The sequence below is a fragment of the Amblyomma mixtum genome, chromosome 4 (assembly GCF_055824585.1).
Source record: "Amblyomma mixtum isolate Tamu chromosome 4, ASM5582458v1, whole genome shotgun sequence".
NCBI classification, from domain to species: Eukaryota; Metazoa; Arthropoda; class Arachnida; order Ixodida; family Ixodidae; genus Amblyomma; species Amblyomma mixtum.
Window position 1 is genome coordinate 161,632,762 of NC_143015.1, and position 288,358 is coordinate 161,921,119.

General features: G+C 46.7%; 6 protein-coding genes, 2 non-coding genes and 1 pseudogene across 9 annotated transcripts; 7 read left to right on the forward strand and 2 right to left on the reverse strand.

Annotated features, from left to right (window-relative positions):
• Nucleotides 1–7,896: 7,896 nt before the first annotated feature.
• On the reverse strand, nt 7,897–28,339 carry LOC149349050 (uncharacterized). The gene is made up of 6 exons (XM_089585978.1): nt 28,228–28,339; nt 15,714–15,957; nt 11,666–11,864; nt 10,702–10,824; nt 9,706–9,843; nt 7,897–8,371 (listed from the first exon to the last, which is right to left on the reverse strand). The coding sequence occupies exons 2-6, from the start codon at nt 15,915–15,917 to the stop codon at nt 8,151–8,153; spliced, it is 885 nt and encodes a 294-aa protein (XP_089442104.1). The 5' UTR covers nt 15,918–15,957; nt 28,228–28,339; the 3' UTR covers nt 7,897–8,150.
• Nucleotides 28,340–32,226: 3,887 nt separating this feature from the next.
• Nucleotides 32,227–32,298, forward strand: TRNAE-UUC (transfer RNA glutamic acid (anticodon UUC)). Its single transcript has one exon. It is a non-coding gene; the product is annotated as a tRNA-Glu (tRNA).
• Nucleotides 32,299–32,304: 6 nt separating this feature from the next.
• Nucleotides 32,305–32,376, forward strand: TRNAQ-UUG (transfer RNA glutamine (anticodon UUG)). The gene has a single exon. It is a non-coding gene; the product is annotated as a tRNA-Gln (tRNA).
• A 4,197-nt stretch (nt 32,377–36,573) lies between these two features.
• Nucleotides 36,574–39,982, reverse strand: RpL38 (ribosomal protein L38). The gene is made up of 5 exons (XM_089541138.1): nt 39,926–39,982; nt 39,772–39,796; nt 39,415–39,475; nt 39,207–39,332; nt 36,574–36,624 (listed from the first exon to the last, which is right to left on the reverse strand). Exons 2-5 carry the CDS (start codon nt 39,772–39,774, stop codon nt 36,599–36,601), a joined length of 216 nt encoding a protein of 71 aa, XP_089397264.1. The 5' UTR covers nt 39,775–39,796; nt 39,926–39,982; the 3' UTR covers nt 36,574–36,598.
• Nucleotides 39,983–40,147: 165 nt separating this feature from the next.
• ClC-b (chloride channel protein 7) lies at nt 40,148–95,608 on the forward strand. 2 transcript variants are annotated; one of them, XM_089541136.1, is made up of 23 exons: nt 40,148–40,325; nt 40,974–41,063; nt 42,042–42,107; nt 42,689–42,821; nt 44,661–44,770; nt 46,262–46,405; nt 47,711–47,794; nt 49,322–49,415; nt 50,528–50,592; nt 53,172–53,282; nt 60,046–60,100; nt 61,341–61,401; nt 62,547–62,685; nt 63,413–63,506; nt 71,358–71,527; nt 72,717–72,896; nt 75,434–75,519; nt 79,238–79,352; nt 82,269–82,352; nt 83,263–83,352; nt 84,576–84,659; nt 91,456–91,536; nt 93,954–95,608. In XM_089541136.1, the coding sequence occupies exons 1-23, from the start codon at nt 40,227–40,229 to the stop codon at nt 94,050–94,052; spliced, it is 2,334 nt and encodes a 777-aa protein (XP_089397262.1). In that variant the 5' UTR covers nt 40,148–40,226; the 3' UTR covers nt 94,053–95,608. The 2 variants fall into 2 exon arrangements, with proteins under 2 accessions (XP_089397262.1, XP_089397263.1); XM_089541137.1 differs by having other exon boundaries at nt 84,579–84,659.
• On the forward strand, nt 87,248–90,201 carry LOC149349055 (uncharacterized; annotated as a pseudogene).
• Nucleotides 95,609–100,984: 5,376 nt separating the features above from the next.
• Nucleotides 100,985–103,003, forward strand: LOC149349056 (sodium-dependent acetylcholine transporter-like). The gene is made up of 4 exons (XM_089541891.1): nt 100,985–100,995; nt 101,049–101,269; nt 101,988–102,166; nt 102,992–103,003. Exons 1-4 carry the CDS (start codon nt 100,985–100,987, stop codon nt 103,001–103,003), a joined length of 423 nt encoding a protein of 140 aa, XP_089398017.1.
• Nucleotides 103,004–103,879: 876 nt separating this feature from the next.
• Nucleotides 103,880–132,631, forward strand: LOC149349057 (uncharacterized). The gene is made up of 14 exons (XM_089585979.1): nt 103,880–104,055; nt 104,984–105,110; nt 105,997–106,131; nt 107,124–107,227; nt 108,209–108,333; nt 110,631–110,743; nt 112,531–112,659; nt 115,708–115,804; nt 117,992–118,092; nt 119,607–119,756; nt 120,690–120,851; nt 126,161–126,316; nt 127,952–129,484; nt 131,249–132,631. Exons 1-14 carry the CDS (start codon nt 103,991–103,993, stop codon nt 131,675–131,677), a joined length of 3,426 nt encoding a protein of 1,141 aa, XP_089442105.1. The 5' UTR covers nt 103,880–103,990; the 3' UTR covers nt 131,678–132,631.
• Nucleotides 132,632–201,222: 68,591 nt separating this feature from the next.
• Nucleotides 201,223–207,276, forward strand: LOC149349058 (uncharacterized). The gene is made up of 2 exons (XM_089541892.1): nt 201,223–203,044; nt 207,231–207,276. The coding sequence occupies exons 1-2, from the start codon at nt 201,225–201,227 to the stop codon at nt 207,274–207,276; spliced, it is 1,866 nt and encodes a 621-aa protein (XP_089398018.1). The 5' UTR covers nt 201,223–201,224.
• The last annotated feature ends 81,082 nt before the right edge of the window (nt 207,277–288,358 follow it).

A 288,358-nucleotide genomic window follows, 5' to 3' on the forward strand; every position in this document is an offset into this window, starting at 1 on the left:
TAAGAGCTGCGCTCTAAAAAGAGGCATTGCTTTCGGAATGACCCTTATATACCTCCGTCTTAAGCATATTTAAGCAATTAGTCTAAACGCCGCAGTAGACGTGAATCTGGTGGCCGCGTTTCAGTCCAATCAGAGCGCCAGATTTTGTCACATTGTTTTAACCTCCGGGACACAGGTCCAAGACTACCGGGGACTGCACGCAAAATACCGCGTAGCTCGTGAGAGCTTGAGTGCGTCGATTATACTTCGAAAGCAATCCCTAGTGGGCACCTCGGCTCTCTCCCGTATCTTCGACTGCCGTGACTTGCCTTCGCATGTATGGCGGCTAGTGATGAGCCACTAGCACGAACGGTCTCTTCGTAGGCTCAACTCTGAATTAACTAATACACGGATGTTTAATTTTAGTCAGAAAAGAACGCCAGCCAAAAAATGAAAGAGCATGGCGTCTCAGAACCTACTCGGTTCCTTCATCAGGTGTGACTGCGGACGAGTTGCAGCATGCATTTTTAAGCCCTCGTTTACTCAGCCGTCGGGTCAGTGGCCGTAGACCGTGGACGCAAGACGTGAGAGGAATTTTTAGGCAGCGGTGGCAATGTTAACCACTCCCTAAGAATCCTTCCCCCTCTTGCATCCGTGGTCTACGTACAGTGGACCAACGGCTGTCTAAACGAGGGCTTAAAAATGCAAGCTGCACCTCGCCCGCAGTCACACCTGATGAAGCAACCGAGTAGGTTCTGAAACGTCGCGTTTTTTTGCAGTTTGTGTTTGACGTTATTTTCTGACTTAAATTTCTTTCCCCAGCCAGATAGACCTCTATCTAATGTTTTCTTTAGAATGCATGAAAGCGATGGTCTCATGCGCCGTCCCGATAGATGACTCCTTTTTGTTCAGCTTTGGAGACTTTTCCTGGAATGAAGTCACGTGGTTTTCATCTCGAGTGACTACGCTGAGGAGGGCGTTAGTAGTAACTATTTCCTCTTTTAAGTAAATGTTTGTCTTCTACGAGTGTCTCAACCTTTAATACCTGACGTGACGATAACGAAAACAGTGTTGCGTTCTGATCCTTTTTTATCGTATATTTACTTAATAAACCACAATTCAAGATTGGCCGCCGCGGTGGCTCAGTGGTTATGGTGCTCGGCTGCTGACCCGAAAGATGCGGGTGCGATCCCTGCCGCGGCGGTTGAATTTCTTTGGAGGAGAAATTCTAGAGACCCGTGTACTGTGCGATGTCAGTGCACGTTAAAGAACCCCAGGTGGTCGAAATTTCCGGAGCCCTTCACTACGGCGTCCCTCATAGCCTGAGTCGATTTGGGACGTTAAACCACATAAACTAAACCAAACCACAATTCAAGAAAACAGCTGCCAGATTTTTATTCCTTCAAATGCACAACAAGTAGATAAAGCGTCGCACTGTGCGTTGTATTTATTTTATTATTACATGCGGCAAAGCGGGCAGGCACTATTGCATGATGAGCAGGCGGGCGTGTATCACAAGAAAGTGCGAAGGAGAAGTTGCGCCTACACTGCACCAGTCATGTGATCGTTGTGTGCATGGGCTTCGAGTCACGTGTTGAGCACTGCAGCGCACACGTAAGTACGCGTCTCCGCTGCTGTCTGAGCTTTCGTACACATTTCTTCCAGTGTTCTCTACAAATGCTTTCAAGCGCTGACTCCTCGGTCGAGGCGGTACTGGAAGAGGGCTTGCACAGGAGCGCGTCAGTAAAAACATTTTCCGACACTCCAAACAGGACGGAGTAAAAAAGGAATAAGCTCTCTTTTAGCGCACTTCCTTTTGTTGAAGGGAGTGCGCTAGATGACAGCTACTCTCTTTTTATTCCCATAAAGGTGTAATTGTGTTTAAAGTGCACAATCTAAATAGAAAAAAGAAACAAGGGAGTAAGCTGTCCTCTAAAGCACTTCCTTTCCCATACGAGGGGGTACCCAAAAGAAACCGGACTTATTTTTGTTTGAACTTATTTGTTCACATTTTAAGCACAGACCTTCAATCTCCTTCAAAGTATTCCCCACTTGCAAAGATACGCTTGTCGAATCTTTCATTCTATTTTTCAAAACATTGTTTAAATTCGTCTTTTGTGATGCTTGACAGTGCCTCCGTCGTTTTTTTCTTCACCTCAGTAACATCAGCGAAACGCTTTCCATTCACCTATTTTTTCATTCTAGGAAACAAAGAAAGTAGCACGGGGCAAGGTCGGGAGAGTATGAGGGTTGAGGAATAGGGGTCATGCCATTTTTGGCCCAAAATTGTCGTAGAGACAGGGCTGTGTGAGCAGGGGCATTGCCATGATGGAAAACCCAGTCACCCGACCGCCACAAATCTGGCCGCTTCCACCGCACACTGTTGCCCAATCTTTTCAAAACATCCAAGTAGAATGCCTGGCTAACTAACTGACCCTGCGGAACAAATTCTCAATGGACGACTCCTCTCACGTCGAAAAAACAAATCAGAATTGTTTTGAGGTTTGGTTTCACCTGACGAGCTTTCTTGAGGCGAGGTGAATTTGAAGTTTTCCATTGGCATGATTGTTGCTTTGATTCAGGATTCGGTTCAGGAACACTTGAGTTGTTCCCATAGCATCGTCCTTGTACGTCTTTCTTAATATTTCAAGAGTTTCCATTCAACTTTTTCCGAGGAAAAATCAGAATTTCACCGGCGCACGCTGTTCACGAAAATCAGCCATTGCAAAAACGACATTCACATAAAACAGTCGTCACTCTAAAACTCTGCCTAAACTAGTCTGACCTCCTACAACGACGGCACTCGGCTTACTGACTCTGGAATATTCGTTCTATGCGCTCCTAGTGGCAAAACGCGGTACCACAGAAGCTTTGCCGACCAAAAAATTTAGTCCGGTTTCTTTTGGGTACCCCCTCGTATAGGTGTAATCATGTTTAAAGTGCACACTATAAACAGAAAGGAGCAAAAGAGAGTAAAAAAGGGAGTGCGCTAGCGAATAGATTTTACTCACTGATTTTCCCATATGTAATCGTGTTTAAAGTGCACTCTAAGCGATGCACTCTAAGTGCTTCTCGCTTACTTCAAGACGACCTTAAACGTGTTGAAGCCTGGTGCAACACTTGGTCAATGTCCTTAAACACTAATAAAACGTCATTGCTTTCTTTCCATCGGCGCCAAAACTATCAACCCTTCAAGTATGAAATAAGTGCATCTGAAATAGCATCTGTTCAATCGTATAAATATCTCGGCATCACATTTTCTAACACGCTTAATTGGTCAGCGCACATAACAAACGTAACAAACGAAGCCAATCGCACTCTTGGCTTCCTCCGTAGGAACTTGCGACTCGCTTCTGCTTCAATTAAAACATTAACATTCCTCACATTTGTCCGGCCGATGTTGGAGTACGCATACTCATTCTGGGACCCTCATCAATCGAACCTTTCGAACACCCTCGAATCAGTTCAGAATCGCGCAGCTAGATTTATTTTTTCGGACTACTCGTATCACACCAGCGTCACTGCACTTAAATCTGAGGCTAATCTTACTAATCTCGAGTCCAGGCGTTGCATCTTTAGGCTCTGCCTCTTTCATAAATTTTATCACAGCCAACTTGATGTTTCAGCTATCTTGCCAGCTCATCGCTTATCAAGCCGTACCAACCATCCCAAAGCAGTCTATCCTCCCCCCGCACAGACTACAGCTCATCTTCGCTCATTCTTCGTGCAAACTGCTCGAGACTGGAACGGCCTGCCAATCGACTCCGTGCACCACTCCGATCCACTGTACTTCAAGGCTGTCATCCAATCTCTCATTAGTGACACATTCAGCCCATCCCTCATGTGATACCCCATTCCTGGGGCATTTGAGGTATTGACAATAAAAAATAAAAACACAAAAGGAGTAAAAAGAGAATAGATTTTACTCCCAGATTTTACACCCTTTTTTACTCCAATATAGGCGGCGTATTCCTACTGAGAGTGTACCGCGTGGCGGAAGATGATGTTACTGTCGTGAGGGCGTGAAATAACAGCAGAAGCGCGAAACGTCAGCAAAAGCATCCGACAGGCATTCGCTGTCGAGGCCCACTGCGTGAATGAGCCATCATTGACGTTTTAGTATGCTGCGAAGCGTAATTTTAATGAAAAAAAATAAGAAAATTGCAGAGCTTGCACATCACCCACTTATACGTCCGGACTTGGCCGCAACTCCTTTTCGCCCGCACTGTAGCGCTTATTTTGGACGACGACAAGCCAGGTTTAAGCTCAAGGTGGAATACTGTTAAATACCGGGCCCCACTCTAAACATGAAAACGCATATAGGGGAGTAAAAAGAGAATAAACTTTTGTCAAGCACGCTTTCTATTATAAAAGGGAGTCCGATAGAGGCTATCTTACGCCCTTTTTACTATTTTCTGTTTAGAGTGCACATCTTTGTAAGCGTACACTCCAAGCATGGTAGCGTAGACAGGAGGACAGGCTATCCATCGCTATCCGGATGGGCTTGGAAGAAGTAGCAGACAAGGAAGAGAGGAAAAAAATAGCCCGAATAGAACACACGAGGGGCTTCGGTGGGAACGCATTTCTGCAGCAGTTGAGCCCAGCGTGCCTCGCGTGTGTGCCTGCAATTTGTTTGTTTGTATCATCGACACACACATGACGCTTTCCGCCAAGTGCATCGTGTCTTCTCAGAGAGCATGCGGGCGTTGATGGCCTCGAGGTCCTCCCCTTACAGCCCGCATATTCCAAGAAAAAAAAAGAATCGGGGACATTATATATATATATATATATATCCCCGCCGCCGCGGTGGCTCAGTGGCTATGGTGCTCGGCTGCTGGCCCGAAAGACGTGGGTTCGATCCCGGCCGCGGCGGCTGAATTTCTTTGGAGGAGAAATTCGAGGCCCGTGTACTGCGCGATGTCAGTGCACGTTAAAGAACCCCAGGTGGTCGAAATTTCCGGAGCCCTCCACTACGGCGTCCCTCATAGCCTTTGTCGCTTTGGGACGTTAAACCCCATAAACCAAACCATATATATATATATATATCCCCAAGAAACAGAACAGTTGGCCATCACTCCGCACGGTATTCTTCACGCGTCGTTTAAAGACAAGTGTTTCACTTACGGATGTTATGTTCATGCTCTCTCTCCATGTAACCTGTCACAATGTGTTCGTACACGGGCTATGGGATGTAACTTGTCTGTGGAAGCCGTTGTTTACGTGCGTGATGTAACTTCCGGAGCCCTCCACTACGGCGTTCCTCATAGCCGGAGTCGCTGAGTGATTCATTGCGAGGAGTTTCTCGTATCATTATTTGGTGCGCTAGTACAAAGTTAAAACAGTGTACAGCTCGTTGTAGCCTTTCCCATTGACAGTGAATTACACTTGGTACTAATGCACATGTCGTCTTAACGCCAAGGGAACAAAATATAAACAAAATGATGGGCTCATGGCTAATTTGACAGCAGGGCGTGATTATGGATTCAACGATTCATCTTTGTGCTCGAAAGCAGTGCTCTGAATTTTTTAGAGCACAGGCTCTATTTCACGAACAAAGTTGTAAAAGCCGGACCATCGCTGAAGCCTTAACCTTGAAAATATAAACAAAACTTCAGCGACTGGGATTCGAACCCGCGCAACGGCGCGAACAGATCAAATTCGCTGGCCGCCGCACGACAGTATGCTATTCCCGCCGCCAATCACACCTCGAGTCGCCGCGGTGGCTCAGTGGTTATGGTGCTCGGATGCTGACCCAAAAGACGCGGGTTCGATCCCGACCGCGGCTGCCGAATCTCAATGAAGGTGAAATCCTGGAGGCCCGTGTACTGTGCGATGTCAGTGCATGTCAAAGAACCCCGGATACTCGAAATATCCGGAGCCCTTCACTACAACGTCCCTCGTAGCCTGAGTTGCTTTGGGACGTTAAACCCCATAAATCCAAAGCAAAATGTTTGTTATATTATGCTTCCCAATAAGCACGAGTCTCAGAGTGTTGCGAAAGTGCTTAAAAGAAGACGTCTGCCTCTCCTGAACGACACCAATGCAGCCCATTTCTGTCTCCACATTGCTAGCGTTCATACAGCTGGAAAGGTGTTCCGGAACTTGTCACCTTCATTAGTGCCCAAGGAATGCGCTTTCTTGCGATGCCAACCTCGTTAAGTGCCGAATTCATTTCCATACTTTTATCGACAGAGGGCCAATGAGCTAGCAGCATTCATATCAATCCACTGCCTGTTATTCACCCGCCAAAATTTTTTGTGTTTCAAGTCTGCGTTATTGGAGGCGAGTATAAAAACACTGCCGTGTGTTACGCAGTTAGTAGAGCCACTGCTGGTCCTGCTTCATTCGCGCAGAGCCCAGATTCAGAGGTGCGACTTGTGTTCCACGTGTTAGAGGCGCAAATCTTCATCTAAAGTTGGAACTGCCTATCCCGTTGGAATCAGCTTGACAACAACAATAGGATCACCCGTGATTCAAAACTTGTTTTTCAGAATATCACTGGCGTCACGGCTACCGCGATCAGGAAGTATATTTTAGAGCTTCGAAAACTCCCCCCAAGCGGATAGAAAATGGCGCGGCTCAGTGATCCGCTAGCGAAGATAATAGGGAATAAATTGATGAGCACTCTCAGCGTTCACGTCCCCGTAGTAGCAGCGCCAAAGTTTTCTGCCTGTTCTAGCGTGAAATTCTTTCCTGCTTTTTTTTTTCTTTTTCAAACAACAGAAGAGTTTCTTGCGATGTCCCGCCGCAGACACCGGCGCTGAGTTTGAAGCTCAAAGCGCGGCAAAAAAGAACGGTGAAGTGGAAAACACAACCATAAGCTTCACAACCACTCTGTTCTTTTAGTACCAAGTTTTCCACTCATCCACGACTATAGCGGGATTGTCGTCGCCTGTTGCAGGGCAGCAACATCGACGTGTACAGCATGTTAAAGGAACGTGATATCATCTTGTATTCACTAGCCATATTTAAAAGAATATAAACAAATTCTCGTCGACTGCTGCCGACGCTTTCGAGCGCGACCTCATCACGTCGGTTCAAGCATTGACCGAATATGCCTTGCGACTACAATAATGCACGCTGAGAGCAGCAGTGTTTCAAAGTTGGCCCCTGCATTAAAACCAGAAACACGTCAATGAAGCGACAGGATAGATCGAGCTTTCCATAACTATTCATGCATCACTAGTGTTTTAACAGAGCGCTGCTGTATACCGCAACTGCCAGCCATCATTGCGCATGCGCCGGTGGCCTTGAGAGGTCACGTGCCTGTCCACCTAGCCCTCACCAGGCACTTCGGGCCCGTCTGCTCATGTGCTGTTGTAGGCTGGTGATAGCGGTGTAGGCTAGAACCAGCAGTATTCACTATGCTACAACATTTTGGGCGAGTTGGTTACCTACATTCATTATTACAGCGCAAAGACGGCACAGAAAAAGAAGGGGACACAACAGCGCTGTTGTGTCCCCTTCTTGTTCTGTGCCGTCTTTGCGCTGTAATAATGAATTCACTATGCTAATACGGCGACGTCTCTGTTGCCGTGAATGAAGAAACCCGAAACGACGGCATCACTCGACGACTAGTTAGGAAGTCAATAAGGAAGCTGTCGTGGTGTCTGTAGGGACCTGGAATCTGAACACCATCAGTCGAGCCCCGACGCGAACAGATAGCAGAGATTCTACCGGAGGACGGAAATTGAGTCTCCATCGTTAGCTACGCCGGTGCGGTTCGTTTTGCCTCGCAGGCATTCCAAATCTCTCGCACATGAGAGGGACTCAGAACTTCACCCCTCCGAGGCTCAGGGTTTCAGGGGTGCTACGAGAACCCCCCCCCCCCCCCCCTAACCTTCCCCGCCCTCATTGGCTTAGTAGCGAAGTTGGTGAGCTGTATATGTTCCCCAAAGGCTGTATGTAACCAACGCTTTTATCGCGTTCGCTATTCCTGGTATCTGCACTGCACCCGTTTCACTAATCCCGCCATTGCAGAGGCATGCCTCCTTGAGCTTTCTTCAGAGTGAAGCAGAAGATGCTGTGTCATACGACGTCCTGAGCGAGCGTGTACCCAGCCGAACAATCCCATGGGTGGACTTCAGCAGTCTCCTTTCTTCTTGCGGGCACAGACATCACCGTCTCTGCTGCGGCGCCACATAGGGGCGTCTCGGGAGAAGAGGAGGCCCTCAGAAGCGCATGATGCGGGCCAGGATGAGCCAGAAGACGCTGGTGAAGAGGCAGAGAGCGATGCCGAGCCAGGAGAGCGAGGCGGCCCAGTCGCGGGCGAAGCGTCGGCAGCGCAGGAACTCGGAGGGCAGGGACCGGTCGAAGTCGGTGCCCGTGAGCACGCCCTGGGGCACGGTCCGCTTGAAGTGCATGAAGCAGCTGGTGAACACGGCGAACACGGCTGCGCCAAGGAAAAGCATGCGCGGAACAGACTGTGAGTGACTTTTCCTCCGGCCTCCGCTTGGTGTCCTGTACGAAAAATCTTGCGTGAAAGACTAACTGCATCTCAAATTAGCAGCGTTTCCTTGCCATCCGTGTTAACTTTCAACGTAAGACAGGAAAAAGCGTAATGAAAAGTCTGCAAAAGCAACATGAAGAACCCAAACGTGTGCCTATTTCTGCGCAACTTTTTGTATATTCATTTAGATCTTCGTAGAGCGACAGGTGAAGCTGACAACTTTCTCCGTTTCAACTTCGGCTGGCTAAGATAATCAAACGCAACCGCTACCTCGCAGAGAAGTTTCACGCTGCGTGTCACCGTCTTGCGTCATAATTACACTCACTGAAGTGAAATTTTGGAGCTCTCGGAATACGGGCGTATTGCGAGAATTGCACCAAATGGAGTAGCCTACGAACACAAGCGTCTCAGAGTGTCCAATTAAAGTACGCGCGCTAGCTGCAGTGGCTCGAAAGTTTATCAATTGATTTTGCTTCATTAGGAGATTCAGGATGGCAATTATCCTCTTATTTTGGTTAGTCCTGGTCACCTAATCTACGCGTGAAAGTGGCATTTATGCACAGACAAGCGCAAAACTGGAATGGCCACGTCAATGAAGGCAGAACGTTGCATCAAGGCACCAAAGGAAGAACTGCATGCAAGACTGTCTGGCGAAGCGCGCCTGTCGTCGAGATAAGCACAGGGCACCCTTCATAATATACTGGCCTGCTCAAAATTTGCGTCAGAAACGGATTTTCCCCTTCACACACACACACACACACACACACACACACACACACACACACACACACACACACACACACACACACACACACACACACACACACACACACACACACACGCACGCACGCACGCACGCACGCACGCACGCACACACACACACACACACACACACACACACACGAGCGCGCGCGCGCGCGCACGCACGCACGCACGCACGCATGCACACAAAAAATGCACCACCACCGCTCGCGTGCACTCTCCACTTTTACGCACGCCTGTACTTCTCATCGTCTGCTTTGAAATAAACCATGAAATGACCATCATCATCATCAGCCTGACAACGCCCACTGCAGGGCAAAGGCCTCTCCCATGTCTCTCCAATTAACCCTGCCCTATGCCAACTGCGGTCATCTTAACCCCGCACACTTCATAATCTCATCCGCCTGCCTAAATTTCTGCCGACTGAACTGTTGCGCAAGGCATACGCGCAGTCTTGCCACTCGCACCTCACGAACGTGTAAAGCTGTGCGAGGCTTCGCGCAATGTGTGCTCACCGGCGAGTATGAACATGACCCCCGTGACCATGACAGCGGAGAGTTGGCGCTTGCAGATGCCGAAGCCCCCGACCAGGGCGCTGGCCCCGACCAGGATCAGGCTGACCAGGGAGCACGACATGGCCAGGTTCTTCATTTCTGCGCGCCGAGACGTTACTCACCACGTGACCATAGTCACATGCTGAATAACGAATGACGAAGCTTGTCTACCATGCCCTGTTCTGGAGCTCCTTCTATCCTACAATGACTACTTTCGATCTGAAGAGCACGAATGCTGGCAATTATTAAAGGCTGTTGACTATCGCTGCTTGTCATCTTTAATTATTAAAAAAAATGAGAACAGCACTTCTATATATGTATGCGTCTAAGCTGCTTCATGTACAGTGTTGGTCGAAAGTTCCCAGGCCACAGGGTCTGGTTTTCAGCGGCATATGCTGCCACTTTATGATAACAACAAAGGTATGAAGTTTCTCAGAGATGAGAATCATGCTTCTCCCATCCTCTATAGAGGTTTTGGGTTTCGGGGGTGTCGTAGCTACCGTACTATAGCGCTCACAAGCAGACCCTGTGGCCTTGGGAACTTTTGACCGATCGTCACCTTTCCCTCGCGGAATACAGATGTGCACAGTGCGAGACAAATTCCACCAATAATTCTTGAGATCCAGCAAGTCCGGGCTTCCTGGTTGTTTGGTTTTTGCCTTTTCTTCCTCTGAAGGAATGGCACATGTCCACAACGGGAAACCTTTTTTTTTTTCACTCGAGATGTTTGCCATTAGGCATTATTAGAAAGGGAGAGAAAGTTAGAAGAAGGATTGCAAGCTTAAAAAGTGGCAAAAGTACTCGATACTCTGGTTCCGCAACTCTTTCTAGCTACTCTTCCTCGTCTTCGGTTTATGCCGGGGTTGCATTTCTGCGACACCAGCACAATTAAGCTGCAGCACTGTCATCTGCGGTTAGCGGGGGCGCATGCGTGGATGAATAGCGAGACGCAATCACTGTCAAGCCAGGGCGATCGGACGACGAGGGAGGAGACGCGCTCCTCGTCCGAGCTCGAGTAGTACGAGATGCACCCGGTCAGCGCATCCTTGGCCTCGCTGCCCAGGAAAGCAATGTCGTCCCCTGCGCCAGCGGAGGAGGAAAAACACGTTTGTCTCTGCTTGTAAAAGGAATTGTAAATTACATGCGCTGTTGCCGCAGCGCGGTTTCTCTGAAGCAGTGACTTATTTGTCTCAGAAAAATGAAAACGCGAGCAAGTAGCGCTGATGCTTCCGCATTCGGCCCCTTCGCAAGAGCACGACACAAGAGACACTTTTAGCAATAGACATTCTAAGCATACCGTGTACCGTGCTGCTGTTACCGTTACTGGAGTGCGCCGTCAGTGCGCATGCGTAGATCGCCTTAATGGCGCCAGAGGGCGCCAGATACACGGCAGCTGCGCACGCTCCTGCCGCATCTGGACCAATCAGCTCGTGCGCACTGGCGGTGGGCTGGCTCCCGGTATTCTGGTAACGGTAACACGGTATACGGTATTCTAAAGGCGTTCAATACCGTGTACCGCGTTACCGTTGCCGAAGTACCGGGAGCTCGCCCACCGCCACTGCGCACGAGCTGGTTGGTCCAGATGCGGCAGGCGCACGCGCAGCCTCTGGCACCCTCTGGCGCCCTCAAGGCTATTTGCGCATGCGCATTGACGGCACGCGGGCTCCCGGTACACCGGTACCGGCAACTCTAACACGGTATGCTAATGGTGTCCAATAATGTCGCCGTTTGTCGCATCAGGACGAGTCAACACGATCATAACAGTGCTATCGTGTCGTGCTGAGTCGACACGGTACGGACCGAGGGCTCTCGAGTCAACCTCTGCCATGCATTAGCTTCTGCGTTAGTCCCATTAGCGCCAGTTGGTGCTTGAGGAAATTGTGGCGCATTTCCCCGCGTCTTTGTTCTCGGGGTACCGTACCATCCAGCGTGGAGCATATGCGGTGCACCCCTCCGTTCAGGTTGACCAGGAAGAGCGCAGGGGAGGAAGAGCCCTTCTCCTGCTGCCCACTGCTGCTACTGCCGCCGCCGTCCGCCAGGCGGAGCACGTTGCGCGACCTCGTCATCGCCAGGCCGCGCTGCTGGGCGAGAGAGGCCACGTGGTCGGCGTCGTACAGCACCTGTAGAGTCACGAAGAAGAACGCGGATTGGTCGTCCGAGGATCGGCGCCACCATGGTGCGGAGATGGTGACAGGAGCCTGTCATTTTAAGGCGAAAGCCTTTTAATGCCTCATCATCGTCGACAGAAGGTTGTCAGCAGAAGTGTCACGCTTTTCGATTGGTTGAAATGGCTATGAAGTCAGAGTGCACGGATTCGGAGTAATGAGGTCACCCACGGATGCCTAACGCCTCCTTTAGGAGCAGACGACAACTAATAAAATAGTTGTCGTCCGCTCCGACAGGGGGCGCAAGGCGTCCGTGGGTGACCACATTACATGCCTCATTACTGCGAACAGAACCATGGATACAATCGAACTCATCGAAGCAGAGTGAGAGTCGTGCTAAAGAAGCAGTCAAAGTCGGCAGTCAAAGTGTGTAGTTGTAATGTGTAGTCAAATAAAGCACTAGTACAGCACAAACAGTCTCGCAGTCAGTGCCAAACACTGCGCCAGGAAAGGCTTTCGCCTTGCACCTTAGAGAGCCAAAGTGCCCCCTGAATTTTTCGTGGCTGCTGTTACGACCCAACATACCACGCAGATCCGCCCGGGATGGACAGGCGTAGAGAAACTGCTAGACTCAGTTGGAACAAAACAGATATAAGTCCCACAATCAGCCCAGTGATTTTCCTTGCATTAAAAATTTGAAGTCATGAATGTCGCAGCATTCAGAGGACATTTGTTTTTGAGACCCCACTTCTAACACTACGTGTGAGGACCCCACATACTGCGTGGGTCCACACGGGACAGAGAGGCATAAAGATACCGCTAGACTCAGTTTGAACAGAACAGATGTATTCAATAATTACATATTATCGTCTACATGATGAGGAGGCTGGGATGCCCGAGCTTACTTGCAGCTGCATTGGAGCCGGTATCTTCGTCAGGAGGGACGTAAGGGTTGATGAGTTGACCTTGTTCATTCGCTGAGGCTCAGCTTCTCTCCAACAGCTTGGGCGTCGGAGGACCGACTGCTCAGCAGTGTCGTCTCGGGCCGTGCTCATCTCTCTATACTGCCCCGCTTTTACTGATTCCCCGTCCATTCGGGTGGTCCTTCTTTTTTCTAAGCAGAGATACAACCCTAGCTCTAGCGTCCTATGCACATGTGAGCTCCGCCGTGCGTCCGAACTAACCGAAGCGCGGGCAATGTCTTCCGAAGTGACGACAGTTTCACGGCGTAGAACAGTATGCCCCTTTGAAAGGACCGGACGGGCTATCCGAATTATGCGGTTTTCCGAATTAACGAAGCTCTAATTGATGAGAGTTTACCGCATTGCTGCCACCGGTCATTTCAGCTCTCGAAATGCACTGGCGCCAAGACAGTTCTCACGCGGATCCCTGAAGCTAGGCGGCGCTGCCATTTATTTCTGAGCGGGGACCACGGAGCCCTTCTCCATCGGCCTTCACGTTACGAGTTTGAATCGAGTTGGGGGAGGGTAGCAACAATGATAAATTTTTAAATCCAATTTTGTGGGTAATAACTGCGTCTCCTGCTGCCGAACAAACACCAACACGGCCGGAAAGAACCACAGAATCAATTTTTACCGGGAACGAAAATTGGATGGACTGGTTGTCAGGGTCCCTTTCACAGCTGTTACAGGGGCAGTTCTGAATTTAGTTTGTGAAAAGAGAGAGGAGGAAAGCACTGAGAGAAATAACATTTCAAGAACAGCTAGAGCGCCACTTCACCGCTGATGAGAGTGTGTCCGTAAAAGCGACTACAACGTAAGATATTTATTATAAAAAATTAAGGAGCCAACATCTCCTCTAATCTTGTCAGGGTAGTTAGCGGTAATGGATAAACTATAAAGCACATTTATTTTAGGTTGTTCGTCGCCATGGATAATTAAAATCACGGTTTCAAAACAAACGCTAATACGACAGCAAACCCACAATTGTTTAGACGGGTACGTGGTGTTCCGCACTGAGGTTTAAAACAAGTTCTGATGCCGTGCGTAATTTCGCATCGTTTAATTCGATGTAAATATATGCGTCTTCGGTTTGTAGATATTTTTGTCGTGATAGGCGGCTATTGTTTGTTACTCACGTAGTCATTTTTCTCCAGTCTAAGGTTTAAAAGTACAAAAGGTGGTTTCTATTTTGCCGAATTACAATGTTCGGAGAATTATCGGCTCCGCTCGTGTCGTAACTATTATGCTATGCACAAAATTCTCCCCATGTTGTCAGGATCACATGGCCGCCTCGTCAGACCCTCTCTCGGCCTTTCGCTGTGAACCTGTGCCAATTTTGCACAAACCTGATAAAATAAATAGCGAAAAGAAGTAACTGCACAAAATATATAATTCAGTGTTTGTCCACTGGGACGAAGCTTTCCTCGTTGCCTAACACCAAGGCACTAGTAACTTTGTGGTGCGCACTCGTTTCTAATGCAAATTCACCGGTGCTTCCAGCCACGCGTATTGATGAGATGGTCTACTCACTGCTTGCGTAATTCCCAGAGAGAGATCGTAGCAGCATATTTTTATCCTAGAGCCCCCCCCCCCCCCCCTCTTCCTTTCTACTCCCTAGATCGCAACATCCGCTGTTGGCCATTTATGGGCTCCGATTTCCATAGCAGCAGTACGCTGCGCGATGTATACCTTGGCAGCCGGGATTTTAGTGCGTATAGTGCCGCTCTCGAGCCAAAAGCAAGTGCGGATCACTTCTCGACCCCTACACGACGCTCAAAGCCTTTAGTGTCGCTCAGGGTCGTTCCACTGCCTAGACAACGGGATGACTCAAGGTATTTCTACAGCGCAAAATACACAACACGAAAAACTAAGACAAGCGCTTGTACTGCTTTATGCTGTTCGCGCAGTCCTATTCCAGCGTTGCAGTGCACGAGCATCACCATGCAGCAATGCAGTATAACCCCTTCGGGCGCCTCTCTTTATTTCGATTCAAAACGAACCCCCCCCCCCTCCCCCCCACCACCCCTTCCTAATGATAAGTTGAGTATCTATAGGTCTCTGAAAAGCCATTTCATTATTTTTCCTAAGCAAAACGCCAACGGATAATTCTTTTACAGGCATGTACAAAATTTCATACGAAGCACTACAATGATGTTATCTGTTCGGCTGTTCTTACTGTCGCCAGCGGGGAGTTTTCACCCACGAATTTTCTGTACGCGACGGAAAGTGAAGTGATGAACAGAAAAAATTTGAGGACACTTTGGCAACTAAAGTGTTGAGAGGCGAAAACCTTTTTGGCATGATGCTTTTGCGAATGATTGCGATTAATTACATTTAATTCACAATTACTCCACACGAACCACATAACTCCATCTACACACTCTTCTAAACATTCGAATTTTGCGCCACACGTTGACTGCGCCACACTTCCGGTCACATGGCACTGCACTTCCTGTGATTCAAATTTCGCGCCACTACCGCCCCGATTACGGAAACTTTTGGTCGGTGTTTTTACTATAATTAATTAACTAATTATTCTACAGTCATAAAACTTGGCTTCTAGGTTCATTTTTTTCCCTCCTCTATCTGAAGCAACCATTGGTTTTCCTCTATCTTGTTTAGTTCCCGAGTCAAACGCGTGTGACCCGCTTTGTTAACAGACGGACGACATGATGTAAAAATAACGCACAAAGAACACAAGGGACGGAAAGCAAACGACGCAGACAAGCGCTAACTCGCAACTGAGGTTTATTGCTGACACGCGCAATATAAGGTAGTCACTTTAAAAACATAAAAACAAAAACAACCTGAGGACAGACGACAGTATGAGCCATTAAAGGCTTTCGCCTTAAAAGGGAAGAAAGCGAGCAGAGAGGGGGATAGGAGAAGGTTTCCTCCTCACCAATTCCCAGTGGTCACTGAGGAAGGCGAGCAGCAGGCACAGTGCCGATCCCAGGCTAAGCAGCAGGGTGGCACCCAGGTAGAAAGAAGTGGCGTCGCAGCCACCGCCATGCTGCTGCTGGTGGTGATGCGTGGTGGTGGTGGTCCCGGACGGCACGTGATGGTTGCCGGGACCCCCCGCCGAGATGCTGCCACGAGGCTCCATGGTTGCTGCCCCGATGGCGCCCACCCGCTGACGTCACCTCCTGGAAACAACAGCGTGCCACTACTGCTTACAAACAATTTTTTAGACCATCTATAGACTGTCCATAGACTTCTGTCTATAAATTCTATAGACTCTCAATAGACAAATGTTATAGGCAGTCTATGGACAATCTATAGATTTATGGCCATATACTTTCAATAGAACGCCGCCGCGGTGGCTCAGTGTTTGTGGCGCTCAGCTGCTGGCCCGTAAGACGCGGGTTCGATAATGGTCGCGGCGGTCGAATTTCGATGGAGGCTGAATTATAGAGGCCCGTGTACAGTGCGATGTCAGTGGAAGGTAAAGAACCCCAGGCAGTCGAAATTTCCGGAGCCCTTCACTACGGCGCCCCTCACAGCCTGAGTCGCTTTGGTACGTTAAACCCTAATAGACTCTCTATAGACAAATTCTAGAGAGCAGTCTATAGGCAATACAAATGCTACGGACAGTCTATAGACAGTCCATAGATTTATGGCCATACACTTTCAATAGAACGCCGCCGCGGTGGCTCAGTGGTTGTGGTGCTCGGCTGCTGGCCCGAAAGACGCGGGCTCGATCTCTGCCGCGGCGGTCGAGTTTCGATGGAGACTGAAATTGTAAAGGCCCGTGTACTGTGCGATGTCAGTGCACATTAAAGAACCCCAGGTGGTCGAAATTTCCGGAGCCCTTCACTACGGCGTCCCTCATAGTCTGAGTCCCTTTGGGACGTTAAACCCCCATAAAGCGTAAACCATTAAACTTTCAATAGACAGTCTACATACTATGAATAGACAAAAAGAAATATCTATAGGAAGGCAATAGAGTCTATAAGAAGTCTACAGAATGTCTATAGACCATTTTTATAAGAAATTTTGCATGGATCCCCGTGTGTACACCACCGATTGAATAACTTACGGGGCCCATCTTCCGAAAATAAATGCACGTTCTTCGAAGCCTAAGGGCTCACCTCGAAACTGGAAGGCGCAGTTTACGCCTGCACTACGCCTCTGAACTTCGAGGTGCACGCATACACTTCGAAGAAACTGTATTTATTTGGGAGACATGGGCTCGGTAAGTTATTCCATTGTTAATCGCGAGTTAATCGCCAAATTGCCTTGACAATGGAAAAAAGTCCCGATTCCTTGCTGCATCTTGCACAGAAACAAATGCAGCAGGCGAGGCGTTACACGTTCAGCTGTGCGCTCTGCTGTCACATTGTTGTCACACTGATGTCACACGTACGATAACCGAAGCATATCGCTAAATTTAGACAGTCGACACTACGAACGTCCTTTCCAAACGTCACGTCCGACATGGTGTTCGGGGTCTGTTTGTGCAGTCTAAGAACACTCTGAGGTAAACTTCCATGCTTGCTATCGCATTCAGCTAAAAAAAAAACGTGCAGTCTGTCTCGTCATCGCGAGTAGGTGTATGCATGAGATGCATTGCACGAAAGGGCGTAGCACCGCTCCTAGCGTCAATTGGCTGGGCTGGCCTGCACACGTCTTCAAACAAGGGCCGCTGAAAGCCACTGTCTCTTTGGAAACTTGCCAGCGCATATAACAAAGTAGAGGTCAAGCAGTGCGCACTCATTGCATAATATGGGAGAGGTGTCACGTGTGATGACAGTGCAACACTGCGATCGATTCACCCGCGTCAGCCCAGCTACTCGAAACGCGAGAGACGGGAATGAGGAAAAAAATTGCGTGGACACTTTGGCAACTAAAGTGTTGAGAGGCGAAAGCTGAGAACACTATGCCATGACGACTTCCGGTGGATGTGACGTCACACCGTTCCCGTGGATATATCGACGTCCGTGCTATTTCGACATTTTGCCTGTAATTAATTAACTAATCAACCTACAGTCATCAAACTTGGTTTCTAGGTTCACTTTTTCCTCTTCTATCTGGATCAACCATTGTTTTTCTTCTATCTTTTTTAGTTTCTGAGTTAAACGTGTGTGACAAGCTTTGTTAACGGACGACAGTATGAGCCATTAAAGGCTTTCGCATTGATAACATTTGGCAAAAACAACGTCGGGGCAGAGGGGGCGGCGGTAAAAATGTTGTTCCACCCACTGACCTCCAGGTTAAAGTTGGAAGTCATCGGCATGTATCCTGTGCCGTGTCTTTCCCTGTCTCTGTTGCGCTGCTCACTATGCAGTCACGTCGAACCAACTGGCTGCAAGCCTATACCATAGTGAGTCTTTCCAACTGAGAACTAAAATGGCCTCAGCCTGAGCCGTGTCTCCGTCGAAGCGAAGTGGCAGTCGGAGGTCGGTCACACTGATTACAGGAATAGCAGGGGTCAGCTGCGCACAGAGAAGACAAAAAAGAAAGGAGTGTCTTCGGGGGAAGGGGGGAAGAACGGCCGCGTTTGTGCAATCACGCCCGTCCACGCCGCCGCCGTCACCACAAAACCCTGCGCACGGGCGCACGCGTGTCTTATCGATTGGCCGACGGTGCCACGCTCGCTAGTGCTCCCCCTCTCTCCCCCAACGAACTGGCCACGACCTTCGCGGTGCAGTGGGCCGGCCGTCACCCAGGGAGGATGTCCTATTTTACTGCCAGTGTTGCAGCAGCCAGCTCGCGATCTAGTTTACAAGCTATAGGGACAGATGCATCTCGCTCAACTTTTAACCACAAAAAAACTGCCGCTCTCTTTCGCGTTCCCTGAAAGCGTTCTAAATGCTTCCTGTAGAAGAGGCGTGCTTTGTAATGTACAGTCTTTGTCAAAAGTATACAGCCCAAGGGGTCTGCATCTGAGCGCTGCAGAGTGGCTCCTTTTGCATATTCAACGAACCTAATCTCCCGAAGGCAGGAGGAACTTAAAACCTCAACCCTACGAACCTCAGGATTGTCAGATATACTTAAGAGCACCACTACACGGCTTGGAAGCAAACCCCTTGGACTGTATATTTTTGACAAAGACTGAACATATAAAACACTGACCAGACGACAACTCGTCACGTGTAGACAACTACAGACAGGGATCCTCCCCAACCCAAACTGCAAACTTAAATTACTAAATAAGGATATCAATCCCTCCTGACGCTTTTGTGATGAGGAAGATAACTTCGACCATATGATCTGGGCGCGCAGAGTCCGTAAGCCTCCCTCTGAACTGTTGCCTGATCCCTCTAAAGAAGTTTGGAATAAGCTAAGGTCCAGCGATGACCCCGACGTTCAGTCAAAGGCCGTTGAATGGGCCGGCGTCGCCAAAGGTCTCCACGGCCTGCGGCACGCTAGCTAACTTTCCTCAGTCCCTACGGTTATGCTCAATAATGCAATAATGTTTTGTCAGCCTCAAGGGAGGCGTACCTTTGAAGGAGACTTTAAGGGTGGGAATTAGGGTAGAATATAGAACCGCCCTGAAGAAACACGAGAATGTACAGTCTTTGTCAAAAATATAAGGCCCAAAGGCTTTGCTTCCAAACCGTGTAACGGGGCTCTTAAGCACATTTGACAGTCCTAAGCATTTCAGGTTTGAGGACTGAAATCCCTCCCGCCTTCGCGACATTAGAGTCCCTGAGTGTACGCAAGAGGAGCCGCGCTGCAGGGCCCAGAAGCAGGGCCGTACACTTTTGACAAAGACTGTACATGTGTACGAAAACGGAGGCGTTCGCAAAGAAATACAGCTATTCTACAGAGGCTGCCATCCCATTCTCCGTCTTCCAGTCCTACCTACACTCTAAACACGAATACATCACCTGTATGGGAGTAAAAAGGGAATGAGCTGTCTTCTAGAACACTCCTCTATTTAAAAGGAATTGTGCTAGGGGATACCTTGCTTCCTTTTAACTCTTTTCTGCTTAGAGTGTATAGAGAACACCATTCCATCGTGGCTGCACTGGACACAAGAAAAGTGCCGAGTTTGGTCCCTACAGGTGATTCGTATATCAAATTTGACAACGTGGACGGATTGGCGCTGCTGCATGCGAGACCTTTTAATCATGGAGCATATCCCTCAGCCCCGTTAGAACTGAACAAGACAAGGGTCTTGGGGTTTAGGAACAACAGAGATATTTTGCAGAGAATATAGAGAAGGGTAGAAATTACGAGGACAGCCTTGTTGGCTCCTTCACCGGTTTCTCTTCACACGAAGTCGCAGTTCTTTGTTCATTATCACACACATGTCAATTATAACAGCACAGTTTCCACATTCTTGTCTTTGAACTCTTCCACACTGCAGCTTACGCTCACTAATTAACATGTCTCTAGTTTACTCCACTAATTACCACATTACTAAAATTCGAATTGAGCCAGCACCACGCACACACATCCCATCACCCCCCCCCCCCCTCCCCGCCTTGTACTTCAGTGAAGTCCGCGCCCCTTCGTGGCCTACAATTCTATACGCACCTGAGTCGATAAGGTGTACTGGAGGAAGTGACACATTTGAATAATTTATAGTGGGACCCAGGTGTGTAACGAAAGGGGGGACCGAGGAGGCCCACGCCCCCCCTCCCCAAACTCGAGCTTAACCCCTCCTTCCACCAGTCCTCAAGAATTTTCTCGTCAAGCACGCGCCCCCTTCCCCCCCCCCCTTCCCCCCCCCTTCCCCCCTCCCCCCCCCCCCTCTTCTGGAGTACAATAAATTGCCTTGAGCCCCTCCAAAAAAAATTATTGGCCTGATTCGCACAACAACGCAGAGACAGGCAAGTAGCGCGCTTTTCTTGTACGGAGCGGGGAAATGACATCCTGAAACGAGTAGGGATCACACCCTATCCAGCTGACACCTGTTAGTCAAGGCCCTGTGATACGTCACAACATCGCGTTTCAAAACATATGGAAAAACATGACGCCGCACCTATATGACGGTTGACATCGAGCACTAGGAAAGCATCAGTGGAGAGACAGGGGATGTCTAACTATATACACGGACACCACATGCTCCACATGGGGTCATACGCGTACGCAATATATGCACTCGTACACTACACCGATCACCCACACAGCTGGGCCATTATCCAACCCTCCTCTACAAACTAACGCGATAATATATGCCATACAGGAAGCGTCTCTACTCACTAAATGCCAGACAACGAACATCAAAGTCCATATCGACTCCAGCAAATTAATTTGAAATATACAACGCCGACTGGTGAACATTCACCGATCGGATTTTCAAATAGAATCCTGTAACCGCAATCCGAACATTACAATCACCATGCGATGGATACCGGGTCGTGCTGGGATCGAGGAAAATGAGTTGCCTCATCAACGTGCCCGCGAAATCAACAACCGGGAGCCCTCAATCCCCTGGACAAAACCAACGACAGCGGAAGGCGCCGCAACAGACAAAGAGAACATAGCTGAACACTACGTCTTGTGGAAACATTGGCAAGATCCCTGAATCTTCCCCATTCCTTGTTCACTTTGTGTTCCCAACACCATTCGTCTCTCAACCCTGAAAAAGCACACATCCTTCACAAAGTTCCAATTTACATCTTCACCACACTAATGCTCTGTAATTTCAGATGGCGTGATACCGCTCACTGTTCCAACTGTCCAGAGATCAGGGCAGACACATAACATAACACATTCTCTACTCATTTAACGTTGCAATTACCTCTCCTTATTTTCATTACCCTCCCGCTCCTTTCCGGAGTGCTTGGCTTCACTCGGGTGAAGCCAAGCTTCACTGGACCTTAGAGCCGGCCTGAAATTTTTGTCTTCCTTCTCCGCTGAAAGCTTCTATAACTTGAAATTAAATAGAATGAGTATGTATATACGCGTATGCAATTAAAAACCATTGGGGTTTCCTCCTATAGTCGGATATAACTAAGAACGAAGCGGCAGCTGACTTTCAAAGAAAGTCCGAGAGCCAATAGCGTCTGGCGATTGTCATGACCCCACGGTTAATCCGATTGAAACTTGTAAACCCGCTTTCATGTGCCACTCCCTGGGATCTCTCTCTATCAAGTCGAAAGGGGTTACTCATGGCGTCAAGAGAATTGGTCGGCACCTTTGGCTGGAGCTGGCTTTTTTGAATGAACATCTACGGCATCGTTCTTCAGTTGTATTCGACCTACAGGGTTAGAAGCGGCGATTGTGCGCTGAGGGCTAGAGTGAGACTGGAGACGAAAACAAGAGTCTATAGAATTTTGCCATTTCCTGACAAGTTTTTAGTACCCCATGACGGGGGTTCTAACCCAGCAAGGCCCCCACGGCCACGATTTAGCACCATGGCCGTGTGTGGATAGTCACCCATTCAAGACCTGTGCCTGCGGCAGTCGCATTTCGTTGCTGGTTGTGCTCGTTACAGAGTCATATCTGATTGAAATTGATCAGGAGCTCCACGCACTCGTATATCAGATTGTTCACTCGGTATCAAGAGGCAAAAGGGCAACACGCATGCCGCTGCTGGCGGCAGGTGTTCCCCCCTTATTGAATTACCGTCAGGCTGGAATGAAAGGCGAACGCTGCCTACACGAACAGAATGCAATGTTTCCGCTTCTGATGTTACGCTGCCGTGAAAAGCTATAGCAGCATTCTGCTTCCTGCGTTCACGGTCCCGCGAAATGTGTAGTCTTGGTTACAGCTATCGACAACAGCAAAGAAAGCATGGTCCATAAACTTCTGTAGACTTTCTCTTTAAAGACCAAAAGCCCTTGAAAGTATGGAAAAAATGGTTCTTTTCGTCTCTCAGAAGTTCTTAGCTTGACGGGTGCCTTGAGTGCTCCACTACACGGCTGAAAAGCAAAGTCTGTGGCGTTAATAGTCTTGAAGCGTGTGTGTGTGTGAGTGTGTGTGTGGGGGGGGGGGGGGTGAGGTTACAGTAATCAACTAATAAAATTCGACCTCACGCATGATGCGCCTCTTTCTTTTTTAACTGTGGCCAAGATGGTGACCTCCGTACCTACGAAGGCACCGCGGGTGAAAGAGGGCAGAAAAAATGAGAATGAGAGTAGTGTCGACCCATTAATGTGAGCGTTGGTGCAGTCGGCCACGACGAGGGGAGACAGAGTGAGTAGAAGCGAGGAATCAAACGCGAAGGTAAGAGATGGAAGGACAGTATAAAGGAGATTAGGAGTCAGGGAGTTTCGTGGATGTTTATAGCGAATGCGGTAAGAACCACAATATTTTTTTTATGAAATTTGAAAAAAAAAATTACCAGACGTTTACACTTGCGATGATCGAATTTGAATGACAGGTGCGGTGGTGCGCAATACCCATGTCAGTCACACCATTTAGTAATTCCGGGTAGGCGTGCCTTTTGCTGCTCCTGCGTCTACGGATCAACCAGTTATTCGGATTCTGGCCAACCTGCACGGCGCGTTGTCATTGCACCATGTGTGACGTCACTCCATTCTGACCAGTCAGCGCGATGCGTTCGGCTTACGCGTTACGCCGACACCGACACCGCTGAAACGGGAAACATGATCTTAACAGTTCTCGCTGTAAAATGAAGAAAAAGGAGAGGAAGGACGCTTGGTCAACAGATCAGAGCCGTGCGAATAACACGCCAATGCGCTGCCTTTGAATCGGAACCGCCAGTAAATGTGGGGCGCGGTAATGGCATTAGCCCAGACAGTCGCGCTCCACACGAGACCACTCCCCAGTTTCTTTTGGCGACAACAGGCGGCATATCTATGCCGTATCTCCACTGAATACTGTAAACTGCGCAGAACAACGGCGCCTGATAAGTAGTGTCGCCTGTCGTACAATCTCTTTGTTTTGTGCCATTGCTGTTTTCGTGCTCTCTCCTGGACAGGACAACATTATTTAATGTGAGATCACACAGAAAGCAGGTGACTTAGACCCTGCCAGCACAACCGATGTCGGGCTCCACTAATATCATTCCACGCCTACAACGTTCTATAGCTTGGGACCGTCGACCCTTTTACCTTCGAATTATAGTTCTTGCGGTCGTCGGTGTCGGTATGTCGTCTGTGAACCGCAGTCGCCAAGCTATCGGCAGGTTTACAGTAACCGTGAGTATTGAGTAAAACTGTCTAGCTTCAGCACTGGCGGACAGCCAAACGGCAAATACGGTATAACGCGTTGCCGTCTTTACCGTTTCCAGCTTTGCCCAGGCCAGATTTGCAGTACAGACGCACATGCCGTATAGTAACCGTGCGTACCGTACAGCAGAGCTAGAACTCTCTAATGTGAATAAAGAACTAATACGGTCCCCTAAACGTCAATTCTTTTTCGTTTTTCTTAATCTGGCAAGCGTTTGTTTACTAGCTGTTATGTACCTCCCTCGCCAGACGTGACTCCTTCAAATGCTCAGCTATCTAGCGCACGCTCACCCAACTGCATACCCTCCAGAAGAGCTACCCATCCCCAACACGCCTACCAATCATCAATAAAACTACCCACCACCCTCCACAAGGTCCAACCCAATAGAAGCCCATGCGGAACTACCGCGAGAAAGCTACGGCGGAGTCCAATTGACAATCGCAGAGGGAAAGCCACTGCCCTTGAAAGGTACCACTCATCATGCAGCCACTTCCCCACACCACTCTTCTAGCTAGGGGGCTGTCCACCTTCACCCTCCAGGCAAATTCTGTCGCGTGTGCGAAGCCTCGGCTTTGAGTGGAAGCATTCATTACAGCAAAAGGATCAAACCAATCATTGTGGATAAATCCAACTGTTTTCTTTTTTTTTTCCGAATTGTCGCTTATGATGTCTGGTCGTCCTGTAATTTTTTTTTATTGTTTCTCGTTTGTGACCCAAATCCTCTCTTACAGGGCCACAGTCCGTGAACTGCTGTTCTGAAGAATATCGCACGTAGTTGTTAAAGTTGGCTGGATAATGGAAAAACATCTTCTTTCCTGCTATCTTTTCGAAACCTTTGCTTCCTTAGGCTGCCCCTGATAGGGCAAAGCCTGCACATCTATAATCAGACCTAAACTCGAATACGCATGCACCGTCTCGGACCCTTGCAGGAAACATAACATCTAGCCGTTGGAAATGATCCAGAGAAAACCTGTTCGATTGGTCTTTAACAAAGTATAGTCTATAGACACCGCAAGCACGAAGAAAATTTCAAGATTAAGGTACCTCTACTTCCTAAAAAATAGCAATCTCTTCATGAGCCCTAATCCGTTTATCAAACCCATCACAATGCGACTAACTAGACATCGTCACGCGAAATCACTGATATCATACAGAGCTAGAAACATTTGTTCTTTTATACTCATTTTTTCCACGCACAGACAGAAAGAAGAGGCGAAGAACAAACACATTCTTCCGCACGTCTACTCGGTTTAACTACGTTAAAATCCCTACCCCTTTTTTCCTTATTTTATCAACTTTTATGAAAATGAAAGCAGCATGTCCTGCTGCAACATTCAACTGGTATAGTCACTACTGAGCCAAAGCTACAGTGGAAAGTGGCGAATCAAACAGTGACACGAGAGTTTTCCTTAGTCTCGCTTTCTACAATAAACGGATTTGTCGCTTTGACTGAAGCCGTGCGTATAATAGTCGAACTGAAGAAGCTGTGAACACGTGGGCAAAAACTGTAGCATTTGCAGCGACAGAGTTTAGGGCTTGTCGGTCTCGCTAAGGATTGCAAATGCGCTCAGAAGACAACGACGCAGAAAGACGGACACGCAGTGCAAGCTTGTGCGTTCGTCTTTCTGCGTAGTTGCCATTTGAGCACTTTTGCAATCCTCTGATCGTTAGCACCATGTTCCCGAGAGTATGACCTTTCGGTGAGGTGGTCAGAGCTAACCGCGACTGCGACCACGCGCCTGTATGCGTAGCCACCGCTACTACTACACTGCAGCTACAACCGCTAATCAATTTGGTGTTATTTTCTGCACCAAATAAAAATGTGCCGGGGAGTGAGGCTTGCAGCAGAGGCCCTTGGAGTAATTTCTGTAGGAATTAGTGAAGGTGTTAAATACGACAAGGTATAAATACGACCCTTAGTTTTCGGGTCTTATTTTTTCGGGAATCCGGGGAGTGAAAGTCGGGCGTTATTTCTGGGCTCGAAATTGGGAGCAAATACAGTTATTAAGCAATTAGTTCAATAAGTCGGGGGTTTTTTCGGATGTATTCTGCAGCAAGACATTATACAATAAGCGCTTGTTCCTTTTTTTCCTTACTGCAAAACATAGTCTATATTTGCTCATTATGTATATGAAAATTGTAAGTACTAGAAAAATTTTACTGAACCAGATATATTTCCTCTTTTTTCGCACCTATTGCAATAACTTGGCCGGGTGTTTGAGTACCTTGAGTGCAGCACTTCGAAGTCCATGCAAGATCATCACGGCGAAAGCATATCTGCATCAGAGGGACACTTTATATACGCATCACAGCCTTCGAAGAAGATATCGTAAGTGTATATGCAGCGCTTGATACATTGATGCCAATGAGACGTCTGCTCGGCATCCGTGTTTTTGCCTCTCGCTTCTAAAACACACTTTGCTAGCTCGTCGTCAAAAGAAGATCAGTTTTAAATATAAAGAGTTCGAAGAGGTTTAGTGATAATCAGTTATGACTGTAAGTATCCCTCTGGAATAAGCGTAAAATATCCGCTGATTATCTTGAGCTGTCTGCAGCTTTGTGCGCTGCAGAACTACTTTCTCTAGAAGGCGCATTTTTGCGGGTGAAGATCACGGTTTGAACCGAATTTTAAAAGTCTGTTCGCGGTTCAAGGGTCTGGCAAAATCGAGAGTTACTCGATAACGAAGCGCCTATAGGTATACACAGGTCGAGTGCTGACATAGAGTGTGGGCTAGAGAGTGGACTGAGTGCGACAACAGCAAAAGGGTAACCCCAAAGCTAATCCGTTTCTCGCCAGTCATATTAGATGGTAAGCGGTGCAGGTGTGCCCCTGACACCGCATCTAGTTAATATAGTCAAATATCAGCAGCATAAGGATACTAAACTTACGGCTTATAAGATGCTCGTACGCCCGATAATGGAATATGCGTGTGAGGTGTGGGATCCCTACACTCAAACACTTGCAGCTGAACTGGAGCGAGTGCAGCGACGTGCACTTCGCTTTATCTATTCTCGCTTCCGAAGACAAGATCAGGTAACCCCACTTTACACTTTAGCGAACTTGCGCCCTCTTCAATGTCGCCGGAAACAAAAGAGACTCATTCTTTTCTATAAGATTATGAACAACATGGTACATATCGATAAGCAGCAATACATAAGCGAAACTACTTCACGTATCACTCGGGGTAAACATTGCAGACACGTAAAAGAACAAAAGTTTTCTAAGCACTGCTACAAGCATTCCTTCTTCCTGTCCACAGCGAGAGAATGGAACAGACTGCCTGAGAATGTGGTGCTCGCATCGGGTGTGGATGTGTTCTCTGCTGGAGTCCGTGATTGGTTGGTATAGTGCCTGATATAAAGCGCCTTGCATTTGTGTTGGGCATGGTGTTTTCACATTGTTTACTGTTTCGTTGCAGCGATATTTTTGCGCATTTTTATTTGTTGCTTAGAGGTCAGTTCCATTTTTTATATGTTAAAACTTGGCACCGACTGGATGGTGCTGGTGTTTTGTTTGTCGTGTTCCGCCTTTGTAATCTGTACCTTGTATCACTCCTATCTTGGTCCTGACCGGACTGATAGTATCTCTAATAAATAAATAAATAAATAAATAAATAAATAAATAAATAAATAAATAAATAAATAAATAAATAAATAAATAAATAAATAACGTATTGCGTGCCTAAGGTAGTAGGAACGAATACCGGAGCCGGCAGCCACATTTCGATGTCGGCGAAGTACAGAAACGACCATCTGCTGTACGATGACACTGAACTTTAAAGAACCCCAGGCGGTTAAAATCAATCCAGGGCCCTCCACTACGGCGTCTCCCGAAGCATATGTGCAGGTTTGGGACCTTAACCCCACCACGACTGGCTCCACACACCACGAAGTCTTGAGTAGTGGCGAGTCATATTAGAAGAAGACATGTTACGTTTTGAAAACTTAAGTTGCGTACTATGAGCCGCGTACAAGACTACCTACACCAAGAGACATGACACAAGAAAAAAGAAAGGAAATTTAAAAGCAGACAGAAAACACCTCTCCTGCTATACAGATCAACAATGCGGATCATAAATCCCCATCGAGGACAAGACAAGGAGCGATTCATGTCAGCATATCTTAGGGCTACACACGACGCACAAACAGCCGGCGAACATGTCTGTCCCAGTGACGTCGAGGGAGAGGCTGCTACAGAACGTCCCGTATCGGGAAAAACGGGACGCGTGTCAAGACAGCGGTGAGCAGTCTCACGTACAGAGCACTGCGGCTGCGGAGATTTGCGAGCGATCAAACGGGAAGAATAGCGAGCAGAGACTTCTCACCTCATGGCGCACATCAGGACCGTCTTGTGCAAGGAAATGATCTTTCCAAGCCGCATTTGCCGCAGAGACGCGGGCGCGAGCAACTTCTCGTCCCAAGCAAACAAGAAGCGAAAGCTGCGTCGGACGAGACACGCAGCGTCTCTTGTGCCCCTAGCGACGAGCGCGTTAAACAAAACCGCGCCGCTGTCGCACCACTCCTACAGTTAATCAATAACAGAGCAGCAAAACTGCGGTTCAAAAACTAACACATTTTACAGCCAATTTTTAGCTTTAAGCGTTAACAGCGCCACTTTTTAACAATATTACTACTTATTTTACCATATTGCAACATGCAAATAAGTTGAAAATGTATTACACAAGTACCTGCAGATGGCGCTACAATCTGTAAATAAATAATCAATTTGCTGCATGTTGATGTTTGAGTATTATGGGGAGTTTTGTACCTAGTGCGTGTGAGAAGCTTTCTCTTGCTGACCCGAATGCACCAAGTCCAAGGACATGCTTTGAATCGTTCTCCGGGGCCCTTTCGCGTATTTCCTCCGGAATCATTAGTTTCCTGTCCGCCGCTTCCCTTTCTTAATATGCTTCCGTGGAATAAGCGCTCCGCACGCGAGAAAAGCGGTCATATCGCGCTTACAGCGGCCGATATTCGATGTTTCGAGCTGGTACGTGTACACCTTCGATCGAGAGCGATCGCTGCGTTAAAGCGGCTGTTGTTTTGGAGTGTGCTAAAATATGCATGGGCTGCAAAGAGTGTGAAACAAGACGAGAGGTAAAGCGGCTCGATAGTACAGTCGATAACAAGTTGGCCAATGACAGAACAAAAGATGAAATAATGACTTTTCATGCACAATAGAATGGGGGGGGGGGGGGGGGGGGGCGTGTTGCTTTCTGAATTTTTTAAAGCGGACGCGCGCGTTCTGTTTTTCGCAGTGTACTCTTCTCAGGATCATAACCTCTGTTGTAGTCAATAGTTTTACGGCACCTAGGCAAAAACAAAAAAAGAAACACTGGGTCCTATTGGCTTTGATTTGAAACGGGATAATTCTGAATGCAATCGATACCCAATCAAAAAAAAAAAAAAACCATTGGCCTCCAATTGCACTTTCCAACTGGAAAAAGTACACTTGTGCATTTGAAACAGATTGAAAGCTGCAATTGGAATGCATAGGGTATTCCATTTGGACGCTCCGGATGGGGTTTTCAGTTTAAACACTTATTATACTGTTGGCTCACAGCACCAGTGGCAGAGTTGATGGAAATGGTGAAAACAATTCAGCAGATTAAGCTGCTATATATGTCTCTTTGCCAAGAAACTCATTATTTCGCTGTTCTGTGCTTGTGCTCAGCAATTGGCTTCAAATCATTGGCTTCAAATTGGAAGCTCCAATTAGAATGTCCAATGGTGCGCTGCAATCGCCCCTCCCAATTGAATAACCCAATTGAAACCAATTGAGGAACTCAACTGGATTCTTGAGTACAACTGCAGCTGACCTTTTGAGTCCATTTTATTCCAACTGGATCCAATTAGTATGTATGCCCAATTGGTCCCAATGGTTTGTTGCCTCGGTTGACGCGTTTTTAACACAAACGGAACAGACTAATCGGCTTAAACCAACAAAGAAACAGTTATACGATCCAACTGGGGTTCCAGTTGGAAATTCAGGAAGCAGTTGGTTGACCAGATTGGACTGTCCAACAGGAAGTAGGGAAACTAATTAGGCTGCCCAGTCGGAAGGGAAACCAACTGGATCATCCAATTAGAAGTATAAAAACCAATTGGACTCTCCAGCTGGAGTCAAGGCGACTCAACTGGACTGCCCAAAATTCAATTGGCTGTCCTATTGAGTCCAGTTGGTTCTATTTGGAAAGCCCAACGCAATGGTTATTTTTAGGCTGGCCATCGAATGAATGGCCAGCCTAAAAAGCCAGTGACGCTTATCGATCGGTGAAGATGGGAATGTTGAAAAAAATCCAGATTAAGCTGCTGGTATGTTTTTTTTATGATAACCCAATTAGTTTCCTGTTTCATGTTTGCGGAGATCCCACTCAAGGAAATCACTGTTTCCAATTTGCTTTTTCAGTTCGAAAATTTACCACTGTGCTTCTGGAACCAAGTTGGAAGCTCCAACTGAAATGTGACCTCCCTATTGAATGATCCACTTAATGGCGGAATCAACTGAACTGCCCGACTAGAATTAGGGAAATCAATTGAGCTACTCAGATTCATGAGTTTAATTCGCTGTCCTAGCTATTGAGCCCACTTAATTGCTTCCAATTGGACACAATTGAAATGCCTATTTAGACCGAATTTTTTTTGTCTAAGCATACAGAAGACAGGCACAGTAGATGAAGTTGGCCAGTTACTGATCATGCAATTTCACATCTGACGTTTCAAGAGCGCTACGGCTTTTTTGTTCACAATGAGCGACCGACGTCTGGATGGACACATCCGGATTTTGCAACACTTATTAACGTTTTTAGTGAAAGGTGTCATCGATCCTAAGGTGTAAGGCACTGCCTGAATCAATAACTGAGACCAGGGATTAATTTTAGACTGGAGTTATCACCTTCAAATCGTCATACTGTATAACTGGCGCGAGCAATTATACGACGGCATATGCAAAACTTGACACAAGAGAGCCTGTCCATCACATTTACAAGGACGGTGTTTGTTCGTTGGGATATGCTTACGTAAAACACGCGTAAGCGCCTCGCTTATCTGTTTATAAGAAGCCTATCAACCCTGGGAGGTGTCCAGATTTCAGTCACATACACTAGGTCCATCACGAACAACCTGCGGTTGCATCTAAACGACGAGCTGAGAAGGCTAGAGAAAGACACGCAAATAAACTGCTATAGACATTGTCTAAGAACAGCACCACTAAAACAGCATCCATCCGAGAAAACAAAGTTTCGTCACAACGAAAGCGAAGCGGCCCTCTGTCCAGTATGAAACAGGAATCGGCGTCACGATTATACAGGAATCAACATGTACGCTGATGTAAAAATTCAATCAAAAGCTGAAGTGGACATGCGAGGGATTTATCTTCAACTCAAGGAGTTATGTGCCGCCGCGGTGGCTCAGCGGTTATGGTGCTCGGCTGCTGACCCGCAAGACGCGGGTTCGATACCGGCCGCGGCGGCTAGAATTTCTTTGGAGGAGAAATTCTAGAGGCCCGTGTACTGTGCGATGTCAGTGCACGTTAAAGATCCCCAGGTGGTCGACATTTCCGGAGCCCTCCACTACGGCGTCTCTCATAGCCTTAGTCGCTTTGGGACGTTAAACCTCATAAACCAAACCAATCAAGGAGTTATGTGTATTACAACTTTCACGTTAGCCGTTCTATGCTGCGCAAACACGATGACATACTCCGTCAAAAGCTGGGTCAACCGAAAGTCGTCTGCTCGTAAACTACTGCAGTGCTCCCGGCGGTGAATTCAGTGACGAGAATATGAAAAAAAAAAATGTTGCACTTAATGTTACTTTTTATTGCCATGCTTCGCTATTAAAACGTTAATGGTGCACATGAGTAAATATTGTTCGTACTGAAATATTTTGATAACAACATGGGCGCGTTGACTGAATGAGCAGAAAATTCGTGTTTACGCGTTCTCGCCGAAGAGGCGACGACGAAGAAATAAAGCGCACGCGTGACTTTGTTCGAGTTTCGAACAGCAGCAGCAACTGCTGACAATACATGGTACTGCTGCTGTGAAAATTCTCTCCACGCAACTCAACCAGATGCAACAAACGACCATGATCGCGACCGACTTTCGAAGGAAGGGACGAAGGCAGCGCAATGCGCAGCGGTATGTGTTTCCGGTGGCAGCGAAGCCTACAGGTTCCCATCGCTTCAATCCGTAAGTTTTAGTACACTGGGAAAACGAATACTCTTCACTTCGAGCGGTAGCTGATATAAAAAAGTAAACGAATTACAAAAGCCAATTTACAACAGTCACCATTCATATAACGACAGTAAGTCTACCGTGAGCATCTCCGGCGTGGTCTAGTGGCTAGGATATCTGGCTTTCACCCAGAAGGCCCGGGTTCGATTCCCGGCGTCGGAATTGTGTGGTCTCATGGTGTAATGGTTAGCACTCTGGACTTTGAATCCAGCGATCCGAGTTCAAATCTCGGTGAGACCTCTTTTTGCTTCTGAATTTTGTTTGCATCTATTTCAACGGAGTCGATAATGGGAAACCACTGGCGCGAGTAATCGAGACCACTGCCTCTCTACGTTCTGTTCGGCTTAGTGCGACGTTCTTTTTATGTACATCTTTTTTTTTTTTTAACATAGAGCATAACTTGTAGCCTGGCTTAGAGAATTCGCTTCTTGTAGCGTATTAGCACATAAAAGGCATGCACAGCTACCCACAGTGCCTCACATCCAGTATCACATTGCTTGTTTGGCTGTTTCAATTAAATAACCAGCTCAACTACATTGTTTTTTTTTTTTTAAGAAAAAGTCCGGAAATTGTGGGGGTAACATATACTGCCACTGAGCGAGAGTTAATCCGCTACCAGTAAGATCAGATGTCTCTCAAGGTTCTGCACTCGGCCCGCTTCTATTCCCAATTCATATTCATGACTTAGTGACCAATGTGTGTTCTAATATTTGCATGTTCACTGATGACTGCATTGTTTATCGCACAGTTACTAACGCCTCCGCCCAAACATACCTTATGACCTAAATCACATACAGGAATGGTGTGACCGCTGGCTTATGGAACTTAACCCTCATAAATGTAAACGTTTGTCCTTCCACCACCACCGTACCTTTGCAGTCTGTTTCGTGAAATGCAGTATGGTGATCATCATACTGCATTTCACAAAAATTTTATATTTTAGATTTCACACAAGCTTTTGATATGATTAATCGCTCCATATTGCTTAAAAAACTCGAATTTCATGGAATTACAAGTCCCGTGTCACGACTGCTGAAAAGCTATTTGCAGGATTGTCAACAAATAATCAATATTGGTGGAAGATTCTTCCAAGCTAAAACTATTATCCAAGGTGTTCCTCAGGGCTCTAATTTAGGACCCTTACTATTCATACTATATATTAATGACCTTCCTAATTCTATGAGTCCAACTCACTGTGTCTTATATGCTGATGACACTACCGTGTCGTTATCTAGTACGTCCATAGATGATCTGACTCTTGAACTGAATGATGTTCCAAGTAATGTAGCCAAATGGTGTACTGATAATCAATTAGTGACTAATCCCGCTAAAATGAAATTCAAAAGTACCTAGAAAATTCTTTCGTGTCCTCCTCCAACATTAACCCTTTGTTTTGTAATTTTCCTGCTTCTGATAACACCAACTTTCTCGGCATTATTCTTGATTCAGCTCTTAAATTTTCTTTCCATATCGCTCATCAAAAAAAAAAAAGATCTATGTTTGGCATCAGAGCGTTAAGGCGCGTTCATATTTTCCATGCAACCTACTCCTATCTTTGTATTATGCCTTCATACATAGTCACATCACTTATGGGATTATTGCATGGGGAAGTACTTATCATTGCCATTTATTGTCTCTGCAACACTTACAAAACCAGGCCATCCGCATCTTATTACCCGTAGCCCTCTCTCTACTAATGCTCGTTCCTTATTGCATGAGCGCAATATTTTACCAGTCCACCAGCTTTTCCAGTATCACCTGGGAATCATGTTCAAGTTACTACATGGCACCCTACATTTTCAGCTCATAGACCACATCCTGCTGATCACTCATAAACCTACCAGATTTGCAGCTAGAAACAATTTTCTGCTTCCCAAAGTCCATAGCAGTTATGGTAAAATGACGTCTTTTCAAGCAATTTCATTTTGGAATGCATTGCCACCAACTCTAAAAGCATCAGTTTTCTTGCCTGCATTCAAGAATAAGCTCAAGGTATTTTTGTTAGAATGCTGACATTTTATCCTCTTTTTATGTATATTACCTGCGTTATAGTGGTTTCTGCCCGTTTTTGTGGTGAAGTATTGATTTGCTATTTTCTATATTTTATAACTATCCGCCAACTATGCTGTAATCATTTCTTGTATTATTGATTTATCGAGAGTCCCGATACAGTCTTTGACTTTGGGACCCTCGTCTGTACACTTATGATCTTTCGTATATTTTTTGGGACCAATAAACAGTTATTTCACCAGGGGAAAAAAAAATACTAAGGCGTCACATTGTGTAACAACTTATCAAGGGCCACACACGTTACTAACATCATTTCCTCTGCTAACAAGGCGCTCATGCCATCTTTGTCACACACCACAAAAGGTAAAATTGCTAGCATATAAATCTCTTGTCAGATCAAAGTTAGAATATGCAACACCCATTTGGAACCCTCATCAACTTTACCTTATAAATGCGCTCGAGTCACTTCAAAACAGGGCAGCCAGATTCATTCATTCCTCCTATTCATACAACATCTTTAAAAGTAGAATCCAGTTTAGCGCCCCTGTCACCTTGTCGTTCTGTTTCTAGCCTCTGCTTATTCTATTCATTTTTCCATAGTTCACAGTGCTGTGCACCCTACATTCCCTGCCAGCCAACATATCTCACCACATTCATCATCCTTTCCAAATGTTCCACCCATGTTCCTGTACTGTTACCTGTACCACTTCTTTTTTCACCGTGACCTCTCCAACGACATCACTACCATCATGTGCACATCCACACTCGCCGAACCTGTTACTGACCACTTCTTAACACTTGTTCAACTTGATGTTTTTACCCATCCCTTATGTAACACCGTCAGTGGGTCTTTAAGGTATCAAAATGAAATTAAATCACATAAAGCAGGCAAGACCTCGGTGAGATTTGATGTTCCTTGCTTTGGTGTTGCGTGTGCTTTGGGGCATGCATAAACCCACAAGCATAAATAAAATGGGCAAATCCAAGAGCTTTTCTTGCTTGCTTTACACTCAGTGCCGTGTTGAGTTTGCAACAATGTGGCAAGCAAAAATGGGCGCAAATTCACCTAACCCATACTTTTCAGTTACAATATAATTTGATATGGTCGTGCTTTCTGTGGCGATCCATGTGCTTTGGGGCATGCGTACATCAACACGTAAAGAAGCAAGTGTGCCATTCAGAATAAGGCATGAAGTTACTTTTATTACAGCTACTGGTAACAGAATGCTTGATGCTCGAGTAGCAGGCCAGGGCCATGTTGCCACCGGCCGACCTCTCCACCTTTTTCTCATAAAAATTTCCTTTCCCTCTCACACCTCCATTATCAACGCACGCACACACCTCAGGCACAGGATGCAGCCCATCTCATTATCACAGCAAAACAGCTTCAAAACCTTTCTTTGCTGCAAGAGTAGTGCAGAAAGCAAACCCAGTTCTAATAGTTTAGTTTGGTTTATGGGGTTTAATGTCCCAAAGCGACTCAGGCTATTAGAGACACCGTAGTGGAGGGCTCCGGAAATTTCGACCACCTGGGGTTCCTTAACGTGCACTGACATCGCACAGTACACGGGCCTCTAGAATTTCTCCTCCAAAAGAAATTCCAGCCGCCGCGGCCGGGATCGAACCCGCATCACATCACACATATTAACACCATTAATTGCAACTGGCCCAAGGCAACGAGCAGGGGAAACAATTACAACATAACCGGAGAACAGTGTGTGAAACAAGGCGAAAGAGACTACAAGAAAAGTGCTCTGAACAGATTTTATGACTGGCTTCTTCCACAGTTGGCTCAAGGCGTACTGCACGCAAGACGCAGGAATGACCAAGTAAGGGTTAAGTAGTGTCTGAAACATACTTAAAGCAAGACTGTTTTCTTACCGTGCAGGGTCCAACTGGTGGCTATACACCAGAGCTTTCATAGCATAGCAGAAGACTGCAGAATCAACTGAATACCTAGCTTTGCGCTGGCAGGCATAAGTTCAGCTTCCATTATATTGCTGTAACAAGAAATGGCTTTTCTGCACCACCGATATCAATGCATCAGACCACCCACGGATGTGAACGACTTCATTAATGCTCACCTCTCCACTTCTGTTTCTTTTTCAAGGCTTTCTGAAGCTGCGAGTCATCTCAGCTGAACCACAATAGCAAAGTAAAATTGACGAGACAGCGCCCGTCACGAGATGTTCTGCACCATGCAATGCTTTCGCATCTTAACGCCGCATTAGAATATGTCGAACTAATTAATGGGAGGCTTCCAAAGGTTTGGTTTTAAAACGACCGGTGATACATGCTTTATCTGAGCAGGTGTGGATCAAGCCAGACATATGCTTAGAAGCACAAGGCAGCTGTATGCTGTTCTAGAAGTACAATATCACTACGTGCTTGCACTATATTGCGAGAAATATGACACAAAAACAGAACCACAGTTTTTTAGCAACCCATTTATTCACTTGAGTTCTTTCACCTGGAGACCTGGAAGAACAGTGAATAACACAAATTAGACACAGCAGTACCACATGCACAATAAAAAAAGAAAATTTGTCGATATTGGTTCCCCCCACTCCTTGCCTAAAACATCACGGCCACGCTAACACTTCAGATTATGTTGCACAAACTACGAACACAGTGTGCAATGCAATGGGTGGACAAATGAAGAGAACACGTGAACACATTTGTCCTGCTTCCAGCGCATTACCAATGCTGAAGCTAGGCACTGCTCGATCTGCCACCGAGTGAAGTTCACTTCCAGCAAGGTAAGGCGCCACTGATGAGTGCCAAAGCTGCACGTGGGTCTTGAGACATCAGTGCATCCCTCTTTTCACGTTCTGTTTGTGTGTGTATGTGCGTGCGTGTGTGTCAGTCTTGAAAAAGGACAGGCTCTGCCCGAAACGTCGACTCGCTGAACGTTGTTCACCTAAATAAAGCGCTTCTCAATTTCGCACACGCACGCACGCGCAGAGACACAGCTGTTGCTGTAGAAAGCATCTGTGCCTCACGCTCACTAGGCAGCAGAAAAGAAAGAAGCAGCACAACCTCCAAGCCACAGTGACAGGTGAGCAAGTAAATCTCATTTTAATGTGAGCTGAACATGCACTCTCTTCACAGCTGTGGAGTACACTGAAAGTGCTTCCACAAGGCCAAAAAGCTGGCGATGTGCGAAGTATGTGCTCTACGTTATCTTCAGAAATAGACCACACTGTACACTCAGGTCCAATATGATAAGGAATGCCCAGTTAGCGTTTCAACGAATGGTTTCCGCCAAAGTTTGTGTTAAATGCACTGTTCACTTGTTAATATGCACTAATGCTCGGCATGTCTCACAGCTGCTATTCACATACAGCTATTAAAAAGCAACCACCGCAAGTACACAGTGGAAAGTTGCCAACCTATGGTATTTGGCACGACCGTAATAGCAATAGTGCAACATGGACAAAAGCATACACAAGGGCAGCAAAAGTCCACTACTATTATGTCATGCCAGCATGCTCAAACTACCACTCTCCTGGTGTTTGACATTCTTTACATTAGCAGCAAATCCATAAAAGGAAGTTCACCACGAAACTAGGGCCTATGCTCCAGTCTATAATTATAAGAATGAGCTCTTGAAATTAAGAAACTCATTGCTCCTGAAGTTACGCTACCGACTTTAGCCATCCAGTGAATCCTTGTACACTAGGAATGTGGCAGAGCTCCTAAACATTCCCAGTCAATTAAAAAAGCTAATAGGTCCAATACACTGTAGCGCTACGCTCGTGGTGTTCGTCTCTCGTCTCTTGTGTCCTTGTCTTTTGCTGTGCTACAGTGTATTGGAACTATGTACCAACAAGCCCAAAAAGCCACGCTAGCAAAAAAGCTAGGCTGCTGAAAACTTTTTTTCTCCAATGTTAACACTAAAACAGAATTTAGAAACTTTCTTCAGAGCACAGATGTGTGAACACAAGGATGCCGTCTTCAGCAGATTCAGGAAGGCTGAGTTTTTACTTCACTACACCACGACAGGATTGATATCTCTGTGATACTATCTATAACCAAAGAAACTAACTTTCAACAAAAGTTTGCTGTTCATAAGCTCATTGCACTATCTCCCGACACCTGTCATCCAAATGTGACAAGCTGTCGCTTACTACCCGCATGACAGATCCCACACAGCTGCACATGGACATGCACACGTGCGCGCACACACACATACACAACAAATAAGGCACTTGAGAAAGATTCTAGGCTGGCCAATACTGAGCTGCTGCACCAGCCATGACAGTTTTTATGCAGCATTTGTCTATCTTTTGCAAGCCATATCTCTCTAGCTTGAACAAACATGTGAATAGACATATGTATTTATTTGAATTTCTTGGAAGTTCTAGCTGAAGCAGATAGTGGATTGCTTTCCATTGATATAGCACCCTGCCTGGAGATGCCGAGATGAATAAATTGATACATTAAGGCTGAAGCATCACAAAAATGGCTGTCAAAAGCAAGACCACCAATTCAAAACTGCAATGATATCCAGCCGTACGTAATACTATAGTGAGAGGATGCCTTCACTCATCTACAGAACATATAATGCACCGACACAGTCGTATCGGGCAAGTGCGAGCAACAAGGCCTCATGCTATGCCATCTACAATATGCACCCTGGAGAATATCGGCATGCAATAATGCGTCCACTGTGTTCGCGTTTTCCTGACTTACTAGTTTAAACAACTAGCCATGTGCGGTCCAACAAGGCAATCTACTTCACAAATAGTTCTGTGCTAGCACGAATTTGCTGTAGGAAAGCATGGCACACAGATCATACGTAGGCCCTGAACTTTTTACTTAGTCTTTCTATGCATAGGCAAAGCACTCTATAGACGTTACTCAAATCCACAATCAGATATACTTTTCCCACACTACGTCGGTCATCTCAGATCACTTGCACACATATATCCGATTAAAATCGCCGGCAGGCGAAGCGTCAGGACGACAATCAGGAAGTAAACAAAGCATTACAGGACAATCAAGTTATCGCCGGCAATCTTTCTAATGCGACGACAGTCACACAACTCTGCACACACCTGGGGGCAGGGACTGCTTGAGCTTCTCAGCCTTCTCCTTCTCGGTGACGACAATCGTGTACAGGTACTTGCTGCATCGAACCTTGAACTTGGTCACGTTGTCAGGGTTCTTCTTGATCTTGACCGCTGCACAGCGCACGCATACAAGCCGGCATCAGTACGCACGCTTCGAGACGATCATGACCGAGTGTGCACAAAGAGAACTCACACTTGGCGTCTTTCCGCCTCGCTGTCAGGAGGAATTCCTTGATCTCCTTCAGCTGCTTCGGCTACGGGGTCAGGAAAACAAAGAAAACAAATGAGGTGTTTAAACGCTTACAAGAATGAACGGCCTGAACGATGCCAACAGCATTTCGCACACTACCCGCCGCTTTCAACGTCTCGGCAGCCGTAAGGTGCCCGAAGCAAGAGTGAAAGCTATGACGAACGCTAAACACACAAAAAGTACGGCGCTATCAATTCTATAAAAACGTTAGCACACAAATATGTTGCAGTAACATCGAACACAGACAATACGCTTCTTATGAGAAACCACGGCGAAGCTATGTTGAGAACCAGTACTTACCATCGTGAATTACTCAACGAGCAGCCTGAAAAGAAAAGAAAAATTGCGTTTAGTAGCGGCTCTGAAAAATATGACTCATTATTTCGCAGCGTATACACCAGTAAGCGTACCAAATCCAACCGATCAAACACGATTTTTATGAAAGGTCCATTACCTGTCCGAGCAATGGCAGCTCCGTACGAAAAAGAGGCTGAAGTCGGCAGCACACACGATGACCGAAGCATCGTAGCTAAATAAATCGCGCATTTAAAAGTAGTTACTTCAGTATTAATTAGTGAATTTAATGTTGTAAATAATATTAATATATAATAGTTTTTTGTCATTTATATTATCGGTCTTTAAAATACGGCACTACGTAGCGTAGCAGTTTCGAGCCTTGACAAGTCACGTGCTTCGCTCGCTTCGCCTTCACTTCTGTTTTTATTAGTTGATTGATTGTAACGTGATGCAGTGAGATGCCACGGTCTCGGCGAAAGGTTGAGTCGTCAGCGCGAAGCAGTGATGACGAGCGAACGCCCCTTTTCGAGTCTGACCACGGACCATCAACGTCTGGCGTAAGTTCATTTCTTGTTCGCCGCCAAGGCTCATATTCCAATCTTTCTAGCGGCTGTATTTCTGGGTCTGAATCACCCCAGTGTTGTGCTTCCGTCATCGCACCTGTCATTCAAAGTTTAGGATGGATCATCTCAGCGTTCTCTGATTCTTAACATGAATTTGCTAAGCGTGGAAAATCCACTGTGTGAGCGCAGCTCAAAGGTGGAGTGATAGTGCCACAGATCCCGTTGTTTATTGGTTTAGTGGTCTAGGCTCTTCGGAGGCCCCTTCTAAAGCTTGTGGTATCAGGCAACTGAATAAAGATTTATCGAGATCAGTGATAGCATCCAAATGCGTCATTTCACGAGGCTTGGCAGGCCGTACGACCGGCATGAGCTGTCATAATCTTGCGTTGCGAAGAAAGGAAACAAAAATAATGGAGATGCACGCTTGCTGATGACTAAGCGCCGCTGAACGACGTTTTTTCTCGTTTGCAATGCATTATTTTTGTATTTTGATGTCTTCGTTTCCGTCGAGCGGTTTACAGGCAGTCCGCGGTGTTTCGAACTACGTTTTCTTTTTTCTTATACTTGCGCGCACGTGTTCAGTGTACTGTTTGTTTTGGCGTGACGAAGAAGGAAAAACAATTGTTTCTCTCGTGTTTACAGTCGATCAACAGCGTCGCAAGCGGTCGGACGACGGACAGCAAGCACCTTCATGAACTTGGTTCCCTTAATCTCCTTTCACAAAAGTATGAGGTACGTCGGATGAGTGAGTTGGAGAAAGCTAGACCATTGTATCGAACGTCTACCTTATTGCCACTTGCAGTTTGGACCTCGTCTTTTACCTGAACAACTTGCTGAATCCTATACAATACTTATAAAATGACCGAATTAAAAACAAAGAAATGTTGTCCCTCAGGAGCCGGCATCTCAACAATAGCCGTACAGAATCATACTCTTGCATGAACACGTAAAAATGAATTGTCTGTAATATTAAACATGCTGGGAAACAGCGTGTAGAAACAGAACAAGAAAGGGAGGACATACATGTACGTCATCTTTCGTGCGCTGTTTCTACGTGTTGTTTCCAGTCATGTTTACGGTTAACCAACTAGCTCTAATATTGTTCGTGGTATTGCAACATTCAAACTTCCTCTTAACAAATATTTCATAAAGCTTGAGCTAGTCACTAACCCTCAGCATATTGAATGTTTTGTCACATCTTTTTCAAATATCTATTTTTTTAATATATTTTGTCCATACGGTTACATTGTAAACAGTATTCTGAAATGCTATCAGTTCAAGAAAAAAGCCTCTGTGTGATATTGCCATTGTGACCCCATCTGAGAGTGCTCCATCTCCTGGTATACGTGCATCTGTCTGAATTTGTCTTGTGTTTCTCCTGCCTAGGGTAGCTGCAGTCTAAGGACAAAGCCCGTCAGTTACGTGTAGTAACAACATTGGTGCAAAGAAAGATGATTATGATTATTATTTATTTCATACGGACATTATTCGTTTCCTGGGTAGATATGCATACGTTCTTTTGTGCTTAAAGAACATGATCTGACAGAGCAGTTTTGAAATCACCTGATGCTTGGCTAAAAATGGCGGCTCTCATGTTTTGTTGCCTGTCTTCGCTTATTGATGTTTTGTGCAGTTCGGTGCTAAAGGCATTTGCACTCGGAAAATCATGTACCAATGTCATTTTAATCTGCGTATTATTCCTTCACTCAGAGCCTTGACTATGACACGTGCGAAAACAGCCTTTATGTTGAGGAGCAACTGACAACTACTTTCACGGTGAGTACTGCCAACTTCAATGCTTTTGCTGAAAATTTCGTGGCTGTCCTTTGGACTGGGGCCCTATTTCACATTTGCTAAACATAGAAGCACATATGCTTGCATACAGGGAAAACCAGTAGATCAAAGGGAGTCATTTAATCGCATTTTGATGAGTCACAATCTTTCTGTCATTGTCCTAACAAAGGCAAAGCCACACATGTAAGTTTACGTTAAACTGATACCCTTGTCATTTTAGGCACGGCAATGTTGGTTTCAGAGATTGTGGTATTCCAGTCTGGTCGCAGGCCTTGTCGTGAGATGTACTGAGTGAATATTCAGGTTGAAAGCATTTGAACACTACTTCATTTTTTCTTCATCTGATGGACTTTTGTGTGAATTGCCTGCATAATGAACGTCGGTGGTGTTTTTTTACTGAACTAGAAATTCTAATGAAGCTGGGCATTGCAGCTAATCAATTAATATGTGTGCAATGCGTGTTGTGTTAACTTCGTAGCTGGAGCAAATGTAGTTGTGCATATTCCATGGTCTTTTATTTGCATGCAAGAGCCCACATGTTCAGTACTCTTGTCCTTGTGCAGGCAATACGGAACACGAATTGGAAGCGATGGCTTGTCATCCTGATCATAGGCATCCTGACAGCGCTGACTGCCTGCACCATTGACATTTGCATCGAAGTCATATCAGAGCTCAAGTTCCAGCTGCTGAAGAAATGTATCCTTCTTTAGCAGAATGCTAGCCTGCGTCTTTTTTTTAATTTACTTCGGGCATCTAACATTTGTTCTTTTAGAGCGCTAGATCTTTAGGCGAAGGTTCCTGGGAAAGTCGAAGTAGTTTTTACTGTCGGGAAGTTAGATTTTCCACTTTCTTCGCTACCACACCTGTGCTGTAAAGAAACAGACCTAAAGAAATAGCGCAGAAATGTCGTAATAAGGGAGTAATTACTCATTGGCATCCACCCAAGCGCAGCCATACGGCTACAAAGGAAAGCTAAACAGCTTTCTCAGAAACTTCATAGTTAAAGAAAAATTCGTCCTGGTCCGGGGTTCGAACCCGGGACCACGGCTTCACCGGAGCAGTCGTTCTACCAACTGAGCTAACCGGGACGGCAAGCTTATGGTAGGGCGAGAGCGAATTGATCAATAACTCGAAGTGGGAACAGTGTTGGTCAAATGCTTAGGGGAATCCCCCAAGGTGGAGTAAATTTGTAATAAGGGAGTAATTACTCATTGGCATCCACCCAAGCGCAGCCATACGGCTACAAAGGAAAGCTAAACAGCTTTCTCAGAAACTTTGTACTTATAGAAAAATTCGTCCTGGTCCGGGGTTCGAACCCGGGGCCACCGCTTCACCGGAGCAGTTCTACCAACTGAGCTAACCGGGACGGCAACCTTATGGTAGGGCGAGAGCGAATTGATCAATAACTCGAAGTGGGAATTGTGTTGGTCAAATGTTTAGGGGAATCCCCCAAGGTGGAGTAAATTTGTAATAAGGGAGTAATTACTCATTGGCATCCACCCAAGCGCAGCCATACGGCTACAAAGGAAAGCTAAACAGCTTTCTCAGGGTTCGAACCCCGGACCAGGACGAATTTTTCTTTAACTACGAAGTTTCTGAGAAAGCTGTATAGCTTTCCTTTGTAGCCGTATGGCTGCGCTCGGGTGGATGCGAATGAGTAATTACTCCCTTATTACAAATTTACTCCACCTTGGGGGATTCCCCTAAACGTTTGACCAGAGATGTCGTAGTTAGGCCTTGAAGGGAAGGGGAAAAATGCAAGAAGCAGTGAGGAAGCTGGAACAGAAACCATCAAACAGTCCCAGTACTCTTGGTGACGGTTCACCCCCGAAAACCATGGCCAGTGACTCAGCAGGGAGCTGCGGGGTTCGACACTAATGTCCTGTAACAGTACATGGGCCAGGCATCTGTACAGAGGTAAAGGGGGTCGAAAGAATGGGTTTGAAATTTTCCAGAACAAAGCTCTCCCCGTGTAATCTTCAGTCCGTGCGTTCTGGCTTTCGCAGAATTGGGGGGTTTGGTATGGGTGTCCAACTATTAGATGACTGAAAATATGTGTCTATATTGCAAGCATTCTGGTTGTGAAATATCTACTTTATTGCGTAACTGCTCTTTTAGCAGTAATTTTTAACATATTCTTTGGATTAATATAGTATTATTTTAGATGTCCAGAATTTTTATTTGCTTCTTACTTGCATCGGCTATGATTTTCTAAAGGCTATGCAAAAATCTCTTGAAATTAAAAAAAAAATTCAGAACGTTCACGGAATACAGCAAAAACTTTTGTATTTTATCGTTCAGCACATTCGTCCCTTTGTCATTGCTATCATCTAGGAATTGCACATTAGTTTGGGATGTGTGCCTTTTTGATAAAAGTATTGCTCAATGAGGCACAACTCACGTGAGAATGACAGCAATTAAATTGCTTGCATGCCAACAGTTTGGCAAGTCTGGCTTTTGTGTAGCAGAAGTTTCTTGATCCAGATGCTTTGCAGAGTGATCAGTGCTCTTCCTTAGCTTGGGTTCACCATCAAGGGATCAACAAGTGCATCCACGAGGACTGCATCATCCTGCCTTACCTGAGCTGGGTCGGCATGAATGCGGCAGCCGTACTAGTTGGTGCAATCTTGGTGGCCTACATCGCTGTGAGTGAGGCTTTGCTAGCCAAGCGTATTGTCATTGCCATATGGTCTGCAATGGTGGTTAACATCTTCTCAGAAGAACCTGTGAATCAATGTGTTTCTAACTTTTGTGCCAAGGCTGAAGAAAATGGCAGAGGCGTAATTTCCTGGAGGAAAACTATTTCACGAACACTTGAATGTTACAGTTTGATACGAACTTCGGATGCATGCAGCAGTTTCGAATGGCAGGATGTGTAACTGTGAACAAGCATATATGTCTGTATTTTTTTTTTCTGCATGGATACTAAATGAGCAACAGCTTGGTGACAGATTGTTGTTGAGGGCCAGTGAGGTGTTCCAGGTAACGCTGAGCTGCACTGCATGGACGATGCTGGGGTTTTGTCCGAAGCACGCGAACAGTGCTTTACAGAGAAGTGGAAGCCACATTTGGCAATGGCTACTTTGAGGCGTGGCGTTTGGGCTAGTGTGATATCGTTGTGCGCTATTGGCTGCACCTAATGCTGAGGCTGTAGGAGTGTGTATTTTCAGCCAGGAGTGTACAGTAGACTGTATACTGCTGCCCCCTTCCCATTTTCAGTTGTGTCCATAGTGCTCTGCTTTTGGCTATGGATGCAGCTGGAAGCATCTTAGGTTAAGGTTTAGGTTAGGTTAGGTTAGGTTAAAGGGACTGCGAAACACTGCTTGGGGGGATACCGGCTATACTTCAGGTGGGTTCTTTATGTCACACAGATGATGACTTAAAAAGAATTACAGTAATCGATGCATAGGAACGGGAGTTATTCAGTGGAGAAATTTCAAAATACAAGCAAACAAAACGCTGCCCTCAACTCGATTTTGGCGGGGCTTCCCACTCCTATTTCGCTCTCCCAATGACGGCACTTGGCGCAACCAATCAAAACAGCCAGCCAGAGCACGTCGCGGAAGTTTGTACTCCATGGTTGCCTGCTCTCTGCAACTCGTTCTTGCTGAGACTGGCAGCGTCGTTTCCATGCCAGAGCGCCCCTGGTGGTGTATTTTTATTTTACTGGCTTTGCATGGCTTTTATCTTAGACGAGCAAGTTGTTTTTGTTGGTTTAATATAAAACGCAGGCAGGTGCAAAATGTGTCTATTTATTCACACAATTTGCAGTATATTTACTGTTTGTCCGATCATCAAGCTCGCGCCAGGTGATGTCACATCCGCTGCTAAAAACCCGCCACTGTGTGGCGACACCATCAGAGCCATGAAGTTGCTTTTGGGAGGACATTAAAATATTAAAAAACGGAATATACGCGGTATTACCGACGCTAATAGCACCATTATAACTCACTGTATGCAATTAACAGGCAAAACAGTTAACTAAGATTGTGTTTCTGGGCCCCTTTAAGGTTCAGTGTCAGTTAGCTGGCATCGCTGTCCCAACAGTTTGTGAATGGAGCTTTGTACACTTCATGGAAGCTTTTCTCACTGCCTTCTCCTTATGTTGACCCATGTTTGCCTTGGCGTCTTTTCAGCCGGTGGCAGCGGCGAGTGGCATCCCAGTCATCAAGTGCTACCTGAACGGTGTCAAGGTGCCCCAGGTGGTTCGGTTCAAGACGCTAGTCATCAAGGCGGCCGGCGTGATCCTTTCCGTGGTTGGTGGCCTGGCTGTAGGCAAGGTGAGTGAGATGCAGTGTTGGCGTCCCTCTGTTGCCTAGGCTCTTTGTCGAGTGTTTACCTAACTTGCAGCCCCTCGTGTAGAATGTCTTTGTGAATTTCTACTTTTAGAGTGCAGCTTTTAGGTGCCCGTTCCTGCGTTGAGCGGTGTGCCTCGGCGTAACCGAGCGAACAAGCGCATCGGAAGATGAGACCGAACGCAGAGTGCAGCAGAGGATTAAAGGCAGCGGTAGTAAACAGAGCATGAGCAGGAAAGTGGTAGCATGAAGGCAGGTTGCGCGGCAGGGACCCATGGCAAAAAGAAGGGAAAAGATTGTTCTGGAGCATGCTCATGGCCCTGGTCCTTCTCTCCTTGCGGCCTTGGGAAAAAGATATGCATGGATTTATGATTTGAGATGGTTTGAGCCTTTTCAAGAAGTTGGGGGCAGAGAAACTCAGCTTGATGCAAGCTGTGGTGCCTACTGTCTTTCTCGGCGCTGCCACTCGCTTCCAGAAATTTCGTGCTTGTTTTTGCACTTGCTGTTTTTTGCTGTTTTGCCCAAACCCAGAGCTGCCTCCGTTTGGACCTGCATTTTTTACATGCGGTCGCGTACAATTTAAATACCACCGCAGCTGCACTAAAAAATCACACTACAGAGAAGCGTAATCATTGACCAATTTTTGTGTGCTGCGTTGTTTGGAAAAGATGTGATGGGAATATGTTGCCTGGCTGGGGTGACAGCATGGCCGCATACTTTAGTGGTAGCGACATTGCCGGGAACCTCGGAGAGTTCATTGAGCTAACTTGTGCCTGCAAGCAGAAACAACTCAACAACTCAGGGGCAGGGATAGCAGTAAGCATGCTCAGTGGTCGTTAAAGATCGGTAGGCTGCTCGTTCTTGGCCATGTTTGATTAAAAAACAGCATCAAATTTTAGAGATAAAACGCACATTAAGCATTTAGAACACCACGGAAACAGCTATGCATGATCATTGCTTTTCCAGAGCTCTCTGGTTGTTTTTTGCCTAGTGAACCAAGTGATTAAGCTGTATGTCGACGGGGCTAAACAACATGGATATATAAGCAAGAAACAGATAAGAAAACCCTGGGCACTTTGCGGCAATATGATGGTGATGATGACTGCAGAGTATTCAGAAGAGTGAGCGTAATTTCGTAATGAAATTGCCAGCCCGCACATTAATGCCCTGGCAGTGTAGGTCACTACAGGCTTGGGCATTTCACACGTGATCCCACTGTTGGCATGGAGGTGGATTTTTCGTTTTTTTTTTTCGCGGGTTTTGTGCATTCTTGTGCATTAATTCTTACAGGAGGGTCCAATGATCCACTGTGGGTCGGTGATAGCGGCTGGCGTCTCGCAAGGCAAGAGCACCACTTTCCGGAGAGATCTTAAGGTGAGTATCCAACAAGCAGTGGTTAGCACAGTGTTGAGAAGGTGCAGGGAAAAGGAAGCATTTTACGTTGAACAGGAAGGAGATAGTATGAGGAAGCTGCAGAGATAGAGAATGAACGTGACGCGGTCATCAAATGCCAGAAAGATTGGAAGAGAAAGTAAAGAATGGGCTTTTGCATGTACAGCTTCCGTGGCAGATAAGATTCTGGGAAAGATAAGGTGACCGCATTGTGTTGGAGCTGGCACCTACCTTCCATTGTTTGTGGAAAGAATGAAATGAAAAATGATCTGTGCGAGTTTCACCTGGGGCATCGTTCTGTACTTTTTATGCTTAGCTACATATTTTACTGTGAATGATGACCAGCTGATGAGGAAACTTGCGGCGCTTTTTCTGTTCCGTTGATGTAGATCTGTGTGTTAGGGAACTGTAACTGTGTCGGGAAATGGTGTCGTTCGATTGGGGACTTGCATCTAGCTATTTACAGCTGCAGTCACGCTTGGCTGATTTTACCCTGCTGTCCACTGGCGATGAGTGCGTGTACTTAATGCTCATATAGGAGCTTAGAAATAGTTGGGCTGACAGTTTCACAGGCTGTTATTAATAATTTTTTGCTGTCCGTTTTCGTGTATCTGAAGAGTAAGTATGAATCAGGGCAATATTTAAACTAACACAACACTATGATGTGTAATGTGACAAAAGTGATTGCTTCGGGAACTTTTCCACAAGCTTCACAAAATTATCTTGTATATTTCAAGTGTGCGTGGAAAGGTTGCACTAAGTTTAGCCTAAGCGAGCAACATTAGAGTATAAGAGCGTGTTGAACTGGTGGAGCCGGAATTTTTTCTTTATTAGCCTGAATTGTGAACAGGGGAGGATGAAAGATGGTGAAAACAAGAGAGTGGTTTTTACTTTTTTATTATAAAAAAAACTAGGTATGTAGCTTCAGAAGACGTGATAACCGGGGTAAAGAACACATGCGTGACATCAAGATAGTGTTGAGCCTTTGACTAAAAAAAAGGAGCTTGCTTTGCTTGCGATTGTAGTCAGATAGTCTACTTTCCCTGAATGCTTTTATCATTTAGCTTTTATTAATTTTAATTGTTCTAACTCTGAATGTTTTTCATGCTGTTCTATGTCCAGGTTTGTCATGTCTTCTGGAGCTATATATGCAGTTTTTGTTTTCTTTGTAGCATAGTAGCAGTTGTGAGAGAATGCTCATGTGCCTTCGCTTTTCTTTTGTTCTCATTTGTTGGACCTTCAGGCTATTAAGTGGGAAGGTTACGTTCATTCAAACTTTATTTCAAGGAGGCTCTGCTTATACAGCTGGCTCGAGGGTGTGCACGTCGATCGTCAAAAGCTGTGTTGCTGACTGTGTCGGAAGGGCTGCACAGTCGATTTTGTTCTTGAATTTTGTTTCCTCTGTCCTTGTGCTATGAGATGTAGTACGTGAGGAAGGAAGGTTTTTTTTTGCTTTTGTATGGTGTCTAAGTGCTTGACTGGAACCTGGCCCTCTGTTCCTTTGCACAGGTTTTCCAGGAGTTTCGCGAGGACCACGAAAAGCGGGATTTCGTCTCTGCCGGTGCAGCTGCGGGTGTTGCGGCTGCCTTTGGGGCTCCCGTGGGTGAGTGGCTCCTCTTGTGTGAACGATTCACTGCACGTTCGCTGGCGATTTTGCATCATGAAGCATGAAGTCTATGCTCGTTTGTAGCCGGGGTCATTTTCCCCCTCAAAGAGTCACTGAGAGGGCACATTGAAGTTGGTCTGCACCGATCGATCGCCACACTCCCGACGACGAATAGGTTGTTTTAGCTGAAAACGAAGTTCTTATTAGCCAGAAACGTTAAAAGAACTGAAATACAGGAGTCGGGCCCCTGGCTTTTTTATGAGCAATCTACTATCTCTCTCTGTCGCACACGCACGTCTCTGAGGCCAGGCTGCATCGCCATTCACTTCGAACTGGTGATCACAGGGTTCTTTTCTGCATTGAAATGAAGTAAGGAGTCTGATTTTAGTGGTAGGGAACAAAAAATTAATTTTTAAGTCAATTTTTTTGGCAGCAAATGCGTCTTTTGCTGCCAGACAAATGTCAGTGTAGCCAAAAAGAGTGAGAAGATCTGTTCTCACTAATAACAGAAATAGGATGGAACTTGAACTCCTATCTTGGGTGAGAAGAGCTGGGTGGGAAGGGCAGTAAAGGGAAAAGAAAACAAGGGCAAGGCAGCAAGTGTTGTGTGAAAATCTACTCAGCTGTTTCTTTTGGAAGTCACGAGGGGCCGTTGGATGCTAAAGATAAGTGTAATGCTATCCTAAAGGGTTGAAAAGCAACAGCCGCAAGGATGCCTGACTAAGTAAGGTGTAGAGGGCGATTGGTTTTTGGCAGTTTTGTGGGGGGGGGGGGGGGGGGGCATTCATTAATTCGGACATCTTTTCCGATCCATTGAAGTCTAAATTAGTGAGATTTTATGTACTACCTTGCTTTGTTCAATCCCATCGGGGTGCTTCTTAGTTATCAGGGCTGCATTTGCATATTCGAAGTGTGCAAAGCACTTGCTTGTGTTTTGATTCACTGTATTGAACTGTATGAAAGTTATGTTTTCTTAGTGTTTTAAAGCTCGGTAGTTATGCAGTGCGTATGTGGCTATGTTCAGCGTAGTGCAAAAGTTGGCTAAGGGTTCGCTGCACATTGGAGTGTGGCACCGTGCCTCTGTTTCTCACGCTTGTTGCACTTCCCAGGTGGTGTGCTGTTCAGCTTGGAAGAAGGGGCCAGCTTCTGGAACCAGTCTCTGACTTGGAGGATTGTATGTGTTGGCTTCTTTCTTCCTTTTTTTTTTTGTTTTTTCTGCTGAAGCAAAACCATTATTCATGCTGAAGGCTGTGCAAAAGTAAATAGATACCTTTGAGCAGGTGGGGTTTGCAGTAAAAGGACTTAGTAGCATTCCTTTTCTGTATATTTTTTTAACTGAACCATTGCAGGCCCCAATTGGAACAGCATGTACAGTCGGGGACAAAAGTCTCCGGACCACGTGTTCCTCAGACGAAGCTTATAACTCTACTATCAGACAGCGGCTGGAGACCACACTTATGGAGGTGAAAGAACAAAAATTTAACTTTTACCTCCACCAGTGTGGTCTCCAGCCGCCGACTAATAGCAGAGCTATCGGCTTCGTTAGAGGAACACGTGGTCCGGAGACTTTTGTCCCCGACTGTACCAGTATGCCCTGTTGAAATTTGGGGCCTGGTGTGATGAAGTTGTAACGAAGAGATGGCAGTGCCCCTTTCAAGTTGCTTCTAAGATGGCTGTTACTAGGCACCTTGATATTGCTGCTCTTCGTAAATGTTAGTCAGATACAGCTTACCGTATTTACTCGCGTAATAGGCGCACTCGCATAATAGGCGCACCCCTAGTTAGGGTGCGAAAAATCAGATTTTTTTATTTCTGCGCATAATAGGCGCACCCCAAACTTGGCACTGTGATCAGTACTGTATTTACACGATTGCAAGACGACGCCTCGCCACCCCCCCGCTTCCCAATCTTTATTTTAACAAAGTTTTTGCTGAACTGACTACTAGTCCCTACTAGTGCTGCTGCCGTCGCAGCTGCTGCGGACCCACAGCACGTACAACGACATCGCGTAGAACAGCCGCACACAGTTTTCAGGGATGCTCACTTTAAACGTCTGTTTGGAAAGCTTCATCTCCAGCCGGAAGCGTTCCCGACTTAGGCCCACAAAAACTTCGGCGCTTGGAGTCGCGTACGAAAATTTAGGGATGCCACAGTCGCACCTGCCGCACTTCTCGGCCACGTCGTATTTTCCGACCTGCCGCACGCTTGCCGTGTTCGAGAGCAAACTCCCAGCCGTGTAGCTGTTAAGGTGCTTGCCCGTGGAGCTAAAACAGCAACGCTCCGCGGCAAAGCCATAAACCACGATGAACTATCGCGCTATCGCTAATCCCGGCACTTGACAGCAACAACAACCAAAAAGAACGAGCTGGAGATGCTGATGGCGATATAGATAGCGAAAGCTCGCGGCGGAGGAAAACGATGATGATGATGATGAGCATGGCCTTGGGCGCCCTCCGTGGGCGGCGTCTGGAAGCTCCTGTGCACGTGCGTGGCCACCGCGATCAAGTGCCCGTTGCGCGCAGCCGGAGCCGATCGCGGAGGCCTCGGCGCGTGCATTCCGAAGGCTATTCCCGCGTGTGTGGTGGAAAGTTTCGGTGCGGCCCTTACACGGATCTTTTTTTCTAAATTTTCTTCGCGAGAACGGGGTGCGGTCCGTACACGAGTGGGTTTATGCGGTGTGTTCAATTTTGCGAGTCGAAAAATTTCCGGAAATTTTACCCCGCGTAATAGGCGCACCCCGAACTTTGAGCCGGATTTTCTGGAAAAAAAGTGCGCCTATTATGCGAGTAAATACGGTAATACAGTAGTAGAGTCTTGATGATACGAATCTCAAGGGGTTGCAAAAAATGTTAGGGTCACCCGAAATTCGTATCATCCAAAATGAACAAAATCCATGTGCAAAAAGCACGGGAAATACATTCACGGAGCTCTGTTTGTGGGTGATCGAATTTATTGACGGCTGCACTCTATTGTTTGCTACTCTTGGTGTTAACCATTGCAACTGACGATCGTGACTTCAGCGATGTGCAGGCAGGGCTCGAGGGTGCGGCCATGGCCTGCATGTTTGTGTTATCCATAGCGGCGTGGGAGTGTGTTCGGGACACACAAATTCCTGCACATTGTACTCAGTGCAGCCTTGCCGGGAAATTTTTCAGATTCGTGTCAAACGTGAGATTCTGCTGCAGCAACTTTAAAAGCTGCACCCATGCTCATGCTGCGGCCTGCCAGTGTTTGCTTTTCAAGAGCAAACAGTGTTGATAAAAGCGTGAACTGGACAATATATCAGTGGGTTTGTCCCTTATCTAGTCTGCTTGGAAGTTAGACCCGCAAAAAGTTCACAGATAGCACTTGGTGCCAGCAGCCACAGATGTGGCTGAATGTGAAATGGAATTGTTAAGTGTTGACCACTTCTTGTTTGTACATAACAGTAGTACATGTCCTTGTGTTTCCGTGTATGTCAGTCACACTCGGTAGGCAGAACAGACTGGAAGCAGTTCAAAGTTAAAAGCTGCAACGAAAGAGCAGTTGCATTGTTTCCTAAAAGCAGTAGTGGTCGTAATTGTGACTGGTTGGTAGAGGGATTCACTTATGTTTGCTGTCAGGTGTGCGCTTTGCTAGTGCTGCTACCTTTGGGGCATATCTTGCAATGCAAGGGGCTTGATAAATAATGGGGGGGGGGGGGTATTAAAGACGGGGTGTTGTCTGAGAGCAAGGTGTGAAGTCTCAGGAGGACGCTCTTCCTTTCCCCTACAGTTCTTCTGCTCCACCATCTCTGCCTTCTCGCTGAGCATAATCCTCAGTGCATATCATGGTCACGCTGGGGAGCTCTCGTTCTCGGGCCTGGTCAACTTTGGAGAGTTCGATGTGAGTGCTGTCTACCGTATTTACTCGCGTAATGAACCCACTCGCGTAATGAACCCACCCCCCACTTTCTTAGACGAGAAATGAATTTTTTTTTTTCCGTCGCCGAAATAACGCGCACCTGCCCTGGGGGTCCATGCGTCGTGTGTGTGCATCTTCGAGTTATCTTGGCGGAAATGACCGGCGCTGTCGACGACCATAAAATTGTCAGATCGCACCGTGATAAGCATCTTTTGAAGCGAATGATGCTGAGCACCGGCGACACGAACAACGCGGGCATCGACTGCGTGCTTTGTTGGCGGATGCGCAAAAGGGATTTACTGGAGCATCGTCATTGAAATGGGGTGACGCAGCTTCCATTACGCTATTCTATTTACGCTATTATTTTTTCTTTGTATTTCAAGACCCAGTTTGTCAAACTTTTCTAATTCATCGTTTTCTTATAGCGATGATGATGATCGTGCACGTTGCCGAGTGGCTTCCATGAAATCGAAAACGAAACCTCTGCTTATAGCGCCATGCCAGCGCGGCGGCGGCAGTGCGAAGTAAAGACAAACGCACTTCAACGGCGCTGGTCGCCATTTCGCTAGCACTTCGCTTTGTTGCTGTTGGAGTTGAGTGCGCGCTACGGCCTTGGCGTTATTTCGTGCGTGCTGTGCGTTGTGTGATGGGGCGTTACGCTAGTTACACGGCAGCTTTCAAACTCAAGGTTGTGGAGCATGCCTTAGAGCATGGAAACCGTGCGGCTGGACGGCATTTCAGTGTGGACCCCGTGCGTGTGCGCTACTGGAGGAACCAGCAGGACGAACTGAGAGCGACGAAGAAAGATCGCCGCGCCTTTCGAGGGCCGAAGCAGGGCAAGTTTCCTCGCGTGGAAGAAGAAGTCTTGAATTATGTCAAGAGGCTCCGCAATGAAGGATGTGCCGTGTCCCATGAGCTCATACAGAATCACGCGCGGGCCACTGCAAGAGGCCATGGCATTCCCGCAAATGAATTTAAGGCCAGTTTTGGCTGGACGACGCGTTTCATGCGACGGAACGGGCTGTGCCTCAGAAGGCGCAGAACGTTATGCCAACGGCTGCCGGCGGATTGCGACGACAAAGTGCGTGATTTCCACCGCTTTGTTATTCGTGTCCGTGAGGAGAAAAAGTTTCTGCTCTCGCAGATCGGGAACGCGGACCAGACGCCTATATGCTTCGACATGCCGAGAAACAGCACGGTCGATACCAAAGGTTCTAAAAGTGTGCTGGTGAAGACGACGGGCGCTGAGAAGCAGCGGTGTACAGTGATGTTGGCGATAACAGCGGACGGCAGGAAGCTGCCTCCGTTCGTTATCTTCAAGAGAAAAACTCTGCCAAAGGGAGCTCTTCCGGCTGGTATCCACGTTCGCGCACATGAGAAGGGGTGGATGTCGGCTGATCTTATGTCCGACTGGCTGAAAACAGTCTGGGGACGGCGGCCCGGAGCACTTCTTCTGCCATCGCTGCTCGTTCTCGACAGCTTCCGCGGTCATCTCGAAAAAAATGTCCGCCGCCGAATGACCGAGTTGCGCACGGACCTCGCTGTCATCCCAGGTGGCCTTACATCACTGCTGCAGCCCCTTGATGTGTCAGTGAATAAGCCCTTCAAGGACAACGTGCGGCGGCTCTATGCTGAGTGGATGGCCGCGGGGAACCACGACCTGACTCCCGCAGGCAAGATCAGGAGGCCCACCATCGACATGCTGTGCCGATGGGTCCTAGAAGCGTGGAGCATGATATCCACTGAGGTCATCATCCACAGCTTCAAAAAGACCGGCATCTCCAACAGCCTTGACGGCACTGAAGACGACGCACTGTGGGCCGACGCCGATGCTGACGATGTGGCAAGCGACATTAGTCGAAGTGACTCAGATAGCGAGACCGAGTGAGGTCTTAAGTAGCCGGAGGCTTGTGAATAAAAATGTATTTTTATTCACATTCATCGCGTACGTGTTTGTACTATAAAGGTAAGGTTGTGACCGCGATTTTCCTCAATGTGACATGAAATTTCGACCTTCTCAAAAATTTCGAAAAATTTTTTCCCGCGTAATGAACCCACCCCCTAAATTTATGTCAATCTATGTGGAAAAAAGGTGGGTTCATTACGCGAGTAAATACGGTAGTATTTCGCCCTTTTTCTGTGGTTTATGTCTGTCTTGGAGCCTGAGGCTCACATTGGCAGCCACTGTTGTGTTGCTGAAGAAGAATACTTAAGTCGAGCCTCGATAGTTTGAAGTTGAAAGGGACAGAAAATTTTCTTGAGATATGGGGAGTTTGAATTAAGGGGGGACACTGGTCTTGAAAAGAAAATTTTATTAATTTAGCCATAGTTATGAAATTTTCAGGGCACATGTATTTTTGTGCGCTGATTCTAGATATGTCATTTAATTTCATGTAAAACAATTCCTTGAGCACTTATGCACTTTTTATGCAAGTATTTTGCGGAGAGTTTTGAAGAAAATTTGCTGCAGGAAACTCACTGAAATGTATGCCATTGGGTTCTCTTGACACCAAGGAATACAATAAGGGTAAATTTGTCTTCCTGCCTATCATAGAACCTAAGTTATAGGGTACTGAAGCTGCCACTTCAGAAGCAGGAACACACACTTTTCTTCTCATTTCTGAAGCGGCAACTTCAAAACTCTAAAACTTAAGTTCTATGATAGGCAGGAAGACAATTTCACCCTTATTGTATTCCTTGGTGTCAAGAGAACCCAATGGCATACATTTCAGCGAGTTTCCCGCAGCAAATTTTCTTCAAAACTCTCCGCAAAATACTAGCATGAAAAGGGCATAAGTGCTCAAGGAATTGTTTTACATGAAATTAAATGACATATTTAGAATCAGCACACAAAAATACATATTCTCTGAAGATTTCGTAACTGTGACTTCATGAATAAAAATTTTTTTTTCAGGACCAGTGTCCCCCCTTAAGGGAAACTTTTTAACGCACTTGGTGTTGCATACACTGAAGAGTTAGTTCCAATGAACCAGCTGAGCAAATTTGAAATAATGATAGTCAGCTGTAATAGCATAACAGCAGCATCATGCTGTCAGGAAGATATGACAGACTATGTAGTTTCCTACCGCATTGTGTACATACATTTGACACTTATTGATTTGTAGTCAGCCCCTGCCTTACTGATTCGTTCCTTTGATGAAACTGTCACAGCTTCTAATTGAAATTCTTTGAGAAAAATTCTGAATATTTTACGTCAGCAGAGATGAAGCAGTGAGTACCTCAGCTAAAATGGCAGTATGAATTACTGCCACATCCTACATGCTGGTCTACCATACTTTCCAGTGTATAAATCATTTTTTTTTTCTTAATTTTTCATCAGCGCAGCTTATAAAACGCTGCAACTTATATGCGGCAAAAAATTATGTGCCACCACTATCACAAAACTCAGCGCAGGCCGGTGCAGCGTGAATGAAACTCACCTGTGCATACCTTAGAAAGTATGAGAAGGTGGAGAAAACTCCACTCATGGCCAACGGAGAACAGGTCACCTTGTGTGTGTTGTCCAATGCCCTGTCCACTTTGCTTGGAAGCGGTGGTGCCCAGTTGGAGAGAAATGACTTGTATTTTTTGGAACCTGTCTCCTTGCCTGACTTATGGTGACGTGTTCCCCGTCAGGAGGGTGAGAGAGCGGCGTATGGTTGATGGCGGTGTGTGTGTGTGTGCCTGCCTTGGCACAAAGTGGCTAAAAGACATGGCACGCCCTGTAAATAACGCCCGTTTAGCACCGATGGCCAGTCTGTGTGGTAGGTAATTTCAGATAAGTTCTCCTCCACGGGCTGCCAGGGAAACACCGCTGATCAGCTAGCCATGGACCTTCGAAGATGCGCAAGCCAGTCTTCTGCACAATGTCATCATGACTGTCCAGTTGTTGGACTGTCACAGCACCTAGTGAACATTTTGTTTTCCTATTTCTGCCTCTCCCATGCATTGGTGTACTGTTTGCAGAATCTTTTATTACAGCCTCTGTGAAGTAGTACTCTGCTTGTGTTGCGTTGTTTGGAGAACACTGTGCCCGTGTTCATGTGAGTAATATGTCATTCATCTGTATCGTCACTTGCTCTATATAGAGCTTGTTTTTGTTTGTGGACCTTTGACTCCGACTCATTCTCTGGCTTGCAACTGTTGACAGCTGGGCACCAAACGACTACCCCACTTGTTTTTGTGGGCCTCATTGTGTTGATGTGTATTGACATTCATCAGCTGACAGTTTTGTGAGCGCATGCATGTGCATGCAATTTTCGTGTTGGAAATGTTGCACAGTACACTAAAAGGGGGGGGGGGGGGGAGGTGCCAGAAAATGCCCTTGGTTTAGCATGACAAGCTTGCCTGGAAATTGAACCACCAGGGAACAAAGGGAGATGGTGGTTTGGTGCTCAGTTTTTGCTGTTCATAAGCCGGAGAGTGGGTAGGAGTGAAAGGTGCACAAACAACAAGCTGTACAGAGTAAAGAATTGATACAAAGGAATTACATATTACTCATGAGAACCTATGCAGTTATAGTTCTCCAAGACAGTGCAATGCATGTGAAGTGCTGCTTAACAAGCGTTGTAATACAAAAAGAGATCTTGCAACGATAGTGCACTAATGCACGAGAGGGGCAAAAATAAGAGCGCGAATGGTTCACCGGGCACTGCAACAGTCTGATGACCAGAGAGGCAAGATGAGGCCGTCCCGAAGACTGATGCGCAGTTTCTTGAATGTCTGTGGCTAACTGATCAGTGGTGTTTAACCGGGAGTTGTGTGGGAGCGCTTCTTTGAAGTCTAACTGTGGCATAGGCTGGCCATCGGCACTAAATGTCCTTCATGTACAAGGCGCTTGACGTCTTCGTCACTTCGCAGCAAGGCAGGCGTGCAGAAATACCGTATTTACTCGCATAATAGGCGCACTCGCATAATAGGCGCACCCCGAACTTGCCACTGTGATCAATACTGTATTTACACGATTGCAAGCCGACGCCTCGCCACCCCCCGCTTCCCAATCTTTATTTTAACAAAGTTTTTGCTGAACTGACTACTAGTCCCTACTAGTGCTGCTGCCGTCGCAGCTGCTGCGGACCCACAGCACGTACAACGACATCGCGTAGAACAGCCGCACACAGTTTTCAGGGATGCTCACTTCAAACGTTTGTTTGGAAAGCTTCATCTCCAGCCGGAAACGTTCCCGACTTAGGCCCACGAAAACCTCGGCGCTTGGAGTCGCGTACGAAAATTTAGGGACGCCGCAGTCGCAACTGCCGCACTTCTCGGCCACGTCGTATTTTCCGACCTGCCGCATGCTTGCTGCGTTCGAGAGCAAACTCCCAGCCGTGTAGCTGTTAAGGTGCTTGCCCGTCGAGCTAAAACATCAACGCTCCGCGGCAAAGCCATAAACCACGATAACTATCTCGCTACCGCAAATCCCGGCACTTGACAGCAACAACAACAACAAAAAAAAAAGAGCTGGAGATGCTGATGGTGATATAGATAGCGAAAGCTCGCGGTGGAGGAAAACGATGATGATGATGATGAGCTTGGCCTTGGGCGGCGTCTGGAAGCTCCTGTGCGCGTGTGTGGCCTCCGCGATCAAGCGCCCGTTGCGCGCAGCCGGAGCCGATCGCGGAGGCCTCGGCGCGTGCATTCCGAAAGTTTCGGTGCGGCCCTTACACGGACCTTTTTTTTTAACATTTTATTCGCGAAAACGGGGTGCGGCCCATACACGAGTGCGTTTACGCGGTGTGTTCAATTTTGCGAGTCGAAAAATTTCCGGAAATTTTACCCCGCGTAATAGGCGCACCCCGAACTTTGAGCCGGATTTTCTGGAAAAAAAGTGCGCCTATTATGCGAGTAAATACGGTATATATCATCTGCGGTGCATCTGTGCTCTCAGCCTCCTCCCTGGGCAGAACATCTTTGGTCAAGCATGGAAGATTCTTCTGGAAGGCTCGAGTAGTTTCTTCTCCAGCCAAACGGCGCTGCTTCTGAACGAACTGGAGAGGATGTAATCCGGTGTGCTCGTTACACGCTGTCTGTTGGTCACGAGTGGATTTTTCTCTATCGTTCTCGTACTTCCTACAGTGCACCACGCTGGCCTCTTAAACATGCACCGAATTTTGGGAAAACCACATTTTCTTTTGGTAGGCCCTGTTACTGTGCTTTAAAAGAAAATTGGTGCCTAAAAGAGGAAAACATCATTATCATTGAAATGTTACCTTATTGTACAGCCACGTAATCTTGCCATAGCCAAACTAAATGTGGTGGCACAGAGCCCAGTCTAGCCGTGTTCTTGCAAAGTTTTGATTTCGATGCCAGTTTTGTCGGCATCACTTCCATTATGCATATTGTTCTTGTCACACTCTTTGCAATTGCTTTGCATGCGACATGTGACACCTGCGAATATGTGACCTGCGTACGCTTATTGCTTGGTCAGCTTGTGTCTGAAACCAGTGAACCTGTTTCTTGAAAGTTGTACACACTGTTCAAGATTACATGCTGGTATTGGCAGTGTCTGCAGTCGAGCGTTTCTGATGCCATTACTATTTGCCAGCCTGCGAAGAACATTCGACTCCTATTAGATATGTCTCAGTGTTGTTTGAACTGTCTTCACTAAAACAATTTGGTTTTTAGTTTCTTGGTTTTGGTTTGGATATTGTGTGGTAGATGCTCTGCTTGCATGCAAGCCTTGCTTGTGGAAGGAAACACAGTTCTTCTTCTTCATCTTGTTGTCTTTTTTTTCTTCCCCTCTTAGGATGTTGAATGGAGCATTATCGAACTGCCCATCTACATTGTCATGGGGGCATGCGGTGAGCTTTTGGGCCTTTCCATCTTTGGGGTAAAGCTTGTGAAACGATGTCTTGCATAGGGCAGGCTGGGCAGGAATTAGGATTATTAACTCTTTCCTTACCACGGGGAAATTGGCTGTTTTTTGTATGGTTTAGTTACGAATTCTTTGTGCAACAGCTACTAAATGTACAGTGGCATGCGGTACATAAAACTGAAGGTAAATGAACGTGCTTTCAAGCAGTATTTATTTTTAAGAAATACAAAAAAATTGATTTACATAAAAAAATATTCATGAACAAAAAAACAAAAAAATGCAAAAAGTTTCTGAGTAAGGAGTAATATCTCTGGCAAAAAATTTTTTACCGAAATTCCAAAATATACAAATTGTGGGTATATCAATAGGCAACATTTCTTTATAAAATGATGCCCATACACTCAGTACTCTTTGAGTTAGGAAAAATTACAAGACGCATAGTGAAATATTCAAGTTTTTGATTGGTCCTACTTAAATTTAAAAACGCGCGTGTTAAATGCACAGTACAAATGCACATTACGAAAGAAATACAGTAATAACAAAATGGGTTATAGAAATTAGCAATCACAAATAATTAATGAAAGCTGATGTTCCCGGCTGATCGGCTGCGTCTTCCTCATCTGAGCTGAACTCCGACGACGCGACATCGATGTCCGAGTCATCTGTGCTCGATGGGTCTAAAAGATCACTTGCCGGGTCGTTGGGATCGAGCAAAACTGCGATCTTTCGAGCGCGCGCGGTTTTGGATGTCGACGCCATCACTCTGCTCAAGTGCGCGTCAACCTTCACACCTGCGCGCCCTTTAAAAATCGCCGCCACGCGGTAAAAATGTGAACCGTGCAGAAACGGAAACTCTACTTTGTATACAATCACCTAGATGGCGCCACAAGTCCAGGGCGCAGTGGCATTTTTAAAATTCGCGCTCAAAAACTTCGCTCGCCGGCGATCTACGCCTAGTGCCGTGGTAAGGAAAGAGTTAAAATTAACTCTCAGGACATCACATTGCATGCTTTAGTTTGTGTGTGCTCCAGTAATATGGGTGCATTCATTATGTGCATTCATTGCATGCTATGAGCTGAAACTACAACTGGGCTTCCCTCTCTGTTTTCCCAGTCAGTCACTTTCCGTAGCTAGTAAGTAGATACGGCGTGGCGCATTTCCCGTTTCGCCGTTTCAGTTTTGTTTTCAGTGGTGGTGAATTGGGCTACACCTATTTTTTCACCCAGGTGGTCTCTTGGGAGCAATTTTCAATCTGGTGAACTTCAAGCTGACTGTTTTCAGGATAAGGTACGTATGTGCTTGTGTCTGGTGTGATCGTTTTTTTCTTTCCTTGTGTCATATATATGGCTTGAAAAGAGAGAAAGTTTTATCTGACGAAGTGTTGAAATGCAGATTTAGTGCAACACTGATTGCACGTTACAGATATAACATGGTACACATAAACTGCGCTTTGTTAGTTTACTATTCTAGATACTTTAACATCATCATGACCAATGAGCAAGCCATTGGAGGTAATTTAGGAACGAAATTGTCTCTGTTATGCAAGGTAAGGTACTCAAACCGTAAGCATCTGCCATATCCTCCCGAGACTGCAATGGAAAATTTTTCTAATGCATTAGACTGCGGAATTGCAAGCATGGCATCTATGAAAGGAGTTGCTGGTTCTGTAAAACACTCTTTCTCAGCTATGTTTAGGGCCTTGCTCCTATCCTATCATTTTCTTCCTCTTCAGGAGATCTTAGGTGGGAGTCAGTGCGAGTGCTTTTCATGGCTGGGGTCCAAAAAAAAAATCTGATTCACTTAGATTCCAACTGGAATTAAAGCACTTTTAAACACTTTATAGAACACACACAGGCATGCATTGGAGTGTACTTTTTTTCTATGCATCAGAAATTTTAGGCTTTCTTCGTATTGGACATTTCTCTGCCACAATGAAAGATTCGAAATGCAGCAAAAGATACTTCAACCGTGTTCTGAAATGTAAATTACTGTATCCTGAACGTTTGAAAGAAATCAGTGGCACAATTTGCACTGTAAGTCCTGAGAGGATATTATGATTATCAATAACTTGCTGACCATGGGTTATTTCAAAATTTTGCCTTAAAGTTGTTCACTAAGTTGTTCATGAGACAGGGTTTTTTTTTTCGTTTGCACCTGCTACAGAAGCTGAAATTGAATTAATTACTTGTAGGAAACATGCAGTACTGTTGCTTGGGCTGCTCCTGTTGTTGCTGTCAATCTCGAGAGAGTTAGGATGTCTTCTACTCTTCGAGTTGGGATCCTTTCCTGGTGTGAACAGAGTCCACTTGTTATGCTGTGATCGTTCTGTGGAAGCATTCACTCTTCTTCAAGTTTCCCTTTCGAGATGACCATAGCCAACGCTGAGTAACAACTAAAAGCGACAGACATGAAGCGAATGCGGTGCTCTGCAGGTACCTTTACCGGCGTTGGACCAGGGTCATGGAAGCTGTTGCAGTGGCTGCTGTCACTGCCTCCGTTGGCTTCCTCATGATCGACATCTCGACCGATTGTCGGCCTCACATGGATGACTTGTACGATAGCACTTTGCAGGTGAGCTGTTCCTGCGATTGTTTGCTGATGGAGGGGAACTATTTTGACGATTGTGTGCTAAGCGAAGCTTCAACCTGGAGTGTCATTTTTAAGGCCTCTTGTTTCCCAAGCTTCCGCACTTCCGTGAAAAATGGAAGATTTGAACATTTTTCGTGGAATTGTATGTTAGCAGCCATATTGAAACCTTTTTGCTATACTGCTGCTGTTACGAACATCAGCAGGAATAGGAACTTGGCAGATAGAGCGCCAAGACATTGTGTGACCAGCTGGGCTCTGTTTTGACTGCCTGATTCACAGCTGAGAGCCGCCATCGTCACGGGCTGATGCCAAGTTCAGGAAACCGAAACTGAGCTCTCGGCCTTTCTGTGAACTTAACCTGTCTGAGAACTTCATTGATCACTGTTCATTATCACGATCAAAATTTTACGGGAAGCATGTGTGCGGAGAAAAATTTAATTTGGTGCAGTCGTGTACTTCAGTCGCCTGAAATGTGTCTAGATGTTAGGGGATGCGCATGCTTTGTCTGATGGTAAGGATACCGCTCGACTAGGCCATGGCACAGAGCTACAATAAACATTTTTTCGAGAATACACCTCTCATAAAATTTTGATTGTGATAGTACCTGCTTGTAAAACAAATCTTTCACGGGCTGGGCTAGTTAGTGATGTTTTTAAACTTATGTGCATCCCGACATCTATTAATGATTTATTATTTCTTTTTCCTGCAGTTTAATTGTTCGGATGGCCGGTACAGTGCACTGGGTGAGATTTGGTTCCAAACGCCCGAGGCCAGTGTCCGAAGCCTTTTCCATCGTCCTGAAGGTGAGGGCTACTTTCCAGCTGAGGTTGCGGTGTGCTGTAAAGTGCCCACATAGTGTATTTGCATACCAGTTTGTCAAGTTTGCGTGCTCTGTGATAGCTGATGAAAGTAGTGGATGGGAATGATGTGACTGTTTGGTGCTGTCTAAACTGTCTGTATTAGTACAATACAAAAGCTTGTTGAGCTGGGGGAATCAAAAAGCTGCTATTTCTGAATAACAATGACAACGTGAGTGATTGAATGGATGAGGGAGAAGGCTGAGATAATCTTGTCACAGATGTGCGAGTTGTTTTTTTTTCCTTATGTCGTCATGAAACTGGCGCCTGTATAAGCCAGGTCAAGGCAGTTAACATACTGTATTTATTGGTGTATAAGACTGCTTTTTTACAAAAATCTTGCTGGTGCGTCCTATACAAGGGTGCGTCTTATGTGCAATTTTTTTTTTTTTTTTGCGTGTTCAGAGGTTACTTAGGTTCATGTTCAAGCTTTTTTCATCAAAAAAATACTGCCAATAACATGGTCAATACTTCAATACGGGGGACCACAGTGCGCAACTTTTTTTAGATAAACTTTATCATGAAACGGCAGGGATGACGACTTCCGGGATCACAAATGGCTATGGCGGCTATGGCGTGAGTGTTGCTTTTTTCGATTATTTAGCGTTGCTTAAGAACTTATCACAGGTACGGTGCATTTCGCGATGGCCGCGTGTGTTTAATTAAGCCTCACTAGCCTAACCGGGTAAATTGGGGTGCATCTTATACAAGGGTGCGTCTTATACACCAGAAAATACGGTAGTTTTTAGTCAGCGCCTGTGTTTGCTTGTCTCGTTCATGTTGCTACTGTGCTGTAGTCCTCAGAATCTGTCGTGCTCTGTGATAGAAATGTATGTTCTGATGGTCGAGCTTGGGTGTTGTGGAATTTTGCCCGTCTAATGTGAATGTGAGATCTTCGCTGTGGAATCAGTTTTTGGTGCTGCTTCCTGTTGTGTTCTAGCTTCTGTTGTACTTGGGACTCTGATCCCCTTGTTACCTATGTGTATTCTTGGTATTGTTTCAGTCTGTTTGCCTGTGTGTGTCATGTGATTTCTCCCTATAAATAGCAGCCCACCCTGTTGGCTGAAGATGCCTAGGCTCCAATAGTGTTGACGTAGACAGAAAACGTTTATTCAGTGGTGGAGCTCTTATTTGTACTATTACTTACATGGGCTTGAACCATGCTGGCATTGATCACTATCCTGATTTCAAAGTTAACAGGCACTGAATTAGGGTTTTTTTAATGCAGAATAGGATCGCATGGCACACATGGGCTAATCAGAATAAGACAATATGAAGAATACGTAGGCACAGCTGGGATAATCCGAATTCAAACCACAATTTGAAACTGAAGCTAGGACACAGTGGTTTCTACCTTATTTTAAACAGTGCTAATTTTTTGTTAATATCACAGCAGCGTCGACCAGACGGTCGTTCAGCATCCTGTGAAGGACCACAGCAGTAAGATGGATCAGATTACGAGCGCATTCATAGAGCTCTTTTTCCAGTTGCAGTTTCTTCATCTGCTGGACTGTTCTGTTGACTCAACACAACAGCTAACCAGGCAACACAACTGCAACTGGCTAAAGAGAGAGAGAGAGAAAACAATTTGCACAACCCAGGTTTGAGTCCAGGGGGGATGGGGCAAATGAAATGGTCTGTTTGATCAAAACTTTTTAAAAATTTTTTATCGTGATCATTGGGCCTTCATTGATCTCTTCACAGAATATTTTGGTGAAATGTACAGTAGAAATTTAAATGGCCTTTTCCTTTTCTACAATTCTGCCTCCATGAGGCCAGAGTACATGTGCTTTTGAAAGGCTTGCAGGCAAGGCAACTATCCAGTGCACGTAACTCGTTGAAATATCCAAAATTTGTTGGGCCACAACGCTGAGGGTAAATTTGTTTTCTAAATTCTCAAAATCTGATATGGATATTACCGTATTTACTCGCATAATAGGCGCACTCGCATAATAGGCGCACTCGCATAATAGGCGCACCCCTAGTTAGGGCGCGAAAAATCAGATTTTTTTATTTCCGCGCATAATAGGCGCACCCCGAACTTGGCACTGTGATCAATACTGTATTTACACGATTGCAAGCCGACGCCTCGCCACCCCCCGCTTCCCAATCTTTATTTTAACAAAGTTTTTGCTGAACTGACTACTAGTCCCTACTAGTGCTGCTGCCGTCGCAGCTGCTGCGGACCCACAGCACGTACAGCGACATCGCGTAGAACAGCCGCACACAGTTTTCAGGGATGCTCACTTTAAACGTCTGTTTGGAAAGCTTCATCTCCAGCTGGAAACGTTCCCGACTTAGGCCCGCGAAAACCTCGGCGCTTGGAGTCGCGTACGAAAATTTAGGGACGCCGCAGTCGCAACTGCGGCACTTCTCGGCCACGTCGTATTTTCCGACCTGCCGCACGCTTGCCGCGTTCGAGAGCAAACTCCCAGCCGTGTAGCTGTTAAGGTGCTTGCCCGTCGAGCTAAAACAGCAACGCTCCGCTGCAAAGCCACAAACCACGATAACTATCGCGCTACCGCAAATCCCGGCACTTGACAGCAACAACAACAACAAAAAAAAAGAGCTGGAGATGCTGATGGCGATATAGATAGCGAAAGCTCGCGGCGGAGGAAAACGATGATGATGAGCTAGATGAGCTTGGCCTTGGGCGCCCTCTGTGGGCGGTGTCTGGAAGCTCCTGTGCGCGTGTGTGGCCTCCGCGATCAAGCGCCCGTTGCGCGCAGCCGGAGCCGATCGCGGAGGCGAAAGTTTCGGTGCGGCCCTTACACGGACCTTTATTTTTTAACATTTTCTTCGCGAAATCGGGGTGCGGCCCGTACACGAGTGCGTTTACGCGGTGTGTTCAATTTTGCGAGTCGAAAAATTTCCGGAAATTTTACCCCGTGTAATAGGCGCACCCCGAACTTTGAGCCGGATTTTCTGGAAAAAAAGTGCGCCTATTATGCGAGTAAATACGGTAGTACTTGCGGTGGGCTACACACCTCTCAATAAATAAGAAGTCTAATAGTAATAGAAAACATAACCACTTAATATTAGTTAACCAGCCTACTACAGTTAAACCTGGATATAACGAAGTTGAAAAAAGCTCCCGATTTTTCGTTACATGCAGGTTTTCGTTACATGCAGGTTTCGCGTGAAGGCTCGTACGAATGATGCAGAAACGAAATCAAATAGCCCACAACACTATGCCTACAACACTGTTTATACCTCATTATCACAATTGTTTTTATGACGTGACACGACTGTTCTTACATCGCCGCGCACGTGAAAGTGCGTGGCGCGAAACGACTGCACCATGTGTCTGCGCACAGGCGACTTGGTGTAGAGAGAGGAACTCGAGTCAGACGCAGCGGGAAGCATCGCGCCCGCATGCTCTGCCAAAGCGCGATTGGTGGCCCCGAGAGGGACCGTTGAAAAAAAAAAGCTGCCAAAGCAGCTTTGAGAGAACGGGAGGAGGAGAGGCGGCGTTGGGCGAGGAGACGTATGCAACGCCGGCCCGGGATCGGCCGGTGAAGGCACCCTTCAAATATTTTTTACACTGAAAAATTGCGTAATTGCTGCCTGCTTCTTCGGCACAAGTGCAGGCAGAACACGCTGCTCCAAAGAAGCTAAATCGTGTAGAGCTCCTTCATCGTCGCGCGAGCCGACGAAACGGCGCATAACGTCCATTGCGTTCATCACCTCCTTTGCAGTAGGCACGTCACACGGATCTGCATCGCAAGCACCATCACCACCATCATCTTGCACGCTTTCAGCTAGTGCTGCATCAGTCATTTCCTCTGTAGCCACGGCGGCGTTGTCGCCAAACAAAAAGTCATCCAGTTCAACGTCGTCGGGTACACCACCGTTAGTGCGTAGCTCGTTCCACGCTTCGGCCACATCGGACGGAGTAGAAACGTCTTCCTCGTCATCGGCACCAGCCTGTGTGTTTTTTGCTATTCCGGCCTTTAAAAAGCAATTCCTAATAACCTCTGCCCTCACCTCTTGCCAGGAGGCAGCAAGCATCTCGACTGCTTGATAAATATCAATCTTCATCTCCCGTTCCAGCCGGATGTCGAGAAGAATCTTCTGGATTAGTCGGCGTCGGTAACAGCATTTAAAACTGTTAATGACCCCTTTGTCAAGGGGTTGTATTAGGGACGTGCAGTTGGCCGGGAAGTAGTGCAGTTCGATGTTCGAGAGCTGCAGGCCTTCGACGTGGTGCGCCGAGCAATTATCCAGCAGTAGGCAAACTTGACGGCCTTGCCGCTTGACGTCCTGGTTAAATTCCTTTAACCACTCTGAAAATATTGGCCGAGTCATCCACGCCTTGGAGTTCGCCACATACTTGACGGGCATACGCTTCGTTCCCTTAAAACACCTGGGACGGGCACTTTTGCCGACAACTAGCGGGACTCGCTTGTCTGTGCCGTCGAGGTTGGCGCACAGCAGAATCGTTATGCGGAGCTTGCTCTGCTTTCCGCTGCGGCAGTCATCGCCTTTTAGTGCTAGCGTGCGGCCCGGAAGCATTTGATAAAATAGGGCTGTCCGTCGGCATTGTAGACCTCGGCCGCCTCGAAGCGACTAAGTATTCCAGGCAGCTTGTCAGCCACCCATGAAGCAGCAGCATCGCTGTCTGCGGAGGAAGATTCGCCGCTGATTACTCTCCCGACGACACCGTGTCGGCTCTTGAAACCCTGCAGTCACCCGTTGCTTGCCTTGAAATCGTCATGGCCCAAGATACACGCAAAGTCCTTTGCCTTCTGTTGCAAAATCGCGCCACTAATGGGCACATTTCTGGCTCGCGTGTCCAAAAACCACGTGAACACTGCCTTGTCCACATCAGCATATGTCGACGTCTTCAGTCTTTTTTTCTTCGAGCTTGTTCCCGACTCCACTGCGTTTCTGATGCTGTGTTCCGCACTCAAAATCGTTGATAGGGTGCTCGCTGGAATGCTGAAACGGGCGGCAATGTCCTTCTTCTTCTCGCCCGCGGCGACTGCATTTAAAATTGCAAGTTTGTCTTCGAAAGACAAAACTTTTCGTTTTCTGGCAGCAGAACTCATCATGACCAACCGACGACGCAGTTACAAGCAGAGACGCACGACTACACGCCGACGGCAGGCCTAGCACCTCCAAAACAAGTCAACGAACCAGCACGAGAGCACAGCTGACAAGCGCAGACGCAGGACAAACACAAAATGGCGAACGCAACGCGTCGTCTCGTCGGTCTCGTCCTCCTTTCCCCCTCTCCTTCTCCTTTCCCCCTCTCCTTCCTTTGCCCTGGCACGGCCGGTCTCAAGGGGGGCGCGCTCGCTCTTTAAAGAGCGCGCGCCCCCCTCGAGACCGGCCGTGGCCCTGGTAATGAAAGAACCGGCCATCAGCGTTGCTTTTAAAGTGAATTCTTACACATAACTGTGTCTGAGCCATTGAAACAAATGGAAATCACAAAATAAAAGTGCTTGTCCTCAAATCCATACATAAAAAATGCAACAAAAGAAATCAACCGCCGCTACAAATGCCACCTGGTGCCACGCTACACAAGCAAAGCCTGAACAGGCTGCTACATTAGCCACGGGGCGGCGCTAGCCGCGCGCTAGCCGTCGCTATCATCATCATTGCTAAGTTCGCTTGGTCGCGGCCAGTCGCGGTGATCCCAGGCGTTCGCGTAGCTGTTGGCTCCGTACAATATTAATATTCACTAAAAAAGTGCATTTATTTGGTCGAATTTTCCTTAAAAGTGCGAAAAGTAATGACTGATCAGCTTTGCGAGTTCGTTACATCAAGGTTAACTGCCGCAACGTCTTCGTTACATCGAGGTCGAAAATACATGGGCTTCAATGGGGGCAGCGTTGGGGAATTCAAAACTTTCGTTAAATCCAGGAATTCGTTACATAGAGGTTCGTTACATCCAGGTTTAACGTACCGTATTTACACGATTGTAAGTCGACTCGAATGTAAGTCGACCCCCCCACATCACAATTGTGAAAAAAAAAAAAACTTGAGGTCATTTAAACTTGGCCTTTATTAGTAGAACTAGAACGCGACAGTACTATCCTGTGGCCTCCGCTGATCACCAGCCGCTATCGGCTGCCGCACGCGGGAGTGCCCGTGGGCACATTCCAAAACAAAAATGTCTTAGTCACTGGGCTACTCCTCGACACTTGCGCCATCGTCCTCGCTAGCGCTGCCGTCGTCATGTCGTCATCGCTGCTGCAGTCCCACAGCTCGTCGTTCTAACATCGTCATGCAGTGAAATCCTGCACTTCGCAAAAAGCCACATCATGACATCGCGAGGAACAGCTGAAAATGTTGCCTCGTTGTAGCTGCCACTCCTGTATCACTCAGTGCGAAGGTCAAACTTGCGGCCCGGCGCGCAGTTCGTTTCTTCGGCATAAAGAATGACAGACATCTTGAATGTAGCCGCGAACGAGCGCCGGTCGCTTATCAGACCTAGAGCACAAATGAGAAGCACTACATTAAAAACTTGTGAAACGCGGCTGACAGTAGTCGAATGCGTCAGAGCCAGAGAGAAATTACGCGCGAGCGGCGTCGGCTCTTCCGTCGGCTACCGACACTCCCTGGTGCCGCTGCGGTTCGGAGGGGGGTGCCGCCACGATTGGAACAGCAGCCCTTCCATCAACTACCGACGCTCCCTTCGGCGCCGAGTGCGCGGTTGAAAGTAAACAAAAAAAATCAAGAGTAGAACGCGAAGGCGTTATCGGGCCGCCGCCGCTTATCAGCATACGCAATCTGCGGCCACGTGTGGGGAGTGGGTTGGTGCTGGTTTGCTGCTTATCGACAGCCACCATCAGTGGGCCGCCTCGCGCGGGGCGGGGATGCCGGTTCTGTGCGTTGACATAGCTGCTCAAGGCAAAAACGATGCGACGGAGCCGCGTAGCAAAAAATGCAACCACGCTTGTCTCGCCTTTATTTATAGTGCGATGCTTTGGTTTCGATTGTAAGTCGACCCCCCCACTTCAGATTTTCAAATTTTGAAAAATGGGTCGACTTACAATCGTGTAAATACGGTAGTTAGCACATCTTAGCTGTATTCTGATGCGCTAACCGCTGACAATGCTGTAACAAAAAAAGTGCTCATCTAACTCAAAAAGCCTGTTTTTTTTTATATTTCAGAACATCTTAGGTGAAACACCCAGTATGTAGCAAATTTGGTTGCATTTCATGGATAAATAACAAAAATAAATTTAATTGCCTCATTCTCTCGTAAGCACTGTGCGCATGCTCGATATCTTGTGTACGTTTCACCACTGTGGTTCTTCATGGGATGCTGAACCAACCAACCCAGCAAATTCTAGCAAACATAAAAGTGCTCATCCATAATTTAGGAAAAAAAAAAGTTAACAGAAAGGCTTTTAGTAGAAGCCTCAAAAACTTACTCGGGTGAAAATGTTCCTAATCAATGATGTAAATGTCTTTTTATTTTGGTCAAATGCTTAGGGGAATACCCCAAGGTGGAGTAGATTTTGTTTCACACCTTGACGTGCTTATGGTAATTTGCCATTGTAATTCGTGTGTGCTAATTTACATGTTTAATTACTGTTACACAATTTACGCTGTGTTGCTTTGTCAGGTGCACCAGGGGGGATGGGCCTCGTCAGGCTTAGTACGCCTTTTGCCCTCCACCTCAAGTATGTACACATGCTTGGAACAAACAACTTCCTTCCTTCTTACTGTCTGGCCAATGCGCCGTGGTGTATTACTGACAAAACTCTAGAGCTACATTTCCAAGTTTGCTTTGAGGTCAAACCTTGTGCCTTCTCTCTGTTGCCGTGCTTGCTGCACTGCCAGGCACGTGGACGGCCCTGACCCTGTTGGCCTTTTTTGTGGTCTACTTCCTGCTGAGCTGCTGGACGTACGGCCTGAGCGTCTCCAGCGGGGTGTTCATCCCGACGCTTCTCGTGGGGGCCGTCTGGGGCCGCCTGCTGGGCATCGGAGTCCGCAATATGTTCCCCACCAGCGTGCGTTTCCCACTTATTTTTGTCCAATCTGTTTATCCTCCTGACCGGCTGTAACTAGAGCCTCTGTCCGAGTTAGTTTGGTATTACCTGCTTGCAATATCTGTCTAGGCACCATTTGTTTTCCTCTAGTTTTTTTTTTTTTTTTTACAGTATGGCAGTAATTGCCTCTCTCTCTCTTTAAAAAAAGCACATTGAGGGACATTAGTGTGCACAATGCCTGTTTACTGTAGATGTAGCAGCAAAAGCACATAATTGTCTGGCATTGCTTTACGGGCATTTTGAATGTTTCCGAGGTGCAAAGAACACCCGTAATGTTGATTTTCACTGCATTTGAATCATTGAAGGAAACGCAGACCCTTATGTGGCGGTAATTAGCTCTACCTCCTGTGCAGTGTGAGAGATGCGAGTTTTTGATAAAAATGAGTGTATTTTGTGTAAAATTGTGTAATAACACCTTTCACTAAATGTACAAGTTATCCTAGCAGACACAGCGAACTGTGGTATATTCCAACCTGCCGCACAGTATATGGTACACATAGTCTAGCAAACACGTTGCCCCGTCTTTTAAATAAGTTTCAAACTGCAAAAGTTGATCTTTCACGTGCATGCCGCTAAGTTACACACGATGTATGTGCTACTTTATAGATTCATTGCTTCTTTATCTCTTTCGTTTTTGTATAGTGTTGACCTGATTTGAGTAACCGAATTCCTGTTGTTCGATGACGTGTATTTTTCTGTTTCCTTTTTTTTTGTTACCATTTTTTGTTGTACACTTCATCCCTTGTTGTTTTTCTAATAATATGCAAAACCATTTTTGATAACTATTGTTTGCATTTTGAGATGCTACTTGTGTAAGACATTTATATGTTACCTGCTGCCCTGCAATGTAGGGGCCGAGGGGCACGTCAAGCCACAATTTCTGGCTTTTTTCCCTCGGCCCTCACCATGTGTACATGGGAAATAAATTGAAATTGAAAGGCAGGCAAGTTTTGGAATGCTCCAATTGGGTGTTTATAGGCTCTTGTAGACAAACACCTGAAGTCCCGGACCCTTGTAATTACATGACATTGGAGTTGGGAGCTGGTTTCGTCTCTAACTGTTTGTGCCAGCGGCTTTCTTGCCTGCTGCTCGCATATGTGTGCTGTTGGTTGATTCCTGATGTCTCTTTTCTGCCTCGTACTGATACCAGACGTGGGTGAACCCTGGCAAGTTTGCCCTGATTGGAGCGGCGGCCACGTTGGGAGGCGTGGTCCGCATGACGCTCAGCTTGAGTGTCATCTTGATTGAGGCCACACGCAACATCACCTTTGCCCTGCCCATCATGATTGCTCTGACGGTGGCCAAGTGGGTCGGGGACTTCTTCTCCGAGGTGAGTGTCGGGACACTCTCGTTCTTCACTTCCTGCGTGCAATGCGGCTGATGTGCTGCAATTAGTGACCACACAAAGGCAGATCACTCCTCGAAGTACATTATCCCTGCACCTTGGTGTGATGCGTGACGGGTCAAAAAAAAACCAAAAAAACTCTCCAGCATTAGCACACCTGTGCAGCGTGACATTCTGAGACAGCAGTTTTGCGGTGGTAAAAACAGTGCAAACATTACTTGGTCCCGCTGTGCACAGGGGGCACCACAAATCCGTGAAGCAGTGCTCGACATAAGCACTAGTTTGTGTTGCTGCGCAGTGACGGCACCACAGATCTGTGAAGCAGTGTGCAATGCAAGTGCCGCTCATCTTTCCTCCTCACACTTCACCTTTATGTTCTTGTCAACGCTGTCGCCGCATGAACAACTTAACTGTTGTTGCAGTAAAGCTGGGCAAGTCATTAAACGAAAGGGTACACTTTGCACGTTATCAACAGTGTAGGATAGTATACTTGTTTTGTTGAGGAATTCAGGCAGGTACTGTTCTCCCTGATTCACTGAACTTTGCAGTCTTCTGCATTGCACTGATGGCAAGCTACTTTTTTTGGGCATGGGCATGGCCAGCATGAACATGTGTACTACTAGCTCTGGGATGGTTGCGTGCTGGGTACAAAAAAATTACGAGGAACTTTAGCAGCTAAAGTGGTGAAAGGTGAAAGCCGGAGTGGTGCATTCTGCTACGCGATTGTTCACTGCACATTTTGTTGGTGCATTAATTAACTGCCAATTAATGACGCTCAAGCTTCGCCTTTAGGAGTGGAACGCGACAGCGTGTTGTAGCGCTGCCAGGGAGTCCAAGGAACGCCCCCTTTGAAGGCAATGCTTTTTGAGGAAAGCTAATGGGGCTGTAATTCTCTGTCATCTCGGTGGACACCTGAACTGCACCGTAGAGGAAGGGAGGAAGTGGGAGTGAAAGAAGAAAGAGGGGCCGGAATGAAGAAAATTAAAATTGTATTTGAGGAAAGGAAATTGCCCAGTAACTGTCTCACATACATCGGTGGTACACCTTGCTCTGTTTTTGAGGAAAGGAAATGTACCTGTCTCTCATATCTTGGTGGACACGTAAACCTCACCATAATGGGAAGGGAGGAAGACGTATTCACTAGAGGCACCCTTGCTCACTCCAAACCATCCAGCTGGCATTGTGGAGTGGTAGCGTGCTCGACTCGCACTCCGGAGACAGGGGTTCGATTCCCAAGCTCGGCGGATTTCCTACTCGGTTTTATTTATTTATCTGGCTAATTAGGCTAATTGGTTAAGTAAGCAATTAACTAAACTCAATCCAACTTACTAGGAGCATCACTATACGGTCCTTTCAATTCGTTGCATGGTTAGTAGCCAAAGTACAATTGGCCCCATTTGAAATTCGCGCACTGCGATGTCACGACAGTTTCGACCAATTGAAAAGCATGACATTTCTGTCGACACCTCCTGCTTACAACGATGAGACATTAAAGGCTTCCGCCTTAATAAAGTGTGGGTGAACTTCTCGCCGTACTATTTATTTATTCAAGTTACTCACAGGCTCCTTTACATTGGAGCATTGTGTGAGTGGGGCAGTACATAGAAGTTAGAGAACAGAGCAGAAAAAAAAAACGACTGAAGAGCAACGTTATACAATAGTTAGCAAGAGGCACTGAGTACAGTACAATTAAAGTAATACAAAGTACTGCGCATGAGATCCACCTAACTGCGCAGTTAACAGTGCTTATACAAAGTGGAGGTTATTTGGGGAAGGCAGTCTTAAATATATATTGGGGCATCATTGCAGAAATGTTGAAGTTCTGTCACCGAAGCGCAATTACTTTCTTTTTGTGGGGAATGATGAAAGTGTCAGTCATAACAAACTGCAATGTTAAGCTCCAAAGGTTTGTAATTTTCGAGCAATTATATACCGCAGCGATGGCCTAGTGGTCTGAGCATCCGCCTCGCGTGCAGGAAGTGCGTAGCTCAATCCCCAGTGCCATGGGTAGGGTACCCTCTGGTGATACATTGGTTACAAGCTTCCCCCTGGTCTGGTGCTCGGCTTTTCAGGTGGTGAAATGCTGGGAAAATGTGCCTCTGACCTTACCTTGAGTAAAGCAAAATACCTGGCGTCAGGGCACTCTTTGGCCAAAGCTGCCTTTGTGACATTAGAATTTAGCATCATCATCATCATGTCTGGCTTTTCTTACTTCTATCAAATTTTGGCTGTGTACAGAACATTTTGATGCTTTGCCCTCTACTTCCTTTAATCTTACGTGGCTTCAGATAAAGGCCACTCCATTTTTACATTTTCATTCGTAGCGTGATGTTGCAGTCATTGGTTGTGGGCTGTTTTTGAAGGAATGGTTTGCTGTGCTGTTTACGTTAGTTGCATTTTGCTACTGAATTTGCACGAATACCTGTAGGGTAATGGAAATTTGCATTCGAGTTCTCCATGATTCCAGTGAACCATCGATGCCTATCTTGTTGTCCCGATTTGATTGGCCCGCTTGTTTGCAGGGTCTCTACGACATCCACCTTCAGCTAGCTGGCGTTCCGTTCTTGGGCTGGGAGGCCCCTTCACGATCGGCCAACATTTCCGCCAGGTGAGCTGCCTTCATCTAACTTCAGGGCGTCCTAAGAACTATTCCTTCCTGGATCGAATGCATCTTATTTTCATGCGTTTCCTTAGTTTTGAGGCAAGCAATCTCAGAATGAAAAAACCATGACAGAATGGGAAGGAATTCTTGGCTTTATAAAATATTTCTTGTTTTCCTTGATTTTTATTGCATAGAGTAGTACATAACAAGAAGAGATATGGCACAAAAGTCTTAAGTGAAAACTTGCTGAGAAACCATGCAGTGTTTACAGTGAACTTCCACTCTTTTGTATCATGCTTTTATTATGATTCCACTTTTGAAATATCATGCAAGCACACTAGACTTCTGTTAAGATGAATTATTGGATAAGATGAACATTGCGAGACCAGTATTTGGTTGGTTTCCCATAGGACTCAGTGTAAAAAAAATCCGCTTGTAAGGGCCAGTGTTGGTGGCACCATCAGGGGACACAGGGGAATGGCTGGCAACACTGGGAGTAGGGGACGTGACGCCGGCATGGCGGGCATGTGCGCTGACAGTGCGCGGTTGTGATCGAGTGGCGTGGTCGAAGTGGGCCCGAGGGTGAGCTCGGTGCGAGTTGTGTACGGTACGCGAACTGCGGACAACAAGTGGGGACTCTGGAGCGAGGGACTGAATGTGTGCAAATAAATCATCCCTTGACATGCTTAAGGCAAACTGTTTTGTGAGTCCTTTCGGTTCAGACTAACTTTGCAGCGGCTAAGAGCCCTGCTGACCCTGCGCAAAGGCACTCACAGGGTGTCTGCATGGCATTGTCAAGAAAAGAGAAATATATAAATTGCTTTTGCACAAGAAAGCGCACCCCTACAAGATGGCTTCTGTGCGCCTTCACACGAAACTGTGGGAAAACCATCTTGAGCGAGCGCGCTTTCTTGTGGAAAAGCTTTCTTGCTGGTGTAGAAAAAGCAGGTGCTTGCACAGAGACCTGACATGGACAGATCCCAGCGTCGTGTGAATGTCGCATGCCATATGTTGCCTTCACCAGAAAGTGCATCCGCTTCATGTGTTGTGACTTAAGGGGGGACGAGGGTCTTAAAACTAACCTTTTTATTTATGGCTAGAATCTCATGGAATTTTGCACACAGATGTGTTTTTCTCTTCTGATTCCAAATATGTAATTATAATTGAGCTGGTTGTCTTAAATCTTACAAAGTCTAGAATGTAATTAGGTTATTTTGTACGCGGTTTTAATGAACTTGCTCATTGCATTTTGTTGCTCTTATTTACATGAATTGATAGCCAGAGAGTTCCCATAACCAATGACAGTCTTTGTTTTTCTCTAAAAGCATGTCATCCTGATATGCTATGTCGAGAGTAAAAAGGTTGCAGTAGTTTACACTGCAACTCTGTAAGCTAATTGTAAATTGCTATTTATATGTGGCCTAATCAAAAAAAGTAAGAATGTCATCAGGTATGGGAGTGCTGGCTATCAATTCATGTAATTAAAAGCAACAAAATGCATTGAGAAAGAATTTCTTTGGAGGAGAAATTCTAGAGGCCCGTGTATTGTGCGATGTCAGTGCACGTTAAAGAACCCCAGGTGGTCGAAATTTCCAGAGCCCTCCACTACGGCGTCTCTCATAGCCTCAGTCGCTTTGGGACGTTAAACCCCATAAACTAAACCAAACCAAGCATTGAGAAAGTTCGTTAAAGCTACATAAGAAATTACCTAATTACTCTATAGAATTTAAGATAACTTTTGATCTAAGACCACCAGCTCAATTATTACTATATATTTGAAATCAGAAGAGAAAAACACACCTGTGTGTAAAATTTCATCACATTCTAGCCACAAATAAAAAGGTCAGTTTTAAGACCCTCGTCCCCCCTTAAAAACTCTGGGGCCACATTTTCAACTTACGCGGTGTTGCAACATACATTATCACGCCACATGCATTGCGTGCAGTGTATGGAAAGGTGCATTGTGTCACTTCTCATGGAGCTGGCAATACAGTCGACGACCGATTTTTCGGACTCTCTAGGGGCCGCGAAAACGACCGAAAAATCGGGCAGTCCGGAAAATCAAATTTCACCGAAAAAATCATGAACTTATTACCACTATGCCGGAGAAAGCGGCCAATTGTATTGCACACATTCTAAAGCTCCTCATGACTATATTTCGCCGTGCGAAATACCGTATAAACGCGTATAAGGGCCGCACTTTTTTTTTTCCAGATTCGGGGGCCAATTTTCGGGGTGCGGCCCATACACGCGATATGCGAAAAATTTTTTTAAGTAAAAACACACCAACCAGGGAATGAGCGACATTTATTCTACGTTCAATCGTCACTAGCGAAGTATTTAGACTCCTGAGCTGGTGCTGCGCTCTGGTGCACGCTCATGCCAAAAGAAGCCGCACAGCATGTCCGCTGTCAACGCGTAGCCGTTGTTTCGAAATTCCATCACATAGAGGAGCAGCTCTTCTTCCAGTTCGGGAAACTCGCACGGCTTGACTCGGAAAGCGCGCTTTTTGCAGCTTGTGTTTCTCTTTCGGTTGCACCATCATCGGACGCACTTCTCGGCCACGTCGAATTTCCCGCCCGCCGCACGCTTACCGACCGCGTTCGAGAGCTAACTCCCAGCCGTGCTTGCCCATCGCGCTAAAACTGTGAAGCTCGGCGGCAGCACGCGAAAGCCACTATCACGGCGAACGCGCTAACACGCATGCTGACACGCCACGAAAGGCTGGAGCTGGCGATACTGATGCCGATGTGAACAGCGGAAAATCGCGACCGAGAAAAATGTTGATGATAATAATCACGGCGCCTTCCATAGACGGCACTTGGAAGCTCCGGTGCGCGCGTGTGGCCTCCGCGAACGGCGCAGCGCCGGAGCAGATCGCGGCCGCGATAAGATCCGGCGGCGCGCCCGAAGCGCGCTTCGATCACGGAGGCCACGGCGTGCGCGTAGCCTCCGCGATCGTATTCGCGTTCCGTGTTCGGGACTAAAGACTCGGCACAGATGAGTTCCGTGAACTCGGACTACGGTTCAAGTTCGTGCGGCGGAAGACATTCAAGGACAGTACGAATTCGAAAACACGCGAGCGCAATGTGCTGACTCGCGCAGAATTTCAGCGTCGCAAGAGGCTCCCTTTAGGCTTGAGTTTCGTTTTGTTTGATCAAGTTTTCGATATCTCCTGCAGTCTGAATTAATGAGGTTCCACTGTACACATTATATGGCGGCTTGGGTACCGGCGGCGAGTGCGAACGAGGTCCGAAAAATCGAGTGGTCAGTTGCGGTGCGTCCGAAATTTCAAGCGCTCTTACACATTGGCTCTATGGGCCATGTCGCGGTGCCGCGAAAAAGTCCGAATAATCAAGCATGTCCGAAAAATCAGGCATCCGAATTTTCGGTCGTCGACTGTAGCTATGCTATAGAAAGAGCGAGATAAGAGAAATTCGCACGAATACTTCCGAAGTGCTCGGAGCAGAATGGACAGCAAAAACCAGAAAAACACCTAAATTGCAGCCGCTCTAGCAAAGAAAACTAGAGCAGTGCCATTTTCAAGGTGTACAACAAGAGCTTGTTTCATGCTCTGTCTTTAGCTCATAGTGGCAGTTTGGGACAGACCTTGCATAAATGGCATTAATGTGCAACTGTGAGCAGTAAGGCCACCTGGTGTCTTGATGCGCTGAAGGGTAAGGAGCGGTGTTGGTGAGGGTGGCGGCATTCTTCTTCCTTGCAGGGAGGTGATGGGCTACCCCGTGGTCACATTCCGCACGGTCGAGAACATTGGCAGGATCATCGACGTGCTGGCCTCTTGCCCACACAATGGGTTCCCCGTGGTGGACACAGCTGAGGTTGGCTTCTCTTTAAGGCCTTTTATGCCTCATCATTGTGAGCAGGAGTTGTTGACAGATATGTCACGCTTTTCAATTGGTTGAAATGGTCGTGATGTCGCAGTGCGTGAATTTCAAACAGGGCCAATTGTACTTTGGCTAGTAACCATGCAACCAATTGAAGGGATCGTATAGTGATTCTCCAAGTAAGTGGGATGGAGCTTAGTTAATTGCTTAATTACCCAAATAGCCTAATTAACTTTTCTAGCCAATTGTACTTTGGCTAGTAACCATGCAACCAATTGAAGGGATCGTATAGTGATGCTCCAAATAAGTGGGACGGAGCTTAGTTAATTGCTTAATTACCCAAATAGCCTAATTAACTTTTCTAGCCAATTGTACTTTGGCTAGTAACCATGCAACCAATTGAAGGGATCGTATAGTGATGCTCCAAGTAAGTGGGACCGAGCTTAATTAATTGCTTAATTACCCAAATAGCCTAATTAACTTTTCTAGTCAGGCCATATAAATCAATAAAACCGAGTAGGAAATTGGTCGAGCTCGGGAATCGAACCCCGGTCTTTGGCGTGCGAGACGAGCATGCTATCCACTCCGCCATGCCAGCTCGACGGTTTGGAATGAACAAAGGCGCATCTAGTGAATACGGTATCTTCGCTCACTCCCATCCTCCTCCCTTCCCTTCCGGCGAGGTTTAGGTGTCCGCCGAGATATGACAGACACATACATTTCCTTTCCTCAAAAACCAATTTACCATTGAGCAAGGCGTAGAGCCGAAGGGGCGATGGCGTTCTGTGGACTCCCTGGCAGCGTTGCAAAACGCTGTCGCGTCCCACTCTTAGAAGTGAAGCTCAACATCTTAACCACACATCAGTGACACAAGCAGCAACACTGCGCTTAAGGCTTTTGCCTCGCCGCACTTTAGGTCAACAAAGTGCCCCCTTGAATCTTTTTTTCCATGCATTCCGCACTGAGCTTTTATTAACTTTGTATGAGTTTTTCTTTGGTGTTTGTCTTTTGATTTAAGTTCTTGTTCGTAATCTCTCTCTTCGCCCTGCTGCAGCTACAGTTAAACCTGGTTAAAACGAAGTTGAAAAAAATCTGAGATTTTTTGTTACATCCAGGTTTTCATTACATGCAGTTTTCACCAGAAGAGTCAAAAAGCCACCACAGGAGAGAAACCAAAGTAAGAATTAAATGTAGATGAAATCACCTTGAAAATGTTCACAGAAAACTGCGCTACTCGAAGTCACGGATGTGTATGTATTTCAGAGGTGCGTGACGAGACCCAAATTAAGTCTGGAATATTGCGTGACTCCAAATTATCGGAGTGTGAAAAATCGGGTCCACTGCTGTATGAAATGGCCAGTGGGGACTGGAAGTACTTGTGGAATGTGGATTTGCAGACTACTTTACTCTGACATGTTCTCAATGAGTGTTCGAAAGGAAAGTGCAAGTAGTAGGCACATGAGACTTCAAAATGGATTAAGGAAATATAAGACGGCTAATCTTGAAATGGTTTTGTGCTGTCATTTAAAGACGTGTAGACACGTAACTTTTGGGTGCATGTTTTCTTGTTTGTAATGATGCGTAAGGCGTTATTAAATATGGAATATGGATTACTATCCCGGCCGCGGCAGCTGAATTTCTTTGGAGGAGAAATTCTAGAGGCCCGTGTACTGTGCGATGTCAGTGCACGTTAAAGAACCCCAGGTGGTCGAAATTTCCGGAGCCCTCCACTACGGCGTTCTCATAGCCTTAGTCGCTTTGGGACGTTAAGCCCCATAAACCAACCAGCCAAATATGGATTACCACCTGGTATTCTCCTACGACCACTGAATAATTTCTAATCTAATTTCTTTCCCGTGCTGTTTCGGTTTCAACGGCCGAATGAGGACTGCGACGTCAAAGTGTGGTTATAAGTCACTTGAGGCATGAAAAAACTTATATAAATCGCTGTTTCCACATTTGTTGTCATTCCGGCTCTTGGGGAAGGCTGGTTTCAGCACTAGTGAATTGAAACAGTGAAGCAGCGATTAGAACGATGTTTTTCCATGCCTCACTTGACATAAAACTACTCTTTTGATGTCGCAGCCACCGTTTGGCTTTTGAAACATAAGACGAAACAGCATGACAGAAAAATGCGATTATAAGTTATTTAGCGGTTGTAGGTGAATACCATATGGTGGTGGTGGTGAAAAACTGAGGGTAAAAAAAAAACCGTGCTGCATGGTCGGTATCCTTAGTCCGGGACACCGCATGACGAGGCCCCGTCTCGCGCCCGCTTGACCAGAGCCCTTTGGGACTCCAGCGTGGAGCAGTTGAGGAGGGCAGTCTCCCATGCCTCTCGGTTGGGGGTGGGGGAAGGGGGAAGGTGAGGATTCTGAGTACATGCCCACACCATGTGAAAGATATCGCAGATCTCTCCACAGTGCGGGCAGCGCCCATCTGTGTTCGGATCGAAGTGTTTTGCTATGGCAGGACAGAGAAGAGTTCCTGTCTGCAGGCGCCGCAGAGTTCGCTCCTCCGCCTTACTCAGCCCCTTGGCAGGTGCCGGGTAGAGACGATGGCTGTCGCAATAATAAATTAGGATTTCGCGGAACCGCAGAAGCGGTTTATGAGCTTCTGAGCCAGGGGAGCTAGGATGAGGAGCCCGGTGTGTGAGCGCTCGGGCGGCCACATCAGCGGCCTCATTGCCTCGTAGACCCTGGTGGCCAGGAGCCCAGATCACATTTGTGCGAGTTGGATCGGCGAGAGCACATCTTAGAATTTGGTGATTCATGCTTAGTAGTGTCTTCCGCATCGTTGTAGCGGAGAAATCATGCCACCAAAATTAAGTGCCTATGCTCCTTGAACGTGTAAGGAAAGAGTCGGAAGCCGGGGACATTTGTTTAGTACTCGTCCCGTTTGCTGCTGCAGGAGCATTCCAGTGAGGAGCACTCCTTTGGCCGCTTCCGGGGCATCATCCTCCGGTGGCAGCTCATCGTCCTCCTCCAGTACAAGGTGGGTGGGACACTCCAAAGGAGCACAAGCATAAGGCATTGATTGTTTCAGAAGCTGCAGCTCGTGTCTATTGCTCTGCGTGTCTTGTGGTTACTTGAACCCGGATAAACTTTTTTATCCAGCTGTGTTATCCAGAGTTGGGTTATAAATGGGATCAGGTGAAGTTTCTCTATAATCATGATCAAGGACTCTCTGCCTGTCGTCATAGGCTGAGTACCACAGGCCAGACCCGTTTTGACAGGCTAGATGCTGACTGTGCTCACACAGCTGTATGTATGACAGACTCGTGTCCTCAACTGGTAGTGCTTACCAAGAGGAAAACCGATGTTGTGTAGCATTCTTATAGCTGCAAATCTGAATATAATTTCAAGACTGCGGTTTATTTTCAAATTCTCACAGCCTTTGGCCTGCTAGAAAACAGAGCTAAATATTCTAAATAGGTCTCTCTCCGCCTTTTACCATATTATTCCTCGAAGATACAGTCTTCTAGGCATTGAAGTTCATGTGTGGAAGAAGCAGGCATGCATTTTCAAGGCTACATAAATAATACAACTATGTGATGGGCACTTGTTTCACATGTTGAAACTGTAGCAGTGCACATTAGCAGCACACTAAACACCACCTATATGTTACCCTCAGTATGCACTGTAGCAGGTAAGCTTGTTGACATGTGAAAGCTGCAGCGTAGGTCGTGTGCCATTGAATGAAGCAGTAGCTGTAACAAAGAAATCACAAGGCCCCTTTTTGTTCGTTATAGCAAGGTTCAACTGTATTAGATGCTGCATCATGCAAACACATGAGGCAGTATCCGAGGGGATTGCTAGAAGGACTCTTTCGAGATTGCAGCATACACATGGCAGTACAGCATAAAGGAGACTCCTTTCTCTTCTGATTCTCTTCCAACCGCCAGATGTTCCAGAATGAAGGCGACGGAGCCTGCCACCGGAGGCTTCATCTTTCTAACTTCCGGGATGCCTACCCGCGCTACCCGACCATTCAGGTAACGACGGATACTTGTGACCACTGTGGATAGGCAGTCACTTAGCCCTGGTTCAAGCAGGACTGTTTCATCTCTCATGTCCATTGCGGAGGTGTGCTTATGTAAACATTGCGGTGTGGTGAGCATCAGGACATGTCATGCAAACAGGCTAGCTCTAGACTGTATTCGTAATGTAGGAGTTTGACATCATGGGCCGATATTCTAACTTAGTCCTCGAGGTAAGCACTCGCAGATTGGCTGAAGCAGCAGAAGCTACTGGGGTGCTTAGTTTTCCAAAGCTGATTGGAGCAGCAGTCAATATAGGGGTATGCTTGCCACTACCAAAGCACGCTCCATTCAGGGACTCTTCTTGTTTGCTTATGTGCTCCAACACTGCGGCGGGTCTGCTGTAATTGATGCTTTGGAGGCATGTCTGTTCAGAAACAGTCGCTTGTAGTGCCAAAGCAACCTGAAAGTTACTTCAGTTGTGTGGCAGGGAGGTTCAAGGAGCGAACGAAACATCGGTTCTTTTTTCTAATGGACACAAATGTATTTTATCAGGATGATAATGATGATGTCTTTTTTAGTGCTTGGGGTCTTGGGTGTGGTGTGCTCTTAGTTGGAAGGCGTGTTTAGGCAACGGCAGCGTGATTCGCACTTTCTAAACCCAGAGGCGCTGACGATATGACTGCATCACTGCACTGTCCATCACAACTGAATGCCCCAAATACTTCTACTGCCTCAGGCAATCAGTGGGTGCTTTGAGTTCCAGTAAGCAGTCCCCCCAAAGAATCGAATCTTGAACGAAGGCGCTAAATCTGCAGTAGCAAGGCCTGTAAAGGACAGCTAGAGGCTAGATTCCCAGGCATTGTGGTTGATGTCTTACACTTCCCTCCTCTGCGTGGGGAGGTTTTCCTGAGAGACCACGAGGAGTCTGAATCGGTGCATTAATTATGAATTAGACCACTAACGGATGGCCTGTTGTGATAACAGACGAGTAGTGGACGCAGAATAGAGATAGCTGATCTTTGGGAGAGGCCTCCGTCGTGGATTACTGATGCTCTGTCTGATAATGATGATGACGAAATGCACAGTCAAGCTGGTGCTGATCAGTGTTTCCATCATCCCATTTTTCATTTGTGCTTACTGTGAAGATTATCCACTCTCAGTCATGACCTTTGCTAGTTGCACACACAGCCTTCACACAACTCTGTGGCGTGCATGTCTTGCTCTCTCATTAACAGCAGGTGCACGTCTCGGTGCATGAGCGGGAGTACAGCATGGATCTCCGCCCCTTCATGAACTCGGCAGCGTACACGGTTTCTCATGTGAGTGCTACCATTTGTACTCCTTTATTTTATAAATTAATTATATTTCTTCAGATCAGTTAATGCTTTGTGTCCTGTTAACCCATTAGGGACCAAGAAAAATCTAACAGAGGGATTTTCTTCATTTTTAGCACATAATGCTCTCATATAAAGAAAAAGAGATTGCTGAAATTTCGTCATGATTGCTTTATTCCTTCCAGAGGTTACACAGGTGTACTTTTTATAGTACACTGGGTCTTCCCCATAGCACATGTGGCTACTTCACTGCATTCCTATTGGTGGCATGAATTTTGTTATTATGTCTGCGATTTTTACGCAGGGTAATATAACACTTTTTGCAGGCCCTCATGAATATTTTCTGGCTATACTGGCACCGCAGTTATCCTACTTTGAACGGAAAGCTTTCTCCTTTTCAAAGAAGCATCATATACGATTGAGCCATCAAAGAAGCATCATATACGATTGAGCCAGAGTGTCTGCGAACCGCTGGTTACTGCATGTCCAGGTGTAGATAATAATGAGTAACGTTCTTACCAAAGCAAAAATAGTCAGCAGGCTCGTCTCTAGCAATTTGGCAGATTGTTCAGGCTTTCACAATTGCAAAGTTGAGCTTTGGTGTCAAAAACCACTATCACTTTTTGTCCCTGATGCTGATATACTGGCAGTAGATGGCTTGATGCGAAAGGTCAACACCTGCCATACCACTGTTGTAAAAGGAAAGGATTTTTGGCTTTAAAAAAATCTGTTTTTCTTGTGCTAAAGGCAACCACCACTTTACAAAACACGTAGGCTCACTGCTGTTATAGTTGCAAGCCATAGTTACTATACTGTTGATCGTAGACTTCAATAAAAGCATGTAACCTATACTACTGAAGCAAGAATCGATGTTTCATGGCTGCTTCTATTTCATCGCTTTCTTTGGCCCGAGTGGGCACTTCCTAAACTCGTTTTGGCGAACGGTTCCTCTAGCCCTAAATTCCTCCCAGTGGAGCCCTACAAGAATGTCTTGAGAGGTAAAAAAAATTACAAAAAAAGATGAAATGGTCACTAAGCGTTGAAATCAGGTGACGACAGGACAACACGCGCTTCCAAAAGTTTCATTTATGAACTCAAGTACTTTCTGCAGACGGTGTGAATGGCATAACAGTAACTGTCTGCTCTGCAGAACCTTCAGTTCTTATAACCAAACTTTATTACAACCAATTAAAATCATGCCATCATCATACTCAAGACCGCTAGCGGCAAGTACAGCAGCCTCCGAGGCCTTGCTGAGCAGACAAAGTGATTTTTTCCGAAAAATTGGAAGGAACCATAAGATCTATGAACTGGAATAAATATGCGCCGTTCTGCACACAGGAAGACCCAGTGTACTATAGAAAGTACAGCAGTATATAAATCATAACAGAGCAAAAAACGCCAAAGGTGCGGGACATTCAAAGCATCCGTTGTTTACTTTCGTCTTTCGTGCTGCTCTATAATTGAAACTAGCGTAATATGTACATAAATGCGGCCGTGAGAAAATTATAAGCAAGCAACTACCGGTGCAGTTCGTGGGAAACAAACATCCTGAAGTTTCACCACGGAAAGCTGACATACTGAGCAGAGGAAGTGCGCCAAATTAGTTAAGGGTGGTTGGCCAATCCCCTGTTGACAAAAGCATGCCCTACTTGAAAAGAAAATTCCAGTCTTTGGTGGTGAAATTATAAAAAAATTAACTGTACTTTTAAAAGTACGCGGCGCTAATGGGTTAAGGGGGGACACTGGTCTTGAAAAAAAACATTTTTATTAATGAAGTCACAGTTATGAAATCTTCAGGGAATATGTATTTTTTAGTGCTGATTCTAAATATGTCATTTAATTTCATGTAAAACAATTCCTTGAGCACTTATGCACTTTTTATGCTAGTATTTTGTGGAGAGTTTTGAAGAAAATTTGCTGTGGGAAACTCGCTGAAATGTATGCCATTATGTTCTCTTGACACCAAGGAATACAATAAGGGTGAAAATGTCTTCCTGCCTATCATAGAACTTAAGTTATAGAGTTTTTAAGTTGTCGCTTCAGAAATGAGAAGGAAAGTGTGTATTCCTGTTTCTGAAGTGGCAGCTTCAGTACCCTATTACTCAAGTTCTATGAGAGCCAGGATGATAATTTCACCCTTATTGCATTCCTTGGTGTCAAGAGAACCCAATGGCATACATTTCAGCGAGTTTCCTGCAGCAAATTTTCTTCAAACCTCTCCGCAAAATACTTGCATAAAAAGTGCATAAGTGCTCAAGGAATTGTTTGACATGAAATTAAATGACATATCTAGAATCAGCGCACAAAAATACATGTGCCCTGAAAATGTAATCACTATGACTAAATTAATAAAATTTTCTTTTCAAGACCAGTGTCCCCCCTTAAGCTGAATATGAGCTCAGACTCGTTAGGTTTTGTATGTTTTCTTTTGTTTCAAGTAGCCGGTAGCATTCATTGCCATTGAATCTTCACCTTTATTCAGATATCACCCGTGTTCAGCAGTGATGAAAGTGCACAGTTAGTAGTTTGGTTATTTTCAAGTGAGTGCGAAGCTACTGGGATGGTGAGCAGTGCAGGGTGCGCACAGGTCCTTGAAACCCTTGAAAACCCTTGAATTTCAAAATTGCGTTTTCAAGGCCCTTGAAAGTGCTTAATTTTTTTTTAACCCTTGAAAGTCCTTGAAATTTCCTGTGCGAGATGGAAATCGCGATATACACAAAGAAAAATCGGTGCGAAACCCGTGCATAAAGTGGGAAAATGATTATTTTCTCAGAGCATAGTTTTCTACTGACCGTTACACGAAATTTCTTGAAATTTTAACAAGTTTGGTGGAGCCCGTTAGACAGCTGGCCACATTGAGGTAGCGTGATCGCCCGTTCAAAAGTGAACGGCCGTATCGCCATCGACATCACCGGCCGTTGGTTCGGCGTTTCGTGGTTTTGCGTTGCACGTGCGTACGCCGATGTTTACTCTGTGCAGCCGTGCGTTCAGACAGTTCTCTGCGTGTGACTGCAGCAATCCCGCGATCCGCAGAAATGCCCGGAAAGTGCAAATTTCAGAGCGCGTGGCTCAGTAACAGCGCCTACAAGGATTGGGTGGCACCAGATGCTACGAATCCACATCGAGCAAAATGCAAGCCTTGCGGGAAGTGCTTCGACCTGGTTACTATGGGCGAGTCCGCACTGAAAAGCCACATGAAGAGTGCAAAGCACAGCGCCTGTATGAAGAGAGCAGCGGCAGGTTCGGTGCGCGAGTATTTTTCCGCTAGCGCGAGCGCGCGACCCGTAGATACTCCATCGCAGTTGTCTGACGTCAATATCACGTGCAAGGTAAACGAGCTGGTGACAGATGCGGATTTTATGGACGCTGAAGTTAGTCACATCCCACTGTTCCTACAGATCGTCATCGGAAGTAGGCGAGTTGTTTAAACGCATGTTTCCTGATAGCGAGATCGCTAAAGGCTTCTGATGTGGCGAGAAGAAATGTGCTTACATAACCTGCCACGGCCTCAGACCTTTTTTTCTGTCATCGCTGCAACGAGATATAGAGCGGTGCGAGAACTATGTCGTACTTTTTGATGAGTCTGCTAACGAATGCCTTCAAGAGAAGCAAATGGATGTGCACATAAGATTTTGGGACGCGTCCAGAAAGGTGGTAACGAAGTACTACACATCTGTTTTCATGGGGCACGCAACGGCTGAGGATATTAAAGACCAACTTTTGAGTGCACTAGAACCGTTGCCACTGGCGAAGATTCTTCAAATCTCAATGGACGGACCCAACGTGAACCTGAAGTTCTTCAAGATGCTGCAATCTCACCTGCAGGAGAACTTTCAAGTCCACTGTCTTGACTTGGGTACTTGCAGCCTCCGCACTGTGCACAATGCTTACAAGGCAGGCGTCATAGCGAGCAAGTGGGGACTCGACACCCTTTTGTCCAGTCTGAGTGCACTGTTTGAGGATGCCCCTGCAAGGAGGCATGATTTTTCAGCACTCACTGGGAAGGCAGTATTTCCTCTGAAATATGTTGCCCATCGATGGGTTGAGAATGTGGCTGTCATCGAAAGAGCTCTGGAACTCTGGAGTGATGTGAAGAAGTTTGTGGAATCCGCAAGGAAGAAGCAAGTGAGTCTGCCAAAGTGTGTGTCTTTTCAGAACATTGTTGAATTCATTCAGGACACATTAGTAGTGGCAAAGCTGAATTTTGCTCTTAGTGTTGCTGCCACACTGAAGCCATTCCTAATGGAATTCCAAACTGACAAACCGATGTTATTTCTTCTGGCAAGAGACTTGGAGACGATAGTCAGAAAGTTAATGACAAAATTTATCAAGTGTTCTACATTGTCTTCAGCAACGGGGATCACTGGCATGCTGCAAATTGATATAGAGGACCCAAAGAATCATACACCATTGGAAAAAGTGGATGTTGGTCACACAGTCGAACAAATCCTGAAGAAGAGCAATGCAAGTGCAAAGGATATATTTCAGTTCAAGATGGAGTGTAAGCAGTTCCTAGTCGCAGTGACGAAGAAGGTCCTTGAGAAGAGCCCCTTGAGGTTCCCAGTGGTTAGAGGCCTTTCCTCGCTTGACCCTCGACAAATGTGCTGCAGGCCTAATGAGTGCCTGGCAGGCCTCAAGAAAGAGTTGGAAGCACTCATTGCGGCAGGGAGGCTGACAGATCAGCATCGAGACTCTGTACTTGCAGAGTACACGGAGCTGTTGCAAGAAAAACGTCAACTGCGACTTTTCGAGAAAGCCACCAGTCTGGACACCTTTTTTAGTGAACTTCTGCAGTTCAATGCTTCTTATGCAGAGCTGTGGAAAGTTGTAAAATCTTTGCTTGTGCTAAGCCATGGTCAGGCAACTGTTGAGAGAGGCTTTAGCATAAACCGACAGATCTCTGTAGAGAACTTGAAAGGCCTCTCTTACATCTCGCAACGAATTGTGTGCGATGCAGTGGAAAAAGCAGGTGGTATCTTTAACATTGTCATCACAAAAGATTTGAGGAAGGCGGTATCAGCTGCAAGGCATCATTATAGTGCTTACTTGGAAGCCCAGAAAAGGCTGGAACAAGAACGTGTCAAGCAGTCAAAAAAGCGCTGTGCTGAGGACCAGCTTGACAGCCTCAATAAAAAAAGGAAGATACTGGAAGCACCTATTAGCGATCTGACTGCATCAGCAGACGACTATGCTGAAAAGCGGAAGCAGCCAATGACCTCACTTACATAATCAAATCAAATTCTATGAGAAAAGCAGCAAAGGCTAAGGCTGAGCAATTGTTAAACCTGAACAAAGAGATTGAGGCAAAGCTTCAGGAGGTCTCTTGAACTTTCCTTGGTGTGTCTTGACAGATATGTTATTTTACATTGAGTGCAATAAAGATATTTATTTTTTGAAAATACTTTTGTGTTTCGAAACTACGAAATACAGCTTCGTAGCAAGTCCTTGAAAACCTCCTAGAAGGGCCTTGAAAGTCCTTGAATATCCTTGAATTTTTTTCTGTATAGCTTGTACGAACCCTGGCAGTGTCTGCTTTTGTTTTCTGCTGTCCACCGTATTCCGGAACGCTTGCACTCTTGTTTTGTTCTCGCAAGATCATCATTGCTACTGGTGGAATTGGTGCCTCGTGAATTTTGAATTACCTTGTCATTGCTTTGCTTGTACTGCTAACATAGGAGAAAGAGAGGGAGATAGATAAAGAGGATGAGGGAATGCAGGGATGTTAAGGGGGGACACTGGTCTTTGAGACCAAAAAATGACCAAGAAATCGGTTTTCAAAAAGTGACATTCGTGGAATCTCCAGCTATTATTTTCCAACTGTACCAAGTTCTTCCTTCAAGAAATCAGCATTTTGACCACACTATTAAATTCAGATCGTCGTATGAGCTGAATTTATGTAGGAGCAGACAATTTAATGTCATGAAAATTTTGGACATCTGGCTTTCTTAGTATGTCAATATCTCCACATCTAAGGCAGATAGACTTCATTAAAACTTCCTGTTGGGCGAGTTGGTAGTTCATATTGAATTAGAAATATTATAGCGCAAACAAACACACGGACAAAAAAGAGAGGAAACAGCGCTTGTGTGTGTGTTTCCTCTCTTTTTTGTCCGTGTCTTTGTTTGCGCTATAATATTTCTAAGACAGATAGAGATGTCATATTGTTTACTGAGGGAAGCTTAAGGCAAAATGTGTGCAATAATCGAAGCAGATTTGTTCATTCGCACTTCAAAAATTTATAACTTTACAAAGTTTATTGATGCATTACATTCACGCCTTGAATATTGATATTCCAAGTGCTGCAAAATTACTAATGAGGGTAAAATAGAAAAATGGTTTTGATTATTGCACTCTTTACTCACCATAATACGTAGCCATGGATTAAAAACGATTTTTTATTGAGCAGTTCTTTTTGCACTGAGGTACTAATGAATGACTAATTAAAATTAGCTATCTTGGGAACCACTAATTTATGAGAAAGATAATTTCATTGTTGAAATCAATATAAAGAACTGAGCAAGATGGTACAGTTACATTAGGATTGGACTAAAAATAAGGAAAATAGGTCTAAGACCAGTGTCCCCCCTTAACCAGAAGGGTGTTCTGGTTGGCTTCCCTGCACTGGGAAAGAGGGATGAGGGGATTGAAAAGGGAAAGAGAGAAAGGGAACATAGAAAATTCTAGGATGAAGGCACAAGGTTGCATGAAGGTGTAGTGAGACTCTGTTGCATGTCTGTGGTGCTGGAATGAATAGCTTCTTCTTCACTTCAACCTGCAGAATGCATCGTTACCAAGGATCTTCAAGCTGTTTCGAGCACTGGGCCTTAGGCACCTGGTGGTGGTCAATGGCAGCAACATGGTGAGTGGCCCCTCACTTGCTCCTTTGCTCTGCATGAAGGACTTTGTGTTGGATGAATGTTATGTTTGCCACTGCCGTCACTAGTAGATGCAGTTTCAGCTGCTGTGTGCTGACTTGTCATGCTCAGTGAGACTTGTGAAACCTGGTTGAGCGGCAGCTGTGTTACAGGAATGAGCAAAGCCATTTGTTACGGGTTGCGCAAGTGGTGATTAACACTTTGCTGGCCACACCATAGGCCATGTGACATTAACCTCTGAAGAGTTAGTGCGCTGCAAAAGTTTTAAAAATCGCCTTCAAAATACAAGTACCGAAGCTTCTTCTGATCGAAGACTGCAATGCTGACATATTGGGTGTGGATAATTGGGAGCAGCTTATTAGCTACTAAAATGTGTTGATGAAGGTCATGCAGCAGTGAAAATTGTTATCTTTCCACTATATTGACGTCGCTTGTGTCAACAGCTTCATACTTTTTCAAGCCCATCGTGAAGCTCACTGGTGCATTGCCGGATTGGCTCCATTGTCCCAGTACAACTTGCTGCTTCCGCAGCAGATTTTCGACTTTGACCCTGTGGAACAAACCCACAACCTTCCTGCACCTCATGGAAGCTGTTGTCATGAGCCCCGAAAAGAGGGAACTTTTTTTTTTTTTTTATTCGAGGTGTTTGCCATTAGGCATAATGTAAACGGGAAAAAAAGTTATAAGAAGGAGTGTAAACAAGCCTCGCTTAAAAAGTGGCGAAAGTTCACAATAAAGCAATTATCATGAGTCCACTTGCAAGGAACTACAGACATCACAAGCTATGCTACAACGAACAAAAGGTTAAGCATCGAGCAATGATGCTATGCAAGATGCTCGGTGTGTGCTTGTGCATGACAGCAAAAAGGAACCACTTTCTTAAGTGTCACAAGCATCATGGTGGCTGACTGTTGACAGCTGATGTCAAAGACTGACGGATGAACCAAAAAACGCTTGTAGCTGAAAGTGTAAAACTTCTGGATGTGGTAGCGGTTAGTTTGTACAGCATCTTATATATTCCAAAATTTTTCTTATTCCTGGTCCATCTTGATATAGCTAAACGTGTTATCTTTTTTTGCATTCTTTTGTAAAGAAACCGATGTTTCAGAATCCAAGGATGAAGCCCGGATTCAAAACGACATACATGAAATGAGCAAGTATGTAGCTAAATGCATGCTAGCACTAGAGAGAAATGCACTTCATAGGCTTCCATGCAAGCTCGTCAGTTTGCTAGGGAGGGGCAGCTGCGAGACCAGTGCCTGATGCCATGGCTGTTGTGCTGCAATCACGTGACGAGACCTTTACACTTTTTATCTGTTTACTTTTGCACGTGCTGGTGCACTGCATTTGAAAATAAAGAAACAAGCTTTGCACTAAGCCCTATGATGCGCCGCTCAGTGGTGATGCTGCAAAGATACCAGGGTTAAAAAAATGCCTATCTTTCTACAGTTTCGCTGCATCACCCCAGTTGATAAAGCAATTTTTCTTATTACTTCTCGGGTGATTGCAGTGAAGAAACTTGGGGACGGCATAGAAAACGAGTCATGTGAACATATACTTTACTTTGACTTTCGAAAAATGACTTTTGGTTCATTTTTTGCAATTTTAAAAATGTGTCCCTACTTCAAGAACCCCAGGTGGTTAAAATTAATTTGGACACCTCCACCATACGGCGCCCCTCATAGTTCATGCATAAATTATAAATTCGTGCATAATCTAACCCTAATGGCAGAACAGCGCGAAATTTGTGGTCGCAATGCTGTATTGGCAGAGGATGGAGAAGTTTTGGATTTTGCTCCCGATTTACTGTATGCACCTGCGTATTTGCTTGCAGTTTTATCGACCCTCAGCATTCAGAAGTGATCAAAATTACCTGTAATTATGCTGTAATCGCCTTTCCCTTGGTAAATATTTCAGATCTTTACAGTTCTGCATTGAAGGGATGCTGTGGTGATGAAATTTTGAAAGTTCACAAATTTCGTCTGATAGTTTCAATGCCTAGGTGTTATGTGGGGTGTTTCGTGTCACGTTTTCATGTGTTTTGCTGTGGTTTATGGCACATAGGCAACTCAGGCCATCGTGCGCCATGTGTTGTGTTGCAAGTGTCATGTTTCATGTGTCATGTTTCATGCGTTGTGTTTCGTGTGTCGTATGTCCTGTGTTGTGTGTCATGTGTTGTGTGCCGTATGTCATGTGTTGTGCGTCGTGTGTTGTGTGTCATATGCCACATGTTATGTGTTATGTGTCGTGTGTCATGTGTTGTGCGTCATGTGTCGTGTGTTGTGTGTCGTGCGTCATGCGTCGTGCGTCATGTGTTGTGTGTCATGTGTTATGTGTCATATGCCACATGTTATGTGTCGTGTGTCAAAGTGTCATGAGTTGTTGTCGTCTTGCCTTTCAGGTTGTCGGCATAGTCACCCGAAAGGACCTGGCCCGGTATCGCATGACAAGCCACTACGGCCGGCTTGGCATGGAAGAGCTGCACGTGTCTCATGGATGAATGTGCACTGCTGGTGCCGGGCAGATGTCCCGGTTCACAGCCTGCCTCTCAGGCCCAACAAGCCAACCTCCTGGTTATACGGCGCACTTGACACAACTTGCAGAAGGAACGTGTTTCATAATGCAAACAATGCTGCGTGCAAATCAGACTGCACATTCATTATGCCTCATCCATTTGATGTATGGGATGCAGCTTTTAAACAGAGATTAAGGACTTGACCTGTGGAGAGTACACACAATTTATTTTTGATAACAATCTCGCATGGTGCTTTTTTGGCATTTTTGTAGGCACTAAATGCCTCTATACTGTCACATGAACGGTGCTTGTAAATATAACTGCACATTACTCATTGCTTCTGTGCCATTTGTGGAAGTCTTAGGACGAGGTGAAGTTCTTGTGCCGCCTGTGTTTCTGCTGTCTGCATTTACAGGGCAGCATACAGGCTTCAGACTCTGCGCAATAGATTCTTTGCTAGTAATTGTCCTACAAACGGTGCGAAGAAGTCCTATACTCTCAGGTTGCAATGTTGGGGGAGATATGAAGTTGTGTATATATATTGTCAAGTTACGTGGGTAACGTCAGATTTTTAAACGCTGACATGCACTGCAGGTCACCCAAAATTTGATTAATATTTTTTTTATATCGAAGCATCAAATCTGTGTTGTTGTCACTGTTGGCTTATCCATCATTCAGAAAATTAATTTATATAGCATGAAATTACGGACAGGCAAATAGAGGGAAAATCTCGGCTGTGATAGAAGCAGTGTTCTAGTCTTTTGCCTCCTAATCCACGTGTTGCAGGTGCACTTGACATTGTATGCTTCAGTTCCTCAAAGATTGTAAGATTGAAATGTATTTTATTATTGACTCTTGTTCCATTTAGTACAGTATATATAGTAGATTCCATAAGTTGTGTGATTTGTACTGCAGCTGATGATCAACTGTACTAGAGTCATGTGATCGTTATAGCTGTGGTTTTCCTGGTTTAATGGTTATGGGCTGTCACTTCTCATGTAATTTGTTTTGTGCAGCATGTTCAACATCCAAGGATTACTAAGTATGTAAAATCATCCAGTCGACGAAACTAGGCTCTCAGTGGTACTATGAGTACTAACCTGACATTGAATGTGTAAAGAAGAGTTTCGTATATCTTCAAAAACATTTGTGGCTCTGTCATCTTTGCATAAAATACTGACGTGCTGTGCAGATGCACACCAGCTGAAAGCTGCTACTCATACACAATGCACTTTTCACTCGCGAGTGTCTAAGGCCACCTTGCTTTCAAAAAAGCCAAACCCTTGTTTTCCTCATCCTTTTGTGCAACACGCGAAAATTGACCGCAGCGTCCTATCTTTCCACTCTTTATCAGAAAATCTTAATTGCTGCTTGCCGTTTCTATTAGCATGCAGTGATGTTTGTGTATTGATTCTGGCCTTCCTTGAAGGAAGAATGCTTTATCTGTACATATATATATATAATGTGTCCACTGTATCATGATTTTTGTGAATTCTGTATCCCCTGTTTTCTTTTGCATAAAAATTCTTTGTCTATTTACACCATGCGGTTCAAACTTGCTGCTGTTCAGTGAGCAGACTTTGCTGGAACAGACTTCATTATGTTGCTTGGATCGGCAGTGAAATTTGGGTTCCTCAGCACAAGAGGAATCTGACTGAGAAGTTCAGCCTCCACGAGATGCAGGACTATTTATTTGCTTCATGTGTTCATTCTTTTGGAGATAGGTGATTGTGCAACGCAAAATGCTGTTAATGTGTTTGTAACTGTAGTTAAGTTGTGCAAATACTTTCTTCAATGCTATTTTGTGATGACAGCAAGCAACATTGTCTGCTCAAGTTATCGTTGGAGACTGGGTCAAGTGCATGCTCTGTTTTATGACAAGTGTTGGCTGAGCAAGGGTAATTATATGCATGAATAGGCGGGAAAGAGAGCCTTGTGCCACATTCTTCTGTGTGGTGCAATGAACGGAAAGGGATCTACTGAGATTCAAAGAAGATTCGTAGAAAATCTGTCCTCTTCGCATAGGGTAATGCATGATGAGGCAGAAATGCATTTGCAGGAGATGGTTGATGCTCTTCTTCATGGGTATGCTTGTTTGAAGATCAATATTCTTGCCATCGTAGTGTGGTTCAGACTCACACAGGCTCACCTTGGTGCAGGACTCCTGTAAGCTCGCACGTCGGACAGCTGAATCATTTTTGCGCCAAATGGCGCAAGTGACGCGCCTAAAATGTAAAAAAAAAAAAAAGGTGTTAAAGGTACGGTGGTGCGATAAGCTCTTAACCGTAGCTAGCCGGTAGCCAGGCCTGGCTCAGAGGCCTAAAGGCCTGGAGGTACCACTAGCGGAACGTAAAGATCTAAGGCCGTTATGTTTCTGCAACCAATTGAAACCTATACAACCGCTCTACGGCAAGCCACAGCTAATATCTAACGAGACCAAGCGTGGCTACTAATCAACTTTTCTCTCCTTTCAGTAGTGTTCCAGAGTGCAGCAGCCACAAAAATTACCATGAATAAATGAAATTGCTCTACATAATCGTATTGACCAAAAGTGTATTCAGTATTACGAGTGCACACAAAATTCTCTTTTATGAACGTTACAAACTCGTGCCCAATCAGTGTCATGGATTCACTTGGGATCGTGGGATTGTTCAACCTCGCATCACGGACTTGATTTGGGCCTATCCACACAATGTCGGACTGAACCGGTCTCTCATCATGATCTGAATGTGAGCCCGAACTCTCAACTCAGATCGTGATCTGAGGTGAGTCTAGGCTCAGTCATGACTCACATCATTATCTGAAATGAGCCTGAGTGAACCCAAGTGAGTAGTCGACACATGAGTGAGTTCGCCGAACTTATGCTCACTGGGCACGGCAGCATTGGAAGCATGCGAAACACTAATCTGTTCATCTGCCTTGCGCAATTCTACATTTAATGCTCCGTAAAGCATATAATGCTTTGCAAAGCATACACATTTGAAGGCATTCAACTGTGCATTTACTTCCTATCGTGTGCGAGAGAGGAGGCTGTAGGCGAAACGCCTGCCTGCAGCAATGTGCAATGGTCGATTCATTGGAACGTGTGAAGCTGAAACAGGTCAGCAATTTTTAGGACGTCCAAGAACTTAGTTATGCTGGAGAGGCTGTAATATAACATGATCGGAAGTCGTGAAAAGGCAAAATAATTAAACCGCACTATTTGCACGATGACCATAAATTGAACACCATTATCTCATCTTTATTTTTGTGTCGATTTCGATGTGCGCTTGCGGTACTATAGTACAGAGCCATCTCGAAGTGTGACCGCCGTTCTATTAGGGCGACCTTTTTGCTATAGTATTGAGCCACCGTGACGAGCCTGCTAGAATAGCGAGGGGAATATGATGCTTCCAAGTAGGGGTCTTTCCACAACACAGCCTTCCAATATTTCACATGAAGAGAGCGAGAGAGGGAGAAAATTGGGAATGGCTTAGTTCTGCTAGGACAGGATATCCGTAGCGAAAGCAGTTTCGTCTACTGACATTTCGGTAGCGACACGCCAGCGTTCTCGTTCAGCAGCTTGGCGGAGCCTCTTCGCGAGACGTTCCTCTCGTTTTTCGGGCGTCACGGCCGTCTGCTTAGCCTTTCTCGCCTCGTTTTCACGCTGTCGGCCGGCCTAGTATTATGCGACGACTTCTGGATCGGGAGACTCAATTTCACGCAGCCTGTACTGCTGCCGTGACGAGCACGGCCGCTCTCGTTCTCCCATAATACGCGTCTGAGGAGCGAGCGCATCGCTTCCGGCTTATATCCCAGCTGCGCGGCGCGACTCTGCGCATGCGCAGTGCGGCGCAGTGGCTGCGGCGCCATAGTTGCCATAGTAACGGCGCATGCGCAGTAGTCGCCTTTGGCAGGCACCACGAAATGCGCTTCTGCGAGCCTATAGTGTAGCTTTCGCTACAAAAAAGATCGCTGCGCTGTCCAAGCCGACCCCAACCGACTTCACTTCCCCACCAACTTGGCCGCAGCGCTATTTCTCTCTGATCCAATGATGGCGAGAAAAAAGGAATATACCGGTAAAGTCATTCAGGCTGTTGTCTTCGAATCGGGGTTAGGAAGGGTATTAATGCGTAGGCGTCATAAGGCCTATTGACACGAAAGCCCGCTTTTGGACTTGGTCGATGCGGTGTGAAATCATCAAAGGTGGGGAGATACGAAATGATAATAGTGAGTGCTATAAAAAAAAAGAAGTAAGTCGCAACTGAAATAGAAATTCCAATAGAATTGCTATGCTCTCGCATTGCTCACACTGCCCCCAGTAATTTTTGCTACTTTTCCTTAGTAGAATGAATGCATTTTAATCGCAATGTTGGCGGGAAATTCGATGAAGAAGGCGGAGCGTTTTGTTCTTCGCCCCGTAAAGACAATGACGAAAGCACATAGAAGAAGAAGAAGGCGAGAGGCTCCTGCGAGGCCTGGCTTGCTTTTGCTGCATGTCTTTGCTGGCGGTCATCGCCTTGCATCACATTATGGCTGACAGGGGTGGCGGCAATAAGGTGAGCGTTCAGGGCAGCATATCCTGCGCAGCGTATACCACCATCTTGCGCCGATCCCTAAAATCGAGCTCAGCCTACCGCTCACAACAGACTCCGGCAACGGCCGTGCTCTCTTCACGCCCGCATCTGGGTCGTGCGGTTTCATCTGCCTGTAGCGCTTCCGCTGAAAAATTGTTTGAATTTAGCGCGTAACTATGAATTTTTTTTCGGAGAAAGGGGCGAAGTTGTCAGGCAAACAGGCAGTCATGCTCCATTCGGGGAATTTTCTCTTTTTCAGGGAATTTAAGAGACAAAATTAACCGCAAAGGGAATTTTTGTGAAGTCATAGGGAATTCTAGAAACGAAGTTTCTCACTTTCTCTAACCTGACGAAAATTTCAAACTGCTGCAGGGAAAACGGGCCTGGATAAGGGAATTTTGGGTCTAGTTGAGGGAATTTCGCTTACGGCATGAGCCATTCCGGCGCCTGGGTTTAAGCGTTTATTGAGAAACTGCCTTTCCTTTTTTGCGAAATGTTTCTGACATCAACCAACGAACGAGTACCGCAGTACTTCCCTCCCCACTTCGATTGCTTTTCTGCCACGATGGCTTGTTGAGGACGGTAATGAATGTGTTTGTGTCAGTAAAGCAGTGTATTGGTTTTCTGGCTAGAATAAAGACATGTTTGGCAGATGTAATGCTCTTAGTAGGCGCAGTCATTTGCGTGAAATGAATCGCGTGTTCAAAGCATCGAGAGTTCCCGATGACTTTGACTCTTTATGAGCTCGTTATTCCTTTAAATAGCTCATGCAGGTCTATCCGGAATTCAGACCTTGGCGTTGACCTCTGCACGGTCATTACAAACATGTCATCCGTGCGATTTTCGGTTCAAATTGAGCGTCCTGCGCCGGTGAACAGAGTCCGTTCGAAGTGTACATGCGCTCCAGGCAACCTACATGTTGCATGCGTGGACAGTGAGACAAAGGTGTACTCATGTCATCGACGCAGAAGCAACAGCTTTGAGCATCAGCTCATGAGTGGCAGAGCTTCGCAAGAACCTCGCACAGATTTTCGGGCCGCTGCATGTTTTCGGATTCGGTCTGAATTGTTGTAGAACGCAGAATAATGACTATGAAGACACCGTAATCGAAGACTACGAATTATTCTGACACTCTGACATCTGAGCACACCGTCTTCTGTCATTCTCTGCCGTTCAACGAACCCGCGAACTTGCCCACAGCAGCGTTACGTTATAGGTACGTCATAGTGTCTCGGCAAGTGTGTCACCATATCTTTCACCTCCCGCCGCCGCGGTGACTCAGTGGTTATGGTGCTCGGCTGCTGACCCGAAAGACGCGGGTTCGATCCCGGCCGCGGCGGCTGAATTTCTTTGGAGGAGAAATTCTAGAGGTTCGCGTGCTGTGCGATGTCAGTGCACGTAAAAGAACCCCAGGTGGTCGAAATTTCCGGAGCCCTCCACTACGGCGTCTCTCATAGCCTTAGTCGCTTTGGGACGTTAAACCCCATAAACCAACCAAACCAAACCATCTTTCACCTCCCAGCCGTCACCGAGGAGACACTACAGCCGCCGTTGCTACGAGAGCCGGACGCACAAGTTGGCCACCCTATTCGCCATGACGGCCGGGGGTTCCAACGCGGCCCAGTTTCCCATGATGGTCATCGTCTACGGAGGAGGTAGGACACCTCTCGGACAAATGCCGCTCACCTGCTCTTGCAGAGCAGCTTCTTTTCACCGCCTACATTAGCTGCGCATCAGAAAGGTTCTATTGAGTTTGGGATGATAGAATATTCCGTGACGTCATAACAACCGACCGTGTTGACAATAACCATGGGTTTCATTCCAGTCAGTCAGCGCTTACTCTGTGATGTCATAATTAAAACAACCTAAACAATAGGGAGGCAATCACATGGCGGCGCCTCCAAGCTGGGAACTTCGTAAACCCGGTCTGGGCATTTCATGTTCGGAGAGATGAGAAAGAACACGATAAGTGCAAGCACTGTGGGGCGAGAGGGACCCTCGACCACATAATCTTGGAATGTGCTAGCTCCCCAGGAGCTAAAGCAAACATAAATTGTAGAGAAACCTGGGAAGCCCTGCTGCGGAGCGAGGCCCCTGCTCCACAGCAACAAGCCATCCGCCTGGAGGAAGAAGCCGCGTAGAGTCAAGACCTCTTCGCCTGCTTCTAATCGCGGAGGTCCCGGCCCCCGTCACCAAGGCCTGCGTGCCGGGGACGGGGAGTCGGGGGCCTCCTTACCTGGTGGAAAATAAAGTTAATATCATCATCATCATCAACCTGCGGACGTTTGCGAAACTCTACTCCAGCCAATCAGCGTTTACTGCGTGTCATGACGTCACGTGGTAACCGTCTGAGAAATGGCGATGGCTGCCCTGTAAGGAACAGTTATCTGTGCAAGGCACAAACCAAACCAAAATATCTCTATAGGGGCGGGGGCTGTACGCCTTACGAGGCGTTCGTTTCTCGCTGTCGGTCGACGCCGGCAAGTGCGCGTGATCTCTTCGCTTCGGACGCAGCACCGTTCCTGGTGGCGTACCTGACGTTCCTGGGAGTCGTGGCGTTCCCCATCCTACGCCTGGAGAGCAACCTGGCCCAGTTTGCCGGCGACGGCAACAGGGGCATCTTCAGCACAGTTCCGCTCTTCATCGGTATGGGTGCATCTTCGGAGGAACGCTCGGAGAGTCTGCAATATGGAGACAACCGCAGTCTCTTACTACTAATGTCACTCCGTGACACGGCTATACAATGATTCAGTATAGGGCTTTGAAGCGAATGCTACGCAAGGAAATGCGTCGCAACCGAAAGCGTATTAAGTTTTTCAGATAAATTTTTGATCGAAGAAATATAATGCCAGATGGGACCCGCAGCTGGACAACATTTTTTTTCGCCAACTAGTGAGCACAGAAATTTTCTGTTTTAAAAAATGGCATATGGCGGGGACGCCGACGCTCTATCTCCCTAAGAATGTCCCCTGTGCAGACGTTGCTGTAACAATACCTAGGTTCTCGCTTAATTCTGTACCGCATAGCCACTGAATAAGTGACAACAGGAGGGGCACCGTCATGTTTCCGGTAGTGTTTCTGATCACAGTGCATCGGTTTTCACAGTGCAACTTTTCATGGGTGGCATTTTAGATCCGTCTTTGTCGTCCCTTTCCTCTCCCTGAGGTCGTCCCGTCTTTACTTATATGTAGTTCTTCTTTGGGTCGTTTCTTTCCCCTTCACGCGTGTCCCTAGGTTTCTCAGGCCTCAGGTAGACAATGCGTTTTATCCGTAACAACTTTTCCCTGGTTTAATTGCGTTCCGCAGCCATTCGCAGCGCGACAGTTATTCCCCATAAAAGGGAGCGCATATCCTATGGGCGCAGGCGTGGGCTACTCGGTGACCGCGTACGCCGTGGTGCACGCCGTGGCCGACACCGTGCAGCTGTCCGATGCACTGTCAGTACTCCTGTCCTGGACCAGGTCGTTCGACTGGCACCACGACTGCCCCGGCGGGTGGATAGCGCGCAACCTCACCTGCTACACCATCAGGAGGAGAGGCTCCGTGAGTATAGTGTACATGCATGCACACTCTGTGAATACAAGACGGATGCGCAGTCCTTTTTTTTTTATCCACCGTTTGCCTTGTCTTCCTTTCCTGGCAGCAAAAATGTCGCAAAATAAAACGAGACAAAAAAAAAGTCAGCGGCCGTTTACCCTTGTGGCAATGCGAATTTTGACGACAGATGGGGTAATGCGAAATGCTAGGACTAGTCAACCAACGATCCGCGGTAAACAGTTTCTGTCTGTCTCCCTCTCTCTCGGAGGGTTTATAGTAATTCAGTGTGTGTGTTTTCTGCTGCCTTTATGCATCTATACTACCACTTGGCGCCACGAGTAAGGTCTGTAGTGTGTGCCCGTCGCCGAAAGTGTTGGATTATCCGGATGCTGTAACCACTCGTGGGATGTGCGGGTGGAGGTGTAATGGGGGGGGGGGGTAATAGGGGGGGGGGGGCAGAACGCTTCGTCATGCACACGATCGCGCTCACGGCTCGCTGCACTTGTCAGTCCGGACTACAGCCTTATGTGACAAACGGCCACCTATCACCGATGGGTATGCGGAAGACATCGACGACAACGGCGCAATGATTTCGCCGAACGTGACATATGCAGTAGTCGGTGCATTGGAGTGCAGTGCTTCGCCAAAGACGATAGACGTCGTATGTCACGGTTCCAGAGAAATGCAAGGCATCTTTCTGAGGAACCGATGTTGAAGGGATATAGAGATTGGCGCCCAGAGTTAGCCGGTTAATGTTCAGCGGCTTTTGTTGGTTATATTTCGGTATGATAACTTCTTTATGTCTTTAAACTACGTTTCACTGCCGACCAGGCTTGGAAGTAGTGTCTACAGTATTCTCTAAATAAATAGGAGGGTTGAAATTCGTGAGGTTGCCATACGGAGTTCAATTTTCTTTGACGTCTACATGTTGATATAAATTTCGTTCTGTAGACAAGGTATAATGTTTATTCGTGTGATGTAAAGCTTTATTTTAATGTTTAAGGGCGGGTGATTTGGTTGCTACTGTGAGCGGAGTACTCCAAGAGTTCTGTAGAATCAAATGTGAAAGCCGATGTAAAAATACAGCATAATACAAGACGAACGTAGCTGTTTGTTTAACCGAAAAGAGGGCCATTGCCTTACATGCCGACATTCTAGCAATACAATGAATGGGAATGGAATGGCTGACCGAATTGCTGTTCACGTGACGTCATGTGGATACCCCCGCTTCGGCGACGTATTGTGTCGTGTTCGATTGGTCCCACGTTCGCTCGCTCTCCAGACTAAGCGAATGCCACTTAGATGGGCTAAGGTGTTGCAACTCCTGATAGTGCCAAGTGTGGTCATGTTGTTCACATTAGCCTCACCCATGGGCACAAGGTTTGGCTATACGTTTATGGTTTATGGGGTTTTTAACGACGCAAAGCGACTCAGGCTATGAGGGACGCCGTAGTGGAGGGCTCCGGAAATTTCGACCATCTGGGGATCTTTAACGGGCACTGACATCGCACAGTACACGGGCCTCTAGAATTTAACCTCCATCGAAATGCGACCGCCGCGGCCGGGATCGAACCCGCGTCTTTCGGGTCAGCAGCCGAGCGCCCACTGAGCCACCGCGGCGGCTGGGGTATACGTCTTTGTGTGTTTCGTATTATCTGCGTGACATGGGGACAGACTATTTCGAGCATTGCATCTCTCCGTGTCTTATTATGGCCACAGATCCCTTGCGTGCTGGCAAGGAGACGGCTTGTCGACAGCTTCCGCCCGTTCTCCCTGTCCGAGGGTGTGCCGGTGGCCAGCGGGGACGAGGCCCTCCTGGTGTCGGTACAAATGTACAAAGTGGCGGTGGAGGACTGCATACCGCGTCTGATGGACATTGCGCCGCCGTACGCCTTGTGAGTGTAGCTCTCTCTTTGGAAATGCGGGCAGCTCGGACAAATAGAGAACGGAGGTGATCAGTAGGTACAGTCTTCGTCAAAAGTTTAGATCCCAAGGAGTTTGCTTCTAAGCCTCGCAGTGGGCCTCCTGTAACATTCGTGGTAGTCCTGCCCATTGGAGGAGGCAGGACCAGAAATCTTACCTTCAGCAAGTTTGGCGCGCTGGAGATGCATTACGAACCAGACATTGTGCTTCAGAAGCAAACCCCCTGGGCTCCAAACTTTTGACAAAGGCTGTACTACATTAGCATAGTGCGTACCACTACTGCTTACCGCGAGCCGCCACTGAGCATGCGCAGATCGCCCTGAGGGCGCCATGTTCCCGTAAACAGTGCGTATGTCTGCCGCTTAGGGGCGAATCAGCGCGTGCGCAATGGTAGGGCGCGGAAAGTGGTAGCGGTACGTGCTATGTAATTGTATGCGTACTTCCACCGCTTACCGCTCACCGCCTGCCGCGCCCCGCACTTCGCGCGCGCTGATTGGTCCCGACGCGGCAGGCTAGCACGCTGTTGAAGGGACAGTGGCGCCACCTAGCGTCCACAGGGAGATCTGCGCATGCGCAGTGGCGGCTTGCGGTACGCGGTAGCTGTACGCGCTATGCTAAAAGTGTCTAGTGTCTATTCAGTCGGTCGGTCGGTCAGTCGGTGTAGCGTGTTGTCATGCGTGGCTTCCCTCACTATGACCAATCAGAGTGGCGTTCTGAAATGACGTTATGCGTGACGTCACTCTAGTCTGGCCATCCAGCCTGGCCTGTACTCGAGACTGCACTCGAATCTGAAGTGTTTCAACTTGAGAAACTCGTACAGTCTGCCGCAGACACTGTGGCGAAGGGTGGCAAAGTATGTTTTTTCTTTGTTCATTTGTCCGACGCCACGTCTGTGTGCAGCCGTCGACAACCGGTTTGGGACGTGTCCACGCATAGTGTGTCCCGTGAGGAGCCGCTGTACGTCGTCGCCGCCATCTGGGCGATGGTGTTCGCCACTGCTCACCGGGGGATACTGAAGATCAAGACGGTGAGCGCTCCCGCCTCGCCGGCTGCGCTCGAGTCTGCCTCAAAATGAATATTTATTTGCTGCGTCGATCAGTTATAAACGGCGTTTTGCTTTATTTATCGCAGTACATTCAAATTAAGTTTGAAAGCTAAGCAGTTTTAAAGTTAACCAGTTAATGTTACATAATCGACCATTTGGTCAAATGTTTAGGGGAATCCCCCAAGGTGGAGGAGATTTGTAATAAGGGAGTAATTACTCAATGGCATCCACCCGAGTGCAGCCAAGCGGCTAGAAAGGAAAGCTATACAGCTTTTTTTGAGAAAGCTATACCTTTGTAGCCGCATGTCTGCGCTCGGGTGGATGCCAATCAGTAGTTACTCCCTTATTACAAATCTACTCACATTGGGGGATTCCCCTAAACATTTGACCAACACAATTCCCACTTCCAGTTATTGATCAATTCGCTCTCGCCCTACCTTAAGCTTGCTGTCCCGGTTAGCTCAATTGGTAGAGCGACTGCTCCGGTGAAGCGGTGGTCCCGGGTTCGAACCCCGGACCGGAACGAATTTTTCTTTAACTACGAAGTTTCTGAGAACGCTGTATAGCTTTCCTTTGTAGCCGCATGGCTGCGCTCAGGTGGATGCCAATGAGTAATTACTCCCTTATTATAATTGACCAATATATGCAGATATGTTTGAACGAGATAACTCCACCTGAAAAGCGGTACCGTTTTAGCCTTCAAGGCTTCATTATAAAGCCTCAATTTAACACTGTTATGTCTTCGAACAGACCGGCAGGCGAGGTGACATATGTAGGTTCACGACGCTATTCTGCACTTTGGGGCTACAGCACGCATTTTGCCGCTTCCCAGAGACTCGCACTGACTCAAGCTAGACTCAACCTGCAGGTGTTCTACGTCTTCATCACGCTGCACATGACGGCGACGCTGTTGCTCCTGGTTCGGGCCTCCACCCTCGCTGGGGCCGTGCAAGGTTTGCACGTGCTGCTGCAACCTAACTGGACCTACATCACCGACCTGGAGGTGAGGACTTCACATGCACGCGGGCTCTATCGTACGTCAGCTGGGTTCCGTGCTCCTGTAACCATCGGATGTTCTGTGCTCGTTTGTTCCGAAACACTGGCTATATTTATAGCAAGGACGTGAATTAGGACCGTCTATTGCAACGCTTCGCTTCCTTTCACTTAATTTGGTCGTGACGTAGTCGTGACGAAAGCAGCAGCAGTAGATGCGGAAGTAAATGACCACTCACAGGCACGGCCAGTTTGGAGGCGGCACCGACGCATACAGTCTGGCCGTGTCACGGGAATCGTGATTCGCCAATTCGTCGCGCTAGCACTGCACATTTTCTTTTCCGGGACGGAAGTTACTTCGGTTAGAACCTGTCAGGCGTGTCAAAAGCGTCTCCGTGCTCTGTAATTCGTCGCCGTCGGCGCTGGTTGACCAGCAAGGCGGCATATGCGTGGGGCGTGTTTATACGAGTAGACTCATGGGCGTGTAGGTACCTGTCATGACAAAAGTGACGACAATATTCACGGTCTGCGTCACCGGAGGCAGCTGCTAATGGCACAGCAACAATGCAAGATGAAAACGAAATGAAGCGTTACAAAATACAGCTCCTGGCTGCATTGAAAATCGGGTGTTCGCTCGGTACAATAAACGTACCGTATTTGCCGAAAGTAACCAGGCTTAGTGGTGCACTTACGCCACCCCTTACGCTTTAAATCCCTGTAAGATAAGGAGAACTCTTGTCCTCACCTTCCAAGACATTTTGATCGTCAGGGAAGCTATAAGATCAGTAGGATGGCTTTTTGGGCTTGTTGGTACATGTGATGTGATGCTTCAGGAGAATAAAATTTGTTGGAAGTTAGCGCTCGTGGTGTTCGTCTCTTGTGTCCTCGTCTTTTGCTGCGCTACAGTGTATTGGAAGCCATAAGAGCTCTTCTATACGAGTCAGAAGCCTGGTTACTTTTGGCAAGAACTGCACGTTACCTCAACCGCCTGTTTTCTCGCAGATGTGGTCTCACGCCCTGTACGTGTCATTGGAGAGCGTCGGCGTCACTGGGACCATCTACCTGGGCATTGAGCGACTCAACTGCTTCAAGAACAAACTCCAAGAGTGAGTATAGTCGTACCTCGCTGCGATAAAACGGCTTATAACGAAATAATAAGTATAACGAAGCAGTTTTAATAACGCTTTAAAGTTCTTATAGAAGCCCGTGTATTTGATATCTCGTTCTTACGAAGTAAAAGTTTCCCGCAACGGGAAATAACGAACGTCCAGTGAACCCCACTGGCCATTTCGTGCAAATTATGCCAGTTTGTAATGTGTCCAACACTTTCGTATCGGATAGATGGGACATGTTGCCTTTACCCGGTTCTCCAACCCTCTCACGGCTCATTGTGATTGCGCTCTGCGTTTCTGGTTCCATGTGCAGTTTATTTTCCGTTATAACAAAGGGGTCGCATGGTGAAACCGTTCACAGTGTGCATGGTGGGCTTGACGATATCGAGAAAAACGAGAGCTTAAAACAATTTCCGTTGACCAGAAGGCGGCCATCATCAAAACCTTCAGTATGGCTCAGCGCGTTGTCCATGGCACACTCCTGTTATGCAATGAAGTGTTCTTCTCCGCGTGCTTGTGAGTTGTGCGGCGAAGCCAACCAAATAAGGTATACTTCGCGACGAAATCTGTGCCGCGCCCTTTTCTACAGCGGCCAATATCGGCTTCAGCACTTAGAAAGCGGAGCTAAACATTATGATTAGGTCTCTCCTTGTACTCTACGACGTTATTCCCCCAAGACACATTTTCTAGGCTTTGAAGCCCATGCAGGGGGGGGGGGGGGGGGGTGGAGCACAGATAGAAATTACGAGTATAATCACGGTTAACTTAGTCGTACCAAACTCAAACAGCATCGCTGTGTCATCAGTCTTACGAGAGTGTAATCTGCCATGCAATTTTTTTTTATTTGATCTCGCAATGCTTCTTTTGCGAATAGCGTAGGGACGTCTGAGTCCATCCGAAGCCCATTGAAAAGCGACCGAACTATTCACGCTGCATATGCACGCTGTTCCCTGTTTTCCCTAAAAAAATGAACAGGGACGTGATGTTCGTGCTCGTGGCGGACACGGCCAGCAAGGGCATCGGCACGGTCGTCTCCTTCCTCTTCCTGGGGCACCTGTCCGACAGCACGGGCATCAGCGTGCACATGCTGGTGCACGCAGGTCAGTCAGTGTCTAACACAGTGGCGAAGAAAGCCTAACGCAAGCTGCATAGTTCAAATAAATTATTTTACAGCGATAGCTGTTAAGGGCATGTTCTCCGGTTATGCGGCGTTGGCGCAACACTGCGCCACGGCAACACCCTGGCCACGATGACTGCTCAGCATGCAGTGACGTCGCTGCAACGCACAGCGCTGACTAGTTCGAAGGCAGTGACGTTAGAGCTACAGCACAGTGACGTCACTTGCACCGTATAAGAGACAAAGATAAATAGAAAAATAACGATGAATAAACAATATTACGTAAAAATTGTGAGGACACTTTGGCAACTAAAGTGTTGAGAGGCGAAAGCCGATGACATTATGCCGTGACGACTTCCGGTGGATGTAACGTTACACTATTCCCTGGGCTATATCGATACCCAAATTATACATCTTTAGGGAATCCTGAGTGTTAATTAGGCTTAATTACAAATGTTTATATCTAATTTGACACAAATCCGGCGTTTTCCCAACCATTTTGTGACAATTTTCACTATGCCATGATGACTTTCGGTGGATGTGACGTTGACGTCACACCGTTCTTGTGGCTATATCGACGTCTGCGTTATTTCGACGCAATTTTGACATTTTTGACTATAACTAATTAACTAATTAATCTAGAGTCATCAAATGTGGCTTCTAGGTTCATTTCTTCCTCCTCTATATGAAGCAACCATTCGTTTTCTCGTATCTTTTTTATTTTTCGAGTTAACATGCTGCCAATGATTTGGCACCCTCTGCTAACGGACGACAGTATGAGCCATTAAAGGCTTTCGCCTTAATATTCACCACCGCAACCAGCGGTCACTGAATCTCGCGATACGCAGTGGTAGCAGTCCTGTAGATTTTATTTACCCGCAATTTTGAGAATCGAATACTGCAAGACTGCAGATGAATTTGCTGTTGTGAAGAACTGAAGTTTGAGAATCCGCCTCCCAGTAAAGCAGACGTAGACAGGACATGTCTATATACCGACCGAGGACGGGGACTCCGCCAGCCCGAGCTTGTGACCATTGTGGTCGTCTTTAGCACCGCAAGGTCCGAGAATTTCCTTCGCCACAGAAGAAGGGGATCTGCACCGCACATTCTGCCAGCTGGGTTCTCTCTTTCTAAACTTTCTATGCTCGACACTGGTGGGTTCAGCCAGTAAAGTGCCTTTCCTAGGATCCAGTGGACACCAGGGCCACTGTGTACTCCGCCATCAGTGCATGAGCATTATGTTAAAGGCCGGAATTCTGCAAGTTTCTTGAAAGCGCATATATTTTGGTGACTTAGCAGATCGTACTGATTACTAGTCGATTAGCTGGTAATTACTAATTAACATTTAAATTTGCATAGTCTAGTGGCTATACGTCAATGGCGAGTTCTGCAGCCGCGGACAAAATGACGCCAAATCAATTTTTTGAGACAAAAAAGGTCAGTAAAGCTCGGCAGCCGGGCGCTTTTTTCCGCACAAAACCGAAAATAAGCTCTTGAGTCGTGTAGAAGCTTAGATGTTAACGCAACGTCTTCTAGTGACGTGTTGTAGTACATATGGCTCCCGATTCAACTGACGGCGCTATTATACCAAGTGATGAACTTCGTTTTGCTTCCTCACCTGGTGAGAAGAAAACACAGCCATCGCCAATTACGCAAATAAAGTGCGAATTGAAGGGTTTAACGTTCCGAAGCGACACAAGGGCTCCGGCCACCTATCGGACAAAATTAACGGCTAACTACGAGGCCGGTTTTATTTTTATTGCGACGTAGCAAAATAACATGTATGCTGGTGCACAATAAACCAGGCAGTTCGGGGCCCTATAGTCACGGTAACATGTCACCAGCAGATTCTGCGCTTGCACTGGGCTCTCTGCGCTTTGTTTCGGTTTTGAGCAAAAAAACACCCCGAAGTTACTCTTCTTCGTTTCTAAAACTGATATGGCATCGTCTTGTCCACGGTTACTAATTCGCCAATGGCGCTAAATAACAGACTATGTTAATTGTAATTAATTTAATAAGTTAGGTAATATAGGTATTTCGGATGATTTGTTAAGTAACCGATGTCCACTCAGCTGAGACTCTGTTCCCGAAGAGAATTTCTATTTCGCACACCATATCCTCAGGAATTTTTGAAAGAGACCCCTGAATCACCCTGCATTTCAATGGTGTGGGAAAAAATTTGAGCGCTTGAAGGCTGCTCGCGTTTCTTCCTTTTCGACACTGTGCGAACTACTGGCGTGCTTGTATTTCAGTAAAAATCCATCGACACCTTGATTGCAGATTACAACCTCGTCGTCAGCATCACACTGCAGGCAGTGAGCCTGGTACCTCACCCGGAGTTTTGGAGCCGTATTCATTCCCTGTGGGTGGTCTCTATGATGATGCCTAAGTTCGTGAGTAACTGGTGTTCTCTAACTACGTTTGCATTTACATCTTATGAAAGAATGCATCAATTTGTTTGTGGTTTATGGTGTGTTCAACGTCCCAAAGCGACTCAAGCTATGAAGGACGCCGCAGTGGAGCGCTCCGGAAATTTAGACCACCCGGAGTTCTTGAACGTGCACTGACCTCGCACAGTACACGGGCCCCTGGAATTTCGCCTCCACCGAAATTCAACCGCCGCGGCTGGTATCGAACGCGCGTCTTTCGGGTCAGCAGCCGAGCGCCGTAACCACTGAGCCACCGCGGTGTGGACTGCCTGTTGGCGTTGTTGCTTTGAAAAAGTGCTGAAATTTGAGGATGTAGAGATTGGGGGTGCGGCGCTGACAGCGTGGGAGTAGCCGTCCAGTAAGCAGCCATGGGGTGCGTAGTGGAGTTTAGGGGTGGGGGGTACTGCGTTCACATTTGTTGGAGTGGCCGGGGAGTAGCAGTCTTAGGGGCGCAGGTAAAGTTTAGTGGTTTAGCGGTTTGGTTTGGTTTATATTGTTTAACGTCCCGAAGCGGCTAAGGCTATGAAGAGGCGCCGTAGTGGAGGGCTCCGGAAATTTCGACCACCTGGGGTTCTTTAACGTGCACTGACATCGCACAGTACACGGGCGTCTAGAATTTCGCCTCCATAGAAATTAGACCGCCGGGGCCGGGATCGAACCCGCGTCTTTCGGGTCAGCAGTCGAGCCCCGTAACCACTGAGCCACCGCGGCGGCTGTTTAGCGGTTTGGCGTTGACAGTGTTTGAGTACCCAGCAGCAGTAAGCAGTCAAATGAATGTGTGTGTGTGGGGGGGGGGGGGGGGGGGGGGGGAATTAGGTGTAATAGAGGTGCGAGGTGCAGCGCTGACAGCGTTGGAGCAGCCGGGCGCAGTAAGCAGTCATGGTGGGGTGCGTAGGTGGGGTTTAGAGTGTAGGGGTGTAGGGATGCGACGTACACGTACTACGTGGACGACGCCGACGATGCTCAACGAAAGACACCGATAAAGCTGTCGCTGTAAAACAACTTATGCAACCGACTTAAATTATTTAAGGCTATCGTATACACCGACCTACTTTAGCGTCAGTAGTACGATTAAGGATTCTACCTATCAAAACTTCGACTCCTGTGAGAAGCGATTTAAAGCAAGCAGTGTCTGCAAAAATATAGTGACACCACAGAGCAGGCATTTTCTGAGCAATTCGGACCTGGTGGTTTTGACATACGAATGACAGGGCACGCAGAAAAGTGCGGTCAGTGGAACTCTAAAGACATCATCCTTGCCGCATGAGATGGTGAATGGTGAAAGGAACCTACAAAGGAAATGGAAAAGAGTGGTTTAGGACCTCCTTTAGGCAGGAACATGCGAATATCCCATTGTGCCGAGAAGTTCGTTATTCTGAGATTTTGATGTAACGATATTCGTTATAGCCGCCGCGGTGGCTCAGTGGTTACGGCGCTCGGCTGCTGACCCGAAAGACGCAGGTTCGATCCCGGCCGCGGAGGTCGAATTTCGGTGGAGGCGGAATGCTAGAGGCCCGTGTACTGTGCGATGTCAGCGCACGTTGAAGAACCCCAGGTGGTCGAAATTTCCGGAGCCCTCCACTACGGCGTCCCTCATAACCTGAGTCGCTTTAGGGCGTTAAACCCCCACGAAACGAAACTGTATTCGCTATTGCGAAGTTGGGTGCAATGTCTCGTGTACATTACCTTTAATATAGGCAGATTTTAGTTGGTTCTGGCCAGAGCGTGTCTCTGATGTGTAGGCCTCGCAGCTGATCGTGCCCGACATCATCATCGAGGTGCTGTCCGTGTCTTTTCCGCCGATGCTGGTGAAGAGGAGGGCCACGCACTTCTACATCTGCCTCTTCCTGTTCTTGGCGAGCGTCGCTGTCGGCATACCCGTACGTAGGCCGTGATCGGCGGCGGCGATAGCGTTGTGCTCTTGTGCAGTAGCCGGCGAAGCTGATATCCCTACTGCATATGTTTCCATAAGAAATTTTATGGAGTCAGTATGGAGAATATGGAGTCAGTATGGGCTTTATGGAAGCACGCATAGAATGTTACGGGCTTTGTACCATCTCACATACACTGTATTTAAATCGAACAAAAATTTGGAAAGCTTATGAACTCCGTACAGACAAGTTATGGATTTTCATGTATTTTTCCTTAGCTTATAGACTCCATATTCCCATATGTTCGCAGAAGAAATTTTATGGAGTCAGTATGGAGATTAGGTTGGTTTGGTTTGGTTTATGGGGTTTAACGTCCCAAAGCGACTAAGGCTATGAGAGACGCCGTAGTGGAGGGCTCCGGAAATTTCGACCACCTGGGGTTCTTTAACGTGCACTGACATTGCACAGTACACGGGCCTCTAGAATTTCTCCTCCAAAGAAATTCAACCGCCGCAGCCGGGATCGAACCCGCGTCTTTCGGGTCAGCAGCCGAGCACCATAACCACTGAGTAAGGAGATTACGGAGTCAGTATGGACTTTATGGAAGCACGTATAGTACCTTACGGACTCCGCATGATCTTCTGTATACTGTATGGAAATCGCACAAGAATTATTTGGAAAGCTTATGAACTCCGCACACACAAGTTGTGGATTTACATGTACTTTTTCATAGCTTATAGACTCCGTATTCCCATATGCTTGCATAAGAAATTTTATGGGGTCAGTATGGAGAATACGGAGTCAGTATGGACTTTATGGAATCACGTATAGAATCTTACGGACTCCGTATTATCTCTTGTACACTGTATGGAAACCGCACAAAAATTGTTTGGAAAGCTTGTGGACTCCGCACAGACAAGTTATGGATTTCCATCTACTTTTCCTTAGCTTATAGACTCCATATTCCCATATGTTTCCATATGAACGGCTTATACGGAACGTTACAGTAAGGGCGTTTGCTCCGGCGTTGGTTGAAAACTCAGTCATGGCAATATTAACGCGACAGTGTTAAAGGCCCCGTTCACCAAAAAATCTGGTGTCGAAGGTGGGGTCAAAGACCCACCTTGAGCCACCTTGAAAATCTATAAACTTATTGTTTTTTAAAGTTAGGTGACGTTCTGCCATTTCTGAACCATTTTATTTTTGTAGGAAGCTCGGTATTAGCAGCACAATTTCATACAGCTACAAGCTATACGAATAGTAGCACAATTTCATACAGCTACAAGCTATACGAATACGTTTTAACGATCTTCATGGCGGCCTCCTTGGAGCCTACCAGCTCGACTCAGCCCTCTTCTAGAAATCATCTGGCCTCGCTGGTTTTTATGATCGTTCAGCTCGCGCCGATAGCACCGCACTTTGCAGTTTTTCTTAGCTGAAGCACTTTATTCGATCCTTCATTCTTGCCCATACTCGGCGCTGAATACAAAACTGCCGCCACCGATGCAAACGACGACCTACCAGACCTACCTATTGCGAAGCTCACTAGATGGCAGTAAACGTGCTGCCTGAGCATGCTTAAAAAGTTCGGGCAACGGCGCCTTTATTTTAAATTTATAACATTACTTCGATTACTCTCTATTTACTGCCTTTGTGTTTTGGCCGACTGTTCTGGCAAAACAAGAAAATGTTATTAGACCACACCGCTCCCTTTGTTTGTTTTAAGAGCGTTAGCCCTTAGTACTTTACGTTTGTCGAGGACATCTTTTTTTGCAGTGAAGGTCAAATTGACCAAAACAGTAACCATGTGACCACACTATATCGCGTAGCAACAGTGGGCACGTGGCACCTCGATTGATAGCTATGCTTTCGATCCGCTATATATGTGCCAGTGTAGCTGCCATCGAAGTAGGACCCCCCCCCCCCACCCCCCGGGACCACTATTTGAATGAAATTTGGGGGCCACCCGTTTGACGCAGAATGTTCCATGTGGTGTCAAATGACTTTAGATGTTCCTGAGGATAATATTACTCATTGAGATGAAGCCCAAAATATGTGTGGGATTCGCAACGACGACCTTTCCGCCCCAAACCGCGCATTCCGAGGGCCTTCAGATGGTAATTACGGCCGAACCGTTTGTCGCAGGGGGTTCTGGATGGTGAAAAACGATTCGTCGCGTTATGACGCACACGTTTATAAAGTTTATTCACTGATACAACGAGTAAAAATACCGGATATAGCGAAGGTGGCTGTAAATCGCAATAGTAGTGCAAAATCCAAGAGGTAGATTGCGCTCCTTGGCTTACAAGCTCCCATAGCTTACAACACATTAAAAAAAAATAAAGAAATAAAAAGCCGTGCATGGTTGAAACTGCCATCACCCCGTTTCAAAGGGGACGCTCCTCTCTGCCATCCATCCCTCCCGGGATGCTTCCGGAAAAGAAACATCCGTGGATGTTTGGATTTGGTTTTCTCCACGTTTGCTATGGGGCAGAAACGTGGAGGATAACAAAAAGGATTCAGCTTAAGTTAATCACAACGCAGCGAGCTATGGAAAGAAAAATGATAGGTGTAACGTTAGGAGATCGGAAGCGTTCGGAGTGGGTGAGGGAACAAACGCGGGTTATAACATCCTAGTCGAAATCAAGAGGAAGAAGTGGGCTTGGGCAGGGCATGTAATGCGAAGGCAAGATAACCGCTGGTCCTTAAGGGTAGCGGAGTGGATTCCAAGAGAAGGCAAGTAGCAGGGGGCGGAAGAAGTTAGGTGGGCGGATGAGATGAAGTTCGCGGGGATACGGTGGCCGCAACTAGCAAAGGACAGCGTTAATTGGAGAGACATGGGAGAGGCCTTTGCCCTGCAGTGAGCGTAGTCAGGCTGATGATGATGATGACGTTTGCTGAGCACAGAGATGTAAACGCTTGTTGGCGGAGAATTTTTTTCTTCGTTTTTCTTGTCCTTTAGAGTTTTTGCGCGTGTGCAACAAGGCTTACATCTTGCGATTAGAGTAGCTGGTAAAATAGCTTTCGCCTTGGCTGTTCTTTCTTTTTCTCGCCCAGGATGGAGCGAAGATGGTTTCTATTTTGTCATACCATCAAAACAATTTCCGGTTCTTGTTTCTGGTGCTCGAGGTCGTGGTCATCCTCCACCTGTACGGTAAGTGCGCACGCCTATCTCCAGAAAGAAACAAAACGAAAGTAAATAGAAATTTATGGTGATTACACGCTTGATAATGCGGATAATGAGTACTAGCAATGGAGACCACGGGAAACGGTATTCAGTTCCCTGCTGTGAACATCGGGTATAAGCACATCGAACGTGGTTGCCTTTAACGGCACATGATTTTATTAATGCCAAAGCGTTGTATGTCGATGTCGCGTCAACAAAAAGTTTCCGCAAAACATGTCCGCAAATTTTGTCCGCACGATTACGTCGTTCTCAAAGATAAATGTGTGAAAGTGACTGTGATTAGTGTGTGACAAAATGTTACCGTGGGAAAAATTCGGTTGATGAGGTGTACTTAGTTAATTAATTAAACGCGAAAAAATACACTTAGACGTCAAAATAGCCGTGGACGTCGCTATAGTACATGGACGTCAGAACAGCTACGGACGTCGATATAGTATGTGGATAGTGGTCGCAAAGTTTTTCAAACTTGAAGCTACCACAAAATTTGCGCTCGCTTCTGGTTTGAACAAAAATGCGCCCGCAAAGCTGAAGGGTTTTGCGACGCAGTCTCTCTGCTAGTTCACAGTCTCGCTCGAGCAGTCCGGTAGGCGTTGGCGCCGAGGGGGGCGCGCCTCTTGCTGGATGAGAAGTCTCGTTCGGGCTAGTTGGTGATCTCGTTTTCAGTCTAAATTTTACTAATAAAGCGTTAGCTCGGCGTCACAGATGCAACGATTACGAGATAGGAAAGGGGTCGAATGGCGAAGAGAAGGAACTCGCGACGTCATGACTGTCGTGATCACATTTGGACATGGTTCAGACCAATAAGTGATTGTGATTCTAGCCAATGAGCATGACGAGTCGTCATGACGTCATGCGCGGCGTCAGTCACTTCATTCTTATCCATCAGAATGGACTAATCATGTTCCAGCCTTGATTAATCATTCTGACTAGGGTTCTTTCTGTCTTTTCTTGTGTTCCGTCTCTTTGTGCGCGATATTTCACAATGCATTACCTACAGGCCCAACGTTCGGCGTTACTGACTAATAGCATGGCGCGTTGCCATGACATCATCCGTTTCAACACAAACGACGCCGCTGCATGAATGGAAATGTGGCTTTGACAGCTATTGCTGTAAAAAAGAATGTTTTTATGTCACCTGCCGGGTTGTACGAAATCTCCGGCAGGTATGTATGCCTTTGTAACGGCGTGATGTCTGCGACAACTTCGAAGTCCTCGCTGTAACCTTTATTATAACGGGGGTGTTGATGATAATGTGGGCTGTTTGGTGCACAAAAGCCTGCGAATGAAATGTTATAGGCAAAAAATGGGATAAAATGCAACCTGTCACAGGAATACCTACTCATATCTTAAAAAAATGTCCGATGTGAAACTGCCCTGAAATTTAAATTCAAATTTTTGTTTGTTTGTTTTGCGTAGTAATATCGTGCCGGAGATATACAACAGGATGTCGCAGGGTAGACACAAACCTAGTCGGGACCTTCCGTTTTAGTGAAATGAAAATGTAAAAAGCGTGATTGAGACTACATACGATAAAAAATCACATTACAAAAAAACACGTTACACAAAGTTGATTGTAGTGTAAATAGATTACTTGTATATCGTACCTCTCTCCCCCCTATCTTTTTTGCCTGTTCCCTCACCTCTTTCATCTCATTTCTCCAGTCTGCCTGCAATCCCTTTATTTCCGCTGCCCCAGCTCAGATGCTGCCCGTAGCGATGGCAGACGACGGCATTAGCAAAAATCTTTTTGTTCCTTTTAATATTATTTTAAAAAATAAACTACCACTGCTGCTACCACTACGACAAAGCTGATCACAAATCTAACTATGAGCAAGCAAAATGAGATATAACAGGATTGTTGCATGAATGCGCGCATTTTTAAAGCGTTAAAAAATACAGAATTATAGCATAGCTCGATCCTGTACTGTGATCCGCTTCCGCGGGATGCCACTGCGCATGTGCAGATTGCCTTTAGGGCGCCAGATGACGCCATGTGCCCGGCCAGCTGCGCTCACGTCTGACGCGTCTGGACCAATCAGCGCGTGGCCACTGGCGGTTCGCGGAAGCGGTTCATGGTAGCGGATCGCTGATCTCGAAATGCAATAACTGTAATAAACGACACTAAGCAGTAATACTGTACATCTTTTCGCACAGGTGTCAAGAGGCTTGGGATCGACTCCAGGTTAATGACTAACGGGGAACCAGGCTTCTTTGTCAGGTTTTGTTGGACTTCCTTGACTCCAGCGATCCTTGTTGTGAGTCTCAAATCGCACTCTTTCGCCACTTTATATTGGCACGAGAGCCCTCCGCGGCTCCTTGTAGTACGAGAACTTAGCTCATGCGTCGTTCATAGTTTCCGGTCCCCTTTTGATACGAATATGGAGTGCGTTCGTTGCACTATTGATTGAAGGGGCCACGAAGGATCTCTTCAGCATGGTGAGTTAGTATTTTTGACAGGCAGATTGCGTTGCCGCACTGGGGTTAAGCGGGAAAAGAAACCACTGAGAAAAGAAACGCCAAGCAAGCTGACGTTCGTTTCTCGCAGATGCTTTTCTGCCTGATTTATGCTGCTGCTATAGTCGGATACAACTTAAGTCTGCAGTGAAGCTCCGCCCACACTCAGCCTCCGCGCACAGAATTCCTCCACGAGGAAAAAGTAGTTCGCTGCTTAAACGCTTCTTGTTACGTTAACAAGAAGCTTATGACAAGAAAAAATTATGAACTCTAGAATTAATATTCTCAAATTGTTTTATATAGTCGAACCTTAAAAAGCTGAGTTCGTTTACAGTTGCGATTGGCCAGCGGAGTAATACTAGACGCCGCGGACCGCGGCCCAGTGTTAGCAACTGCTGTTTTTTTAAAGTTGTATCCTACTATAAAGCAGCTGCTTGACTGACTTGGTATACAGTTCTTATTCTTATTGTTAGTAAATACTGATTCATCGGCTCTCTTTCAGTTGATGTTTTTGTACGGCAACACAAGACATCTTTTATTGCTACGGAAATCAGATTTAAAAATGAAACAATTATTTTTCCGTCATTCGATTCAAACTCGAGACGTCAAGAAGGAAAAGGACTCCGTGACGACCGTTCGGAAGTGAATGGCGATGAAGCGCAGACTCAGAGATCAGTGACAAAATAAGCCTTTGCCGTCAGCCCAGTTTGCTTATAAAAACGGCCGGTGGAGGCGATGCCTGTGGTTCATTTTTCAGCTTACAAATACTTTATTTTCGATGTACAGTCTTCGTCAAAAGTATACAGCCCAAGGGGTCTGCTTCTGAGCCCTGCATCGCGGCTCCTATTGCATACTCAGGGACACTAATCTCACTAAGGCGGGAGGAACTTAAGTCCTCAACCCTGCCAAGTTTAGGACTGTGAAATGCGCCTAAGAGCACCGCTACACGGCTTGTAAGCAACCCCCTTGGGCTGTATATTTTTGACAAAGACTGTACATATCCCCTTTGTCCTCTAGAGGCCCGTGTACTGTGCGATGTCAGTGCGCGTTAAAGAACCCCAGGTGGTCGAAATTATCCGGAGCCCTTCACTACGTCGTCCCTCATAGCCTGAGTCGCTTGGGGACGTTAAACCCTCATAAACTCTTTTATCTTTGGAACGCGGCAGTCAATCGACACGGTCCACTTAGATGTGTCTCTAGTGTGCCATAATGAAAAGTACGTATGTCCCCGAGCAACTGGCTCGTCAGTACTTGTTTAGTGTATGCTGGGTGGAAGTACCTCATTGGGACAGACACCACCGGTTTTCACGTGCAGGCACTGCTCTGGGTGAAGCTGATGCCCGGTCCCGTGGCAGGGAGGCGTTCTTACCCCCTCCTGCTGACAGCGGTGATCACCTGGCTGGAACTGGTGGAGCTCAGCTTTGTCCTGGTGTACGCTTTCGTCTTCATGCTGTGCACAGATATGGTGGGTCCGAGTGACGGATTTCTACGATGCCCAAGTGCGGGTTGAGCCGAGACTCTAAAAACGTGACATTGTTTGTGGTGCCCTTCGCGTAGAAGCCATAGAAGTCATCCCACTGTCTCTCTCTTTTTTTTTCATGAGTAGGCGTTAATAACATTCTCTTCAGTAGCTTAATATTTACTTGGCATTTTTTTCGCCATAGACTTAGGGGAAGGGTGGATTTTAACTCATACCCTTTGACTTCCAACCGACTCACTAGATCAATTCTATAGAAGAGGTAAACTTCTGAACAATTTTTTTTTTGAGAAACCGACTTAATTGCGCAGTTTAAGAAGATGAAATATTATAAAGATGATGTTAGGGAGAGTGTAGAAGAGCTAAGCAGCCTCCGATTTGCTAACGATATCGTAAACTGCTGCTTGGTATAGTCGAGGGTTCGGTGGCATACCGTCTGGTCAGGAATCATGGCTTGATGAGATTCAGTGGTCATTGACCATGGTCAAACGCAAATGACGTTTTGGCTTTTTGTGAACAAGGGAGCCGTAGCGCTCCCGAAACGTCATTTGTGTTTGACCATGGTCAGTGACCAGTGAACTTCAATGCTGCGTGGTAACCCACTCAAGGCATTAATCTCAGTGAACGATTCAGGACTTGAAAATGCAAAGTTCAATGGTCAGGAGCAAGGAAGGGGGGAGGGAGGGAGGGGGGGGGGGGGAGGAGAGGTTAAAAGAAAACTGCATTCAGGGCATGTTAGTTGTGTTTCTTTTTTTTCCAACGACGCAATGTATCCAGCCTGGCAACGATTAGTGCCGTTTGCCAACTTCGATTATTGTGGACGCACTTCGATATTTGTAACTGCTGAAGGATTCGCGTTCTCTAATGAGGAAATACGAGGCATATCTTCATTCAGAGCTGATCCAGCACGAAACCGCGCAGTGCCTACGGGACTGCCTGGTGCCGCTGCCTACGTGGGTGCCCGACAGTTGGGAGCTGGCCATGCTTTACCGGCAGCAGCTGGTAGCCGAGGACACAAGCCTCGCATCCGAAGTCGACAGACGGGGACCTACAGCACGGCCTGTGCCGACACCTCGGAAACGTGTAAGAGTGCTTGAATTTCATTCTATAGGCTAGTGTCACGTGGCTGTGACGGGAGACAGGGTACCATGTACAGTACGGTCCACTGTTAAAGGGAACATGCGATCGTGTGGTCGCCGCGCTTCGTGGAGCGCTGCCGCCGAGAACTTGTGGGAGTTGTCGGCACAACACGCATGCACAGTAAGCATAACGGCTTGTCATTCCGCGCATGCGCCTGATGCCGCCTATTCTCGCCGCATCTAGGCGGCAGGGCTTCGTGAAGCGCGGAGGGCACGCGATCGCATGTTCCCTTTAACAATGGACCGTACTGTACATGGACGACTAATAGGAAGGGTGGCGAAGAACCACTGAGGCGAACCATACCCACCATTCTTGGACAAAAATTTTGAAAAGTGGAACACTGTAAGATGGTGGTTTAGTTGGTTTGGTTTGGTTTATTGAGGTTTAACGTCCCAAAGCGACTCAGGCTATGACGGACGCCGTAGTGAAGGGCTCCGGAAATTTCGACCACGTGGAGCTCTTCAACGTGCACTGACATCGCACAGTACACGGGTCTCTAGAATTTCGCCTGCATCGAAATTCGGCCGCCGCGGCTGGGATCGAACCCGCGTCTGCCTGGAGAGCAGTCGAACACCATAACCACTGAATTACCACGACGGCAGATAGTGGTATTAAAATATTGAAAGTAATGCTCCATTTAAAAGAACGTCAATTTGGGCTAGATACTGTTCAAATCGCGCTAAAAGGCACAGAAAGACGAAAACACAGACGGACGAAACGCGTACTTTCAACTAGTTTACTTCACAAAACGTGTCGCTTTTTACACGGAGAAGGATAGCATAAACGATCTAAGAACGAAATAATCAATTCAATTTGAATCTGACAAGCCGCCTTCATCTTCCTGTCTATGTTAAATAGTATTCAGCGCAAAAAAAAAACAGACAAGGGACAAAGAGAGACACACTGAGACGTTCACGAGCGCTAACTACCAACTGTTTGTTCATGCTGAAGTACAGGGGATATATAGGAAGAGAATGAAGAGCATGCGCGTAGCGAGGTACAGATAATGCACATCCGTCAAGCAAACGAGTTAATCAAAAAACGAATCTAAAAAAGCACATTCAGATGAGTATATGTGTACCGACGTGTCACTGACACAACGTTCGGACAGCTTTCTGATATAATAAGCTTCTAAAACGAGCCTTGCCTTATCATTACCGCTCTTGCCAAGAATAATCTGTCTATAATCTGGCCAGTGACCTCAACCACAGTCTAATTCGTTATCGTCGAAAGCTATTGACGGCGTGCTGACGCAGTTTTCTGTTTCAATAGTCCTGATCTTGAAGGCTTCAATGATTTCACGTTCAGTTTTTGTTTTACCGCGACCGCGCTTCGTCCGTCTGTGTTTTCGTCTTTCTGTGCCTTTTAGCGCGATTTGGTCAGTATGAAGCACCAACTAGCCCCCGCTCTTGCATTGGGCTAGATGCTGCATATTATTTGGGACAGAAAAATAATAGCGCTAGAGGGAGACATGTGCAGGAAATATCACCGCAGGATAGCGCATGTCCTGAGTCGGTATTTATTGTGTTTGTCTCCCTTGAGCGATATTATTTTTCTGTACCGAACAATGGTCCATTCTTGCGATATATTGCAAAATATTTGTTTTCCGTCGCTCGCATCGAGCAGTTAAGACTGCTATAGAAAACTAGTGGGGACGCTTTTGACAATTACAAAAACGTTAATAGCAAAAAAATTTCAAGCCTGCCGAAGGGAGATCTGCTGATATATTGATTGTTATAGGGAAATCTTCCAATATATAAAAACATTGCGCTCATAAACTCTTTCCCGTTCAAAATATTTGTCTAGAATTGTTGGGTATGCGTGTGTCCACAGGCAGAAGACTAGATGGCGATAGCAGGAAAAATACTGGTACATAACTGGAACCTGAATACTCGTGACTTTGGGCCACACACAATCTAAATGTGTAATAAGGCAGTAATTGCTCATTAGCATCCACTCAAGCCCAGCTATAAGGCTGCAAAGGAAAGCTGCACTGCTTTCACATGAACTTTCTGCCAAGTTTGTGTCAAAGCCGCATTTGTCATTTAGTTCGAGTTGTTGATCAATTCAACCTCGCTCTACTATCTGCTAACTGCTCTGGTTAGCTCAATTAGTTTCCGACTATCCCGGATAGGCGATGTTCCCGGGTTCGATCCCTGGACCAGAACGAATTTTTTCAGCTGCGAGGTTCCCTTGAAAGTCTTTGGCTATGCTTGGGTGGATGCTGCTGACTACTCTCTTATTACTCTCTCATTACTGTCTTATTACTCTCTTATTTGCTTGAGGGATTACCCTAAAACCTTTGGACTAATTTAAAGATGACTGCGAACTTTCGAAATAGCGTGCCTTCAACGCCGCGAATGATCCCGAACGTCATAGAAACTGTCACGAGGAACCGTGACCCTCCCCAAGTAATCTGGAAGTGTTATATCATATGTCAGGCTAGTTGGTGCATTTCGTTCATTTTCAGACTTAGCAAAACAACAACGACAGCGTAAGGTCTGCGCTGTGTATGTGTCCTCATTCTGTCCTCGTTGTCTCAAACAGTTCGAAAACGAAAGGTTAATCTGGCGCAGTATTTACGACCTTCTTGGCATGGCGAGGTGATAAAAGCCGCGTGCTGGCGGCGGCATACAAAGCACACTAAGAAAAAATATAACAAAGGTCTTCGGCATTAGACTGACCCTGGGCCTGTTACTGGGCAACAGTTGTGTTTGCTGAACCACCCTTTCTGGTAACTGAAGAGTCTTCCTGTGCAGTACCGAAGCGCAGTACAACCAGTGTTTGTTCTTCCTACCTTTGTATACGTGACCTTCGATAAGTCAGTTTCGCAATGTATTTGATTTCCTTGTGCCTTGCGCGCTTTAGAGCGACACCTGTTAATACTATGATTCCCGTCTATGCGGCATCGCTGACGTCGTAACACACCGGGTGCAGCGCGTCGCGCATGACGTCATGACATTGCGCCGCGTTGATTGGCCAGAATGTTAATCGCTGGTTGGTTCCAACACAATGGGGACATTCGTGGCAACACGAGGGACCTCACTAGAGGTTACCCATGGCGCTAAAGCAAGTGCAGCGGCATAAACGCGACAAATATTTTCATCTGTACCCTGAGTTACAAAACACTCTTCGACTGACTGGCATCGCCTTTGCGCACCACCCTAGCTGTCGCTGAAGTTTGTATTGCCACAATGGTAATGTATGGTCGGTTTTTTTTTTCATGCTGACTCAATATAATCGGACTGATAGGCTCTGCAACCTGGTGGCGTTTGTAGGACAAGCAGGAGTAGCTCGACAGAGATGAAAAGAGAGCTAATCTCAGAACAGACGTACATCTAGGATTGTCTTGGGCCTTAGGCTATGTAACTCTTCGAAGTGAAAAAAAAAAATCTCTGCCTCTCCCGTAACCGAGAGTAGAGTAAGCATGAAATGTTTACGGGCATAACACATTGCTTGTAGACGGTACTAGTCAAAATCTTGAAATGGGTCTAATCGAAATTCGGCCGCCACGGCCGGGATCGAACCCGCGTCTTTTGGGTCAGCAGCCGAGCACCGTAACCACTGGAGCCACCGCGGCGGGTCAATCCAGCGGCAGGTCTTTTACATACGTGAGTGCAACGTAATCTAGTAACGTTGCGTGAGTGTGGGACCGCTGCGCCATCCTTTGGGACGGCGCGGAAGCAGTTTTTCCGCTCAAAGCCCTTCTCGCCCTGGAGCTCCCCTCTTGCTCTAAGCGGCCCTCTCTCAAAGCCCCTAACAGATCACGTATGAGTCTCGTCAAAACTCGTACGGTGCCCGGATTCTCTCGTTTCAGCTCCAGAATGTGTAGAATTCAGTGCCCGGATGAGCGGAATTCAGTGCCCGGATGTTGGCTCTCGGTTTCGGCGTGACGTCACCACACTGCCGACAACGGGAGCTAAAAGCATTTCATGCTTAAAATGACTAAACTTGGTAACGGCCCGATTAAATAGCCACCTTGAGTCAGCGGTTGAGCAGCGGCTGCTGCTTAGCGCACTTCGCTTCCGAGCTGCAGCCGCTCGTGGGAAGACAAACACAGGATCGATTAGACCGGCTCACGTGGGCGATGGCCTTCACGGCTTCGATAGCGAGGCGTCATCCCTGCGTTTATCTCTTCTCTCAATCTCTCTGTCGGCAATAGCGTCTCTCCATTTTCTCCCCCTGCCTCTTCCCTTCTTTCTCTGACCACTGCCCCTCGTTCTCACATTTTTCTTCTGGCCGCTTCGATCGGTGACCTTGGACGGGCTTCATCCACGCGGCAGATCGGGGTGGGCTGCGTATAAACAGGTGACGTGTAAAAGGCACAAAATGGTGGGGTCTTTTTCGGTGTTCAGTAGTCATCAATTGCTGTGATGGAAAATGCACCACTCTTATTTCACAACACAATCTTGCGCTGCCACTGTACCTCTCTGGAACGCCGCATTTTTGGCGGTATGGACCACTAGATAGAACGTAACGATTACCAGTCAAATGAGTCTTCATTTCGGTACGGTATTTAGAAACTTCGCGTCCGCAGTCCTTGTGAAGCAAAATGACGTCTCCTGACTGATAAGACCTTTCTCCTTGTGACCATGCTTGCTTTGCCCGTTTTAAGCGTATATGTATTGTTTTCAAGTTATTTCCACCGGACGAGTGAACTGTAATTATTATGGTTCCCTCTTGCCTCACTCGACTGTTACTGTGTATGCATTTTGTAACTTTTATTGTTTCAGAGAATTTGTTTTGTCATTTTTTTTTCTGCTTGACAACATGCTGATTCCATGTTCTAATCCACTCTCGAAGAATGGAATTTCATTGATCAGGGTGTGCTGTTTGTATTGTTGCGAAAGCAACACTACGCGAGTCGCCGAGCCATTTCATGGAGCTGACGAAAGGCCATACTGCGCATGCGCGAGGAGCAGTGACGTCACGCGGCACACAGCTGGCGCGCCGCCGCCGTCGCTGCGCGGGTGACTCAGAGGTGCCGCCGCCGCGCTCGCCAGTTGCGCATGCGCAGTAGCGGCGCCTAGCTTGCGTGCCGGGGCCGCCGCCGCTGCCGCGCGCTCTCCTTCGCCCCCCTCTCTCTCTCCTCGTTACTTTCGCAATCCTCCTGGTTTAACCAGAGCTTAACCACTGCCAATTTTCATTGCTTCCGGGACAAGAACACCGACCCTAAAGATGTGCCTTAAAACATAAATGACAGTTGTCCACGAGCGTTCGCTGTGTTCTTTGTATTTTTTTTTCTCCGCCAGCGGCTGTCGGACTCGCAGTCATCGAGTGACGTGCTGGGCACTCACCTGATCCTGACCAGCGAGGCTATGAGCAGTCCGTCCACCAGCGACTGGCGTTACGACAGCTCGGAGGAAGCGAATGGAAAGCCTCCCGTCAAGTGGCGCTCGCCCGAGAAGGTGGGTGGCAACAGCAGTGCGACCGCACCTGTTCAAGGGTACATGTCGGGCGTTTCAGTGCGTTAGCATTAAAAGGTTCTGTACAAGCGGTAGTGGCGACCGCCGTCACCCTTGACGCTTGCGAAGCTTGCGACTTTATCACAACTTGCCCACCAGATTGTGAGCAAACTGCCCACCCCAATGAGCATTGAACCTCCCCTGGACGTTCTGGGGGCGTTCAGGATGTCAGTGTTTGAAACAGCCGTATGCCGGCCCTTATAAAAATGGTCTATAGACAATCTAAAGACTTCTTATAGACTCTATTGCCATTGGGCACTGTCGCCGGTGAAGGTTAAATTTATGATTTGTCGCGAGAGGTTGCTCCCAAGAGGTTGCTCTTTTATAGACCATTTTTATAAGGGCCGGCATACGGCTGTTTCAAACACTGACATCCTGGTCAAGAGCAACCTGGTCTCAGAAGCTCTACAGTTGGCTGTGTTTGAAACAGCTATTTGCCGGCCCTTATAAAAATGGCCTATAGACAGTCTATAGACTTCTTATAGACTCTATTTCCTTCCTATAGGTATTTATTTTTGTCTATTTATAGACAAACGTCTATAGACAAACATCTACTAGAAGTGGGCGGCCTTCAATCTACAGATTGTCAATAGACTGTCCATAGCATTTGTATTGCACATAACCTGTTCTCAGGATTTGCCTTTAGAGTCTATAGACTTTATATGCAGAAGTCTATGGACATCCTATAGACTATCTAAAATAATTGTAAGGGGGGCAGTGGCGCATCGCTTAACCTCTGCACCACTGCGCCTGTAATGACATGAGGGCTCTCAGCGATCTCTGAATATAAAGCCGTGAATGACGAATTACGCATATATGGGCACTAGCCTATTGGCGACATACCCTTAAGGTGGGGCTACAACAGAGTCAGCAGCAGCAGAAAATGCGGACGCATTCAAACAGTCCACCGAGGATCGCCTATACACTTTTTTTTATTAATTATCGTACCATGGTGCAAGCAAGTGCCCTGTCTCTGTTGAACTGGGCATGTTTGTGGGCGATAGATAGCTGGCACGGCCGATTGGTAAAGGTATAGAACTTTTCACATTAGCCTTTTTGAGCGCAGCCATGTTACCAATGGAGTGTGTCAGCAGCGTTCTGATTGGCGGACTTCATACAGTCATCTACTGCGCATGCGCTAATGCCACGCTAGTGAAGAAGTCGACCTACTTGCTGGGGTGTGGCCGCGCGTTCACATTTGGGTATCTGAGCGCCATTGTTGGCTAGGTAGCGCGCATTAAGGCTCCTTTTCTGCCACCCAGCCTCAAGTTCGGTCTGTGACCGCCTTTCATCGCAAACACAGTGTGCATTGCATTTCGCAGTTCATCGTAATCACAGTGTGCATTGCATTTCTGGTTAATTGTAAGGCCAATTCACAGGCGTCAGTAAATGACGAGCAGTCTCTGTGTGGGACAGCGTGGAGAGAGGAAGCCCGAAGGGGTGCTTAAACATAATTTCCGCCCAATCCTACTCAGTGAATGCATGCAGTGGTGTACCTTATAAGCTTTTTTGACGAGCTGCGGACAGGTCGAAAAAAATGCGCGTGTGAGCAGAGAAATCCAACCGGAATGCGTGCAGGTCGTGCGCGACTCTGGCACCTTCCACAAGTCTCTCCGGATGAGCGCCGTGCGGCGCGCTGCGAAAGCCAAGGTCCCCCCGAAGCCGCCACGGGCAGTGCTTCCCAGAAAGGCCATGCCTCCGAGATCAGCTGCACGGTCCTCACTGCCCCCAAGCGGAGCAGAACATCCCGCATCACCGCCGCCACTTCCCGGACGCGACATCGCGAGAGTGGCTGCTGCTGAACCTAAGTCACCAGGATCGGGCTCCGATCATCTGCCTGTCGAAGCCCCCGACTACGCGTTGAACATCATCGGCGACCTGTTTCGCGAGCTCGAACACCCGGCCTACTCGATTCTCCGCCAGCGTTCCGAGAAAGCACAGGCTGATTTGGCTGAATCCCGGCAGCAGCTTCCGGGTCAACCGTTGCCTCCTGGGGCACCCCCTGCTGAGGCCAAAGCGACTAGGCCTAGCGTCACAGCCGCTGCAGAGCATGTACCGGGGCAGCGCAGTCCCATCTCACGGGCAGACAAGCGAGCGCCAAGCGAAGAGCCTGTGGGTAAGGAAGCCGTCGCCAAATCTACAGCTGGCGATCCGGCTATCGCTGGTCGTCCATTTCCAGAAGGACAGCGCCCCTCACCACCCTCACCTACTAAAGAGGCTGCCCTATCTGGGAAACCTGGTCTTCAATCGCCATTACAACGACGGGCCACTTCCAGAGGCTCCTTGGAAGCCGGAGGACCACAGCGTTATCAAGGCGAACGGCCGCAGCATGACGTGCCGCGACGACAAGCGGCAAAGGCGACGGAGCACAAAGCCAAGACCCGCACGTCTCCCCGCGACGGCGTTGTTTCCCCGAGACGACCTCCGGTCCCAGCTGAGGCAGGAGATAAGAACATGCCACCGGACGCTCCTTCTCCCGCGCCACAACGATCGATTAGTCCGTCGAGCCAGAAGAGTCTTCCAGAGTCGTCCTCCAAGCGACTCGAGGGAACGGACTCCCTGGCATCCCCGCCAGATGGAGCGGGCGTGGTATCGCCGAAGGCGCCTGGAAAGAAGACCTCTTCGCACTCCGTGCCTCGCCCTTCTCCTCCCAAGGCTGCAGCCAGCCGCAAGACAGCGGGATCTAAAAAGAAGATGTCAGGAACCGACGTACCCTCGCAGTTGGCTCCTATGCCCCCTTCGGTTCCAGATGGGACGAACAAAGCAGAAGCGGTACCAGCGAAGACCGCAGTGGCTTCGGATAAACCACCGCTGCCTCCGAACCAGGAGGTGGCGCACAAGAAGCCGCGGTCTCCATCCCGTAAGAGGCGGCGAAGCACTAAGCCCTCCGGAATGAGGCTGTCGAATGCGGCCTCATCGGTTGTGGATGCAGGTAGCCCGCCCGCCCTGCCACTGGCTGACGCGGCACCTAAGCCGAAGGCCAAGAAGAGCAAGCGTCGGAAAAGCCATCACAAGGGGAAGGCACACCACCACGCCCTTCCCGAGGTGGGAGGATCGAAGGCTCAGGACAACGCTGCGGTGGTCCCGCCACCCGCGAGTGGACCTCCTAAGGTAAGGCTGCAGGACTGGAGCAGGAACGGGGATAGTGTGCGTTGACATGGGTGCAAAACGAGGAACTGTTGCAACTATATTTCCAAGGAGGTCAATATGAATCGGAATTTACAACCACTGCTAACGCATATCTGTTGCATCACATCATAGAATCGCCTGTCCATTTAATGCGAAAGCATTACTATAGTAGGATACAATTAAAAAAAAAAAACCAGCAGTTAACCTGGGATATGGTCCGCGGCTTCTTCTATACTCCACTAGCCTATCACAACACTAAACGAAATCAGATTTTTAATGTTTCAGAGTTAATATTCTAGAGCTTATAATATTTTCTTGTGATTGGCTTCTTGTTTAGGTAACAAGGAAAGTTTTAACAACGGACTACTTTTTAGTCGCGGGGTAATTCTTGGGGAATTTTGTCCTGGAGGAAGCTCCGGCCTGGATTTGGGCGGAGCTTCACTGAAGTCTTATAAGTTGTATCCGTCTATAACTAAAGTCCCATGACGAGAAAAGCCGATGGCGTGTGTGTACTCGCAGACGGTACAGAAAATCCCAACGATGACAAGAAAAACAGGGTGACGTCATCAAGCGGCCGTATGACGCACACATCAAGCCGAGCACCGCCACTTCAGGAAATCCTGTACATGCGTTCGTCTATATATACTTGCCGCTAGACGGCCTCAGTGTGGCACCAGTTTTCCCGACAAAATTCGTGCCAAAATTGCGACGCACCTCCGCGCCGTATATCGTTCCGGGTGGCGCCATACGATTTCTGGTTGCATACAGCTTACATGTGCTTGCGACAGGGATTCGAACCGACGGCCCATGTATCTTCAATTTCCAGACTTTCATATCAAAATTGTGATGCAATCGTTCGTCGTACAGCGTTGCCGGTGGTGTCATACGTCTACGTCTTTCGTCCATGGCGTGCAAACTCGGCCAACCTCATCGCCGTGCAGCGAGAGCGCCCGAACGTTTGCAGTCTGGTGCGCAAGCAATACGCAAACTCGTAGAAAAGAACTTTAATGCATGTACAAACATTACGCGTAAACAATGGGTCCAGGGACAGTAGCGCTTTAGCACTCTCTATGCAAACTTAAATATATCTGCCAATTTTTTTTAAAACTACGAATGCAAAGAAAGGACCACAGCCCACTTTTGTCGCCATGTGGCAGCTCTCTGTTTAGACAAAATTATTTGTTCATGCGCATGTTAACCTCCATGTTATCCATGTGCATGTTAGCTCAGTTGGTAGAGCGGCCGCCCGGGCGGTGGCCCTGGGTTTGACTACCGGACCTTAATGAATTTGTCTTCAACTGCGAAGGTTCTGAGGAAAGTGAACAGCATTTTTTTGCAGCCGTATGGCTTCCGCTGAGGTGGATTCTAACGAGTAGCTACTCCTTTATTACTTAACTGTCGCATGCGAAGAAGCAGATGAGTGGCATCTCTTTGTTTTAGGAAGAGTGCTCATTACGCTGCTCTTAGATGCCATGGCGACAAAGGCTTTCTCTTTCCAGATGGATGACTTCAAGCATGATTATGGAAGACAGTTGGGCTAGTTGGTGTGTATTCGTTAGTGATTGCGACATTGCAACTAGCGTGGAAAGCACAAGGACAGCGACAAAAGGAACCGACGGGACAGCACGCTATAGCGTGCTGTCCCGTCGGTTCCTGTTGTCGCTGTCCTTGTGCTTTCCACGCTAGTTGCAATGTCGCAGTCACTAACAAGCATGATTGTGACGAGTGCCCTTTCTCAACTCGCAGGCACCGTCCACAGCACAGCCTCCGAGACTGTCGCAGAGGGACTCCACGGCCACTGATCTCGCAGGCAAGCTCGCCGTTGCTCGTAGTGCCTCCGCATCACAACCAGGAGGCGTGGAGGCAGGCAGGCCGCTCTCAGCTGCGAAACAGGCCCCTGCCACCGCAGAGCCGCACAATGCGCCAGCCACCAGACCTCTACCACCGGATAGCCGCACGGGCGTCCAAATTCCTGCGTCAGCGCAAGAGGCGGGCGGCGTCAGTCGGGTGGTTGGGGGTCCGGCCGAAGACGTCAAGCGAGTAGACGGAGCTGTGGGTTCCGGACGCGGCTCTCTCAAGAATGAGCGAGTAGGGATGGGAAGCAGCGCTCCGGACGGCGTACCACGGAAGGCTGAATCTTCAAGCGCTGCGCCCGACGATCGCAAACAGCGTTAGACGTCTTTGTCTTCGACTTGACGTCTATTACTTAGACACGATATGCACTACGATCGTCATCTGGCTGATGTAGCGCAGTGTTTATGCGCATTGCATATCGCAGCATGGCTCGGAGGAGCCCAGGAAGCAGCGCCTGAAGCCAGCACGTCACTGGCCGGAGCGGTCAACTTCAGACTGGCAGGGACAACCGCTGCCGGCTCCAGTTTTTTATTGGTGCATGCAGTTTTTTTTAGTTTCGTGGTGCCTTTTATTCTTGAACTACTTAGTGCACATGATTTTAAGTGCACTTGTGAATGTGTATTCTCCGTAGTTGGAGCGGATTTGTTACGTCACCATTGCTAATCTGCATATCTTGTATCATTGTGCTTCGCTGCAAGTATAGTACCGCTCGCTCAGTGTGCTATTTATGTATTATTCACTTTTTCTTACTGGTACAGCAGCCTTGAGATGCGCTCAGACTTCATCAAGCTCCGCAATATATAAGTCTTGTTTTCATGGATTTGTATTCGCTTTGATGTACTCGCAAAAGTTCGGTGCCTTCGGAAGCACCACTTTTATAGTGGCTGCTCCGACGTAATGATGCACCGTCTTGAATGAAACTTTGAAAAAGAAAACGCAAATGCTGTCAGTTGGTCGGAGACAGTAGTGCTCCGCAGGGCTGCATGTTCGTGGACTGGCAGAAGTTATTGCAGCCGGGCACTGCTGCTATGCATTTCGTTCTGTTTGGATACATGGAGGTGGAAAGACTGTTGGTGTTAGCACGACCGTTGGTTCTCATTTCTTTTGGCACGTGATCTTCGCTGGTTCTCGGAGGTGGACCGTGTGACATTGAGTTACTCAAGTTCTCTTTCGAGCGGATAACGACGAACACGTTAGTGACTTTTTGCTGGATCTAGTCTTCGCACTGTGGGCGGGGAAAGCAATCCACAAGCGCTGTACATGTTGCCCACGTGTATCGCCAGCCACATGCCTAAGGCGAGACCGTGCTTGTTTACTCGCTTATGTGACGCGATCAGAAAGTATAAAAACTGAGTCCTCTGTGCGTGGATGCGAGCAGTTGCAGTTCTTTGCCGGCAGAACGCTTCCAAGTCGCAAGACCTTGCAGTGAACGTTTAAAGCCATAAAAACATTGTACTGTGTGTTTTATCCAGACAGAGGTTAGAATTTGACTTTTCACATAAAATGCAAAAAATACATGAAAATCAGTAAACTTATTTACTGACCAGCCTATGCATCTGTTTCTTGTGGGTAGAAATGAAAAAGAATAGCACTGCGCCAAAAGGCAAACCTCCTCCCAAATCTATCCGATTTGCCTGAAGTGTAGATTTATCTACGGCAAAAAATCTGTTGTATATATTTGTGTACAGTGATATGTACTGGATCCTGCATTGCATTGAATGGTGTAGAGTGCAACTACAAATGTGTGCGTGTGTTTTTTAATTTTTTTTTTCTGTAATGCTGTCGAAACTGTATGCAGAGGGAGGTCCTCGTCAGGCTAGTAGCAGCCTTTAGCTTTCCCTTCGTTTTTTCCTTGTATTGGAAAGAATCAATCAATCAATCAATCAATCAATCAATCAATCAATCAATCAATCAATCAATCAATCAATCAATCAATCAATCAATCAATCAATCAATCAATCATGCAAGGATAACCGTTTCATCTTTCCATTGAATACGCTATTTCTCGTTTCGTTTCCAATCTGAAGCACCTAAAACAATATTCTCCTTCCTTCTAGTTAATATTAATCAGCGACCATTAAATAACATTCATGCAGGCGCCTTCGCGCGCGTTCATGCACAGGCTTGTGCGAGAACTTCGCGACGCTGTGCGCCTAGATGCGTAGGCAGGCTCCACTTACATATTAACATATTAATTATAAATTTTCCAGAGCATCTCGCCCTTTAATCCCGCTGCTTAATCCCGCTTCCCCTGCACTCCTCCATGTGTCTGCTCTAATCCTCGCCCGGTGCCATTTGGCACGTCGCTTGCAGGCGGGGGTTATGGGGATTAGCAGCGCCTTGATCCTCAGGCCAAGGTTCTGCATTGACGCTGATCTGTGAGATAAAAGCGGCTTTGCGCTTCATTAGATAATCTGTTCAGGTGACCTGTTGTGTTCGGGTGTCCGTCGCTACTTCCGGGAGTGTTACCTTATTCGTATATGTGCTTAATATTAGAATTTCCTTTGATCTTGTTGGGCCGTCTATTTATCCATGTTTTCTTGGAATACCTGCTAATTGTTCTCTTTAAATTGTAATGATCCACATGTAAGTCGCGCTATTCCTGATTGTGTTTGGTTAATGCTTTGCACTGATTTTTTTTTCTAAAACAATGTTTATTGTCTGAGGGCATAACGGGGTATGTAACAACGATGGGCATTAGTCTAGCCGCACTGCCATCACGCGGAGCGAGAGCCTGCTCGGCCTAACCGAACACGGACTCTCTATCGTCTCTGCTACCATTGACCTAAGCGCTGACCTACGTCCGTGTTAATTTGGCTTTATTTCCATTGATGCTTTCTTATACTAAATTATTTTCTCATAAATTCTTTTTTTCTCGGAATATGCGTTTTATGTACGTAGTAGTATGCATATATTCTTTGTTTTCTCGTGTCTCACCTTATATTACTTTGTTTACAAGCTTCTGTACATTTTGTCTACACAGCATTTTTTTTTGCTGCTGTAGTTTCTGTTGCTCATACCAAACCTGGCGTAGTGGTGCAGCGGTTAAGCGATGCGCCACTCCTTTTGCAAGTGGCTGTTTTAAACACATGTAGCCAGCGGTGGGGCTTGTGAGACCCAATGCTGTTCTTCCCGAGCAACCTATCACAGCCAATCATTTATTTAACTGCCACCTGCCACGGTGGGCAGTTGCTCACACTCCGGTGAGCAGGCTGTGATGACGTCACAAGGTAACGCGACCTAGGTGAACCTCATCTGGGGATTTTTCGCTCACGCCGACGATGACGCCGTGTTTTTCGCTGAACAGAACCTTTCAAGGTACCACGTTAAAACAAAAGAAAACAAAAAAAATGTATGGAAATATCTTGTTTTGCCGTGAAGTTTCTGTTCGTATTGACGTTGCTCCCTCTGCCCATGTGAAATACGACTGGGAAGGGACCTTTCGCACTTCATTTCGGGAAGCTGTAGTCAAGGTAAGAACTCGACAGCGTTAGAGAAAACAAGATCGGCCGTGGAAAGCGCATTTACTTTGTTCTCTTACTTTTTTTTCAAGAGCCGTCTGGGTGCAGGACCGTCTATTTTTAGTCCCAGCAGTGCTTTACTACAGGCACGGTGGCGAATCCTATCACAGGCTTAAGGAAGAGCTCTCTGCCGTTTCCTTATTCAATCCAGTGCCTTACGGTCACCTCACGCTGACGGCTCCGTCCAAGCCTGTTTCCTCTCGGGCCGATGCGACACCAGAGGCTGAGGTAATCCGCCACAGCCGAAGAACTTTCTTTTGCGGCTTTGGTTGTGCCCACCGCTGTCTTATTTATACCCTATGTGTTGCTCGCAGCGGTATCTTCGACAACCAATGAACGGTAAATCAATGATAAACTACTAGTGAAATCAATTTACGGCTGAAAAATGACTAAAAAGTAGAAGAAGGAAACGACCACGTTCCGCCAGTGGGATACGGACCGACGACCTCCGTTTGTCGCGTACGGTGCTTTATGAACTGAGCAATGGCGGCCGCTATCCAGCTTTCTATTTTTTTTGGAGGGGGAGGGGGGGTATTTATGTTGATGTAATCTAACCTTGAGACTGTGCAGTACGGTTCAGTGTTAAAGGGAACATGCGATCGCGTGGCCTCCGCGCTTGGCGGAACGCTGCCGCCGAGCGCTTGTGGGAATTGTCGGCACAACGTGCATGTACAGTAAACATGATGGCTGGTCTTCCCGTGCATGCTCCTTATGTCGGCCATTCTCGCCGCATCTGGGTAGCACGGCATCATTAAATGCGAAGGCCACGCGATCGCATGTTCCCTTTAACACTGGATGGATGGATGGATGGATGGATGGATAGGAGCGCCCCCTTTGAAACGGGGTGGTGGCAATTGCCACCATGCTCAGCTTTTCTTTATTTATTATTTTTTTTGTTTACTGTGTTGGCAATTCTCATTAATATTCTCCATCAACTTTGCCTACGGTTTCCTACTATTCTAACCTTATCGTACTGTACACCAGCGCCACCCTCATCCATAGCGGCGGTCATAGAATGTCCTATATGACCATGAGTGTCACGTGAAACCTGACCGAATGGTGAGGGCGTCAGCTGCTGTGTGGGAATCCGTTATGCTTTGTAGGGCATCAATAATGACAGAACCGAGGCCCACGTTAAGCTATTCAGCGGACAAGGATAGAGAAATGAGGTGTTCGTTATGACATCCATATCAAAGAAGCAGGCACCGAAGCCAAGAAAACCATAAATGAATAGTTATGTTTAGGTTAGGTTTTCATATTCAACATACCGTCTCGCGAGATGAGTGCCCGAAGAAAACACTCCCGCTGGCTAGGTGACGATCGATGCAGGGACGAACGAGTGACGATGTCGACCGGGCAGGTTAACGAAATTTGTTTATTTTTTTTGGTTAATCGAGAAACACAGACACGTGCTCCCTCTTGTATGCAGGCAGAAGCGTCAGAATGCCCCCAAGTCACGTACTTTGAGAAAATATTCGCTCCGTTAGCGTAAAAAATCACCGAGAACATGCACCGTGGTTGCGGAAGTGCCGAAATATAGGTACTTCGCGAAGTTTTGTTTCGTTTAGGTTTTAAACAGCACGCTTCTGTTTACCTACACCAATGCGTGACCTTATCACTCTTTTGGTACATCACGCGGAGCTTGTTAGACGCAACTAAACTATTCACGATTGTACTCGATCATGCCCTGGCAACTCGGACCCATCTAGGGACCTCTTAAAAATGCGCATGGCTGTCACTAAGTTTTTTTTTTTTACGGGTGTTAAAATAAACCGCGGTGAACAGACTCGTCATTATATTTTCAACGGCTGCTTAGCGCTCCTGTCGTCGCCGCACTTTCGTTCAAGAGCACAAGACGGCCCAACAAAAAGTTTCCTGCAATATTCTTCGTCTGTTTTTCTGCCTGCTGAACGTCACCACCAAGTGACAACACGAAACATTGTAAGCCGCTGCGGTGGCTTACAATTATGGAGCTTGGCTGCTGACCCGAAAGACGTGGGTTCGATCCCGGCCGCGGCAGTTGCATTTCGATAGAGGCGAAATGCTAGAGACCCGTGCACTGTGCAATGTCAGTGCACGTTAAAGAACCCTAGGTGGTCGAAATTTCTGGAGTCTTTCACTACGACGTCTCGTATAGCCTGAGTCACTTTGGGACGTTAAACCCCATAAACCAAACCAAACCAAAGGCGCACAACGTGGCAAAAGCGGTGTCGCTGCTGCCAAGCCGTGGCTGGTGGCTACCACGTACAGTCAGGGACAAAAGTCTCCGGACCACGTGTTCCTGTATCGAAGCCGATAGCTCTGCCATTAGTAGGCAGCTGGAGACCACACTTGTGGAGGTGAAAGTTAAATTTTTGTTCTTTCATCTCCAGAAGTGCGGTCTCCAGCCGCTGTCTGATAGTAGAGCTTCGTTTGAGGAACACGTGGTCCGGAGATTTTTGTCCCTGACTGTACACCGCGCTGGTTCCGCCACATCGGATGACCGTAGCTGCAGAGGCAGTCGCAAAGGAAACATGCACGCGTCGAGAGAACTAATTAGCGTCTTGCGGATGTGATTGCTCTCACTCTTATCAATCGTCTTTCTTGGCAATTTTTCGCCCCGACGTCGAAGCGTAGCGAACTCTGGCCAGCGCTCAGAGGTTCAACCGCAAAACTGTGCCGAGCTGCAACTTTAACAGCGTCGTTTATCAATTCTAGAGGAGAAGGGGCGCTTACGCCTGTTGGGCGGCTGAGGGGTGCAGTGCGTCAGCCAAGTCACGTATCAGCCCAGCCATCAGCGATAGCGACACGTCGCGCTATGAAGGAATGACGTCCCGGTTATCGAAGGTGGGTGCCAGCGGACGCAGCGGACGCAGGAACAGCATGACACAGCGGGCGACACGGCAAAGCCCCCGTGTGCGGCTTTCGAAGTAGATAACACTGGCGCGCTGTGCTGGCAGTCGCGAAACGACGCAGTCTACGGCACTGATGCCGGGCTGAAAAGGCTGTGGTAGGGTACCTGCCCCCCCCCCCCCCCCCCCCCCTGCTTGCGCAACTATTCTCAATTTCGGTATGTGAACTAACTGGGGTACACGATAATGGCCTGCTTATCGGGCAACTGCGTCGTAGTTTCTCAGTTGTTGTCTCTTGGATCATTTCTCCGCTAAACATAAAAACGAAACTCGAGGGCAAGCGTATCCGTCAGAAAATATTTTGAACTTGCCGGGTATTATTCCTGTCGCAAGTGGGCAAACAGAATTCTCCGGCGATATACGGCACAGAAAGTCAGGCTTAGGGGAAAACTAAACACTCAAAAACAAACCAATGAGCGATTTCAACTGTAAAAAGAAAAACAAGGCGATGACAGTACAATAAGCTCTCTGTGGTCTTGATTTATACCGATAACGCAAATAAGAGTTTCCCTGGCATAAATATTTAAAATGAGATTAATAAACGTGCGTGTTTGAACAACCTAACCGGGAATGACGGAGCGTTGGCTAAATCGACAGTGGCTCCGTGCAGCCACGGGAATATGAAACTACAAAAAGTGCGAGGCGCTCCTCTGCTCTCTTATCAGTGCTTCTCTTGTTATCTCGTGGTCTCTTGGTAGCTGCGCGGCGCATTAGATCGTAATTTGTCGTCGCTCCGTCATCCGAGGTTAGGTTTTCGAAACCTACGCGTACGTAGGTTTCTTTCTCTTCTGTTTTGGTTCTGCGAATGCTTCCTTGTTACTTTTCGGCAAGTTTGCTTCTTTAAAGAAAGTAGCTACCTTTTCAGCTTGCACTTTCACGTCCAAAAATTCTGGACAAAAACATGTTTGAGCGAGAAACCGTTTATGAACGCAGTTGTCTCATATAATGTAATATTTCACTATACAAATCAATATATCCGCAGAGCACCCGACGGCAGTAGTATTTTTTTTTCTATTAACGTTTTTGCTATTGTCGAAAGCGTTTCCCATCGGTTTTCTGTGGCAGTGTTAACTTTTCAATGCGATCGATGGAAATACTTTAAAAGAAAAAAATCGCTACATATCAGAAGAATGGACCATTACCTTCAATATTTCCGTTACAGTGTCTTTCAATGTTCCAATTTTCAAAATTTTTTCCCGACAATGTTGGCCATGCTTTGAACGTTTTGAAAAATTTGTCGCTCAATTTTCTTTTATCTTGAAAAAAAAATCGTATTTTTATGCTAGCTGTATTCTGAAGCAGTGATATGTCCAAGGTTAGTTTTGGAAAGCGTATGCGCAGCGTATTTCAGTGACTGCCCCAATTGTTTATGGCTTGAATGCACTGCCGCTCAACTCGAAGCACACAATGTGGGTAAATGAACACAGTTGCCTTTTTTGTAAAGAGAAATGCATTATCTTCTGAGTAGAAGGGGGCAGGGAAATGGCTGAAATCAAAGCGGGCAGCTACGGGCTTCAGCGGTCACGTGATTTGCAGCGGTAAGCAAATTGTGCTCAAATTGCCTCGCATGACCTTCCTGGGGAACTTCAGCTTAGTGCGCAGAAAAACAACTCACGGGCGAAATGAAAGTTCATGGAGCTGTTGTGCGTGAGAACGTAATAATGAACTGATTTGTCAATAAATCCGCGTGACAGCTGCTGTCGCGATGAGTGCCGTGATCGATGGCATGATCGCTCGGATCCCTGAGGCCGTCGCGCGGCGACCTCCGGGGTTTTTTTAGACAGTCTGTGGACTCTCTATACGCTTATGTCTGTAAAATCTATAGACTTTCCATGGAGAAATCGTAAAGAACAGTCTATAGGCAATAAAAATGCTATAGACAGTCTATAGACAATCTAAATATTTATGGCCATACACTTTTAGTAGAGTTCTGTCTAGAGACAGTCTATAGACAATCTATAGATTTATGGCCACACCCTTTTAGTAGAGTTTTGTCTAGAGACTGTCTATAGATTATGAATAGACACAAATAAATATCTCTGGAAAGGCACTAGAGTCTACAAAATGTCTATAGACTGTCTATAGGCCATTTTTATTAGGGACGAATAGCGAACTCAAAGATGAGAAAATACAAGGAGGTAACATAGTATAGCTCGAAGTGCTTGCGGACGCACGTTCAGTGATATTTCATTCCATAACAAAAAGTTCCCTATTTCTGCAATTTTGTTTCCCTGCAGCACCTTGAAATTTCGATTAATTAAAAAAAGTGAGAATTTCTATGCTTAAGATTTTCAGAAACTGAACAAAAATATTCCCAAGAAGAACTCTAGTTTGGGCTAGTTGGTTCATGATTCAACAGGAAAACGGTGCAAAAGACGTGGACAAAAGAGGCAAACACGACAGAGCGGTGGTCCTGTCGTGTTTGTCTCTTTTGTCCACGTTTTTTGCGCCATTTTCCTGTTGAAAAATATTCCATTCGCCAAATTTAACTCAGATTCCCTGAAGAAGGAAAAATTTCTCGAATGGAACATCCCTGTAGATGTCTTGTAATGAAAGGCCGGAGGGTAGGATGTATATACAGGGTGTCCACGCTAACTTTAGCCAAGGGTTAAAAAATAAAATATTTGAGGTAGGCCAAGGAAACCGCTTACATACATCTACCAACCAGCTTCCGCATCATAGGCAATTTTTTGTTTTGCAATTGATTAAATAGCAATTGAGATAATTTTTCTAAATGCGTAAATATTGACTTTAGACAGCAAATGTGAACAGCAAAGTTGGAGAGCACCTTCAGAAACCCCCATTCCATTCATCTGCGATAAAGAAAACCTCACGTGTATCCTTTTTCCGAGCTCCAAAGAAAGCCCGCGAAATACAAAAAAAATCACGTGACTAGCGCTTTTGTCGTATTTGTATTTGTGTTTGTCACCTTTGGCCATTCCATAGCTTACAATGCCCGGCGCGTTCGCTGCAACTTGCACCGTCACGCTTGCAGACTGGCTCGCGCGGGCGCCGCAACCACCGTTGACATATCGGCCTGCCGGCGCATTGAGGTCGTCGCGCCTTGCCAGCAGCTGATTTCGTTCACTCAAGCCACGGTTGAGAGCAGCACTATCGTGGCGCGGGAAAGCGCTAGTCACGTGATTTTTTTTTGTATTTCGCGGGCTTTTTTTGGAGTTCGGAAAAAAGATACACGTGAGGTTTTCTTTATCGCAAATGAATAGAATGGGGGTTTCTGGAGGTGCTCTCCAACTTTGCTATTCACATTTGCTGTCTAAAGTCAATATTTACGCATTTAAAAAAATTATGTTAATTGCTAATAATTAATTGCGAAACAAAAAATTGCCTATGATGCGCAAGCTGGTTGGTTGATAAATGTAAGTGGTTTCCGTGGCCACCTCGAGTATTTTATTTTTTAAACCTCTGGCTAAAGTTAGCGAGGACACCAATAAGGTCTCCAGAAATTAAAAAGAAAACATGACAGGATATCATTCACGGCGTTTCATCTGATCCTCTAGCCGGAACGTAGTGAATTAAATCCTGTTATGCATTCAATTTCTGGCGACTTTATCTTATATTGATCAATCAGCTGCCAAGAAATCACTTTTGATACATATAAGCAGCTCCTACTCTAAAGAGAAAAGAGATGCAAAGCAACACACAGAAGAAAGCCTCGACGCGCGCGGACAATGAAAAGAAGCCCGAGGCCAGAGCAGTTTATTTTTATTTTTTGTTAGTTCCGTGTCTCATCACGGTACGTCGCCTGCAGCGCTTTCCATAATTAATAATCTTGGACTCCATTGTTTACGAGCGCGTCCTTCCCGATGGCTGCGAGCCTTTCTTTTTGATATGCCTGTTTCATTCCCGTTTTCGGAGCTGGTTGCAATATAGCCATTCGCGTTTTTTTTTGTTTTTTTATGATGTATCTCTCGGTCCTCGCAAGCTTCCCGAAAGGCCTGCTAGTTGATCGAGACAGGTGTCATCTGTTATCGCTGCCGCTGGATAACGCTCGGCTGAATGCATGCTTCTCTGAAAGCATAAAACTTGTTTTTCTCAAGGCCTCTAGTTCTTTGCTGAATGGGAAGAACCTGTCTCTTGTCTGCAGCCTAAAACGCAAGGTTGAAGAAAACAATGTCACATTCTCCCTTTTCTGTCGTTTTATTTTCTCTCGCTTCTTTTTTGCGGGTCGCTCTAATTTCTTTTTACGTTGCTGAAGAGAAGACGCCGTGAAATATTTGTTTTTATTTTGTTTCTCAGGAGAACTGGGAAACGAGAATAAATTATTGATAACGTACAGCTTTGCTGCTCTTTACATTCATGACGGCCCGGCGCGCAACTTCTGACGAGTGGCTTTTACTAAAATATGTGCGATGTTGTGCGTATAAGACATGACTGACGTTTACGGCAACCACGCCTGATGCTTCCCAGACATCCAAAAAGCAGTTGTACATCATCTATTTATTGCAACGTTCGCCAACCGTTTCGTACTTCTGTGTTTAGCTACGATAAGGCATATGCAGAAAAATACCGATATGAGGTGAGGTGTCCTAACATACAGCTATATTCTCTTTTTGGTCACCAGCTAGAGCTCCTAACTTAAATTTTAATTTTAGTTTATTCCAGTTTACTTTAAAAAAAAATAGCGCCGCCGCGGTGACTCAGTGGTTACGGCGCTCGGCTGCTGACCCGAAAGACGCGGGTTCGATCCCGGCCGCGGTGGCTGAATTTCGATGAAGGCGAAATTCTAGAGGCCCGTGTACTGCGCGATGTCAGTGGAGTTTAAAGAACCCCCCAGGTGGTCGAAATTTCCGGAGCCCTTCACTGCGGCGTCCCTCATAGCCTGAGTTGCTTTCTCAATAAGCCTAAAAAAACAAAGGGGATCAGCAAAAGGCAGTCATTACGTCAGCTTGATACGCCTGGTCACTTCTACACCAGGGCAATTATGTAGCGGCTAAAAACTGTCACTTAAGCGCACAGACATAAGCATTCAAGACATACGGAAAGACAAGACGCAATATACAAAAGGAAGGCCAAATTTGGCATATGAATTTGGCGTATAAAAAGTGTCGCTGTAGGGCAAAATTCACTCTACTTTTAGTTCGGTTCCACAGTTACGGTAAGGCAGAGGCCAATGGCTCCTACTCACCCGCTATATGACAGCCATTCAGTCAAAGACATGTTGGCAAGCTTTTTGCATGAGCTAAAACAAAGCAAATAGTCGTATACGCAGACAAGAACACCAGATATGCTTCTTTCTTCTTTCTTAGAGAAGATTAAAGACGGAAACCACTCTTTGTGAACAATGGGTACACGTTCGAAATTACAAAGCCGTTCACAAATCAGAACTCGTCTCGCTTGGTTGGCACACTGATTTCTTACTGTTAGCTGTCGTAATTAGCCAGCACAAAAGTTGCCGACCAATAGCAACCCATTCCTGACGAGAGATATTTTTGTGATCCCTGCAACCAGTCTCACCGAAACCATGCGTTGTTGCCGAAGCTAAACTGGCGTCAGCTAACCACGTGCTGAATACAGAAGAGTGGTTATTCGCACCTTATTAACCTTATTAACAATGCAGCGCACTGTTGGGAACTATGAGATAAAAACCTTTGTTGAATACAAAGGGCGCCTTGATAACGCAAACGAATGGTGCCAAGTCTATAGCTTATGATATCTAATAAATTTTAACGCCAGCCATGTGACAAGCCAATGTCCTTTATTGTTTCCGGGACGATAATAGGTTTACAATGAACAAACAGGTTTGTTTGGTTTATGGTTTAAGGGGGTTTAACGTCCCAAAGCGACTCAGGCTATAAGGGACGCCGTAGTGAAGGGCTCCGGAAATTTCGACCACCTGGGGTTCTTTAACATGCACTGACATCGCACAGTATAAGAGCCTTTAGAATTTCGTCTCTATCGAAATACGACCCCCGCGGCCGGGATCGAACCCGCGTATTTCGCCGAAGGTCAGCGGCCGAGCGCCATAACCACTGAGCCATCGCGGCGGCCTCCGGTGAACAAACAGTCGACTTTCTTCGCTTGAATTTCTAATTTCTTCGCGTGGACGTAGAGTAATAAACAAGCACTGCCTCCTTTACGTGTTGTATTTTTTTTATCTCTCTCTAAGCCCATGCGTCCGGGCGTTAAAATTGTCTGTTTTCTTTAGCGCCATTCAAACTTTGTTTCCTCCACCTGTAGTTATTCTCTTTTTATTTTGTGAGAACACGCACCTCACATTTCCTCTCCGATATCTCGTTTGTTGCATGTTGCGCCGTGAGGATATTCCTTGGGACCTGCACAAAATGGGTAGCCATGGCTTTAACCCATGCTTGTTTTGCTTTCAAAATATTCCATCTGATATTGACAGTCCCTTCTCTAATGCCAGAACCATATTGATTATTGATGCGAAGGCATTAGATAGCTCACTTTTAAGGTCATGTCCTCAAACAAAGTGTCCGCAAGAAACGGCGCCGTGTGACGTCACGACCCGACGAGTCACGTGATGGAGATGATGAAAATGGCTTTGCGGGCCCAGACTGCGATTGGCCACGTATGCACTCAGGAGTGTCGCCTTGCAGTTCATTTCCTTACCTGGATGAAGGACGCTCTTTCACCTCAGGACCTCGGAATAACTCAGAATAGCGGATCGATACGGCCCAAACTGAATGGAGTGGGCGTGGTTCGTTCTTGAATTGAGGAGGAACACGTGGTCCTGGATAAATGAAGCAGTATAAATGAAGCTGGACAAATGAAGCAGGCAAATTAGGGACGTGGGCTCAGAGAGGTACTTCAAAGAGGACACGCTTACGACTTGGTGTTTTGTTTTGTTCTGTTTTTATTTAGGTTCAGTCCACAATAAGAAGATTAAAAGAAGCGGCAGATTAGCAGAATTCGGGGAAAGAGGATGAGATTAAAGAATTTGAATTTTGTTTAACTCTTCTCTTAGCACTCTTACCTTCGTTTGATCCCACTGAAATAGCAAAGCCCCCATTCAAGGATACAGTAGCATTTGGTTATTTATTGCGTCTATTTATTGCGTTATTTACTGCGTTCAGTGCGGCAAGATATTACAAGGTCCATCCTTAAAATATTTTTATGTGTCACTCTCATCAGCCTGGTGTCGCCAAGTACTTAGTAATAAAATAGGAGGACGCTAAGCTTTGTGCGGCTACGATGACCAGAGCACCACTGGAGCTTATTGGAACATTGTGACTACCTCATCTAGAAGCGGGAGACCACGAATGCATTAGAATAAGCTACCGTAAATATACAGATGGCTTTCGGCACGTTCTCAACGTTAAATTTAGTGAAGAAAAAATGACGTACGACTTAGCGTGGTTAGGCAGTGGAAATTAGATGCGCTCGCACTTCGGTTTTCACTTCGTTTCCGGTTTGAGGCTCGGTCTAAGAGAGAAATGCGATATCGGTCTGTTCTTTATTTATTGCACACGGATAGAAGTTGATGAAGACGACGACATTGAACGGATAGAATTAGTGCCATTCAGCCCGAGGACATCATCATCATCATCAATTAGAAGCTGACGGGCAAATACGCGGGATGTTAGGCTGGGGCAAGGACGTAGGGGTCTCATACGGTGTCCAGTGAAGCGCATCTGGTCGCACCACCGCGGGTTCGAAACCCGCTCGCAGCCGTAGAGGGTTTTTTCATAAAGTGTTTCAAGCAGTTGGCCATTCTATGGGCATGTCTGCAAGTATAAACCCTACTCTGTAATACCCACATCATGGAGCAGTGGCAGGCACTGATGCGCAACTCTGTAGCCCTGCCGTTCAAGGCGGTAGTGGCCAGGGACGAGAGGCCGCTGGTGCTCAAGGGCTCTTGGCCCTCTGATTTACTATCTTGCCTAGTCTCACTGCTAATAATAAAGTCATCATGAATTAAGAAATTGCCACAAAGGCTACTGGTAGGTTGCCATCACCTGTCAGAGGCTTCGGGCAAGCTAACAACGGCGAAATCTGAGTTTGGGGGTTTTATTTCAAGTGCACTAATATTGAATTTAGATTAGAATACTCCTCCATCATAGGAAGATACCAGTTAGTTCTGAAGCCATCCCAGATCCTTGCCACCTTGGCCCCGGCGGGACCACTTTCCCTTTTCTTTCCTCTACCCCGAACAGGTCTACTCCACATCAAGCGTTTGCACCCCGCCCCTGACGGTGCTGGCTACGGCTTCGTTGCTCTTCAAGAGCCGACATCTGCGTGCCATCTGCCTTCATTTCTTCGGCATCACTCCAACTTACACCATCTTTGGTTACAGGCGCGAAAAAAGACACAACACAAGGTAGAAAGACGGGACGCAAAGACGGGTTGCGTCTTCTTTCGCTCCTGTAACCACAGGTGAACAGTTAAAAACTTGCCCAGCTAGACGTTCTTCCAACCTACACCATCGTCCATTCCCTTCCAAATCGATCCCCCAACCCGGGCTACTTGCATCTTCCATCTCTGCGATGAAAAAACCAGCTGCAGCCCTCGTGGAACAGACCCTCTCCGGTAGCCTTCAGGTGTTCATGGATTTTTCGCTTGTCCCAAGTACTGGCCAGAGGAGCGTAACCTATACCATTCCCGAGCTGAACTTGTTCATGACCTGCCGACATCGACTTCCAAAAGAGCTCGACGGTTGCACAACTCGCAGGACTACACCTTGTGGCAAAATGGCCGCCCCGGTGGCTCAGTAGTTATGACGCTTGGCTGCTGACCAGAAAGACGCGGATTCGATCCTGGCCTTGGCGGTCGAATTTCGATGGAGGCAAAATTCTAGAGGCCCGCGTTCTGTACTGCGATGTCATTACGCGTTAAAGAATCGCAGACGGTCTAAATTTACGGAGCCCTGTACTGCGGCGTCCCTCATTTCCTGAGTCGCTTTGGGACGTTAAACCCTGTAAACCGAACCAAACCTTGCAGCAAACGTCCTGGCCGAAATCCCACTCGCACGACTAATATGCATTGTGTGTAACTGAATAATGCCAGACGATAGGATATGCCCCGGACATGGCCACCCTCCTAGGCAAGCTTCACTCCCTTTAAGACCGAGGTCACAGGCCTGTCGTCCTAGTTGCCGTCCCACTTGGCACCACAGGCAACGAGGAAGTCGACGAGTAGGTCAGAGCAGCTCATGACCTGCATCCGTCTCCCATTGTCATGCACACAGCAGTGATGGCCTTTGACTACTCTAGTGCTTCCAACAGAAAGACACCATGAGCCAGTATCGAGACCCTCTGGCTGGACTGGATACCTGCTTGAAACGGCTACCTGATAACCTCACTCGAAGGGAACGCTCCCTTTGTCCTCCACCTATGCATCGGCTGATGAACAGTGATCGGGCGCTACCTCCATGGAGAAGGCCAATCGCCATCATGTACTGCCTGCGGCCCGGACGATACAATGGTCTACCGTCTGTGCCACTGTCCAGCGCACGACCCCCACCGGAGGCTCTTCATCGAAAGCTACCACAACCTGGGCTTACCTGCCGATGCACGACAATACCTCTTGCCTCCAGCCGCGACCACCTCCCAAACCTTCAATTCCTCGTGGACTACTTTGACACGACTGGGCTGTCTTCAATTTTGTAAAGCCGCACTTAGCCTACCAATCGTCATGCCCTGAACTTGTCAAAACCCCAACCTCTCAACCTGCCCAACACCTCGCCCCCAATACCGTCTCCCGTCGCCCCGTCACGGAAGCTGATCAGTGTTCTCCTACACTGTAAACAAAAATAAACCCAAAAGGGAGTATAAATGGTGGCGGCCACCCTTTTTACTCCATTCGTGAAAACATTTACTCCATGAGTGCAGATTGAAAGGTGGACTGTCCTCCATTTTACTCCCATGAGGGAATAATGGAGTAAAAATGAGGATTTACCTGCATTTACTCCAGTCTAGAAAGAGATATAATTGTGCAAAATACTCCACCAGTGCCGAAATGGAGTAAAAAACATCATTTTGTGCAATCCGCTCCACCACCTAGCTTCTCGTCTACTGCTGGTCAGTCGTCTTATAATGGCGGTGAGTGAAGACCGCTTGGTTACCATGGTCGCTGGATCTCTGCTCACTTCTGCTCATTCACGGGCTCCTGCCGCAGTACAAGATATCGGCTTGTCGCCGTTTTCCGTTACAGTACGCTCCATAATTGAATTGCCCCTGTGAAGCCTCCAGTGCTATAACCATACCTGACTTTCCTTTGTTAGTGTCGCCACTCCGTTACAACCCCCGCTTAGGCCTAATTCTCACAGGCTTTTTTCAGTGTGGTTCTCGCTGTGTGTTGCAGCAGATTATGTGTTGCATGAACACGGAACTGTGATAGAACATAGTGTCAACGCTTAGCTCTTGATTGAGCTCATGAGGCTATATTTTTTACCTCAGTCATATTGAAAATCCAAGCCTTAATGGAGTGAATATGAAAGCAAACACTGTCATTCCAAACTACCATCAGGAGTATTTTCATCTTTTCTGCTTTGGTTTCAAGACAAATATAGCGTGGTGCATGACCATGAAAACTACCCAGCGACTGCTTTTGAATTTTTAACTACTGATTATAATGTTACATCCCTTTATCTACGAACGTAGCCAACCAAACGAGCTCGCGCAGCAAAAGGATACTACTACCAGACGACTCCTGCCGCCTACCCCGCCGCTAGGCTTGCAGACGACGAATAGAATGCGTGACGCGGAGTTACATTAGGGCAGCGCAGTTTCCCAAGTTGGGTTGCCGGTGGCCCGCAGAGCTACTGCCCGTTTCCGCCACTGTCACTGCTGTAAGAATGCGCCTGAATGAGGATAAATAAACATGACGGCATTTTTGGGCTCCATTTCTGTGGGTAGTAAAAAATTTATTCCCTTATACTCCAAAATAACTCCCCTAGATAATGGAGTAAATAAAAAACACCATACATATGTAGTAAAAAAAAACCTCCTTTTGGGTGTGCGTTAGAGGACAAGCCATTTACTCCCTTTTGGGTGTTTTTTTGCTAACAGTGTAGAGTGAGGGAAACAGAAGAGGATGTCCGTGACACCCCGCCCCCGCCTCCGAATATTCACAACAGCAATCTCAGTCAGAGATGGAAGGATGAAAGAATGCGAGAAGCACAAGATATACCCCAGTCCTGCAAAAGACAGGAGTGAAACCATCCATTACCATTATTGGGCCGATTACCTGTTCTGCTTGGGTATATGAGCGCTTCCATAGTATTAAGAGCAAAATCGTGGTTTGAGCTAGTTTGATAGTATCAAAAAACGAAAGAGCCTAGTGTATGCAGACATATCATGTTCCGCCGAAAGCTTAATTCTCATACGGAAAAGCATCTTTCCGCGAACGGCTTCCGTGATGGCTTCTATGTATCAACGACATCGAGCACACCTAAGCCATTCCGGTATTGAATTGCTCAGAAAAGCTCCTGCGGCGGGTCCCGAACGAGTCTCCTAGCAGGAGTACCTGTTTCATTACCTTCAAGCCATCTGGGTGCATTGTGGTTATATTTTCCCAGTAGTGCTTCGAAATGTCCGCTCACTGTATGCTTTCCTCGTACGATCCATTTCGGTTAATGCCTTGCGCCGTTATCAAAGGCATATCTCTCAAAACCTAGAGGTTTGGGACATGCCGTATTGTGTTTCACTGCTGAGTGCGTCTTTTGCATTTGTCTGTGTCCTGCCTCTTTTGCGCAGTTTTTATTGAAATGACTGGGACATCCAAGCTAGCTCTGCTCGATATTAATTCTCCTTTATTACTGCTGGCCTGGAACTCGCATTGACAAAGACCGCATCAGTACTTTTTCGCTTCACGTTCTCCATCTTTCCACATTATGCTTCCTTTTTTTTAAAACATAGGATCTGTGAAATGTACTGCACACATTTTGGATCATTTTCTCGTTATCCTCGTCTGTTTAATATGGCAGGAAGACTCAAATTATTGCTAATATTTCGGAACCCATTATAAATTCAATGGTAAACGTAAGAGCAATATTTGCTCTCAGGGGTGTTTTTAGCTATTATATAACAAATGGAGCAATTTAATATCTCCATTTATTTACAATACTCTAAGCCAGAGAATCACCGGAGCAGCCTCGCTTCGTCGCTAGCAACCTTGCTTTATTCCTACACACAGGAATGACAGAATAACGGCGTCGTCTTCTAAGCCTCGTCTTAGAAACAACGTCAAAGCGAGTGATGATGATGAATATTCACGGATGAAGAAGATGTTCACCCACAACGCTTACACTGTTCCCCCTCTCGGACGAAAGCGAGCATCCTCTGGTAGCATTATATAGAGGGGAAGGGTGTCGAGCAAAGGGCTTCAAGCGTGACACGTGCACACTCTGTGTAGTGACAGCGATGGTCATGAACAAGGAATACAGGAGCGACTCTGAGGTATTTTTTTTTATCGTGGCTGTGTGTCTGCTTGCATGAAGTAACTCATTGGACTCTCGAAGACTGTCCAGTGACGTTAACAGATGACGGATGGTCCAGCACTATATACGGGCAAACAAAGTGGCTGAGGAATTTTTCACACGAGCCTGAGGTGTGAGGGGGTGCCCATGGCCGCCAGCCTAGCGCGAGCGCTCTGTCCCGCCACTGCCAGCTTTGTCTTCTTCGTCATATTATTGAGCTAATTTTTCCTAAAGCAGCATTACATAAGATTTTGTTCGGGAACGAAAAGTAAGGTCACAAAAGTAAAGAATACACGACGTTGCGAAAATCGCTGTCTGAACACTTCGTCGGGAGCGGTCCTTTTTTGAGCCGGTTATGATAGAAAGGTATCAGGTTCGTTGACACTCCTTTTATAGAAAAGGAGAAAAAAATTCTTTAACAAGCTCTTGTGTGTTTCACTCGTAATTAGTTTTTTTTATTAGTTTCGTGCCAACTTAAAAAAAAAAACCAAAAACCAATTTTCTCGTTTGCGGGGCTCCATTATCTTAGCAGCCGGTGCGTTTGCCTAAGCGATTCTTAAGGAGAGAGCACGGAGTGTTTGCCTTCAAAGACGATTGGAGCAGCGCAAATATTTAAAGAGCCTGTTCTCATTTGGCCCGCATGGACTGGGCAACCTTCCATTTTTTTTTGTTTTTTTTTTACCGTCTTCCCGGAGCTTGATCTTATCCTCCTGCGAACGTTAACCTGCATGCTTGCACAAGCTCCCTTAGATAGTCTGACAGCTGTAGAGTCTTCTGAACACTACCTGAGTTGCGTTTCATCCCACGAAATTTGCGAAATTACTTTAATAGCTCACAGGCTGCCTCTGTTTTCAAAAAATGGTGAAACACCGACGATTGTTGCGATAGCGCAGTTTTCAACATCGTTCAAGGATAGAACGCAAATCTTGCCGATGAGCCGCGAGGCGCAGTGCATTCATTATTTTTTTGTGCAAGTAATTAACCAAAGGTATTCTTGCATGAGTATTTCGAGTTCGCTATGGTTTTCTGTCGCACCCACATGTTAGAGGTTAAATATTCAGCAAAATATTGAAAGGACTTTGCTGAAAGGTCCACGCTCATCTTTTGTGCAGAGCCAAAGGCTGGATGTTGTTGTAAGAAAAGGGTTGTGATTTGAGAAGGTATTGTTATGGCGCACAAAGTATTCGAAGTAATCAACCCGCAGTCAGTGCATGTGTTTTTTCGTACTTTTATTTTTGCACTTCGTCGGTCGATGCGTTGTTCGAACCGGTCATGCGCCGTCGCGAAGTACTACCTGAGGGCGTCCACTCGGACCAGTGGCTCTGGATGACCGTGCGCTGTGGTAGCGATGGCCACCAGTTGAGCGGAGGATTTCTGGCCTTTTTGGAACAAAGGTTTCTAATGCGGAATGTATTTATGGACTGCTCCCTGAGGTTTTCTCTAGCAAGTTTCGAGCGCAAATGTAAAAACTGAAAAAAAAAAATTGCTCTCAACTCTCACCTTCACCTGCTGACCGTAGTCGACGCTACCCAAGTCCATTTGGGCGCAGTCATAGGACGTGGGTAACCTATCGAAGCCGCAAGGGCGATATTATCACTATCTGAAGATGTAATTAGCAAGTATAACCTAGAATTTGGATGACTAGGACGTGCTAACTCTGACTAGGTGTGGATTCAGAGGGGGCGAATCAGATTGCAGCTGTTTTTCTTTCGTTTGGTTGGCGGCTCACTTTCATTTCCTGCGAACCTTTCGTCCTATCTCCTCTTCACTGCTAGGGTGATGAAAACAGTGGGTGAGATTCTGGCGCAGTTCTGGCGCAGCACAGGTATTGATCGTCCCATCAAAGCGACAGCTGCGCTATGCAGGCTTTGCAGGACTTACGTCATCTGTACTAAGCGTAGCCGAACGCTACACTCACTGAAGTTACCACTGTGAATTCACGTGACCACCTTCTGAAGAATGACAAAGGTCTTCAGAGAATAGACTATTACCATGTTCGCTTGCTGGCCAATGAAAGTGTAGCATCTCTGGTCATGTGATCTGAATCTGCTGCCTACCGAACTTGGGTTTGGTCTTTAAAGCGAAGGGGGTGGGGTGACTGAGTTATCACAGTCGCTCTTCTTAACAAAGATTAAAGCTCTATGAATCTTTTTACGAGAATACCAGCCAGTGGCTCGTATTCTATTTTGTACGAGGCAGGAAAGGCACGACAAATGTCAGCTATCGGCTAAGAAAAAGTAATTGCGTAATAGAACACAGTCGTGAATGGAGGAAGGAAATGTTTTTATGGGCGGTTAAATTTTTACTGCAGAATGCGTAAGCACGACTTGTGTAAGCACGCAAAACAAGTTTCGTAATCTGCAGTATCTCTGTCCTTTAACGCTCTCTGTCTAAATAGTGTCTGCTAAAGCCTGCTGTGTTTGATAAAAAAAAAAAAAAACTGCCGGCGATTACGTTACTTCCCAATGCGAAATTTGAGCACAGCACATCAGCTGTTTCAGCTTTTTGGTAGATTGAGGCCAAGAATTCGAGCAAGACATTTGTGTACAACTACAGACAACTTGTTATTTTTCACACATATTTTTCTTCAAGAAACACTCCGCTAACAGTTCTTGATTGTAATGAAGGAAGCTTTGTGGTCAGAAAAATAGATAAATATAGGCTCGACCTGCTGCACCAATGCCTGGTTCTCAAAGAGGTTTATGCAAATATTTCGTGAGGTTTTCACAGCCGTGGGAGGCGTTACGAGCGAGAGGAACGGGATGTTCTCTCACATGAGTGGTAAGGAATTCCCGTTTGTTTGTCTTTGTAGTATCTACATTAAAGTCCCCACACGCCTTGCCACCCTGGTAGGTGGCAATTAATGGTTGATCGCGAGAGTTCGCTTACCGTTGTCAGCGCTAACGCATTCGGCTGGCCCAAATCTCTCTCTCATCACTCCAACTACCTATAAGCGCGATTCAGGCATCCACTGACCCAGGGAGCCATTATGGACACTTCCTTTCCTTAAAATGATCGAAGTGAGAAACGTTGTCAACGCCAACGCCAATGAACGCAATGAACGCCGAAGGCCTATGGCTCCAGCGCCTCGTTTCTGGCACAGCATTGTCAGTGCTAACCCAGCAAGCGCACATCTGTCACCACCACCCCGTAGCTTAAAGCACGATTGAGGTGTCCTGTAAACAGCAATTCTGTGAACGCAAGAATGTTTGTTTTCTTTCTACGCTACCGACTCCAACAATGTTAGCGGCGTTAGGAACATGTTGCGGTGTCGGCGGTGAACCTCAATGGAGACGCAATGCCACTAAAGCACCATGATGTCGCACATTACGCATTGCTGAAAAGTCACCAATCGCACATGTATGAATGTCGTCATAGCCACCAGCACTGCCCCTTTGACCAGAGAGGGTTTAAGAAAAGGTCACAGCTGGTTAATACAAACTATTCGCCTTCATCAATATAAAACAACTATGTTATCGCAGTTTTTCTGTTAACCACTGTTAGCAGTTACTTCTTTGCAAGTTCAGGCCGAGGTCGGGCACTTTATTCAAAGCATTGCTCCACTTTTGTGCAGCCCAAGCTTAAATTAACAGTCTCTCTTATCTTAAAGGTGGATCACGAAATTGGGACGCTGAAGGCAAATAATTACGCACCGATTATCGGGCGTCGCTGTTTTGTCCTTGCAATCTAATATCGCACCACTAAATACGGCACAAATTCGCAACAAAGGCCGTTCGCGCTTAATGTCGGCCTAGAAGATGTTCTCTGGAATGTCTGATATTATCGTTGACGTAATCCCGGCACCCGCTATGCATTGTAACAAACATACTAGCAATTTGTATGGTCGACCATTCTGCTGGATGGCTCTCCATAGGGCCAATCGGTGTAATATAATTGGTTTAAAAATCAGAGGTTGACTGACTGTCGACCACCTTCGGCATTCTACTGAACTATTAGGAGATTCTAAAGTTATGAACACCATGTCGAAAGAATGTTTCAATTGTCTTCATCCGAGAGCTCCTCATAGTTACTAGGAGAAGAAAACAGGCAGTGTAAAAACAGTTTCAAGCTCTCTCTGGCGCATCGGCTACTCGCTCGCTGCACGTCCATCACCATGGTTCTTCCGCTGTGCTGCTGTCGTAATCATTCTTCAGCCCAGCGCGAGGACATCAGGTTGTTCGCTGATGTGCGAGAGAAACCTTCTAGGAGCGGTTTGTCTGCGATACGAGCGGCAAATTTAATTGATTAATCAGGGATGATGGAAGATCGCCTCTGCTGAGCTTTTCCGACAGTTTCAGCGGGAATGAGTCTCGTGCACGCGCGCACGGCTGACTGGACAAGAGGGAAGTTACAACTAAAACAAGGCAAGATCCCTTAAATTGGCATATGTTATTTTTAAATCTTTGTCGTTGTGTTCACTGCATGCGATATTATGTCTTTTTAGAGAGAATCAAGTGTTCCCAGCAAGGTTTTCAGATTCACAAACCTCAAGAAAAAAAAAGCTGGCAGACCCAGCAACAGCGGTTTCGCCTCATGAATTCCAGAGCAGGCCATTCATAATCTCCTCTCGGAAATCCAATCTGGGTGTGCCTTCTCATTTTCTTCTTTTTTTTTTTTCAGTGCATCGATAAGAGAAGCCAGCGGAGGCTGGAGTTATGTGCATAGCCGACATGGTTTTCAGTGAATCTGAAACACTGTTGCCCTGTGTTGCGTGAAGAAATCAAGAAGAACCATGGTGACGGTCGGGTCACTTCACCACGCAGTAATGCATCATGCTCTCAAAGCGTCAGACTCAATCTCAAGTGCCTTCGGAAACTCGGGCAAATTTGTAGCCACCAATTGCATCAGGCCACTGTTATACGAATGTCAAAGCGACGTAGTTGTCGCGGCAGTAGCAGTGTGCCATATAGCCACTGTAAGCTCAGTGACGTCACCATACTTGGGGATGACCTCAGTACAGCCTGACCAATGAATGCGGTCTAGTTATGTGGATCTTCTCAGGAGGATAGAGGGGGGGGGGGGGGGGGGGGGGGGGGAGGAGGGTTTGATGCCTACATTCAACTGTCATTTATTGGCTGAATGCGAGGCCTTGGCAACGTCTCTCGTAATCTTTATTTAAAGGGTTAAAACACCATGCCCACTCGGCCGCTATTGTAGCCAAGAATGAAAGTACTCAGAAAGGAATAGAATTAGGATATTATCCTAATTCTTTGTAATGCGAAGGCAAGATAACCGCTGTTCCTTAAGGGTAACGGAGTGGATCCCAAGCGAAAGCAAACGTAGCAGGGGACGGCAGAAAGTTAGGTGGGTGGATGAGATTAAGAAGTTTGCGGGGATACAGTGGCGGCAACTGACAAAGGACAGGGTTAATTGGAGAGACATGGGAGAGGCCTTTTCCCTGCAGTGGGTGTAGTAAGGCTGATGATGATGATTATCCTGGATTCTATCTATTCAACCTGAAGGTCATTTCCGTGAGGTCCCCGTACATCCTTGCACCAGGTGCGAAAATTGCGACTTGAGCGTATTTGCTACTTTCAGCATGCGCTCTTCAGTGACGTCACCTCCGAGGTCTTCGAAGTCTTCAGCAACCCACCTCACGCCTGAGAAATTCTACCCGGCAGAATTTGATTAGGAATGCTGTTTCGTTAATAACGCTTTTCACGATTCGTCTTTTATCGTCCCTGCCCTTGGCGAGCTGCCTCTTTTATTGAATAATCTCCCTTGATCGCCGCACACTCCCCGTGGTACGCGTCGTCTGAGCTTCGGGCCATGCGTCCCTTCCTGGAAACGAGTGCGCACACTCTCTATCGCGAACTTACAGGCCGGGCATAGGGTAAGAGGTGGTCGCATTTCAACAAAGCACTACCGACAAGAGTCACTTGCAAGCTCGCACATCCTGAAATACTATAGAATTCAACGAAGAACACTTCGACCACCTCACCAAACCTTATGAAGAACGGTCGCCACGGCATGACGCTAACTCCAGACGAACTCCTTCCCGAACCTCCACCACACGTGCACCTTCTTCCCCTCATAATACCCCTCTCACTGCCTGTCATGCAATAGCGCTCAACCCATTCTATGCCACCCCAAGCAGCGCATGTAATCGGCCCAGTATTGCAAATGGATGGTCTCGATCTTGGCCTTTGTTGGGTCGGCCTTTGCCAGTACGGGCCTTTGCCAATACATCACTACCTCACCATGGGAAATTGCTCTGTCTCGCTCTAGCCTGAGCGATGAGCAACGGCTTATCGTGTGGCCCCGTAGAATAGCAGAAGCTATCGGAGTCCTGGACTGAGTACCCCGCCTACGAGGACTGGTCTCTCAGTAACTCTTTTTATTTATTTATTTATTTATTTATTTATTTATTTATTTATTTATTTATTTATTTATTTATTTATTTATTTATTTATTTATTTATTTATTTATTTATTTATTTATTTATTTATTTATTTATACTGCGACCTTGTACAGATCATTGCAGGGTGGGACAAAACAAAATACAAGCATATAAACACACTCAAATTCATAACATTTGCAGGCACTTTTGAAACAGCAATAAAGAATTGTGATTAACAGTCTCGCTATTAAGTGTGTTCCAATCAGTAATTGTCCTCGGAAAAAAAGAATATTTAAAGCAGTTATTTCGCGCGTTCGAAAGGGTTATTGTTAGTGCATGCCTTTGTCTCGTGTTATAACCTGAGGAGTAAGAAAAATAATTAGAAGTATCAACTTTATAACGTCCTTTTATAAGCTGGAAGAAAAACTTCAATCGTCAAACACGATTGCGCTCAACGACGCCCAAATGATTACTTCACGAGGTGTAACTGGCTCACCGAGTTTGTGTGAAGCCTGACCTTAGAGAAACCTAGCATAGTAACATCCCATGCAGAATGAAAATAAATATTGCCGCTACTGGGCTTCGGACCCACGGAGGCGCGAACTGATCAGCTTTGCTTGCCACTACACGAGGACACTATGCCGTCGCCGCAGTCGATCACGCCCCGTGTTAAACTGCTACACGCTCTCGCGCTGTGCATTGCACTTCCAAGTCTTCACCAACTTCCATCTGCGGCGCGAACAGGTCATCATCATCATCAACCTGACTGCGCCCACTGCAGGGCAAAGGCCTCTCCCATGTCTCTCCAATTAACCCTGTCCTTTGCCAGCTGCGGCCACCGTATCCCCGCAAACTTCTTTATCCTATCCGCCCACCTAACTTTCTGCCACCCCCTGCTACGCTTGCCTTCTCTTGGAATCCTCTCCGTTATCCTTAAGGAACAGCGGTTACCTTGCCTTCGCATTACGTGCCCTGCCCAAGCCCATTTCTTCCTCTTGATTTCGTCTATGATGTCGTTAAACCGCGTTTTACTCCTAACCCACTCTACCCGCTTGCGGTCTCTTAACGTTACACCTATCATTTTTCTTTCCATAGCCCGCTGCGTTGTCCTTAACTTAAGCTGAACCCTCTTCGTTAGCCTCCACGTTTCTGCCCCATAGGTGAGTACCGGTAAGATACAACTGTTGTATACGTTTCTCTTGAGGTATATTGGTAAAGTGCCATTCTTGATCTGAGAGAAGCTGCCATATGAGCTCCACCCCATTCTTATTCGTCTAGTTGTTTTCTTTCTTACTTAGGGCGGGTAGTGACCACAGATCCGGATCATGTGAGGGAAATAACTACAAGAATAAGAATGGGGTGGAGCGCATATGGCAGGTTCTCTCAGATCATGAATGGTAGCTTACCAATATCCCTGAAGAGAAAAGTATACAACAGCTGTATCCTACCGGTACTCACCTATGGGGCAGAAACGTGGAGGCTAACATAGAGGGTTCAGCTTAAGTTAAGAACAACGCAGCGAGCTATGGAAAGGAAAATGAGAGGTGTAACGTTAAGAGATCGGAAGAGGGCGGAGTGGGTGAGGGAACAAACGCGCGTTAATGACATCTTAGTTGAAATCAAGAGGAAGAAATGGGCTTGGGCAGGGCATGTAATGCGAAGGCAAGATAACCGCTGGTCCTTAAGGGTAACGGAGTGGATTCCTAGAGAAAGTAAACGTAGCAGGGGACGGCAGAAAGTTAGGTGGCCGGATGAGATTAACAAGTTTGCGGGGATACAGTGGCGGCAACTGACAAAGGACAGGGTTAATTGGAGAGACATGGGAGAGGCCTTTGCCCTGCAGTGGGTGTAGTCAGGCTGATGATGATGATGATGATGATGATGACGATTTCCTTTCTGATGATCCAATCTTAACCTTGCTCAGAGCTTAACCCGAGTCTAATCCACGTACTTAAATCCAAGGCCAACTCTTAAGCCGCGCGATAGCGGTGAAAACGGCTGGTTGCCTCGGCGCAGCAGTTAGCCGCCAGGGAGCGAAATGAACGCCAATGGGGGAGAGCCTTCGGGCTTTGCGGGACTTAACTGCCCATAATTGCGGGAAGTACGCCTGCTTAAAGTTTGAGAATATCAAAGCAAACCTTCCGCGCGTATGTTTGTTTCAGAAAATTTCTCAGCTATTAATAATGCCTCTTTCGATCATTGGCTTAAAATCGAACGGCAAGAAATGCGGGTTGCGTCGAAAGGTGATTAACGCGGGACATCCTTAAAGCTAAATCAAAATATCATGATTGGCTCAATCTTCAAGCGAGCTGACACTATCGATGTTCTCACTTTTTTTTTTCTGGCAGAGGAGAGGCTGCGCTGCATTAATATCTCAAAGATAAAAAAAAAGATCGTTAAAGATAAAATGGTAGTGCTCTGTTTGTTCTGTCAGTTTTTTTATGGGTATAACTTATTTCTGTCTGTCCCTGCGGGCTTGAAGCATGAGCGCGTGACCTTTTGGGATTTCTTCCTTAAACTTTCCCTTCGTATTAATTCTGAGATAATTTCCTCCGACGCTTCCATATTTAATAAGCGTGTCTGGCTTCTCTCGGTCCCCTATATTTTGCGCCGAGTCATTTGGCTGGAAAAGTAGATGAGGCGGAGAGAGTTTCTTGCAAGCTATGTAAGCGACGGTACGTGAGTCCTCGCATGACATAGTTAGTTACGACAAACGACACAATGAACTTAAATTTTGGCTTAGTACTGTGCAGCACAGCGCGAACTGCAGCTAGTACCCACCGATCGGGTATCGGATTTTGCGAGGCTCTCGCGACGCATGAACGGTTCCTAAATGGTGAGTGCCCATGTCCTGTCTGGCAGCCGTAGTCGTCCGTGAAAATGTCAAGGTGTCCGATAATTATTCGAATACTCCACAACTTTCCGCTCCCACTGTGTAAAGCGTAGAGCTGCGGGTATATGCACAGCTCGATACTGATGTGGTTAAGAAGTCTATTTCCATTGTAAAAAATTGTTATCACGTGGTAACACGCCATCACAGAGTAAACTCTGATATAAGTCTATTTCCACTGGAAAAAATTATGATCACATGGTAACACGACATCACAGAGCTAACTCTGATAAAAGTCTACTTCGACTGGAAAAAATTATGATCCCGTGGTAACACGACATCACAGAGCAAACTCTGATAGATTGATTAGAAACGCGTGCTCATTGGTTGAAAAGTGATCATGTTTTTCATCTCCGAAGACCGATAAGGGGAAAATTTGCCTAGTACACTGGTCAACGGAATCACATGCGCGGCAGCTATGGAAAGAGGAGTAATGCCTCAGAAACTCTCTCTCTCGGCTTCTTTTGGAACTTGTGCTCCTGTGTATTGAGTATGTGACCACTGCGTCATCGCATCCCTCCTCTTCAGGAGCTCTAAAAAATGTGGAAGTCAGTGCGAGCGCATTTCACGGCATGGGTCAGAAAAAAAAAGGCTAGATGATTCCTGTGCATCTGCACAGGCGGTGAATAACTTTTAAAAACTTAATAGACTTTGTAACACTACTACCAACACAGGTAGGCTCACATTTGAGCGAGGAAAGCTGAAATTGCACAACTTTTCTCACTTTGGGCATTTACCAGCACGCATTCAAATGCAACAAAAAAAAAAAAAAACATCGCGGCTAAGCTGAACTCGACAGCTGATTTTTTTATCGACGGGATTGGGGTTTGTTCTGCGTATACTGGCAAAGCGGTCGGTGGTGGAGTGTATATACAGGAGGGATTATCCTTACAGTGTTCTGTCAGCAATTCTCCACCTGAATCACTTAATTGAATGAAGGTGTCTGTAACCGCTGCCTTATGAGGCCAGTGTCCTGTAAACACTTTTAGATCTTTTATGCCACCCTCGGCGCTCAGTTTGTGAACTCTCAGGGTGGATGTTATGAGAGACGTCGTCCAAGGGTATGTCCAACGGCACGCCATGGCAGGTGTTTTTGTTTACTCAAGGTGGGGTCAGAGATTCATTTCCCAAGCATTTCAACCTGAATAAGCGGAGCCCCAGGCCAGGGTAAAAGCTTGTACCCATTGTGTCACCGGTGGCACTGGGGATCGAACCTCGCACCAACCGCATGCGAGGCGGATGCTCAGACCACTACACCACCGCTGCGGTACAGGTTAAAAAAACGTGGGCGCACTAAAAGATGATTTTCGTCAACCACAACACAGCTGATGCACAAAAAGATGGTGAAATCTTGTGCAGCTGTACCGGCGTGCGGGTGGAAGGTCATTATTCCGGGTTTGTGCGATTCCATTTGGGCACGACAGCTCGAGCGACGGGTCGAGAACGTGGAGAGGCCATATCAATCTGTCATGTCTGCCTATCTACGTCCGTGTCGTATCAATTAAGTTCGTGTACCCAAATGTAAAACGTAGGCGGATTAAGTGCGCGCATGATACAAGAGTAAGTGGTTATTAACAACACAGAGGTTGTTAACAACATTTATATCAGTGCTTTCTCCCTTAGTAGATGATACTGTCTTATAAAAGGTGTTTTCGTCCTTTCACTTATTGCTATATGGCTGATGTGTAAAGGTTTCTTTTTGCCTCTTTTCTTTTTAGCAACCATACATGTGAAAAACAGAGATGATCGCAGGAGTTCCACGAGTTGCGCAACTCTTGCAAACGGAGTTGGTAAACTCCGAACTGCGTTACCCTTTTGTAATTCTGAGGAATCTGAACGGTCTTACAGTGAGCTCGAGCTTTCGGCTTTGACTGTATTTGAGATAGCGGGACTTTTCCTCGCTGGCGCCTTCACGCCATTGCCTTCGATTATTCATTACAAAAAGCGTATATCCATGCGTATTATAACACTCAGACCCGTTGTCAGAATGTTTCATGCAGGCATGCATCGCGCACTGCGCCGGAACTGAAGACAGGAATTTTTTTTTGCGCCATAAAGGAACATATAAAATTCTAAGGTACGATCTGGCCGTATATAGCATGATTTATGATTTCCTTCTGTTCCCGGCTTTGTTGAGCACGCATGTATTCAGTTGTTCATTCATGTCATTCATGAATGCAGAACCGAAGCGCTATACCGTGCGGTGTTCTCCGCCATGTGTCCTCATCAGCGTCAGCGGCGGCAGTTCCGGTCATCGATAGGGGGACGCCGTAGCGTCTACTTCCTCTCCTGGGTCGTATATACACACCCGACAAGCAGTTTTCCGCCATACATAATAAGTGAAGCGTAAACAATGCGTCGCTCCCCGAATGTGCGCTTCCCGAGGCAACTCGTTTTATCCGTTTCTCAGTCTGTCTCCATCTCTCCTTAGCTCATCTATCTAGCGTGCGTTTTTGCTTCTTCGGAAACGTGTACTTGTATGATGCCTTTCCAATCGAGAAACAAACTCCTTGTGAGAAGCGAATTCGTGTGAGTGGACCTGCACGTCTATAGCTATTTCCTTTGCCATAAGAACACAAAAAGCGTGAGCGAGAACAGATGGAGGCCGTGGAGGAAATTTGAGCGCGTTCTGAATGTTTACTCCAAGGAGAAAACCACTTACACAGCAGTGGGTCGCAGCGACTAGCGCATTTGCTTTGCAAGAGCCCAACGGGCAGAATCAAGCAGCCTTCGATCGAGCTCTCGAGGAGGCATCGCCAGGAACCATGCGAAGCAGGTGGAATGGGAAATCGAAGCGTCAGCCTTTTGGGTTTTGAGTCCGGCGAGGTCTTTGTTGGTGGAGCCGGAAGACTATCAGCGCCAGTGCGCGCTCGGATGACGAACTGATGCCGCTAGCTGAAGAGCAGAACGAACTGCTAGGGCTTGGCAATGAAGGCTAAGAAGACGATCTGGTGGCGATGATCACGCCATTTTGTCAGGACAATGAAATGAACACCCGTCGCCGCGGAATTCCGAGGTGCATCACGTTCATTTTTACTGCACTGCAGCTATCGCGATCCCCTCTTCGCCCCCACTGCAGGGCGACTATAGTCTGGCAGCAGCCAGGATCGCTGCAGAGACCAACGTCTTAATCAGCGTTTTCGCGTTTAAAATTAAATGAACAGACAGGAAGAAGGAGCAGCGTCACGTTACCCTGCATGCCGCACTTTTACTCGGGGCAATGACCTTCTCAAAAATTTAACCGGTTCACTGGCGGTGGTGAACCGCGCGTAATTATGCAGAGCACGCGAGATTCCTCCACCCGTTCTCGGGAACGAAGCTCGGTGAAAATCTTAGTCTCTATGCATGCTGGAATACTCACGATGTAATGCTTTGTACTTCACAGCTGCGAGGCTCGGTGGAGATTTTTTTTTTTGCGTCCAGTGCATGCTTGTAGCTTCGCCGTACTGTAGTGAGGTGCACGTTTTTTTTTTTCTAAAAACATGACGAGGTCTCCCTGGCGACGCCCAGGGAGACCTCAGTGGAAAGGTCTCTAAAGGGGACAACTTTCTAGGCCTATGCAGGGGAAGCTGAATTTGTAATAAAGGAGCAGAAGAGTTAACAAATACAGGTCTCACATCTAGGAAGGCGTATTGCTGGACCTTGTACCACTGAGTGTTCATGGGTGCCGACCATATCATGCTGAGTTCATTTCCCGTCTGTTGTTTATGTATCATGGTTTAGTTTATAAATTCTGGGTATAGTGCTTTTTAAAAAGGAGTTAAGTGCATAAAACGGTGCGTGACGTCGTAGGGCCTTGGTGGTCAATCTACATATAACGTCGCTGAAAATTTCCCTGGCAGAGGGACTGCTTTTGAGGAAGTATAGTCAGATACTTAAAGCGCTTGTGAAGCTACAAAGGTCCACAGGAGTAGGACATGAATGCTTCTCACCTTCCAGGTATTTTTAGCCCCTGTCTCTCCTTGCTCTCACAGCAGGCGCCAGTGACTGAGAAGCAGTAAGCAAACAAACAAGAAGGAAAAGCAAACAAGAAACGCTCATTACGTCAGCGTTTGTGTCAAGTGCACGCATGAGAACTTTCGTACCTTTCTGATATGACAAAGTGCACAAACTTTAGAGAAAGGCAGCCTTCCTTGAAACATTACTCATCCGTGACTCCGTGTACGTGCCGTTTTCCCGAGACCTTCATTAAAAATATAGCATGGCAGCATGAGTAATGCTTATGAATCTGGACATGCGGCGCCTCAGGTAACAGATGATCTGGCCAGAATAAAGGCCGGGAATAGAATGCTTTCTCTCTCTTTCTACGATATTACCAGGGCTTCTGTGCTAGGAGGTCAGGTTAAAAAACAAGAACATTAAATGCGATCGTACTTTTAGCTGCTGTCACTAGATACTGCTCTGCGAAGAAGGCGTCGTGTTTTGCATGGAAAAGAGCTTTATTACCGCGGCTATGAAACTAAGCTGACATAAATACGTTATGCATGGAAACAGCCACACAGACATGTGCACTATACGGAGTTTTTATCTTCTTTTAAAATATTGTCATTAGGTATAAAGCCTTGGAGTTTATTTTTGTCATTTTAGCAGCAGCCCCCCATATCTCCTCGGTATTGCAGAGAATCCTTCTTATTTCTACTCAGTTTCAACACGAAATAGCCGATTTGGAACTGTATTGAAAAACAATGAGCAGCGCGTGAAATTCCACCTTGAGAATGAAACGAACTTTTCTATAGAATGCATACTGTGGATATGGACTGGACCCCAAACCGATCTGCCACCTTAACATTTATGAATTCGAACTTGCACCTGAATGTGCAGCCGAACACGGGTTACATATTGCTTGTAATTGTGTATGAGCCATCTGTACAACTATTCGGTGCATATTGTATTTATTTATTTATGGCATACTGCAGGCCGTGAGGCCCAAGCAGGAGTGGATACAGAACATACCACAGATTGAGCAATAATAGCAAAGTGCAAACAGAAAACGAGCAGCGCGAAATTACATGGAAGAGAAAAAGAAACTAACAAAACAAACTAAAAAACAAACTAACAATGGTCCCTTATCAGGTCAAGAGACCTGGCCTTGTCCTAGTATACTGGTCATGTCCTAATTAGGCTCTACGTACGCTTGTTTTATTCTTGCCCATTAATCCAACTATTACCAGTCAAAAGGGACGAACACACAGGACGAAGCGCTTCGTCCTGTGTGTTCGTCCCTTTTCCGTCGTCTTAAACGGTTGCTTGAGCAATGTTTATCCATTTTTTAGCTGTTCCAGCAATTATAATTTCTGTCTAACGGGTGGATCCCACTTTATTCCAATCACGCAATCAGTTGCTCGCGTCATTTTGTTTTTGTTTTTTCTTTGTTCAGCAGTTCGAGTGTTTCTTCTATTTCTCTACAAAGCATCCAGGACACCTTTGCGGTGGTCCCAACATTGCCCTTTATTTGGCGTAGGAGAAAAGTGCGTGTCAATTTACGCAATTATTATAGCTGACTAATGACTCTGGGAATGGGAAAAATCGATCTAGGCGGATACGTGGAAAGTCTGCCAACAATAACTTTAATTTAGAACGTCACATTAGAGCACGCGTTCCCGCCTTTCGCCTCCACAAGTGAGCTCTCCAACCACAGGGTAATAAAAAGAGACATAGGTTTCGATTGTAGCTCACGTGTCCCGGGGAGTTTTTTTTTCCTAGATTGTGCATTCAAAACTACATGAAGAAATTTCCACTGACTTCCGAGAAGGAAATCCCAACGAGAACCTTGCTAAACCGGGGCTAAAAATATGCAGCAATTTTTTTTTTTTACTTACAGCGCTATTCACTTTTCATTCTTTTACCCTTTCTTCATTGCACCATGCAACGTCATGCTGTGACTGTTTCACGATGAAGTAAAATTGAAGGAAAACAGTCGCTGTGTTAGCAAAGTAGAGAGAGAGAGAGAGAGAGGGAAAGGCAGGGATGTTAACCAGAAAGGATTCCGGTTGGCTACCCTGCACAGGGGAAGGGAATGAGGGGAATTAAAGAGGAAAGAGAGAAGCAAAGGGAAATAATCACAGTCTGTCAATTAAGGCAGTCGCTCTCAAAAAGCGAAAGAGTGCCTTGTAAGCCTTGATGGCAGTTGACTGTTGTGGCCACGGACCGAGGATCTTGGCCTCTGTGAAAGGGCGAGGGTCCAGGCGGTCCAAAGCACATCGCAGCTTATGTCTTTCGGCTACAAAGGCAGGGCACTCACACAAGATATGGGTGATTGTCTCATCACAGGCGCAGTTCACACAAGAAGGGCTGTCGGCCATCGCGATCCGGAAAGCATACTTATTCGTGAAGGCAACACCGAGCCATAGACGACACAGTAGTGTTGCTTCACGACGCGCTACATTACACGGAAGACGGAGGCGCAGTCCAGGGTCCAAAGTCCTGAGGCGACGGTTGCACAACTCACCAGAGTTCCACGCCGAAAGTGTGAGCTCCAGCCTCAAAGAACGAAGCCCACACGCTGCGTCAGCTCTCGTTACGGGGATATTAACGGGGATTCCATCATTGTGGGCAGAACGGGCAGCTTCGTCAGCCTGGTGATTGCCATGAATGCCGCAGTGGCCCGGCAGCCACTGGAAAATTATGTTATGTCCTTTCAATGTGGCGTCATGGTAGAGCTTGCGGATTTCGGCAACGAGTTGTTCGTGTGACCCACGGCGTAGTGCAGTTTGCAGGCCTTGAAGGGCTGCTTTAGAGTCGGTGAAAACTGCCCAGTCATCTGCAGATTCCTGACTAATGAACTGAACTGCAGCCCGTAGGGCAGCTAGTTCTGCACCAGTTCATACCAGCAAAGTAGCATTAACGCTAAAGAGCAATAGGTGGTTTAGCATAGCATAAGTACAGGGTCCGTCAAAAGTTCCAAGGCCACAGGGTTTGCTTTTGAGCAGCATAGTCGGGTTGTTGAGAAACCCTCGAAGCTCAAAATATCTGTAGAGAATAGAAGAAGGATCGTTCTACCATCTGAAAACCTCGATAGCTCTATTGAAATCCTAAGTTCCAGGATATACCGATGAAAAGCGGACCATGTGGCCTGGGAACTTTTGACGGACCCTGTACGTCCCTGCATAGCGGGTCGCACTATGCTAAAACTCCCGAATATCTGTGCTCCTAGAGCGACGCATAGAATTTGAATAAGACTTGCTACTGCACGCATTAGTGGCGCATCAAAGGGCTTGCGTATGTTCCATATAGATGGTGCCACGGCAGCAGGAGACAGCGATGAACGGCTCGTGCGAAGAAAAGATGCTTATGAGGATCGGAACCGATGGCTAGCTAATGCAGTTTGGGTGTTTTTGCACAAGGCGCGTTCACTCAGAGTGGGTGAAGAGAACTAGAGAAGTGACTTAGTGGATATCCTAGAAACCGGAATTTCGACATAAAGAGCGTTAAACGAAACTGTCAGAGATGCAGAAGGCATGAACTTGGTGAATTCAATAAAAGAGGTACTGACAACGAGCGTATAGAAGGGACGAACGCGAAATCATAAAAGGAGTACTTAATCATAAATGAAGGGGCCCTGTTGTTTGAAGCAAGATCAGGATGCCCTAGCAAGCGCATCTGTACGAAGAAATATGCCCAGGTGGATGATCCGTGCTTAGGTTGTGGTAAGTCTGAAGAGAAAACAAAACGTATTTTGTTGAAATCTCGTAGTATTCACCCCGATACCGATAACGGTCAGGTCAGCATCTCTGAGGCACTAGGGCACAAGAACGATCAGGAGTGCGTTAGAGAGAGAGAGAGCGAGAGAGAGAGAGTGATAGAGAGAGAGAGAGAGAGAGAGAAAACATTTATTGACTTCGAGGCATTACGCGGATGGTTCGCTCAGGCCTGGGAAATTATTATCGAAGACGGCCCTCCAGGCTTGGGTGATCAGCTGACGCTGAAGGGCTTTGTATGCGCCAGCTTCGATTCCTATTGCTCATGGCTGAGTTTATGAGAATTATAGGCCCCATGTTGCTCGGCGCAGTTCGTAATTATGCAGAGGATGTAGGAAATCTCTCGTCAGGCCAGCCATGCATTAGTGAGGTATTGCGCGGGCGACACCAACCTGCTAACGATTCTTTACTGATCTCTAACGCCGCCTTATTCTACCGAGCCGCACTATTCAGCTCGATACATTAAGGTAGTGTTTTGAGGTCAGTAAAAAAAAAAATTTTGGTAGGTTGGTAGTTTAAAAGGAAGGAAATTAGACAGGGCCTTAGGACAGAAATTTGTTACAGCCTGAAACTAACTGAAATTTTTACTTGAAATAACTTCATTTCGTGTTTGTTTTACTGCAGGACAAGAAGCATTGCTTACCATAAAGGAAAATAATTCTGAACTTTATGGCGCTCGCCACCGCCCTTTGAAACCAGGCTATGGCAAGCGCCACCCACCTGTTTGTGTCCGTTCGTCTTTCCTTCCGTGCATCTGCTCACGTTTCCCTCCTCAAGTCTCAGGTCTCCAGACAGCGGTGGTCACTATACCATCATTCATCGCAATTACTGTATTTACGAAAGTTCATCATTGCGAACAAGTTATTGCACGACGTGAAAGACATTTTGTACTTAGGCCTATTCTTATGTATGTCCTCTAGCTTATCACATACTCTACAACGCCGTTAGAGACGCCGAACACACGCCAAGACACATCGCGTGGGCGAGGGCGCACCAGGGACTACCTGGGAACGAAGCTGAGAATGCGGCTGCCCGAGCACTTATCCTCCGGGCTTCTACTTCCGCGTCCTCCCCCAGCCGATTAGCCTAGCCGATCGCTTCTGCAATTTCGAGAAATTATCGACGATTACAAAAACAGCTTTCGTCAGTTACCTCCACCGGCAAAGGGGCTGTCGAAGGCAGACGAACGCTTTCTGCGACACCTACAGACGAATACCTACTGGTGTCCCGCAGTGGTTGCTCGCTATGACCCAAAAATGAATTATTTGTGCCAACACTGTGACAAGCTCTATTCTCTATCTCACATGGTGGGGGCCTGTCAACACAGTCCCCATTTCCCGCCCCAACCCAACTAAAGAGGCTTGGGAGACCTTCCTCCTCGAGTGCGGCGGCGCAAGCTGCCCTCGCACGCAGGACTCACGAGGCGGCGGGATCTTGCGGCAACCCGGACTAAGGACGCTCACCAAGAAGATGCTGGCATTCACTATCTGCGCCGGCTCACCTCTATATTTGTTTATTGAAGATTTGCTTCTTCTCCCTCTCTCTCATTTAAAGGAGCTGAGTCATCATAACCTTTTCTTTTTGCCTACCTGAATGAAGCAGATCCCAGAGCTTGAATGAGGGTAACGTGGGACTGCGTGATCCAAATAAATAATCCTGCAGGCACGAGCCATCATCTTCATCCCGGTGGTCGTGGGGTCTAGACCCGCAGTAATCTCACGGATCAGGAAGACCAATCTGGGCTGCACCTGTGCTCGCGTGTTCTCTGAGCCGCCCAAATCCCTCGATCATTTGGCGAAACTCCGCAGTGACACCGCTTACGTTGACTGCCTCGTTACCGACAGCCGGCAAACTTTGGCTCCATCTAATTGGTCGCCATTTCGTCACCGGCGTGGTTTTCGTTTTTGTTTGCCAACTAATCGTCATCGTCATCAGCCTGACTACGCCCACTGCAGGGGCAAAGGCCTCTCTCCCATATCTCTTCAATTAAATCGGTTCTTTTCAGTCAGTTGTCAATAGTAAAGCTAAATCGAAACCAAGTGCTTTCGCACGTCGTGCTCGGTTTAAATGCATTAGAACTTTCCCATTTTTTTTTTATTTTTGTGTGCAGCGCGCGTCTTGATGTTTTGCTGGGCTGTTTTCTTTGACGCCTCTCAAACTTCTCCAGTAACCATTAGAATAATGCGCTTTCCATTTTGTGCAGCAGGAATTTCAAATTTCATCCCCAAAAACTCGTTTGCTGCGTGTTGCCCGTTGAGATTTTTATTTTTTTTGCAGCCAGCGCAAAATCGGTTGCTATGCATTAACTCGTTTTTTTTATTTATTTGAAACAAAACATTACATTCAATATTTAAACTAGTGCCAGAACATTTTTTTATTTTTAATAACGAACTTCTTTCTTTCCAACTGATGTTGTCACGTTCGGGGAACAATATCCTCTTCGTAATTCTTATAAATTTCTCAAAACATGCTTTCCGCGAGATTGCTTCACTGGCCCGAAATGCGTTGACATCTAGGCCACAGATTCATTCAGGAGTTTCGCCTTTGCTTCTGTACCTTGATAAAGGACTCTATTTCATCAAGCGGAATAGCCGCCCGCCAGCTCAGAATTGCGGATCGATGTGGGCTGAAGCGAATGGAGTGGACGTGGTTTGTTCATGCATAAACGAAGAACGCTTAGCCACGGGAATGTGAATGCATGAAGCAGGGAAACAAGGGACGCGGGTTCAGAACGGCACTCAAAGAGAAAACGATTGCCGCTTTCGGTTTTTTTTGTTTTCTTTTATTTTGTTTTCAGTTATGTTCGGACCGAAAGAAGGTCATTAAAGCGGATGTGAGATTAATATAACGCGGGGAGATAGGACCAAATGAATGCACTCGACTTTTGCTTAACTCATCCTTACGCAGGGTTGCATTCCTTTGGTGACATTGAGGTAACAAAGCTGTCATTTAAGGATAGAGTATCATTTTAGCATTTAATGTGTGTCTCGGCAAAATGTTTCTTGGTTCGGGTGTAGAAGGTACAGTACGGTCCACTGTTAAAGGGAACATGCGATCGCGTGGTCTCCGTGCTTCGCAGAGCGCTACCGCTGAGAACTTGTGGGAATATTCGTCACAAGACGCATGAGCAGTAAGCATGACGGCTGGTCATTCCGCGCATGCGCCTGATGCCGCCTATTCTCGCCGCATCCAGGCGGGAGGGCTTCGTGAAGCGCAGAGTGCACGCGATCGCATGTTCCCTTTAACAATGGACCGTACTGTACATATGATTCATTCCTAGCTGTCTGGCGCCACCTAGTAAATTTATAATAAAATTTTAGGAAGGGGACTTACTATGATGGAGCGTCAGTGGCCACTGGAGCTTAGTGCAGAGCTAATATAGCCTTTTTCAGAGCAAACACAGCCGAATAAACTGGCATACGTGTGCAAATCACGGTTGGCATGTTGTCAAGGATGAATTTATTTAGGATTATTTCTGATTTTCTATCACTAGAAAATGTGTGGCAGCTCGAGAAAAAATTTGGCAGTGGACTAGCTCGTCTAGGCCAGGATATATCTAGCGGAAGCAGTTTCATCTATTGACATTTCGATAGCGACACGCCGTCGCTGTCGTTCAGCAGCTTGGCGGCGCCTCTTCGAGAGACGTTCCTCTCGTTCCGCGGGCGCCTCGACCGCTCGCCCAGCGGCTGCGGCAGAGTTACGGCGCACGGCGGACATCCGTGGCTCGAGCGCAGCTGGTCGCCATGCTAACGACGTATGCGCAGGAGTGACCTTTGCCCGGCACCGCGAAATGCGTTTCTGCTAGCCTTGTGTAGCTTTCGCTACAATATATACGGAGCTTCTCTGACACTGCCTTGAAGTCCGACGACTGCAAGAGGACCATCAAAGCAAAGCAGTACCAATGATCAATCATCGTGCCATTAGCGCCAGAACCATGGGACAGCGACCAGAGAAAAACATTTTGGGTTCAAAAATGACATAATGACAACCGCATGCAATTAATGCCCAGTCCACAATCGGGGTACAATCGGGGACCTTTATTTTTAATTTCTTTCCCTCTCCCACAGTGTTAACTGTAAAGTGACCTGGGAGGGGGCTTTATTTTCTGCGTTTAATTCTCAGTTTTAGCGTAACAGTTGCCGGGCACCAATGGGGGATATTCAAAATTCCGCAAGTGCGCTTTTCCACATAACTATGTTGCCCCAAACAAGATGGTCGACTTCGCTATAAAGGAACTACGTGGGCTACAGGACAGGCGCTAAAGATGTTGACAGAATGTAAGAAACGTATTTTGGAAGAATCAAACAAGAAAACCAGTCTTTCTTGCTTTGTTTCAGCTGGAAACGCATGGTGAGCCATCTTGTTTGGGACAACATTGTTATGCCCGAAAGCGCACTTGCGGAATTTTGAATATCCCGTATTGTGCTCCTGTGCACGGTGCTTCTAGGTGGAGCTCGACTATTTTGCATATTTTTTTGGGGCCTTATCGAACGCATAACTGTCATCGGAGCAGCCTCCCAGTCCGGGGCTGTGTTCCCTGGTCTCAGTTTCATTCTCATCGACTGAAAAAAATGGTGAATGCGCAAGCGGCTCCTCTCCTAAAGCTACAGTACCAGCCCTTGCACATTTGATTACTTCCGGCACGCACCGTAGCCAACAGCAATACAATAGGAGAACAGGCAGTGAGTGCAGCAGATGTTACAGTTCGGCTAGGCTAAAAGCTCACTGGGACGGATGAAGGAATGCCAGAAGCATGAGTGTATATGCTCATTTCAACCATATCGTAAAAAGAAAGAAAGAAAGGAAGAAAGAAAGGAAGAAAGAAAAGAAGAAAGAAAAAGAGAAAGAAGGAAAGAAAGAGAGGAAGAAAGAAAGGAAGAAGAAAGAAAGAAAGAAAGAAAGAAAGAAAGAAAGAAAGAAAGAAAGAAAGAAAGAAAGAAAGAAAGAAAGAAGCGTTCAGGGTCCGCCTGCAAAGCGTGGTTCACTGCAAGCTGACCCATTATGCGGAGAAACACTTTTCACAAAGACGCCAGTGTATGTCGGCAAAGCATGCTTCACTGCAAGCTTCCCCGTTATGCGAAAAAGCATCTTTCACGAACGACTTCCATGACTGCTTTTACATATCATCCATATAAAGCACGCCTTAGCCATTATGGTATTGAATCTCACAGAATGCTCCTGTGACATGTCGCAAAAGAGCTTCCTAAGCAGGAGCATCTGGTTCAGTGCTTTGAAGTCACCCGTGTACACTGCAGACATATTAATGTCATGCGCCGTTCTCAGACGTTTTTTTCTGCCTTTCGGTACCTGCGAGAAAGAGTATCGTCTTTCGCCGCTAAGTGTGCCTGGGACTCCCAGGCTTTTTCCGTCTCATATATTCTGTTCTTTATTATTGCTTGCCTGGAGCCGACGTCAACTTGGACAGAATCACTCTTTCTCTGCTCACAGCTTTTCTCTTGTTCTCTCGCTCTTCTCTCGAGGAAGCTGTAGCAAGAGCGGATGAATCCGAAACCAAAACGTAGTCACAGTGGAAAGACAATGCAGTGAGGTTACCTTGGAAAAAGGATGGTATGACAAAAGCAGGAAGAATCCCAACCCAAAGTTGGTTCTCAAGGAAACCGCATGGAGAGCTGTTAGTATTGAACAAGAAGGAGGAGGGTTTATTATAGAAGGAGGATTAATTACCGTGAAAGGAAGAGGTTATGACAAGAGCAGTAAGAATTCCCAAACGGGGGGGGGGGGGGGGGAGGGGGGGGGTTGGATCACGGGAAAACCATCCGAGGTTGGTTATCTTGAAAGGAAGAGGTCTACCCTAGATTTAGAGGGTGTTGCAGGAGCACGGGAATGCGAAACCGTGGGGTGGTTGTCACGGAAGTTATCCGGATTGCGCACGTTACAGAAAATTAGTAGGTGGTTACAATTACAGTAACTTCGTATGAAATGCAGCTGATTTCAAAGGTCTGTTATAGCCAATTAACAATAACTCAACAATATTTCATAGAAGTAATATATTACTATTATATCAGCTCTGATTCTTCTTTTATTAGCATACAAAAATATAAATGAAAGAGAATGTACTAGTGCGGCTTGCTTGGTCTAAAGGAGCTGTTGCAATACATGCGTTGTAAATTTTACCTGCAGTTGTTTTTCGATGTTTTCTTTGCATTTTTCTCGTGTTTACTGCGAACACATTAGTAGCGACTCTCATCGTCGTGAATCAAATAGCGACGTCAATCAAATCACGTCACGCCATAACGCACGTACCACGCGAATATATCTGCCCCGCCCGCGCTGCAGCAGCGAAGTGATGAGGAGCTGCGAGCACCGCATCACGGGCGCGCAAATTGTCGCTGGTACGTGCGTCATAGAGTGACGCTTTTGACTGACGTCACTCTGCACCCTCTCGGATGAGCCCGGTTTCTAAATGGCGCGAAAAATGTGTGAATTTTGTTGCGCCAAAGCGGCGATGGTAATCGCGTTTTCGAGACTCTAAAAAGAGATACGGCTATTGATAACGGCCAGCTACAAAACGTCTAACAGCAAGCGGGCGCCTATCGGAAGTAGTTAAAAAGTTAACAGTTCGAATTTAGCTAATCACTTACTCGTTAACGTGATTCACATGTTTTTTGCTATGCGACAAAAAGTTTCTCTTTACTTCAAAAACCTTACTTTTAAATATTAGAGGCGGCCTTCCCTGAAACACCTGGTAAATTGCTACCCGCTTACTTGAACCTAGAAATAAATATAATATTCTTTCGCGCTAGAAAAATTTTTCGTAAAATTTAAAACAAATTCATGAAAGTAAAGCATATATATATATATATATATATATATATATATATATAGACAGAGAGAGAGAGCGATGGACGGAAAGGCAGGGAGGTTAACCAGGCGATGCCCAGTTGGCTACCCTACACTTGGGGAGGGGAACAAAGGGGAAAAAAGGAAAAAGAGCAGCAAGGAAATGAGTTTTTGAAGTGTTCCATCGACCTCTATGTCAAGGGGACAGAGGGCGCGCACTGAACAGTTAAAGATTATAGACGGGAATTCAACTCCGAGTCCCTTAAGAATCTCAGGAGCGCTTTCTAAATGCTTGTGAAATGCTTGTGAACCGGTGCTTGTTAAATGGTCTCGCGTTTGTCGACTTTCCTTTGCCAGAGCTAAGAACAATTCAATTTCAAGCTGAATTTATATGCTTTAGTCCTAATTAGTGTTCCCCATCATCGTTTAAAACCTAGAAACAAGTTCTCTCGTGTGCAGACTTCCATTATCTTAGTAGCCAGCGCACTTGAATAAGCGATTACTGGGGAGAGAACGGGAGGTGTTTGCCATCAAAGATAATTGGAGCATCGCAAATATTTAAGGGCCCTGTTCTTGCTCTGTTATCAAGAACTGGACGGCCTTTTAGTTTTACACCGTCCCGCAGTTTGGTTCGAACCGCCGGCGAACCTTCGCCCACATGCTTGCACAAGGTTCTTTGGATATTGTGTGTACTCTAGGATCTTCTGAACGCTTCCTGAGTTGCGTTTCACCACCTTAATTTGCGGGAAAACTTTAATACCCGAAGGCCTTCTGTCGTCTTCCCAGAAGTTGTGAGGCACCGGCGAATATTACGACAGCTCAATTATTACCGTCTTCCAAGCATAGCCCCGCACATCTTGAGGGCGATGAGCCAGCAGTCTCGCAAACTGGAGTGTTTTTTTTCTAATCTTTTGTAGAAGTAATTAACTGAGGATCTTCACGCGTAAACATTTCGCACTCGCTATGGTTTGCAGTAACCCTCTCGTGTTGGCGGCTGAATGCTCCGAAAAAGTTTGAAACGGCATTGATGAAGCCTTCGCGCTTCTTTCCTGCCGTGAGAAGACTAGGGACGTGAGAAGATATACTTGTTGTTCAAGATACCGTCAAGAACAGCCTGCGCTGGTGTTTTTGCGCCCTCTTTTCAGAGTATTTCGTCGGTCCTCGCGTCATCGGAACTAATAGTCTAACTAAGGCGCGCAGTTAGCTGTCGGGAGCTGGAGTGTTTCACAAACTTTCCTTTAAAAGAGTCTATGTGGCACATTCAGTCCATGCATACTTGAACCTGTCTATTTTTATTTCTTTCGCTCACAAAGAGAATGATATAGCAAGACGTCATTTGCGTCAAGTTTCATTCGATAAAGCCGTCAGTTTCTTTAAGCGCAGTTTTACCTTTGATTGCAGCTCAGTTGGGCTGCTCACGCGCTGCGAACGGATAATTTGCTTAAGCGCACAAACACTGTTCGAGGATTTGATTGACAAGCTGCTTTAGGAACCAACCAAGAATTAACAGAAGGCGACTACGTTTTTTCAACACAACGCTCTGTAGTTTCCGATGTTCGGTATCGAATTGTGGATTTGGTCGGTCTTGAAATTTACACTTTTTTGCGCTCTAGGTAAATTCTCAGAAGAACTACAAGTAATAGTTACCCGATCTAGCTCTTTCTCGCGATTTTCACATTACTAGATAAACTCTAGTAGCTGTAAGGGCGGGAAGTCACCGTCCAGTGCTTCAAACCATGGTTTCGCATTTATCCTGATTTCGAACGTAATTCAAGCGCACTGCGGCTTTTCAAAAACCAATAACTGCAGTGGCCACCCACGGAAAAGCTGTGGGTGTGTTGGTTTCAGCGACAGCTGTTAATGACCAATTTGCTGAAATCGTGGCATAGTAGGCGTTTGTTCTTTAATTCACGGAAGAGGAGAATATGCAAAAGAGAGGAAAGGCACACGATACACACTGCCCATTAGTTGGTGCCATTACAAGCCAGAGCGAGCCTTTTCGTCTTTTTCTTATCTAGAGCTGAGCACATTGTTCAATGCGATGAAGTGAAACCCTCTAAATTCTATATCGCTCCCTCTCTGTCTCTCAGTATATATATATATATATATATATATATATATATATATATATATATATATATATATATATATATATATATATATATATATATATATATATATATATATTAAGTTGGGGAAGTCACATTGAAAAACTTAACAGATTTATTCAACGTTTCGACCAGGGACTGGTCTTTTTCAAGAATGATCATACAGTGCATGGAAGGGTCTTCTTATAGCAGTGAACATGGCACACACAGGGCTTGAAAAAGAAAAATGAGAAAAAATCAAAGGGGAAAGAGGAAGACAGCCGAGACACGAAACCCAAACGTCAAGGTGCGCCAGCAAAGGCGCCGCCGTGAAAGAGGTGAAAGAGGGTGGTGGGCCTGGGCGGGCACGCGACTAGTTAAGGAAAAGAAAAAAAAAGCGTAGGGGTGGTTAACAAAAGAAGGCAAGTGCCTGCCAATTGTGTGCGTAAGTATCGCCTCTAGCCACCTCTGTGTAGCCCCGCGCGACTCCAGAAGAAAGCACGAGAACGCACAGGTTGCGGTTGAGCTAAGTGTCTCCACGGGTGGCATGCGGACCCCCAAAACCAGATGAGGTTGCATATGAAGACCATATGGAAAGCTCCTTCTTTACAAGAGTAGAAAAAAAGAGAAGAAGAGAATAAGTAAAGACAAAAAAGACAAAAAATGGCACTGCGATGGCCGAAGGAAACAAAACCACATGAGGGTCGCACGTGAGAACCACATGGATAGGCTCCTTCTTTACAGGAGTGGGAAAAAAAAGTATAAATAAGGCAGAAAATGGCACTGCGATGGCCGAAAGGAACAAAAACACACACACGCAGAGGCGACATGAATACACAGAATATACACAAAATTGTGTCACTTTTGTAGCATTCTTTAGCAGAGGATATGTGGGGAAATGCGTAAAAGCCCACAAATTAAGTTAAATTCAGCGCCAGAGTGTTAGAAAGTGTACCAAAAAGGCAAATTTCATTACAGGAAACACCGCTTAGGAATAACACAACAACAATATTAGAATAAATACAAATGGCACGCGAGATAATACAGGCGCCCAAAATAATAGAGTTCAAGAGTGTGAAAAATTGTCCCAAGAAACAAAGTTTACCCAAACGCCGTGATCAGCACCAACAAAATGATAATAATGCGGTGAATACACATGAGAGACGAGCGTCACAGAATTCGTGCTTAACCACAACAAAAATAATGTCAGTACCTCGACTAGAAATGAAAGTGTTAAATACATAACAAATCGTTATGCAACTGTCATCATAGTAGATTTAAGAAACAATATTTTCGATGCAAAAGAGTTCACAAGGAAAAGAAAAACAAACAAACAAAACATTGCAGGAAGATTTAGCCAGAAAGGCAGGAGAGTTTGCCAGGGCTTTCATTAATTCCAGCAGACAAGGTGTTAAATTTAAATATTAGATATGATTCACAGGCTTCCCTGTCGTAATGTGTCTGGAAGCCAGATTGGAGTATGGTGGCCTTGAAGTTTCCAAATGAATGGCCTTTTGTCGTTACGTGTCTTGAAAGAGGCAGATCTGGCAGTGATCTTATGTGTGCTCTGTGGTTATTTATTCTCAATCGGAAAGGAGTTTCAGTTTGCCCGATATACTGAGCACGGCACACACCGCACTCGAGGAGGTAGACTACGTTGCTGGTGTCACAGTTGAAATCTCCTCGAATTTTGAATGAGAAAGACGACGCTGTGCTGCGAGCTTCTGTGACCTTATTCATCATTGGACAAAGTTTACAGCGCGGTTTATTGCAAGGTGTGCACCCTGAGACTTCACCGTTGTCTAGTTTCGAGGAGGTTACGGCATCTTTGATATTTCTTGCCCTCCGATATACGACACGGGGTGGTTCGGGAAGCAAGCGCTTCATTTTGTCGCTCTGAAGGAGAATGTTGTGATGCTTTCTGAGAATAGCGTTAACATTCGGTGCTGTTGGAGAGTATGTTAATATCAGATTAGTTGGGTAGTTCGTCTGCGCAGTCTTGGTGTTATTTAGCATTGTACGGCGGTCTTGTACTGCAGCTTTTGCAATAAACCGCGCTGTAAACTTTGTCCAATGATGAATAAGGTCACAGAAGCTCGCAGCACAGCGTCGTCTTTCTCATTCAAAATTCGAGGAGATTTCAACTGCGACACCAGCAACGTAGTCTACCTCCTCGAGTGCGGTGTGTGCCTTGCTCAGTATATCGGGCAAACTGAAACTCCTTTCCGATTGAGAATAAATAACCACAGAGCACACATAAGATCACTGCCAGATCTGCCTCTTTCAAGACACGTAACGACAAAAGGCCATTCATTTGGAAACTTCAAGGCCACCATACTCCAATCTGGCTTCCAGACACATTACGACAGGGAAGCCTGTGAATCATATCTAATATTTAAATTTAACACCTTGTCTGCTGGAATTAATGAAAGCCCTGGCAAACTCTCCTGCCTTTCTGGCTAAATCTTCCTGCAATGTTTTGTTTGTTTGTTTTTCTTTTCCTTGTGAACTCTTTTGCATCGAAAATATTGTTTCTTAAATCTACTATGATGACAGTTGCATAACGATTTGTTATGTATTTAACACTTTCATTTCTAGTCGAGGTACTGACATTATTTTTGTTGTGGTTAAGCACGAATTCTGTGACGCTCGTCTCTCATGTGTATTCACCGCATTATTATCATTTTGTTGGTGCTGATCACGGCGTTTGGGTAAACTTTGTTTCTTGGGACAATTTTTCACACTCTTGAACTCTATTATTTTGGGCGCCTGTATTATCTCGCGTGCCATTTGTATTTATTCTAATATTGTTGTTGTGTTATTCCTAAGCGGTGTTTCCTGTAATGAAATTTGCCTTTTTGGTACACTTTCTAACACTCTGGCGCTGAATTTAACTTAATTTGTGGGCTTTTACGCATTTCCCCACATATCCTCTGCTAAAGAATGCTACAAAAGTGACGCAATTTTGTGTATATTCTGTGTATTCATGTCGCCTCTGCGTGTGTGTGTTTTTGTTCCTTTCGGCCATCGCAGTGCCATTTTCTGCCTTTATTTATACTTTTTTTTCCCACTCCTGTAAAGAAGGAGCCTATCCATGTGGTTCTCACGTGCGACCCTCATGTGGTTTTGTTTCCTTCGGCCATCGCAGTGCCATGTTTTGTCTTTTTTGTCTTTACTTATTCTCTTCTCTTTTTTTCTACTCCTGTAAAGAAGGAGCTTTCCATATGGTCTTCATATGCAACGTCATCTGGTTTTGGGGGTCCGCATGCCACCCGTGGAGACACTTAGCTCAACCGCAACCTGTGCGTTCTCGTGCTTTCTTCTGGAGTCGCGCGGGGCTACACAGAGGTGGCTAGAGGCGATACTTACGCACACAATTGGCAGGCACTTGCCTTCTCTTGTTAACCACCCCTACGCTTTTTTTTTTTTTCCTTAACTAGTCGCGTGCCCGCCCAGGCCCACCACCCTCTTTCACCTCTTTCACGGCGGCGCCTTTGCTGGCGCACCTTGACGTTTGGGTTTCGTGTCTCGGCTGTCTTCCTCTTTCCCCTTTGATTTTTTCTCATTTTTCTTTTTCAAGCCCTGTGTGTGCCATGTTCACTGCTATAAGAAGACCCTTCCATGCACTGTATGATCATTCTTGAAAAAGACCAGTGCCTGGTCGAAACGTTGAATAAATCTGTTAAGTTTTTCAATGTGACTTCCCCAACTTATTATATTTTTAATCAGTTGCCTTGAAGCCACAGAAACCAAGGGGCACAGGGAATTTTTTTTTCAATTTATATATTTAATTTGAGGTGTTGATCAATTTAGAATATTACTGAATATGTTATCGCTTAATGCTAATTGATTAGAAAAGCAGAAGAAAAAACAACCACATGCCGCCGTGGGTTCGGATCCCACCGGCGGCATGTGGTTGTTTTTTTCTTTTGCTTTTCTAATCAATTAGCATTAAGCGATAACATATTCAGTAATATTCTAAATACATGGGTAGATCAGGTGTTTTTTGAGTGGCACAAGAGAGAGAAAACTTTTATTTAAAATGAGGAAGGTTGCTCGAGCAACTTGGGTGGCACCCCTAGTCCAAGGCGCCACTGGCTTTAGCTGACTGACGGACTTGCTGAACCAACTTAAGTTGCTGATCCAGGGTCTCGCTGGTCAGGGCCACCTCCCACTGCTCATATGTCGGGTTGGATACAGTTAAGTGCTTTGGTTTCGTTGTGAATTCCCACGATATGTGGTAGAGCGTAGGGCAAGCTCCACACCAAGGGCATGCATTCTGATATTGAGTGGGGCTAATCTTGTGTAGGATGAACAAGTTAGGGAAGGTGTTGGTCTGAATTTTCCTCCAGTCTATGGCTGCGGAGGAGTCTAGTTTTATGCGAGGGGGTGGGTATTTTCTGCGATACAGCCGAATATGTTCTAATCTGTCACCATAGGTGCTAGGCATGGGCGTGGGGTAGGGATGAGGATCCGCCCGGTGGGTTAAATCTCGGGCTAGATCGTTGGCTACCTCATTTCCAGCTAGTCCTTCGTGACCAGGTGTCCATGTTAGTCTGTGTGTTTGGCTGAGATTGCCAAGTAGCTGTGTTGCTCTTGAGGGAAGCCTGCCATTAAGAAAGTCTCGGCAGGCTTGTTGGGAGTCTGTTATAACGTGGGAGGACTCTCCTCTTTGGTCTTTTTGTTTGATGGCGATAGCTATTGCCAGAGCCTCTGCAGAGGAGGGTTTTTCTGCATAGATAGAAGCTTGGAGAGCCGGTTTTAGTTGGCGGTCAATCGCAGCGACTGAGAACTTTCCCGGCGTGGGGTAGGCCCCAATGTCTACGTAAACGGCTTTACGGTCGTTTTCTAGGCGTTTCTGAAGTGCCTTTGCTCGCGCTTGTCGTCTGCCTTGATGATGAGCATGATGCATGTGATGTGGGATTAGACTAACGGTGATCTTTTGTCGGGTTTGGAGTGGAAGAGAGGTTTTACTGCCTCTTGTCTCCAGCCCCGGCCATGTCCCTAATTTAGTCAGGATCGTCCTTCCCGCATTGGTTGTTAGAAGGCGTTCTTTTTGGCTTTCCAAGAGGGCTTCTTGGAGCTCGGTAAAAGTGTTGTGCAGACCAAGCTCTAGGAGTCGTTCTGTAGAAGTGGCTATTGGAAGATTGAGGGCAGTTTTGTAAGCCCCTCTTATGATTGTATCGATAGCTCTGGTTGTGGCACAAGCTTTTCCGAGAAGGTAAGGAAAGAGTAGAGGAAGACGACCACTCCAGACGCCCTTCGACCAGCAAGACCAACGAAAATGTGTAGCGAGTGAAACATTTACTGAACAGTGTACGTAGAATGAGTATCAGAATGATTGCTGATGACTTGAGCATTCCTCAAACCCAAGTTTTTGAGATCGTGACAGAAAACTTATCCATGAGGAAAGCGTGCGCGAAGTTGGTGCCGGGAGTGTTGTCAGAGGAGGAAAAGGCCAACCGGTAGGATCTTCTTCATCATGTGAATGAGGACCCCGATTTTTTGCCCAGCAGAAGGCGACAACGCTGCCTTAGCCCCCCTAGAGCCTCGACTTGGCCCCGCCAGACTTTTTTCTATTCCCGAGAATAAAATCGACGCTCGAGGGGAAACTTCATGAATCGGTAGAGGTGGTTCAACAGGCCGTGACGAGAGAGCTAAACAGCATTCCGGTCCAGGCGTTCCTGGAGGCGTACGAAAACTAAAACTCATTGGCAGCAGCGTGTAGGTGCGGAAGGGTGCTACCTTGAAAAATTGCAATCGTTTGTACTATTCTCTTTAATAAATTTTGTTTAAAAAAATGAGTCCTACTACTTTCAGAACAGACCATGTATATATATACGCACTGTACATACATATACATTGACAGACAACAAGAACACACAACAAGACAGCTACAGCTTCAGCTGGCTCAGTACAGTCGCCGGCTAGGTCAAGAGAACGCCGAAGCAGCTCGCTTCGCAAGCTTTGTTTGAAGCAGCGTCCTTACCTCGACCAGCAGAAAAGGGGTAGCTTTAGGCGACAAAACGGCCTAGGTCAATACAGTCAGGCGAGGGCTGACTTACTCTGCTTCTGGGTAATCCAGAAGCCTTCAAACGGTCACAAGGCTTTTCTGAAACAAGGTATCTATCTGTGCGTCCAGCAAGTCATGGCTTTGCGGAACAAGCGTGTTCTTTTCTAGTTTTTGTAATGGCAGTTCTTTTTTAGTGTTGCGCAAGACTCCTTGAGTAAGACATCGGATTTAGAGCGGAAACTGGGGCTAGATATCGCCCAAGGTGTCAATATTTCGGTATATTTGCTTTATTTTTTGTTTGACAGTCGTGGATTCAACACTAAAAACTGTAATAAGGTAGTAATTACTCATTGACGTCCACCCGAGCGCAGCCATACGGCCACAAAGGAAAGCAATACAGCTTTCACAGAAACTTCGTAGTTAAAGAAAAATTCGTCCTGGTACGGGGTTCGAACCCGGAACCACCGCCACACCGGAGCAGTCGCTCTACCAATTGAGCTAACCGGGACGGCAAGCTTATGGTAGGGCGAGAGCGAATTGATCTATAACTCGAAGTGGGAACAGTGTTGACCAAATATTTAGGGGGATCCCCCAAGGTGGAGAATATTTGTAATAAGGTAGTACTACCTTTACTACCTTTACCACCAGCTTTACTACCTTATTACAAATATTCTCCACCTTGGGGGATCCCCCTAAATATTTGGTCAACACTAAAAACTGACGGTAGAAATTTTGCGTGAAGTTGCGCAATTGGAATGATAAGATAAAACTGTTTATTTTTACAGCCGGTTGACGAGATTACAGATACTGCATTATACTTGAGTTCGAGTTCAAGCGAAAAAGCTATCCCACTACTTATATTAACTCAGCTAGCAGGCTTGTCATATGTTGCTGTCACATCGTACCAGAAGTGCAGATACGGCTCATATGTGTTCTGTGCACTTGTATTTTAGATTACAAATGTTTACTGTTGCCTTTGGGATTGTTTACAAAAATTTTATTGTTTGCTATTTATCGAACCGTACTCTAAGACTGATATGTAATGCTTAACGTCACAGATATGGGTACATGGGTATTGAGAGACGTCACAGTGGAAGGCTACAGAATAATTTCGACTACCTAGGGTTCTCGACATGCACTAGCATCGCAAAGAAAGCGGGATTTTTCTGGTATTTGAAGCGGCTGGAATTCGATCCCGCGTCCTTGGGCTGCGCTATGTATCCACTTACCCACCGCGGCGATTTTATATTTAATCCTGACTGCACTACCACCTAACTGACCTGTCTTACAAGTAACTACTTCGATGATCACGCGTGTAGGTTTAGTAACAGACTGTCTCGAACAATACAATCTCGCGTACAAGAGCCCACGGCTGCAGACATTGACGGACATTGTGCAGTGGGATGGACTTCAATGTTACTACTAAGAAAACCAAGGTAGCGAAACGGTTTGATAAGGAAATAGCAGCCTACAATACAGGTACGTAGTGCGAACCTGCAAGCTGCGACGAAGTGAATTTACCTAGGCGCAGTGACGACCGATCCAGACCGGCGGTAGAAATGAGCACGAAAATAGGAATCACATAGAGTGTATTTGGCAGGCGTTCTCAAATTGCAAACAGTAACTCACCGACTTGATTCTAAAGGAATAACAATGAGCGATTAATTCTACCAGCTTAATAGATTAATAAATCAATACAGTGCTTGCAAATGCCGGGTGCGGTTCATAGTTAGAACGAATTTGCGAGGAAATATAGCGCAGGCGCCAGCATGTCCGACCGCACAAGAAGCTGGCGCGGATTGGAGAAATGTCTATCTTATCAAACTGCTAGAAATTGTGAGCAGTAACCAAGCATCACAACTAATATTTATGATAATGTTTAGAAGGATATAACCTTCCAGTACTCACCAGCTTTAATGAACTGACGGCTTCAGAATGCGCAGTGAAATGAATAAATGGTTTGGTTTATTGGGGTTTAACGTCCCAAAGCGACTCAGGCTATGAGGGACGCCCTAGTGAAGGGCTCCGGAAATTTCGACCACCTTGAGTTCTTTAACGTGCACTGACGTCGCATAGTACACGGGCCTCTAGAATTTCGCCTGCATCGAAATTCGGCCGCCGCGGCCGGGATCGAACCCGAGTTTTTCGGGCCAGCAGCCAAGCGCCGTAACCACTTAGCCACCGCGGCGGGGCCGGAATGAATAAATATATTTTCTAACAATTATTTTACGGATGGGCATCAAAAAGAAACCTGATGCTTGACAGCAATGCCGGCTACTGCTTTTCGCATAAGGGCATAAATCGCTCTGGAACTGGCAATATTATGCACAAGGAAACGAATGTCTCGAGTTTGTTTTTTTTAATTTTACTTGAAGGTGAGAGAGGGAGAAAACTTTTCAATAGCATAATTAATTCGTGCGAGTTAATCTGTGCTCATTAAAAGTTTTCTCTCTCTCTCATTCCACTAATAAAAAACGGAAGAGAAGAAAAAAGGAGGAGTCCGAGGATTAAAACCTTCGTTCTTGACGATGCGAAAAAATCGGCTTTGCCTCAAACGCCAATGATTCAGCGGTGGGCTTTGAGAGTGCCAAATACTTTTTTTCTCCTAAGCCCGGAGCTGCAGCGAGATGTAGCTGTTCAATTTTCACGATCAGCGAGAGGAAGTTTACTCAACGCGCGTCGCGCTCGCTAATGAGGTCCCATCCCCGACGTAATAATGACCTCCAGGTTCGAACTTCTCGAGCAAGGTGACTTTTCGCCAAGCGCTCGTTAGCGCTAGGTGCGCCCACTTTACGCAACTCTGCAGCATCACTATGGGGCCTCAAGGCCTATGCTATGCGCCAGCACGGTCGTGCAGTGCAAGTAGAGGTTTGCGAGTTCAGCCAATCAGTAAGTAGAGTAGACATTCGAAGGCGCTGTGCTCCCATGTGAGGTGTCAGAGATATCGGGTTTCTTACGCCAATACACAATGTATTACAGGCGCTTGGTTCGAAGGCACTGCAGAGTTAACGGCCAGCGTTCAGAGGTGAATTACTGTGTGCTATGCGCATATTTGGTGTGCACACTTCATCTGTGCTATTCGCAGCCCTGCATGGATGTGGTTGGTGAGTCGAAGTTTAGTTTTATTGTGATAGTGGTGGGAGTCTCTTAGGAGAATCTTCCACTTGTGAAACTACGCAGTGTGCTCATATTCGGGTAAAAGATATTTTGGGCGAAATAAAAAGTTAGAAATGTACGCGGACGACACACAATGCAGGCAGCCCCTCTTTCTCTCTCTCTTCTTTCACTTCCCCCTTCCTCCCTTCCCTTACGGCGCAGTTCAGGTGTCCGCCGAGATATGTGAGACAGATACTGCGCCATTTCCGTTCCTCAAAAACCAATTTACCAATTTACCAGCCCCTTGGCAATGTTCTCTTATAGTGGCATCGTAGATTCCGCGAAAAGGAGATGCAGCAGGGTACGGCGGAGTGTCGGGTAAAGATACAAGATTCAGAAATTTTTTTAGATATAACAGCGCTCCTGCAGAGGCTCGGATACCGCGAGCAGATGCGAGAAATGTCGAGGACGGCAACTATCCCCGACGAGCTTCTTAAGACCCTCAAGGGAGCGCCAATACCAAAAAACATGGATCCCAACCTCCATCGAGGCAGAAGAGAAGCGAGGGCCGAATTCATCGGGAAAACACACGCTCCTCAAGCCACGACCGTGTATGCAGACGCGTCTTGGAGAGGAGGAGATACCAAAATCGCTGTAGCGGCTGTGGTCGATTAGTCTTTACGTGAAATTACCAGCGCGTATCTCCGAGGCTGCACAGCTGCAGAGTCCGAGTAAGTAGCCGTTGCTCTAGCGGTGGCGGAGGGCTATAGAACCGGGCGGTCACTAACAATACTCACGGACTCTCAAACAGCCTGCCGAAATTACATGAATGGCAGGATAGGTCGTCAGGCGCTCCGTATACTCCTCGCAGCGAGCGACAGAATTAAAAACCAGGAAGAACAAAACGACAAGATCTCACGCAAAATTGTGTGGGTACCGGGGCACACGGGGGTGGCAGGGAACCAAGAGGCCGACAGGATAGCTCGAGGATACATTACTTTCTGAGCATCCGATGAGACCGCGGAACTCGCGCCAGCACCCAGGGAATACTCGGCCATACTACAAAACTATAGAGGCAGAAGAATGCGATATCCCCCACCGCACAAATCTCTCAGCAGAGAGCAAGCTGTCACCTGGAGACAATTACAAACAGGCTCTTTCCCAAACCTACATATACTAAACAAAATGCGCCCTACGATATACACGGACAAATGTCCCTGGTGCGACGAAAAACCTACTCTATACCACATCCCATGGGCCTGCCCAAACATAGACGTGGTCCCCAAAATACAAAACCCGAGTGCAGAGCAGTGGGAGACTTCTGTCCAGCGACCGCTGTGAAGACCAACAAGGTCTGCTACAGCAAGCTCAACGGGCGGCAGTGGCCAGCGGAGCCCTGGACTGAGGGCACCCGACCACTGATTAGAGGTGGACGACTTCGACAGAGAAGGCTCCTGGGGGTATAACCAAGACGTCTCTGAAGATGCCCCCAAACCGCAGGAAAAACCATTAGTGTAAATAAAGTTTTCCCTTCCCTTCCTAGATATAGGAAGGCATTGGCTGGCGCAGGCCAGGGGTAAATAATTATCCTGGGGCGCTATGCCGGAAGGCCCGAGTTTGGCGCTCGCCCGAGTTTCATCCGAGTTTGCGATGACGGCAGTCAGTGAACGAAGATAGCGCGGAACGTGCGCAGGCAGAGGACAATAAAATGTAGAGATAAAGCCACGTAAAGGCGATACAAGCGCACCCTGCGCGCCCGTTTCACACTTCAAACACAATACACTGCGCAATACCAGGCCACAGCGCTACCTGAAGTTATCAGCGCCATGTCAGCAATCGCGAAATCGTGACTTCTCTCCTATCTATCTGCACACTCACCGCTAGCTGTTTGACACGCCTTTTCGGGGGCGTCAAAGGCGTGTCTTCTCTTTCAGGCTCTATCTGTCTCTCCATTTCCGAAGACGAACAGTGCGCACTAGGTGCACTCTTGTATCAACCCTTTCTCTTCTCTTGAATACGTTAAAAGGCAACAGATAATATTACGAACATTTTGTTCATTTCCAAATTTATTTTAAAATCTGAATCCAATGAAGCGTTGTTGAAAAGTATAGCTTTAGGAAATTAACAAAGATTTGACAGTTTCTGCCGCTAGTGGCGATACTGAGACCATTGCTTGCAGCGTGGCTTGCATACGAACTAGAGCGGCAGCCGGCCGTGCCGAAAACGAGAGCTCCTGCGCTGACACGCCGCCGGTAGCGCTGCCTTCGACTGGAAAGACTGGGCAACTGCTAGACGCTGAATCTGACTTATTTTTCGGCCATTGCGATAATATATTTTATTGTGTCGTATATCAAAATATAAGTCATGCATCTTCTGGCTTGCATAATACACAACAACAAAAAACTGGACTGCATTGCACCCCCCCCCCCCCCTCGCGTCACTGCTGCTCTCTGCAGTGACCTCAGGTGGAGTTCTCCGCTGCTACGGCCGCTGCCGCACCCCGCTGTGGCCAACCATTGCTTTTAGTACGCTCTTGGCGAATCTCAGCGGTAGAAATTGGCCGTGCGAGCGGCTGTGATGCGGTGTGAGAAAAGAATTGCTGTTTGGCTGTATTCAATGATTCATTACGTATGCCTGTTGTGTGTGACGCCTCTTTAGTGCGCTGCGGATGCGAAGAGCATGCTACCCTGCGACACAACTCATCCTATGTCATTAGACGCTGACTAAAAGCTCTGAAGGCGGTGGCGCGCGTATCTGCGTAGTATTTGTTTACATCGTGCACTTCAAGGTTTTGCGGACTGGTTTTGTCACTAACGTCGATCGCCGTTGTATACCGCAGTGACGTCGCAATAATATCGTTCGGGCAGATGAGGGATCCTGTTTGTAATAATGGAATCGGACTTATAACAGAGAAAGGTGTTACGGTTGTGAATACGCAGTGCTTGCGTGCTGGAAATTACAAACTCTTTATTGCACTGGGTCTAGAACAGCGACCGTTTGTCGATCCCGGATGTGTTTGACACATTGATGCTGAGCTTTATCACCGATGAAAGCACGGCCAAGCCAAACACTTGTGGTGCCATTTTGTTGTAGTAGGACGTGCTCCCAGCACCGTTTCGTCATCGCGGTCCGTGTTTGACGCCTTGCAAGCAGGTGTGACGCGCCGTCAGCGTTGTGCTGTGTCTTACGTGGTTGCAACAGGCTATAGTGTTGTGCAATCTTGGTATGCGAGCGAAGAAATCTGCGGCTGTCGCCACGTTGCGTGTCCTTCGCAGAGGTGCTTAGATTAATCAGCGATGACGTCCGTTTTGCCTGTTATATTTCGATGGTCACCATCGTCGATGTCTGTCAGCAATAAGCACAGCCGCGCAGCATACCTGTAGCCAGCAGGGATGTTGGGAGTGGCCCACCCAAAGCGCGTACGCTTATAATTTATGTACGGCACGCCGGGGGCGTGAACAATGCTTTTGATTGACAGCTGAACTCGGAGCTAAACTCGTGAACGGTGAAGTGCCCCGAATTCATCTCGGGACTGTCATGGCGGCAGCAGCAGCAGCCTGGGTCATCGCTTCCTCTGACGGCAAATGTCAGTACGGCCGGCTGGACCCGTTTACTGCCATGGCCGACGACGAATTCCAGTGACATTTTCGCCTCTCCAAAACATCGGTACGATGGTTGTGTAAAGAGTTAGTCGGCGACCCACGCCTGCGGAGAGTGTGTACCGGGCCTCATTCGCTTTCGGTCGAAGAGCAAGTCCTCTGCGCCCTCCGGTTGTTCGCGACCGGGAGCTTCCAGGGGGCGTATTCGCCAACTGCAGCCTGTACAGCCACAAGGCTTGAAACCACGGTGAATTGATCACGGTGACTGAAGATTGTCACAACGGCTTACCTAAAAGGGATAATAAGTCCTCTTAAACGGCGTTATATGCCACTATGCATCACGATTTGCGACCTAAAAGGGAAAAAATGGAAAGAAATGAAATTAAAAAAAACAATAAAATTACAGTACAGTGAGCGGAGTCGAACGGCCGACCTTCCATACGCAACACGTGCCTCTAATCCACTGCGCCATAGCGGCGATGTCAAGCCGTCGTTCTGAATGAATATTTATAACCAGCCTTAATGTGGCTGCTACCTGCCGGTGGGCGGCGCTGTCATCGCTGGCTGTACCGGCTGCATTTGGCGAACACGCTTCCAGGGGAGCGTCGGCGCAGACCGTTTTATTGGACGCCACCAAAGCACTGTGAGCCGCTGTGTGAAGGACGTCTCCGACGCGCTTATCGACGCTGCTGTGCAGAAGCGGTGTGTTGCTTTCCCCACGACTGCGGCCGAGCGTGCGTATGTTAATGAGCGTTTCCTTCTGCGCGGCGGCATCACAGACGTCGTGGGATGCGTCGACAGGACCTACATTGGTGTAAAGGCCCCTTCGAAGTCCAGCTCTGACGTGGTGAAGGCCTATTATTTCACGAGGAAGGCACATTATGTATTGAACACAATGGTTGTAAGAATGCTGTTTTTGCTTTCATGCATGTCACGGTTAATGGAATGTTCTCCCATTTATTAGTGATAGTGGTCCGTGTACTGTGCAGTGTCAGTGGATGTTAAGGAACCCCATATGGTTGAAGTTATTGGCAGCCCGAGGAACTTGTCTGACTTCGAATTGATGTGTAATACATATGTTAATACCATGGCATGCCTCCTCGCTTGAGTTACTTTGGGATATTAAACCTCAAAAACCGCTTCCGTTTATCAGTAACTGAGCAGTTTTACACTCAGTGTAGATAATTTTTTTTTACGTCATGTTTGCGCACGTAATAGGTGCATGGACTTTTCCAGCTATTTCATGCATGCATTTTAATGGGTTTTTAAACGGTAGCATTTGTGTCACTTGGCAGATTGCATTGTTATGCAATATTCATAATCGTAAGTCGCAATAAATGTTTGACTTTGGCTGAAGTGGAAAAGCTCCTGCCGGAAGCACTGGCGTCTGTAAGCCAGGAAAACTGGCATAACTGTTGTGTTCATGTGGAGCAAGTTGAGGCTGAAGCATGGCAACGCGCTGTGATTGTTGACGCTGAAATTGAACCGGTTGTCTTCAGCATTTCCGACTCATGCAACTCCTCCTTTGATGAGTCGAGCACCAATTCCAGTGATGAAGATTTGAGTGGCATCGAGGAACTTGTCTGACTTCGAATTGATGTGTAATACATATGCTACCGAGGAAAGAGAGAGGACTCATCGGCTTGCTGTGATCACCTTTGTGCGTGTGTGCGTGGAAATGTGAAATATCTGTGTATGTGGGTTTGTGTGTCGATCAGTCTACCGAGAAAATTGTAACATTTCCATCAAATCATTGCATCATTGCAATTCGTTGCATCAAATTGTATTGGGCAGTAACTTGTAGTGTAGGTGTTGAGGTGGTCATGTTAATAGTGTCTGTAGAGAAGTAGAATTTGTAAGGGAGTGCAAATAGTACTTTTCCAATTAGAATACGTATACTGGTACACGTCGTCAATGTGTGCATTTTTTGGAAGTTTAATTGCAGAAAAATACGGTGGAGCTTAATGAAGCGTTGTGTGAATTATTTGGAAAGTATATGAAAATTTGAGAGTAAATTGGATTCATTTAAAATAAATTTGAACATATATTGTTTGATTTGTTTGACTAACTCAACAGAAATTTATTCAATTATGCTGTCCAAAAAGTTCGAACATTCACAAACCCCTAGGCATTGGCCTCATTTTGTGTGTGAGGGTTGAGAATGATATGTATGGGTTTCTGATCTTCATGTCCTGAAAAGGAATTCCTGGTTTGGTGCTGTCTTGCATTACCGTCAATCTCTGGTCGTTTTGACATGTTATGCAGTGCCAGTGTTGAGGTAGCCAGTACTGTATGTTTTGTCCTTAATTTTTCGGAGGTGTGAATGATTTCAAGCTGGCTCTTGCTCAGTGTAGTGTGAATTTGTTTCGAGTCACGTCTTTGTTAGTACATTGGTCAGGTTTTCGTTTTATCAAATAGTGTTGTTCGATGGCTCCACATTTTTTTTTCAGTTTTGGAGCACTTGACTGATTGTGTGTTGGTGTACATCCACTGCACGTGTCCTTTAATATGTGTGCACTGTGATCCATGCCACTGGCTGTTTCCAGAATAAACCATTTCTCGCAAACACTGCGGGGTCAGCATTCTTTATTGTCCTGTCTCATTTATTGTTTGCTCTTCTGAAAATTTTTTTCCTAGCGTTGTACAACTTTTTCTGCATTCTTACTTGACGCTCCCACAACTTGGAATTCTTTGTACCTGGCTGCATGAAAATCCTGCCTGAGCAGCTTCTGTTCTTCTAGGAGAGCAGGGAAATCGAGCCAAGCTGACTCTTGAGGCAGTACTATTTGCTGTCACTGTGGGAATCAATACTATGTTCAAAATTTAACACTTAACACGAGAAAACAGGCCATATCGAGGTGGTGTATGCATGGTGTATGGTGTATGCGGTATGCATCAAATGAACAGATGCATCCTGTTCCTTTCAGAGCACGGAATAATATTCAAGCGATTCTGAACAAAACGAGTTTTCTCATTCAACTCACGCGAAATTCAACTTGCGATGAAAAAAAAAATGTGGGAAAAAAAAGTTTAATTATGCGGGATTCGAACCCACGCACCCCCATTGCCTGTCGACCCTCCGGAGCGACGCGTTAGACCACACGGCCACAAAACAGCGCAGAGCGATACACCTCTCTTTATTTTATTTGCGGTATACTTCCGGAGCCTTCACAGCGTTGCTAGCCCTAGCGTTGCACATGATGTAGCGTTGGTAGCGTTCCCTCGCGGTACAAAGGAAAATTTAATGATGTATGAATCACTCTAAAGCGCTTTAAATCCAAATCTTGCGCACTATAAAATGCTTATAAAGGTGTACTAAGTGCATTATAAAATTCAACAAACCTCGTTTGTTGAATTGCACACGCAATGCACTTGGTGGAGCGACAGACAAATGAAAAGTGCACCGGCGGTTGGCTCACGTGACCCGTTCTTTGTAGACCGCCCAAGAAGACCATGAGGTGGCGCCGATGCGATGATAAAGCGCGGAATATATCCAGATAACCCAATGAAGCTGGAGGCGTGACGAGGGTGGAATTTTGTCTTGCTATCATTAGTTCACTCATCTGAGGGCGTCGCCAGAACTCGGGAAGATTCCGAGTTTCAGCAAACTCGGGCCTTCCAGCATAGCGCCCCTGGAAAGGGTTTCGTCCTGCAGTGCACGTAACTGGGATGATGATGGCTGTGAAGATGTCTGCAAACGGGGTCCCGGCACAGAGACCTATCTGTAGCGACGACGAGAATGACGTCATGCCCCGAACTCGGGGCCACAAGACATGGGCGCTGCACCTTCGCTGGAGGCCCCCAGTGGCGGCCCCTTGCGGCTGGTGGTGGTGTTGAGAGGAGACCGCCGAGGCCTGTTGCGGGATGCGCGCCAGCTCCAGGTACCTGCAGGTATAGAATCCACATATGAATACTTGTTGCGATGGCCACTTTAGAATTTATGCGTAGTCTACTGTTGTGGCGCCTAAAGTATGAGTTGCGTGCCATATATATATATATATATTGTTGTTGTTGTTGTTGTTGTTTATGGGGTTTAACGTCCCAAAGCGACTAAGGCTATGAGAGACGCCGTAGGGGAGGGCTCCGGAAATTTCGACCACCTGGGGTTCTTTAACGTGCACTGACATCGCACAGTATCTATATATATTGAGCGAGCCTTCTGTATATTCTGAGCGAGCCATCCATATATCTGGATCGGGCCATATATATATATATATATATATATATATATATATATATATATATATATATATATATATATATATATATATATATATATATATATATATATATATATATATATATATATATATATATATATATATATATATATATATATATATATATATATATATACACGTCTTGGGCCTCGCTGGCCTGCATCTCGGGGTGCTTGCGTCCCAGACGGGCGGCTTCGGCACGTCGTTCCTGACCCGAAAGCTTCGATAGGAGCGAAATGGGTTCAGCTGCTTTCGCTGTTTTGGAGGGAGTTCAGTTTCTGGCGGTTGTCTTAAGAGACGTTAGAATGCGCTTAGCCCCATTTTTTTTTTTTTTTTGCTAACGGGCACCCCACTTGAACCGGAAAAAGTTTGCATGAGTGGCGTATTATGACAAAACCGTATAGAAATCCAAAAGCTGTTGGTTAAGCACACAGGGTAGTCACATGATCATGGTAACAATGCCGTTAGCGTGAGGCACGAGGCATGGCTATCGCACGAAGTGGTCACGTGGTTGCAGATGCTCTTCCACTGCGACGGCGACAAACAGGATATGCCCGGGAGCCTTCGCCTTATCAGCCTAGCGCTGTAAGTTCATTACAGGATCGTTGTGAAAGTTTCGTTGCTATCAAAATGAGACACTCGAGTCTGAGTTTCAACGGCGACCTGAACATTGTAAAACCATTAGAGCGATAAGCAGATCTTCGAGTGTGAACCAGCAGTACTGAAAGCTATGCAGTGTGGTTGTTTGGGTCTTAGGCAGCGGGCTGGAGTGCACTGTATCCCTGTAATCGTTATTTCAAAAATATTTCATTATAGTAGTTTAAGCAGTAGGGGAAGTAAAGCTCTGCAGATTTAACAGCTTAAAGACATTCTATCTCTGCTTTGATAAAAATTCTATGTCATTATAGACAACAATGAAAGTAAAATTTAGTTAATCCTTGAACTCCACCTGACAGTACAGTGACAATAAACAGTCAACCCATAGCGCAGCAAACTGTAGACTAAAGTATGTGCATTAATTATTTGTATCAAGATTGTGATGACTTATCGCATATTGTATAATATACAGGAAACAGCACACAACCTATTACACACTTGGAACAGTGCAGATACGTATCTGACGTGTTGACGAGTGCATGCGTAACAGTCAGATGTGTGTAAGAATAATGGTTTTATAGGCAGAATTTTTTTATGGAGTTACGGAAACATGCAAGTCGTGTTTGAGAATGGTTGACGCTAATTAAATTAGGCTGCGAACAAGTCCATAGCTTTCATTGCCTTATTCTGTATGAAGCTAAGTGCATCAGAATAATATGCAGAACAAGATACAATAAACATACAATCGACACATTGGTATACATATTTATCTACTACATTGGGCAAATTATCATACTGATGTTAATGTGTTAAAGAGGAATGGGCTTAATATTGACTCATGAGGGACTCTGGATAGAATAGAAGTAAAAACACAATTTCCCATCTTCACACACTGTCGTCTATCCCGGAAAAAGTCAGCTAATAAATTCAAAAATGATCTCCGAAGAATTATCAGGGACAGTTTCTGTAACAGAATGTCATGACAAACACTGCTAAACACCTTAGAGCCATGTATTCTTGACAGACGTGCATACAAATATGTACACTCAAGAGAAGTTTGACATCTTTCGCTTCATAGGTACTTTCTCAAACCGTCCTTCATAACTTCATTCAGCTTAGCTCCACTAGTGTAACTGCCTGAAGGAGACTTACTCGTTCTTCGAGCAATGGCACGGTCGAAACTGAGCCTGCTGCTTTGACTGACAGAGAAACCCTTTCATCGAAGTCACCATCGTCGCTTGAAAGCCACGCTTCGCAAAACCTCCGGCCAGCCGTCGGTCCACCGAGCATTCAAGCGTCCACAAACCAGCATGACATGTACAGCCAATAAATTTCCACCGCGCAAGTGTCCTCCGATCGATATGCTGATTTCCGTTATAGCAAAACCATTCCTCCACTCTTTCACACCCGAGCTTCTAAAATCCTCTCTAACTAGTTGGACCTCCCGCTGCGGAGTGACGGGATTTGGCGTCTGAAGTGAAAGAGAGAGAGGGGGAGGCCAAAAGAGTGGAGAGCTGCGCCGCTCTTTGTGCATCCACCGGATCCAGGATCGGTCGAGACGAAAGTTTGAACTCGGACTGGCCCTCGATTCTGGACGCGCCGTGACAATGAGTTCTCGCAAGCAAGGTGCAGGACGGAACGGCAATTACCATCCAATTTCTTCCCCCTGTATTCCCTCTCTCTCTGTGGTGAGAGAGAGAAGCGGGCATTAAAAGTTGCTCCCTGCGTCCGCGCGGCAGATTAGTGTGGTCGGGCAAAGTTTATCACCGAGTCCAGCGACAGGGCGAGGAGGAAGGTTGTGCGGAGGCTGAAGAGGGGGAGAGGGGTGACGAGCGTGGGCTGTTGGTGACGCGGGCTAATACGACAGCTGCGTATCGGCGCTCCAGCGCCACTAGGTGGCTCTTCTGGGAACTTTTTCCTTGTTGACCGAACGTCACGCTTGGGAGCGACGAAACTCATTAGGATGTCCATCCTACCCTCTCTATCTCACTCGCTGTCTGATTCGTGGCATATATGACACCACCGCTCCGGGAACGAAAAGTCATACGGGCCAGGGAATAGGCGTCTGTTTTGAAGTGAGGTTTGCGGTGGAGACTTTAAGCAAATTGCAACGAATCTGTTTTTGTTTTGTTTTTTCGCAATATATTGTTCCCTTTGCGCTCGAAGTATAACTTTAAAGGAGTGCAGGCACCTAATTTTGGTGGCGTGTCTTCTTCTTTGCAATGATTGCTAAGAGGTTACTCTACAATGATCATCATGTGGTTTTAGCCTACGGCCGCCTAATAATTTCTAACCATTTTGTTTCTCTGCTGTTTCGGTTTCAGTTTAAACAGCTGTGTCACGTCACAGATGCATTAAGACCACGTGAGGCATGCAAAAACTGCAATATAATCAGTGTTCTTCTAGTATCTGCTATTATAGTATAAATAAACCATAAGTTTGCTTTGGATCCTTCATAGTACATATCCCCTCTAACCACACGTTATACCCGACATCATCACATTCACTCATTGACACCGTATTTTGCGAAAACTGACTGTTTTAAATATTCGTTTTTTTCCGCGGACAATATCCGATTGGAACCATGTTATGGCATCGTAATAGTTTCGCAAAATTTGTCTGCACATTTTTATGTATATTTCTTTTCATTGTGTTTTGTATCTTTTGAGTTTTAACAATATATGCCTGTCCTGCTTCCTGCTTGGAACCTGAAAAGGGTCTGCAGTATGTGCTAAATAAATAAAAAAAAACGCGTACAATCTTTAATATCTGCAGCTACTTTCTTCCTCTTTGGACGCTTACGACTGGTTGTTATGTTCTTCCTTTTCCCAGTTCGCAGCAACAGCTAATACCATGATTGTCTCCGAACCTATTGCCCCCAATGGCTATCAAGCGACCAGCCCTCATACGAAAGTATACGGCCTATCCGCGGGCTTTCGGGACCGCTTTCCTGATTGTAGTGCCGTAGAGTCACATAAGAAAGAAAAAAAAACTAGGACAGGACCGCACTCGTTCAACGCCATCCCTAAGTTCGCAGAGAGGCTGTCCTGTTTCATATCAGGCATGCCTTTCTTCCTTTTCAGGAGCAATCCTCGTCTGCTTCTGTTTTCCTTTTCCCGCCTTCTGACCCTAAAAAAATCATTTCTTTCCACTCTGAAAATCCACTTGGGCAGCCATCGGCTTCAACTTCATTCCCCAGTTGCTCCGTCTTGTGGCCTTTGTGCGCAGTGGCTGCGTATACACGGAGGATGCGGAAGAGGAAGTGGTGTGATTGGCTATCTTCGGTCTGGTTAGTAACCGGACACATGGCAACTTGCGCCATCTGGCGTCGTCCTCCATAGGAGGCGGGGAGCATCTCGGCCCCTGACACTGCTACGATGACATCGGCTGTCAGCAGGCCAGGCCCGAGTTGCTATCACTGCAGAGACTCCGCTGGAGTTTGCCCAGACGTTGGTGGCTGCTAGTCGACGCCTTTCTGCACCTGCTTACCCACTCCGTTAAGATCCGACCACCGCCCTTCGATCTCCGAAGCTGCCACTCGACGCTGTGTACTACTTTGTTGCTGTACTCTGATTGGTTGCCGGCGTGACGTCATCAGACGTGTGGATGACGGCACACTTTTATGACGTCACATGGTCGCACTAACTAGCCTCTTTAATTAAACAGTTTAATTAAGCTCACCATTATAATCATTGATTGGTAGTATTAATTATTGTAATTAATTAAGACAATTAATTGTATTATTAATTATTAACATTGATTCAAGTGATTAACTAATTACTAATGTTAATGACCGATTACTAATGACTATGACTGGATATTGCTTAATCACTGACTTTACTGCACTTCACCACACCGCTCTTTAGATCATGACTGATGACGTCAGCAATGTCACATCCGGCGACACGTTTTGCGGACACAACATAACGTAGTATAACGCCTTCGCATTCATAAGCGCTTTCCAAAGAGGCCGCCGCTCAAGGAACAACGCCGCAACGAAACGCATTTTGCTGCATGAAAGGCTTTTCCGTCGTACGGCTGCGAATTTCGTGAGACTCTGCCCTTGCAACGTGTACTGCACGCTTGGTCGCGGGTAAGAACGGATTTCGAAGAGAGAACTTTGTTTGCCGCCATTGTCCGTTTCTTTCTGCTCCAAATGGCGCATTCTGATCATACAGACCGGAAATCGAGTTGAGCCTGCGCTGTCCGTATACATTTTTTCTTCCTATCCCGTTTCATTCCAAGATATAAACAACAGGAGAAAAGGAGCATGAGAGGAACTGAAGGATGGAACTGAAGGATGGCGATACTCGCTTAATTCCTCTTTTGTGACGAATGTTTTCTTTCTTTATTTGCTTTTTTTCTTTCTCGAATACAGAAAAAAAAGAACGCGGAATGGAGCCGTTCTGCTTTTGCCTTTGCTGCAATCCAAATGAGCTCGAAAGGAAATATTGAGGAAATATCGAGTAAACATACGACGAAAAGAGAACTAAAACGAGCGTATAGGTTTCGTAGACAGCAGTGCTTATAATGAGACGCCTTTTGAAGGTTTTGGGTTGTGAACTGTATTTCTGGCGTTGCTTTCTTCATCCCTGATCAAAGGCGGAGGAAGGGAAAACTTTATTAATTCCAAAGGAAACAAGCAAACAACGAAAACAAGCAAACGGCAACAAACCTGTACATGACGTTCGTCTATGTACACTGGCCACTGGCCGAACTCGATGCGGCGCCAGTTTTTTCTCGGCAACATTCGTGCCAAAGCTGTGACGCAGCCGATTGTCGTAAAGCGTTCCGGGTGGTGGTGGTGAAAAACTTTAATCAAAGAGAGCTTGAGGGTTAAAAAAAAATAAATAACCCTGCTGCATGGTCGGTATCCTTAGTGCGGGACACCGCATGACGAGGCCCCGTCTCGCGCCCGCTTGACCAGAGCCCTTTGGTGCCATACGATTTCTCGTTGCCTGCAGTTTACATGTTCGAAGCCGGCTTTCGGCAGGCTTACAACCGACGACATAGCAACCTTCAATTGTATGCCTTCCCAGACTCTTTACACTTCCCTTAAGGCGTGGTTGATGTGTCCGATGAGATGTGAGAGTTGCTGCGCATTTTCCTTTCCCCAAATAGTAATGTTCGTATCCTAAGTGTCGTGCAACCGTTCATCGTACAGCGTAGCGGTTGAGGTCATACGAGCATGTGTATGTGTCAACGCACCCAGACACACTGACACTTTCGCATTTCCAAACGTAAGCCGTCTTAAATGTCTCTGACGAACTTTTTGTGTTTGGAGAACTCAAGCAAGCATTCAGTGAAAAGCCCGGAATTTCGCGAAATTAGAGCTTAAAGGCACGCGCAGGAAAAATTGAAGTTGCCCTGCATCGATTGACTACGGCATTCTAAAGACAGAGAGCATTTTCACCGAAAATAGAGCTTTCCTGAGCTAAAAAAAGGACAGGAAATGAAATAAAGGTGGCACCGTCGTCGACCAATATTTCGAGTAAAATGCTTGCATCGATGCCGCCGATATTCTTCGGGCATGTTCCGGAGGCCACGTTACACTACCATACAATTCGAAATGATGGAAACTCGTCCTTTTCGCTAACGACGTAACAAGTTTGAGTTAAAGGGGAGGACCGATTTTAAATCATTTTTTTTTCTCGCCTATAAATGCGCGTTTTGCTCTCCGGACAAATGTGGTGGTGGTGGAAACTTTTATTGCCAATGATGTAAATCGTGGGGGCGAAGCCCCCTACATGGCACTTGGATGCCTCCTCAATGTGAGGAGGAGGCACCCTTACAACGCGAAGGATAGCCCCTGGAGCGCAATCCTACTGTGAGCGCTGGAGATGATCCGGCGCTGGTCTTGAGCGGACGAGCTGGTCAGAAGAGACTCCCAGTAAGACTCCGCCGCGGTTGGTGATGGGGGATGAGGGAAGGTGGGGCATGTGAGGAGGGTGCGTAAGAAGTCTCCTGGTTTGCCGCAAAGTTTGCATGATGACGGGAATTGGTCTGGGTATCGGGCATGCAGCAGTATTGGGTATGGGGCAGTTCGGGTTTGTAGTTGTCGCCAATGTGCAGCCTGCGGTATGGTGAGGGATGGAGCTGGGGGTGCGTATTCCCTTCGTTTGTCTCGGTAGTGCGAGAGAATATCACGGAAGGAGAGCAGGCGCTCCGAGGCTCGTAGAGGGGGCTGGACTCCTGCCCGGAATGTGAGACCTCGGGCTAGGGAATGAGCCTCCTCGTTGCCAGGGAGGCCAGCATGTGCTGGCGTCCAGATGAGGGTGATGAGGCGCCGGGGCTGCCAGAAACGTAGTAAACGAGCAGCGGTGCTGGATATGTAGCCCTTCGCATAATTTAAAATTGCAGATTTGGAATCGGAGATAATTTTTGTGGCAGATGTAGAAATGAGAGCAAGCGCGATGGCTGCCTCTTCTGCCTCTGTGGTCGAATTGGTAATGATTGAGCTGGAGGTTAGAAGCTTTGCATTATTGTCGGCTACCGCCAGGGCCATACGGGAGCCTGTCGTATATTCCGCTGCGTCCACGTAGACCACCTCATGGTCCTCGCTATACTGTTTGTGAAGGGCCCGAGCCCTTGCTACTCTGCGTTCCCTGTCTCGCTCAGGGTGCATGTTCTTGGGGATGGGGGTTACGTTGAGGTTAGAGCGGAGGGTAGCAGAAAGGGGGACCCCCTCGGTAGGCTCTGTAATTGGGGTCAGGCTCAACTGGGACAATAAAGTACGACCAGCCTCTGAGCTGGATAGACGGGATAGTTGTGCCATAAAGGTAGCTTCTTTTAGCTCCTCAAAGGTGTTGTGTACACCTAGTTTGAGAAGTCGGTCGTTGGATGTGCTGGGGGGAAGACGTAGAGCCGTTCTCGTGCAACTACGTAGGAGCGCATTAACCCGGTCTCTCTCCTTCTGTTTCAGGGGTACGTATGGAAGGGCATATGTTGTGCGGCTTATGATGTAAGCCTGGGGGAGGCGAGTCGTGTTTCGCTCGCGTAGGCCAGCCCTGCGGTTCGCTATGCGGCGAATCAGTCGAGTGGTGTGTTGAGCGTGTGTTTGAAGTGTCTTTATGACTTCTCCGTGCGCACCGTGGGAGTGGAGAACCAGTCCTAGCACGCGGATTTTGTGTACTACTGGGATGGGATGGGTACCTAGGGCGAGGGAGATGGGTGCATTGGCTGAATCGTGTTGCTTGGGCCGGTAGAGGAAAAGCTCCGATTTTGAAGGGGAGCAGGTCAGGCCACGCTCCCGTACATATGCGTCGATGGTGGTTAGTGCCAATTGTAGGTGTTCTTCTATTTCGGCATCGCTGCCATGGTTTGCCCAGACAGTGATGTCGTCGGCGTAGAGGCTGAAATGGATGTCGGGAATTTGAGCTAGCTGTTGTGGTAAGTGAAGAAGTGCTATGTTGAATAAAATAGGGGAGAGGACGGCTGAATGAGGACTTTCGCCGCTAGGGGGCCAACGGGAGCGGATGCCTGCAACGTCGGCTCCGGCAAACGGTACGTGCTTCTCCTACCCAATCTCTCCTACGGCCACTAATCTGCTCGAAAACCGACATAACTGCCTAAGGAGGACAGGAAAGCCGCCCATTACGGGCACAATCCGACCTATTGTGAGAGAAGAACAATTATCGGACCGAGACGCCAAGCTGCACAGCTAGGCCGCACTAGGATTCCTCCCCTCCGCCGACTCCGTCGGCGACAGCAGCCGTTGTCATGGAGGTAACGGTTGAAGGCCGCACCATCACCGCGGAAGAGCAAAACTCAAGCGACTGGACACCGGTGCTGTATAAAGCCTACGCCTCCCGACCAGCCAGTTCGCCGAAACCTTACCGCTCCGACAACGCTACCTCAGACGCAGCTCACCCGAACGCCAACAACGCGTCGCGCCACGCAGCAGCTGTAACCGGCAGCGGCAAGACGCCGGCCCGTCTACCACCTGCGACTAAGGAGGCTCGCCTCGCAGTACAGCGGAGCAAGCAGCTGCCACCACTCCCACCGAACGCAATTCGAGTAGTCGTTCGCCCGCGAGGTGAACTACGACTCCTAGATGTCCCAGCACCCCGGCTCTTGAAGACAGTGCAGACGCAGCTCGATATCATTCCACCGGACGACTTCTGCCTGCGCGTCCACCCGACCAATAATACTTTCACCATGGCAACCACACATTTCCCAACAGTCGAGACTCTCAAGACGCTGACCTCTCTCACCATCGGAGGCAAAACATATCCCTGCGCGGCATACGTAGCACCACCACCGGGGGCTACCAGAGGAGTCATCACGAACGCCTATGACGACGAGACGCCGACGCAACTGTACCACGACCTGGTGAAAAGAAATCCTGAATACACCATTCTAGCAGCACGACGCATGGGAAAGACACACTCCATCCTGATCACCTTCGACGAAACCACAGTACCTCACTCCATCAAATACATGGGAGCCATCCACCGCTGCACCCCATACCGTGGCAGTCCGGATGCCTGTACTAACTGCAGACAGCCGGGTCACCGCCACGACGTATGCCCGAGTCCCAAGACAAATATCTGCCCCCGTTGTGGAACACAACACTCCCAAGAAGACACACTTTGCACGCCCAAGTGCATTCTGTGCGAGGGCCCACACCTGACAGGCACAGGATCATGCAAGGGACGCAACATCAACCAGCCACGGAAACTGCCAAACCACCCACAAACGCAGCAGCACGACTTGGTCCTATCCAGAGAAAATTTTCCCCATTTGTCATCCGGACTCCCACAGCCCAACCAAAACAAACCAGCTTGGTCAGTGCCGTTGAAACAAGTCTGGGACACCTCCGCCTCTTCACACAGGCACACGACATCCTTGCCTGCACAACCCAGTCTACAACAAGCCCTGGCAAAATCTCAGGAGGAGGCAGCAGCGGCTAAAGCAGAAGCTACAGCAGCCCGAGCAGAAGCCGCCGCCTTGCGTCAACACATCGCCAAGCTGGAAGCCCAGATAAGTGCTCTTGCCGCTGGTTCTACCCTTCCACCAGCTCCCACTCCTACCACATCCCAAACTCCTCCTCCCAACCCGCCTACCGCCGATACCTCGTCCTCCCACTCCGAGCCTAATTCCTTTCCTGATTTGCTAGCAATGGAGGCTGACACTGATCCCTTTACAAATTCACCTCCGTGCACAACGCCCTCTCCCTCCACACCCATCTCACTAAACAACATACCAACCCTGCTTGAATCATTTGCAGCTCGCTTTGAGGCAAAACTGCAGGAAGCTATAACTCGCATCAACGAGGAATACACACCCATCAAAGACGCAGTAATCCGCATAACACAAGACAACGCTATTCTTAACCACCGATTCGATGTGCTAACTCAAGGATTCTCTGAACGCTGTAACGATCTTGAGTCCCGACTCCCAAAGCGTGACCCCACACCAAACAGACGCAAGAAGCCCAAAGCACCGGAGGAACAGACCAACCCTATCCCTACCATAGTTCAGGGCTCCCAACCCCCCGTTACAGCTCCCTCCTCTATAGATTGTCATGATGGACAAATGTCAGCAAAACCAGAAAGAGCCAAACGACCAATTATTACTGGAAACAATAATTGTATGAAGTTTTCCCGTGTCTAATTAAAAAGTAGTGTTCCGGGATGAAATAACGACGCAGGGCAAACCGCGGAGACAAGCACACCTTCTACAGCAGTCGACTCATTACGACTGCGAGTGCATATTAGCGTGTATGGTATGGTACAATCATCACCAGCCTGACTAATGCTACGGTACAGTACGGTATCACAGCGAAAGCTTTTAATGGCGCATACTGTCGTCCGTTAGCAGAGGGTGTCACACTTTTGGCAGTGGGAACTAAAAAAAGATATTAGAAAACGAATGGCTGCTTCAAATAGAGGAGGAAAAAATGAACCTAGAAGCCACGTTTGATGACTCTAGAGTAGGAATAACGCAGACGACGTTATAGCCATGAAAACGGTGTGACGTCACATCCACCGAAAGTCGTCATGGCAGAGTGAAAATTGTCACAGAATGGTCGGGAAAACGCCGGATTTGTGTCAAATTAGATGGAAAAATGTGTAATTAATCGTAATTAACACTTAAGATCTCCGAAAGATGTATAATTTGGGTATCGATATAGCCACAGGAACGGCGTGACGTCACATCCAGCGGAAGTCGTCACGGCATAGTGTCCTCGTCTTTCGCCTCTCAACACTTTAATTGCCAAAGTGTCCTCGAAATTTTTTTCGGTACGGGATGATATGGTACGGTACAGTATGGTATGACATGGCATATAGTATGGTAAGGTATGATATTGTACCATACGGTGCGATATTAGAGCGAAGGCTCTAATGCGGACGTTCTGAGCCTAGCGAAATCGTCTCTTGCGTGTATGTGCCTATTGCGAGGGCTCCTCATCGCCGTCTTCTACGCAGTTCTAATTCGGAGGTTCTGACCCCAGTAAAATCGTCTTCTGCGTGTACATCATGTGTGTGCCTCAGTGCAGTCATTCATGCATGTAAAATCACTAAGAACAGTTCTTGCCAAAAAACAGTCCGCGCTTTCGCTTTGTAGCGAATGTTGTAAACATTCTCTGCCATTTTTATGGTGCGGTGTGGTACGGTACTTACGTTAAGTATGGTGTGGTATGGTAGGGTATTGTATGTACGGTACGGTTCAGTATGATATGATGTGGTAAGTTGGATTTGTCGTCCCAGAGTGGTTCATGGGCTAAGACAGAGGCCGTAGTGGAGGAATCTGGATTAATTTAGGCTACATGAGGTTCTCCAACGTGCACTGACGTCACATGGCACACGGGCGTCTTTGTATTTGGCCGAAGCGGTCAGGATTCCCTCCTGCTATCTTGGGCTCGGCAGCAGAACGCCGAAAGCACTGAGCCACAATCTCGGGTCTATCGTTTAACGATAACCGCTTTAGCATTGTATCGATCCTGCCGTGGTATTAGGCACGAAACTGCTAGAAAACACTAAAACTGCGTTGTGGGCTGTTTGATGATTGACATTTTGAAAGAGAGGACGAGTTGCGTGAGAGGAAAAAAAAAAAAAAACTTTGTTGTGAGTAATGTTGAATGTCCTTGCTCTGTCGACATTTGCATCGTTTTAAAGCGTTAGCTCTAGCCAGCTCTCGCCTAAGCTTTGCGGCGTCATTATCGACGTTGCCTTTAGCACAGCTTGGGGCTAGGCTGAGTGATGAACGCCCAGTGACATAGCACATGACGTCACTAGAGTGCGCCATTGCAACGCGAGGAAGAAAGAGAAAAGAACCAGAAAAATGAAAACCAGAAATAATTATTCCTTTTCTCGCGCCAGCTAACCCTGAAAAACATTAGCGTTACTCATTCTATAGTAAGCGTCCTGTCAATTGTTTTTTCTGCTCACTCTTTGGTGCTGCCCTCTTCAGGCCGGGAGGCGAATTGCGAGCCTCGCATCGAAGCTCATCTTTTACAGGGAAGTTTAGGTGATAAATTTCACAAGAGAGCCCCCGCGTGCGTTGCAGAGCTTTGAAAATTGCGAAGTCATGAAATCCCTCCTTCCTTCCCCCCCCCCCCCCCCCCCCCCCCCCCCCCCCCACGGAGGCATTTTCAGCCGAGCATGCGGGTTGGGGAACGCCGCACGAGGGACTGATGCGGGAGAAAGAGTGTTGTTCGCGAAGTAACAATTGGCTCCGAGGCGTCGATTGTGGACGACCCTCGGAAACCTTCCTTGCGCGTTCCGCACGTAGGCATGCGGTTATATCGAGCGGAGTTTCACTCTTGAGGGTGTTGTCGAAAGCGCGTGCTTGGCTGATTGTCGATCGGCGGCCTCCCGAATAGACTCGGATGCTAGGTAATTTCGGAGTCATTTCTGAAAATAGCGTTGCCCGCGCACGAAGCGGATTTAGTCCGGCTAGAACCCGGAAGTTGAGGGTGCTTGAAAGGCTGAGGTAGATTTGACCGCACCTGGTCAAGTGTTTTAGATGAACAACCTGTGGGAACGGGAAGGAAAAAAAAAGTACTAGGTGTGTGTAGTTAAACCGAGTAGCCGTGTGAAAGCAGATGTTCACTCTTCAACTAGAGGGGACGATTAAGCTCCGCCTTAAGATTATGACGTGATATCTTTGGTGGGTTAATGCCCGTGTAGGCAGAATTGGTCATTCTCTACTTAACAAAGATGCATGTGTACTGCGACAATGCGTAGTTGGCAGACCTTCAACTTTCGTAACTAATACTATGGCGGGACAAAAAAAAGTTGGAGGCTTGTCAAGGTTAAGCCCAGTGGATGCGAAGCAGCCTTCGTTTTGCATTCTTATTATTAACGTCCTTAGCGTTTGGAGGCATCTTGACCGCATACACGCCCGGCGCATAGACGCTGGCGCGGCTGCGGGCACAGAGACTGACGCGACGGCGGGCGCGCGCCGCTTCATCCCTGGCGTGACGTCACATATCACGTGATGCAGCGATGGTGGCGCCGCCGCCGCGTCGCGCGCGACGGCGCGAACCGAAGCGTGGAGGCCTCCGCCGGGCGACGCCCGACGGCGCGATATGAGGCCCCATCTGCAGCCGGTGTGACTTCATCACGTGACGTCACATCATGTGATCTCACTTGAAGGTGAATGGTGGCCACCGCCGGGCGTCGCGCGAAGGCCCGAAACCTACGTTAATATGCTTCGCATAATAATAAAAGGGGGAAAATTAATATGTGCCTAGCCGTTTCACAAGTATTGCGAGTTGATCCAATTGTAAGTGAAGAAAGAGCAGATAAAAAAATTTGCATAGCTATAAAGAAAAGAACATAAAGGCCATAAAAAATGTAATCGTACTATTGAGCCGAAATCTTAAGGAAGTGCACTTTAAAACGAGAGTTCCTATATGAGAAAGGTAAATGATGTATAAGTGTTTTCTTGGTGGGCTGGCTTAACTAATGAAAAGTAAGAGCTGTAGTAAGGATGATGAGAGGCCCGTACTTCGCGATGTTCAATCTTGTTGGGCGGATGACGGAGAATTTTATAGTGATGGAGGCAAAACAATGATAGAGAATCTTGACTGTTGATTTCATGTTTTTTAGCATGGGGGATGTTCGGGAGCTTGATCTGAAAAAGAATAATACACGAAAATAATGAGCCCCCACTTCTGTGATGAGTGTTATAAGAGGTTTTGGCCTGAGAATTACATGGCTGTAAACTTCGTGCAAGGGTAGCATTATAGTGTACATGGGTCTATCGTAGTTTTGAGAATGGTATCCGTTCGTGAATGTGGCAAAGATATTGCGTTGTGTGCGTTTTGATTAAGGGCCTATTTTGTTTATTTGATCGTGAATTACGGTGTGGTTATTGTGTTGTCATTTTCGCGACGGTATGTGATGTAGGGCATCCAAATTTGATAGTGAAGCTGGAATTTAAGTCAGGGTAAAAGTGCAGTTCATAACGTGTTAGGATTCATTTGAACGTGTTATAATCCTCACCCCTTCCCCCACACACGCACGCACACGCACATACACATACACGCGTGAGCACGCACACGCACGCACGCACACACGTACACAGATGTTTTAGACGGCATGTCTCCACATGCCGCCTTTCTTCTCCCCTATCTCTCCCATTCCTGCATTGATATACGTAAGAATCGCAGCTCACAAAGCCCCAAAAACCTCTAACACGCATAACTCCAACCTGAAGCAGCATTCCAAACATTCCCATTGCAAACTGCAGCATCAAAGCCCTGCCTTTTTCTAGGATCCAGAACACGCTGTTCGAGAGGCCCTATGCCCTGTTCCATTAGTAGAGAAACTATAAAAACAATGAGCTCAATATTTCACAAGACAGCACAGGCTGATATTCGCTGTGAGCTTTATTTTCTGAATAGGCGCACATGAAACGAGCGATGACCGCATGCAAACCTTGGTATGCAATCTCCCTGCCAAATTCACTCCCTTCATTTGTTTCTTTGCTGCAGACTTTACAGACGCGTCAGTTGGCATCGCTTTTCAGAATACTTCAAGCTGTCCATCTTGCGCCTCTTCTCCAAGCAAATTTATTCTCCTGTGTCGCTGTTGTTCTCGTCGAACGACTGGGAACGCTGTTTTCCACCAGTGCGTACATAAAGCGGAAAACAATCCCCGTATTCTCATCTCTCTGCATCGGTTGTTCGGTCTTGGCCGGCAATATTTTCGACTGGCATCTCTGCCGGCACTTTTTACAGCTGCTTTTCTTTCAACCTTTTCTTTCTTTTCCCTTCCGTGATGCAAGGCCATTTGTCTGGGCGGAATCTCACAGCAGCCCCCCATAACGGCTGGCCGCATATTGAACGCTCTTAGACGTATAAAGGACGTTTGAGACGTCCTGAGGACGTCCAGTGGAGTTTCAGTGCCCACCGCGATGCTCTCCAGCTATCAGAAACGCATCGCAGATAGAAAAAAAAGGAGCAAAAGCGTGCGCGTCGGCGCCTGCGTTCCCAGATTAGCGCCTCCGGTGTTTGCTTATTATTTATTTATGTATTTATTTATTTATTTATTCATACTACAGGCCAATAAACTGGCCCTAGCAGGAGGGGCAATACAGTAAAGAGTGTGACAATGCAAAAAAAAACACTAACGAAAAATAATGCTAGGTGTAGCAGTGTTAATCAATACATTCTGACACCAGCACAATAACTAACAAAACATGAAGAGCGGCACATGTGAAATAACAAACAGCGGGCAATTTTCACGCAAAACAACAGAGCTGTTTTTCACGCAAAACAACAGAACAGAGTGAAGAAGTTCGGAAAACATAGCAGATTACGAACAATGCTTTTGTTTCATATTGATCCGCCTGCTTCTTCTTCTGCTGTGGTAGGCGCCGCTGTCTGCTCATTCCGGACTCGGAATTCGTTTATAGCAGCACACGCGTAGTCACTGGGAAGAAGGGGTGCACTGTTGCGGACGTAAGTTTCATACGCTTGGACAGAATCCAGAGGTGAGGAGGAAGCGTCTACAGAAAGAGAGGAGGAAAGGACGAGCATGAAGAATGGACAGAACAGGAACGGGGTGCTAGGAAGCAGAAGACATAGCGCATCGGAAGTGCTTTAGGAAATGAAGAAAGAAATCAACGCGTGACAGTAGGAAATAGACAAAGGGGGACGGTGGTTGCTGGAACAAGGCTGAAGAGTAGGTGGAAAGGAATCTGAATGGAAACTAAACATAGTGCTGCTGTTTATTCTGGTTCCCACTTCTCACCCAGCACAGGTCACGGGCTCAAGCAGGTGCTATAGTTTTTCTATAGCAAGAATGATTTTCCCATAAACCGAGGTATTGCTAGTTAGAAAGGAAATTGCGCATGCTTATAATGAAAAAGAAAAAATGCTGACGCATATTATTAAGAGCATTGGCTGTCACGGAAGAGGAAGTAGAGCGAAGTCTGTTGCGACCTATATAAGAGCGCCCAGAAAAGTAAAAAAAAAAAAAAATTGGTGCCCGTTCCGCCTAATTCCGCGTCTTTGTTCATGACTTTTTTGCGCTAGTTTTGCGATGAATGCGAGTCAACTAGTTCAGTCCAAGCTTTTGTAGACTGCAAGTTGCTGGCAAAAAAGACTACAGACAATGTTTACTACATTCGAATCGGAGCGAAAGCACGGATTTGTGCTACGCAGAAGACGACGGTGAGCAGGCAGTGCCGCGGGACGGAGCAGATGGAAGTTGATGAATACGACTCTCTCCAATGCACAGCGCCAGAGTGTGGTGCAGTTCTTAACACGACGCGTGTTGGCTGTTCTTTCTGTACATAACCGCATAGAATAAATATCATAAAGAAAGCCTAGTGGTCTCGCTGAATGGCCCTTAAAGTACATCTGTTCGAGGAGCCGCGAGTTCGACTTCCACTCATGGATGTTGATTCAGTTTCTTTTTCTCTTTTCCATGGTTTGACCTCTAACTTAGCTGAAGGTCAAATTTACACGGTTTGCGATTGAAGCCCGATGTCCCGTTTTGAAGCCGTCGCTTCAAAAGAAACGGGGGCCTACAGCAGACTGATATGCCAGCCGATGCTAGCAGCTGTAATGCTACCCATGAGTCAGGCAAAAAGAGTGCTCCCAGAATGATGTAAAAGAAGTTCGTCTGGCCAACTTAATTACGCCTTGTGCCATGTCTTGAACTGATGCAAGCAGGAGAACTAAATAAATAGATGGGGGAAAAAAGCATATACCGGGCCCTATAGTATATAGGAAATGGAAAATAAAAGTGGTCTTCGAAATACAATTGTCGTAGAACTTATGTAGGCCAAACTGGCCAACATGTCAACGAGCGTTTAAGAAATTGCGAATGAAATTTAAAGAATTACGAAGATGTGCATTTACTCGCGCATTTCAAGGATTGCAAGAAGTATGCGCCTCATTTTGATAGTGCAGATAATCTAGGAAAGAGTAAAGAACAAACCGCATGTGAGATACCGGAAGCTTATAGATAGATAGATCTTTATTTAGACAACAAGGTCTCGGATACAGGGGCAAAAGGCAGATGCACTCTGCCTGACGGGGCCCAAGCACCCGACACAATGCTCAGGACAAGCGGCAAAAGAAGCAAGAGCTTCATACACTCTCATTACAAAAACAAAAAATAATTATACAAGGTAAAAGTAGGAGGAAGGTGCATACTTTTGCAATGACATAATTAAAGTAAATATTTACAAGGCACATCACAACAAGAAAAACACGAGAATTCACAGAGTTGACGGAAAAACAGGGACATCAAGAATTTCTGTGTGAACAACCCTTTAATCATTCGGGCGAGAAAGGAGGTAAGCTTTAGCATTTCTTTTGAAGGACTTTTGGGAAACAGATTTCTGAATAATTTCTATGGCCTGTGTATGTTTATTTAGAAGACTGGGAATTAAATATGAAAGCATTTCGGTTCCATAGTTAGTCCTTACGAATGGTACTCTGTAACTGACGTGTCTTAATTTATAAGGCGCGTCACTACTAGAGTTTAATTGAACATATTTAGTGGGATGATGTTTGAAATCGTTAAACACATAAGAAAACAGTTTCAACTCAAATAATTCATTGACTTTTAGAATAGAATGCTTAGAGAAGTACAAACCTGTATGATCATTGTATGCAAGGTTTTCGACATATCGTATTGCTTTTTTCTGTAATGTTATCAGCCTCGTGAGGTTAGTTTTCGTTGTAGATCCCCAAACATGTAAACAATAATGAAGATGTGATTGAATTAGGGTATAATATAACTGCCACTTCAGCCATTTCGGAACAAGGTCTCGAAGTTTATATAATACACATAATGACCTTGATATGCTGGCATGAATCTTATTAATATGCAGGGTCCAACTCAAGTGTTCTTCAAAGATTATGCCTAAAAATTTGTAGGAAGAAACACGCTCAATTACGCTATTTTTGAATGTAAGATTAATTTCACTGTTATCAGGCTTGTTACGTGCCTTAAATACGTATCTCACAAGGAAAAGGATGCTTCTTTTGCGACGTAGAGACCCGAGTGTGAGCTTTTATCTGCCACAAGATTAGATTTTTCGGCGGGTAGACTTGCTTTTGTAGTGTGTCCATGGCTGTGTTTGACTTGTCTGAACGCGTAAGTTCAACGCAGGTCTTATAATCAGCATGCCTTCTTGCAATAAACCAGTTGTGACTGCAGCATTCGTGCGTGTGTGCGTGTATCTTCCTAAACTGAATATGGTTCTCGCGCTGCAGCTGCTTAGATGACTATGAGGCTTACATTCTAGAAAACAAAAACAGGACCCGCCTCGGTGGCTCAGTGGTTAAGGCGCTCGTCTACCGAACCGGAGTACCCGGGTTCGAAGCCGACCGCGGCGGCCGCGTTTCGATGGAGGCGAGACGCAAGAGGCGCCCGTGTGCTGTGCGATGCCAGTGCACGATAAAGATCCCCAGGTGCTCGAAATTATTCCGGAGACCCCCACTACGGCACCTCTTTCTCTCTTTCTTCTTTCACTCCAACCTCCCTCCCTTCCTTTACGGCGCGGTTCAGGTGTCCGCCGAGATGCGAGTTACTGCGATATTTCCTTTCCTCAAAAACTACTTTACCAATCTACCAATTTTTACTTAAACCAGGGCACCAAACCATGTTAGCGTTAGGGATGTTTGGTATGGTGAGCATGAAAGTGGTGGGCGACCATTTAAAGTGTGCTGTGAGTGTCAGCGGCAGCTGTTAGTTCGAAGATGAGTGCTACAAGATTGGCTATAGTAGAAAGGCTCCACGGGGTATTGTACAGTGGAAGCTCTTAACGTTCTGTTACCTTGGTTTTGTGTTGTTACAGGCTTAGTAGTAGTATTAGGTGGCGTAACCGGAGGGTGGCAACCGTGGCGAAGGTGGAAAAGGAGGGCAGGAGGGAGGCGGGGAAAAGAATAAAGAAACGCGAAAGAAATAACGGCGAAAATTTACCACAGCTGCATCGCTGAAAAAGAGAAAGTGGAAGCCATAATCAGAAAATGCGTCAAACAGGCAGTTGGGCTACCCATGCACACAGCGACTGAGAAAGTCTTAGGTCTCGGTCTTCATAACACCCTAAGTGAGATTATTGAAGCGGTAACCGTCTCGCAGTACGAACGACTAACGGCCACACCAACTGGCAGACACATTCTGTCCACACTCGGCATAACATACGAACGACAAGGCGGACCAACAACTGACCTAACCAAACATATACGCCAGCTTCTGGTCATTCCTCCACTACCTCGGAACATGCACCCCGATTTCCACGCTGAACGTCGTGCAGAGAGAGCCAAATCATTAGGCAAACGCTTCCTTAATGATACCTCTGTGGTATATGTTGATGCAGCAGATTCTTCGGCTGACAAGATGGTAGCTGTGGTCACCGCGGAATGTGGTACACTCATAACTGGGGGCACTATACGCACTCAGCACACACATGTTGGAGAAGAAAGAGCCATTGCTCTAGCCATTGCGGGATACTCGGCAGAAACCATTGTCAGCGACTCAAAATTGGCAATACGTAACTACACGTTTGGAAGAATCTCTCCACAAGCAGCACGGATTCTGCTAAATTATCAGCCCATGCGGCGCATTCGCCTAATCTGGACGCCTGCTCCTGCCTCCCTTGCTGGTAATGAGGCGGCTCATAACCTAGCTCGAGAACTATCCCGCCGAGCTGGGTCGTGCAGTCCACCCGCCCTATACTCCGGCAAGGACAGGTTGTTTTCTTACAGAGAAATTCTGCAGCACTACAGGCTTGCAAGACTCACATTTCCCCCAGCAGATAAAACGCTTTCCAAGCAACAGGCCAAATCCTGGCGTAAACTTCAAACTAAAACCTATCCAAATCCCCAATTGTGTAGCTTCTATTCGGATGGACTCTACTCAGACAAATGCAAAAATTGTGATGCCAAAGCCGATCTAAATCATATGATCTGGAACTGCCCGCAGTCCCTACCCGCGAGTCGCTTCATTACCGACTCTGATCATTGGGAGGCTCTATTGCTCAGCCCCGACCCGGGGACACAGATCAAGCTCCTCCAGCTGGCTGAAGACGCCGCCGCTGCCCAAGGGATAGCGGCCGCCGTTTAAGCGGGGGGTGACCTCGGGTCGCTCCTCTATATCCGCTGGAAATAAAGTTCCACCACCACCACCACCACACCGTATACAAGCGTTCCGCCTCCTACACCGGTGTCCGACTCGCTCTGAAATGAAGAACGCAATTAACGGGCTGCGGTTCAGTTTCATGAGTTCGCTTAGACACGCATCTTTTTAGAGATTTTCCCGATTTAGGTCTGCGAGCCTCTGGGCGCTGCCCCACTCAGGTGACTTCTTGCCGCTTCCACACTGCGTGAAGTGCTTTTTCGGGCTCTCATCTCCCATAAGCCTGCTTCCTGCGGGAGAAGTAATAATATTAGAAGCACCGAAGATAGAAACGAAGGGCCAGCTTTTTATTTTTTTTTCTGAGGAAAAAAAAGCACTACAAATGAGGCGACCGCCCGTTTAAATCCCGACTCGTTTCCGAGCGTGTTTACCGAGTATCATTACCCGGCGTAGTCTCCGAGTGGGTCGTCACCGACGACGAACAGCTGAAAGAAAGCATGCTGCTACGGTGGAGCCTACTCGCCCTCTCTCTTTTTCCCGCGGAAACCGCGGAAAAACGCGAACTACGGTTGCCTCCCCACTTCAAAGACGCCGAGCGGGACCGCAGCGGCAACAGCAGCTCTTCAGTCACTGCCTCCTTCTCGTTGCATACTCATATACAAAGCGAGCGCAACACGGTCGCTGATTCACCTCCGCAAAAGCGTCCTCAAAATCTTCGCTTAGCTTAGGCTCCTTTTAAAGCAGCACGCTCCGCCGACTCACGCTCAAGCTTAGTGCACTAGACGCGCATGAACTGCTTTGCATTCAAAGCGAGCTGCGTTTTCAAAGAGGCTGCACTGGCTACCGCCTTAAGAGACATAGAGGCCGAGTTTTTAAAGCTCCGCTCATGTATAGGAAAGTACTCGTGATTGGTTCATGTGCTGCTCAAATTTCATTATCGTGGAGGTACCAGTCAATGACGAGCCACAGTTTTGTTGAGAAGAGCTCTTAAAACTTGGTCCCCGATTGACATGCAAAAAGTTCGCCTCTTACAGATTGCAGTGTTCCTTTGGGATGGTTATGGGGGCCTGGTATGGGGGACGGAGTAGTCGAAATTAACTTGAACCTCGTTCCTCCATCTCATCTTGTTAGCTTTCGTGCTGGGTATTCAAATGAGGCCAATGGCACTCCAAAGTACGCGGCATGGGTAAAAAATAAGAGAACAAGGAGCTTTACAGAAATGCAAAGAGGTGAGATTATGTGCATATGTCTTCTCTGATTAGAGCGTCTTTCAAAGTCCATTAGTTCCTGCTAACACTCATATTTTGTGTTATGTCTTATTCAATTACGTCTTATTTAATTATTATTTTTTTGTCTGTTTTACACCGAAATTTTGAGCCGTCTTTGCTCAAAATAATTTGTGAGTCGAGCCTAACTACCCAAGAAGTTTTAAAACTTTTAAAATTTTTGAAGTTTTGAAACAAAGATTTTGTTCTTAATGTTCTCTTCTCCATATTCTGCGAAACGCCTAAATTGGCCCTTGTGTACATATCAGCGAAACTATAAATAATGTTCTCCGGCTATAAAACAGTATCACGGCATCTGGAGATTGCCTACGTTGCTGCTGTAAGGCCGCAATGCGTCTAATTTCTAAGAGCGCTGGAGTCGCCCGACGTTTGCCCTTTTCCAGCAGTAGAAGTGCAAAGAGGGCGTTGGCAGCGGAGTTGCAAACACGTCAACAGTTAAGGTTATGGCGTCTACAGATTACGGTCTCATTAAATTACCAAGAGCACCATGTAATATAGAGCTGCACTAATATGCAACGAGTGAGGATAAGGGAGAAGTGCATCATATATTGCGGCTCTCGAAGGGGGCGCTGCTGTTGCTGCGAAACTTCAGTCGTTAGATGGGCTTAACTGGGGATTATTAAGAATTATGGATCCGTGTATTTGCTGGGCAAAGCTGATACGACGTGATCTAGTTGAGAATAACGGTACTTTAACTAAGAACAACGCTTTGCGGCACAGAAACACTGCTTCAAAGCTGCTCCCAAAGAAATGGACAAAAAAAAAAACGAAAAATATGTGGCTGAGATCAAGAAAACTAAATTCCAGAACTGACATATTCTGCTGTCAAATACTGTTCGTAGCATATACAACCGCTATACAGCAGAAGAAGCATGCAGTTAATAGATCATGTTTTGCCAATGAAAAGGCACAGTAGGATGAACTGGATTTAAATAAAAGAAGCGCAATTCTAGAGGCGTATAGAGAAAACATTTGGCTCTGTAATGAATAAAAAGGCTTGCAAAGTTGTAATTATACAAAGGTGTTTAAAAAAGGCTAGTGTTAGAGGGGGGCATGACTTTGTTTGCTTCAACATTGTTCGACTTTGTTTACTTCGATTCTGTTAAATTCATACCTTTGTGGGTCTGAGAAGTACAGCTCGGAGCATATCTGATGCGCTTCCCAAAGGAAATGCGGCTTAAAATATGCCATGCGATGAAACAAAACCGGGAAGATAAGCTACCCTGAGCAAGGCGTGTAATGCACAAACGAAGACGCCTCGACCAGATAAATGTTTTACATCATCATCATCATCATTATCATCATCACCACCATTATCATCATCACCACCACCACCATCATCATCAGCATCATCATCACCACATAGAAAAGGCAGCGCGCAGCGACACTTGATGTGCAGTTACTGTGTATCTGTCTCACGGAGTGAAGCGCCTTGCGCGAGCATCTCTGTGCAGCCCAAACACTGTCGACAGTGACGAAACGAGGAAACAGCGCAATACAAAAACAAAACTGAACGAAGGATGGAAGCTTAATGTTAGCCGAAAGATACTCCACTGAACAGAAGCAGCAGCAACGAAGGCAGAGCAAACAAAGCAGCCTTCACTCCGCCGCTGCAGTCTGGTCGCATCACAGAGCAGTCAGCGGTTCGAGCGCGTGTTCGTTACGTAACCGTTAATGAGCGCACAATTAAGCTCCCGCTATCCGCTAAATTTATCGGCGGAAGAAATGAAGGAAAAAATACAGAAAGGAGGCCAGCTCTAACTACTACGCTTGAAGGACAAAAAGAAGCGGAGATTTTCCTTGCGCCAAGAAAGGCGCGCTAGAAGGTCATCCCCAGAGAGCGCTTCTGCGCGCGTCACTAACAACAGCTTGCGTCGACAAGCGCACGCTAACCCCCTTTCCCTCAAGCATCCCGCATCCCAACGCGACGACGTCGTCATTAACCGAAACCTCTTCGTCAAGTCGGGTCGCGTTTGGAACCTTGGGGATTGGGGAAGAAAAAAAAGGGGATAGTCACGAGGTTGAGAGGGGAAAAGAAAAAAACGGCGAAGGTTATTTCTTGTTCCAGTCGCGTTACGCATCCGTGGACATTCTCCTACGGGTCGCGGCAGGCAAACGCCAGGAAAGAGTTCCCGACTGCTATAACAAGGTGACGAGCTCATCAGCAGGCAAATAATTAAGTACAAAGGATGGGGTTTTCTTGAGGGGGGGGGGGGGGGGAAGGGGGGGGGGGGCTATACAACACACACGCTAACATGACATTCGCCGGTCAGTGATGAGACATCGGCCTGTACCGCTCAGGCTCTCTGTCACTTCTTTCCCTTTCTCCCGGAGGAAGCCACGTTACTAGGTCTGCAAACGACTCCGAAGGCGACTCCTGAATCTGATTACGACAGAGATGAGCTTCTCGCGCGTGCAGGGGGAACCGACACCCAGGGTTATTAATGGAGGCTTAGCAAGCCTCCGCGTCTCGTAGGACGGAAAGGGCGTCGGAAGAGCAAGGCTTAGTTTACTGCCCCGGGCAGCGTCATCATCGTCTAGTGGACATAGTTAGCACTCGTAGTGTCGTTCGCGGTAATTACTCGACATCGGGCGAGCAAGTGTTCTGCTTCCGCCGAAATGGCGCTCGAAGCGCACCCTGACGGCACTCATGCGTCGAACGTCGACGCGAGATGAGGCGGTGCACGAATAGCTTGGCAGCAAACGGCCTCGTACTGGATGATGCAATTGAGAAGAGCGTTGCATGATGATCGCGCGCCTCCCGTAGCCGCCGCTAAGCTGTCGAAATGCACCACCGCCATGTAATGCGCGATGTCATACCATGCTAAAGAACCAGCGATGATCGAAATTCATCAGGAGCCGTCCACTGCGGCAACTATTTCTATCTTATTTCACTCACTTTTTAGTCCCTATCATCGCAGCATAGCTGGATGTCATCGAGAAGTGAGACAGTTATACTGCTCCTTTCCTTTTCTCAAAATCAATGTCTTCCACTGCCCCAAAGGGAGTCGAAAACGGCGACGATGAACACTTACTTTCAAGTGTCGCAATAGGTTTCCGATAAATCCTCCTCGCCCTTAAGCAACCGCTCAAATGATTCGACGCGGAGCCTACAGAGTCCATTGCCATCGGTGATGCGGTCGTTAATGACGGCCCCCTTGCTAGAAATTCTGTTCTGCGTGCTTTTGCGAATGGTGACAAAGGTATTGTAGGTCGCAGAACTTTGCCGCGCTTGTGCAGTTGCAGGGAGCATTACGAGAGGTTAGTCCCGCCTGAACCTTACGTCAGCTTCGACCTCACTCTGAAAACATGGCGTGATCGCTGAAAACCTCATCGTTGGTCAAATGTTTAGGGGAATCCCCGAAGGTGCAGTAGATTTGTAATAAGAGAGCAATTACTCATTGACATCCACCCGAGCGCAGCTCCGCCTTGGAGAATTCCTCTAAACATTTGACCAACAATGTTCCCACTTCGAGTTATTGACCAATTCGCTCTCGCCCTACCGTAAGCTTGCCGTCCCGGTTAGATCACTTAGTGGAGCGACTGCTCCGATGAAGCGGTGGTCCCGGGTTTGAACCCTGGACCAGGACGAATTTTTCTTTAACTCGGATGTTTCTGAGAAAGCTGTATAGCTTTCCTTTGTAGCCGTTTGGCTGCGCTTGGGTGGATGTCAATGAGTAATTGCTCCCTTATTACAAAAAATTCGCTGTGGCTGAGCTTGGTTAGGCCCCGTAATTGCGAAAGCAATATCCGTACCTACGCCATGGTACAGCTGGTGGTGGTGCTTGTGGTTAGACTTGTGGTGATGCATCGGTTATACAATCCAATCCAAACCAATCCCATCCCAATCCCAATTCAATCCCAATCCAATCCAATCCAATCTAATCTAATCTAATCTAATCCAGTCCAATATATTCTAATCCAATCTAATGCAATCAAGGGCAAAGAAGGTCAATGGTGGTCACGGCCGCGGCACGGCAAAGGCATGAAAGTGCAAGTAGCATTGCTTTCGCAATAAAAACCTCATCGTCAACCCCATATTTAATGCTTCCCTCATGGTCGTTATCATTACGTAACTAAGCAGGCGACGATGGTGGAAAATTACTGAGTTTTTGCTCTCAAACTGAGCCAGACCCGGTCTGCGAGGTAAGCCTCAGTGGAGGGCTGCGGTTCAGCATAGGACAAATGGTTGGTGCACGAATGTTCAGTAGCATAACAGCGTGATGCTCGTTTACCCTCACCCTTACAACAAAAGGGTTGGTAATAAGCCATCCTTGTCGGCTAATAATCGAGGGGCCGCACTTCTAAAAGCCGGATCTCACCGAAAGCACAACTTTGGCAAGGCACGCAAACAACATGTGTGTCGCAAAAAGTCGCGCCAGTGGCCTGTGTGCGATAACCAGTCTCGTTTTAACGAGTACGTTCCCGTTATGTGCTTGACTGTCTGGTAAGAATATTCCAGGTCATAAAACCTCCATTCAGCTTTCGGGCTCTTGCGGACGAGATTGTCGAAGAGCAATAAAAGGCATTCTGCTCGAATAGGTCATCTCCGTCCTGTCAAGTCTCACGAAATTGCTCGCGGAACTGGCCTTTTGTGCACAGCACTAACAGTATTACTTTTTGTCGCTATACAAGGACACTAAGACTCGCTTGTGACACGAGGTTTCCCGCGACTGTTTTGCCGGTGACAGCTAGAAACGCAATGGTAATGACACAGAAGGTAGTATCAGCCGCAATCCCAAGACGCCCGGGACCACAATCGATACCTGGCATTGACCCAATCTTCAAGACTGACCTATAACGAGATAACAGTTATTATTGTAACCACACCAATATCCTACCCTTCGCCGTCTGCTTCTGCCTATAACTACAAAAAGAAACCGTCTTTTGGCTTCAGGCACGGTAATACCTTTTAGATCCTTCGGGCTAGGTTTTCGCAGTCTCAGAAGGTTGTTTCAAATGCCCGGCAATTTGGCGTCTTTGTGTTTAATTGAACTCTTCAACCCGTGATTAGAGGCAACATCGAAAGGTGACCGAAATGCGACACTTTTGGAAAGTGCGTCTGTTCTTTCGCTGCTAACTTCCCAAACGCAAAAGATCAATTGTTGTACAGTGGCACGATAACGCATTGATTCCATTCCAGTTCAATACCACTTTAATTATCTTCGTTCTTTCTAATGGGGGCCGCCTCCTCCCCTCCTCCTCAGCTTCCCTCCTAGTTCTCTTCGAGGCTTCAGGGAAAGTTTGGCATCTCGGCAAGTCCTTATGTTACTCCATCACCAGCTCGTAAAACGCGACACACACACAACTACAACTTCACTCCTCACTTCGCAAAAACAAACTCCCATAAGTTTTCATTTTTTCCGAAAACAATCAGTGATTGGAACTCATTACCTGGAGAGGTTTTTACGTGTGCTAACTTCAAAGAGGACATTACCAATGTCTTTTAACCACTGAAAAGGCCTTTCTCAAACGTGCATTTGTGACTATTTTAGATTGACGAAGATGTATCTCGGAGTGCTTTTATATCTGCATGCTTGAATTTTAAACATATATGTACGTAAGATGCTCTGTAACCATTTCTGTACAATTTGATTTTGCTCTTCCTGCTTGGACCAAAAAGGTCTGCGGTATCATGTAAATAAATAAAAAAAATAAAACGATGTCGAAGCACCGGCGGCTAATTCAAACAGCGGTCGTGATTGTGCAGTTCACGCCGACGGGCCTCCTTCCATTCGTCACTACGCGCTTTAGTACTATCTCCCCCACGCGATTACCCTCTCCCAAAAATCAGAGCTGTCTCACTCTCTTTATCACTCTCACTTCCTTGCCTCCTCCTTGGCTTTGTCTCTCTCTCTCTCTCTCGCTCGATAAAGCAAACACATGCGCAGTATTTGATACGGTGAAACGAAGTCCCGTGTCCAAAACCTCAAGAAAAAATCGTTAGAACGAAAGCTCAGATAAATACGTTAAAGAGGTGAAGAAACGAATAGCTAACCATAAACGGGGAATGCTAATATCGCAAGCGCACGATATGCAGCCTACCGATTGGCTCGAAATAAAAGCCTCCCAAAAGTAGGTAGACCGTAAGTTAGACGGCCGACAAACTATCATGAGTGTGACTGAGGGGGAAGGGTGAATACAGGCAAAATATCGAGCAGACAAAGGTAGACTTTTATGAAGAAACAAATGGACAACCAACCAAAGGTTGAGTTCGAAAGAGGCGGTCAAAAATTGGTGTTTAACGTGTATTTCCTACTGGACGCTATCCTGTTTTGATGTTCCTTCATAAATATCGAGGGGCTTCAGTACAGGATGTTATACATACTAGCCCGTAACCAAATTTCCCTGAATGAAAATGTTTCTGACATAAACCATTTTTCCAAAGTAGTTCTGAGACACTTCGGTACAACCACTGGTTATTAATGAAAGACCGTTCAGGCATTTCAACTTAAACGTTCGAGTAATAAACATTCAACGGAGCTGAGAGCATTGTTCTCTATTCGGTACGTCTTGATCTGCCCTCTGTGATCGATCTGCGCTGTCAGTGTGTTAGAGGCTGGGTTCTTGATTGGTTTATTAGGGTTTAACGTCACAAAGCGACTCAGTCTATGAGAGATGCCGTAGTGAAGGGCTCCGGAAATTTCGACCACCTGGGGTTCTTTAACGTTCATTGACATCGCACAGCACACGGCCCTGTAGAATTTCGCCCCCATCGAAATTCGGTCGCCGCGGACGGGCTGCTGGATTCTTGAGTTCTCAGCCGTAATACGTTGCCTTTTTGTGATTAAAATGGTGCGCTTGGAATTTCGACCCAAGCAGCTGTATGTAATGAGAGCGCTTTTAGTGCAATTTACTTAGCCTGTTATAAAACTTTGCATTAAATCACTGAGAAACTAAGCAGTTCTTGAAAATGTTGTTTTCTGAAATTTGCGTGCGCACCTTGTAGGGTTTAAATGGGGGGGATAAATCCGTTCTCCCCGTTTAACCGCGGCTGAGCCAGTTCAAAACCGCGCTGACCCCACCCCGTGGTCGCGTACGCTACTGAGCGCACGCCGACCACGGCGGGCCGTGCTCTGCGGGAACAAAGGAACGACACACTGGCTGACACAAACAAGGCATTTATTGCTATAGCAACAATAACGCCAGCTAGCAACAAAATACACTGAGGAATCTAGGATGTCCGACTCACCAGCACGGCTACGAGCGAACGTCCGCCCACGCGAGGGCAAAGGGATAAACTCCGAGGTCGAGCGGGACGTGCTCGGCGGGAGTAAGTTCCGACCAAGAGGCGCCCGTCGACGAAGAGCGAAGCCGCGAGCGAAACGTCTGCTCGCTTCCCGATCCCAGGGAGAAGAGAGCTAGCCTTCCCCTGCGCGCGAGCGACCAAACACGCCATCCGTGGCGCTGCTGTCGCTGCGACGCGAGCGCCCTCCCCTGTTAGCTAGAGTAACCAAACTAAAGGGAGTGCTTTTCGGGGGCAGCTAACAACAGTGGGGTGCAGTGAGGGAAAGTGAACGCAGGGGACGAAGGCGTCCCCACAACCTTTAAACCGCAAATGATGGAATGCATGACCTTATGGTTCGCATTAAAGCTTATGCCTAACCTAGCCTTGAGTGAAATAATAATAATAATAATAATAATAATAATAATAATAATAATAATAATAATAATAATAATAATAATAATAATAATAATAATAATAATAGTAATAATAATAATAACAATAATTTTTTATTCCCATGCATGATGGAGGAGACTGCAGGTAAAAGTCGCTTCAGAAAGAGAGCGACTTGACTGAAGCCCGCAGCCTCCTGTACAAGACAAGCAAGGATACAAAAGAAAATAGACATGAATAGCATTTGACTCCACAAGTGCAATGATTTCACCCCTTCGCTCCAAGGCTTTCCTTTTTTTCTGACTACTAACTTCACAGTGCTGTGGTCCCGCGAGGCCATGCGTTGGTGAGATAATTAAGCTTCTACTTTAATTAAGTCAGGGATCTGGACATTACGCACTGAAGGCTGTTCACCGCGTTCCACTTTCACTAGCAGTTGTCTTAAAGCGCACGCCGTTTATGGGCGTTGGCCTCAAGCACATTATATTTCTTAGCTGATTAAATTCCGCTGCAATTCCACGTATGGCAGCAAGGCAGGTCTTCGCACCGAATGCCAGATGGGCGCGTGCAATAACAGAGCAAAGAAGAGGTGTAGAGGAAAGGAGGGGGGGGGGGGGGGGGGCATCGCGACTCAGCTCGGGAGTAATGAAGTCTCAGAAGTGCCCGTTGCTCAAGAAAATTGGGTGGTAGCCAACAGAAGGCAGGAACTGGGGACTACGAGGCAGAAATAAGAAAAGTGAGGGACGCGGCAACAAGGTTAGATCTCTTGGCTGTTTTGTGTACTCCATCTCCTGGTGCTGTGATCTTTTTTTTTTTCTCTTGTCCAATTACCCACGATATAATTAGTTGCGGCATAAGCAGGTATGTATAGTGTATGTATACGGTATGTATAGGTATGTATACGATGTTTTTTTTACGCCTCGAGGCATTGGCACCGGCTGCCGAAAAGGCGTTCGCAACAGCTCTAACCAAATGCTAGCACAGTGTTACTACACACGCATACAAGTTCACATTCATGCACCTTCTGCCCTCCTCTTTCTCTCACCTTACCCGCTCACCACAAAAAGGCCACTGACGCTCTAAGCTGCGTGGCGGCGCTAACAGCTGGGTCCTTCGCTAAACGGTCCCTGTATATCGAGTTACGTCCACTCGACGTCTCGGCTGATGGCGCGAAGAATCGATTAATTGCACGACCACACAGCGCGCCAACGGAGAGGGACGCCGCCTAGCGGCAGTGAGAGACGAAAGAAGCGCGCCCGGGGCGCTTTCATCGCTTTATGTGCCGCTTGGCAAAAAAAGTAGGCAGCACTGATGAAGCTGCAGAGTTGGCACCTGCTACACTCTGCCTTCGTCGCTGTGCAGGAGAGCATGAAGGGTGCAGCGGTGTATGGCAAAGCAGGTCTGAGGCATCGAGGCGTTATATGGCGCACTAAAGTGCTGAAAGGTATAGGACTGAAGAACAAACGAACGCGGTGCTGAACGCAACGATGTGAATGTTTGCACTGTCACCTTGTGCCGTTGGGTGTTGCACTCTGAACGTTAATACTCCAATATAGAAAAAAAGACCTTTTTATAAATAGGAGTGTGCTAGAGGACAGCTTATTTCCTTTTTACTCCTTTCCCAAGCAACACAGGTAATCGGACCAATAATGGAAATGGATGGTTTCATCCTGTTCCTTTGTATGATCGGTCTTCCCCGATACATTTCCAATACTGAGCCGATTACATGTGCTGTTTGGGTTCCGTTTAGAGTGTGCTGCTTGTTACACAGTTGTGGAGACCTTGTTGAGACCGCCGTTGTGGAGACCTCCAGGTTACACCGACAGACCGCCATTTTTGATGATGATGATGACGTCCTCAGGCTAATGGCACATACCCACGGCGGGGGATTGGCCAGCCGCGCTTTTTATCGTGAACCAGTAACTCGGTGCCAAAGTAGTTTCTTTTTCTTTCAGCTTGCATCCAAGAACAGCAGCAACTGGGTGTCGATCTCACCCAGTAGCACAACTCGAAAGCAGCCTAGCCATCGTGTTGGATATGCCGTATTAAGGCGAAAGCCTTTAATGGCTCATACTGTCGTCCGTTAGCAAACCGTGTCACACGCGTTTAACTCGGGAATTAAAAAGAATAGAAGAAACCCAATGGTTGCTTCAGATAGAGGAGGAAAAAAGGAACCTAGAAGCCTAATTTGATGACTAGATTAATTAGTTATAGGCCAAAATGTTGAAATTGCGTCAAGATAGCGCGGACGTCAATATAGCAACAGGGACCCGCCGCGGTGGCTCAGTGGTTACGGCTCTCGGCTGCTGACCCGAAAGACGCGGGTTCGATCCCGGCCATGGCGGCCGAATTTCTATGAAGGCGAATTTCTAGAGGCCCGTGTGCTGTGCAATGTCAGTGCACGTTAAAGAACCCCAGGTGGTCGAAATTTCCGGAGTCCTTCACTGCGGCGTCCCTTATAGCCTGAGTTGGTTTGGGACGTTAAACCCCGAGAAACCAAACCAAACCAAGACAGCCACGGGAACGATGTGACGTCACATCCACCGAAGGTCGTGACGGCATAGTGAAAATTGTCACAGAATGGTCGAAAAAACGTCAGATTTTTGGGAAATTAGATGGAAAAATGTGTAATTAAGCGTAATTTACACTTAAGATTCCCGAAAGATGTATAATTTGGGTATCGATATAGCCACAGGAACGGCGTGACGTCACATCCACCGCAAGTCGTCACGGCATAGTGTCCTCGGGCTTTTGCCTTTCAACTCTTCATTTGCCAAAGTGTCCTCTCAATTTTTGAAGTCTATGAGCACATTGCGAAAGACAGCGCTATACAGCGCACACTCTCAAAGAACAGTTCTTCCACGAATAACTGGCGGGCTATTTTATTATCCGTACTGTACCGTTCGGGTGAGATGAACTAAAGTTTTTTCTGTAATCTAGTTCCGGCGAATGAAACAAGGAGCAGCGCTGCCACAAGTCCCTCCTTCCTTGTCTATCTGCCTTTACGCCAATCATTACCTGAAGACTTCGCCTCGTTTTCGCGTCCAGCTGCATCAAACTGCACTTCCGAAAATTGTGATAGCAAGTGGCTATCACGTATACTGTCCTGGCAACACACGTACATATGTACGAAGCGCCAGATAGACGCATCTTTCTGCTCCTGAGTGCACCCATTCCGAGACCACGTGACTACAGGCAGCACACTGGCAAGAACAGCTACCTGTAACCCTTCTGCATTTCCTCTTCCTCTCCCCGCGGTCCATACGTCATTTGTGGCCAACGTCTGCCAGGAAGCTTTTCCATCTGCTCTGAATGAAAAATAAAAACGCGAGTCTTTTTCGACGCTGGTGGTGCCGATGTCTTTAGCAAGGAAATTCCCAAACCTCTCGCTCTTGTGGTGGCTAATAAAGTGTTGAAACAGGCTAGGCAAAGTTTATTGGAGTAGCTCACTTAACAATTAAATCCTCTTTAGCTTCTGTCGTCCCGTGTAGACAATTCAAGTGCGGAGACCTCGCCCATCTGTCAAGCTTGCGCCCCGATCAAAAGGTCCCTTCCTGTTGTGTGTTTTTTTGTTTGTGGCCTGGAGTACAAACAAACCTTCAGTATTGCAACTGACACCCCGTTATTGGGAAAGAAGTTGTGTAACATCAAGTAGTTTCTCTATAGCTCGCCTTCGCACGAAGTCAGAATAGCCAAAATCTTCTTATGGCACAACGCCGCTTACCTCGCAGGAGGGAGACGTGTGGCAACAGTAATGAGCGCACTTTTTTCTTTTCCTATCTGTCACTTCCATAAAGCTACACGAGAAAGCTTTCCATTTGGGTAAGGGCAGATTTTCACCCTCACCTAGAGGCGAGGTTTCGTGCCCAGTACGCGCCCCAGAGTAGATCCTATCAGGGGAGAAAGCCGCGGGTCTACCGTTGCGCCCTATGAATTATGTATAGAAAGTTTCAAAGCCTCATCGAGCCGTCGACTTGACGTTTAAATTTCTTGCTTTGTTTTTACTCATTGGCTGTCGCGAACATTGTTTTCTCACGGCCGGCGGGGGCCAGGTTGTTCTGAAATAAACAGTAAGGCGGCAAACACGCAAAACACAAATGGAACTGCAGGACCAAGTGCAGAGGTGGGGGTCGACCGAAAACCGAGGCTGCTACGAAGTTTAGAAAAAAAAAAGAAGAAAAGAACGGCAACAGAGTGACCTAAAAGCGACGAGGAGCAGTTCGGTTGGCTGAAGCTATAGAAAATATACGCCGAAGCCACGAAAGCGCTGTCAAAAACATAGACATCTTTACAAGAAAAGAGCAACCCCACGAAGAAGACAGTAATGCCTTCTCGGAGTTGTCTGTCGCAATGCGCTTTTGCTGTGAACAGTTTTCATCACTTTCCTCAATGAGGAGATTGTGTCGAGAATTAAAAATCAAGAAGAATAGGAAAATATCTATAACGAGACCAACAATAATAAATACGTGAACTAGCGCAGACGACAGTGCGCGGCCTATGTTTGATGACTCGGAAATATGTTTCCAAACTCAGAAATATTTTGCTTTCATTAGGGGGGATAATAATGTTTTGGGTTCTGATTATAATGGAAACGTGCCTAACACTAGTTGAGAGCATTTATTTTTAATGAATGTGCACTGCTCCTTCTCTCCAAATGTACAAAACATTTCGTGTACCGAATGTGAAAATGATGGCTACATAAAGATTAACAAAAGGCATTCTTATATAGGACGAGTGTTCATGATCCCCGAGCTCGCTACCGTGGTACTAAATTGGAGTCGGTAATTTTTCGACGCCACAGGTAATTTTTGTCGCTATTTGAAAACTTTGGAAACTGTTTAATCCTAGCACTGAAGCCTTTTATAGCAAAAATTGGCTCTGCGATTCTCTGGGGAAGTCCCGTTAATGAAATGCCATCTCTCCTCAACACTGTAATTTCCTCTGTATTGAATTTTTAAGCATTTATTTTCGTTGACTTCAGAAACAAAGTTAGACGTCATGGTCGTTCGATATGTTGCTTCATTCTTCGCTTTTGCTTTTAAAAACCAAACGTCTCACTTTTTTTGTTGTTACCGTGCAGGGATCGATTGTATTAAAAAAAAACGGCTCGGTGTTACGGCATTGATTTTTACTAAAAAATAACATCCACTCCAAACTAGGACGGCCAGCTTGGCTGTTTAGCTATTTTGTCGTTCACGAAATTGTCGTTCTGTTCGTAGGTTTACCTCAAATCGAAGCCATTTCCTCTCAGAAAATTAAATGCGAGGGCATGGAAACGATTTTAGACACCGGCTCGGGACGTTGAAATGCCAAAGGCGGTCGTCACTAAAGCGTGATTATACTTTGTGCTAAAGTAACGCAATCGAAACAAATTTTATTTCGTTGTTTGAAGGTGTACATTTTCTTTGCTTCATTTAAAAATAATTTTCTCTGTTTCAGTTTGTCCCCCTCAGGAATATTTCTTCTCCATTGTTTATTTTTTGTAGACACTAACAGACGAGAAAAAAATTAGAACGCGAATTACCTTACCCAAGTATATGCGCTTTGTAGATGGCTTTGGATGCAACCGACTATGCGGTTTAACGTGACTGCATTTAAGTGGACCTAACCTTCTCATCAGCCGCCGCCGTGGCTCAGTGGTTATGGTGCTCGGTTGCTGACCCAAAAGACGCGGGTTCGATCCCGGCCGCGGCGGCAGAATTTCTTTGGAGGAGAAATTCTAGAGGCCCGTGTACTGTGCGATGTCAGTGCACGTTAAAGAACCCCAGGTGGTCGAAATTTCCGGAGCCCTTCACGACGGCGTCTCTCACAGCCTGAGTCGCTTTGGGACGTTAAACCCCATAAACCAAACCAAACCTTTCACTACGGCGTCCCTCATAGCCTGAGTCGCTTTGGGATGCTAAACCCCTATAAACCATAAAAAAACGTCGTATCTCTTGTACCAATGTTGGCTGTTAATTGAAAACGCGACGATGGCGGTGTGCAGGTATGTGGAGTTTAAAGTTCCGAAGTGACACATGGGCAATCAGGGACGCCGTAGTGAAGGGCTCCGGAAATTTCGACCACTCGGGGTTCTTTAACGTGCGCTGACATCGCACAGCGCAAAGATGCCTCGTACATTGCGCTTGCGATGAAATCCAGCTGCCAAGGCAAGGATCGCACCCGCGACCTTGGTATTAGCAGCCGAACGCCAAAGCCACCGCGGCGAGTCAGGAAAATGAGACGAAACTGCGCCGCAAACGAAGCACGCTTTCACTGGTAGTACGAACAGGCCTTGCCCTTTACTGGTTAGAAAAGCATGATAATTTAACACATGGCCTCGAAAGATTGAACGATGCCACATCCATTCCTAAAGAAAGGAAGAAAAAAAAAAGCGCAGATGCAAACAATGCGCGGTTCTTTACTTGGCCTCTCTCTGTGGCCCAATAATTGCTGTCCTGCCAACCTGCGCATATACAGCTGCGGTGAGGTTTCGCAGTTACACAATATTTAAGGAATTTTCAGCCTCGGCGCTTACTTCATCTCCCGAATATCAGCACCTTCTGCACACCTTGGAGTAGCAAAGACTGGAGCTCGCGCAGACTGAAGGTCTCTTTCACGCGTTTGCGATGCCGAGTTCCTGTGCTGAATTTTTACCTTCACAAATCTGGTCTGGCGGTTTCTCCACTGTGCCCATTTTGTGCCGAGCCTGAGACACTGGATCACTACCTGCTGTTCTGCCGCCGATTCTCTTCTTTGAGGAGGCGGCTATTAGAAATTGCGTTTCACCAGCTGGGTCTGCCTTTGTCCACCGAGGTTGTTCTTTCCTTTGGCGCTACTTCGCTTGGATGAAGCAACAGGAGTGCGCGCTGTGCAGTTCAAAAATTTCTTCTAGAAACGCAGCGACTCCCATGCTAATATTAATTTTATTTATTTATTTTTCTATTTGTTTTCATTTTTCTGATTATCAAACAGTTCATTTATGATTTATTTTTTTCTGTCTCTCTTTCAGTCAATGCAAAATTGAACCATTCCGTGTGTTGCATTCGAATTTGCACATAAAGCCGTCGTCACATCTTCGATCTCCCAGCTAACAGGACCCCTGTCGTTGCGTCGTCCAATCTGTCAGCCTATACCATATTACTACTCCTTTTCCTCTAAAACTGCTAATCTTTCCAACAGTTCACCGCCTTTGTCTTGGCCACTCCACTCCATCGTAGTGGGTATGTGCTATTTTACTTGGGGTCAACCAACCAACCAACTTGTGCATGAGTTCTGTTATCTTATATCGCTTCGATATGACGACAGAGGCAGAGCAAAGTGTAAAAAGATAAAGCGTACTGCCCGCCAAAGGCAAACTGCTGCAATGCCAAAGCCGTACAGCAGCGCTTGTTTGGGGCCCACGCGAAAATGCAGCGTCATGAAAAGAAACTGGAAAGGCGCCCTTTCAAGCGAGCCTGGACATACTCGAATTTCGTTTCATCTGATAAAATTAGCATCACTAACCAAATGAACTGATGTCCCAACTAAGGGTGCAGGTAATGAACTTTGCCACCGTTTCCATTACATTACAGCATAGCCCAGCACTAAGCTGACCCCTCGCTCTACATGCTAATAGTATAACTGCGTGCTGATTAATGTGGCTACGCGTTCTACTACAACGATCAGTAATGTGTTGACTAAAGCGCGGTATGTTTGTATGAACCGAACAAGCTGTCGGTCATTCTAATGCGGAGTCGTTCGGCGGAAACTAAACGAAAGTAATGACATCATATGGCCCTCAGTATTTGTCTATCCATCCTGCCGCCTTCTGACAGAAAATTCTTTCCGATATATCGGGCTAACTTCAGTGTAGTAATGGACTGGAGAACGGCTTGTATTAATATCACAATCGCTAAGCCAAAATACCAAAGACCCTGGGCTTTGGCGGACTCAGAGCGTTAACGGGTAGCGTTAAAGGAGAGCGTTAAAGGATGTTAAAGGATACTTGGCACATCTTAAAGGCTTTTTTCATGAATGGAGTAGCATGCTAAGCTCATAACCAGCCAGACCTCTCCTTTATTCATTAGAGTCTCTCTCTCTCTCTCTCTCTCAATGATCGTGCTAAGCGAGAGACCAGACGGAGCACACAAGACGTATACAAGGCTGAACATGTGTGAGACATGACTAATTTCGTTCCCCGACTGTCAGTAAAGTAACTCAGCAGTAATAAACTAAGAGCGGAGAGCGCCTAATAAACTGCGCCAAGCTCTTTTTAATTAACGTCAACGCCACGTCATGCAGGAGTATACTCCGAGATTAATACGGTAAGCTGTCAGCATTTAGAATTTCTTCACTCCGCGAGACACCAGTCAGACGCAGTTTTAATTAGCCAACTTATTAAAAGCTCCCTAAAACGAATGTTTGAGGTTGGCTGTAAAACGCTTGCTCTATGTAGAGTATAGGCCATTGAGCCTTCATGCCGCGTACAAGACCCCAAAAGCCAGGCGAAAAATTTACATTAACAAAAAAAATTCCCAATTTCGTTGCTCGCGGCGAACGGTGGTGCCGGGCTTTAGTGCGAAACCCAACCCATGACGTCATTTACTGGAAGCGACGTCAGCAGCCAGCTTTCAGACGTCAAGCAGCTACTATGGCTGCGGCCCCTCCGGCAGGCCAGGAAGCTCCGCCCCCATGAGATATCTCGCACGTCAGGAGCCGGCGGAGAAGCGACAAGGATTCAGCGTGAAACGTGAAGACAGGAGAGGGAAAGGCGCGAAGACATGGAAATTCAAATATTGACAAAAGGCAACTGAGCTTCCACAAAGCGCATTGAAAAATTCTTGCTGGAGGATGTTAGTGAACCGGCGTCCTTTGACATCCTAGGCGTATAGAACCCCTTTCAGAGCCCCTCTAACGGTAGCGCTGGCAAACAACACACCAAGCAAAAACAAGCGTTGAAACCGACTAAAACTCTCACGTTTAGTATGCTAGCATTTGTTTGAAATTTTTTCTCCGCCTTATATTTTTGTTCTTTCTGTAATGTGCGCACGTGCAAGCCGCAACCAAAAAGCCTGCGAACACACAGGCGCAAATAAAATTCAGAGGACAGAGGTGGCGTCCTCGTCGGCCCCTTTGATGTCATTTTCAAAGGCTGCACCGCTTGGGCAAACACAGACGTGTTAGAGAGACAAACACAGACGTTAAGCGCAATCTACCACCTGAGGTTTTATTCGAGAAGATTGGAATTAAGTAAAACAACTTCATGTTAATACGATCCGATGATAAACGAAAAAGAAAAGAATAAACCACAGAAACATGCAGCGGTTTGATCGGTTAGTTCGGTCGGTTCTTGCTATCATCGGTGCGTGTTTGTGTGGTTTATTGTTTTCTGTTTTCCTTTATTGTCACACCGTAGTCACGTGTACTTGTGTTGCTTCGTTCCAGTCTTTTGGAATAAAACCTGAGGTTGTAGATTGCGCGTAACGTCTATTTTTCTCTCTAAGACGCCCCTGTTTGGCCCAAGAAGCGCAGCCTTTGAAATTACGATATTCCAACGATCCCAATGCCAAGCACTTTTTGATGTCATTTGCGCGACCGCCTGGAACCCTTAAACTTTTATCGCCCCGCGGCGGCCTGACACGACCGCAGAATCGGGCCTCCTCACCTGTCACCCGCCGGGGCAATGAATACAGCCCCCACCGAGAGCGGAAAAGTACACCAGGATCCGAGCCGAGAGAAATTTGAAAGGGAGCAACGCAGCGTAGTAACCATTGTCAAGAAAATATCAATATAAGGATGCGTCTTTCCTTAAAGCGTGCAGTGGTGTGCAAAACTCAGCTCGTGTCAGCCATTCGGGGCAGCGAGAGACAGATAGAGATGTCTCTGTAATTTTGGAAAGAATGAAGTAAATATTCAGTTAAATAAATAAATAAATCAATAAATAAATAAAAAAGTCGGAATTTCAAGGGTAGAGGGAAGGTGTATAAGGTTATGGTAATATTTTGCGCAGTTGTATAAGGCTCGTTGCCACGGCCTGCTGAAAACATGGCATTATTGCACTGTAGACGCGCGCATACGAAACACTAAAGGGAGGAGATGGAGGATGCATTGCAATCGGTTGAAAACCTCCACAGACTGGTGAGGATGTCTGAGCGCTCTTGTGTGTTGAAGATCTACTCTTCGCAGATTTTGACGTGAGCTGGTCGGTGGAAGGCCCATGCTGCATTAAAAGGAAAAAAGAATGATGTTGAGCCTGCATGCACTTAGCACCATCTGCTGCTATGCGTCAGGAAGAAGGTTAAGGCAGAGACGGACGGCAAGCGAAGGGTACAGCAAATAGTTTTTAAAAAGTGGGAAAGAAAAATGTTGTGATGCAATTGGTTCACAATGGGCTACAAAAAAAGTGGCCGAAGACACTTTGAAAATTCTAAAGTGTGGTTGGCGAAAGCATTCTGGTCAACCCACTGCCGCTTCCCCGAACCGCTTGGCGCGGAATCACTGGGACGCTTCGGAGCCATGCGTCTCACTCACTCAACTGCATCAAGACGTCTGGCGAAGGAGCGGCAGTGCAGCTGCCACCCTACTGTGTGACGTCATGGTTGCTATGCCCAGCTGCGCCCCTCACTGGCGCACCGGTTGCTAAGGAGGGGAGGAGGTTGCGCCGCTGCGCGGAGGAGAGGCCACAGTTGGTACGATTCCAGCGCACGGACGGACACCACGAGCATGAGCCATTAAAGGCTTTCGCCTTAATAATCCTAAATCGTATTCGGTGTAACACGCCACCTGACAGGCCACAGGTCACCCTGTCACCTGCCACCTGACAGGTGGCAGGTAGTAGCAGAGCGAAACGCCACCTGTCACGGCGAGAGCGGAGCAATGGACAGCTGGAAGTTGGCACCCACGGTAAGATCCCGAAGGGTGGCAAAGCTAAAATACTAAAATACGTGAAGAGCTGCGCTCAGACTTTGAAATTCCGACTATCATAACCGTCCGTCATTTTTTTCTTTGCCGTTCTTCGCAGAGAAGACGTTCGCGCCAACCCGTTGCCTCAATTTCACTTATTATCGGTCCTTGCTTCCTTTTGGACGCTCGTAGGCAGCAGAGGTGACTGAAATCGGTCCTTCTCATTACGTTTGCGGACGTTTCTAAGGAGAATACCCAGCGCATCCTCTGTTTTTTTTTTCATCGGTTAACTATACGCGTGCTATGTTCCCTCCCCGTGTATAAAGGGGAGAAAGGGCGCAAAGAAACCGAGATAAGGCTCGACTGCTACAGTGGGTCATCGACGGGCCAATAACGGCGGTGCTGTATGACCGCCCTTCCTTTCGACTAATTTGCGAGGAGTGCGCAGCAACAATGGCTTCTTCGCGCGAAGATCTCCGTTATTCCTTTCATCCTTCGCTCCGTATCTTCCGGAGTGGACCGAACTGGGCTTGTAAGGGGCTGCACCGAAGTGGGAGATAGTGCATTTGAAATTAGGGCGAGGTAATCAAGGGTGGCAGAACATCGATGAAGGCGCTCCGTCTCCTTCGAGGGCGTTCAGATTCGCAGCGAAATTACAAGGGTTACAAGGAGCATCGAACGATACGGGACTCTTAGTGAAACCATTAACACGTCCGACGCGAGCATTATTACGCTCGGAGACTAGCCTGCTTGCTTTAACGAGAAGACGTCCGTACGATATGGCCTCGGTCGTAGGTTCTACTGCCTCAGTGCTTTTATCATCTCAGCCCGACAACTGCTTCCCTGTGCCGGGAAGCATATCTCAGTTTTAAAAGTTTCAGGGGGCACTTTGGCCCTCTAAAGTGCTGCAAGGCGAAAGCCTTTCCTGGCGCACTGTTTGGCATTGACTGCGAGACTGTTTGTTCTGTACTAGTGCATTATTTGACTACACACTTTGTCTACACATTACAACTACACACTTTGACTGCTTCTTTAACACGACTCTCTCTCTGCTTCGATGAGTTCAGTTGTACCCGTGGCTCTGTTCGGAGTAATGAATTATGTAACGTGGTCACCCACGGACGCCTTACGCCCCCTGTCGGAGTGGACGACAATCATTTTTTAATAGGGGTCGTCTGCTCCAAAAGGGGACATCAGGCATCCGTGGGTGACCTCATTACTGCGAATCCGCGTCCTCTGACGTCATAACCATTTCGACCAACCGAAAAGCGTGACACCTCTGCTGACAACCTTCTGTCGACAACGATGAGGTATTAAAGGCTTTCGCCTTAATAAAGCAATACTGTTCTGCCAGCCGTGGTGACTCGGCGGATATATGGCATTCGGCTGCTGAGCCAAAGCATGCGGGATTGCATTCTTACCCCGCCTGCTGCACTGTGATGACGATGAAGGCCCACTGTGTTGCTTTGCCAGGTGAAATTTTATCAATCGATTACTGCTGTTGTGTGCATATCGAACGGGTTTACAGCTAAACATTCCTTAAACATCAATTTTCAAGAGGCCGCTAAAAGAGTACTTGCGATATTTTGCACGCAGTTAAGGAGAGTGTGTTCCGGGAGCTTAGCAGAGCGAAACAATGCACCTTTGGTTCATGTCATTAATTCCTAGTTTGCCTATAGGTTAGTGAATAGTGCTGATATGTATGTGAACTAAAGAAAAAGGATTTGTTCGCTTGCATTATATCCGCCGATCACTAGAGTAATGCGTTTAAAAAACTATATTCTCAAAGACGGAGTAGTTAACCGAGTTGAGCTTTCCATATCCGCGAACATTTTGATGGTGAGGCAATCTAAGCAATCGCATGAATAACCAAACCAAATGATAATTTGCACCTCATCGAGGAAAAAATATATATCTTGAAATTAATGCCTCGTTTTCGGGTGGAAAGCACTTATATGTTTTCAGATGCGAGCGAGCTAAATGGTTAAAAAGAAAACTGCGGCAGTATTAGAATATTAATGATGCTGGGGATGGAGAACTCACGATGTGCTCGAGTTTCAAAATTTCCTCGGTTGTTAAGCTCACCTCAGAAATCTTACTTCGAGCAAATGCGACGCAAAGTTTCTCGGTGAAAGGAGAAAAAAAAATTAAGTGAAACACAATGATCCTTTGAGGATAACAAAATAAGAATGTTTGCCGACGCTAATGGACTTTGAAGGACAGTGTAATGAGAGAGAACTTATGCGCATACTCTAATTTCTTAGTACTTTATTTAAATTCCTAGTTTACTTATTTTTTCCTACGCTTCGCACCCGTAAGGAGCTTCACCGATCTCATCTGCATACCCAGCAGGAGAGCTCTCAAGATGATGTGGAGGAAAGCATCCCGTGATCCATGTTGCTATCGTCCGCCACGGTGGCCTAGTGGTTATGGTGCTCGGCTGCTGACTCGAAAGACGCGTGTTCGATCCCGGCCGCGGCGGTCGAATTTCTATGGAGGCTAAATTCAAGAGGCCCGTGCGCTGTGCGATGTCAGTGCACCTTAAAGAACCCAGGTGGTCGAAATTTCCGGAGCCCTTCACTACGGCGTCCCTTATAGCTTGAGTCGCTTGGAACGTCAAGCCCCAATAAACCAAAGTAAACTAAACCATGTTGCTATGGAAATATCGTCACCTTTGCCAGGCCCTATGAACCCCCCCCCCAAAAAAAGAAAAAAAAACTGTGCAGTGTGCAGCAAGTGGTCTTTTGCATGCGTTAATGAGGGACCAAGTTTTAAACTCTCTTCTCAGAAGTAATGGCTCGCCTTTGGTTGGCGCCTCAACGACAATAGAGAATGAGCACAGCATGAACCAATCACAACTGACTGACTAATCACGAGCCCATAATCTTGCATGAACGGAGCTTACAAAACTCAGGTCCTAAGCCTCGTAAGGAAGTAGCCGGTTTAGCCCATTTGAAAACGCAGCACTCTTTTCGAGCAACGCAGCTGAAATGCGTCTAGTGCACACAACTAGAGCATGCATCGGCGGCGCTTCCTTCTTGAAAAGGATGAGCGGAGATTTGCAGGGCGCTTTGGCGAAGGTGAATCAGCGACCGTGATGTGTTCCGTTTCTATATAAGTACGCGACGAGGAGGAGGAAGCGGTACAAGAGCTGCTGTCGCCGCTTCGGTGGCGCTCGGTGTCTTTGAAGCGGGAAGGCAACCGAGGATCTCGTTTTCCCGCCGTTTGCGGGCCTCCCTTAACTTCCCACTACACAGACACCGAGCTGCCTCCGCAGCAGCAGTCCGCCTTTCAGTCGCGCGTCGTTGGCGATGACTCGCTTGGGGACGACTACGTTCGGTAATGATACTCGGTAAACACGCGCGCAAACGAGTCGGGCTTTAGTCGGGTGGTCGTTTCACTTCTAGTTTTTGTTTCCTCACGGAAAAAGAAAAAGACCTCGCCGACAGGCCGCCATTGAAACGTCTCTCTGCAGCTGTTTGTAATTTTATTACTCCTTACCAAGCTAGGGAGTGGGTTTGCGGAGGATATGGATATAAGAGCGCGAGGAAGCAGTTTGGAAATCGCAGAAGCGGCAAAAATTCGCTTCAGTGTAACAGCTCCCGGAGGATGGCAGCCTCAAGTCGAAGAAGCCCGAATCGGATGCGTGTCTAAGCGAAGACATTAAACTGAACCGCACCGCTTATTGCGTTTCCCATTTATCGCTTGGGCGTGGGTCGGACGGAAACTATCATCGGTATAGTGGTGCGGGAGGGGGAACGCGTGTAGGGTCTGGTGAATTTTCGTCGAGTGATTTGATGCAGTTTCAACTTTTTACTTTCGTTTTTCGGTTTTACGCGTACTCACATTTCTTTTTCCTTAATTGCCTTCTTAATTAGAACAAGCTGGGCGCATTGTTCCGAAAACCTTAGACTTCTGGTTCTCCGTCTTATGTGGTCCAGGCTAGCGGCGTTATAGACGATGTGAGGGAACCGAAAGAACCTTCTGCATAGTTGGCACACCCGGTCAACATATACTGAGAGCATGAGATATGTCGGATTATGCCAGTCAGCGGCCTCTCTACCAATAAGAAAGATGGTTCATGATATAGCTGAGATATCGTTCTAGGAAGTTACCGTTGAGATGCTTTTTCCGAAGATAAGACAAAGAACAAGCTTAACTGAGAACACTGCGCGCCTGTGATTGACCGTTGCTTTCAAAGCCAATTTATGCGTTTTCTAGAGTACATTCAGGAGCAGGTGTTTTATATACCTGGCTGGGAAAGAAACGCAAGACAATGGACAGGCGCCGTGGCCCCTGTCCATTGTGTCCTCGTTTTTTTGTCCTTGTGAAATGATTTGCGCCAAGGTGTTTTTATTCCAAGTTTCATGAAGAGCTGTTGTCACGCTTTTCGTTGCTGCCAGGAGGAGCACAAGGACTATCAGGAATCTGTGAATGTAGAGAATGTCATTCTGCATAAAAAAATTAACGCATTACGCTATCTCATCATACCCTTAAGGCAGAACTTAAATGTCCTCTCGAATTTTTATATATGGAGGACCAGCTAGCCTCCCTTGTAAACTTTGAAGTCGTACGCATCCCCTTGTTGAGTTCGCCTTGCGCTCTAGCAGACGGGCGCATGAAGTGAAAATAGGAAGCCGTGCGTAATTCAGCGTTGTTCCTTTGTCCATATTCTCTTTAGGGGGCTGGGATGTTTCTCAGTTTTTTTTATTCTTTTACCTAAACTTATTCAGGGTGATTTGAGGATCCGCGCCTTTGGCTCGCTTTGCACTAAACACGCACGTTTCCTTCCGTAGAAACTCTTCACAAGCAAAACTACGTTGACACACAGGAGTAGGAGCCATAGGAGTATGTCGTTAAAACAGGGTAGGCAACTTTGCAAGCACCGCACGTAACCAGGTGCTTCCATAGGCCGTCATGCACGCGCCTGGTCACGATTTTCACAGGTTGTAAACTTGGTCGGGACTCTTCATATGGCCGCGTGTCCCCAAATAGGGACGGCTCACTTAGGCGAAGTAAAAGCCGAATTCAGCGCCCAGTAGCTTACGAAAAAACTTAAAGCGCCGCTCTTTGAAAGGACTGCGAACACAAAAGGGCCTTAAGCAGAAACCTTCGCTGGCTTACGGGAAGTTCAGCTTGAGGGTAAGGGCCAGGGGGGGGGGGGGGGGGGGGTTCTCGCCATCGTTGCTCCGGTAACGCTCTGTTGCTGGGATGCAAGATATTTGACTGGATCGAAATACGATTTGTGCATTGCACTACCCTAAAAAGAAATTTTCTGATCTGGTGGGCTTAATGTTGTGAGCGCAGAGCCTACGGGCAGCTGACTCGCGCAAACATAGCATAGAAAATAAACACTGAGCCGATTTCTGACGATAGTCTCCGTGCTGCAAATGTATAAGAATGTACTGCGTGGAATTTGAAACCGAACTAGGATTAAATGGTTTTCAAGAGAACATATTTTTGAGGGAAACATCAAAGTTGTGTTTAGCACATGGGAGGCTGCAATGTTTACAAAAGAATGGCCTCCGGAATTTTCAGTCTGCCTCGTCGTCGAGAGTAGGTGTAAGAATGAATTGAACTGTTCGAAAGATGTCAGGAAATATGCTGAACCACCGCGAGTCTTATCGAACATGGCATTCAGCTGCTCATCTATGATCCGCTGACAGGCGCTCTGATCACGCGGTCGGCCCGGAGCGACGTGCTATTTTTATCTGAGCTCTCTGGATATCAACTTCAACGATCATGGCAGCACAAAAGTAAGTTTATGCGATCAAAATGTTCGAAGGAAGAAGTTTTTCATATCGTTAAACAGAAAGGCATAAAAGCGTGTACCGGCAGTGATACACAAAATCCCGAGCAAAAAAGTAAACGTCAAACTTCACGGGATTTGTTGCACATCATGCCCGCATTCTTAAATTTGGGAATCCCTCAAATAACAGACCGAAAGAGCCTATTGTTTCCTTCCTTCCTTCCTTCCTTCCTTCCTTCCTTCCTTCCTTCCTTCCTTCCTTCCTTCCTTCCTTCCTTCCTTCCTTCCTTCCTTCCTTCCTTCCTTCCTTCCTTCCTTCCTTCCTTCCTTCCTTCCTTCCTTCCTTCCTTCCTTCCTTCCTTCCTTCCTTCCTTCCTTCCTTCCTTCCTTCCTTCCTTCTTCCTTCCTTCCTTCCTTCCTTCCTTCCTTCCTTCCTTCCTTCCTTCCTTCCTTCCTTCCTTCCTTCCTTCCTTCCTTCCTTCCTTCCTTCCTTCCTTCCTTCCTTCCTTCCTTCCTTCCTTCCTTCCTTCCTTCCTTCCTTCCTTCCTTCCTTCCTTCCTTCCTTCCTTCCTTCCTTCCTTCCTTCCTTTCCTTCTTTCTTTCTTTCTTTCTTTCTTTCCTTCTTCCTTTCTTTCCTTCTTCCTTTCTTTCTTTCTTTCTTACTTTCTTCCTTTCTTTCTTTCTTTCTTTCCTTCTTTCTTTCTTTCTTTCTTTCTTCCTTTCTTCCTTCCTTTCTTCCTTCCTCGTTCTCTCTCCCCCTTTCTTCCTTTTGCTTCCCACTTCAGTTCTTTCATTTTTCCTTTTTACTTCATTCTTACTATCCTCTCTTTCCCTCTTTTACTTTCTTTTTTTTTGCTGTATCTCCTTCCTTCCCTAACCACTTTCTTTCCTACCGCCGTCTTCTGTTCGTGTTCCCGCCGGCTAACTGCTCCCCTGGCACAAACCAAAAACCTTGCTGTCCTTGTGGTTAGACTGCCCGCCTTTCCGTCTTTCACTGCCTCCACCTAGTGCCCGTTTCCTTCGCAGGTCGTATACGACGGTGCTTCTCTACCAAACCTGTCCTAAAGCACCTGCACAACCTTGGGGGGCTAAACTGCTGCCGTAAAGAGCCGCCTGTTTTCTCGTCCGTCCCTTGCGGTGCTCTTTGCCGCGCTACTGTGGGCCGTGGCCGAACAAACCGGCTGCTGCAGCGTGCATGGCTTCGGGTCCAGCGGCCGCCGAAAGCTCGTAAAAGTTAACAGGGCGACCTGTGCGGGTGATCCGTGCGCGAATTCAACGCCCGCTCGGCATCGCAGTTCTAGTCCACGGAAAACGCACGCTGGAGGGGGAGGGCAATTCAGCACTCTTTGCTACGGCAGATTGCATTTGCAGGGGCGAGATTTCCGGTAAGCAGGATTCGAGCGAGAATCTAAGAAGTTCGAAAAGGTATCCACAGTTTGCACCGTGATAGTTAATTTAATAAAGGCACCTGGCCGGTCTTAATTAGCATTTTTGTTAAGTTTAGTTCTATCGCTGTCTATAAATGGAGTTTGTACATGATCCGCCAATTATACTTGCTTAGCATTGCCAGAGTAATAGAGAGGTTGTTATAGTAGCTACAAGGAGAGTTTCAAGCCTCTTTAGATACCGAATGACCCATCATCATCCTCCACCATGATAACCATAATTATTGTCATAATCACTAGTGATTCACGACGGACACACTGCTTCTCTTCTGTGCACCTCTCCGTTTCTGCCCTAGAGGTTAGTAGTGGGGCTCAGTGGTTAGTTAATTTATTACAGTGCGTTTCTTTAATGCGTTCGGATGTCGAGTAAGACGGCGCGGGATGAAATTCCGGCCATGGCGGTTGCGTTTCATTAGAAACGAAACGTAACGGGCGCCCGTATGCTGTGCTTGGGAGCTTTTGGCTTTGGACTTTCGTTTTCTGATTATACATCCGCGTTCTCGGTACTCTGCCTAACTAAAAATGCGTCTCGCCTAAGTGTCCTATAACACGTCTTACGACTAACAGCGCCCGCTGACATGCGTCCCACACTTCACATGGTCGTCCACATGTTTTATGCTCATTATAAGCAAGCATCGGTAACGATAACAAGATTTTCGGCTCAATTCTTTCACCGTTCTTTCGTTTCTTTTGTGTCCAACATCGACAAGCCTCAAAATCATGATCCATAAGAAAAGGTCTATGCGCCGAAGCTCTGTTTTTTTTTCTAATAGTTAAGCGACATGGTCATTTGACTAAACTGCAGTGAGAGAACCAATTTCACTTCAGGAAGAGACACGCAGGTAGTGTACGAACGTTTCGCTCACAGCTCGCTTATTCCAAGAAGACATGTCAATTATAAATAACTGCATTGAGCTTGAGTGCGCAGACGAGCCAGAAACCGATGCAGGCGTGGCAAAGACAAGCCTACACGCACCCAAAAATCGTATCTGCGGCAGAGAAAAAGTGGTACAAGGATGCCCCTTTTCCTTACGTGACACGCTTCCGGTATTTCCCGTACGGTTCGGTCTGCACTTTTTTCTAGAATACGTGCACTGTTCAAATATTTCGTACATTTATTGAAATATTTGCAGTGAGCCAATAACTGCACATCTTCTCTCTTTTTTCAAATTTTGTTCATGCTTCCTTTACTAGCCTTTGCAAGTGGTCCAATATAGCCGACAAGCGTTTTTCCACACGACATCATAGCACGACTGTCTAAACCACCCCTGTTTCGCTTTGAAGAGAAGTTTATTGGACTGATTATTCATACAAAGGGACCATAGTCCCTCACAAAGACAAACCCCTGTTTCGCACTTCACATGAGGACCAGTGTGATTAGTTGCGCAACCATTTCATCCGTTCTCCTTTCCCCATAATCAGTTCTATCGCTCTCACTTGCTGGCTCTTTGTTTCTGTTCTTCAAAAATGAAACTGAAGGTGAAGATACGGCAAAATCTATAATAAAGGCAGTCAATTGACCTTCTCTCGCACAATTTGGGAAACACTCTTTGTGCATGACTTGTGATATTGTTGTCCAGTTGCCAATATTGGCTGTCACGTCCCTGTACTAAACGCCAACTCTTCTTTTAAGCACTGATCTGACAACTTGAGGTCTTGCATTAACACTTCTTCTTGGGCGAGTTGGTGCATACTTGAATTGAAGAAAATAGCGCCAGAGCATGCAGACCACGAAAAGACAAGGACGTTGTCTTTTCGTGGTCTGCATGCTCTGGCGCTATTTTCTTCAATTCAAACTTGAGGTCTGAAAAGCTTTGTCTGGATAAGTTGGTTCATTGTCAACGCGATAACAACGTGAAAGACATTAACGAAGACGCTTAAGTTGACTCAGCGGGCGGTCCTATTTATTTTCGCCGCGCTGCTGTTACGTAGCAGAAGTCTTCCCACTACTACCTACTCCTTGAGGATCAATGCTCTCGCTAGCAGGTGTCTGTTTTTTTTTTGTTTTCAGCTTTTCTACGCAATGCTTCGCTTTATACGCAAATCTTTCTCGCTATAGAAGCGCCACCATTTGCGTTAGCTCGTGACCTGTGCTCCGTGCACTGCAGTCATCAGAAAAAAAAAAAAAAGATGCCCAGGCTTAGCTTGGTTAAGCCAAGAATGCGTTGCATATTGCGCGGTCTTTTTGCGCGAGGTATTGCTTGGCGGCACTCGATTTTCTCAGCAGCTTTTCCTCCGTGATGTATGGATGGATGGATAGGAGCGGCCCCTTTGAAACGGGATGGTGGCAACCGCCACCATGCTCAGCCGGTTTTTTTCTTTTTTTTCTGTTTTTTTATTTTTCTTGTTTTTTTTCTCCCTGTTTACTGTGTTTGCAATTCTCACCAAGAATCGCCATCATCTTTACCTACGGTTTTTCCTCCGGCTGTCGTGACGTCACGTCACGTGGTTTGGTGGCTGCCCGGCCGCGCCCAAGGGCTGAACTGAGTGATTGCAATATGCTACGCATAAAAAAAGCAGCGCTACATTTTGTATACGCTTCACATTCGTTGGCACCTAGGCTCCCGCCATATTTTCCAGTTGTAATCAACCGCCGTATTCCCTCCTTCTTTTCTTTTTCCTACTCTTACTCGTGGATTTACGAGTTTCTTCCTTTCTTAACGCTACTCTGTTATACAGAGCTCTCGCTTCCTATGGGCGATGTCCTTCGCCTCCTGCCGTCCCGTTCCCGTTCTGTCCATTCTTCATGCTCATCCTTTCCTCCTCTCTTTCCGTAGACGCTTCCTCCTCGCCTGCGGATTCCATCCAGGCGTATAAAACTTATGTCCCCTACAGTACCCCCCCCCCCCCCCCCCCCCCTTTCCTGGGGACTGTGCGTGTGCTGCTATAAACGAATTCCGAGTCCGGATTGGGCAGACAGCGGAGCATACCACAGCAGAAGAAGCAGACGGATCAATATGGAGCTAATAAACAAACTCCGGACGCGCTAATCTGGGCAACGCAGGCGCGCCGACGCGCACGCCTCTTCACATTTTTTTTTTCTCACACACACAGCGATGCGCTTGTGATGGCAGGAGAACGTGCGGCCAGCCACTGTGGTGGGCTGCTGCTAGATGCCGCCCAGACAAATGGCCATGCATCACGGAGGGAGAAAGAAAGAAGGAGGTGAAAGAAAAGCAGTTTCAGAAAGCGCCAGTAGAGATGCGGGTCGAAAATATTGCCGGCCGAGACAGAGCAACCCAAGCAGAGAAAAGAGAAGGCGGAGATTGTTTTTCCGCTTTATTCTCGCACTGGTGGAAAACAGCGTTCGCAGTAGTTCGACCAGAACAACAGCGACAGAGGAGAATAGGTTTGTTTGGAAAAGAGGCGCAAAATAGACAGCTCGAAGTATTCTGAAAAGCGATGCCAACTGGCATGTTTGCGCAGTGTGCAGGAGAGAAAGGAAGAAAGGGAGTGGATTTGTGAGGGAGAATTCATACCAAACTTTGCGTGCGTGCATCGCTCGTTCGCGTGCGCGTATGTCGAAAATAAAGTGACAGCAAATATCAGTCAGTCCTGTGTTGGGAAGCGTTGTACTCAATCTCTTTGTTTAGGTTTGTGCGTCGTTTGCAGCGATCAACTAATCCAGGCGGTGGAAGAGCTGGTCGGTAGATGCGCACGCAACCGTTTGGTCTGGTTGAGAAGGGATGGCAGAAAGGGTGGAGGGGTGGGGGTGGTAGAGTTGATGATCGATGGCAGCTTGTGGGCAAGAGTTCCCGACCTCCACGATCTTGCCGGCTATATCGGCGAGCTCAGAGAGGTCCATAGTTCGAGGCAGCAGCCAGGATCGTCTTTACGTTTGCCTGAAGTCATTGGAGGAACAGCTCTCGCAGAAGAGTGCCATCTGGCTTGGTTTGGTTTATTGGGGTTTAACGTCCCACATATACTCAGGCTATGAGGGACGCCGTAGTGGAGGGCTCCGGAAATTTCTACCACCTGGGGTTCTTTAACATGCACTGACATCGCACAGGGCAAGGGCCTCTAGAATTTCGCCTCCATCGAAATTCAGCCGCCGCGGCCGGGATCGAACCCACGTCTTTCGGGCCAGCAGCCGAGCGCCGTAACCACTGTGCGACCGCGGCGGGAGTGCCATCTGGCGTATGGGGTCGTGTACCGAGTAGCTGTGCCACGCGATGTAAAAGTTGACCGGGCGGCAGTCACTAAGGTATTCAGCTGATACAAGGTGCTGGGTCTGCGCTTCTTCGACTATGCAGTCCGCTCTACGAGAGCCGTCTTGAACTTGTCACGGGATCTACTAGGAGGCTCAAACAGAACCGGGCCAGGATAGTTGGCTACCTCTTCAGTCGCGGCTGGCGGTTGAGGCGACACGACGTGCAAATATCGCGAGGCTTGCGACGTCATTCTGGTCAGGTCGTGGTGTTCCACTATCTGGAGAAACCAGAGAGCTGAAGTGGTCTTCTAGTAGGGCGACAGACAATAGCTGCTAAGGGTTCAGTGCAGTGGGGCGGCGCAGTCGGGACCGAGTTGCTTTGCGGCGCAGCTGGCTTGAGTGTAAGCGGGTCCTTCAGGTGTTCCATGGCTCTGCCTCTTTTCAGCTAAGGCCACAGGGATCTTGTTCACGTTTCACCCGCTGTTGAGCGCAGGTGGAAACAGGACCAAGCCCAAGGACGAAGCAAGTCTGCCAAATTCAGCAGCAGATTTTTATTCTAATCTCCTCAAGCTGTCCCCGAAGGCAGAGTTCTCTTTCTTGCTGCTCGTGCGTCGTCCTTCTCCTTTTCGCTCGCTGATGTCAAAACAATGTATCCTCTATGCACCCTTGCCATTCCTCCGCCTTGGGTATGTGCCATTAAGCGTGAGGACATCATCATCATCGATGATTAAAGGATGGCGCTGCTACAGTCTCAATGGTAGACTGCCGGCTAGTCAGTTATACACGCTTGCAAAAAAGCTATGATGACACGGGCGAAGACACATGGTACTAACACACGGCCCAGACTTAGGCTACTGAAAAAAATTCGGCAGTGACACTTAGGACTGCTTACGTGTGGGAATGTGAAAGCATTGGTGGTTCACTGTTTTTAGCGGTGCTCATCTATGAGGCAGAAACGTGGCGTCTAAAGAAAAGGGTTCAGGTTAAGTTAAGGACAACGCAGCGAGCTATGGGAAGAAAAATTATAGGTGTAACGTTACGAGACCGCAAGCGCCAACAAATCCTAAACTAGCCGAGTTTGAGCACAAGCATAAAATAGGAACAAACCAGTCCTAAACCAAACGAAGTTTCCCTAACGAGTAAGTTTTTCATCCCAATGAATGCTATACATAGATAACGCTTCTCGCTAATAGCAAGACATTAAAATCTTAGTCTGAACTGTATCGATGCGTCTTTCTTGCTCATGAAACTAGGAGCTCTTACGCACCTGCACTGGATCTCCAGTGCAGCGTGGGCGAAACAGGAAGCGAGACACTAACCTGCGAGAGCACAGCGAAGCACGCTGTCCTAGAATATCAGGAATGAAGAACCTGTGCAACGATGCCACCGGATATGAAAATTTATTGTCCAATCTATACAAATTCCACATACCCACGATTGCTCTGCTTTTCCGAATCTTCATTTGTTTCCATCACCGGCTTTAAGGCCGACATTGAAAAGTGCTCGAGTGGTCTGAAGCCACGCCACTTTAACGCTTCTTGGAGATGAGCAAACCGCAACGTGTTTTCTGCACCGCGCGAGCCGCGGCCAGCAGAGAAAAGTCGCTAAACAGTCAAGTGAGCGCACTCACCCCGCCGGCTAGACACAAGCGAAAGAACAAGGTGAGTAGTCAAATCGAGCTGCGCTCCAGCTATTGTCAGCCACCGCAAAACATACCGAGATATCTGAGCAACAGCGCGCAACACTGCGCGACGCTGGCGTCAGTCCAAGCCGCTCCCGGCCACGCTTTCCGTCATTCGTGTTAAGCGTGTGAACGACTGTACAGGAGAGCCTGCAAAGCTGAGAGGAAAAGCAACGGTAACCACGGAACATAGCGGCTGCAAAGTGAGCTTCCACTACACATATTAGACAAGGGCAAATCTATAGCTACCCTTCTAAGCCGGGAGTGGCTTTACAAGCTGCTGCTTGACTGGAAAACCGTCAGTATTGATACAAAAAAATGCTGGTGTAAATTGTCTACGCGAGAAGTGTCCGAATGACCTTCCATCAAGACTGAGTGGGGTTCGCAATTTCAATGCCAAAATAGCTGTACATCCCAGCTGCATGCCTATATTCCTCAACGCCAGATCTATGCCTTTCGCAACTAAAGACGCAGGCAGCGTGAAATTTGAAAGTTGGAAAGTCGAGGCTTTATGAGCAAAGTAGCCACGAGCAAGTGGGCTACGCCCGTCTTACCGGTTCCGAAGCGCGGTGGTGGAACCAGAATTTGCGGAGGCTGCAAAGTAACAATCAGTCATGTACTCGAGACCCACTGTTACCTGCTACCGCTTCCTGAGGATTTATACTCCATGCTATCCAGTGTGAAGGTATTTTGTGTGCTGGACTTACCCCTGGAGTACTAGCAAGTTCCTCTCGCTGAAGAATCTAAGCCACTGCTCAGTATAGATACACATCAAAGCTTGTACGAATTCCAAAGACTCCCATTTAGAATTGCGAACGCACCGGCCTTATTTCTTCGGGCCATGATGGACAAAGATCCCGAAAGAATTCCGAACGTCGGGTCCTACATAGATGACGTCATTATCACGGGTAGCAGCACAGAACACTACTATAGCACTGCCAGATTTCGCGATTAACACATAACGCTGAGAGGTTTCTGAGATTCAGTTGTCTAGTTTGGGCACAAGGCTTCGAAGGAGGAAAATTATCCTACCGCTGAAAAGATAAAGCAGTACGGGATGCCCCAGAGCCTGTAACATTAGAGAACTGAGGGTCTGCTTGGGCCTTCTAATATTCTACGGCAAGTTTTTGCTTAATTTGGCAACTGTAGTCTCACCTCTTTATGAGCTTCTTCAAAAAGATCGCAAGTGGATATGGACTTCGAATTAACTAAGACAATGATATTTGCAGCTGTGAAGTACTAGACTTCTACGATGTCACAAAGCCACTGGAGCTTAGTTGCGGTTCTTCCGGTTACCGCTTGGGAGCGGTCATTTTTTTAATGAAATGGCAGACGGAAATGAGCGGCCTGTCGCATTCGCTTCACGCACTTTAACAAGCAGCGAGCGAAACTATGCTCCAGGTGTAAAAAAGCGCTCGCGCTCATATTCGTTTTATAACGTTTTCATCGTTGCTTGTAAGGGCGCAAGTGCGGCCTACACGATTATCGGTATTCGTGAACGTGATAAGCCCCTACCATCTTTAGCAGCTGTACAGGTCCATAGATGGACGCTGTCGTTCATAGCGTATCAGTGAGTTCTTAAGTTTCGCATCGGCATGAAAATGGAAGTCGTTGACGCACGGTCACGACTGCCGCTGTCGACAGCTTCAAGCAGCGATGAGCCGGGGTGTTTGCCTGTTTTTGACGCAACCCCGCTAACAGCTAAAGAAGTTGCTCGGGAAACGAAACGAGACTCCCTTCTATCACGCGTTTTGAGCTACTTTCTTTTGGAATGGCCAGAACATTGCCCTGAGAGACTGCGATCGTTTTTTGTACTGAGATGAGCTATGTCCAGAATGCTTGACTTGGACAAATATGGTGATCGTGGCGGAAGCCTTGCAAGCACCTGTACTCGTTAACTGCGCGAAGCGCAACCAGAGATATCTCGTATGAAGATGATGGCGAAGGTATATCTCTTGTAGCCTTCCCTCAATAAAAAGAAAAGAACTGTTCGTAATTGTTCAGTTTCTTAAAGTACCCGTCCAGCAGGAAGTCGGCAGGGCCTCTGCAACCTTGGAAGTATCCAACCAACGTTTGGAAAAGGATTCATGCTATGCTGTGAAAGACGGCGTAAACCCACAAGTTTTCGTGCATGCGTATTCTAAGTGCATAAAAGTGTTCGCTATGAGATCAACGACAACCCTCAGAACGCTCGGAAAGCTGGACACACTGTTCGTAGTCTACGGCTTCCCCGAAGAAATTGTTATCGGCAGTAAACCACAGTTCACTTCGGATGACTTTGGAGGGTTTATGCGGCACATGGTTATCAAACACTCAAGGATATCTCCGTGTCATGCTGCTTCGAATAGAGCCGTAGAGAGACTTGAAAGAAGGACCGAGAAAGCTGACCTAAAACTGGTTCTCAGCGTTGAAAATGCTTGAGTGAAGGGTAGAATACAAGGTTGTCTGAATAATGTTTTTTTACTATAGGAAGACCCCACACTCCATGACTTCGTTAACGCCTGCTTAAGTTTTGCTCAAACATTTGGTCCGAATCACACTGTCCCTTCTGAAACCAAGTTTTGCAGGGGACATGGCGGAACGTCTGCAACGGAGCACGGAACAGCGTAATCACCAAAGAGGATCGGTAGAACCTTTCTCCGTAGAACATCGAGTCTACGTGCAGACCAAACAAGGTGAACCTGTTCCATGACAAGAGGGTACTGTCGTACGAGTTGTTAGCGCGGTCACATATATGATTCTGGTTTAAGGTTCACTACAGTTCACTCATGTCGATCACCTGCTGCCAAGACAAACTACTGTGTGGATGCAAACCACCCATAATTCGACATCGCTAACATGTCAGGCGGATGATGGAGGAACCGGTCTAGAAGGCTCAGAAGTTCCAAAAGGCCTTTTTTTAAGAATTCTCTTCTCAAGACGTCTTTTCCAGATTCCTGAAGCATGGAAGCGAGGTGCAAAGCCAAGCTTCTCCAAGAAGAGATCCAACTATGGTAACCTCACCAGAGCCAAGGACGTCCGACAACGAGCAGACGCCAAAGGCCCTATCACCAAGACTGCCACAATACCGACCAACAGTTGTAGGAGGAGGGAATCCTTGGCTTAACAAGGCCGGTTCCAGCCTCACAGCAGATGAAGAGCCTAACCCTACAGGCAGCCAGTCATCAGCACCATTACTGCGACGGAACAGCCGTGTGCTACACAGTCTCGAGAGATACAGGCGCCCAAATCTTTAGCTGGCGTGCGCGAGCGGCGACTTTTCTGTTCGTCAGCGCCATATGACGGAGCGAAGTTGGAAACAGGATGAGGCTAAGCGCATGCTCACGAAGCACGGTCGGCTGGGCCCGTCGTCTGCTAGGCTGTTCCTTCTTATGGACGTCACCCCTTATTATCGCGTTTCGACGAGCAGGCAGCGTGAGTAGACAAATGGTTTTGCTCGCATTTTATGTTCCAAAGAACAGCGTTGTAGCAACCAAGCGATGAAATAAAACTGAAAGATATGCCGAACACGCCCAATTATGCGATAAGCCGGAGAACACGGGTCGTTATCGTTATGAATGGAGAACATGGGTCATTATCTCAGGCAACAATCAGCAAGTCTTCTTTTGTTTTCCTGGTGAGGTAGCGAGGAGCATCTTCGATCCGACCTTCGTCCCAGTAGGCACGTATGATTCTGCCCACTGAAGCCCCAGCTACTCCAGTTGCTTTAGCATCTCCTGCGATGAGGCGCCGAATGACATCCCTATAATTCGGAGCCTTGTCGCTTGACATACACTGAGTGGCATCATGATAACTGTTCCGAACTGCTGCGAGCACGGCTGCAGAGCAGCTTCACTTCAGTTTCACAGCGGCCTTTTAGTTTCGTCGCCACGCTGAAGCATAAAGCACGCAGAGTGTTGATAAGCGCCCTTCGTGCAGATGAAAAAAAGCTTTCGCGTCAGCAAGTAACACATGAACGATATATGTTCTCAGGCTTATCGCATGATTGTGTTCGGCTTGTCTTTCAGTTTTATTTCCTCGCTTGGTTGCTGCAACGCTGTTCTTCGGAACGTAAAGTGCGAGCAAAACCATTCGTCTACTCACGCTGCCTGCTCGTCGAAACGCGATAATAAGGGGTGACGTCCATAAGAAAGAACAGCCTAGCAGACGACGGGCCGAGCCGACCGTGCTTCGTGAGCATGCGCTTAGCCTCATCCTGTTTCCAACTTCGCCCCGTCATATGGCGCTGACGCACAGAAAAGTCGCCGCTCGCGCACGCCAGTTAAAGATTTGGGCGCCTGTACACTACAGAAAACTACTGGAAGAATAAAAGTAAAAATTTGACATACCAGTTCAGGCGCCCTCAAAGCATAGGGCAGTCTTGATAAGACCTACACATATGAGCAGAGTCGTCATTGAATAAACACCGCTTTCGTTCCTGCCCTGGCTGCTTGCATTCGTGTCTTTCCTCGGTCACAAGAGAGCAAACATATATAAACACACTCCGGCCTTGGTCCCGAGCGCCTGCGAGGCAACTGACCATGACGGCTGTCGTACCAGTCACGCACCTGAGGGTGCCAAGCATTTCTAGATCTGGCCACACCGCCATTGCAAACTGATCGTGGCAGCGTTTAACTACACAACATTTTATTCATTTATTTAGTTTTTTTTTACCTCAAGGGTCCCTTCAAGGTACATTACATCAGGGGCGAGGTAACAAACGGGAATAAACAATATACATGTTTAAACGATGGACAATGGTTTCAGACGAATGAGTGTTTCTTCGTTGTCAGGTTGCCAGTTTAGTTAGACTAGCAGAGCTGTACGAGGAATTACCTGGAATTAGACTCAATGTCGCAGCAATTAGTCGAGGTTGGAAGAACATATGAAGCAATATGCATTGCTGAGGGCAAGAGAAACGGGAAACATTATTTAAAAGCAATATTAGGCATCACGGCTGTCCCGGGCCAGTGTCAGGCTAATAGGATGGTACCGGGCATTAGTGGACTGCTATGGTTAGGTCTGCGATTTCTCTTCAACAAGGATATAGCTAGCAGCATACATGAATTAAACAGCTGTAACGAGATGCTGCCAGCAAAGTTACCGTAATTAAGTTCACTAACACGTACACGTTGAATGTTATGGAGTTCAACGCACCAATATCCTAACATGTACACGTTGAATGTTATGGAGTTCTACGCACCAATATTCTGTGATGGTGGAAAAATTGTCGGACGGTACTATCGAAGCATCCCGCTAGCAATGAATGAAGTTTATGGATTCGTTTGTCTTGGTGTTCTTTCTGACATCTGTTTTAGAGCTGTAAATTTTTTGTGGTACCTGCCTGCTGAACAATATAACTGTGGGCTTGCCGAGCTGCTAAAAGGCCATTTTTTTTCAACAACCCCCTTATACGCACCTCAAAGATTAAGAAAGGATTTCTTTTTAATTTCGATCTCTCCCCTATACCTTTCCAGGGGAAACGCCATATCAGCTGTGCACCAGTAATGCAGGCATCAGTGCTTTTCCTGGCCCTCGTCATGTCAGCCGCGTATGATTTCGAACTTGGTGAGTAAAGCCAGGACACCTTTACACATCCTTTAAACATCCTGCCCGTATATGCATGCAACAAATCGGAACATTGTTAGCAAAAGCTGAAAAGCATATTGTAAGGCCTCGTTGGACCCACAGATTGCTGCTCGTAAAGGCGCTGCACACGGTGACCAGATTTTTCGCCATTTTAAAGATGCGTATTTTCTGGAGATCCAAAAGCAAATTCGTGAGAAAAAAAATTGTTGAATACACTCAATCATGCACAGTAACACGTAGAGTGTCCTACAAGTAACTTTAGCCAAGGCTGAAGAAGTTGAACAGTGGAGATGTGTTATACACATTAAATAGCTTTTGTGTGTTGTGCAGGAGTTTTAAAATAGTCGCCTAGATCACATCAGCACTTCAACTACGCCCACTTCTGCAGTAAGGCCTCTCCCATTTCCCTGCCATTAACCGTATTCAGGTCCAGCTGCGGCCACTCTATCTCTAAAGTCTTCCTATTCTAATTTGTCCACCTTACTGTCTTTAATGAATTTCGAGAGAATTTTAAGAAGTTGCAGGAAAATGAGGATTCGTTGCGCTAAAGATAACGATCACGAAGAGGTCGAGGTGCAAAGAATCAGAAGAAAAGAAAAGGAGCAAATAGTAGGTAATATGGCGTGTTAGGTGAGCAGCTATGCGCGCGACTGGTGATCAGTCCCTCGAAATTTAAGGAATCTGGAGGAGAAGAGGGGAGACGGCGAATAAGGCATTTAATTCAGTTGCAGAACCCACTGAATCCAAAGTAATTGCAATAGCTCTCTCTCGGGCGATGGATTTGGTGTAATTTCCTACGAATAAAATTAGCTTGAGTTGTCGTCCATGCTTGCGTTGTTGCCACGTGACCAAAGCTGTATGTCATTCGCGAATATTTCCAGTGCGGACTCGCCCGAGGAGAGTTCCAGCTATAATCTCAGCGGCGGCTCATCGCTGTGCGCTCTCGTGGAGCCGAACCCATGTCCGCCTCCGTTCGGCACTACGTGTTCTTTCTGTCTATCGGGTATGGTAGAAATACCACAGGAGCTGCGCCCGAAAATCGCATTACCGATAAGCAGCATCGCAGGCCCATCTTATTTTTTCTATAAGTCTACATTTAATAAACTTTGAAAGTGTTCGGTGAAATACCTGGTACGCTACTCTGTCACGTTTCCTCGCTAGAAGCTGCTACATTTGTTTTCTTTTTTCAATTCGGAGTTCTGGCTTTGCTTGGGCCAGATGAAGTTCTACAAACTTTCGACGTTTTGTTCGGACCCAGGCCGCATGAAGCAGGTATGTTCAGTGGTTTGGTTTGCGCCGCTTAAAAAATGGAGGAAACACTTTTGCTCCACCTCAATGGTACGTCTTGATACCATTGATGGTTTAATGCCCATATATGCGAAATTGATCATTATCCAATTTACATTCGTCGGCTGCCGAGAGTCCCCATACCACTACCGCCGCAGTGGTGCAGCGCTTAAGCGAGGCGTCACTGTCCCGGCAGAGGCTGTTTCAAACACAGTAACGGGTTTGGCTTGTGAGACCCCGGTTACTCTACCAATTTTGACCGATCATTAATTTTTTTCCATCCTGCCACGGTGGGCAGCAATGTACTGGGTAGATTTCCACCTGCCACAGTGACCCGCTTGTGATCGCGTCACAAATTCACGTCTGTTAATTTGTCTGTCAGTTAGTGTTTGTTAGGTTCGTTCAGCCTTTATCGCTATTGCCCCTCGATGCCTGGCATTTTGTATTATGTAATTACTATGTTCACTGTATACACGCTCATTTTGTAGCAGTTTCAATCGCAGCTGTGTTTTATTCTACTCTTCATAAATGCGTTGCCAAAAAACGGGGCAAGAACCGTCGTCAAGCTGCTCGTGAAGCAGCTTTTTGTTTTTGTCCTTGCATTTTTTGTATTGAAAGAAATGCGAAATGAATTGAAATTGAAATTGAATTAGGTGTAGATGGCCACGTGCTTCTTCGGTAATGCCGCAAGCGATGCCGCCGGATTTTCTGCAGAGCGAGGACCGTATGCTTTCTGGTTGAAAGGAAATGTTATTGAATAATTCTAATACTTTCTTACCGTTGCGCGCAGTACTTAAAATTGTGGCTCATTAATTATTGTTTCTAGTTTAGCGGACGTAAGAGCTGTAATGTAACGTAATCTGAGCACTCATTCGGCCTCTCTTCCTTCCCTCATCATGGCTCCCTCTAAGTGCTCGGGCGTTGCCTAGGCTTTCATTGAGCCTGGAAAGGTGAATTTAAAATTAATGCCTGGATACCTTACAAATTAAGTTCGAAAATGAACGGCGAAGAAAGTCTACCTATATTATTTAGTATTTCAGTTGCAGCAAACAGTTTCTGCGATGCTAGATTTCTAGAACTAAAACATTATATCCGCTCCCAAGGCGCATTTACATTTTATCCCTGTAAAACACCAGACTGCTCAATGCTGCCTCAGTGAGACTCTAGCAACACCAACATAGGCAGGTTGCTGAAAACAAGAGAGAGATAAAACTTTTAATTAGCATAGGCTCATTCGGAGTAGCCGTGGTTGTCGGGGGCCCTAGTCCAGGGCTCCGCTGGTGGCAGCTGATTTGCGGACTAGCTGGATGATCCAGGCTTGCTGGTCCAGGTTGTCGCTGGTCAGGGCTCCTTCCCACTGCTCGTATGTCGGGTGTGGCACTATTAACTTTCTGTCTGGTTTATACTGGCATTCACAAGATGTACGGTAGGGCTTGGGGCTTGCTCCGCACCAAGGAAAGTCATTTATTGGGTTCTGTGTGGGTCTTATCTTGTAGCTGTCCAAATTCTGCAACCGATCCGGTCAATCAGGCCTAATGGCTTCAATGCTTTGTTTTTAGAAGCGAGTAGCGGTGATAGGACGAAGGACTTTGAAAGAACACAGACCGTCAGCGCTGACTTGGAAGTGAACAATATGAACAGTGAAGGCACGTGAAAAATGCAAAAAACATTAAATTCGCATGCCTACAGTGACACAAAATACAAGAAACTCAAAACAGGAGGTTACCACAACCCTTAGGTGGCATAGCACTAAGGTATGTCACATAAAACATGTAAAACATATCGATGTTTTACAATCGCCCTCCTTACTAATGTAGGCTGGGCCTTGTCTGACGTACTAATTTCCGCAGCCTCGGCGGGCAAGCAAATGTTTGCGCGCGGCTGGTGCTGTTCGCAGCAGCCAAGATTGTAAGCTGTCGGCGAAAAAAGAAAACAGAAAGGGAAAGACACCGTAATGACGCCGGCCGTGACGCCGTGCTGCATCAATGAAGGCGGAGACATCCACGTCACCGGCGCTCTTTCCTTGACACGCTTCGGAGGTGAAATAGTTTTGTTTAAAGAACACGCAACGATTGTTGTTGACGAAAGGTACTGAAAAGAAAATAATGCTTCAAACCGTATACATTTTGTTGGTAGATAAAAAAATTTTGAGTGAGAGAACATTCGGCAATTTTATTTAATTGCAGTTTCCACGTTATGGTTAATAAATAACTAAAGAAGCAGGAGTAAGAAATTAGTTCATCACGCTGAAGATAAAATGATAGTCACATTTAATGAGGAGTTGCCGAGAAACAGTGTGAGGAAATATTGCATCATTTAAGAGCAAATAGAATTATTCTGAAGTCGAGTCGGTCACGACGACTGACGCGCTAGTGCACCGTTTTGCGTAATTATTATTATGACGAATTTGCGTCCTCTGGTACCCATCAGCGAACGCCTGCATGTATCAGATTCAGTCATAAAACAGAGATACACGGTATAGCAGTGGGCTTCAGCGGGACAACCGAGCTACACCTACGGAGCAGACATTCCTTGGTAACCTATATACCATCAAAGAAGACAAAGGATGACAATAAAATGAAAGCATAAATGCAAAAGTCAACCTATAAATTGCCACACGCTGAGGCAGCGTAAGATCAAGCGTTAGCGGCAAGTTTTGTTGTTTTGTTTTTATTAAACAAACCATTTTGATGCCAATGTATAAAGCATAAGACAGGTCGTTTGATACCACTTCGAATGTCCTATAGACATAGGACACTACTAGACAGTAGTATGGTGGAAATGAACACCTGAAGGTCCAAAAAAATATGGTTTCGGAGACCAAAGGTCGCCGGTACGAATCCCTGTAATACGGTAAGCTTCGATTCGACTAGTATTTTTATGCTCCGTAACACGCTTAATCGCTAGATACTACTCCGAATAGTATACGCCAGATAAAACACGATCAAACACGATATGAGTTCAGACACACAAATACACAGAAACCAAGAAATCTTCCTCTCTCTTTGCTTTTCGTAAGCGGGCGAAATTTTATTTTCAGGAAAATGCACTATAATTTTGTTTTTCTGCTTACATCTTTCTATTGATCGCACATTTGTTTTATTTTTTATCTACACAGTTAATTTCTATAGATATGTGGGATCTGTATCTGCTTTTGCACTGCTCTATTTTGTGTTTTTTTAGTCTTTCTTTTGTTTTGCTAGGAATACTATTAGTTTCCATATATATTTTGGATCTATGCTCTCGCACTGTCCTTTCCTGTGATTTTTTTAGACGTCTTTTCTGCTTAATAAGAATATAATGAATTTTTATATTAGGAAGTTGTGTTTTTTTTACACTGTGATCATTATATTGTTTATGTATGTGTATGTATGTGCCCCTTGCTGTTGTGTTCGAGTGGTGCTTAGGGCGCAGTCACCTTTTGCCCTCTTTTCGTCTTTCGCCTTTTGCCCCCTGCACGAAGGCACAGTGTTGTCTAAATTTCTTGAATAAAAAAAGTGGATTACAATTTGTGTACCAATAGTACCAATTAGACTGTTTGCACACTGGGGTAACCTCTACAGTCAACCGCTCTACCAACTGAGCTATCGCGGAAGGAGCCGCCATTGAAAAAAACGTAACCGAAATTTGCACAGATTCCCAGGCCGCGTACCGCCACTACCTAAAGGGCGTGGCGATGCCGGCAACCACCTCTCTCGACCGAACGGTTACTCTGTCGTGGGTCCCTGGGCATGCCTCGATCCCCGGTAATGAGCGCGTTCATGCGCTGGCCCGAGAACTCTCCTCCCGGGCCCCGGATGATCAGGCGCCCAACCCTGCGAAAGAGGCCCCATCGGTCCTCTCTACATATCATCAAATCACCGCATTCTACAAACTCCGCCGCATGACACTGCCGCCACCCCACAGTACCTTGTCGCCCTCATCCAGCGCCACATGGCGACAGTTACAGACAGGCTGCTTTATTTCACCCCACCGTCTCTCATGCTTTCACCCCACCTTTCCTCCTGATTGTAACACCTGTGGCGTTCCCAGATCCACACTTTTCCACTACCTTTGGGAATGTCCTTCCCCAAAGGCAGTACCCCCAATTCCCAATCCCACTCATTCTTCCTGGGAGGCTGCTTTACGGACCGCTCAGCCCGCCGGCCAGAAATGGCTGGTGGATCGGGCTTTACGTGAAGCACAAGCCCGTGGACTCCTGGACCAGTAGGGGACCATCCTGGAAGTTGTTTTTATGCGAAGCATACTACTTTAGCTACCACTTCAGCCCTTCACCGTGGTTATGCGCCTCCAAATCACGTGATACATGACGTCACACCACGTGACACGATGACGTCACGACAGTAGAGAAACGGGGGCCCACCTCGCGCCGTCGCTGTGGTTGTGGGCCTCCAAATCACGTGATACATGACGTCACACCACGTGACACGATGACGTCACGACAGTGGAGAAACGGGGGCCCACCTCGCGCCGTCGCTGTGGTTGTGCGCCTCCAAATTACGCGACACGATGATGCTTCGCATTCTCCAGGCTTAATCAAGTTAAGCCTCAGCCTTTTTTTTGTGTGTAATAAAGTTGTTTCCATCCATACATCCAGTGGGGTATCTATAGGGAAATTAAGGTATAGGGAAACGAAGGTATATCATTAAGGGGCGTATCTGTTGTTTCAGCTAGCGCCTTCGCTTCGGCGGATGCGGTTGTTGCGACGCGCGCCTCTTCTTTCACTCTTTCCTCTTCTAACTCCCCTCTATCTGCACGTGGCAGCGGTGGTGGCTCGGCTCGAGCCAGTCGGCAGGCCCGTGCACTTTCCTTTTCCTCCTTATCTCAGTCGCAACATCAACAACATGGTATAGCATTATGCTGCACTTGGGTGCTGCTTATAAGTGTACGTTGCTGATATGCAACTGATGGCGTCACATGGTATGGTATCATGGAATGGTGTGGCCATACGGTCACGTGGTATATAGTCAACGGTGGCCATATAGTCACGTGGTATGTATACACTGCAGCTATGCAACGAATGCCATTGCGGCAACCATTTTAGAAACAATGGCTTGAATTGAAGAACAACGCGAATAGTCGAGCTAATGCTCTAAAAAGCAGCACGTTGTTATCGACGCTGCAATCTGTGAGCCAGCTCAGAACGGCTGGGCTCTAGTGGCGCGGGAAGAAAACGGGTTGCAGTTTTAGGCTCGGGGCGCTGACCGTCAACGCGGTATGCTCTTTCACTTGGAATACTTCTTAGACCGTGTCCTCCAAGCAAAGCTAGACGCTGTTAAATTGAAGACAGGCAGGCAGCATTCTGTGAACGTTACAGAGCATTTCTCCTCCTCATGCGATCTTTCACCACTTATCGCTTGGGGCGAGCAAGCTCCGCTACCCAAGCGCTGCCGGGTCTTTCCACTCCTCCAAACGTCTTCACAATTGGCTCCCCTTTATACATCTCGAGATTGTAGCGAAATGTCTTTACGTGGTAGTCAGACGGTAAAATTCTTTTATGCGAAGCATATTACTCGCACAACCGAACTCTTCCTTGCTGCGCCGCGCACGGCCGCGTAGCTACCACTTGACCTTCATCGGCGCACCACGTGATATGACGTCACAAGAGCTGTGAAAGCTGGGGCCTCGTGCGCTCGCTTGCGGACGCGCAGCCTCCGCCGGCGGCCTAACTCCCGCTCCTACCGCTAGGAGATACTGACGTCACGCAAAAGGCGACGCACTCGTTGAGTCAGTTGAGCAGCGAGATGTCGGCCAGGGAGAGGGCGGCTCGCCAGACCGCAAAACTATGCTTCGCATCCTAGGCTTAACCATAAGCTATACTCCGTTTCATACATAGCAGTCAACGCAGCCAAGGCTGCGGCGCCTGTTCGCGCTCCTCGTCCGCATCGTAATGTAGTGCGTCTAAAATAAAAATTGCAATGAACTCAAAATTAAAGTAAACGTTGGTTGATATTGCAGTATAATGATAACGGTGTTTTATTTTGCAAAAAGATTGCTTTTTCTTTTATGTTCTACAAAACAAAGTGCCTTAGATTTTTGGGGGTTTTTTTCGGTCCCTCCTGTATCAGGTTTTCGCAGCTAGGACGGCCGCGCAGGCGGCCGGCCGGCCATGTCGTCTGCTTCAGTGGTTCACCTGAAGCATTTCCTTCCTCCGAGACCTGGTGCGCTGTTCTCTTTTCTGTAAAAATCACCGACCGTGCAACCGCTGTAGGTCACTCACATGATACGCGTAGCAAATGTTATATATACCATTCCATAACCTACAGCACCAGTTTCTACACCCTTGTGAGTTGTGGCAGCAGTGAAAAACAACGATAGTAGATTACGATCGAGTAAATGGACAACTTTAGTTACAAAGATGATATTTACAAAGATTAAAAACATGAGAGCGGATGTCAACAATTAAATGCCAGCCACAACGTTCACTCACGATGCGCTTACATCTCATTGGTGTGTAAGAAGCCCGAACTTTTACTCGTTTATATTGTTATCGCGAGAGGACGATGACGAGCTACTGTGTGGAGAATGAGCAGCGAGCTTCGTCGTCGGCTTCTCACAATAACAATGTCAACTGCAGCGGCAAGTGCGCTAATATACGACACCATTTGTTGCGTTCGATGACCTGCGCAGTGGAATCTCTGCTCACGGCCCAAATACACAGCTTTCAACAATCCCCATCTCACCGCACTAGCTCACACCAGTAACACACCGAATCCGACATCTAATACAAAACATTACTACGAACGGAAGCACTTCAAACATTTTTCCTTGTGACAACAGGCTGCTCGGAATAATCGACGCCGCACTGAATTCTATCACCACACAATTAATGATCCATTGTGTACCGCATGCAAAAGAGTCACTGAACGCCCGAGAACAGCACTTCGCAATCACGTCCGTCGCCAATACACTACACTGCTTTTTCCCTTCGAAACAAGTAAGCGGCGCAAGTAAATAGCGCAGTGTTTTTCAAAGTAGGCATTAGAGTTTGACAGTTTCGACTTTCTACCTAATGATAATTATAAGAAAAATAAAAAATAAATGAAAAAGAAGCCAGCCAAGCCGGCAGTCGAACCTAGGCCCTTTGTAAAATGAACGAAGAGGCGCGCGCTTCGTACCACTCAGCCACGACGCGATGCGGACGGATACATTTTGCTTGTTTTTTGCAGCGGACTACTTTCGTACCTTTGGCAGCATTGACAGCTATGTATGAAACGGAGTATAAGTCAGGCCATTTTTTAGTGCGAAAGCATTACTTCACTAGCAATCCTGAAAGAGGCGATGTCTGTCTTCAGCCTCTCAGATACATGTAAAATTAATGATTTTGCCGCGACTAGATATTGAACCCGCGGCGGCTAGATCGGGCACTGCACGGGAGCACTATGCTATCGCCGCAGCCCATCACGCCTCGTGTTAAAATGATGATTATGGTGATGATGTCCTCATGCTTAATGGCACATACCCACGGCGGGGGATTGGCCACGCACTCTCGCGCCGTGAGTTTCACGTCGTCGTCTTCATCAACTGCCACTTGTGCGCAAAAGTCCAGAAAGGAAAGGAAACGCACATGACTGGCTCCCTGTTCACTAGACACATCAGTCATGCTTTGAGCGGCGTGGCAGCATTGACAGGGGGATGTGCGGTTCTTGCGCTTGCGATGACAACGTTTTGGCAGAAACCCGGAACTGGAGCAATAGGTCACCGGCGTTCATTGGGTTCAATGGCTTTGGCGTGTACAACGTTGTAGACTTCGTTGCTTTTGAAAAAACGGTGAAGCGCGTAACTGGCTCCCTGGTTCAGTGAACATCTGAATCACGCTTTCCGGTAAGTGGCGTTGGTGTCCACCTGCGAAAGCGGGCTTTCGCCTAATATTTCCTGCTTAGCAATGCAAAACTGTCAGCTATTCTTCATGGGAATCTGCACACTTTATCATCGACTTCGTCTGAATGCTGCATATACAAATGGCTTACGATACTGTTTTAGACAAATGGACAGTCCGCACTGTGACAACTGTGCCGCGATAGAAACTGTGGAGCATATCTTGCTTGAGTGCCCTGCATATACTACCGAGCGTGCGTACTATGAACATTGCATGCAGAAGCTCTGCTCAGTGCCCCTTACAATGGACAAAGTTTTAGGTCCCTTAGCCTGCCTTAGGCAACAGAGACTTGCAATGACTTTTCTATTCACATATTTAAAAGACATTGGACATCTTGATAAGCTTTAAACTCACTTGCACGTCACCTTCATGCATTCTTCATGCAGTGAACTTCGTCAGCCCATTTGACGGACTATGCACTCCATCACTCCATAGGTTACATCAATTCTCGCCATTGCATCCTTAGTACCCATTTCATGGCCGCATTTTATCTTCGTTTTTTTTTACCTCTTCCACTCTGCTCTCCTTCTGTCTTTATCTCCCAAATTCCCCTCCCTACGCAGAGTAGCATGCCAGCGATTTTTAAACGCCGGCTAAATTCTCTGCTCTTCATTAAAGAGTCTCTCTCTCTCCGATGTTTTCAAAGATAGCGGAGCACGTAATCAACAGTAAATTGGGTAGCTTCTTACACAGCAAGGGCGTCATCAAACCGCAGCAGTACGGGTTCCAGAAAAGTAAATCAGTAGAGTCTGCTTTATTAAATATAAAAGAGAAAATCATTTCGAACATTGAAAATAAACTTTACACAGTAGGCATATTCTTAGATTTCAAGAAGGCCTTTGACTCCATAAAGCATGACATTCTTTTCTATAAACTGGAAAGATACGGTGTTCGTGGAACTTCGCTACGTTTAATCAAGAGTTATTTGCAGAATCGACTCCAGTACGTTGGGTTTGGTAACGTTAAATCAAGTTTGCAAGTTATAAAATATGGTGTGCCACAGGGTTCGATTTTAGGACCATTACTGTTCCTTCTCTATATAAACGATATTGTAATGATACCGCAGACACCTAACATTATCTTGTACGCAGATGACACAAATGTATTTTTCAGTGGTCCCGATCTTGTGGAAGTAATGGATACGGCAAATGAGTGGCTTTGTAATCTGTCGACATGGTTATCCTCAAACAAACTAGCGCTTAATGTAGAAAAAACCAATTATATAATATTCCGAGCAAGGAATAAGTTAATTCACAATAATATAAAGTTAACATTTCAGGGCCATGAAATTAATAGAGTGGATGTACATAAGTTCCTAGGCGTATACTTCCATGAACATCTAAGCTGGACACATCACGTATCAAAACTGCGGATAAACGTTTCAAAAACGCTTGGCCTCCTCAACAGGTTAAGGTTTATTTTGCCAGCTTGGTTTAAACAGAAACTCTATTACGCAATGATTTTCTCCCGCCTATACTACTGCATACTAGTTTGGGGCAGCACTGGTAAGGGTAAATTAGAAAAACTGTACGGCCTGCAAAAGAAGTGTATTAGATATATAGCAAATAAATCGCGATATGAACATGCATTCCCTTTGTTTTTAAAATATAAAGTATTACCCATTACTTATGTGTTCCAACAGAGTCTGGCAAACTACCTGTATTTAAAAATAAAATCACACGGACAAAATTTCGTTACGAGATATAGAAGACCAGACTGTGGTCATATGTTAAGAAAGGAAAAATACGTGAAACAACGCGCTAGAACAACCTACGGTGAGGAGTCAATAGATTATCAGCTACCGTTATTACTGAACACGTTTCCAGAACTGCATTCCATCGCAAATGATTCTAAAACACGCTATTCTTTTAAAAAAACGAGTGAAAGAAGCACTACTGCTAAAGGTTGCAGATTGTTACCAAGTGTCGCGATAATATTTTCATTTTATCGTGACCTCAAAAGAAAAACCTGAAATAAAAAACAAAAAAGGCAACCAATATGAACTGGCGCATATCGAATGTTAACTCAGAACCAGGACTGGCCTTCAATCGTTGTTGTTGGCGAGTTATACCCTCATAACGTTTTCAAACTGATGTTACCCGAGACGTCACCAAAGAATGTGTGAAACTGTTTTGTGCTGTTAGCTTTTTCTTGTCGATACTCTGTTCTTGCTTTCATTACTTATGTATATTTCTTTCTTTTGTTTTGATTGTCTTGTTGGTTTTTTCTTGTCGATGCTCTGTTTTTGCTTTTATTACTTATGTTTATTTCTTTTTGTTTTGAATTGAAAAAGACTGCGCATGTGACTTCTCTAGTGTACAAGGTCTCCTTCAGCAAATACTGGCACTGTTCGCCGCACAGCGTGCGTGAAGGTCACGAGGCCCCGTCAGGCGCCATATGGACGCCTTTTGCCTCGTGAACCTCAGCAGATATAAAAACAAAAAATCCCCAAGTATATGTACCCCGATTCTACTGAAATAAATTTCATTTCATTTCTCACACAAGTATTGCTATGCACGAATACCGACCACAAGGGTGACGCGTGTGGTTACTATGCGCTATTGTTACGTGCTCGGTCTCAACGGCAATACGGAGGGGAAGAGGAGCATAGAGTTTGATGAAGCTGGTCGGCCTCGCTGTTGTGAGCCGCATAAAGAATATAACTATATAGGCATAACTTTCAAAAGACATTCGAGAAAACGTATCACGCAACCCCAAATTATTTCGAGAAACATTTCTTGCGCCACTTCGATTGTCTCCTTATATTTTTCCGTAATCATTTCACTTTGCAGAGGAAGGCTGTTTTCCTAAAGATGGTTTTAGTCTCTCTCCTTATGAAGAAGTATGGTTTAGCGACCCTTGTGAGCACTGGATTTGCTTGGGTAGCACAGGGGCGACCCGCCGTGTAACGTAAGTGTGAGCTAAGCATTACATTTCTTTTTTTTTCGCGCAGAGGCACGTTGTGTAACTGCGAAAGAGGGCATGCAATCTGATGTGCACCTCACAACTGTGGCTGCCGTAGGTACTGTTGAATGCTCTATCGGTGGGAATAGGAACAAGTTGGTTCGTGAACGTAGTTTTCTCTCCAAACCTCCCCACCTTAATAAGGAAATTAACGGTGCGTAAATTAGGCCAGTCAAACTGATTTACTCGCTCCGAATGATTATCTGGTTCATTTGTCTTTCACTTTATGTGTCGCTGCAAATGGAAAACAACTTAACGAAAGTGTCCTAGGCCAAATATTCAAGAACTACCATCGCTTATTGAGTGTATCATTATAGGTGGCACCTACGTATTTCACATGAGTAAAAATCGTAAGGGAACACTCATTAAGGTGTTTCACCTTGGACATAGTATTCGCCGTTAAAGACAACGCAGAAGACTATGGAAATAAAAATGGTAGGTGTAACGTTAGGAGTCCGGAAGCGAGCAGAGTGGGCGAGGGGACAAAAAATTGCTGAGGCTCAGCTTGGCTAAGCCTGGGGAATGCGAAGCATATTAGTGGCTAGGCTTGGTAATACATGGCTTTCCTTGGTTGAATACTTGGTCATTTTAATACAACCACTAGAAGCCTTCGTCGTGGGGGAAGACAACGGCATGGCTACTGCGGAACGCCGACTAACCGAGACGCGCGTTGGGTGAGCGCCTGGATTGCCACGGAAGCCGCGTCTGCCTGCCCGGTGGAGCGAGCGTTTCACCTACACCGAGTGTGAACGCGCGTTCGAAATGCGCGGGAATGCGCGGGTGTGACGGCTAGGGGTCCCACGGCGACGGCGCGAGGTGGAGGCCGGCTCTCTCATCCGATGTCACGTGGTGTGACGTCACGGTGTCACGTGGCGTGACGGCTAGGGGTCCCACGGCGACGGCGCGAGGTGGAGGCCGGCTCTCTCATCTGATGTCACGTGGTGTGACGTCACGGTGTCAAGTGGTGTGACGTCACGGTGTCACGGCTAGGGGTACCACGGCGACGGCGTGAGTAGTAGCTCTAGCAATATGCTTCGCATAAAACTGGTTCACGACATTCTAGTCGAAGTCAAGAAGAAATGGGCTTTGGCAGAGCATGTAATGGAAAGGCAAGGTAACCGCTGGCCCTTACTGGTAACGGAGTTGACTCTAAGAAAAGGTAAGCGTAGCAGGGGCTGCAAAATGTTTGGTGGTGGCATGAGATTAAGAAGTTTGTGGGGATAGAGACATGGGAGAGGCATTTGCCTTGCAGTAGACATAATCAGGGTGCTGATGATTATGATTCGGCGTCCTGCAGCCACCTTTCTAATAAAGCACGTGTTTCAAGTTCATTAATAGAAATAACTAGTTAATGCTGATCATACTCAATGCTTCTTCAATAAAATTTTCTACAGCGCCCCATTGTCATCAACCTTAAATTATGTGCTCAAGTAAGGATGCAGACATTTATAACTTCCGAAATTATCCTACTGTATGCGCGTACCCCGCATGTCACGACTCACATAAGAAAAGTATATTCGGGAAAGGACCGAATTTTTTTGCCCCAATAGTGGATTCGATAAATAGATTATTTCGCACTTCGAATCAAACTTGAATCATCTCGCAGAAATGGTTGTCGAATACAGTATTTATTCCTCTACGTAACCAACGCATATACACCCATCCTAGCGCGTGTAGTACAAATTATGACTCCCACTTTACCGGAATGGCACACACTCCAGCAAGGGAGCACTGCAGATGTGGCGAGACAGTTGCCCGCCTACTCGGTGAATTTGCTTATTTTGGCCATGACTGGTTATGTCCTAGATGCAGAACCCTCGCGATAGGATTCTCGTCCCCTACCGGAAGTCGGGAATTCCACTGGTCTTGGCTCCAACATTTGTCAAATACCTAAACGGCACAGGCTGCAGCTGCAGACTGTAGACGATATGAGTGCGTCCTGTACCGTATTTTCCGGTGTATAAGACGCGGTTTTTTTTTTTTCAAAAATCTTGCTGGTGCGTCCTATACAAGGGTGCGTCTTATATGCGAATTTTCTGTTTTTTTTTTGCGAGTTCAGAAATTACTCAGGTTCATGTTCAAGCTTTTTTCACCGAAAAAATATTACTACCAATAACGCGGTTGTAACATGGTTAATACTTCAATACGGAAACCGCCATGCGCAACTTTTTTAGGTGAACTTTATCCTGAAACGGCGGGGTTGACCACTTCCGGGATCTTAAACACGCGGCCGTTTCGGAGGCCCCAAGCAAAGGTAATGTGAAATGCCAAAAAATGGCGAGAGTCGCGCTTCTCGCCATTCTCAAGACAAGCCAAGAGAAGCCGATATTTTTTTTCAGTCACCCTTTGCAAGTACGAAGTGCGAAGAGAATGCTTCAGACGTGTTGCCTTTTCGATAGCGCATCCGAAGATGAAGACTTTGAAGGTTATATGTAAAAATAAATTGTTATGGACATAAAGACAGTTCTTCTGCTTTTTTTTTTGTGCTAAAACGTGGGCTGGTATGGCGTGAGTGTTGCCTTTTTCGATCACTTAGCGTTGCTTAAGAACTTTTCACACGTACGGTGCATTTTGCGATGGTCGCATAAGGATGTTTAATTAAGTCTCACTAGCCTAACTGGGCAAATTGGGGTGCGTCTTATACACGGGTGCGTCTTATATACCAATTTTTTCAATGATAGCCTGCATATATGGCGGGTGCGTCTTATACAGGGGTGCGTCTTGTACACCGGAAAATACGGTATTATCATAGGTTAAGGCCACCGCGGACAAGTTCTCCACGGTGCTGTGATGATGCATTCCCATTATTTCTTTCCTTAGGTTACTTCATCCTGCTGTCCGCTTGCAGGGTAGCAAATGTGTCACTGTCTAATTAACCTCCCCGGCTTTCTATTAATACCCTACAATTCTGGACAAAAGCACTTTTGAGTGTGTTGTAGCCGCGGCGAGCGAAGCAGAGGCAGAGCGACTAAGCAACATGTTTATTCGGCATGCTGGGCCGTACAGATTAAGAGACACACACGAGCGATCTGCTCGCTGACTTCTTAACAAGTGCAACGCTCCCCCTCTCGGCGTTGCCATTCACACACGTCACAGCATCACGTGACACTACATACCAATCGCGCACAATGCGATCACATGATACTTCAGAGTGGAAAACTGTTTATGAACGCAATTTCTTCATATAGCGTCAAATTTCACTATAACAATCAATATATCTGCAGATCACCCGAAGGCAGACTTGTGTTGTTGTTTTTTTATTAACGTTTTTACAGTCGTCAAGAGCATTCCACATCTGTTTTCTATGGCAGTCTTAACTGTTCGGTGCGATCAGTGGAGACTTAAAAAATGATTCTGCTACATATTAGAAGAATGGACAATTACCTCCAATATTTCGGTAACAGCATCTGACAATTTTCCAATTTCCGAAATTTCTCGACGAGAATGTTGGACATGATTCCATTTCCAACTCCACCCGTTGAGTTATTTTGGGAACTTCATGAATGCGAAACAGCACAAATGTCGATTCTGAACGAACCAGCGCAAAATAAATCGTGCGCTGATTCGTTCAGAAGCATGTCCTACCAACTAGCCTAACAACAAGTGTTGCACAAATGTCGAGTACGAGCAGAAAGTTTGAAATAGACAGCGCTACGCCTGTATCCGCCCAGTTCTTTTCATTATTTTCAATATGGCAAAGCTACGAACAAAGCCCCTATTTGTCCTGTTCTGCAAACCTCAACTTTGTGCCTATTTAGTCCTGCCAGAAACAGTTTTACCAAAACCAAGCAAGATCACGTCTTCGTCTACCACTTGCTTCGATTTCAACCCGTAGCAGACGAATTCTCACCCCTCGCCGCAGGGCGCCACTTCTTCTGAAAAAGGCGGATTTATCATATTTTCGAAAATCAAATGTTCGATTTTTGTGACTATGCTCATTGTTCCTCGGCAAGAAGACACCCATTCATTCCTGAAAAAAGATAACTTGAAAAATTAATGCTTTTTTTCCTCAGTTCCAATTGAAATCGGAAAGTCAATACCGAGAGAGAACCGGTGCTGTCCGTCTGAAACTTTAATGCTGCGTACCGTAGCGTCAGCTATTTGCGTAAAAAACTCAGTCTTCATGTCCTCCACTTTCCGTTTCAAAACATGGCAGTGATGCCTTGATTTATTTTCTTATTTTTTTTTTTCAGACTATAAAAGCTGCGCTATCGTGACAGTAGCCACTTTCTCATTATGATTCAGTGATCCATCCATATACTCCTAAAAAAAGTACTTCCTCTATAACATTCGCAGGACCTTTTTTTGCCAGCCATTCATGCCAGGTGTCCAATAGAAGGAAAACAATATATTTTGTGCTCTCATAATTTTGACTGATAACGAAATCAAAATCAGAGATTGTGCCACGTAGACGTCATAAAGAATGTACGCTCTGATAAGGGAGCTTGCGTGATATCATAATAGCACTACCACAAATCTACATTTCTACCAATGCATACTTATTAACGCCAAACCCATTTTTTGGCAGGTGTACCGGCTCCGGTGCGCCCCCTTGTATCCTGGCATTATTTGACCCAGACATGCCTTTCCCATTCTGTTGCACGAATATCCCGCAATGTGCTGCCAGTTACTTTCTGCAAGAGCTGCGCCGGCACATCCCAGAATGGGAGCTCTAAGACCAATCTGATTTTGCTGACACAGGAGCTCCACGAGCGGCCTTTAGAAAGAAGGGTGCTCTTTTCGGAGTTCCTCTTATACTTATTTCTTTGCAACGGAGAAAAACAAACCACAATTCCCGGGATTTCAGGATAACAATAAAAGTTTCATAAAAGCACTCGGTGAGTATTTGCATAAATCAGCTGCCATGCCAAACTCTTCTTTCATTTTTTAAAGATAGCACGTTTTTTTATGATTTATTTTAAGTGAAGTATATCATTCGTGCATTGGATTATGCACTGGGGTTTTCGAAGGAAAGAGAACGTAGAAGTCACTCACGAGCTGGAAGTAGAAGAAGAACCTCGCTTCCTTCGGTTCGGTGCCTCCGCAGCAGTGCTCTCTCCTAACGCTGCAATTTCGAACGAAGGAACTGATACGGCAGTGCCACTAGGTCACATTGAGATCGGAAACCTGTCTGAAGTAGGCACCCTTGTAGACCCGGAGTGCGTGGCTACTAGGCAAGCGTATCCAGGTTTTTTTCTGGACGGCCGCCTTACGGCAATATCTGCGGCACGGAACACCGACTCGGCACGATCAAATGAACTCAACATCTTCGCCACAAGCTCGAGCTGCTCGTCGTTCCGACAAACGGAGGTCGAAATCAGCAAAGAGAAAATCACGTAAGGCGTCTCCCAGCCCACCTTCCGTAACTCCCGGCACTCCTGACAAACAGGTGCCCGACAAAAGGCAACGGACGTCGGGTTCGGCTTCCCCGGCTTTGAAGAAGAAAACGGCTGGGTCCGGAAGCCACAAAGGGTCAGGACGTCAACCAACGAAGCCAGTGGCACTCTCTGGTTCCGTCCAACCGCACTTGAACGCTACCAATGCGGCCGACCTAGATGCAAAAGCTCCGGGGACACCGTCACCCAGCTCGTGTTCAGCGGTGTCACCGAATTTAAGTGGCCAAAAGGATCCGGGGACACCGTTGCCCATCTCGTCTGCAGCGGTGTCATCGACTTTAAGTGGACGAAGGTCTCCGGGGACACCATCACCCAGCTCGTCCTCAGCGGTGTCACCGACTTTGAGTGGCCAGGGAAGTCCCGCCACACCGAGCTACGACCGAAAAGAGGACACCATAACCATGGCCTCCCCACCCGTGGACGACAGCGACGCGTTACTACGTAGAGGTAAGATCGTAATTTTGCTTGCATTGAATTTAGTCGTATAAATTAAAGGAGCCTCACCACATTTTTTTTTATTCTTCCCTTAGAAATTCACGTATGAAAGCCAAAACGCAGGAGAATCTCGGTGGTTATAGCCTGGATTCCCAAGCACGTATCGACGCTTGGAAAGTTAAAAGAGCTCGGCTCTAATTTTGAGATATATTTCCGACCTCAGATGTGTTTCAAAAAGACAATTTGCCGCAAGTAAGCCTTCTATCGCAGTTACGGATTCAGCGGGATTTTACACCTGACTGACAGTCATTTTTCCACCCACACTAAGCGGCAGCACTTTTTCCGTTCTCAGTGCAGAGCTTAACCTGGTGAGATAAAAAGACCGCCACTCGTGTAATTATATGCTCAAACTTCGTGCTTCCTTCCATATAGTTTATATTATGTACACGACCGCATGCTCAGAGAAATGTGTTATCAAGAGGAGAACATAGGATGTGGGAAGATCTGGGAATGACCTAGCGGATGAAAGAAAATAGAGCCTCGAGACAATTGAGGGCACCATCAGAACTCCATACCTCATATATTTGTAATTTGCATTGCGGGCATAGTCTCAACTCGAGCAGAATAAAAGGGTGCTCTAAAAATTACTGAAATCAAGATTTCTCTGTACTGCCCGGGAAAAGAAGAAAATTTGAAGGGAGACTTAAGCTCCGCCTTAAGAGTATGACTCTGAAGTATAATGATTTAATTCTCATATAGAAAGAAGGTAACTCTTTACATTCATAGATCCATGGGAGTCTTCATGCCCCTCCTGGCGGAGTGGGACAGCGGTTACACGATGCGCCACTGTCTTGCAATGACTGGCGCTCCCAGCAGTGGGCTGCACGCACACACACGCGCGCGCACAACACACGCACACACAAACAGCGCCTATGAGAGCACCCGGAACGCTGTAGGACGAAAGGTTGAGTCACACTTTTGGTAGGAAAGTCTGGGAGGGCATACAATTGAAGGTGCATGTGTCGACGTTTCGAATCCTTGTCATGAGCTAGCGTCGAAGTTGGCTAGCGCACGCTACATGTGTCCAACGAGAAATGGCATGACGTCACCCAGAAAGCTGTAGGACAAGCGGTTGCGTCAAAGTTTTGGCACGAATGTCACCACGTGAATGGCGCCGAGTGGCTGGCAGGCAGTACATACTATAGATGAACGGCATGTATTGATCGCGGTGATCGGCTGGCTGTGTGTGTCACATGGCTATTTGATGACATCACACTTTTGGCTTGCCATCGCTCGGACTTTCTGTACCATGTGCGAGAACACAAACACTAACAAAGGAATGCACGCCGCTGGCTTTTTATGCGAAGCATATTGCTAGAGCTACCACTCACGCTGTCGCCGTGGGACCCCCACGTGACACCGTGACGTCACACCACGTGACATCGGATGAGAGAGCCGGCCTCCACCTCGCGCCGTCGCCGTGGGACCCCTAGCCGTCACACCCGCGCATTCCCGCGCATTTCGAACGCGCGTTCACACTCGGTGTAGGTGAAACGCTCGCTCCACCGGGCAGGCAGACGCGGCTTCCGTGGCAATCCAGGCGCTCACCCAACGCGCGTCTCGGGGTTAGTCGGCGTTCCGCTGTAGTCATGTTGTTGTCTTCCCCCACGACGAAGGCTTCTAGTGGTTGTATTAAAATGACCAAGTATTCAACCAAGGAAAGCCATGTATTACCAAGCCTAGCCACTAATATGCTTCGCATTCCCCAGGCTTAGCCAAGCTGAGCCTCAGCAATTTTATTTTCGTAACGAGGCTACTATAAGGCTTAAAATATGAGGACAGCAGACGTAATATTGCACCGGCAAATCTATTTATACAGCGTTCATGGCACTGTACAAACGCCGAGAAGATGGCGTTCTTGACAACTTGACAAGATCTACCACACACATGTGCTGTGTGTGGTAGATCTGTAGAAACAATTGAACACCTCATACTCAAATGTGATGGTATCAATCCGGATGTCGATGAAGGCACAGCCACTCTTCCTGAGGCTCTAGGATTTAAAGACAATGGTTATGTAAATGAATCGGCAGTGGAAGTTAGCAAAAAGCGATTGGAGGATTGGTGGCTGAAAAGCAGAGAGGTGACATCAGGTTAGAAGTGTAGGAAACCGTAGTGAAAGAATGTGGCGAATATTAATGAGAATTAACAACACAGATGAACAAAAATAAGAAAAAAATTGGCTGTGGCTTAGCTAAGGTTAAGCCTGAATATCTCGAAGCGAAAACCTGCGGCAAGGCGGAGGAGGAGCCGCGCGTGTAGTGAATACGGTGCTGTCTTAGAAGGTTGCTTTAGAGACATGTACTGTGGCGTGCATTCCTCTCAGGTGTACACCAAGATATGAGAGACAGGCATTTGCTTTCCTTAAAAGCAATTATTTTCATTTCATTTCATTTTCCTTAAGGCCCTTACGGCGCGGTTCAAGGTATCCACCGAGATATGACAGGCAGGCGTCGTTTCCTTTCCTTAAAACCAATTTTCTTTTCATTTTCCTTCCCTTACGGCGTGGTTCGGGTGTCCACCGTGACGTCACGCAGCTCGCGAATGCGCACTTGTTGCTTTTTCTGACTACGGGGCCCACGCTAGCCTCGGTGTTGACTAGCCTAGTGAAGCTTTTCGCTTAAAAAAAAAAACAATGTAGGCAATTGCCACCACCCCGTTTCAAAGGGGGCGCTCCTATCCATCCATCCATCCATCCAAACGCAGACGCACGCACGCACGCACGCACACACACACACACACACATGCGCGCGCACGCACACACACACACACGCACACGCACGCACGCACGCACACGCACGCACGCGCGCACGCACACACACACACACACGCACACGCACACGCACACACACGCACGCACGCACGCACGCACGCGCACACACACACACACACACACACACACACACACACACACACACACACACACACACACACACACACACACACACACACACACACACACACACACACACACACACACACACACCACGTTCCCCCCTTCGTTGTCGATTTTGAGTTTTTTGAAGAGTGAGATAAATAACAATTCTGACGCTCGTAATTGCTCGCACACTGAGGTCACTTTCTCGTTAAGGTCACTTTTTCGTTATGGTATTTGCGTAGCTAACAGATGAATTTCATCCCTTTCGCGAACAAGCGTTTCTCTTTCAATAGTTTATGCCAGTTCTTCCATCGCAGCTACTATGAAGGAAATGATCTCTAAATGCGCATTGTCTTTGGTGGTAGACGCGTTGAAAAACGAACATGACGATTATTTACTTTTCCTTTCCTTGTGGCTTTAACGTCGTCAGAGAGCAGAAGCTGCCTATATAAAGTGGTTTTCGAAACGGCTTTTCAATCGCCGCTTTCGACATTCTCCAGGACCGGTTTCGTCAAGTGTCCCAACGACATCGGGCATCAATTTGGATCCGACGCAGCAAGTGCAACCTTCTGCCGTTTCCAACCATATCGATACCGGGTCTAAGGGCGCCGCCTGCAAGCACACGCACGAGGATGACGCTCTGGACAACACTCCGGAGCCCAAACCAAGTTCAACTACTGGACAACGGCCGTCTGATCTTAAGGAACCAAAGAGCAGAGACGAATGTGCATCTTCACAGGAGTCGGTGTTGCGGCCGCTTAGCAAGAAGCTACCACGTCATATCACCAAGGACGAGACACGAAAGAAAGCGAATGAAGCCCGAGAGAAAACATCAACTCTGCCAGCAGCTACCACGATGGGGGCGAACTACTACACGACACTCAGGGAGCTTGTGAGTTTATACTTCTCATTGTCAACTACTACATTACTCTGCAGCGCATAGTGGAATAATCACATGTGAATGAGATTTTTAGAGATATCTCGGACACATTTCTCTAGAGTGTGGACATCTTTGCAGGGGATTCTCTAATGTCAGGCTGAAGGTTTCCTTCTGCAGAATAGTTACACAAGCTTCCTAGGTTATACAATGGAAGGAATCGATTAGCGTCGGTGTACTCCCCTACATTTTCCTCAAATTACATTCCTGTATTAATAAAGCTTGAAAATAGTTATTGCCCGTCTGAAGTGTAGTTTGGAGCAGCGGCGAAATTTCTAACCTGAAATCAGATACTACAGTCTTCGCATCCTTTGAACCAATAGGGGCGCGATTTTTCAACGGTTCATTTTTTTTAATTACAGAAATAGGCGGTTAATCGAGGTCTCGTATGAAAACGTCCGGAACACAATATTTTTTAAGACGGTCCATATTTTGAGCCTCCTTATGAAGTGAATAGATGATAGATTAATAATGCGAACTTCATTGTAATTGTAGTTTTTTATTGTAATTTTCTTGGCAATTATTCAGAGGACACGATATTCGGGTATTATAAATATAACTCTGGGCAATAGTCATCCTTCCAGCGATGGCCCACATGCGAAAAAGAGCACAAGATTCTGCCCTGGGCCTACCGGAGGCTTCCTTTTTCTTCTGTTTTAACGTCTCGGTGATTGGTACGCCACTACATTGCTTACTACATTCACTCAATAGAAATAGAGTTTAGCTGGTGGACAGACCTATAAGAACATCGTGAATGGCGGGACCGTGCCCATCATGATGTTTTGTACTACAATCCATCGTTGCGGCAGCGCTGTATGTCTTGTAATAACTGACGATGTTATCCTTCAATGGTTCCTAGTTCAAAATTTTTCAAGTTCTCTAGCAACAATAAAGCAGTGCGTAATCACCGAGGTCGCCAATTTTACTCAACGTAGCCTGCTTCAGTTAAGCCTAATGATGGCGAGGATGTCGATGACGTTACATCACCGATGTGGGAGCGCTTGAAACCAGCCCCAGCAGCACAGGTGTTTGGCCCAATATTGGAAATGTATCTGCAAAGGCCGGTTCTACAAAGGACCAGAGTGAAGCCATCCATTTGCAATACTGGACCAATTACCTGTGCTGCGTGGGAACTGAGCAGCCGCGGACATGCAAGAACAGTATTTTTCAGCTGATACATTCTATCAGAGAGTAGTGGGAGACAGTCAGACCGCCGTTCTTTCGTCCTACGTTACTAATGTTTTCTAGAACGTGATACAGGACTCCTTCTTTGCAGGCGACGTCGATTCACACGGATTCAGTGACGCCACGCGCTGCCAGCAACAATAGGGCGCCGAGTTGGCAGTGGAGACACGCACTCATTTTGGTCGCCGTCGTCTTCGTCACCATCGCATTCCTTTACTCGCGCTTCTGGGGAAAGCACGAGATGCTGGCTGTCGCCGATTGCAAAACAAAAGATTGCCAGAGTCACGCGAATTACTTCACCGATTCGCTCAACTACAGCGCAGACCCATGCGTTGATTTCGGCTCATTCGTCTGTTCGAAGTGGAAGCCCAGCAGCGAGCTCATAACGAGGTTTTCTTTGGAAATGATGAGAACGCACACAGATCGCATGACCCAACTCTTGCGGCACAAGCGTCCGACCTTCAATGCGTCGGCCATGTCCGCTGCGTTCCTCCAAGACTGCCTGGAAATCGCTGAAAAGGATGAGAGTTTGGCGACCATGGAGCAGTTTGCCGCGAGCGAGGGCATTCCGTGGCCGTACAAATACGGCGGGGACTCTGGTAGCAAACACTCGGTCCCTCATCCCCTTCTTGTCGTCTTTAAACTGAGCCTGAACTGGGGTATTCACACCTGGTTTGAAGCTATTGTCAGGGAGATAGAGCCGACCGGCAAGACATCGCACGGTTTCTTTGTATACACGAGCGAAAACCCATCGGCGTATCTCAATTATATACGAACTCTGAAGAGACTGAACGCCCATGAGAAGTACTACGAAGGTTTCTGCAAACTCTTCGGTGTCCCATTTCCTAGCCGGGCCGAGCTGCAGAAGAGTTTTGAGGTGGAGGATTCCGTACTCTCAACCATTGATAAGGCCTTCTTGCGTGGCCGGCATATGATCATAGAAGAGAGGCCCCGAACACTGGTGGGGTTCACACGTAACGTCAGCCTCGCGCAGTGGTTAGAGGTGGCAAAGCTAAGCGTTCGGGTATCTACAGAATCTACAGATCTTAGCGATGTGCCATTTTATTTCGCTGATAAGGCAATTATAGAAGCCATAGACGAGATATTTTACCGTCATCCACACGGAGACCTTTTGGAGCACTTGGCATGGTGGTTTGTGCAACAAAATATAGTCCTAGCCTCCCCCAGTGGCCACATCCTCTTCGCCGGCGATGAGCGACGGGCGCAGAGGCTCAAGGTCGCCTACTGCTATGATATTATCTACGAGAAGATGGGCCTCCTCCTGGCTGCCGAGAGTGCCATCAGCCTCTTCTCCGAAGCAGAGAGGAATCATGCTTGGCGTCTTATTCAGGCATTGGTCACAGCTGCCGGAAAGTATCTGCGCCTCCTACCTTGGAGCGAATTAGGCGATCAGAACATAGCTGCGACGATTGCACAAACGGAGCTTATCTGTTGGCCCGAAAACATGGACAGAATGGACAACACACTCTCTTTCATGTACAGAGGCTTCTTGGAGGTAGTGAACAATTCCAAGTGCTTCTTCAGCAATTGGCTCCGTGCTTCAAATATCATGCGAAGCCAGACCAACGACGACTATTATCGACTGCACTTAAGCTGGCGCTGGCAGCTGCGCCGATTGTTCGAGTACGACTACTGGGCCAACCAAGTAAGTAACTTTCGGTTCGCAGTAGCATGCCAAGACAATGCTAAGGCATCTAAGCTGTGTACAAGGCTTAGTTAGCACAATTACTTCAGGCCAATGTATTCCGTATGCAGGTACGGGATGCACAGTATTCGTCCCATAAAGGCTTGCTGAAGCCCCTCAAAAAAAAAAAAAACTTACGCTGGAAAAAATATCGCAATTCAAACTGAGGCTGCCACGCTAAATTAAATATTTAGTGCTCTTGCCGATGCATGCATTGCGAAGATTCCTATGCAATTTCTGCCTCGATAAACTGAGTGGTGTCAGTTAAGTTTGATACCAATACTGAACCACGCCACCCTTAATTCTCCTGGTTATCGTTTTCGAAGGCATACCTTTTATTGATTTTTTTTTACCTTTACATCCCAAAGGTGATTACTGTGTTCGACAACTGGTTGTCCAGCATCGTGATTTTCAAAGCTGGTATAAAAAAATGGCTGAGGCTTAACTTGGTTAAGCCTGGAGAATGCGAAGCATCATCGTGTCGCGTAATTTGGAGGCGCACAACCACAGCGACGGCGCGAGGTGGGCCCCCGTTTCTCCACTGTCGTTACGTCATCGTTTCACGTGGTGTGACGTCATGTATCACGTGATTTGGAGGCGCACAACCAAAGCGACGGCGCGAGGTGGGCCCCCGTTTCTCCACTGTCGTGACGTCATCGTGTCACGTGGTGTGACGTCATGTATCACGTGATTTGGAGGCGCACAACCACAGTGACGGCGCGAGGTGGGCCCCCGTTTCTCTACTGTCGTGACGTCATCGTGTCACGTGGTGCGACGTCATGTATCACGTGATTTGGAGGCGCATAACCACGGTGAAGGGCTGAAGTGGTAGCTAAAGTAGTATGCTTCGCATAAAACTTGTTTCGTACGTTCCAGCTAAGTACAACGATCGCTGGGTTGCATAACTTCCAGAATCGGCATTGTTGCAGGCCACCACGCTGAAGTCATTAAGTTACTGCTTTTTCTTGTGACTACGACTGACTTCTTTCCCGTAATCGCATTGGAACGCGGGAAGGTTTTCTGCCTGATTTGCGTCTTTCTATAAGTTGTTCTCTACCTTACGAAACGAACTTTACACAAAGCAATGATTAATCGTTCATTATGTTGAGGAGAATGTGGGGATTCAAGACCAGCCCGCCTGAACTCGAAAACCTTCCTTTTCCTTCTCACTCAGCTGCAAGTCTCGCATGCAGCACTCGCTCCGCCGCTGTACTACGCAAGTGAAGAGGGCGTTCTCCGCGCAGCAACCTTCGGTGGCTTCGGCTCCCGGTTCCTGGCGACAGTCTTCAGGGTCATCAACCTGGGAGTAAGAAAAATAATACGAACGTGGTTTATTTGGTAGTCGTGTAACCAGCGCAGACGAAATTATTAGAGAGCAGAATATAGTGAAAAAAGGGCAGGTGTTGACTGCGCATCATTCCATCGCAGCACTGATTTCTTATTGGATTAAGGCGTGTATATTAAGCGTTAAAACGTTAAACCATAGGATGAAGCGCTTGGAGACAGGCTACACGGGCCCAGATTTCAACCACATTTTCTCTTCGTTAGTATTTCATTTTGCTCATTTACAAAACTTTAAAAATAATGGAAGGTCGTGAATACCTTTACGTCTTTCTCAAGTCTGCATTGTTACAGATATTCGACTCTAACCGCTATGAAATGTGCGCGTTTGGAGGAGAGTTCCGCTTTTACCCAACGAACTGTGAAAAATTATACCGACGTACACTTTATGTCTTTGCGAAATCGAGATTCCAAACAATATAATTTGCTTCTTATATAAGTGTTGATATAGTTAGCGCAAATACTTTGTCTCTAAATTTTATATATGGTTTAGTGATTCCTGAAACGTGTGTGTTGTTACTTTTTTATTGATTTCAAATATACGGAAGCACAGTTAACACTTGCTGGCAACGCAGTGCGCTGCAAGGTGTTCCGTTCGTTGCCTTGCCGTAATTAAATCGGAGCTAATTTCGTCTCCAAGTTCCTACATGTTAGTTTACATACAAAAACACATTTTGAGCGATCTCGGTGCAAGTTAAAGATACTCAGTTGGCCGAAATTAGTCCGGAGTCGCCCACTACGGCACCTGTTTCTTCCCCTCTTCTTTCACTTCTCCTTTATCCCTTCCTTCACGGCACGGTTCGAATGACCACCGATATATGTGAGGCAGTTACTGCGCGATTTCCGTTCCTCAAAAACGAATTTTCGACTTTCAGCATTCTTGCCAACTCCGACACACTGACCGTTAAAACGTGTTCATATAAGAAGTAATCAGACATGACATCAACATTTGGATGATCTCAATACTGCTGTACGAATTGTGACAGATGCTTTCACTGAATAAGCTACTTGGTTGATAGCCACGCAACTTACGCTTTCCCCGTTTCTAATCTGACTTACACTTCAACGTTAGTTTGACTGCAAGTCGCTGAAAGCATTTCACCACGCATTATTCCATGCCTTCTTAAGGACGATTCCGTCAGTTTTGCCTATTAACTAGTAATGGTGTCTGCAACAAAACAAACAGGCTTCTGAGAACTGAAATTTCACAGACTACAGGGCAGCATGCGTTGTTGTGCCATTAATCTTTTGACCACCATCACAAGGCTACATTACGCGATCGTCCTCCAAACAACATCAGTGTTGTTGTTACCAAGAGTGCTTATATCCGACTGGTCTACTCCGCTGCCGTAGAGGTAGTGGGGTTAGGACGCTGGGAGAACAAAACAGTAGGATGCAATCCCTGCAGGGACGGGCAATTTTAATGGACGCGGATACAGAAGACACCAGAGTGCTTTACATCTTGCAAAATTTTTTAGCGCGAAAAACACGGACAGAAGGAGTAGACGACACGAGCGCTGACTAACAACTGGAAGTTTATTCGACATCACGTATAATTATAAAGGAAGAAAGTGCGATAAAATCGTTGGTCAAGAACCAAAAGAAGAAAACTAAACACAACCGTCACCGCCAGCTCCTGCTATCAAGGCGCAAAGCACTTGTCCAGATATGCTACCTCTTCTTCCCGTATAGCAACAGACGGTTTGGCCACGCACGTGTTATGAGCCTTGGCGATACTATATGCCTCGTAAATTTCCCTACACAACACGTTGTCATGCTTGTACGCAGTCGTAGTGTTCTCAAGGTCCGGCGAGCACATGCAGGTCCCGAGCTTTACAATAGCTGTACTAGTTTCAGAGTCCGGTATGCTCGAATTTCATCCTGAGCACTTCATAACGATAGCTATTCGCCTCTTTCACTTCCTCGTTCATTCATTCCCATTTTGCTGTTTGTGCGTTCACCATGCGAGAGAGAGTTACCGCGCCTTGGTCTCCTCACCGAAGCCTACCTTCCACCGCAGGCTTTCTTGCTGGACAGGCAGAATGCTAGCCAGCTGAGCCCCGAGGGCATCATCCTCTTCACGGAATCCTCGTGCGGCTCACGTTACGAAGAGCGCCTGAAAACGATTCTAGGAGTGGTGACCGCATGGCACTTGTTCAAACACTCCGGCTCGCCAGTCGAAGACGACGACACATCGCTGGTCACCGTCGATGACCGGGTGTTCACCGCCGAGGAAATGTTCTTCATTACGTACTGCCGTAGCCTTTGCGAGGTGAACAAAAGGAACCGCTGCACCGATGTACTGAGGCAAGTTAGCGCCTTCGCAGATACGTTCAAGTGCAAAGAGGGCACGCCCATGCGCTCGATGGATCGCTGCGACGTTGTCAAAGACTTTGAAGAGAAGTTGAGCAAGGCAGCCGTGAACAGCGACGTTTAGGGACTACTCGTGTGCGCACTGCGCCTTGGCTTCGTAGCTCTGTCGCGTCGTGGCCGCGTGTTGTTGACTTCGTTGGGTTTATTCTCTCCCTTTTAATTTTTAACGCTTTTCTATTTGGACTTCGTTTAATACACTCATATTCGTTGAGCTGTCTTTTCTTAACTATTTGATGCTATAATAGAATAAATTAACATTTCCTTCTAAGAAGGCTTCTGTGTTTTGCCTACTTTGTCGGAGGTTTAGAAATAAAGCCACATAACAAAAAATCCAGCTCGGAATAAACCGCACCTATTAACATGCAGCCTTAGGGACAAGCTGAATATGCCACTAGGGTCTGAATGTTTACTGCCAGTTCTTTAAGCCAAGAAATTTATTAACGGAAACAGAAGTACTGAAAACTTGAATCCTGCAATTCTTTAGCAATTACTTACGGACCGCCGCCTCACCATGAACCGGCCTTTCGCCTACCGGTTTCAGTGCGCTAGCTTTACTGGCCATGGACACTGAGCGATTTGAGTTATCCGTGAGTGGTCCTTCTGCTTGAAAAAAAATAATGCTAAATATTGACATGGGTCGCATTCAACCCGATGAATTTGTTGTGATAAGCCAGCACGGAACCTCGTAGCCACGCATAGTAGTGTTTCTTCGGGTATAGAGGCGAACATAGTTCGTGCTGCAAGGCAGCAGCAGAGCACCGGAAAAAAACAAACGTGTCTTCCTTCTTCTGTTAGCCGCACCGACGCGGGGTCACTGACCTTCTTTGCGGATGCCTTTGGAGTGCTCGAAAAGCTTGACCTTAGTTAAGTTTTGTCATAGTTAGTGTGCAACCTGTGTTGAGCGACGTTCGTTTTGAAGAAAAAACAAAGCGGGAACGGGGACGAGCGCCAACGAATACGTGCGCAACACGAAGGCTTTTGATATCAATTTTTATTCTGAAGGAAGCAGCATATATCGCCTCTGAATATGGCGCACATTTCGTTACCTCAATATTGCATCCCGCACAGAACGTTTGCCGAGCTTGGTTGCATTTATTCTGAAACTATTTTCATCAAGTGCAGGCCGGAATGTTTGGAGCAGAAAAGTGCGGTTTGCAGGAATTGACAGCGCTAGGCACATCTTATAGATGAGCAGACAACTGAAGAAAAGTTAAAAGAGGAATAAAAATAAAAGGATAATGAAGAAAAGGGGGGGGGGGGCGCTAAATAGAAAGATCGAAAGTTATTACAAGTGTAAAGCATACTAAGCATCAATTTTCTCGTCATGATACCATTACATTTTATTGCCACGAAAGCCGCGAATATAAATTTGCAGCTGACCTTGACTATTTCAAGTATATTTTGGTGATTAAATAATCTGAAATAAACAAAATTGTCAAATGGTTCGCAAGCATCCCTGCTGTTCAAAACTGCTCGCAGTTAGCGTTTTTATAGCTGGAAAGACAAGAACGTATGACAAAGATAGTTACTAAACACGCCTTAATAATCAGTAATGTGAGAAAACATTGATAACAATTTGAGGATATAATTGCTGTTTATTTCGTTTTTTTTTGTCGCCTCCCAATGCAATCAAGTGTGAGGAAGAATGGAGCAGCACTTCCCTTGCGCCGAGGCTGCCAATAGCCTCCGGAGAGGAATGGATGGTAGCTAATTTGTGGAATATAGCAGCCAACTGTAAACCGTGTCGGTCTGCAAGTGCCGTAGAAGCAATGTCCAATTTGGCATACCCTGGCCTTACTGCCGGTGTTTTCATGGCGGTCTTTGCGAAGAGCCTAGAAGAAACAAAAGCTGTCTTGGTAAACTTTCTATTTTGTGCAGTTGATGGCTACATCTCACTGCTGAACGAGATTAAGACACATTTAATTCAGGGGGTGAGCGAGTCACAAAAAGCGCCAACTCTCTACTCGCAAAACGTACAGTAGAAGAAATTCCTGGAGTTTTATGACGACCCCTAATCCATGACCGCAATTTAGTACCTGAAAGCCTCAACAAACCGGGACTCAAACAACAGGCACACGTCAAAGAAACGGCAAAGCTGTAAACACAGAGAAGTGAGTAAGTTGGACAGATCCACAAAACTACGCAAACATGCAGCGAAGTAACAAAAAAAAATTTAAAGGCAGTTGGTAGATTTCCAGCAAACCCGTTTGCAAGTGTGCGAGCATTCCCTGCTCGGTGACAACGGTTGGTCGCTTCCAAACTGGCTGAATAAGTGCGCAATCAAAGCTTGCGAAATATTTTAGCTGTTAAGCAAAACAACGTTTTAACGCCGTATAGATGATGTGATCAATGAGTTAGGCGGAGCAGAACGGTGGGGCTAAAAATTAACATGCATGAAATCAAAGTAATGTTAAACTGTTCAAGAGTAGCAAGGGAAGAGCAGTTCGCAATTGGTAGCGAGGAGTTGGAAGTACTAGGAGAATATGTCTACTTAGGACAGGTAGTGACCGCTGATCCAGATCATGAGGGAAATAACTAGAAAAATAAGAATGGGGTGGAGGGCATATGGCAAGTTCTCTGAGATCATGAAGGGCAGTTTACCGATATCCCTCTAGGGAAAAGTATACAACAGCTGTATCCTACCGGTACTCACCAGTGATGCAGAAACGCGGACGGTAACACAGAGGGTTCAGCTTAACTTAAGGACAACGCAGCGATATATGGAAATAAAAATGATAGGTGTAACGTTAAAGGGAAACTGCATAGGTTTTGGCAATCAACGAGCTTAAGAGGGTCGAATGTGTGAAACTTGCAGGTAAAGCTTGCGAAGTCTTTTTTGGCTAGCACTTGAAACAGTGAAGTAATTGCCGATTAAAATCCGGACGCTCTTCAAGCTTCTCCGCAGCGCACAACGACAAGTGGTGGGCGCATGATGACGTCATCGATGGTATCGGTATATTTCCACCGCACAAACGCCTGTGCAGGAAAAAAAACCAACGCCACCGAAGGTGAACCCTGCCGAGAGTTGTTTGCCAGAGTCTAACGCGTCAGGGCAGGGTGTGGCTGACGACAGCGGTAATTTGAAATCCTACCTTTCGTGACGTCACTCTGAGTTTTCCTGCACTTCTCTAGTGCAATGAGGAGAAGCCCAAATTTCAGTCGTCGATTACGTCACTATTTTAAACGCTAGTAAAAAAACACTTGGCATGCTTTACCTACAGCCTACATAGATTTGAATCCTTGAATATCGCGAAATTCTCAAAAAAGTGCTGCAGCTGCCCTTTAAAGGGACACTGAGGAGAAATTGAAGTTGGCTTGTATCGACAGAATAACATCTGATTACAAAAACGCCACGCATACTGACAACAAAGCTCTTGTAACGTAGAAAAGAGCAAGAACCAAAATACAGGTATCGCCGCCACAGGCCAAACTCGCAAGTACAAGCGTGATGACGTCATAGGACAAAACAGTGTTGCTAGAACCAATGGTTCTAGCTACACTAGGACCCGAGAAGCCACAAATCACTGAGGCGCAGCCAATGCATGCGCAAATCTCCTTGACGTCGCCAGGTGGCGCCACATGCCCGGCAGCTACGCGCGCGCCTGCAGCATCGGGACCAATCAGTGCCTGCTCACCGGCGCTTATTGGTCCCGGCAGTAGGCGGGCTCCCGGTATTCCGCTAACTGTAACAAGGTACACGGTATGCTAAAGGTGTCTATTTGCGAGAACTTCGTTGACGACTTCGAGAACAGGATCCATCGTAAAGCGTGGCCCGCATGGAGCGTTTTTCCGGGCGATTCGTCGGCGTCGACGGCACCGGAGCGTTTTTTTGCCGCCGGAGAGGACGTTTTTGCCAAATCGTCGGGTTCTGTCGAAACAGATAAAAACGTCGACGCCGCGCCGACGCCGGGAGAGGGCAGCGACAGAGGGCCAATGAGAGCCGGAACGGGCGTCACGTGACTCTGGGCGGAGCCACGCCGGCCGAGAGAGACGCGCTTGCGAGCTCTCTGTGGCACTATATATTCTAGGCACTATAGTGGCACTGTAGCTTGACCACCAATACTGCGTCGTGCTTCCCGGAAAGCATAGTTATTATGCGGAAACACGGGCGTTTGACACACCGAGGGTACCGAGTTCTAGTTCACTATAGTACCGAGGCTTGGGCTTCGGGTTTCTCGGCCGAAACGGCCGAGCAGCGTGTTGTCTCTCGGAGGAGTCGCTTTTAGCTGGCCGCGCCGTCCATCAGGGGCACGCGTAAACGGTAGCGCCATCTAGTGACAAGACGCCAAAGCACATAAACGCTGTGTTGAAGAATTTTTTTATCCGTAATTGCTGATAACTACGATGGGTGCATTGCGAGCCTTTTTTCGTTCCAAGTAGAAAAACTGCTAATAGATGAAAATGTAGCAAGTGACTAAAAGCTAGACAACTGCTTCACCAGGTGTCGTTCTTGCGAGGTAAACACAGTTAGGCCTAAGAGCTTGAAAATCGCGAAATTATCTGAAAAACAAAGGCTAGTTATCGCTTATACCTCTACGCGTGGGCGAGCTGTGCGAAGTAAAAGCGAACCGCTACCATCTGAACGAGCTATCACGTCGAACAATCCAGCGGTGACATGTATTTATTCCGAAGTGGGCGAGCAGGGCGCAGCCATCTTGTCAACGTCGCCCGTAGCGCGCGCCGCTCGGCTGCTGACCATGCTGGAGTGAATTCGTCGACGCCGGCGCGGGCGTTGGGCGCGCGACGCGATTTCGCGGGTAAAAAACGCTCCATGCGGGCCAGGCTTAACGCTGGCAAAACGCCGGTGCAAACGTAAGCGAAGAGACTGTAGGGACGGCCGCAATAGCCGATAGATGCCTTCAACGTGCGGCCGGCGGTAGCTTTCTTTTCGGCTGCTGCTAGGCCGCTCTGCTGGCCGTCAGAAATCACGGAGTCTGCGTTACGTCATGTGCACGTATGTTTCGCGTCACTTAGTCCTGTGTCGTCATAAGAGAATCCCAAGTTTGAATCAGAGTGGCGGGAAAAACATTTCAACTTCGAATCCAAATCTGTCAGAAATAAATGCATCTTTCGCTGCCGGCCAAGTGGCAACAAAGCCATGAGATGCCGCACTATCGAATTTTGCTGTAAAAAAATATTAATAGTGCTCTCCTCACTGTCCCTTTAAGAGACCGAGAGTGGGCGGAGTGGGTGTGGGAGCAAACGCGAGTTAATAATATCCTAGCCGAAATTGAAATGGGCTTTGGCAGGGCATGTTATGCGAAGGCAATATAACCGCCGGTACTTAAGGGTAACGGAGTGGATTCCAAGAGAAGGCAAGCGTAGCAGGGGGCGGCAGAAAGTTAGGTGGGCGGATAAGATTAAGAAGTTTGTGGAGATACAGTAACCGCACTTGGCAAAGGACAGGGTTAATTGGAGAGACATGGGAGTGGCCTTTGTTCTGCAGTGGGCGTAATCGGGCTGATGATGATGATGAAGATGGTCACTGCACAAGCGCGCACCGGAGCGTCTTCATTGGTATAAACAATGAAGTTCAAGACTTTACGTAAACCGTGTGTCTTACTTTGAAGCGAAACCTAAGCTAGCCAGGGGTATGCACATACCTCTCGCTACTTTACCAGGTTTAACCAGAGCTAAACCACAGCCAAATTTTTTCTTTATTTATTTTTTGTACTGTTTCTTTTTCCTCTCTTCTTTTGACTTTGCAGTAAAGTACGGGGGTGTCAGATAAATATTTTATTTTAAAACGACTCGTTGATCGGCTAATCGTACCTTCGTTTTCTAGCACTGTCACAGATGACATTGACGATGTGTATATAAACCTGCACATCTCCACATTAATGTAGTGCTCTCGCAACGTACAATCAGGAAACGCGCTCAAGCTCCCTTAATAACAACTTTTCGTCCGCACTTGGAGCAATTCTTCTTTAACCTTTTTTTTTTGCCTACCACACCACAAACATGGTGCATCAAAAGACTCGACCAGGTATACGGTCAAATCACGCTCAGCTTTTAAACCACGCTCCCGGCTCTATAGTTTTAGTAAATCCGCTTTGTGCGCGGGCGGCGCTATTTTCAGAGATGACTCCGATATTGCCTAGCAGCCGAGTCAATTCTCGAGGCTGCCGATCGACAATCAGCCAAGCACGGCTTCGACAACACCACGAAGAGTGCGACTCCGCTCGATATAACCACCGGCCTGCGCACGGGGCACACAAGAAAGGCTCCCTAGAGCCGCCCACAATGGACGCCTGGGCAGCCAATTCTCGCCGTACTCGCAAAGAAAGAATAGGCCGAGTTCCAAACAACCCTCTTTCTACCGCATCATAGCGCCGTCGCCTTTCCCCAACCCGCAGAAAGTAGATACGCGCGCTGGGCTGATTTTTCGAGCGTCGAGTGAAAATGCCTCCGTGGGGAAAAGAAATGTGCTTTCGCGTTTTCGCAATTTTCAACTTTTTTGAGCGGCGCGCGGAGCGCTCTCTTGCGAAGGTTGCCGCCTGAATTTCACTCTAAGCGTTGTGTTGCGATGGGCGGGTCGCAATTTGTTTCCCGGCTCGAAGAGCATTGGACCGCAGAGCAAGCAGAAAAAAAAAAAAAAAACTGACAGGACGGTTACTGTATGTTGAATAACCCGAATGTTTTTCAGCGTTAGATGGCGCAGGAGAAGAGAAGAATTATTTATTCTCCTTTCTGCCCTCCGCGGTGGCTCAGTGGTTATGGCGCTCGGCTGCTGACCTGAAAGACGTGGGTTTCATCGTGGCCGCGTCGGCCGAATTTCGATGGAGGCGAAATTCTAGAGGCCCGCGTAGTGTGCGATGTCAGTCCACGTTAAGGAACCCCAGGTGGTCGAAATTTCCGGAGCCTTCCACTACGGCGTCCCTCATAACCTGAGTCGATTTGGGACGTTAGACCCCCATAAACCAAACCAAACAACCGGCTTTACTATTTTATTGCAGTATAGTGTCTAATACCACCCGAGGATAAATACTATGCTGACGTAGTCATCCTTAAAAGCTACCCGCCTCAGTGGTTCAATGGTTATAGCACTCGGCTACTGAGCTGGAGTTATCGGGTTCGACCCTGACCGCGGCGGCCGTGTTTCGGTGGAGGCGGAACGCAAAAGGCGCCCGTGTACTGTGCGATGTCAGTGCACGTTAAAGATCCCCAGGTGGTCGAAATTATTCCGGAGCCCTCCACTACGGCACCTCTTTCTCTCTTCTTTCTTTCACTCCTACCTTCCTCCCTTACCTTAGGGCGCGGTTCAGGTGTCCGCCGATATGTGAGATAATTACTTCGCCATTTCGTTTCCTCAAAAACCAAATAGCTATTATGTCAGGGCGCGGAAGTTTTGGTTAGATGGATGCAACATCGGAAGCGTTAGGAGGATAAAGGGACCCCCCTCCCCCCCACCCCCACTCTCATCCCTTTTCCCCTTCCCCCATCACCGCCCCCTCCCCCGCCTTCCCCTTCTGCAGTGCCTGTCAACCTTGGCTCGTCGTCGAAAACATCGACTGTGTTAAGGACACAGCTGGAAGAAAACTCGTCTGGTCTGGGTAAATGATAATAACGCGCAATTGTAGGCGCCGACTAAAAACACAAAAACAAAACAAGCACACCTGCCGCACCAGAGTTCAACTAGTGCATGTTTCGGGCCCTGTTAAACTTTAATTCTCTGCACAAACAGTCTCTGCTTGCGCAGCGTCTGAGAGCGGCTGAAAGCCACATTTGTTTGATCCCGATCCAGCTTAGATATCTCGTACGTGTGCAGTCGCTTGTTCCTGATCGATCGTACTGCGACACAGCGCCATTAGCCTTCTGGAGGCGACCCAATTTGGCACCGCCGATAATTTTTATGGCCTCCGGCAGCTGTTTGCAGAGACCTCAACGTACCGTGTTGTTGTGATTAGCGGCTCTTGCCATTTTGTCGTTTAGGCTTATACACTGCCGGCTTCAGATTCGTCGGTCGACACTCTTAAAAAGCGTGGTATGTCAACAACCGTGTGTGCTGTTAATGACGTGTTTGACTCGCAGCTGACTTTGTAAGTATTGTTTTCATATAAACCTCTGGCTCGAAATGGAGTATTTGTATGAACACGTTTATTTCAAGCAGAGTCCGCATATATTATTACGTGACGGGCACCCGTAGAATGGGACGCGATAAACGATGAACAAGAGAGGATTTAATGGCCGCTGGCCAAGCGCGAGCTCTCTGTCCCGCGCCACTGCCAACTTTGTCTTCTTCGTCACTTTATATCTGTGTTTATCTTGCGCAGTGATCAAGAATATTTATCAGCCAACGGCGAAAAAGCCCGTTGCACGTATTAGCGAGTCACGAATATAACACAGTCAGCACAAAACTTTAATTCCTGTTTATTTTTTTTTAATTCTCGCATAAAATTTACCACACACTACGTGAACCCATAGCCAATCGCTAATGTCGTATTCAGAAGCAAAATACATGCGCTCAAAGGCATAGCTATTGAGTGAATAGAAGAGTACGATA

What these genes read in the sequence shown, in the direction of transcription:
- ClC-b (XM_089541136.1), top strand. Translation starts at nt 40,227, where the DNA reads ATGCCACGGTCTCGGCGAAAGGTTGAGTCGTCAGCGCGAAGCAGTGAT. An exon ending in CATTGTCATGGGGGCATGCG is followed by an intron (nt 60,101 to 61,340) that starts GTGAGCTTTTGG and finishes TTTTTCACCCAG; the next exon opens with GTGGTCTCTTGGGAGCAATT. An exon ending in CCGTGGTGGACACAGCTGAG is followed by an intron (nt 79,353 to 82,268) that starts GTTGGCTTCTCT and finishes TTGCTGCTGCAG; the next exon opens with GAGCATTCCAGTGAGGAGCA.
- LOC149349050 (XM_089585978.1), bottom strand. Translation starts at nt 15,917, where the DNA reads ATGGAGCCTCGTGGCAGCATCTCGGCGGGGGGTCCCGGCAACCATCAC. An exon ending in CCGATCGCCCTGGCTTGACA is followed by an intron (nt 9,844 to 10,701) that starts GTGATTGCGTCT and finishes CTCGGCGCGCAG; the next exon opens with AAATGAAGAACCTGGCCATG. An exon ending in GGTCATGTTCATACTCGCCG is followed by an intron (nt 8,372 to 9,705) that starts GTGAGCACACAT and finishes TCCTTGGCGCAG; the next exon opens with CCGTGTTCGCCGTGTTCACC.
- LOC149349056 (XM_089541891.1), top strand. An exon ending in CACAGTTCCGCTCTTCATCG is followed by an intron (nt 101,270 to 101,987) that starts GTATGGGTGCAT and finishes CTATGGGCGCAG; the next exon opens with GCGTGGGCTACTCGGTGACC.
- RpL38 (XM_089541138.1), bottom strand. An exon ending in GAGGCGGAAAGACGCCAAGT is followed by an intron (nt 39,333 to 39,414) that starts GTGAGTTCTCTT and finishes TGCGCTGTGCAG; the next exon opens with CGGTCAAGATCAAGAAGAAC. An exon ending in CAAGCAGTCCCTGCCCCCAG is followed by an intron (nt 36,625 to 39,206) that starts GTGTGTGCAGAG and finishes CTGTTCTTCCAG; the next exon opens with GTCTCCAGGTGAAAGAACTC.
- LOC149349057 (XM_089585979.1), top strand. Translation starts at nt 103,991, where the DNA reads ATGTACAAAGTGGCGGTGGAGGACTGCATACCGCGTCTGATGGACATT. An exon ending in TTCAAGAACAAACTCCAAGA is followed by an intron (nt 107,228 to 108,208) that starts GTGAGTATAGTC and finishes AAAAATGAACAG; the next exon opens with GGACGTGATGTTCGTGCTCG. An exon ending in GCACATGCTGGTGCACGCAG is followed by an intron (nt 108,334 to 110,630) that starts GTCAGTCAGTGT and finishes CCTTGATTGCAG; the next exon opens with ATTACAACCTCGTCGTCAGC.
- LOC149349058 (XM_089541892.1), top strand. Translation starts at nt 201,225, where the DNA reads ATGGAGGTAACGGTTGAAGGCCGCACCATCACCGCGGAAGAGCAAAAC. An exon ending in GATTGTCATGATGGACAAAT is followed by an intron (nt 203,045 to 207,230) that starts GTCAGCAAAACC and finishes GCCTTTTTCTAG; the next exon opens with GATCCAGAACACGCTGTTCG.